The sequence below is a fragment of the Gasterosteus aculeatus genome, chromosome X (genome assembly GCF_964276395.1).
Source record: "Gasterosteus aculeatus chromosome X, fGasAcu3.hap1.1, whole genome shotgun sequence".
In the NCBI taxonomy this organism is placed as follows: Eukaryota; Metazoa; Chordata; class Actinopteri; order Perciformes; family Gasterosteidae; genus Gasterosteus; species Gasterosteus aculeatus.
In genome coordinates, this window is record NC_135698.1 from 19,830,253 (window position 1) to 20,113,615 (window position 283,363).

The window sequence follows — 283,363 nt, forward strand, 5'->3', positions numbered from 1 at the left end:
TGAATACGTTTTTGACACGTGTACCTTCTAGTTTCATTGAGAAATATGTCAGCAAATGTGCATTGGAGCCTATGGAGTTTGGGACAGACATTGTCTCACTCTCGGGCGACTCAGGCCAAAAGTATATGTGTTTGGTTCCATAGCCACATGAGTACAACCAGCACAAGCACAACATCATTTTCATCCAACAATGAAACCTGAAGAGTGAATATTGTGGCCGTGAGAGCTAGAAAGATAGAAATATTTTTTTGTTTCGACGCTGCTGCACACTCAAGATCTTCAGTGCTCACCTTAAGAAATGCAATACACACTAATGTAAAACTCAGAAATGGACTGAAAAATTAATGAAACATAATTAGTGATTATGAAAAAAAATATATAGATATCAACAAGCTGTTATTTTCATAAAATATTTTAGACTTTTGTCAACATTTTGGAAGATGGAAGATTGGCGAAGCAGAAGGATTTGAAAGTTGAAGAAGTGGGATTTGGAAATGAACTCCATTGGAAAACCATTTTTAAAAATTGTATGTTTTTTCCAGCCCTAATGGAGCTGAATATTATAACATTTTAACGGTTTTAATAGCTGTAAGTGTGAAGGAGTTGAAAGGTGGCACGGAAGAAATAGAAGAAGACGACATAAAGATTCAAAGAACAATACTTGGAATGCTTCAAAGCCTTCCAACAATCATAAGCATTTCGAATAATACAGTCTGGCTTTGCTTCGCAGGCCACACTCAATTATGTTCAGGTAAAAGGGTAATGCTGAGTTGTATTAATGTGCTGACAGCTGATTATGCCAAGAGTAGCTTTACAAAGCCATAGGACTGAATTTAGGGTCAAAGAGGATGCACCGAGCCAACAAAGCAACCGCCACCCGGGAGAAAAAAGCCATGGTGCTAATATTAGGGGGAAGACTGATTACAGTGCTACTATTAGGTTTTGGCGTCAATTCTGGGCCAAAGTGGGAACGCCCTCCGGCCCTTCTCTTTGGTGTTCATGCACTCGGCCCTCAATGGCACACTACATGATATAACGAAGGGCCAGACCAAACATGCCAAAGCAGACCACAGGGTTACTCACAGCCCATGCACATTCTTTTGAGGCTGAAATGTGACCCGGTCCTATTTTTCAGCAGCTTGTCAGACTCACTGTGGTGCAGGGCGGTGAGCTAGGAGGGAAAACTGTTGTCACCTTTCTATAGCTCTTACTTTTTCTGACTTACAAGATGGCAAACTCGGCCGTCAAAATGAGACCAGATGGAGGGGTTGAATGAGTGCCGTGAGTCACCACAGATATGGAAGGCAAAGGTTTCATCAGCAGTAGACGGCAAATGGAAATTAGTTTGTTGGTGAAGCTTTGCAAGTTGATGGAAAGACTATGGCGAAGTTATAAGTGGAAATTGAAGTGACAACATGATGATTTTGGGTGGGTTTGGTGAAAAGTTCTGCAACAGCTTGAGGAAGCCGTGCAGGTCCAGCTGCGTGCGAGATGCTTTAAACATTTGCTGTCCTGGATGATGTCTGCTCAATTTCCAAAAACATCTTTTTTTTTTCTTCTCTTCTATTTCCTCTCTCGATACAGTTTTAAAGAACGGTCTTTGTTGGACAGCATCATCAGAGACCTCCACTGTAAAAACACCGTTGGGCATTCAATATGTCCGAGGTTGTCATCAGATGAAGCTCATTTTGAAAAATGCTTGTTATGACTGCTGCTAACCATATCCACCCACTCTGTGCCCTGCGAGAGGGACAACGAAGAGGAAGTCTCTCAATCAGTCAGGTCGTACTTCATCGCAGCAGGCTATCGAGGCGCCGGACGATGGACAGAGCTTTAAGGGAAACCTTGCACACCTGAATCCCACCGGTGATACCACGCATGGGAGAAAAGCAGAAAAACAGTCAGGCTGCGAATGGCTGTCTACATTTTTTTTATTTTTTTAGAAGTGTTCTCAAAGGTCTGGTGTTGTGTTCATTGATGGCTCCGAGCCAATAAAAGCTTTGCAGGCGGCACAGAGGATGGCGTCGTCACCTCCATGTGCCAGAGCCAGAAAAAAAAGAAAAGAAACCTTTCTACAAAAAAGGTAACAAGCGTGAATGAGATTGACGCAGCTGGACAAGTTGTTGTAAGTCAACTTATAGAAATGGCTTAACGCTCAAATGTGCATATTTCTTTGAGGAAATGATGAATGGTTTGTAGCAACTGCAGCTTGACTAATGAAATGCCTGGCTGGTATTAAGTAGAGCAGTGCTGCAACACCAGCAGGTGGAGGTGGAAAAATTTAATTTTGTTCAACACAACAATGGTGCTCCTTAAGAGTGTAGATGGAGAACTGTGTATATATTGAATGAAAGAAGAGCAAAGGGAAAAGAGGTTTCTGCTCTTCTCCCAACTCGCTGCACATAATTACATGAAACATAATAAGACAACATAAGTCCAAGTATGAAACTTAGAAAGACAAAATAAGTTGTGCAGCTCTAATGCATCGCGGAAAACTGAGACGTTGGTGAGTGATGGAATGGCATCTTCTTACCTCTGTACTGGATTTCTCCACGTAACATTGTTGAAACCCTTCCTCTGCACTACATTATGTATTTCTGATGGTTTTGACCATCAGACCATCAACACATTTTGTGGGCTGTCATAGTCCATCATCTCTTCAAATTGTCCATTTGATGGACTGCTGGCCACTTCATCCGTCTATACCTCCCCATTAGGACCGGTTCCTCTAATTACAGGTTTCCACCAACCACAAGCCTACACATTCCTCCCTCTGAGGGCACGGCCACAAAAGCAGTTCACCTCCTCTTTGACCAAAAACTCACTGTGCGAGTATTAAAAAGGCCCAGACTCTCCAAGAACCACCGCCAACTTTACCACTGAAAGAGATTTCAATAAATTTGAATTTCCGCAGCCACTTTTCCGCTCCTAAGAACGTAATGAATTACCAAACAAAAGCTTTGAAAGAATTCCTTTGCATTTCTCTTTACTCAATGAATTACCTGCGACCACACAAGGAAAACAAAAGATGGCAAGTTTATTTTTCTGTGGTGGGGCAGTTTCAACGGAGCGTTTATTCACTGACAGCACCTTCAAAGGTTCCTCAACCAAAACTTTCAAGCACCACTGATAGTAAACAGCTACAGTGGGAACATTCTAGTGCTGTCTATCATATTGTCACATTGTAATAATTCAAGCACTGGAAGCCTATGCTTTGTATATTTTTTTAAAGAAGAAAATAACATCTGTGAAGTATTTATCCAAGAATGTTTTTAATGCTCACTGTGTATTTATTAGAATCATTTTAGCTGTGCACAGAGAAGCATATTGTTCACTATGTGATCGTAGATAAGATTAGATTATTACAGCAGCAAACACAGCATCTAGTTCCACACCTTTGAATTGCTGGCCAAATACATAGCAAACACCCCACAGCAAGAAAAAATAAACTCAACAGGAAAAAAGTAGGTTACATTTTATTTATATAGCAGTTCAAACCAGAGTTACAAGTTGCTTTGAAATGACAAAATAAGAGAATAATGGAATTTGAAATTCAATTCAATTATTTGAAATTAAAGATTTAAAGCCAGAATTACTAAAGAATAAGAACACAAAAAGCGAAAAATGTTATTCGGGCATTTAGATTAGATTTAAAACACTCCCTCAAAGGGACAATACCAGTCAACTTTGGAACCCACATTGGAAAAAGTAAAACCAATAAAACAAATGAGGATTATACAAATACGAAGTGACATGAACACAACTCCGCAAAGGACAAAAGAGTGTCAGAAAAAAAAGCTCATTACACATTAACTTAGTTTGTACTGATGTGAGAATATAAAATATGTCTGTTGCATTTTGTTACAGACAAGCCCATTGCAGAAAACGCTTGTGTTTGTTTGTTTGTGTGTGCTTGTATAACTGTGGGGTTTATATATATAAATATATATATATATATGTACGTGTGTGTGAGTGTGTAAGTGGCCTGTGTGTGGCCAGACTCGCTGGGCTGATCTTGGCCTCCGCCTGTTGCTGGCGTTCAGCATGTCTGTAAAGAAACAGCTGGAGGCAAAGCCAACACCAGTCCCGTTCAGAAGCTCGGCCCTGCCAGCAGCGACAGATTCCAGAACTTTCCATGGTCCCGCGTCACCATGCCAACAGGTCTTGGCACGGCACATCTGTCCTGATCTGCACACCTGGCCCACCAAGAGTCCAGAATCACCTCTCCTGTCACTGTGTGATGAACAGGTCATTTACAACCCAAGTGTTTGTGTGTTTTTAAGAGTTATGGGCCCAGGTAAAGAAAACACCGTGGCAGTGGACCTCCTGTGTGTTGCCCTAATCAAACAGAGCTGAGGACCGTGGCACCGTAGAATAGACGCTTGAATTTGTTCAGACTTGTAGGGTGGAAAACCCACACAGGGGGGTGATATTAAAAAAAGAAACTGCATTATGGAAATGGGGCTCGATAAAGATTTGTTTTGTTGGTCTTTGATTGTCCCACTGAGCTTTCGGTGGTTTTAGCTTTCATGCGGAGGAGCACGTACCGAGCTGAGGCAAACAGGATCAACACAACTGCAGTGTAAGGGCCCCTGAAGGGGTTCACCCGAAATTCAGCCACGGCAAATTACGTGACACATTTACTGTCTGTGATTGTTTCCAAAGTGTCAACATACTTTCTCTGGACAGATACATTACTCATTTGAGAAAGTAAATAAAATGTATATTTTGCTGTTATGTTCTATATGTCTCCCTTGGATGCTGACGAGAGGAAGTAGTCATACGGTTTTCAAGGCTTTTTCTGAATGCAGCCCAAATGGCACGTTTAGGATGTCTACATTACATTATATGACATTCAATTGGCAGACAAAGACTTTGCCAAAAGCCGGCCATATTTCGGTCTTGGCTCAATGACTTTTACACGTAGAACTGGGCATAAAAACAACCAAGCCTAGCGTTACGGAGCTTCACCCGCCCCATGACGAAAAATGGGAGGCATCTTCTCCATGACCTTTTCTTATGACTATTTCCAGTTTCCCACATAGCCGCTTGTTGATTTAAGGCAACTGTCTTTAAATGAGCTAAAGGAGAAAAGGGGTTTTTGTACTCCTGGAGGAGTTGTTATCTATTTTGTGATATAAGAACCAAACAATCCCAGTAACTGTGAGAACAGGATTTATTGATATTATTTCATTGTGTTTGGAACTCAGAGACCAGGAGAAGCTGGATGTTCACAGACTACAGCAGCTCTTTTCGCTGAAACATTGTGTTCCTGGGAAGTATATTGACAGAATATGAACTATGAAAAACTTATTATAACACAGCAAGTCATGTTGGCCAAAAACAATTGATATATCATATGTCCCTGATCTTAAAGTGAAATCATTATACTGCTGTGGAGACCTTTGAGTTATTAAATTTACATTCACAAGCTTGGGTTCTTCAAATAACATCATTTCATGTTCAGCAACAAGTCTGTTGCTTTGGCTAAGTGATTATTTGACAGCATCTGGGCTGAAATCTCTGTGGATGTGTACTTGAGTCGGTTGTGACTGGCCGTTCTAATTCAATTGAGGGGAAAAACATTTAAAAAACCTGGTATTTAGGGAGAAAAACGAAAATGCACATTTCGCCCGGTGTACCTTGGCTCAACAGCTCTTAAAAGAAGCCAAACTTCATTGCCGTTGGAGAAAAAGGTTGTGATCTCCGAATGATTGTTTCAAGATTTAGACGCCACCCATGACGTCTAATCTTACTCACCCTCACACATTACGGGTACGGAGAGAAAAGATGATTTGCGTATGGGTATCTGGCACGTGGACGTCTGATTGATGGATTGATGGTATGCAAGTAAGTGCACACAATTTGGCTACGGAAGTACAGCCGAGTGCAATAGCTTAACGAGGACATTAACAACCAAAGAAGGGGAATCCAACCTAAACAAGTTGACACGTCCTTCGTTAACCGGTGACCCCTAACCAAATGTGTCCGTGGTCGCAGGGTCACATATCCACTGTGTTTATTATCCAAGCCAGCTCTTTCTTTAAGTTACTACCAGCGACTTTCAGCAGGTAACTCGTGACTCTGTGGGAATTCTATAGAACTTGAGTCTGCTGTTTGATTATTGACTCTTGACGACCGAACGTGCAACAAGCAGACATTTCGATGCTTGTGACAGGTTTGATTCGATGTTTAAAGTGTGCTAACCGGTCTGGACGTGCTGAGGCGAAACCCTCGGTTGCCAACACGCCCCCGCGCTTATTTTCAACGGCTTTGGCCGCGAGAGGGTCTATTAAGCGGCTGAAGGATGGCAGCTCTGAGGGATGCGTGGGCATGTCCTCCTCGGTAAGTGATCAGGTGTTTGACTCTGTCTGGTAGGAAGGAAGTCCTTATTAATGTTGAGGAGAAGGTCGAGGCTCAGCAACCTCAGGCATGCCCGCCCACACGCACAAAAACACACACGCTCCCATTCAAACAGGCCAGAGCGGCTCTCTCTGTGGTTCATTACTGGAGAAAAGGAGCTGGTGTGCTCTTAAATGAAAAGTCCTGATTGGGATCAGATATCTACACCTGCGGAGGTGTTAAAACAAATCCATCAAAATCGCTCACTGTTATAACCCTCCTTGTACTTTTTCTTTATTTTTCTGGCCTATGTTTTCCTAAAAATACACTCAACCTGCATTCAGTGGCGCAAGCTGTCAAGACAACAGTGACATATTATCAGGTACACTATACTGTCCAGCCATACCGACCGTCTCCGGTAGGAAGAAGGCCTAAATACGGTTAGCTATGAAACTATGGCTGGTCTAGCTAGACTGCAGGTAATCAATGGGAAAGACTGGATTGCTCACGGCGAATGAAAACTGTGCAAGTCGTCTTTTGTATTTGGCAACAATAAAGTTGATACCATGCGTGTTTGAGTTCATTTGTCTTGGACCGCGTTGGTGTTCCCGCAAAAGGTTAAAAGCTGTTTGCTCTGTCACCGTAGTTTACGCTCATAGCCCAACTCAAAGATAATACAATTGTCATAACATAAAGCTCAATGATGGACAGATTTTATTTTGTTTGTTTAATGTTCACAAAATATAAGTTGTGGTCATACGGGAAACAAGTTAATTGGTGAGCTTTAAAGGTGCTACATCACTTGCTCAGCTAAGCTAAGCTAAGCTAAGCTGACCTCAAAGACAAACATCATTCTCCTCATCTGACTTTCAGAAGTTATCGGCCTCTAAAACCAAAGCAATGAGCTGAAAGATGCTGCAATGCTGCGTTGAGCAGAGGAGAAAGACCCCTTTAAAAACACGGCCATTTTGGAGCTGTGTGGGAGCCCCTCAGACCCTCCATCGTTGTGGACACAAACACCAGCAACCTGTGAAACGAACACATCACACCTACGCAGCCACTTCACTCCCGCCATTAACACTGAACTTTAAAAGCTCCACAACAGCTCTTTTCCCCTCAGTAATTCATCTGCGCCACAAAGCTCAACTCTCCTTGGGGACATTTGTAACATAAACATATTCAGCATGTCTCAGTATTTCCAAAAGCCACCCACATGAGCCGTTCCCCGTCACAGAGAAAGGAATCTAGTCTGAATCAGTGCCACTTTATTTACAACTCCGACAAAACAAACTTTTAAAAGCTAATTCCCTTTTGCTCGCAAAAAGACGCAATGAAAGCCGTGCCTTATTTTACGGGCTTGCGAGACCGTGGGCAGCACAAAACCAACAGCTCGGCCTTCCTTCCTTCCTTCCTTCCTTTGCTTTACAAGGGGATGCAGATTGGAGAAATATGGTGGCTGTTGTGAGCAAATCCGCTTCATGGATTTAGACTGTTGGAAAACCACAGTCGGACCGAAAACAAGCCGCCTGGCCGGGGTCCATGTTTGAGTTACCCTCAGTGTTGATTTATCTGCTGGCCGGAGTATGTAATCAAATGTCTAATGGACTCACTGTTCATTAGTGAATTAACACTTTCAAACATTTACATCATCAAGGACGAGCACATGTTTTCAATTTATGAAAGAAAAAGTTATTTTAGAGGTTTCTATGAGGGAAGGGGATATCTTTTGCTGTGGGAACCCATTCTGAAAAATATAGAATTACACAACCACTTTTATCACAACACCTCTTAAAGAGATGTCTTGTAGAGATTTAAAGGGAACATTACTGATCATTTTGAAGGACCAATGCTGGTTTAAAATACAATCATCCCAAACTACTTTCTCAGCTTCACTGACGGAAAGAGACGTCTTTAAGTTTGGTGCATTTACGGTGCATGTTTAGCCCCTCAATGTGTAATGTGGTACAGATATATAGACATACACAAAGACATAAGGACAAATCAACTATTTACCTCACTTTACTGTCATACAAGACTACATAGTAGTTTATTTATTTTTCCTGTCTCCATTTTAACAACAGGCTGATTTTAAAGGTAATTGATGTTTTGGTTAAGTGTCTGTTTCACAGTTATTTCACTGCGTTTATTCTCTGCCATTTAAAAAAGGCTTGTTTATATTGGGTTATTTCTAGTGTGGATCTGAACAGCTAGATACTCCTTAAACTGTGTCCTCCCATACTCGGTCAAATTTTACTTGCTGCTTTAATTTATTGTGTCTCACAGGAGAAAAACAACACCGTTGAACGAGCTCATGTCATTTTAAAGTCTGTCTGTCTGTGTTTGGTCAATTATTCAGTAAAAAGTGTGGCCTCCTTTAAAAGAGCATGATGTAACTGTTCACCACATTTGACTATTTTAGCTTTATGAACCGACTCAAATTGCATTTTCAATAAAATAACAAATCCCATCTTCGAATATTGCAAATGTAACGGTTGCTTTTACAGAGAGACTTCTGTTAAACGAGACCACACAATTAATGCAAAATGATCAAAGATCCTTCTTTGTTTAGCTGCAGTGAGTCTGTCTCCTTCTACTTTGTTACTTTTTTTATTGCTAAAGCTCCCAAAATTGAATTGTGAAGGATTTCTCTATTACAATCCGCCGTCCACAATGTCCCAGTTTTATAGTATTATTTTTCACGTTGTTTTTAGGAATCCCTTTTAGGAGGATTAATCCAACATTTGTGTTGTTGCATCCAACGGTATTCTTGAATGAATTTTTTACATCCTTAAAAAGACAAAGAAAAAATAAGTCAACCTTCACTTTTTAAGGACTGGAACAAAAAACGATTTGCTTGAAAAATACTAAAACAATGGACTTAATTAAAAAAAGTTGTCTAATCTATCAATCAACATATTGCTGCACGGTTACCTTCAAAATCCAATTACTTTTACTCATGTTGGATTTAAGCCCCACCACACATGAGTAGCTTCACAACCCCCTCGCTGGAATGTCTTTTAGAAGATACTCCAGCTAAATAATGAAGCGAGCATAGCATGACACTTTCTATTCTCTGGTTGGCCTTGATATCCTTTCATGTTCGCAGAGGCTTAAAAGGGCCACAGTGTTCTCCAGTTCCCCCGCAGCAGCAGAAAAGTGAAAGGTAAAAGCTGAGGCCGGGGGAACGGCGTGCCAGTCACCGTGCCCCGGTGAGCACAGAGCGGGTGGCCCCGCTCCACGCAGGATGGGGCTGTCCGGAGGCCGCCTCCAGCATCCGCGTGTCTGTCTGCCTGCCAAGGCCTGCTAGCATGTCCCACGGTAGGCTGGGAGGACGGGAGCGCTTAACAAGGCCTGGGCATTGAGTGCAGTCCATTTAAAATAACATATGGAAAATAAATACAGGACCTAAGTTCCCTGTACAGTAATTGGTCAGGAAACCAACAGAGACAAGCTCGTTTACAGTAAATGGATCAGCTTTGAGCTGGTGAAGTGCACTTGGCTCGCACCGCGCATTATAACGATTTGGAAATTTCAAGTGAAGCGAGGTTTTTTTTTTTTTTTTTTTCAACGTGAAAACAAAACTCTATCTGTGTGTCCGAGCACAAGTAAATATAGAATGATGTTAAATATAGAAAAATGACAGCGAGTGCTTACAGATGATGTAAGAACAAATTAACACATGCAAATGAAAAAAAGGGGTCTGAAAGACTCATCAAACTTCAGTTTATGCATCTAAACTTTTATTTTGTTTTTTGAGTACACACACACACACGCACACACACCTACACACACACACACACACACAGTGGTTAGTTTGACCAACCTTGTTGACCCACTGGCTTAGCTGTGGTTGCACGCTGGACGCAAAGCACTCATTAATGATTTGAGCCTGCTCTTCACTTGTGCAAACAAACAGACTCAGCCCGTCATTACTGTAACACCACGTGTGTGGTCTTCTCAATCAGACCTCTATTGATTCTTCAATTTTTCGGGCCGAGACGGAGGCAACGCAAGCGTGTAAAAGACGTGGAGCGCGCAGACTCGTGGCAAAGTTTTTCAAAAAGCGGTCTGCACACCAGCAGATGCATTTTTCCTCAGCCTCAAATACTGCACGGTGGTTGCTGCAGCGGGCAGGAGTGTGTTCCACATGCCACGCCACGGCATCACCACAAGCCACAAAGCATACAACACCACACTAGCTTTTATGCTGCGTGTAAAACGCCACCGTAACCAAGAGAGCGCTCACCCCCTCGACACCAGCTCCACTTTCCCCCCTCAGACAGAGCTATCTTTACATGGACGGGCAGAGCACAGTCCGACTGTGAGCTCTGCTGTGTGTGTTGCTTGGCAGCCGGGGCAGAAGTTTATGGTAATGTTTTGGGTGATAGGTCAGGGGCAGGAGGGTGGCGGCCGGGCCATTGGCGGTGGCTGTGTGGTAACTGTGTGGCGATTCAGGCTGTGTTCAGCTGGTCTGGGGTCTGCCACTGAGGTCAGGAGAGTGAGAGGGTGGCATCAGACATGGGGCAGCTCGCGGTTTAGGGTTTTGAGAAGGGAGGGAGGGGGGGGTTAAGGGGTGAGGAATGAGGAACAGGCCTCCCTCTCCAGAGCTCGGAGGACAGGGGCCACTGCAGAGAGGTCGGCCACAGTCAGACACCCAACCATCAACACATGCCAAGGGAGAAATGCTAATGTATTGGCCACCTTATACGGCCAGGTCAAAGACCTTGGCCCTGGACGTGTTTTTCTGCTTTCTGAATCCCTCTAAATCCCATCTTGTGCGTGATCAAACTCCAACATTAAATAGATGAGTGTAAAAACACTCCAGTTCAGAGAGTAGAGCTGTGCCAGGCAGGAATCATTTCATCTTAGACATACATTTCACAGGCAAAATGTCCAGTGGCAGATATTTCCTGTCTGAAAAATAATGATTTAATGTACCTGTGCTGTAGACTGTGTCTGGACAACATGCTTTTGTCCTAGTAGGACCTCCCCGACTTACTGTCTCCAGTAGCTTGACATTTATGGTTAATGTTAAAAAAAGCCCCAAAGCGCTACCTGAGGAGGATTATCGTATATCAGGCAGCAGAAACAGAAACAGACAAATCTTGCAGCTACTTTCAGATCTAGTAAATGTGTGACGGAGGAGGACATGTTTGGGTAACCCTGAGCAGGAATTAGGTAATGTTCAGGATGTATGGCTCTTAAAGTGTGGAGTGGTGACCCTTCTCTGACATCCTGACTAAACTACCCATTGTGCATTGTGGTTCAAAACCTGAAAGTCTGCTTCTGCGGTTGAAAGAAGAAGTCAATTTAAATGTGTGCAATATAATGGATGTGAACATGTAAAACGTTGTGCTAAACATTAGCGTTTCTTCGTAGCCTGTAGCTGCATCTGGAATACACATTCTTTATGAACTCTTTCAACAAGACAAAACTGAAAGAGGGAAACCTTAAACAATTGATTTAATTTGGTTTAATTGAATCAATCAAAGTCACCTCAAGTTTACAAAATGTTAACTTTGCTCTGTCTCTGGATTTTGATGCAGAGCTTTCTTCCACTGCTGTCCAGATTGAATGTGACACATTTCAAGGACCAATAAACCACCAACCAAAAAGAAAACAGAGAGCATCAATTTCAAATTTCATCTCCTGTGCTTTGCCACTGCAGGAGAGCTGTTGAAAACAGCTGAACCAGAAGAAGGTCACCACGAATAAGGAGCATTCCTGGGACGACAGTTATGATTGGAAGGTGTGAATGATTAGAAGAAAAAAACTCTTCCAACCGCCCACAATACGACATTATGAAGCGTGCCTCAAATGAAATGACCGAAACGGCCAGTACAGTAACTCATAGTTGAAAAACCATTATGAGGGGAAAGTAACTCTGCAGAAGTGATTTTTCAAGTGAGGTTTTCCAGGATAACAAACCTGAAGTTCTCATGTGAGCAAATGGCCCAGCGATCAAAGCCCTGACTGCATCATAAAGGGACCATTATCAAATACACTGTGAAACCTTGGATTCGGTTCTTTGCAGTTAAGTATATAGTTACAGATCACATTGGACGTGTTATATAAGTTGGTAGAATGTCATGTTTAACATGTGCGCCTGTGAATAATTACTTCTTTTAAACAGACTTTGAATGTAATGACTGTACATGTCTTCACTTTACACTTTACCATAACGTTGAAATTTCCCTTTAAACTGGGATGGGGTTCTGAATTAAAGGGGAGTGGTGCTGTAAAATATAAATAAAATATTAGAGAACGCTGACAGCAACAAAATGTAACTTTTTGTGGGAATTAACACTGACTAATGTAGATGCCCTAGTACATGGTGACTCTGGGTTTTACACCACAGCAAAAGCAGGGACGGCTGCAACTGAAGCTAAAATTTATGACATAATTGTGTGGGCAAATAAGAGGGAATTGGTACAACACACAAAAATAGATGCTGAACTCCGCAATTATAAATGAATTGAGGGTGTTTCTCTGGATGCAGAGTGTGTGTGTCTGTGTGTGTGTGCGCTTGGATGAGGAGTGTGTGTGTGTGTGTATATATGATCTGTACGTGTGAAGTAGGTGCAGTGTGAAAAGGATGAAAAACGGACGGGAATACTGTTCTGTGTTGAGAGTGCAATTTAGCATGAATCAAAAGCAGCTTTCCTGGCTCCTGTTTCCTTCGCTGCTGTCTGCCAGGAAATGGGATTTTTTTTTTTTTTCAAATATTTTTTTGCAGGTAAAGTCCTTGCAGAATGGAATCAAATGAGGTATTTTTTCCCTTTCCAAATGTTAAAGTGTTCGAAGTTCGAGGCAGACTCGCTGGAAACAGAAGAAAGCTGAGTCTTGGAGACAGCAGGGGGGTCCACTATATATTTGTCCCAGCCCCAAACCCCTGGACCTCTTGCTGAATTGAATCATGACTGCTTGTAAAATACTGAGCCCTCTATTAAGTAATTTACCACCAACTGGTCTACAGTCTAGCCTGAAGTGATTCTACTAATCATCACTGCTCACAGAAATAATTTATGGGTTTTATTCATGAGGAGAAATGCAAGTTATTCCATGCAGTAAAACAGTGAAAGTAGGTGCAGTAACCACATAAATGACTCGGGATTTTTCAATGGCCTGTATTCATTTTAGTCAGCTCGCAAACAATTTCAACCACAAATCCATAAAAAAAGGCAAAGACACAGTGTATCTATGGTACATTAGAAGCGTTGCTGTACTACACTACATGTAGCAATACCTACATTTGTAAGATTAAATAACCTTAAAGATGTTCGATAGTCTGTAAATAAAGGCACTGTGGCGTTATTTTTGACAATAGCAATGTTAACATGTCAGTGTTTAGCAGGTTTAATGTTAATTTAGTGCGTTCCCAACCCAACGTATTAGAAACTTTGACCCAACGTTGACCCAATGAGGACAGGAGTGCTTGTTATTCCCAAAGCTTATGAAGAATCATCCAAAAAGGCTATTTTAGAGTAATCCATGCAATCCTTGTTGAGGCATATCAACTCAAAACCTTAACAAGGCCTTATGGTGGCTCTGTGGAAAAAGTCCCCTCCAAAGTTTCCAAAAGGATTCTGATGCAAGCATTGTAACAGACAGAGTTTAAAATTCTTACAAAGCAGTTATAGAGCCCTGCCCTTGCTGCACATACTTCTACACTTGGTCATGCAGTGCTGTCATTCAAGGTGCTACTAAAAATACATGCAATTTTATCCACACACAAGCTAAACCTTACATCAAACGGCTGACCTGTAATCTGTGTATTTATGACGTTTTTACTCAATTCACAAAAGTTGCTTGAGACGTATTGCCGACTTAATGCAACGATCTCCACTTTCTTTATTAGGTGGACACGGAGGATACCTCAGCGCCCACTGTAACCATTTGGTGGTGAGCTGGTTTGCTCAGGGGGAGTCGGGGTGAATTGAATGGTCTGCAGTGAGAAGCTGTGGGTTGGGTTTCTCTGAGGTTATGGTCATTCTCCCTTGGGACTGTGGTTAGGCCTGGCTGTTTACTTTGGAGGGAGTCTGCCCCTCCCCTTATACCCTCTGCTTGGTAACCCACGATTACCTCCAACACTGCACACCTGTCACTTTTTTTCTGACATATTTATGATTAAATAATCAGTGGACTTCATTTGGTCGCAAATGGCGAGAAACGGCTTAAAAATGAACTTGAGCAAAGTGAACCTCTTTTGCTGTGGGGCGTCCGGGATGTCGCACGGGAGCCACCTTCCTGTCACAGCAGGTGTGTGTGAAGGGCTGAGGGGGAGGGAGAGAGGGAAGGGTGGGGAGGGTGTTAGGACTGGACTTAATGGGTAGGGGCTGAGGTAGTGCCTTCTTCTTCTTCTTCCCCCAAAGAGGAGTTTGACTTTCTCACTGTGCCTTTCTCAGACAGACTCGCACAGAGCTGGACTGTAAAACCCCCCCTCGGCACAGCGCTGCGGCTCCGGCCACCAGAGAAGATGCTTCATCATAACTCTTCATGAGATTACTGCAACGTCGGGTGGAGTTTGCAGCCCCACAGCTGATGGGCTGCTGCTTCTGCTGCTGCTCCTCTTTCCATCTTTATCTGTCTCTCAATTGGGACGCTGGGGAGAAATAAATAGCTCAACCCACCCTGTTGGGAGGCAAATGAATGGAGCTGAGTGACGGGGGATTTCCCCATGCTGCCTGCATTCCCATCTGGACACAAGTTTTGAAGTGGCCAGATTGCATTTGGGAGAATAATTTTTCTTTTTACTTTGTAAATGAATTTTTGCTTACTAGCTTGCAGACTGAGCTTTTTGTGGATTTCACTGTAAACATGTAAGTCTATGTTTCTCCTTTTAATAAACTGTTTGCACAAGTAATGTTGCCTTGGGCAGCTGACGTACTCTGGAACGGAGCAACATTTTTTAGCTTCACCGCTTGACTGTCTATCGAATAGTGGACAGTTCACGAAAACAAAGTTCCACTTTATTCACTGAAGTGACTGATTTGCTATTTCTTGTGTTCTTCAGATCTTGGGCTTAAGGATGTGCTCCGTAGTCATGCTCCATCAGTGGAGTCTGGCTGTGTTCTTGCTGTGCTCACCAGTGACTCTTGATGGGAGACCGGTTGCTGCACTAAGTAGCAGAACGTGAGTTATCCTTTATATCATTTTGAGGACAATAGAAAAGTGATGGACATTTTAGATAATATGAAACTTTAAAATGGAGAGCTGGTTAATATTTCAACTTTAACTGAAGGAAAATTTTTGAAACATTCCGGTCAGCATTAGAAAACCCACATCTAGAGTTGATTAATCAGATGAAATAAAGGTACAAGAGTTTTTTCCATTTCCACTCGTTTTTTGGGGGGGGGGGGCTGGTGCTTAGATTAGTCATGACTCTCACAGATTTGTTTATGCTGCCACCTACTGTACTGAGCTGTCCTGGTGCCTGACCACTTCTCTGCTTTCAAGTCTTCTACCACTGCGCCATGCAAAAGCTCAATACAGTGGTGCATCATGAAATAAGAAAATGGTCAGATTTTGTTGGTGCTGACTTCAAATGAAGACTTGGTTAAATCATTTGATTGATAGTTGTAGATAAATCAGAATAAGTACTCAGTACATAACTGACGTACTTGCTGCTCTCCTCTCATGCACAATGCAGATTTACTATTTATTTATTAGCTTTAAGGCAACCTCCATTGTTTTTCTGACTCTCAATCCGTCTCTTCATTTTCCTGCAAAAAGGAAGAGGTCAGTGAGCCACGCCCAGCTGATGCATGACAAGGGCCGCTCCTTACAGGAGTTCAAGCGCCGCATGTGGCTGCAGGAGCTGCTGGAAGAGGTGCACACGGCCGACGAGCGAGCTCCGCCCGTGCAGAGCCGAATCCAGATCCAGACCTTCAGTGGGAATGCCCTGAACGAGAAGCCCCCAGGGGCTACCAAGAACCTCCCCACCGGGTTCAGCCCGGACATAGAGGGCCCTAACCTGCCACAGGAGACCAACAAGGCCGTGGCTTACAAGGACCAGCCACTTAAAGTGGCCACCAAGAGGAAAAAAAAGGCGAGGCTGGGCCGTCGTAGAGAGAGCGACAAGAAGCGGACGCGTGCGCGGTCTGTCACAGCCAAGGAGCCGTGAAGGACGCAGTGACCTGGTTGAGAGACTCCCAATGGCGTTTGGATGGAACTGCACTAAGACACGGACATGGGTTCGGCGTGACCTGAGAGACTCTACTCATGGCTGACTTAGTCACTTCATATTACGTCCTGGGTTTGAGCTTGTATGATAATGTTTTGCTGAGTTTATATTTTTGATCAGAACGTTTTTGCAAATTATCTCCACAACATCTTTTTAGGTCCATATTTATTTTGGAACACCTGTAGGCATCTGTAATTTTGACTTTTTAAAAAAAGCCACATGCCGTCATCTCTAACCAACCGAGTGCACGAGTATTTATTGCCTGACTATTATGTAACTTCAGAAAATTGGGAGGCGAGTGGTCTACTTTTTTGTTTGGCTCCATGTTGACTATCGTGAACTGACAGTTACTGTACACACCATCTGTTCACTGCATACATCTGTTCAAACCGTTCTACCATAATTTATTTCACTTTGAAAGTGTGTATTTATTTTGTGAATGTATCATGGTGCTGCTGACTAAATTCCATAATGCACTTTAGTTATATCCTGTACATGTTCTTTTGTGGTTGAGTTCTATTTTGATGTTTCTTTTGGAAGTTTTCTGCATTACTTAGATCCTCCATGGACTTGTAACTTATTGGATGCTTCATCAAGTCTACTCACCATTTCATATTATTGTTTATTTTTATAGAACAAGCTTAAGTCGGGGGCTGTCAGACTCATTTAATGTTCTTCACCATGCACTGAGGGCATACTGTACATGTTTCCAGTTAATCAAACATTAAAAGTGTAGCTAATAGAACATTTTTATTCACGGTGTCTTTGTCCACAAGTCAAATGTGGCTCAAGTAGTGATAACACTAGATGTTTGTCTATGACGATCACTATCAGTAGAGTTCTTACCCTACTAATACCACTGCTGCTACTACTGTATTACCACGTAGGGGTTTTGCTTTTCACTTGAAATCCTCCACCATCGTCTTGACGTTCAGCTCTCCTTCCTCCCGTGACGTGATTAGTGAAACTTGACTCCGACACGTGCTCAGCTGACCTGCTGACATCAGCTTAGTATTTTATAAATGAAAGAGCTTTTTATATGAATTTGGGAACTGACTGGACAGGCCGCCCTATATAAACGGTGCCTTTGTGTTGTGTTACATTGATGACACTTACTACCGCAATAAGCCTGATGACAGGTAGAGATACAATTATTAAAAGCAAACATTTAGATATAAGGTTGATCCTTTTGAGTGATTTAGAACTCGAGCAAATCACAAAACATTGCTTACAATGCCGTTTGTGAGAATATAATACGTGTTTTAATAATAATACCATAAGATTAACTGGTATTGGAAATAAGTAGTTAGTCTTGTATTAACCCTAAAGATGGCAGCAATTTGTATGTACATCATTAAGTGTTGTTTGCATCAGGTGAACAGAATACTTGGTATTATGGTGATAAACTAAATGCAAGGTTTGTTATTACTTAGAGCAATAAGCACACAACTTGATTGCGAATCAATTCTATCTGCAGCAGAGTCAATTGCCTATTTTAAGGTGCTGAACATTGAGGAATGATCATTTTATTTAGTCTATCATCATTTCACAGAACCCTCTGTGGTCTCTTCAAAGAGGTGATTTTGTCCAGTTCAAAAGCCAAATGTATGTCAGTTTTCACTCATAGCATACAAAGCACATCTTCACATTTGTGAATCCTGGAAACAGTGAACGGTGTTAAAAAGTGTTTCAAACAACTGAATTGAAAATAGATTATCAAAGAAGACGATAGATTATTTCCTGTTGAGCTACCAATCGATTACTGGGCTAATCATTTCAGCTTTATGGTGCATCAAATTACATGAATGATTCACCACAACGTGGTATAAAAACTATCAATTGGAAAGGTGACTAATCTACAGGTCAGTTATCAATTCTCTCTCTAAAATCTCAATCACGACGTTTCAGCGGATAAAAACAGAAAAGAGGAAACAGGGGGATGAATGGGCCTTTGTTCAATCTCATCTAGAAATAAATAAGAATTTCACGATTTGGGTCAAAACATTTCTTTTAAGCGGACAGAGCATAACAAAGCTGTTGACGTCCCACTTGAGAACAGCTGCCGGGTGAATGGCACGGCCACTGGTAATGGACGGGTTAGCAAATGCATCAGCATCAGCTATATCCTGTGCTAAGAGCAGCAGTCTACACCGTAGGCCATTAGCTGACACAGAGTCATAAATGCTGTGGAAAGCCTGATAAAACCGCTGCCAGGAGCCTGCAGCGAAGAAATCAATCAAACAACGGAGAGAGACATTAATATCTCCGGAGAAGGGGAGAAACAGTCACCGTGATCAATGGAATTGTCCCTTTTTTCTTTGGAGAGTGCTATCGTTTTTTGTTCATACACTGGGAATTAAATGCCTTAAAACAAAGAGGCTTTAACAGATTAGGGAAGTTCCCAACAGACAGAAACACAGTCCGGGTCCATAAGGTATTCTAAACAGACTGATATAAATAAAAGGTTCACTTTCTTAGCTGTTCTTGAAAGTGAAGATACTCATACATCTAATGACAGTAACAGAGCAGGGATTATAGTGCAGCACTGTTTCCTGAGCAGCTGTTCCGAGGTTGTTTCTCTTTAAAGCAAGTCAAGCCGAATCAATTTGAGCCGAGTGGTGTTTGCCTTTCCTCTTTCCACATTCACCTATCACACTTTGTAATGAGTCCTGAGAGGCTGCCACCTCTCCCTTCGTCAGTCCAGTTTAACAGGACGGACGCCAGGGAAATGGAAGTCTACGTGATGAGGACAGATCCCTCAGGAACATGAACCTGAAGAAATCCCTGGAACGACGATGGTGAGTGCGTCCAAATGATGGAGAACTGTTACATTTGGCACCATTTTAGTGCAACACACCCCTGTTATAGTGTGGCTGTCAAAATGTTCATTAAATAAATAACATATTACTGTTGCTATACAGAAAAGCTTTTATTTTTGTAATATTGCATCATGTGTATTTTGGTGGTAGTATGATCCATACATATTCATACGTATATATTTTGTATCGCTACGGGGCCACGTTAGCCTTTCAGATGCTATTTAAATCAACCGAAAAAAATAATAATTTTGGCCATACTAGGAATAAAAGTGGCCATATTAAACAGATGTATGTATCTTGTGTGTTATTTCACTCATAGCACAATGCTATTCAAGTCCAATTAATTATTATTTTGATGATATTTGGTTAATAAAGATAGAAATACTAAAATATTGTTCATTTGACTTTTTCCTGAGCTCAATATGACACATTTTGTCTTGCATTTTAAATAATAGTCGAAACCCCCTAAAATATGAAGTTCTCTATGATATAAAAGCAAACAATCTCAAACATGACTGAATAAATGCTTGTCTTTGTTCTTATATTTGAAAGGTGGCTGTCCCTAACCCCTATGTGCTGATCTTTGCCTGTACCTGTGGCGTGATCCTGGCCATCGGGCTCTGCGCCAACCTGCTGGTCTTCTCTCTGTTTGCAAAGTACAACACGTTGCGCAAGAACCGACTGGACATCCTCCTACTCAGCATGACCCTGGCCGACTTCCTCACCCTGCTGCTCATCCCCTTCACCTTGCACTCGGCCGTCAGTCACTCCTGGCCTCTGGGCGACATGTCCTGCAAGGTTTACCAGTTCCTGCTGGCCTTCAGTCTGGCGGCCAGCACCTACTCGCTGTGCGCAGTGTCCATGGCCCGCGCCATGATCATCACCAACCCTTACCAGCCGCCAACCATGGACTTGGTCATCCTCATGTTCGTCCTGGTCTGGGCCCTCAGCTTTTTTATCAGCCTGCCGCTGCGTATGTTTGCCACCAAAGAGAGCCTCGGCCCGAGCCTGGCCAACTTTACCTTCTGCCTCCCAACCATTCACGAGCACCACTACCAAGTGGTGCTGAGCCAGTTCGTTCTTTACTACTTTGTTCCGATGCTAGTCATCGCCTTCAACTACGTCCGCCTGGCTCTTTTTCTCCACAAGAGCCCTGTAATGACGGTGTCCAGCGCCAGGAACACCCGCCGTGCCTCCATCATGGTGTTCTTGGCCGCTACTACCTTCTCGGTGTGCTGGCTGCCGGGTTATGTGCTGGAGCTGTGTCTGTACCTGGGGCGGTATCGCCACGGACAGGCCTGGGAGATGTTTTACTTCATCTGTACGGTGCTGCAGTACCTGCACCCCTGTGTCAACCCGGTGCTGTATGTGCTGCTGTCGAAGCGCTACCGCCACAGGAGGGCAGCCTGGCTCTTCAGCTGCAACCGGAACAGAGTGGAGCCACAGGTCATCAGCGTGACCACGGACAGCTTTTAGATGCAGCTGATCGACAGCTCTTTTGTATTTATTGTTTCTACAAATCAACTGCTTTTGTTTAAAATGTGTTTTTGTGATTACATTCTGATTTCCCTCCTCATTTGAGGTATAAATGTAGTAATCAGATAACAGGATTTCTTTTCAGGCATGACTGCACTTATATGTTCACATTTACCGCCAAATGCCACAGAAATTGTCAACTTTAGTACTGAATCAGTGTTTTTTTAAAAACTCGTATTAAGTGTTATTGCTGCAGATCTTTCTGTCCCTTAGATTTTCTTGGTAAGTCATTTTCTTTTTTTATACTCATTTTTTATACTCAAATTTACTTGTTGTGTAAGACTTTTTTCAAAGGATCGTTTTATTCAAACACATCATTATTAGGCGTGATTCCTAAATCGAAGATCTGATCTGAATTCTGTGTGGAGCTCTTCTAAGAAATGTTTTTACTCTTCTGAAACAACCGCAGCTGCATAACGTTTTGTTTAGTGGGAAAAAAATATAGAAATAATTTCAAATAACTAGTAGAATTACCAAAAGTAGTAATACATGAGTATTTTCTTAACATAATTTCTCTTTTGATTTATTTTTTTCTTCATATTATCAGGAACGATTGCATTTCAAGGGAAAACAGTAGAAGTGTCCCGTCTTTTCCCTCTTCGCTCACATTTACAAAATATGTGAGGCACTGTTTCACAAATGTTTGAGTACGTTTGTGTCTTCACAGGTGCCACCAAGAAGAAATCCTGGACATTTACGCTTCGTAACAGGATAGCAGGCCTATCTGACGTGTTAACTTCCTGTAATAAAAGGTGTGGGTCTACTGACGTATTCCTACTCCCGAGTAAAGTTGGTCTCCATTTCTTTCACAGCTTTTTCATGCCAAACGACACATTTACATTGCAGTGTTCCATCATAGACGAAAGTCTAAGCGCAACGACCACAAAACACAGGAAACGCGACAAAGAAACTTCCGGGGTAAGATATCAAGCAACGACAAATCATTCAGAAAGTTAAGCCGTTAAATATGAGCCACTTTAACTAGTCATGATAAACCATTATACTGAGCCATCAAACATGACGTCTGAACGACGGAGGTCAGAGACTCCCATCTCTCACAGTGGGATCATAATGATGTCAGTGTTATAAAATGTTTTATATATTATTCACATTTGTCAGTCATATTGTGATTGTAGATACAAGATAGAAGATACAAAAGCGAGAACATACATGTAAAGTGAAGATACGGTGAAGGACAATCAGCAAAATGAACAACTGCAATGTAATAACTGTGAATGTATTGTTGCAGCCAGCTATAATTCAGAGACTGGGTGATATTTTGTTCAGATATTTCCCCTAAATACAGTTGTACCGTCTCTAGGTGGTGCTCTTGTCAACACACAGGAATCAACTCTTTTCTTTGGTTGTATCATTACATTCAAAATTCCAAATAGAATATAATATTATTTTCTGTTATGATATTGCGACTGTCCCCCACGGCAACACCCGGTAAGATATTGATCCTTATGTAATAAATAAAACATTAGCGAAAAAACATAAATGACACATTACCATCACTAAGTGTTTTAAGGATGACTGCCTCTTTATTTAGCTTGACCTAAGAGGACCTGTCGGATGTCCCCTGGGTGGATCAACAGTAAGACCGCTGGCTTCACTGCGCCATTCTTTGCTCACCAGCAACATGCACTTGACTTCCGGCTTTTTTTCTCAGGCCTAAAGGTCGGACAGGGAGAGCAGCGAGGCGCGGGGCGGCGGCGGGCGCGAGTGTTGTCGTTACCCAGAAAGCAAACGTATTGGGTAAAGGGAACATCCAGTCTGGCTGAGTTCAGGCGGCCGCTGCAGTAATGGGAGACAACCCGCCACTCCCTCTGTCCGTTAGGCCCCTGACTTTTGACCTTTCACTTTACCGTAGCGCAGCTGGCTCGACTCATACCGCCGGTCATCTGTATCAGCATGTCGGATACGGCGAAGCAGTAAAGCGCTTTAAGTGAACTGAATGTACTTCAGAGTACATCAGCTGCATTGTAACAAAGCAAGATTATCTGTAAAAAATAAAAGCAAATATTAGTTTCATTGCTTTGTGAATGGTCCCTTCACTATAATTAGTTAGCATTATTCTTATCTCACCTGTGGAATAATCATTGTATTTTTGAATAATCAAGTATCGGTTGAATTATAAAAATATCAATAGTTTACCCATATCTGATATGTAATACGTAATCATAATCACCTATCGTCACTGGTGCTCCACGAGCACGAGCAAAGTTATAATAAGGCAAAACCATGTGATGTTCTACATATTACCTTCTGCTATATTGTTTGCAACATGTCCACTGGTAATGATTGATTGATGTGATTTATGTTTCATTGCATCTTTTATAACGAAGTAAATCATCACCTCACTTTTAATGTTGCGTTACACTGACACATCTGGAGGGAATTTTAAGGTAAGAGAAATTGTCTTTTATTGCGGATGTCAAGCTCCTGAAGTTCGCAGATGACACCCCCCCCCGCTCATTGGACTGATCTCTGGTGGGGATGAGTCCGCCTACAGGTGGGAGTCTTACCATCTGGCGCCGTGGTGCAGCCAGATTCTTGATTGTATATTTTTATCTCAATCTTATTTTATTCTCCTTATACTGCACTTACGTACAAACTCAACATACATGGCAATAAATGGCTTCTGGTTCTGATTCTGAGTCTGATGTCTTCTGGTAATATGGGTGACATCCTAATGAAACATCAGATAAAGTAGTTAGTCCTTTGGGCCTGCACATCCTCAGCATGTTGAGTCAGCTTGTTCCTTGAGAGAGTTTTATTAAGTTGATTCTACCACAGCGTTTGCCAGCAATAGCTTCAAGTCAGGAAAAGCCAGCAAGAAAACTATTACAAAATTGCTTGGAGAGCCCATTTCCAGAATACCTGCTGCGGCTTCTCGCTAATTCAATAATGTAGTTAAAACCCCTTTGTCACAATTCATCCACTACGTGAAGCAGCATTCTGAGACGGATCAACATTCATTAAAACAATAATCACCTCACTTCCTTGTGCAAAATTGTAATGTATTATCAGATATGCAAACATACAGAGTGTAATCTCTGTCACCAATGTTGGTACAGTTTGAGCAGGCGCGGTTGCTCATTAATACATGACAATCCTATCACATAGTAAAAATAGCTTTTACTACGATACAAATATATTTATATTAGTGAAGAGTATAAACACATTTAATTTAGTTTGAAAAGATCATTCTGTTTTCCTCTTTTTAAGGCCTCACTACGTCTAGTGGTTGGGCCAAATGATCATTTTATGTTATTGCATCTTTGAATTATAAAATTGCCCTGTTAGCAACATCAACACTACACAGTAACAGTCAACAACAAATGCATGCCAGGCCATTGTACAGCGTAGGCTGACTCAATTTTGTGAATTCTCCAAAGACGTCATTCTTGACACAGTACTCGAGTCAAGCAAAGCACATAGCTGACAGAAAATAGTTGTGGCTACCAACTGTAAGATCAGAGGGCTCTTGCCATGAGCTAACCATTCCATGTGCCATATAGGCGAGTGTTGAAGGAGTGCGGCCTGTTTATTTATAGGAGTCTAAGGTTCCACAGCAGACGGTTGCTCTTTGAGCTGGATTCAATTACAGCTCTGGTGGAAGCTGAAAATACAGCATCTAAAAGAACATCATTTTCTTGATATGAATCTTTGATGTGCTGGAATTACAGTTGTTGAAGCACACAATGTTGAAGTTTTCTCCAGGAAAATACTGTTTGCAATATTAAACACATTCAGCCGATAATTCCAATGTTCGTGTTGGTTTCTTATTTATTTTCGTTGTGCGGTGAGGGAAATGTAGGGAATATGTGTATGGATATGGATATAGATGGCATGGCATCCTCCATTATAGGGCATGTGCTGTCATCTTCCCAAAACCAGTGGAGCAGTGTTTGCTTGGGGAATCCACAAATCCTCCGTGCACACAAGCAAACGGTTAAATACACCATGAAAAACCAACTAAAAAGAGCAAATAAGTCTCCACCAGCAACAAATTTAGAAATTCATTTTAAACTTCAGCACATCAGACTTTAAATCCACCCACGTCCTTTGAACGATTCTTGTCTGAGATCACAAGGGGGGGGGGAAGATGCATTGATGAGGAGGAACAAGTATTTGAAGGACGCTACGAGTTAAGAAACGCTGTCAGACACAACCGGCCTCAGCGTGACCCGAGAACACGGTTCAGCCGTCTGTTTACGTTGTAAAGCTCACTCTGACATGTAGGAACATGGCAGGTGAACTACAAAAAATGTTTGAGCTAACACTGAGTAAACTTCTGAGCTGGTGAACAAGTGAGGCCTTGTAAGTGCCAGTGTAAACATGGTTCTTCCTGCAAAGAAAACAACCAAAAAAGAAAAACGTGCTCCGGCTGAAATTATTTGTACAGGCGGAAAGTTCTAGGATGATTTGGATGCTTAGTAGAGCATGGAAATCTATTTCAAATCTCAAGGAGACGAGTTACTGTCTTTGACAGCAATGGCATTAATATGTAAGATAAAATCAAGCTGATGTAAAAGTCACCAACATCACCAGCTTCATTTGGTGTTATAGCTTTTCATCATGCATGTAAAACCCCAGGACATCATTTCATGTAAGGTTACACACAGTGACACAGCAGAAAAACTCTTGTCTAGCTTATTGACTAAAGCTCTAATTGGTGTCATGGACTCAGTCATTCCAGCGCTGACTCAAAGCAGCATGAGGAAGCAGGGCAGCGACTAGTGATTCTATTATATGCCATTGATTCATTTATGTATTACTTCCCGAGGCTGAAAATGATGTGTTTCTCTACACTCCAGAACCCAAAGATATTCAATTTACAATGATTTTACACAAAGAAAAAGTCCTCCCATTTGAGATAGTGGCACCATTTAAGGCCTAATAAATAACCTTAATAATGGTTAATAGATGGAATATATGCATGTATCCCACGTCTATTAAGTCTTGCACAGCACATTGAGAATGACACGGTGTTACACCCATAAACTGACACTGAGAGAGTTTGAATCGGACAAGAAAGGAGTCTGAGAGTAAAATAAAGTTACCGATAAAAATTCGACTTCCCTGCAATTGCTCACCGCTTAGATTGTGAACGATTTTGGAACGGCTTGATCAAAGAGTGAAATGATAATCCCAAGTAGGCGTGGTTCTGGACATGCGGAGGTAATTCCAAGGAACCCTGCCCTCCGGATCCGAGGAATCCAGTTTCATATTTCGCCGCATGCCCTGTTGGCCATCAGCAAAAACATGAACATCAACTTCAGATGACAGCAGGCTAAAATTGGTGGATATCAAAACTCCCAAACTGGCGAGGAGGTCGGCCGCGGTGTCCACTTTCTACGATGTGAGTCCCGGGTTCAGACACCTCAGGGCGAGGAGACTTGCAGGGCGCGTAATGAGGATGGCATAAACACAGCTCCGGCTTTATGAGGCCAAAACGTTCACACTATTAATTCGATTCAGCCGCACGTGCTGCTCACGCCTCAGCCATACGTACATGGCTTTTGAGTGAAGACTAAAATGTATGCAATACACCATTTACACTTTGTTCTATAGTATGAAATTAAAATCTCTGTGCACATGTATTGCATCTGATTGCATCATCAATCTCGGAACCCATTGGCTGTTGCTCTGAGGACAATTCATCCTCTGGCGGCCGGTGTACATTGATTTAATGGTTTATTTTGTGAAATCCAAAGCTAAACCATCGTTAGGTGACAGCCGTGGGTTCCCAGACGGCAATTTGGCCAATGCATTCCACCTATTTGGCTCCCACCAGGTACGAACCAGAGCGTAGTAATAGTAATAATGCATTGCTGAATAAAAAAAGGAATATCGCTTTTATATTCAAGGTTACAAATCGTCTCAAAAATACAAATCTATTTTGCTGCATTCATGATGACAACATGATCTGATCAGCAATTAACTTTTGAGTCTGTCGCTTGTGCTGCAGTCGTATGTGATTGGCTGCATATCGGAGCCCACCTCCTCCCTGGAGAATTCCTTTCTTCTCCAAGGCATCACGTGACTCCCTCCTGGCTCCGTCTGATGGTGGAATCTGAAATCCCTCAGTGACCTGACCGATCCCTGTTCACTTAATACTACAGTACATTCAATGGTCACAGCTTTGGCTTAAAGCTTCATCATGTAAACGTAACATAGCATGTAGAATAACATCACATTTAATCACATCTTACTTAAACACCATTGTGTTTAACTCACTTCTATATGGTCCAAAATCAGAATGTTTGCCTCGCTTTGCTCATTCACTACCTGACAGGAGAAAAACTCCCAAAAAAAACTCTTTGGGGAGAAAATTGTGAGAAATTCATAAAGGACGGGAATTACATTACAATTACAATCACATTGTGACAGGATATTAATGTGTACAGTAATTATATGACTTAAATTACTACAAATTGTGTTCGATTCATATTGCAATTATTTCATCTAACAAGCTAATGTAATAACTAACATCTAACATCACACAAACTACAATTCTAACACTAAACATTACTACATGTATTATAATTTCTACTACTAGGTGTGCTCAACTACTTAAATCCCTAACAACCTTAACCCCTCGTTTGTCTTTTGTTTATATGTTATTTGGAAAGAAAACTCCTGTGTCACGGTGTGGTTCACTTCCTGTCTTATTTTGTAGTTTTCTGCCACTCGTGTCCCCGGGTAACTTCACATCCTGCCTTGTCTCGTCATCCCCTGTGTTCGTCTAATAGTTTCCACCTGTGTCCAATCACCTGCACCTCCCTTGTGTATTTAAGCCATGTGTCTCTTGTGTCACTTGTCGCGTCATTGTCTTTTGCCACGCATGTCCTGTTCTTGTCTTTCGCCCCCGTAGGTCCATGCTTGTGTGTTTTTGCCCCTTGGCCTTTTGGATTTTGGACCCTTTGATTATTAAAGTCTTTTGTTTTGGAAAAGTCTGTGTTTGAGTCCTGCCTTCCACCCTCAACCCTGACACTCCTGTATTAATATTGTAAGTCTGTAGAGTTTATGTAAAACCTCTTAAACCAGAGGCTTCTATGTGGCTCAACCTTTATAGACTCGTTCCAGCGTCTGAGACGCTGTCATCACCCGGCCAACAGAGCATACGTCAGACCCGCTCAAATGCCCCTATTTTAATTTGAGCAGAGTAGTTGGCACTGGAAGGATGTGATCCGAAGGAGCTGTTGACTAGGACCGCTGACCTTCTAAAAACTTTCAATTTATAACACACCCTCTCTCACACACACTCACGCTCATACATAAAGGATATGCGCACATGCATTCATTCACCAATCTAAGCCAGATGCAGACTTACAGAAATACACACACGCTTTGTAAATATTTCTAAATCTTAGGGGAAAGCACTACTGCGATTACCTCACATCTGTAATCACTTAGGAAGGAACCTCCTTTTGTCTATTTTTAGAAAAACAAGCTGAAGAGGAAGAATTCCTCAAAGTGCTAAGAAACATTGACTTAAAAAGAAAAACATGTATTGTCTTTTCTACTCTCTGAGCATAAAACAATAGATTGCTAACAGTTTTCGTATTATAATTTATTGTGATGTCAAAAAAAATGGAACGTTGTGAAGTAAAAATCATTGTTTTCATATTTTATCTTTTTAATCATGTTCAAATAAATGACTGAATTAATGCAGTTGTGCTATCGCAATTATCAAGTCATGATGATACAAATGGCAGTCAAATCCCACTGATCTTCACAACTTTTCATTCACCCTGAATAACACAGAGAAAGCAGATGTTTCCTTGGTGGGAGTGAAGCCAAAGTATCTCATTTCCATGGGGGTCTCCTGCATTCATAGACTGAGCCATTAATAACGAAGGGAGGTTCCTCGCTGTCAGCATTCATGCATCCTGCAAGGTTTATGGCATGTGCCTCCCAGGCTACGTCTCTTTACAGGCTGTCAGAATGCACGTACACGCATATCTATCTCAATGTGCAGATGTATGAATTGTATTAGAAGGCACAGCTGCCGGAGAACGACAAATATTGAATAAAGGATGAACAAAGGTGGCACAGGTGCCTGGATCTTGATAGATCAATGAAGCTTAGTATTTCCTTTTTTTCTGCAAGGGTCAAATGTCCATTCCTCTGCTTGTTTGTTAGTGTTTGTTTCCTTGGTTACAATCGAGGCCTGACACCTTGCCATGACCCACACAGCCATTTGTTGAAGGCTATGTGCTAACACATTAGCAGCAGGCGGCTTTGTGTCCTGGCACTGACATTTGACTCTGACATCCAACCCTTTGTTCAGTAATGGAAAAGGCCGAACGCACTGTGCTCCTCTGGGAAACCCATGCTTGTTAAACTGACAAACCAAAAAAAACAACCTCTGACATATAGTTTGCCGTGGCATGTTATACCCACCAGAATTGCCACGCATCAGCATAATAGTGCCAACTGTCCAGGTTGGTTTTAGCAACACTGATTATCGCCCTTGGGCTATTATTGTTCCACTACGGTGACTAAATTCCCCGATGCAGCTTTATGAAGGGATTGAAAGTGAAAAAAAGAAATTAGCTATGAATAGATCACAATGCTGCGATTACTTCACTCTGTAAACCCGGGCCACTTTTTTATAAGCTTTTTATCATTCAATCTTCAATAGTAGTAATAGAAATGTTACACCTGTGACACTGGAGCTTGTGTTGTATGTCTATCTTGACTGCAGAGGATTTTGCGGGGACTGAAAAGGAACTTATACAAAGTGCTTGCAGCTGTTTGTTTTTGACACCTCAGCATCACAGCGCCCCCCCCCCCCACCGGGGCCAGCTTGTCTTCAAGGGGTCCCCATCTCCCAAGTTGTACAACTGAGCTCTTAAAGTGCTTTGAACAGTGGATGTGGCTTCCTGAAGATGCCACCTTCTCTGGTTTACTCCCTGAATCCCCGCCCCACCCCCCTTCTTCAAGGCATTCAGGTTATTTCATCTTATTTATTTCAGGACGCAATTTATGGAGCTATTCGACACTTTGGTTCATTCTCTTGCTTCTAAAAACCTTTGGCCCGTGACCCACGCGGTCTGGGTCCCCGAGGTTCCCCTTGTGACCAGAATAGCACCGTGATTTCATGAATGAGGGACCGGCCCGGGGCTGGAGACTTTTTGAGTGGACCGTGGATCTGGAAAGGGTATTTGGACCTTGTTCTGAATAAATCCAGACCGAAGGCTGTGATGCGGGGTATTGGCTTGCACATCAAGATGAAAAAGATTACACTTGTAAGGCAATCCATTCACTTGTACTGTAAATCACTCTGCTAGTGAAGCAAGCGAATGCGAGAGGGACAGCAGCAGCAGCAAATGTCATCTGGTCTTTCAACTTGGGGAGGGCTTTGGAGTTTAAAATGGTGTGAATATGATAGCCGTAGCCATCGGAATAGCTTAAGCAAGTGGAGATCTGTCTGCACCATTGAAAGTTGACAGTTCAGAGGCACTAATCTGACAAAGGACGGTGTAAATCAACAACCGCACACCGTTTTTGGATACAACACAAACCAAAACGCTTGGGGAGCTCGACAAAAAGGCACCTTTCTCTCGTGCGGCCGCATGAGACGAGGAAGTTGGGAGGACACCTCGGGCAAAAGGGCAAAAGGGGGGAGACACTGAGGAGGTGAGTGACGGATTTACCCTCGGAGGGGTAAAAAGATGACCGTGGTGTCCCAGGAGAACCACGACGACACTGTGGTCGTAACGCCTCTGCTGCAGGATGCTGTCGACGCGGAACCAGCGGACCAGGAGTGCACCGAGAGGGTGGTCATCAACATCTCGGGTCTGCGCTTCGAGACGCAGCTAAAGACCCTCTCCCGCTTCCCGGCCACGCTTTTGGGAGATCCGCGCAAACGGATGCGCTTCTTCGACCCGCTGAGAAACGAGTACTTCTTCGACAGGAACAGGCCGAGCTTCGATGCCGTCCTCTACTATTACCAGTCGGGGGGGCGGCTTCGGAGGCCCCTGAGTGTGCCGGTGGACATTTTCCTGGAGGAATTGCGGTTCTACGAACTCGACGAAGAGGTCATAGAGATGTTCCGCGAGGACGAGGGTCTGGCGCGGGAGGAGGACCGCCCGCTGCCGAACAACGTGTATCAGCGCCAGTTGTGGCTCCTGTTCGAGTACCCGGAGAGTTCGGGACCGGCGCGGATCAACGCCATTGTGTCAGTCATGGTTATTTTAATATCCATCATTATATTCTGCTTGGAGACTTTACCCGAGTTTAGAGAAGTCCCCGCAGTGCCGGCCAATCCCGCCAATGGAAGTGCTCACGGCCAAGAGCCCAGTCCGTTTACGGATCCGTTCTTCATGGTGGAGACACTTTGCATCGTGTGGTTCTCCTTTGAGTTCACCATGAGGTTCCTCTCCTGTCCCAGCAAAGCAGCTTTCTTTAAAAACATCATGAACCTGATCGACGTCGTGGCCATAGCTCCGTATTTCATCACCCTGGGCCTTGATCTCGCAGAGCACCAGGGCAGCAGTCAGCAGGCTGCGTCTCTGGCGATCCTGAGGGTCATCCGTCTGGTGCGCGTTTTCAGGATCTTTAAACTTTCCAGACACTCAAAGGGTCTCCAGATTCTCGGCCAAACGCTTCACGCAAGCCTCAGGGAGCTGGGACTTCTCATATTCTTCCTGATTATTGGAGTTGTTTTATTTTCCAGTTCGGTTTATTTTGCAGAAGCAGAAGACCCCGAGTCGGTATTCACAAGCATACCCGATGCGTTTTGGTGGGCCGTGGTGACAATGACCACGGTGGGGTACGGGGACATGTATCCCACCACCATCGGGGGGAAATTCGTTGGATCTCTGTGCGCCATCGCCGGAGTGCTGACCATCGCGTTGCCCGTCCCCGTCATAGTGTCAAACTTCAATTACTTCTACCACAGAGAGAACGAGGATGAAGAAAATGTCCTGTACGTGCACGTGACGTGCGGACAGCAGCAGCAGCCTTCCTCGAGGGAATGTGATTCAATCAAAAGTGACCAGTCGCCATCCAAAACGGAGTCATCTCAGGGGAGCGACGACTTGGAAGCTTTGACATATCCGAACATAACGCCGGTGGAGACATACGTAGCGAGACTGACAGATGTATAGAACCTTGGGATACCTGTTTCTTGTGAGTTGTCATTGGGTGGACATAACCAACAATTTAGGCTGCTTCGTGTCGGATGGTGCAGTTGTCGGTTTTTACGCAAGCTGTCTGTGGTGGTTCCTAAACTGGAGCGCTAGAACTTCATCCATACTCCCACTTCAAGAGGAGGGTTTGCTTTGATTCACTCCATGGCAAGTGAAAAGTAATAATCAATTAGGGAGCTGTTCACCAACGCGTAAAACGCACGAGTCCTCACAGGACAACATATGAGACGCTCCACGTGGAATATTTGAAACACAATCAGCAAAATTTGAATTTCACGATAACAAACTTCCAATCTTTGAAGGGAAAGTAAAACATTGAACGAAAAAATGTGTAGATGTTCTCTTATATATCTCTCATTTTAGGCAAACATGTCTATTTAAAAAGCTGGAGCTAACGCACGAACCCAACTTTGCCCTCCTATTTCTGAGAAGATCACACATCCTGTTCCTAAAGTCCAGACGTTCACGTAGAAGAGGAGAGGTAAGCCGTGCGTCAAAGGGCCCGCGGGACGCCACTGACCAGCGAACAGCAAACATCTCATGATCATCAGATTCTTTTCCAAAATGGAGACAGCTCTCTAGAGATACAACTCATATAACACTCAACGTTTTCTTGCAGCTTGTAAATAATCTTTCATATGACTCGGATCGGAAGAAATGAGCACTGAGCGCCACTCTGTGGAGGATAAACATCCCTGCAGACAAAGCTTGTGCTCAGGCTCAACTTTGTGTAAAATGAATATTTCAGCATATCTTTGTTGCAGCTGGCATGGACTGATTTGGGCATCAGCCCCTAAGCGCCTGCTATTTGACTCTGTATGCATCCGGACGCTTGTTAACTGAGCCCAGCAGAAGTCTGGCTGCTTTCTCTCACTGTTCAGTGGGTTTAGTGGGTTTTATTTTCCGTTTACTTACAGCAAGCAGACAATTGCAAAACGTGTTTTCCCATAAAGTCACAACTCAATTGGATCATTTTCTCGCTGATATTTGTGCATTGCCAGTGTTTCAGCCCAGAGAACTCGTGGAGGAAACTCGTTGGGAAGTTCAGTCTCCCTTTATTGAGACCGTGTTTATTATCAGTAAGAAAACGACATATTTTTTTTATGTCGGCTGTATTAATGACCACGCTTTATTACTATAAAAGCCCTTTGCATACCGCAATTTTTTTGTATTTCTTGACTTCCCCGTTTCTTAGCTTTAAATGCTAAGTTGGAATCGCAATTTACCCGCGTGTCATTCTGATTAATTGCAGCATGTTGTAAACGACAAGCACATTGCAACGTAACGTCTGCATGACACGAGTGCTTTTAAATGTAATGATTATATATTTATTTTTATAATTAAAAAATGTATGTGAACTTAACTTAATCGTTTTATAAATAAAAAAATCAGAAAATACAACACTTGTTATTTTTCACTTCACAGACTTTCAGAAGGCAAACAGCAAAGTAATTTGTGTGCGAATATGATCCAAATCTATTTCTATTAATTAGTACAAGTGCACGTTGTGTTGCCTTGCCACAAAACCAATTAACTTAATAAACTGTCATCATGATACATGTAGGGGGATCTATTTGGCTGGAAGCAGTTTAACAGATTGCACAGTCTGAAAGGCCTGATGACCTGATTTTGCTTTAAATGGCTTTTTTGAACCCAGAATACAATTAACTGTCACACGGGCATCTCGAAGTCAGATATGCACAAAGTATTTGCTTGTTTTTTTATGATGTTGTTTCGAAATCACTTTAGATGTTCAGAATCAATCTGCGCTGTCCGGGGTGCTGAAACTGACCTTCCGTCCTCTGCACAGCGGTATGCAAGAATTTCTGTATTTGTCTCAGATGTGTTGCACTTCAGGGACTCACGCTCACGATGAGTGGAGGGTGAAAAAATATACAACAACTTAGTCAGCATCAAAAAGTCTCAGACCGTGGGGACAACCTCCCCTGATCTTATACAATCAGATATCGACGAATCCAGCTGACGCCCGTGTGAATCACAACCTGGAGTGATGGAACAAAAATGGTGATTTAATCTCTCACCGATTTAATCCGTTTCATTAAACATCTCAAATTGAACCCAACGTGGATTTTCCTTGCAGTCTTATTGCACCAGAGCTGGCACACAAGTGCTCTTGTTTTTGTGGTGTGTGGAGAACTTCTGGCGGCGTGCTTTAGTAGAGCCGGTCTGCATTGCGTCGAAACCCTCCAACTCCTCCTCCTCCTCCTCTTCCTTCTCCTGCCGCCCTCCCTCCCCTTCCCTCTCATTTCCCTCACCTCCCCTGCACTTGGATAAAAAAAATGCACAGTAAAACTTGCGTGACATTGTGGAGAAAACATTTGGACCTCAATGCTGCACTTGACTGTCCCTCAAACTGTCCGTTTTGATGTATTTTATTCGGCCCGCCGAGCCGCGCGGAAATGCGTCCTGGATCTCATCTGGTCCGATCGCCAAAACCAGCAGATTTCTGCTGATGCAGTGATGTCTGGAAATGTCAAGTGCTCGCGTATTGCCCCTTAATGTGTCTCCCCCTTCTGAATTGCTGTGCAAGATTTTTCTCCTGCGGTACACTGAACGCTGTTCACGCCACCGTGCCGCCGCGCGGCCACCGACGCTGCAGCTTTGCGTTTCTCTCTTTTCTCTCCTTTTTACCTCCGGCTTTCCTCTCCAGGTTCCCTTGATTTTCATCTCGTTAGATCTCATCTTGCTTCACCCGCCTACAGGAATCTGAGGGCACTTTGTGGAGGGGACAGTTAGGTTGGCAATGAGTAGAGTAAGGTTGTTTTTTGTTGTTGTAAAAGTATAGGTGCAATGTGAAGTTACCACATGAGACCCACCGCTGCGCTGCTGTTGGATGATTTTACTCGAGGAAAGGACGCATTCAAGACGATTCAAGATCAGCCCACGGTGAGCCCCGAAACTGCTGACTTATACAATAATGATGTCGGTCAGAACATTTTGTAATCGACAGCTGCAGTTAACGTGAAGATAACAAACAGTGACTGCATTGTTTTTCTATCTCCTGGGTGTATTTCTGTCAGTCTTGCCCTGCAGTATAAGCCATTCACTGTATGCATGTATAAACATCAGTTGTAGCAGATGTTATGCGTCACATCATAGTTCAGGCTGTTTTGAGGGGCGTAGGGTAAACCACAGGCATGTGCCTCTGAGACATAGAAATACAATATTTATCATTTAAACTAAAGTGCAGGAATACAATATGAGTGAATCAGAGAAACAGTTTAATCACTTAGGAATGTAATGAATGCCATGTGATGCAAGTAGATTATCATATAGTCAAAATTACTATGTACATATATATATATATATATATTATATAATATTATATAATAAATGTCTTTATTATATAAAAAGTCATAGTCACTACTGTAACTGCACTAATGGTTGAGCGAAATAAAGAAATATATGAACAGCAAAAATTGCTGAGCCAGCAAATATGTTGGCTGTTTGATTCCATTATTTCCTCTCTCTCTACCTCCCTCTCTCCCTCTCTCTCTGGGTGACAGGGGCAGCAGTAACAACAGCAGCAGATGCTTTGGAGAGCAGCAATGGTCAAGTCAGCGAGAACCGCAGTGGAGCCGCACTGAGGCAAAGCAGCCAACCGCCCCCCTCCCGTATCTGGGGGACGTCTCTGACAAATTAAGGGGTGTGGGAAGCTGAGGAGTGGAAAATTTGAACCTGAATGCCTGCTCAGTCAGACTAACCGGGATCCCGACTCATCTCCTCCTCTTCTTTTCCCGTCCGCCTCTCACTCCTCCCAAAAATGACCGTGGTGGCAGGAGATAACATGGACGAGACGTCGGCTGTCCCCGGCCACCCTCAGGACGCCTACCCCCCAGACTCCAATGACCATGAATGCTGCGAGAGGGTGGTCATCAACATCGCTGGGCTCCGGTTTGAGACACAGCTGAAAACGCTCTCCCAGTTCCCAGAGACGTTGCTGGGAAACCCCAAAAAGCGGATGCGGTACTTTGACCCTCTGAGAAACGAGTACTTCTTTGACAGAAACCGGCCCAGCTTCGATGCCATCCTCTATTACTACCAGTCTGGGGGCCGGCTGAGAAGACCAGTGAATGTCCCTTTGGATATGTTCTCAGAAGAAATCAAATTTTACGAGCTGGGGGTGGATGCGATGGAGAAGTTTCGGGAGGACGAGGGTTTCATCAGGGAGGAAGAGCGCCCTTTGCCTGAGAAGGAGTTCCAGCGGCAGATTTGGCTCCTCTTTGAGCACCCGGAGAGCTCAGGCCCAGCGAGAGGGATCGCCATTGTGTCTGTGATGGTGATCCTCATTTCAATAGTCATATTTTGTTTAGAGACTTTACCACAGCTGAAAGAGGACCCACGGGGTCGAATGATAACAGTTGGGAACACTACTGTTTATTATAAGCCAAATATCCTAACTGACCCCTTCTTCGTCGTTGAGACACTCTGTATAATCTGGTTCTCCTTTGAGTTGATTGTACGCTTTCTGGCGTGCCCGAGCAAACCGGCCTTCTTCAAGAACATGATGAACATGATCGACATAGTGGCCATCATCCCATACTTCATTACGCTCGGCACCGAGCTAGCCGAAGACCCAGAAAAAGAAGGAGTGGGGGAGCAGGCAACATCTCTGGCCATACTCAGGGTGATCCGTCTGGTCAGGGTGTTCAGGATCTTCAAGCTGTCGCGACACTCCAAAGGGCTGCAGATTTTGGGACAGACCCTCAAGGCCAGCATGCGAGAGCTGGGTTTGCTGATCTTCTTTCTGTTCATTGGGGTCATCTTGTTCTCCAGCGCTGTCTACTTTGCTGAGGCAGAGGAGCAAGGATCCTACTTTGGCAGCATCCCAGATGCATTTTGGTGGGCTGTTGTGTCCATGACAACTGTGGGCTATGGGGACATGGTCCCGGTCACTATAGGAGGCAAGATTGTAGGATCTCTGTGCGCCATCGCCGGAGTGTTGACGATTGCGCTCCCGGTGCCCGTCATTGTGTCCAACTTCAACTACTTCTACCACAGGGAGACCGAAGGAGAAGAGCAGGCCCAGCTGCTCAATGTCAGCAATCCCAACATCCCCTCTGAAACCAACTCCAGCCGCCGCAGTTCATCCACCGTCAGCAAGTCAGAGTACATGGAGATTGATGGAGACATAAACAATAGCATCGATAACTTTAGGGAGGCGAACCTCAGAACTGGCAATTGCACTATAGCCAACCAAAACTGTGTAAATAAAAGCAAGCTGCTTACAGATGTTTAGACACTAGTTAGGAACTTTGGGATCTCTGTGGAACTGTCATACTGTATGTGGAGTAGACCATCAGTTAGGAATGCTTCATTTACCTCCCCAAAGCGCCCGATGGCATTAGGCCTTGCTCCGCTACATGGAAAGAAATCAGAAAAATCCAAACAAAGCTCTCAGAGTATGTGACAAGTAGATAGAATAATTAATTCTTCGGATCCTACAAACATATAGTTACATCAAAAAGAAAGCATCAACTATTCCGCGTACACACGGCTCCCCGGAAGACGCAGAGCAAACACTGTCTCATCGGACGATGGAGTGATGATTCAAATCTTATGCATGGAGTACGGATAGCATTTCAGCAAGTTGCACAATGCACCAGAAAAAGTCTGCAGAGACATGCAAGCACCTGCAGCCCAGTGGTAAGAAGTTAGGTGACCCCTCACCCTGCCCCCCCCCCCCAACACCCCTCTGCTCCCTCCTCTTTCCCTACTAAGGATATCTACTATTCAGCAAAGCACCTTATAGGAGGAAGTCTGATCTCTCTGGTTTGGATGTAAACAGACGCTGATCTACTCGCTTCACGGACATCCGCGATGCTGCTGTTTCCCAGCAGATGCGTGTGATTGTGAAATCACCAAGTGATTCAATGCCATGCCCTTTAGACGCAACACAGCACAATGTTAACGTGAGCTTCACATGAGCATGATTAGAGACTTTCCATTTTGATATTGGCATGCACGAGACATATCTCACATAATGGAAAGGATGTTATTTTGAATACCTGCCTCCATCCCTTCTTCCCCTCTCATCTGTTTTCATACAAGTGCACTGGGTGAGTTTTTAATTTGAAATGCTAATCATTTAAAAGTATAGTAATTGAATGTTAAATCTTAAGGGAACAGTACATAATTGAGATCATAGCATGAGAAAAGTAACCTGCATTATGGTCAATCGACTAAGGTACATTTGTATCCTGGTATATTTAATGCATGACATGAGTATTCAGCTTTTTGCAATTCAGGCACTCTGCAGTGCCCTATTGTCAGGGAAGCAAAGGGAATTTAATTCTGGATGTTTCCAAACTATGATCAAATATATCCAAACCCACCTTGAGGATGCAGAGTTTATTATTTAAAAGTAGTAAAACGGAACAAATACTATCAAAAATGCGTATAATTATAATAAGCACCAATTACAGTATTACGTCAATAGTGCAGTGCATGGACCTTTGAACAAGAAAAGTTAACATATCATTACTCATGCTTCCATTTCATATCACATTTGACTACAACTTGGTTCGAAATCCACTAAAAGTGGATCACTACCAAGTTTAACTTCATATTACAGAGAATTATTCTGAAATTAGTTGCTAGTGCCTTTATCCTTTTCACCAACAGGACAAGTGAAAGTGCCTCCGTGTACAATGGGATGTGAGGTTGGGTCGGTTAACCCTCTATTGTAGTGTTAATACACTGTTGGTTATGATGTTAATGTGCCACATGAACAAGGTTTGATACAACAGTTGATTGTGGTAAAAAAAAAAAAAAACTAACAAAAGAGAAAAGATGATCCATGGCTGTTATGCACAACCCAGTCTTCATGCCCTCACGCACTTAATCTTTCTCTTAAGCAGCAATGTATTGTACTCTGCATGTTTACCAATCCAATTTAAAAGAGAATTTCCAAATGTTTTAAAGAGATTTCATTTATGTCTTTGCTTTTTGTTTGTGCACCATGCATCCTTTCAGGGTCTCTACCTCAGTCAGGTCATTGCAAACTTGCTGCAGAGCTGCAAGCTTCAATGCAGGGCTTCCTATAACCATAATGCAAAATGGAACCTTAAGTGTAAACTGCAGACACGCAACATTGAATGTGAGAGTCCCAAAGCATAGCCTTGACACAAGCACTTAGGACAAGTAGTGTACCAGAATCCTGCTCCTTCAGTTCACTTAAAGCTACGCACAATCAGAACATTCATATGTAGAGGCTTTGTAGAGATGCTTGACTCTCCTATTGACTGTTTTATATTTGGTTTATTTGAAAACTATGGTATCTAAAGGTGCTGTTGTGTCCCCTGAATGTGTTCCAACAGACACGAGAATAAGACAGTGGAAGAGTTTGTTGTTTTTTAATCTGTCATCCTGCAATCCTCGGGCATTATGATGCACGGCAAAGTGCAGCCCGGCTTTTGCACAATAATTTTGTTTTTGATGCTTGAACCATACATAGTGCATTGTTTCTCAGCATATGGTTTCAGACTAACTCCAAATAGGTTTGTAAAAATTGTAATGACTACTTGAAAATCTCCAGCTACTGTACATTAATCTACGCTCACTATTGAGATGAATGCACCCAAACAATACTAAGATTTTTATAATGAACTGTATGCTGTTTTTATTTCTTTAGCAATCTCTTGACGAAGTCCTGTAAAAAGAAGAAGTGCCACCACAGTACTTCTTGAATGTCATAAAGTTGTTTCTGTTGGTGCGATGGCTATTGTTTGTGGTGCTTGTACAGGACTAGCATTGTTGTCTTGTAACCACCACATGTTTTCTTGCACTTTTTCCATTCTACTGTTGGGTTATTAGTGGCTGGTTGGTTGGTTTTGGGCAATGCCATTTTATTTGGTTGATCTTTGTACTGTACTGCTGAAGAGTGTCTGCCTCAGGCAAGGGAAGGATTCAACAGCCTTGCTAGATGTCAGACACTTTTGATTAGAGCAAAAAAAAGATGCACATTTGTGTCAGGGAGCTTCATATACAGAAGGACATAAATACCACCCAATACCATATATGATATTACTTTATATAGATACAAGGGAATTCTAGTAGTCGTATTAATGCAGCTGGAAATGCTCCAAGAAACTGTTGGCTTTGTTCACAAGTTTCTTGTACAAGTGATGCTTGAAAGTAGTGATGTGTGTAACATGTCCTGCGGAGAACAGCTGAAAGTGAGGTGAAGAAAATACAAATGACACCCCTCACATCAGCAGTGCTGTGAGGGCGTGTGTGAAAGGTGCTATGCATTCAATTAGCCAACAGAAACATGCATTCTCAACAGCAATAGAATAACAGACACTGAACCGAACTGTTTCTTAGATGCTTTTTGTAAAAAAAACAACAACAACAACCACACAAGAAAATAATCTATTTTGAATGTGGGGGAAACTGCGATGACTTGATAGATAACTTGATATAAAAACAGGGCTGTTTATGTACCAACCGATTACCCTCCGTTCTGTGGTTTTGTAAAGTCAGTGGAGTCAAACGTAGGGGCGAGAGAAAATCGTGAAAAGTCCAAATATAGGCATCGTAATAGTGGCAGTCCCCATTAACCACCCAGGTCGGAGTGGAGTTGTTTCGCAGTCAGGAGCCTGCAGAAGGGTTCAGACGAACGTATAACACAGTCCCATCAGCTGCGTGAGAGAAAGTATGAGAAGGGGCCTAAATTATTTTACATATTCATTTGTTGAGCTTACTGTTAGATGTTAATGCTTCTGCAAACAAACATGAGTGAGAAGATTTAAAAAAAGATGACGACATTAACATAATTAAACAATAAGAAAAAAACAGAAATGTCATGAGAACAAAATGCAATTTAGCTACAATAAGATAGAAACAAGTATCCACTATATACAGCAATTACGTATGACAAACAATTTTAATGTGTTTTAATTTTCTCCATTTTTGGGTGACACTAACGTGACTGATTTAGGAAGAACATGCCATATACCAGAATGTCAAAGACAATATGTCCCTTTGGCAAGCCATGAAATGAAACTACTGTTTCATTTGCTATACACTAAATGATATGGACAAGAAGTGTACTATTTTAGAAGCAAACTTTTTGTTTGTCTTTTTGGATTTAAGAAAAAGGATTCATTGAAACACCATGTTTTCATTTTTTTTTCAATCTCCCCTGCTGAACCTGCTGCAAAATGTATCTACAGAAACCTACTAATCAAAAAAAACTGCATGGTCGATGGAAGACTGCATGAGTTTTGCCTTTCAAACTGTGGATCAACTATAATACGGTTGCCTCATTTAAAAAAAAAGAAACCCTTGCTGTCATCTGCACCAAGGCTTCCTGCAAGGTCCTGTTCAAAAGTGGTCGAGAAGCGTGTCCTCTGCTGGATTTCTTAAAAGCACCTTAGCGCTGACCTTTTCACTAAAGACGGCGTCGGGCATCCGAGCCGCGCTCAGCGCCGGCGTGCGATTGTTGGGTTGCGTTCGCTAGGCTCTGAATGTGAGCGAGGACATTAAGGGCTAGTTTCTCAAACTCTATCTCTATTTTTGGACTGAAATGCTCTTTCGAGTGACATTTTGCCCCATTCCTAGACTGTAGTGATACGGTGTGAAACATGCCCATCATGTCTACACAGGGCCACACACACTCCTCTGTGCTACATTGGTTTCAAGGCATTCTTGTTTGCTAAAGGCGTTGATGTTGGACAGCTTTCTGCCTGCTGAGGAGGCGCTGAACAGGATCAAATGTTGGGGTGTTGCGTACCTGGTTCGCCAAAGGCCAGGGGAAGATTGTGACTGTGTTAGAAGTGTGACGAGAATGCACATTTAATCGCTTGTGGGGTTTTGGAGCAAAGCGCAAAAAGGACTGCTGAACTCTTCCGCTCTTCTTTTCATCCAAACTCTGATTGTGTTATCTAATCCAGCCATCATTGTCATGTTGTGTTTACCAAGGATTATGCTGCAATGTGCTCAGTCTGTCAGATGATGACAAAGGCATGGTCTGTGATCTATGCAAGGGTTATTTTGTTTTATCTTATGTCACTTATGATTTCATCTTACATTAACTTCAATAAATTTTTAAGGATCTGCTGGTGTATCCTCATTTCGGGTGGGGTTGGGGTGTGAACGCCGTATCTGCACTGTATATGCTGCAGTGTGCATTCCATCAGAACCGGAGGTCTCAATCTAAATGTGCTCTAGCTCTGTGCTACAGGACCCTCTCGCTGAAGCCATTAGCAGTGATTCACGGGCTAAAGGTAACGGTTACACACTAATCCTCCCGTCCCAGGGGAGGCCCGCTTACCTCTGTCATTGCCTCAGAGTTGTTTCACCTCAGGGGCACCAAGAGCTCCGCTCCACTCTGGGACTCCTCCGGCGTTCGCACGCACGCACGCATGCCTAAAAACATTAGAGCGGGACTCTGAGGCGAAGTGGCGTGTGGGATTGTGAAGCTGCTAACAATGACTTCCCTGATGGATAATCACACATTTTGACACCTCACAATGGTCTATTGCCCAAGTCGGCTTGTTGTGTCTCATTTCTGTGAGACAAAGAAAAGCTGCAAATCTTTACATTTCAGAAGCTCCAATAGGGGAACGTTTGGGATTTAAAAACTAAAAGATAATTGAAATTAGGTATCAGTTAGGTTTTCGCCATCCATTTATTTCAAACATAACCTTTTCAAGCATACCCTCAGAGTGTGATTTGACCACATTTCAGCTACAGCCTCGACAGCTCTCTATTTTGCATTAAATACATGCAGCTGTCGAGGGCTGTAACCTTGAAACAGCGGTAAAGCGATGAAAGAAGAAGAAGTGGGCGCAGTTTTCGGTTTTTCGTGAAAATGATTCATTCCCACTTGTGCCCTGCGATGGCGTGAAGCTGACTATTTGGGGGGAACGTTGGACAGCACGCCTCACGCTCTCCCTCTATCTGTCCATCTGTCCATGTCCCTCTCCGTGTCTCAGTCTGCAGCCCGGCTTTGCTGCACGGTGACCTTAACAGAAGTGAGCCTTCTTCTGGCTCGTCCTCTGCATTGCCCTCAGGAAATGCAGCACTGCTCACTCTGCAGGCAGCAGCAGTAAGGGTGGGGTGGGGTGAGCTGGCGCCGGTCCCACTCTTCTTGTGAACGAACACACACACACACACACACACACACACACAGACACACACTCTCTCTCCTGAGTGCTGTGAGGCTTCACTGGACCGTAATAGTCCAGAGTATCGCACCAGTTAGTTTTCTCTCTGCGTTGCTGTCGTCCACTTACCTGTGTGCACACACAAACGCAGGGAATCAAATGGAATAATCCTGTAAAGCAGCTGAGGACTTTTTAGCAAACAATAGTCAAACAGGTTTTAATTTTTAATCATTTCAAGGACTATTTTTAGCTTTGAACATTGGGTGATGCAGGAATGGCTAAAAATCAACTGCAGTAACCAACCTTATGGTCATAAAGCTTGACAGGTGAAACATGGAAACATTCCTGGTTCTTTTGATGGATGTGTTTACATACTGTAACAAAAAGCAATAAAATCACCAGACATACTGTATACAGTAGATTAGAAAGCTTGCACACTTCCTGGTGGAAGTCTATTGGTTTCTTTTGGGAGGAATACAAACTTGAGCTGTTGTCTTGGTAATTCCTGGTCTGCGTGTTGGACTAATTGACTAATCGGTCAGCTGTGCGTTGTAATCAAGGAACGAGTGTTTGAAGGCGTTCTGTGGCTGCATGTGTGCATACCCTCAGATGCCCGCTAGTCCACCTCTAACATATAAAGTGAGCTTTCAATAACAATGTGCAGAATAGCTTTGACAGCACTATTGGATCTCCAATGCTTGAGCAAAGCCCTTGGGCCTAAACACTAACCCACCTCTATAGGTCCAAGCCCACCCGCCTCTTTTAGCCCCCCCAATCGCCTCTCTATGGCACCATTTCCTCTTTGCATTACCTCCATCAGGCCTGGCTGCTGACACACTTGTTTAATAATTAAGGGCACCTCCATAATTTTCTCATCCTTGTGGAAGTCCACAAATGGTCTCTGTGAAAGTCGGGCCAGTTAAATGTACCTCTTTAGCTCGCGCCACAGCAGCCCCACATCTGTTTAGCGGTCCGGAGGAGATGAGACAATCCAGGGAAGGTGTGGCTGGAAGGATCAGACGGAATCCGTTCCTCCTGATTTACCCACTCTTATCAGTTCATCCAATTTCCATTGACATCACACATCCTGTGGTGGAGCGCCTGCCACACACTGCGCCTGCCACATCAGTCAATAGTTGTTGAGACACACTCAAAAAGACAAGAAGGTAAGGAAGGAAAAGTCAGAGGACTTTGGCGAGCCAATCGTCCTTCTGGTAGATCCCACGTTTTCTCTTTGGCATCAAAAAGTATTATTTACCACAACTTACTGGACTGAAAAGAGTCTGTAAGTCAGCGTATAAGTTCTTTTGGTAAATCAACCTCCTAGTTAACACTTAAATAGCACAAATAGCCAAATTCAGTCCTTTTCGTCTTGCATTCCATTCGATTGTGTCCGAGACTGAGTGGCTGTGAGGCGGGTTTAAAGGAACATCTAGAGCGGTTACACGAAAGATCACTGGAAGATCAGATGTTTTGGCTTCACGCACCACCGAGCAACTGGAGCACACTTCCGAAACCCCGTTATGTCTGCACATCCATGCTGGGGACCACGACCGCTTACGTGCAGAACATTATAACAATGTTTTCCTCGCGCCGTAACCGCTGCATGAGAACTAACAAGTGGGGCACGTGCACCAATATGTACGAGAAACGTGCAAGGGGAAGCTCAAGTAGCAACACAGACAGGGAGAGAATGACTTCATTTTGTGCTCAGGGAGACACAACACTGTTTCTCCTTCGCTGTCACCTCATTGCTTCCTTCCTGCCATCTCTCTGGCCGTGGTGGAATCTGTTATCAAGTCTCGGAGCCTGGATGCGTCCTTGTGGTATCGGGCGATGTGGATCTCAGCTTACACCCCCCCCCCCCCCCCCCCCCTGCTCGGTGTGCAGCGTCAGCGGGCTCGTCTGGGGGAGAAAACTCGGAACTTAACATCAACGAAAAAAGCACCACGGTGACCTTCGCGCTTCAATTACGTCGACGAGATCCGCTTGCTGAGCGCCAACAAAGGTCAACGTAGTGATGGAAGAAGTTCAGAATTACTGATGCTCTTTTGGAATATTAGTTTGAAGATTCATGCCCATGTCTGTTTATTAAATATATATTAGCTATAGACATAAACAGGTTAGCTTAGCATAGCACAAGGAGGAAACAGCTAGCTTGATGTGGTCTGAAGGGCGTATTAACCATCGTGACACAAAACCCATGCAACCGTAACTTCCATTTTTGTACAGATTAAAGAAAAGATACAAAAAGTGGGCTGAGGAAGTATTTTTTGTTTCCATCCTTTAATATAAACTAAGACGCAGTGACGATGATTTGGAGGTAATATTTACATTGTAATTACAAAAGTGGTGTCAATCTTCTAGTTTAACTTTACATTTTTCCCAAAATGTCAAAGGTCAACAATTTCATTCAAGTCCCCCGGCCACAAGGCCTCCACGATCCTTATCCTGTATTTAAGGGCGTTTCACCGACAGCCGTCATTAATCTCCTTCAAGGCATCACTGCAATCGGACTGATTTGTTAACAGTTCTTAAAATTCATTTGTACATCTGAGTTTGTTTAAGAAGCAATTTTAACTTTATATTTACTATTCAGATCTTTGAATGCTCAGATTGAATATGAATTTCCCACCGAATGATGTCATCTCTTTTCACTGAGGACAAAGAGACATTGTTGAAAATGTTGCAGTACATATAAACTCCTTACCGGAGACGCATTACACATCGTACAATGATGGAGCAGCGTGTCAGTGTTGCTGTCCAGGACACATTAACTGGGCTGATGGTCGAGTTTACAGTAAAGGCTTGTGTGCACGCTGCAAAAAATATCCACCTTATTGAGTCACTCAGTATTTGACTCAGTCCATCGTCGAAAACGATGAAAAGACAATAACGATAAATAATCTAAAGTGGTTTTTGGTTTAAGAAAATGTAAAGTTTAGGGGAATTTATTTAATCCTACAGGCATTTTTACAATTTCTGTTTTTAATCTTGTAATTAGCTCTTTAACTAACTTAACTGCTCTTTTTTTTATCATTCATTAAGCCTGCGATTATATCATGATTAATCAATTAATAGTTTGATTTATGAAAAGGAAACTTTTCTTAAAAGTGTGCATATGCCACAAAAGAAATCATGTTGCTGCAATATGTATATATATATATATATAGATATAGATATACATCTATATATATATATATAATGCTATAAATAAAAAGATCACCTCTAGTTTCAATACTGCATACACGGATATTTCTTGCAGTGCAGGCAGCCCCACTGGTGAGAGCCGGTAAAAGGCTGACAAATGGAGAGTGCTTTCTGCTGAGAGTCCACCTTTCTGCCTACTGGCAACCGTTATACAAATATACATATACTGTATGTGCATAAATGGAAATGGAACGTAAATATAAATGAAAGTTGTGGTTGTCCTCGGACGCTCACGAAGGTTCGTTGAGTTAAAGCTCCGGATCGCTGCTTGTTTGCCTAAAATACTTCTGTCAGTTTGGGAAAGACAAAGAACAAAGTCTCATAGCCGCTCACATCGCTGTGTGTATATTAAGCGAGATGGAAAACCCAAACAGGGTTTGGAGAAGCAAATAAGATCAGCACTCCTCAAATAATAATTGATGAGATAGCGACACGGTTTTATTGCAAGTTGATTGAAATCGAAAGAGGGAGTCAGGAGAACATATTAACACGGCTTTTTCAAACGAATAGTTCTTACTTTATTAAATAGTATTATTCCTTTAATAAAGCATAAACTGCAATGGAAGCTTTCCTCGACTGTTTCTCACAATATTCTGTACAGCCTGTAGTCCTTCACACAGTGCAGAGGATGTGTTGGTGTGGATCTGCTGTGGAAAGGAGCTTAAGGCCGTTCTTCATCTCCAGTGTGAACCAAACACAGCAGCAACCCGCGAGGTCTGATTCACCTGCGAAATGTCACTGAAGCAGACGCTGACCGCCTACACGCGATACATCATAATCCATCGATGCCTCTCGGCACAGGCAAGCTCGCTCGCACAGGCAGCCACTCCAGCTTCGCTGCCCTCTCCACATGGCCTCACAGCCGCAGTCGTCAAGGAAAGCCGTATTTCAGCAGTTTAACGGGCTGAACCCCTGCAGAGGACGGAGTGAAAAATCAGGCCTTTTTCTGCTTGTCCCGATGAAACACCTGGCCACGGCAAAATGCTCTTTGTAGACATTTATTTCCTAATACGCAGCATATCCGAGTTATGTCGTTTGAAAAGGTAGGGAAATATAGGGCCAATGCTTTAAAAAAAAAAAAATCAGGCTAATGACAATTTTAGTGAATTTTAGTTTCTGCAATATGCAAATTGAAGCTGGTATGTCTCAATGAATTACATCCAACCTCTTTAGCTTCATCAGTCATCCTCGCTCCACCGTCCTTTCCATAACCAACATGAACATGCAGTTTCAGCAAATCCGCAAACAAATCAATTGTTTTAGGCAACGCTGGCTGCCACATTGCAGTTAATAACTGGAACGGTGTTATTTTCTTTCTGTAGATGCAGAAAAAGAAACCCGATGCTATTCTTGTCAGGTGTGCATCATCCCAAAGATCCCTCCATTAGGTTTCAATGCAGCGTCGGCTCGAGTGTGTGTTGGTCCGAGAACACGCTCAGCAGAGCCCCCCCCTCCCTTCTCCCCATCTGCGTTGGTGCTGACTCATTGTCACAGCTCCTCAATCTGCTGCCTGCTTGCAATATTATTCTCACACTCACATACACGGAGAGGATGTAGATGAGGAGGCTGAAACTAGAGGGACGGGAATTGGAGAAAAACGAAGGGCCATATACTTGAGGACCGGAAACCAGAGGGGGGAGGGGGGGGGGGTGAAGTCGAGGTGCTGGAGCTAGCGGGGGGAGTCAAAACATGAACAAAAAGATATTAGTTGACAAGAGTAAAAAAAAAAAAAAAAAAAATCCTGCACTATTTTGACAATTAAATAATTGTTTCAGTCATTTACAACCCTCTGGATTCTCAAGTTGGTCAAAGTGTCAGACTACGCCAAATGATTTACTGATTAGCAGATTAGCAAATAATAATGATCATAAAACCGTACAACCGTAAGCATGTTTGAATCCTGTGCATCTCGAGTGCCACGATTCAGACACCGGAGAGCAGAAACAGTGCGCCCTCTGTGCGAGCATCCGCGTGCTCCTCCTGCGTCTGCCAGAACACCTACAGGACGGAACAACAAGTCTCTGCTGCAGGTATCTACTGCTGCATTGGCCTGGGAGAGTGCAGAGCTGCAAACCGAAGGACTGCGATATGCGCACATGCTGGGATCCCAGCGAATAGACACACGCACGGCTCGGAGCGACGTGACATCACCTGCTTCTCCTTCGCAGCACTGCCGTTTAATGTTCTTCTAATATACTTAGAACAATCAAAATGATTGTTAATGTGAAAAAACTGTAGCATCAATAACTGGAACGTCTTTGTGTGTTCGACTGCAGAGCTTCATCACTGACAGGAAGTCATACGCCCCCTAGAGGAAGACATTGGAACAAGAAAGAATTATTTAAGAGTGACCTTCCTGAGCGCTTTTACAAAATACGGCGGTGGTGACTACTTTAAAGTTGAAATATTTATAAGTGCACATGTTTGAATCAAGGTGTTGAGAACACAACAGCAGACAAACACCAGCTCTGAGTTTTCAGTTTTATTTACGGTTCATTTTTTCAGACCTGCAGAGGACAGTTCAAGCGCCTCGATTTTGTTTTTTCGTTTTTTTCCCCCCGCGCAACGTCATGTTAAAACCCACGGAAGGACTCTGTTGGCTTCTCCTGGATGAGTTTGTTCATTTTTGTGAAATACTGTTAAATAGGGAACAGCAGGAGGGGAGGTGTAGGGGAAGGGGGGGTAAGATATGAGAGAGGGAGAGAGAGAGAGAGAGAGAACGAGACTTAAGACTTTGATAAAAAAAAAAAGGAAAAAAAAAGGCGGTGGTCGGAGAGGTTGATCTTGAATCCTAGAGGCTGAACGCTCCCTAAATCACTACTACAGTACGTGGTATTGTCTTGCAGCACCTTACTTTGGGGCCATACGGTCACTGCAGTCGCATACAATATTGCATATTTCCCAGCAACCATTGACGCTAGACTCCTCCTGCCATCACTCCTGCCTCTCATCTGTCCATGTTAAGGCCTCGTTTAAGCCCCCGTGTGCCGAACAAAGGGACCGGTTAACCCGCTCGCTGCCCTCTTTAGTCCTCTGTGACGTATCCTCCTGTCATCTACTTGGTGGCCGTCCGTGTCAGGGCTAGTTACCGTAGGTACCACACAGTGGCACTGTGAGTAAGAGTCCAACCCTAGTGCTCAGAATGTGTGCCACGACGTCCCAGAGCCCGGCGCCCCGCGGTCAGGCACTGCTCTATCCTCTGATACAGAGGTTCAGCAAAATCTCTAGCTCTGAAGCCGGCCGCCTGTCTCCCTACCTAACAGGGAGCCCCGTGCATAGCCTGAGCCCTGGGGCCCCCCTGGGCCGTCAGCATTCACTCTACGATTAACCAGCTCTCAGCTTCCTTGTTTTAAAACCACTCTCAAAAAAACAAAAAAAAAGCCAACACCTATTTCTCTTTCTGTGTGTGTGTGTGTGTGTGTGTGTGTGTGTGTCACCTCGGCGGCTGTGAGGGTTCACCGCTCTACAGTCTCCTGTTAAGGTGGGTGGGGAGAATGAGGGTCTTTGGGGCAAAGCTTCAAGAGCAGATTCACAGCTTGCTTGATTCCTCAAAAACGCATCGTGACTTCAACTTTCAAAAAAAACAAAAAAAAAACAAAAAAAAAAACGCCTGATTAATCATTAGTTACTTTTTTCAAAAAAGGTCTCCCTTCAGCTAATTTGTGTCTCGGTCAGTTTGTGGAGCACCGATGGGCGCTCGATGCCCTACCGCTTCTTGTGCCCTCAGTTAACAGCGAACCGCATGGTTTACCTCACGTTACGCCCACAGACGGGTCTGAGGAGCCACAGACGGGTCTCATGAGCCGTCATGATAGTAGCAGGTCAAGGTTCCCGATAACTTGTGTGCCACAAATAAAACCAAACGGGCCTTCAGAGTAGACAAGAGGAAGGAGGAAGAGAAAAAGAAGAAAGTGGGTTTGTTACTTTGTTAATCATTTTCCATTCTCTGCAGATTGGTGTGTATTGCATCGAGGGGAGGGAGGCGGGGTTACAGAGTGAGTGGGTATAATGTGGTAGTGGGGGGGGGGGGCGGGGATGGGTGTCTGCTGTAGTCTGTTCAGTGGCGGTCCACAGCGGCACTCTGTAGCAGCTCTGTGGCGGGCTGTCCCGGGGGTCTGAAAGCGGTCTGGAAGCCGGGGGGAGGGGAGTGGAACTGGCTGGCGGGATTGGCTGTGGTCGGGGCCAGGTAGGGAGCCCAGCCGCCGGCTGCTCTGTGGTGGAGGGGGAGGTGGGCGTCCAGGAGGCCGCTGTGGTTGGGCTGGGGGGGAGTTGGCACCGTTGAGCTGGCCGGGCTGTCCATCTCTGTGAGCGCCTGCAGGGACTTGAGCCAGTGTGGTGGGTTGTCGTCCTGGAGACAGTCTAGACTGTTGCCTGCTGAGGCCGGGATGCCTGGGGGGGGGCAGATAAGCACATTTCAACATAACAGCAATGTAGTAAATACAAATAATGTGTTATCGATTACTTTTGTGTCATGTAAACCAAACTTTAAAAAAAAACAACTAAACTTTTATTTACTGACTTGACTTAATGTCAACTCATTCAAAACAACTGCACTGAAGTAAAATATGAGTATACTCACTATACTGACTTTGCAGACTAAAAGATTAAATTAGCCAGCGTACTATTTATCGGGCAAACAATCAATTTCCGTACTAATTTAAATCTCTACCTGTGATGATAGCAGGGTCCATCCAACTGGCTGTGCCGTCCCAGCTCAGGCTGTGTGAGATGCCTGCTGGCCCCACCGGCCCACCGATGTGGTTTACACTGTTGGAGGACGAGGAGGATGACGAGGAAGAAGAGTTTGGGAGGCCCCCGAAATTGATATTGATGTTGGGCAGGAGCGCTCTCAGGCCGTCCTGCCACTCTTTCACATTTAAGCCGTCTATAGAGCCACTGTTTTCTGCAGGAGGAGAAGAAAACAAACAGGGTTGTCAATTCGGCTGCTTTGATCGCCCCCTAGTGGTCAGCTGCAGAACTGCATCCAACAGGATGTAAACTCAATAGAACGCTACTCATAACAAGCACAGCATCAAGCAACACATCTGATCTCCGTTTTAACATGCGACCGCTCACACAGGGCAGAGAAAGGCAACCTAGATGTCTGGTACCTGAGATGGGGATCCCTCCCAGCCCTGTGTTGTGCTGAGGGGGCAGATTCAGGTCCAGGAAATTACTGTGTGAGGCAGCACTGGCTGAGTGGTTCAAGTGTGTGAGGTTATTCCGTGTCGGGACGCCCATCCAGGGGTGTCTGGCGGCTTGCTGCTGCTGCTGCTGCTGACTGGCCGGGCTGTTCTGGCTGCCGGGGAAGCTGAAGGAGCTGTAGATGGCTCTGTGGTGGAGTGGAGGCAGGCGTGGCATGCTGCTGGGGAAGTGGTGAGGGGTGCCGGCGTTGGGGTTGAATGGAGGCAGGCCGAGTCCATGGTTGTTCCCACCGTGGGAGAGGAGCCCCGGGGAAAAGGGGCTCTGATCCTGCACAGACAGCTCCTTCTCTATCAGGTCAGCCAAGGCCTTACGAGTGACGTCGAAGGGGTCGAAGCCCAGATCGTCATCCTGCTGTTTGCTGGACGAGCCGAAGCCGAAGGCCGCCTGCCAGTCTGTGGAAGAAGACACTGGTATTGTGTCTGCGAGGAGAGAGACACACACACACACACACACGTTACAGGAGCTGTCTAAGTGATTAGTTTCAATGGAGCGTGTCCACATTAAATCACACATGTGCAGTCTGTTAAATGAATGTGTTGTTTTCAGCTGTGTGCAAGAATACAGATGAGAAAATGAAAAAAAAAACAAATTAAAACAAGTCAAGGTGTTCAGAAGGTTTCCGTCCATAACCTTTAATGCCCCACAGAACACATAGAAGTAACCGGAGCAAAAGAACGTTGCATCCAGTCTGTGAGACACATCTTTGACAGCAATAAGCAAATACATATGTGAATATATGATGAGAATATTTAGTGATTACTTGCTTTCATGCTGGTTTCATAGCTGACAGAAGACTAAAATATTGTGACAGACGCCAGAAGAAATGAACAGAATACACATGTGACTATAGTCGGATGTATCTTGCTCTAAATTGAACTGCTATGAATTTTTCCTGCATTATGAATTTAACTTCTTCATACTTGTAGAATATTATCTACCAAGCTTTGATAGGTCAGAATGTGCTTCCATGTGGGTCAATCTGTTTTTTCATCTGTGGAGCAGGTGAGGTGTTCAGCACAAGTAACCATGGTGATCTAACCCGGCCAGATATAAGACTGAAAACAGTAAGTTAACCCTCAAGTTACTTCGCTACACCCAGAACCTGCTTCATAGCACAGGCCTCGAATCAACTCCAGACACACACCACACTATTGGCTCTTAAGACGCAACTCAAATTCCTTTAGATGCTCTGATCTTAGAAGGAACCCGATAGATAGAATGTAAGTGGCTTTATAATCTGTACAGCACATGACTGCGCTCTCTTGCACTAAAGTTGAATGTTGCGTTTAATCTTCCCAGTACCTGATGCGAAGAGGCTCTGTGGTTCGGGGGTCATAGGCCAGTCAGAGTTGCCGCGAGGGGAGCTGGGGAAGGGGGGCAGGCCAGCGGGGAGCGGGTTAGGGTGTCTGAAGTTACTGTTGTCTGAAAACAGCGACTGGGACTCAGCGGCCGCTCCCTCGAATGGCGAACGGGCTGCGAGGTCTGACACGCTGATGGGCACCACGAGGCTGGGCTTGGTTAAACCAGGGGGAGGAGAGGGAGAGTCGCTGGTGGGCATCTGGTAGAAGAAAAAAAAAAAAAAAAAAGAGAGAGAGGAGAAGCATTTGTGAGATGGTCCTGGATCACCTTCACTTAATAAGTAAATAAAAACAGGAGATGAGGCTGTTCACCTGTTGTAAAGTCTCTCCGTTCACCATACCGATGGACTCTGGGGGTTTGTCACTGGGACTGTGGATAAACGTAGAACATAGAACATAGAAAAAGAATCCCTTTCAATCATTACTCATGGCCCACTTTCATTGACCCACTCGTTGTTTGGATTCACAGCTTTGTTCTCACTAACGCCGATCCCACTCTTCATTCACTAACTATCGCTGCTCTCACCTTCGCTTCTTGAGCCAGACAGGAAGGGGCAAGTATGAAACCACCCATAATATGACAACAAATTATTCCCTCAACAAAATACGTTTTTGAAAAATAGAAGCTTTTTATTTCAGGATTTGTTGGAGCCATCGTCCAGGAGGAGGTCAGATTACCTGTTGCTGTCACAGTTGGCGGAGAAGGGGGACAATGCTGAATGCTGACCAGGAACTAGATCCGTTTCTAGCCCATCTGAAGCGAGAACTTCTTGGTCTAGATAGTCTAGCAGCGGAGGAGACTTGCGGTCCTCTGAGAGTCCGTTGGCCAGTTTGTTGTGTCCTGACAGCGTCGGCCACCCATCTTTACCGTTGGTACTGTTGGATCTGTCACAAAACCCGGAAAATCCAGCTCAGCACAAGTGGACGCATTAAGAAAAAAACACTTAAAAAAAAGAAAACTACCTCTGTGTGGAGTTGGGTTTACTCTTTGACTTCTCTGTTCCACATGCGGGAGGTTGTAGAAAGCTAGGGTTAATTTTATAGAGGTCTTGGAGGAGTTTCTGCTCATACTCTTGATGTTTCCCTGCCTAGAAAAAAAAAGAATGACAACATGAATCAGCAATAATCCTTTCAATAACACACACAGCCTCGACAACAAATGTACACAATGGAAGAGCAACGATTGAATCCATATTTTAGAAAGAAAAAGATTTTACCTGCATTTCCTCTTTAGTAAAGCTAGCTGCTTCATCTCCCAGCTCGTGTAGATACATACAATCAGGTTTAGGACACTGCATACTTTTAAGGAAGTAACTGCAGTACTTTGTTGTGCCTAAAGAAGCCTGTAGCAGTGAGACCAAAGAGAAAAAGGGGAAGCAATGGTGATGGAGTATACTTTTAAGAAGGTTTTTGTCTTACATTACAGGATGTTTAATGACAGGAAGACACAACTTTTATGAAACCGTGATTAATCACCAGAACATATATTTGCATTTGCTAAACCTCTCACCTTGAGTGTTCTGCCATCAACAACCACATTGTTTACACACTGTATTGCTCTTAAAGCATCTTCAGAGCGGATGTAAGTGACATAAGCGCTGGCACTGGGCCCCTGAAAAAAAACAACAACAATGAAATAAAGTCACAAGTTCAAACACATCTACTGAAGCGGTTATCGTGAGATAAACAAAAAGACAAATGAAGCACTGTTAAAGCTGGTGGGCGGGATGGGCCACACGCACGCACACTCACACACACACGTCACCACATTAGTGACTCTAAAAAAGGAGATAACAATCTGACGTTACAAGCCCCAAACTTGTGAAAATCATCCTCCTCTTTTTCAGAGACTCAAAACGCTGGTTGTGTGTGGACGAAAGCCTGAAGTGCATCGAAGCAGCTAAATACCGGTGTTTTGTGGACACAGCTTTAGTTCGAAAATAGTTTAAAACATATAAAGTGAGAGTACATCCTGTCATCTTTGATCCATATTCTCACCTGTGAACCTGCGTAGGATGTGCTATTGTTGATGACCACTTTATGGATTTTCCCAAACCTCCCAAAATACTCTGGTCGTTTTAGGACCTGTGGACATAATGCAGAAAAAGAAATATGTATACCACTTATTATAAAGTTTTGGGTGCCCTGTGAACACAAGACAAACAACTACATCACTCTAAAGGCTTCAGAGGGAAGTTTTAAAAGGGAGACGTGGGCTTTAAAATAATGAAGTATCAAAAGTTGTTCGCAATGTTCAAAATAAATCTGGCAGCTGCTGCCTTCAGTTTGTCATCTCAGTGTACTCACCTCCGGCTCGGCGAGTCGCTGTGAGAGCCCAACCACAAACACTAGGTTTCTCTGGACTACTCGGACACTGGCCAGATGCTTTCGGTTTTCTGTCACTTTCTGCTTCTTTTCGTTCTGTTTCTGCTTCTTTTCGTTCTTTATCCTCTGGATCTCTTCCTGTGAGAGCGGCTTGTACACAGCGGGGTCCTCTGGGTACGGCTGCAGAAAAACACAGAAAGGATGGTGATATCCACCACTCTTGTCGTTTATGTGTGGCATTGTAAAGGGTAACTGAGCAGGAAATATGGGAGCTCAACAGGGCTCACCGGCTACCCTGCTGAGGCTGTGAATTGTAAATGATGAGCTGATGATTTAATAAATAGGGATACTCCATGAGGGGTACTCAAATATTTTCTTCCCCCTGGTTTTAGCATTGGGAGACTCAACATCCTTGTTCCTTCTGAAGAAAAATCCCAATTCATTTGTGAGGAGTTTCATCTCCTCACCTTTCTGCAGGCAGGGCAGAGGCCGTTCTCATCTGTGCGGATGCGATGCCAACAGAAGCGGCAGATCTGATAGCCGCACGTGCAGGGGAAGAAGTTGACGTCATCAATCTCCAGCGGCTCCATGCACAGAGGGCACTCCATGGGGTCGTCCTTCAGTTCAGGGCTGTGGGACATCCTATGGTGTGGCTTAGGAGAGTGTTGTAGCTGGTCACGGAGCGCAGGGCTGAGAAAACAGAAAAGGTTGAGTTCAGGAGCTCCATCGTGACGTCATTAAAAATAACATCAAGTGAACTGAGCTTGATGATTTTATAATAATAATTTGCCAACATGACAACCAAGGTCACACTGTTGGAACAGCGGTATACATGTACGTTCATCAGAAAAAGAAACACTACACTGACTGTATTGGGTCGACCTAGCTCAACTCCCGTGGTCTACTAAAATAGTATTGGAATTTAATGACGGATATATAATGTTGAGTTGTTAACAGAACTTTTTACAGAGGTGTTCAATCAACAGAATGAATCTTTGGAAGGTTATGGCACTGTTGAACTGCACTGAGATTTTTTTTTTCTAATGTTTGGTCTTAAACCACAGAGGATAGATTACATACCGGTAACTGCCCAAAGTACATTTCAGAGCTGAAACAATTAAGAGCTCGATAGAAACACAATTTATGATCACTGGATCTCTTTAAGTAGCAATTCAAAAGATTTTTATCAAAAAAAACATCACATCCCTTCATTGCCAAATGGCGACTGAGGCTCCGGCTCACTGATGAAAGCATAGCAATATTTAGATACTTATAAACTGGGGGTATTTGTTGATATCTCAGAAAAAATGCAGTGATACGATTTTACTGTAGACACCCCAATTCTTATTTTACTACGGACTCAATTTTAAAAACATAACAATAAATTTGAAGTCCCCGGTTGACTGTGGGAAAATGAAAGGTCAGAGTCCAGCCTTCCAATATGATTATGAAGTTGACAAGGACTTTCTAAAAGAGCTTAAGGAAAAAGTCCATAAGACAACCTTCACAGAGGATTGATTTATCGCAGAACCTTGTGATTGGATCAGTTTAACCTAAATGTGATAACAGGATGACTGATGGCACAGCTCAGAAATCTAGTCAAGCATAGCAGTCATCGCGCTGAAGTGATAATGAGGATGTTGTGTTATCTTTCCGGGGTTTGTCAAAAGTAAGACACCTCATCATAAGGGAAATGCTTCAGACTGCGTTTATTTACCAGCGAAACCTTTCGTTGTTAGCAGTTAAACGCCAGTTTGTTTTCAGCGTGACAACACTGTTACCAACAGTTGAACAAATAACAAACCCAGAGTAATCAAACCTCACAGTGCAACCTTTATATTAGATAGCAGAAAAGACTAATATTACGAATACTTGGCAGCATTTTGCTGACAGATTAACACGTACGGGAGTGTCGCGGTTCTCTTGCAGAGCTGGTTGGTAAAGTCCTGTGTGGAACCAGAACACCTAACGTTATTTAAGGTTAGCCGGGCTGGTAACTTTAGCGGCACTGTCCACTGGATCGTAACGGTACATTGTGACAGATGTTATTTGACTAACGTTTGGCTAAGCTAACATTAGCCGCGAAATGGTAAAAGAAGCCGGTCTACCGATAAACACGTACTCGAGAGTAATTGTAGGTAACATCACAAACTCGAAATAGACAGAGGTAGTTATTTACTTTGTATTGGCATTAAACGTTCTAAGATATAAATGCCACAACAGTACACCTTATTCTATTACATATAGACTGACAGCTTGCGTTATGCTAAACGCTAGCTAGCATGCTACTTTATCATCGAATGCACAGGATTTTCATGCCAAGCTTAGGATGCGGCCTACACAAGCTAACGGTGAACTAGGAGCAAGTTGTTGGCACTATAAACAACTGACATTGCCAACACGGCATTAAGGTTACCTGGACAGCGATCTGATACACCCGCAATCACTCTAAAGCCGGTCTGAAAAATCGTAACGGACAAAACTGCCTTTTTATTTATCAAGCGAATGGAAGCTGGCTAACCCAGCTAGCAACTTGGCTAACGTTAGCGTTACTTACCCTGTCCGTATTTAGCTTAGGATTCCACTCCAAGGGAGTCACACCGAATTGGGCGGGGACTGCGAGCCAATGTGTCTGAAATGTCAAATCTTCTATAGCCGGTCACTTAAGATAACCGCAGTATTGTTGTTCTGTTGTGATTAAAAGTCTATAGAGATGTTTTGCCCCTTTCTTTTCTTAGCACAGGGGAGACAATTTACGCTCAAACCACCATCTTAGCTAGCATTAAAGTAGGGAGGAGGGAGCTGGGCAAGTGTTTAGAGCGACTGAGTCTGCGCGTATAAACAGGTGCCTTCTGGGAAATGCAGTATTTGGCATCTTTGAGCTGGAACGATGGACATCCTTTGATGAAACGTTTAGAATTTAGGCATCTAAAATATAAAAATGCATCTAACCCAATCATAATTTGGAATCTCTTGCACGTGATTGAATTATTTTCTGCAAGTAGTGATCAGTGTATGAAATATGCCAGATTTTCAGTATTAAAATTAAATTAAAGTAGTTCATATGAACTCCCCCTTGAACAGCAGTAACAGACGAGCATTTTGAGTTTAGGATTCGTCCTCTTTTTTATTTGAATTGAAATATTTCACAAAAACCTATTTGAATTTGAATTAGAATACAATAGTCTCAGTAAAACCCTGTTGTCTTCAAACCTTCATTTACATAATTACTATTCAATGTTACTTTCTACATTTTGTTTCTAAAACTTATTAAATTAACAAACCAATGCATAAATGCACAATTTTCACACATTTCATCCAACCTCTTTTTGTATATATTTTTAATTTATCCACATGAAGCTGGGTTTGGGCCAGCACTGAGGGACTTTGTTGGGATCCACAGAGTCTGAGGTGAGTGTAGGGGAGATGGGGTGAGACGATGCCAGGGACAACCGTGCAGCCAGGAGGCCCATCCGAACACAACTGTCTGTGTCTCGCTGGTGGAGAATCCCAGCCATTAAAGCACCTGCAAGACTGAAGAGAGAGAGAGTCGGGAAAAGTGCAGTTTTTTTGGGATGTCATCTAGTCAAAATGATATCGTGAGTGAGAGAAAGTGTAAAAGGAAGAGGTAATAAGAATGTAAGAAGTGCATACAACTGAAGCAGAGAACGTTTTAAATTAAACTAAGAATAAGGAAGAGGAGGTCAAGTAAGTTTTTAGCACCTATCTCCTGCTCCAGACACATTTATTGTCTCCTCTGCCGTCACAGTCAGCGCCGGGTACTGGACGGCACAAAGCTGCCTCTTCTGCAAACACACGGGCAATTTCATCATCATATTAATCATCGTCATCGTCATCATCATCATCAGATATAAGTTGTCCTTACCCTCTTCTGTTTTCTTGGCTGCAGGTTGACAGAGCCTGCATCGTGCTCCCCGCACACCAGCACCCCACCAGCCCCCAGAGTCACCACCAGACAGTGGACGTGCTCCAGGAGGGGGCGCGAAAGAGCCACAGCAACACTCAGCATCTCCTCTCGAGTGCTCGGAAGTACTGCCACCCAACAAGACCAAAACCACATCCTTAATCACTGACACTTATTTTGCTCTAAATGCAACAGCTGTGTGTTAGTAGGTTCAAGTTAAACCACAAAGTGCACGTTAAGGAAGAACGTTTACCATCCGGTGTTGGGAAACCCAGTGTTTTGTTCATGGTGCACAGCTCTGCCAGGTTTGGAGATGAATAGGACAGAGACTTCCAGGCGTCTGACAGGAAAGGCTTCGAAGCTTTATCTGAATCCGTTGGCTCATACCAAACTGGGGACACACATTGATTGCGTCGTATTAAAATCAATGAGAGATTCCGATCACAATTGTTCATAGTGACCATCTCCTTATGCTCACCATTGATGTTGTGCTTTTTGGCAATGGAGCAAACATAGTTGATGGTGGAAACTGGAATGTTTCCATCGAGACACACAAGAGTGGCTGATAAAAGCTGCTTCTCAAACTGTGACACCTACATCAATAGAGAGCATAATAAAGAAACAGCAAATAGGTGAACTTTATTCCTAAACAAATGTGCAATAAGAATATCAGAGAATGGTAAACTGTGTTTCAAAAAATGAAACAAAAGGAATGAAACAAACGATTATTCTCTTTATTGAATAATCTGTGGGTTAAATTGTTGTTGCCACTCACATACTGCTCTGTGATCTGCTGATGAACTTCCATGTCTCCCAATCCAAGACTCAGCTCCCCGTTCTCGTTGATGACGGCGCAGTAAGTTGCTGTGTTTTGCCCTGGTAGTCTGAGCACACCACTCGTGTCCTTCGAGAAATAAGACGAAAGCCCACCAACGTCACCTTTACCTTTTTTAATTCCTAAGGGTGATTATTATCATGCATAGCAACAAACTACTGTTGTTGTCCACAAACCATGTGTTTACAATACTTCATCACTGCTTGGCTGTGTGAGTCAGCTCCTGTAGCTGAGATGAACAGGGGACTACGGCCTAAACGACTCAGAGCGTCTGGAGGGGGAAAGCACCACAGACGTCAGTGAGAGACCATCAGATTGGAAGAAGCGTTGAAAACAATGCGCATCTTCATTATCAGATGAAAACACACCAGCAATGTTCCGTCCTACACCACCAAATGACTGACACACACTTCCTGGGTTGGTCTGTCCAAACTGAAAGATACAGCTTTTCTTAGAAGTAACAAAGAATGATATTTCCTCACGCGGCCGGCAGTAGTGTCGATGAATCAAACTTACATGAAGTTCTTTCGTCTTTCCTTTTGCAATAAAATCAACATTTGTTCCCCCTATGACAACCTGTAAGGAAACAGCATTGTTAATACTGTATTGTGCCAATCACATTTGACGAAACAAGTCCATGGTGCGTGTTATTGCTCACAATATCTGGGCCTGGTGGGGGATTTCCACGATGATGAGTGTTGCCTCTGGACTTTCTCTCAGTCATTTGTTTTGACAATGCGCAGGCTATCTGACCTCCAACTTTGGCGTTGTTATGAATGAGAGCAATATCTGAGAGCACAACAGGTTAAGGGCATCTCAGCTGTGACATATTGCTCTGTGACATTGACTGGCCGATGAGAAACCTCTTTCTTTCCAAAGAACTTGATGTGTTCTCTGCTTGACGATGGATCCGATTTTCAGGAGGATACTGGCCTGAAGGGACTTTCCCTCGGTCAGCTCATTGACCATTTGAAGAATGAATGGCGTCACATCTCTTCCTGTTATACCTTTAGCACTGAGTAAATGCGAAAAAGAAAATGTACGTTTCCTCCAACGTTATTTAGTTTTAATGATCTCAGGTGTGAGCAAACACAACTGATGACATCAGACTTTCTGTACCTCGCCTCGCTTAATGCGGCCTGGATGGCTTCCTCTGTCAGCTGGCCGGCTGCCGCGTGCTCCTCTGGTATGGGCACCGCTAACAGGACGCCGCTTTGGAGATCCAGAGATAGAGCGCTTGCTGAATGACGCAAAAAAAAACAACCCCAGATCCACATTGATAACGGGTATAACTGAAAAATTGTATTTGGTAAGAATTCAACGTTGACCTTGGTGTGTTTAGGGTGAATGATATTAAATGTAGATTGACCAATGAGCGCTGCAGCTTCCTCGGGGTCGGCGACTTGGCACGGAGAAGTGAATCCGCTTTGTGGAGAGAAGAAGGCTGGAAAACTCCTTGACTGTCCATAAGTGGCCACACAGACACCCTGCGTCTCCTAATAAAAGATACATTATCTGTCAGTTTATTCAAGGGTTTTGTGCAATTTTGAACAAGACTTTTCAATTCTATTATAGGCACATAAATAAAGACAAAGTGAAATCCCCTTCTCCATCGTGTCCACCCCAAAGTGCATCACCAATTAAAAACAAAAACTGAAAATGGTTTAGAAACTCAAAGTAAAGTCACCTCAAGCCAATAAGTTGTATAAATAAAAAGATTGCGGAAAGATTAAAGCACAAACTCAAACATGAAAACATTATCTGAACATTCTTACAAGGAACTCCAGGGTGCGACCGATGTCCAGAATAGACTTGACACCGGCCGAGACGACTGCGATGGGAGTCCTGCCGAGCGCTGTCAAATCGGCGCTGATGTCCAGACCTGGAGGAATGATGGAGCCGGATGTTAAGCCTTCACACAACTGGTTGCAATGGTTCCCAAGAGGAACTTCCTGTCCCAACATTACATTCCTTACGCGTGGAGCAGTTCCTCAGCTTCATTTAATATCATCATAAGTCCACTGTAATCTCTCCCCATGGTCTTTGTATCAATTGCAGGATTGTTCACTCTCCATGTGAAAGAAATACGTCGTCACGGTTCGTTAGACTAGTCGGTGTGCGTGAGTCATGCTTACTGTTCTCTCCGTCCCTGTGGACCCCTCCGATGCCCCCTGTGACGAACACGTGGATGCCAGCTCGATGTGCTGCCATCATGGTGGCCGACACCGTCGTGCCCCCAGTGAGACCCTGAGAGAAACAGGACAGCGAACCAGAAGTCGGGGGACGGACTCATTGTAGGTTGTGAGGTCATTTTGCGAGGTGCGTCTTGCGGTCTCACCTTGCTGGTGACGTGGGGCAGATCACGATGGGACACTTTCAGGGAGCCCTGGCAGATGGCGAGCCGTTCGAGCTCCTCGGAGGACAGACCAACGTGGACCTTACCCTCGATCACTCCGACCGTGGCGGGAGTCGCTCCTTCAGCCCTCACAATGGCCTCCACCTGCTTCGCTGTGCTGAAGTAAGACATTGATGGCATTCATAGCCGGGGGATCAAAGCTACTTTTAGCTGCGGGTATTAAAGTGTACTGACACTTAAGATGGGATACCTCAGGTTGTGTGGATAGGGCATGCCGTGCGTTATAATGGTGCTCTCCAGTGCAACCACTGGTTTGTTTTCTGCCACAGCCTTGGACACAGATGGATGAACTCTAAAGAGGCTGCCTGAGAGAAGAGGCGCCAAGTCATCGTTATTACCATCAATCTGATGTGCAATATGCACACATTACACTTTTAAGTGTTGGCAATACAATGAGAGGATGCATTTACCACTTTTACAGAAGGTGCTTTGAAAGGTCGCGATTCCTCCTCTCAGGATGAATGCAGAAGCTCTCTTCAGCATCCTCATTCTGTTCAGATTTGAAGGGAAACCCTGCAAACATTGAACTGTTATATCTAAGTGACAAAAAGTTCCCAAGACTATTAAGAAGACTATTAAGACTATTAAGACCCTTCCATCTGGGAGGAGGCTGAGGTCCATCAGGACCACGACCTCCTGCCACACGAACAGTTTCTTCCCGTCGGCAGTCGGGCTCATCAACAGCCCGGTCCCCCACTGACTGACTGTAACACTCCACCGGTCACTCCCCCTCATACTGCACATGCCACTTTAACTGCAATTCATCACTTTGTCACTTGTCACTTTGTCTCTTGTTTGTTACTTGATTGTTAGTGCACTTTATGCTTAATATTTTTCTTTTTTTACTTTTTAATATTTAACATTTTTTAACTTTATTCCCTTGTTTTATACTAACCCATAGCCTTAGCCTTATTCTACTAACCCATTGCATTAGCATTTCATTCCACTTTATTTTATTACTTGTGCACTGTTGTCTTGTCTGTCTACTGTCGCGCACTAATCGCCAAGACAAATTCCTTGTATGTTTGACATATTTTGGCTAATAAATGTTTCCTGATTCCTGATTCCTGATTCCTGAATCCTGATTCCTGATTCCTGAAGAAGTGTTTTTTTAAATTCTATTCATGTTTAAATTCTCTGTATACGTTGTGTCAGATCTCATTGAGACCAAAAGGCTGTGTAGGTCACACACATTGTGATTGTCAAATCAATGAACAACGTCATCTCAGCGGCTCGAAGAGACAATGAAATGCTGACCAGTTACATCACACTCTACAGTGGTCTCTGTCACTGCAAGGCACAAGTCCAATTCAACCATTGTGAAGATTTTCTTTGGTCCAGTTAGTCAAGAGAAATTCCATCAAACCCCCTTTGGGCCACTCTCAGAAACAGTATTATTGTTTTTTTTCTCTTCTTCACTGTATTTTTCACTAAACATTTTTGTAATAAATTTGTATCAGACAAAATAATTTTTTTCTCCATATATTAATAATGATTTTGTGCCCAAAACATGAATTTGACATTGTTTTTCATTTGAAATCTCAACAATAACAGTGGGAGTTTAAATACTAAACAAACACTTTAAATTACAGTCAAACTGTCTGCAAGGCAGCTATATCTATAGGTGTTATCAGCATTCACTCATTTCTACTCACATGCTCTTTGCTATAAGAGCGAGACCATTTATCGGGGGTACGAACACTGACTATGTAATCAAAACGTCAAAACGTCTCTGCTTTGCAAAAACTCTAAAGCACATTATATTAAATCAGTATAATATAATGATAATAACAAAAATCTGTGTCCTACAAACACAGTGTTTAGCTTACCTTCACCAGTGCAACTAAAATCCAAGAAACTTTGCTCAGAAGGCTGAACTTTGACCTAAACTCTGTTTACACATGCAGCCCAAAAGCATCAATCACCGATCCTTGTGATCTAAAGTCTAAACTACTCTGGATTCCTTTCCTAAGAGAAAGTAATATATATTTAACATTAATGCAAGATGCAAATATACTGCAGCACTTTTACGAAAACAAGTAGATACACAGGCAAAATAAAGTAAATAAACCATTGATGAAACAACAAAGATTTACAACACATTCTGTTTTTTTCACATTTAAATCTGCAAACCGATTGAAGATTCTACACAGGTTCATTCAATTTGTCCATTGGCCCAATAGTTGATCCAGTGTACCTGTTTTATTACCTGTTGGTTTTCCCAGCAGATTTATTTGGTCCCACAACACTAATCACATTGAATGCTTCTGATAGTTTAAACAAACAGTGGAGAAGATCATCACTGATCACGCAAAACATTGACGTAATTGCATCAAACCCTCCCCCATGAGAGGGTTCAACTCAACTGAGGTGCACATTTGAAACTCTTAAGCCATGTAAAGCCCTGTTTTGTCTCGAGTGAGATCCCTTTCCTTAGTCTTAACATGACTGCCGACTTGGGTTGAGTCGGGTACGCAATCTGTCATCATGTCCTGGATCTCCACTGAGTGTCCCAGTAATTCATCTTCAAACCACTGCGGATTCTCCAGCTGGTACGCGTGAAAAGCCTCTAAGGCGTCCCGCAGGGCTCCACCTGAGGGACAGCGAAAGTACTCGCGCTCTGAGAACCCCTCGACGTGATTCACTCTGCCGGGCTCGCGCTTCTCAGTGTCCATGATTCTGAAAAAGAGCTCCTCAAACTGTTTCATCAGCTTGTATCGAACTGTGATGTTGAAAGGCGGCGGAACATCTTCTTCACAGCAAACATCGTCAAAGTAAGCCAGTATGTACTTCTCGAACGACGCAGAGCGGACAAAGTGGGGGACCATGAGGCTGAGGGCCGGGCTGAGCATGTCCCCCACGGCTGAGCAGGCGTCCTCTCTCAGGCAAACCGGTTTGTCTCCACACATGGCTCTCCATTTGGCTCGTACCCCTCGGGAGCACAGGATCAGTATCTTATCTGAAGAGCTTCCCGTTTGGTCTCTGTGACAGTCCAACCACTGGATGCTCCCCAACACTCCCAGCCTCGTGGAGTCCAGCAGATCCAGGACCACTTCGGTACCGCATTTGGACGCCATGAAGGAACAAAGCTTGAGGACTATGTTTTTGTATAAAGGGTGGTCGAGGGAGTAGATGATGAGGACTCGTCTTCTGTTCTGCATTTGGAAACCATCTGGTTGCTGCTTGCTAGTGGAGGATGATGTGTTCACAGGATCTGTAAGAAAAGTCAGGTTGATTGGTTGTTAGCAATTCAAGCTGCTATTCTGTTCAATATTGGGCTGTTAAAGGCAAACAAACCTTTGTGAGAGGCTTTCCACAATAAACAAGCAAGAAAAACACCAACAGCAAGAAGCCCCACTGTTGCCTTGAAAAGTGAAGTTCGTGGTGAAGAATCTAAGAGAAAGAAAAACACAAATACAGTTTATATCATTTTAGACAAAACATAATAACAAAAAATATTCCCGAAAGGTCCCAATATAAATCAGAGTAAAGAATATTTATCCAATGTTTCTGTGAATTGTGGGATCATTTGTTGTATCTGGGTCAGAAACATTTAATCAAATCAAAGAATCTGAGCAAAGCGTTCTGCATCATATAGTTGAAATAAACACACCGCTGTTTTATGAATATATGTATAGATGTCAAAAAGTATACTTACATTCACATAAATCAATTATTTTCTCGGGGCGCCGACAGTTCTTCTTACACCGAACAAAAAACGGCTGAATCTTAGAAACAAGCCGAGCAAAGTGAACCTTTAATGTTAGATCATTTTCAACTGTCAGGGACGAGAGAATACACACACATTAAACTCACCATTAAAACCATTTTACAATGTGAAAGCTGCCACCAGCCGAACTCAAAGGACACATTCAGCAATGTTTGGTTTTCCTATGGACGAAGGAAACGACATTGACTCAGCATCATATGTGCAGGTTTCTCTTCTACCACATCCATTGTTCATATAAGCGATGAGTATAGTGTGATTACCTTTGAGACATTCTTTGAGCAATGGAAACCACGACTCTGGATGGAGACTTGGTATCTCTCTGAATACTGAGCTGCCTTAAAACCCACAACAATCAGAAACCTTCTACCTTGCTTATAAAAAGTGGTCACATTAGGATCCCATAGACTTCCTGAAATACAAACCATGCACGTTAGTTACATAGTAAGTACAGGATTGATATATATGCAAACAACTCTTTGCTTTGTAAAGGTATAGCAGAGTTTAGTCTGTGAGCAGAGAGGTGCGGACAGCTCTAATAAATAATAATATAGAATTAAAGAAATTACCGTTTTCCAGACACATTTGGGCCTTTTGGATTCTCCTGTCAGCACATCCTGGCCATGAAAGTGAATATTAGAGATGATTAGACGATTAGATGTTTAAAAGTAAATACGTGTGATGTGAATGAAAAGTGATCAAAGGATCATTCTCATATTATTGAATTGATCTTTTTTATTTACGTTGTCACTACTTCCTGATTGAAGAGAACACATCTTTTTACATTGCTCATTTTAGTTGTGGCACTCGACTTTCCTCACATAAGAACACCCCATAGAATTACACTCTACACAGAATCATTAGAACTTTTAACCTTGTTTGTACAGCAAACATAAATCCAATGTGTCAGGGCTATGGAGGGAACTCACCTGGGATGGTAATCTGCTTTTTTAACCTGTAGTCTTCAATATCAGGCTCTGGCAGATTGAAAAGAGACAGCATGTATGTGCGGCCGGGCTCTACCACGACTCCGTCCAAGGAAAATGTCCACTAATAAAGAAAAACAGATCTGTAGTGTCCGTAATGCTGAAGCTGTTATAGCAATAGTCCTCAAACGTATCTTACCTTCAAATAGGTTGGATTAAGCTCTTTCTTCAGTTTGTAAGAAAACTGCACACATATACTTTTATTTGTACTTTCATCCAAAACACTGATCTCTGATCCACGAAGGGCTTTTACACCTCCTGTAAACAGAAGAGAATGTTTGTTTCATTTCAAGGATTTAATCTCTGACGCCTTATTTTCTGTAAATTGGTAGTTCACGCATTTCAGATTGTCAGTTACACAGTGGGCTCTATTTAGTCACAGAACAGCAGACTTTAACAACACTTACCATCTGCCTGTATTTTCCACGTGACGTTCACAACAGGAACAGGTCCATGTTCGTCCAGCCAGACTCCCACCTGCTCAAGATCCCACTCTGGACCAGTTGGAGCGTGTCGTCGACGTTCAATCGTTCGTTTATCTGAGCAGCTATCTGGATATATATATATATATATATATATATTTGTGGTTAAGTGTGTAGGAAGGAGGATCACACGAATGGCAAATTAAATTCTTAAATTAAAATGTCTTCCTGTATAAATCATTACCCATTCAATGAGTAGAAAAAAATTGATGTTTTAAATTTAAACATTCAAAAGCAGAAATATTGATTATTCATAGTATTAGCACCTCGTCATATCAATTGAAGCCTTTTATATTTATATTTAACTAGATTTCGCTGATTTGTCAACTAAAATACTTACTAATTGTGCAGTTCTCAAGACCCTGGGAAACAGACATGAGACACGTTGTATGATGACATGATTTAATGGATTAAGGACGGTAAATATCAGTTTACTCTTTATTACTTATTTCTTAACCAATTGAATCCTCACCGGTTGGGTGCAGTCCGGACGCTGGTCCAGAATCCTAAGAGAGGCCAACGCCTGGAGTCCGGCAGTCAAATAGAAACAGAGAAGAGGAACACGGATCATTGCGGTGTAGCGCCACGACACGCGTGGAAAAGCTTCTAAAACAATTAAGTAAACAAGAGCTACAATAAACTCCGTCTGGAGAGACGGCTCAATGGTTTGTTTGAACAGAAACCGAGGAGGCTCGGTGTGATCTGATGTCGACCATTGTGACGTGTTTATCAGGTGCCGACATCTGAATACACAGGAAGAACACGCTTATCCAATGTGGTTTGCAGTTTCCATTTGCATGGGGAGCATTGTGTGTGCATTTCATACAGGATTTTGAAAGAAGTCATCTACTCATTGCAGCGTGTTAAGTTAGATCGATGGCAACTGCGAACCACAATGTCAAACTATGAGACAGTCACATGGTGGTAGCAGGGACCAAATGTACAAAAGGCTAAGTTGTTTATACAGTTTAAAAGCCATACGCAGGAAATGAGGATACATACAACACAGATATTAAACTGTAGGGGTCAGTAGAGCACCTCTCAAATCACCTTTTAACATCCAGCCAGACCTCACATTACTAGATATAACTTTTTATCATATATTTGATATACATATATGCTATATTTGATATAACCACCAAACCTGCTATCATTCTTTGTTTACAGGGATTATATTCTACGGGACCAAATCGGGGCCGTGGCTATTCCTGTGAATTCCTGTTGCTTTGTCTCATTGTTACCACGTCTGCCCAGAATAGGCCGCAGTGGTTCCATCGGATCTCTGCTGAGTGTGAGAGTTTTGTGGCGGCCATTGTGATCCAGTCGCCATGAGGGCACCTTTATCCAAATACAGCAGCTTGTTCGGTACAGCTGCAGGTTGCCGTGATGTGTTCCTGTTTGAATCAGTAGACACATGAGGTGACAAATAAAACTTTGAAGCACCCATAACTGGTATAACATAAAACATGTTTGAATTGTGTCAGGCTGTAATGTTTTTGTTTATACTCATTTACTTGTTTCCTGATTCCTGATTTTATTACTATTATTATTATTATTTTAATAAATCAATAATACAATTGATGTATTGATACTTTTGCGATATTTTTGTTAAATGTATTCTATAGTGAATTTGCCTCACTGGTACTTTTCGTGTTTAATACTAGTTTTAGCTCCACTTCGCACTACGTCCTCACACGACACGACGTGACGAAACATGAACCCAGTGAATGAAGCTTCAAGTTCAACTTAATTAACCCCAACCTATCAGGTTTTCAAAGTCTACGACGTTATTCTCTACACCTCATGACACAAGCGATAAAAAGTAAGCGCGCTCGGGGCGCCTGATGTCCCCTCAGAGAAAGTCAGCTGTCGGCCTGCAGAGGGACGTGCGAATGCCCTCGTGCATTGTTATCACATGAGATAAATGGGTCACGGGTTGAGGGCAAATCAAAAAGGTTTGCCCTGTGATGCAGACAATTGTCAGGTGGACAGGGGGTCTATTTTAGCGAGCCATTCACATGAGACTTTGAATACATAAATCCTTCTCTAATAATCATGAAGTGCTTTTTCTTTGCCTGACTGAGTCCTGTCGCTGTCCTCTCTGATTCTCAACTTCAAGGTAAGTTTCATATCAAGGGCATCAATGTTTAAAGAAAATACAAGTCAATGAAATGTACCACAGACCTCACAGGGGGCTCTTTAACCTGACACTCCTTGTCCTGCTGTGACCAGCAGCCCAGCTAAGTCTCTAGTCGAGTAAAGTCGAGTCAGACTTTAATTTAGGGAGCAATGAAGACTGCATATCAGCATACTGCCGACACCTCTACAGGAGCTGGTATTTACGTCATGGAATCCCTGCAATGTCACCACTACGGTCTTAAAGTGACTTTTCAAACTTTAGAGCTTTTGCTTCTTCGACATCTTTTGGTCCTCGTAACCATGAGGCTCGAACCGCCCGCCAGTAAGCGGCTGGGAAACGGCACGCTCGACCCGGCGTCGTGGCCGAAAAGCTAGCGTGAAGAGTGATGATGGCTGGCTGACACGAAGATGGCAAACTCCCGGGGCAGAGGGGCAACGCTGGAGGCTTCTCGTAGTTGTCCGCTGCTTGGCTTATTCATATTAAATGTCACACCCTGTCAGACTGGATTCATTTAAAATGGATTTATTACTGTGTTGCGCCAGAAGCTTTGACAAGCTTTCACCCTTCTCTGACACCTACATCATTTTATTTATATATAATGTTATTGTGGAACTCATTCAAAATAGGAAGCATTGTAGTTTTAAATGAAGAAGGTCAAAGAAAGTAAGAGAATACAGCAGCTCATTACATTATGTTAAAGCTCAGTTTTACTTTAGTTGTCTATCCTTTAAACACAGATATATCCAGTTACAAGAGTAGAATATGTTAATATAATATGTTAGGAATCAGGATTGGGATAGGAAACTATTTCATTTGCTCCAAAAGTTTTTGTCACTTGACTGCCAAAACGTTCTCTGGCACCAACAAGGCGGCAGCAGCTGCTGTGGGGCGACGCGGCTAAATATAACCGAGTTACAGGCTCCTCAGCAGCTCTTTCACAACAATAGAGTGGATTATCTGGTCCTGCAGGATTACTAAAATGTATCGGACAGCCCCCCTGAGAACTATTAGAACCAATGAATTAATTACAGGTATTAAACTTTGAACTAGTCGGATTAATCAATCATGTAAACTATTATATATATACTATATATTATATAAACACAAAGTGGAGTCTCCAAAACTATGTGGGAGTCAAAAATACATGTAAAATGCATTAAGAAAAGACTTAAACCTCCTTTCTGCTCCCAAGGAACCCTAAACTGCAGACATGTCTGATGGGTGAGTATCGGTCTCTCAATGCGCCACAATAACCTACACAATTACCGTTATAAATATAATAACATATTTTTATATTTTACATCGACTTTTCTTGTCTGGTGTCGATGAAGACCGGTGAGTTTCTCTTTTTATTTATGATCAACATTGATTTGGAATGATTGATTCATGCATTCATGTGAAGATCTGCACTGATGACCGTATGAAAGTAAGTCTTCTCATCTTTCTCACAGAGAAAACAAAAATATTCAGCAACACGCCGACTGCATTTGAAGGTACGTCTCGTCGACCTTTAGGCCTCAGTATCAATATGCGTTCTGCGACCGATGAACTGTCTCACGTGTGTTACAGTCCAAACTGCTGAAGAAAGCGGCGTCCATGCTGGTAACCGAGATTAAAGAGAGGAAACTGGAGAAGGAAAGAGTCGTGAGCGCATGCTTCCCTGCACTAACGCTGTCCGGTCTGTCAGCCGAGGAGCTCAAGGTAACACTGAGCGAGCAAATCAAGGTGGTTCACACGTTCCCATGATTCTACGTCACCTCGACGCTTCTCTTTTTCTTTTCAGGATCTTTGCAGAGAACTAAATAGTAAGATTGATGTCGTAGACGAAGCCCGTTATGATATAGAGGTCAAGGTAGACAAAAATCTGATAGAGGTACAGTGAAACTGAACCACACAAAATACTGTGCGTGTGCTGCATTTACTGACCTGCGGGGATGCTGAAAATGCGTGTTTGTCGCACAGCTCCAGACATTGAATCAGAAGATCAACGGGCTGAAAGGGGCAAAGAGGCCCAACTTGAAGAGGGTGAAGAAAACTACCGATGATATGCTGGGCGCATGCGGAGACACCTCCAAGCTCATGAAGGCTGATTTCAAGGTCAACCTCAAGACAGTGAAGAAGGAGGAAGAAAAGGTGAAGCTGGAAACCTGGCAACATTCCTTCTGAAAATGAGAAAATGGAATGAAAAGTAAATCAAATCCGTCTTTTATCTTTTCAGAAGGAGGAAGTGAACGACTGGCGTAAGAATGTGGAGGCCATGTCCGGCATGGAGGGCAGGAAGAAGAAGTTCAATGCAGGACAATAGAAAGGTGTTATGCTACCAACACATCGTCTTTCCCCAAGTAAAGATTCACTTTAAAATGTTTTGTTTTTTAAGAATTATATTTTAAATCCCTTCGTTGTCTTCATTTCAGAATCATTGTCTGGATGTCTCAAAGGAGAAGTTTCCATTTCAAGATGAAATAACGTCATTTTTAAAGAGTGATTTCAACTATAGGGACTCATGAATTAGATTATTAGAATAAATGGATTCAATTATTAAATACGAGCAGAATTTAGATACTACAGTATCAAAATAGATTTACCTTGATTTAATGTATGTAAAAAACACCAGAGTACTCCATGGATATAATCATATAACTTGTATCGTAACCTGTTGTATACATTTGCATATTGAAATTGTGTAAAGAATTGGCTGATTATCTTGATGAGTTTGTCTTTTAAAGTGCACTATTTGTATCATGCAGATGTCTGTAATACCGCTGAGTCGGATTAAACAAAAGCAACAATTTCCCTGCTTAGTTCCCAATAAAAAACAGCAATAATCGTGTTATTGAATTGATTGATTCTCTACTCGGAGGGGCAGGGGGGGGGGGGCACGGCGGAGTGCAATGATATAAAGTACAAGATGCTAGCTGACAAGACAGAGGAGGGGATTTTAGTCGTGCACTCGCATCAGGCGGAAGGCAATATGAGGAAATGCAGGCTCTGGTGTTCCTATCGAAGGGACTCCAAACCCTAAGCTTCTAGTCTCCATTCAAACACATTCTACAAGAAGTAACCTAAAACTTCTTTCTGACCCAAGGTTTGTACTCTACTATTCTTGTTTAGTCTTTTCCTGCCGACCAATCCTCATGTGAGGGCGTGACCCCGTTACCACAATGTCAGTTCAAGTGCTGAAGGTCACCTGTCTTTGTTCCTCTGCTCCAGCAAATAAAACCTGGCTAACATTTGGCTCCCAGGTGGTGCTGCTTTTCACCACGGCACACGTGCAAAAGAATGGTGATGAGAATGTGAAGGAATTTGTTCAAGGAAAATGAAAATTCGTCTTACTCCTTGCGACTTGATGTGGTGAGTAAAGGGAAAAAGGCGTATTCGTATTGGAAAAGAAAGAAAAAAATATGGTGTCATGTTCCCAACGCTGACGCATTTGATTTATTTCCAATGTTTAAATCTCTATTTTATTGAAAATTGTCATGAACAAAGCAATATCATACATTTGATTTGATACAATTGATGAACCCACAAGAGATGAAGATATAATAAGTATATAATAATCTAACTAAAAATATTAGATGCCGATAAACGGACATCTTGACATCCAGATTCAAACCTGGGCGCTGCTGTTAATTCTACAAACAAAATGAATATCCCCCACTACAGGTTGATTTCTCCTGTTTGACTCCTTAAGAACTTTAACAAGACTCCCCCAAGCCGGTCAAACGTGATTGTGTGACACTGACCCAGCGCGCCACCAGTGGGTCAGAGGACAATGTCTCTTTAAATTCTCACTGTCACTTCCACCAACAGGTGTTGTCCAAAAACACAACATACCCAAACGTGTTGGGTATTAGGCCCATAAATGAAGTTTTATTACCTCCTTTCACGTATCACATTGTGGAGAGTCTATTTCTGTGGGCCACTCACACTCGCACTGCCGCTATAAATCGGATTTTTCTCCCTCAGAAAGTTGATTGCTGCCTCCGTCACGCACGCGAGGCTTAAGGAGTTGTTTGTCTTCAACAAGGTAACTAGTTTCTTCTACTGGTGGTCATTGGGGACTCGGTAAACCGTCGAGGTGTTGCGCTCACTTTGGGGATTAAGGAAACATTTCTCAGCATGTTGCAGCCGGTTTAAAACAATCACCAACAGTTTTACTCATTATCTGCAAAGTATCTTATTCAGGGACGTGTCTTACAATTTATTGTCATTTGGACATCATTGAGATTAACAGCAAGTTGTCACTGTACATTCCTGTGGATCAACTGGCCGTTAGACCTTTTCGTCGCCTATGCAGAGGCTGTGACTTATGTTAACACGGCTGTAACAATGCATAGAAATAAATGTCTGCACATAATTCAATTGAATTCTAATATGTATTTAGATCTATTATAATATTACATTTAACTATGGGGAACTTGTTTTCAGATGAGGAAAATAATAGCATAGTTGTATTGTAACTGCTATATGTAATGTCGAGGACAAATATAAAGTAAAGACAATGTTATGCAATGAATAAAAAATGGGAAATTACAACCAAAATTCTTATTAGCGCTAAACCGTACAAGGGCAACAACTGAGTTGACAATAAATAATTAAATGTTTGCAGTGGGTTAAATACTTTGAGCATTAAGGTTAAATTGTCATTGGTCATTGATCTTCTGCGTCCAGCTCAATTCTAAGGTGTTAAAAGGTAGTTTGCAATCAAATGCATTAATACTTTGATGAAAATAGACTTTCATTTACTTTTCCAATTCTAGTGGCGGTATTCAAGACAATCATGGCTGATCTGTGAGTATAATCGCTTCCGCTTCACTTTAAAGTCTTCAAAGTATTCTGTAATACCATGTATTGGTTTTAATGATGTAAATAAGATCACATGTTTTTCTCTCTCTCACTAATACTCCAACAGAGCTGTGAGTATCTATCATACGTCATCTAGAAATGAGCTCTGTTCTCAGTCATCTAGTTTTTTACTGATGTAATGACAAAGATCAAATATGTAAATGCGTGCATAATATATGTGGAGTATTTAATGTTTTTCATGTGTGAATTATAGAAAAAATCCAAGATCTCCTCCTCTCGAAGGCTGGGGTTGAAGGCAAGTTTTTCTTCCTTTGATACGTTTTTAAAATCGATAAAATGTATTTATTATGGGGAACACATCGTTGTATATGCTCCCTGTGTAAACCTCAGAAATGGTATGTGTGTTGAGAAATAGATGATTCTCGTACAATGTACACACGTGTCAAATATGAACATATTTCCATGTAAATTGATCCAATATCCTTTGGCTGTCTAGAGTACATTTTTAAATAATTTTGACATTTTCCTTAGATTCGACTTTTGACCGTCGCTGGTCAGATGCTGCAGGAGGAGACGGAGCAGAAAGCAAAGGAAAGAGAAACTTTTCTGAAAGAACGAGTTCCTCCTTTAAATCTGTCTGGTCTGTCTTTGCAAGAGCTTCAGGTATTAAACTTTGTCCAAACATTCCAGTACAATCACTAATGTATTTCTTTCTAGTTTACTGTAGTATTCTGATCAGAAAAGATGGCGTCTTCTACTCTTGTTTTGTTTAAACAGGATCTCTGTAAAGATTTGCATCACAAGATTGAGGTTGTAGATGAGGAGTGGTATGATGTTGGACTCAAAGTGGCCAAAAATGAAAAAGAGGTGAGCTGATTATGAATGAAAATGAAAATACAAATGTCTTCACTGTGAAAACGTGCTCAGAACGTAAAAGAGCCGAATGTGAACAAACATTGCCTCCAGGTGGCGGCAGGAGACATAACAGCGTTAATAAAGTCTGATACAGTCATTTTGTTATATGACCAAACAATGCGCCAAATATATGCTGCAACTCAACACTGCACATTTGCCTTTTACAATATCAACAGAAAACTGAGATGAAATTCTAAATTCAATCTTAAGCATGATATTAAATGATAGGACTATAATACAGATATAGTACTGATATAATGAAAAATAAGGGGGGCAGTGTAAATAATAACAAATAAATAACAACGATTTGATAAAAATGACATTGTGGCTAAATAGACGGTAAATAAAATATTTGGTGTTGGGAAATCAGTCTTTCCTAACCAGAATCATCCGTAAAGGTAGCAACTAAAAATGTATTCTTTAAATATGCTATTCTCACCAGTACAGAGTGCAAGATTTATGTAAAAGACCCTGAACAGATTAATAGTAAACTTTCAGCTCTCCGTTTGGGATTAAGTACTGATAGACGTATATTAATAAAGCCTGATGTTCATGAATTCATGGATGCATTTGAAAAAGCTTCCCTCTACATTTTGTTCACGTAAAACGTTTAATAGAAGTGAGGGAAATATGGTGTACTTGACTCCCAATGGTGAACGAAAAGGTAACTATGAATCCAATCTCCGTCCAGATAGGAGAAATGAAGCTGAAGGTCATTGAGATGCAGAGCAAGTTCAAGAAGCCGACGCTGAAGAGAGTGAAGATCTCAGCTGAGGCCATGCTGAGCATTCTGCTGGGCTCCAAACACAAGGAGTCCATCGACTTTAAGGCCAACCTCAAAACGGTCAAGAAGGAAGAGGAAAAGGTAACACGGGCTTCTGCTTCGGCGCCTCAGCAACCTTCAACTAATGGCTATTTTTGGTTGAAATAATCGGTCTGTCTGTGACGCCTTATGTTCCAAACAGAAAGAGGAAGTCACCGATTGGCGTAAGAACGTGGAGGCCATGTCTGGCATGGAGGGCAGGAAGAAGCTGTTTGACGCCTCCGGAAACTAAAGAAACATGTACCTTTGATTAAGAGATTATCTTCTTAAAATAAAGTCCCATGACTTACTGTTGTATACCAATATTTGACCAAGTACTACATTGCAGGTAGGACAAACACCAGGATAACCAGGATGGTTTCTGTGTTTACCCGCTTTGTCTTAGTGGTGCAGTGTAGGTCTCCTCTGCTGCCTTTGAGTGGCAGCAAAACACCATCAAACCATCACTCTGACACTTGTGCTGTGGATCTACAGTATAATAAGCTGCCTGCCGAGAAACATTGTTTGTCCCTCGGGAATGAACAAATCCTATATGTTACCTACAATTAACAATAACAAATATTCAAGATCTATTTCCTATTAAATACATGATGGTAGAAACTAAACAGCAAGAGTTGTTTATTGCTGTCAAAAGTGTGTAATCTTCATATTTGTATTTTGTACTTTATACAAGCATGAAACCAGCAATTTCGTCCCAATAAAACTGCTTTCTTCCACTGTGTAATCTTTGCATTTTATGTAGGGTCCAATTTTATTTCACAATTAATACGTAATACTCCTTTAAAAAAATCGAAGAGACTGAGGAAGCATCAGAAGTGGACGGACCCATTAAGATTTGATAACTCACACATGTGCTATATGAGAGACACGGCACAAGAGGGGTGAGGACAGAGGGTCTATTTTAGTGAGCCACTCACATGGGCGCTAGAATCTATATATCTACCCTCTTTCTGCCCTTCTCGACTCAGAAAACGTCGCTTGAGGGTATTTGTCACCTATTCTATAAGGTAAGGAGTTTTATTTTGAAACACTGCAGATCATGAAGGGATAAAATAGTAAATTAAGGCTTTTGGTTACAATAATGTATAAAAAAAACTACTGTATCCCTTTTCAAAAAGCGTGATTAATGTCAATTTCTGATCTAATTTCTTACAACTGAATTTAAATAGATAAAAATCTACACGGGTGTAAGGGAGTAGAGTTCCTTTTGTTCAGGTCTGAGATCCGCTGGCTGGAGTTATTAACGTGACATTAACAGTGTGGATTCACCTCTTTGCGACCTATTCATTATTACATTACATTACACATTTGAATTGTTTATAATTGTGTGTTGTTGTCATTTCACTGTAATGAAGAATTAACAAAACAAAAACAACATGAATCCGGCCCTCTGTGGTGTAGATGGTTTGTCTAATTTAGGCTTCGTTTTTTGAGAGAATTCTTTAAAGTGGTTGAGTTTGACCTTCGGACAATGTCACACATGTGTGTCCTCTACTGCAGAACTGCTACTTCTGCTGAACGGGATTCCTCAATCAGAAGTGCGGCTTTTTTCACAGTTAATTATTCCGTAAATTCTGTAAAATATAATTTCTTATTTCACTTTTCAGTTTCAGATTGATCTAACAAGGGGACACATCGAACTGCAACAATGTCTGAATCGTAAGCATCCGTGTCTCATTTACTGTCAGCACACCCCAACTTACTTGAAAACATTTCACAAATCTAATAAATTGCACATTTTCTTTATCTTTTTCAAATGTGAACGCAAACTCCCCAACTGGATAGATCGGTGAGTTATTCATTCGTTATTATGTTATTCCATGATTAACGTGCAAAACCGTACAGGAGACCCAACACTGGGAAAATCACTACCGTTGGATATTTTAAAAGTTGAACCAGATATCTGACATGTGCAACCTTTTCTTTTCCAGAAACCGAAGCCAAAAATCTCTGCGTCCCGCAGACTGTTCCTGAAGGTACGTTATGTGTCACCGTGTACTCTTACTCTCGAATGATAATGCTGATGAAGTGTTTCCGTGCGGTTCACCCCACATTGCCTGGTGGGCTGGGATGTAATTCTGCTCATGTACATGCACCAGACCAAACTGCTAAAGAAGGCCATGACTATGCTGGACAACGACAAGCAAGCCAAAAAAATTGAACGAGAGAACACCCTCGCTGAGAGAGTCCCGGAGCTCCAGCTGTCCAGCCTGTCTCTGCAGGATCTGCAGGTACGTTCATCAGGGAAGCATCAGGTTCTTCCCTGTTGTGGCTCTGAAGAAATCTGTCTTTAAACTACATACCTGTCCAAGCACTTTGAAAAAGTTGCTTTTTCCAAACCTGCTACTAATGGTTTTCAGCCCGCAAACAATTACTATGGGCTTTTAAGATATCCGTCCAATCGAATTCTGCTGGCGACGAAACACAATCAAGCTGAATGTAACGCAGTTGGTGGTTCTCAAAGCATGAAAAATCTCATTTAAAAAGCTCAGCGGCTTTAAACTTTAAACAGCAAAGACTTTCAATTCAGCTCCGCGTTGAACTGAGAGCACACACACTGAGGTGCAGACCAGTGAAAGCATTTTGCCAAAGCGCGTTGTGCTAGAGGATCGAGTTGTGGTATTAAGTGTCGCACCGTCTGTGTGCATTGTTTCTTTGCTCTATCCATCTCTCCGTGAAGTCAAAACCAGTTATTCAAATTGCAGCAACTGGTATTCAAACCAGTCGAATAAATGAACGGTCTGTGTGTCTGTGTGTCCACAGAATATTTGCAAAGAGCTGCACCGGAAAATCGATGTCGCTGATGAAGAGCGCTACGACATTAATGCTAAAGTGACGAAGAACAATCTGGAGGTGACTACTATTTGTGACCAGCAGTTTCAGTAGCATCCTTTTATGTAAAACAACACGCATTTGGACTCGGACAGTTCTATGGCACCACTGAGGGTGCGTTTGTTCTTCATGTGGTAAAAAAAAAAAGATACAGGAGCTGTCTCAGAAGATCTTTGAGTTGAAGGGCAAGATGAAGAGACCTGCTCTGAAGAGGGTGAGGGTGTCTGCCGACGCCATGTTGGGAGCTCTGCTGGGCTCAAAGGTCAAAGAGTCCGTGGACTTCAAGGCCAACCTGAAGACTGTGAAGAAGGAGGAGGAAAAGGTAAAGGCTGCTGCCTAAAACTAATAGAAAGTAACACCGTGCCACATTGATGTGGAGGACGTGAGAATGTATTTTAGGCAGTAATGTTCGGTGCATGAATTTCATTCGTCATATTAACAAGGAAGTATGTTTGCCAACAACGCAGGCCGATTTGTGGTGAAAGTTGTCTGGTTTTAGTCCGACTGGGCTGATTAAAAATGGTCTTTTCACCCCTGCAGAAAGAGGAAGTGACCGACTGGCGTAAGAACGTGGACGCCATGTCTGGCATGGAGGGCAGGAAGAAGCTGTTTAATGCTGGACAGTAGATTGTGTGTGTTGGAAAAACATTTGCTGCTCCAACAACAGGCAGAACAAGTGAAACTTTTGCTTACTCCATAATGAGAGTCGGTTTTTCGGAGTGAGTTTTTGGCACAGTTCATGTTTCAAGTGTATTGACAAAAGTAAAAGAGTCTAACTGTTCGATAATTCGTTCAATGCATATAGTTTTTTACATAACATATTATAAAAACATATGTATATATTAGAGCAATATAAGTTTTAACTTATATTAATACCATATTAACCATATTCATTTACGAACACAACTCCGCTTTGGCTGTTCAGGTCCCCTGTAGTAACGTTACTTGCTTGCTTTTTGGCCTTTGATTGACATAAACAAGAATTCAGAGTAAATGCTGATTTGTCTTCAAGTATAAATCGTATGCCCATATTATCCACAATAGTGTCCTACGAATTATGGACTTAGATGACAACTTAGAAGCACATTTCTGTACCTGTGTTTCTGACAAGAATGTGGGGGGATGCACATTCCAGGAGTAACTTGTGTTGGGGTTCAACAGATGTGCATCCTTCAAAAGTTCATTCAGACGTTATGATGAGAAGACGCAGTGTTGTAAATTGTGGATCCAATAATAAAATAATCATTGATCAGTTTTGTGTTTTAAACCGTAATTCTGCCACTGCTCCTATAAATCACATCTGATGGTATTGCAGCACACTTTTATCTGCAGTGAATGATTTTATGATAGTTTTTACCGTGGTAGCTCTACCTTAGACACCACTGTTGTATTTAAGACAAATGTTGCAAATAAAATATTGGCACAGTTCAAAAACATGATTTATAATTTTAGTATTAATCTGAATCTTTGATTTGTCACTTCATTTACTTGAATAATCCAAAATGCATCAACTCATTCTCAATTGGTTTTCTGAAAATATATAAGCCTCACTACATCATCATAATCTTTTTTTCTATATATACATGAGAAAAAATGTCTTCAATGTAGAGACATCTTCAATGTGTTCAACTTAGCCTTATGGTTTTACTGTAGCGTTACACCGCGTTAGAGAGAGCAAAACAGTCGTCGTGTTAAAAAGTTACGCAGGTTTCATTTGTTTTAATGAACCGAACCGTACTTCCTCTCTAAGCACAAAGGCAACTCAACAACAAACCTCCTCAAAGAGGCGACGGTTAGCGGGCGGTCACGCCCCTTCTTCCCCTTCTTTCTCCCACCACGAGCAACGTCCCTACGCGCTACTACCACCCCTAATATGGGCATAGCATCTGACAACGGTACCGCCTCCGCGTGACATCCACCGCTCTGATTGGAGGAAGCGGTGGTCACTCATCAACGGTCCACGGGAACAACTGCTGTACATGGCCGAAGATTTACGACTGTTCCAGCTACTTTTAGGCCGGATTTAAAACGGACACAGGGTAAGGCGACATTTTCACGACATTCAGATTATTTGGGGATGGCTCCGCCACATACTCGTGTTTTTTTTTTAAACGTTGGTTTTGTCTTTTCATGTTACCTGGACCTGAGCGCCAAACGGTATTCTGTACACAGCAACACGTCCATCCATCCTTCCAGGCTGGCCGATAAGCAGTGCAGCACCATCCCAAAAAATGCCCGCGGAATTATACAGTAAAGATATCTTTGTCTCCGGTACAGCCCGAGACTGCAGCTAGCTAACTGCTGTAACGTTATATATTGATATATACACGCTATCACGCTTTTAGCTCGTCACTCTTATAAGACAACGTCTTTTGGTGCCACTGCGCCTGCGCCAGCGCCAGATCTCAGATCAGACACACGGATCTGTGGCCACCTGAGATAATACACTGGTATTGCATCATTTCCATTAACTTACTACTTGACTAACTATTCTGTTCATTTCTGCTGATCGTGTGAAGGTCTCCGCTTCTGGTGCTTCGGATGTCCAAGTACAGACTCTTTCTGCTGAGGCATGGGGAGGGGGCCTGGAACAAAGAGAACCGGTTCTGCAGCTGGGTGGACCAGAAGCTGAGCGAGGATGGGGTGAAGGAGGCCCGGGACTGTGGAAGACTCCTAAAGGAGCAGGGCTACAAGTTCGACTTGGTATTCACCTCCATACTCAGCCGCTCTGTTCACACGGCGTGGTTGGTGCTGGAGGCCATGGGTCAGGAGTGGGTCCCCGTGGTCAAGTCCTGGAGGCTGAACGAGCGCCACTACGGCGCCCTGATCGGCCTGAACCGGGCACAGATGGCCCTGCAGCACGGAGAGGAGAAAGTGAAGTTGTGGAGACGGAGCTATAATATCACTCCCCCTCCAATGGATGAATCCCACCCTTACTTCCCGGAGATCTACAACGACCGCAGGTACACCACTTGTGACGTGCCGAAGGAGAAGCTCCCCCGGGCGGAGAGCCTGAAGGAGGTCTTGGACCGGCTGCTGCCATACTGGGACAGCGCTGTGGTGCCAGAGATTCGGAAAGGCAGGACTGTGCTCATTTCTGCTCATGGAAACAGCTGCAGAGCCCTGCTGAAACATCTGGAAGGTATGCGGCGTACTGCCCTAAGCTATTCTAAACAGGCCTCTCTCTTAGCTTTTGTGCTCGTCCAGTAAATGCATTCAGGCTGCTGTTTGTAGTCATCACCATTGAACAGGGATGGACATATTTCAGTTCTGCAAATGGAAAGTTGAACTTGTGTATAAAGGCCAGGGAGTTTTATGTTACATTCGGCTGTGGCTATTAAGTGCACGCTGACCTTTTCATTAAAAGCTTTGGAGGCTCCTCATGGCGCAGGACTCCTTAACTTAACACATGTGGACTATTACCCAATAATATCGAGCATTTCTTAACAAACTTTCATTCAGCGTTCGTGCATGTCCGTTATCAAGCCTGGTCGTGGCTCCTTTTGTGTTTAGCGCGATCTTAATATCACTGTCTTTTATTTCAACAGGAATATCCGATGAGGATATTGTCAGCGTGACTTTACCTACAGGGATACCTGTGCTGCTTGAGCTGGATGAAAACCTCAAGCCTGTGAAACCTCGACAGCTCCTGGGAGACCAGGCAAAGATTCAGGTGGCAATTAAAAAGGTGGAGGACCAGGGAAAAGCCAAACAATCTACTTGAACACATTAATGGCTGTAAGATTTAACCTAGCTCGGTTCTGGTTGCCTGTACGCACTTTTCTTAGCCACAGGCACAGTGGGCATTGGTGAGAAGATGCAAATAATAATAATAATAATAATAAAGATGTATGACATCTTACAAAAACAGCACATTGTTAATATGATTTAAAGGAAGAGGTGACATTTCTGTGTATGTGTGGTTGTGAGTGACAGGTCAGACGGATGGGAGGAGACGGTACTGTACTGCCGTTGTTTCAGTGTTGCGTTGGATTTTGTCTAAGCTGGGTTGTTTAAGCTAACTGTTACCACGTATGCCTGTATGGTGACCCTAAAGTGTTGGTTTATTTATTTACCTAGTGACTCAACCTTGTAGATCAACTGTAATGTGATGAAGTGGAGAAATGTTCCATTTTGTCCAACAGGGAGAGAGGAGAAGGGGATGTTACTTTTCTGTTACACTGATGAGCTTTAGGAATATTCCCCTGGATTTAAACATGTGCCTTCAGAGTTAACGTATCGCTCAAATTCAGCAGCTTAAAAAAAAAAGAAGAAAAAAATCCAAAAAGCACTCCATCGACAAACCTTACCTCTTCATTCCAAGTGACCCCATGAAAAGCTGTAAATATGCGAAATCATTGAATTCGTCTTCTGTCACAGTTTCTTGTACTGTTAAATAGGAAGAGGAAGCGACATAGCAGAAGTTGTTTGGCCATGTGGTCGACAGAGCACAACCGTGACGAAACAGGTTGAGTTGAAAACACTGGTAATCTGGTGATAACTGTATTTTTGCTTTGCACTTTTGGGGGAGATTTTAGGAGTTTTTAAAATGAATCCCCCTTTCTAATTAAATACAACTGTGAATTGTGAATCCCATTACTAAATTCATAAGTGTGTCACGTCATATTGCTTACGTCATTTTGATAACCTGCGTGAAATTGGGCACAAATCCCGCTTTGAGTCTCACTTCCCGTCTTCTACTGCCATCTGATGTTACTACTGTGTGTGGCTTTGGCTACATCATTGTCTGCTGTATTGTGTGTCTCCTGGTTGAAGATGTACAGCACTGTGCATCATTTGGCTCTTGTGTTTTTATGTCTTCTTTCTCTGCCACTTTAATTTTGTACACTTGTCTGTTAGGTCAACAGGAGGAGATCTGCTAAGCTAAGCATTTGTAGCCACTAAGGAAAACGTTGATATATTTGCAATTTCATGGATTACTTAATGTCTTCCCTGCTGTTCACACCTTACCCAATGAGAGCTTGTATGATGAAATAAAAGAAAGATGAAATAAAATTTACTTTTCCCGAAACAAGGTTTTGCGTCAATTTCAAGCTTCATCTTCATCTTATCCGACCATCGGATCATTTCACAACAGGAAAGTGTGTCAGATGTGAATGACAAAGGTTTTCGTCAACCATTTAAATAGAAATCCTTTGCATAGCGTAGAAGAATTTACTGCAAAATGATGTAGAAAAGAAGCCACCCTGACACGTTTCTCATTTTCTCTGAAAGACTTCGATCGATGCTCCGTGTCATTTAAGAGCATATCCTTTTAGCCCCTAGATCAGATTTAAATGACCAAGCGTCATATAATCTCAGAAATAACAGTGTGTTCAGACTAAAGGAATCCATGAGATTTAGATAGAAAAGATAAAAGACACACACACACACACACAAGCGTCAGCCCGATGTGAAGTTGAGCAGGCGGGGCTGCAGGCTGCATGCTGTGCTTATAAACCTCTGGTCGCTCGCCCTCTGCTGATTTCCAGCAACTACGATCACTTCGGTCTGCCGGCCTGGTAAGTGTGACGATGACACCGCGTGATGCTTAATGACTGAAGTTAATGCAGAGAAAAAAGGGGGGCAACTTTTTTGTGGTCTGTGACTTAACGGGAGATTATTGATTTGTAGAAAGGGCTGTTAAAGTTGTTACTGGTGACGAGGGAGGTTTGTGTCTCGCCAACGAGTCTTAAGCTTAACCAGCTGCTTTAGATGAAGAACAGATGCTCTACATTTAACAAACTGCAACTTAATTGAACTTCGGTTTTGTGTTATGGAGGTACCTGCAATAAAAAGAGCATAGGAAGATGTCAAAAGGACTTGACTTGTGTCCATTTGCGTAAGATCCACAGTACGTGACTTTGTATTCTAAACAGACGTAATGTTCCTGAACTTGATTTAATGCAATGAAAGCCGATAAATCCTTTCAGTCGATGGTCGTAGGCTGAGCTCCGTATGAGGATCTTGAAATGTTATAAAGCTTTTCAACTATATGTCTGCAGAGGGACTGGAAACAGAACAGACTGCATCGAAGGTGCATACATATGTATAAGGAAGACAGGACTGCATGAAGCAACTAGCAGGCTGAAACACGCATTTTTGTTGCTATTCCTCTGCAAATTGCTGTCCCGGAGGCACTCGCATCGGCCCTGTCTGACAGCAGTGGATGCAGTGATTTGATTTAGATACATTGTGCACACGTCTGATTGTGGAAAGGTTGTTTGTCGTGGAGGACGTGCCAAGTGAGAGTCCTATTCCTTAGATGGTAGTAAAGATCAAGGCTCCAACCCCATGCGGTGATGTGAGTTTATGACCACAGACTCTTTGGGGACTTGACACATGTTTGGGTTTGAGAGCATCTTCTCTCCTTCTCGGTTATTTCACGTCGCCGCCAGTTAAAACAGCTGTGTGAGCGTAAACGTTATTTCGAAGCATGTGAGCACACAGCGGAGATTTGTTTTAAAGGACACGTTTCGCTTTGTGGAACTTTTGGTTCCCCTTTTTAACAAGTGTGCCTGAGAGAAACACCAACGTCCACCGTGTTGCCGGTGACCAGAGAGAGCGAGACGTCAGCTTCCCTCCAAACCCAAGCAACAAGGTCTTTTCCAACAGTTTGAGTTGTGAATCACATTTGCCAAAAGAGAAAAACGGGGCGATCCTGCTGCTGAAGTCTTTGCAGGCCGCAAGTGTTGCGTGTGACAGAGAGGGAAGGATGTCTGCTCTCCAGTCCTGCAGGGGGGGGACAATAAATAGGAGAGCAAATGGATTTCCACATGAACAAATTACGGGAGAGATTAGAGGTGAGCATTCGGACGTTAATGGGGTCATTCACAATCAATCAGTCGGCCATCGAGGCTGTAAGGAGAAATTCTATTCCTTTCATTATTACTAGAATGATTTAGAAGTAGGGTTTATTTATTTACATATCCAGCTGTTCCTTTTCCACTGTGTAAAACACTTGACATAGTCTGTTTCCTTTTATCAACCGTTGCTATGACAACCACCTCTCCTTCCAATCATGCTTTCTGTCTCCCAGCTGGGAAGATGCTGATGACCAATCACATTGGAAATAAGTTATTCTTGGATTGCCACTTTGTATAGCAGCAAGTATTTCCTAGAGTAAACCATGCTTACGGCCTGTGGCCTTGCACCTTGCCAAGCTGGGACACCACAACTCAACACTGCCTGTGTACTTCCTTAAAAGGAGGCAGAGTACAACATCTCAGCTGATGGGATGCAGAACAGGGAGAAGCACGGAGCTGCGTCTGTTTCCATCGACTCGCGGTCGCGTAGGAACCCAAAACTCTCCTTGAAATTTGAATGAATTTATGCTCTTTTGTTATTAAACATGTTTCATTGCAGTTTTAATGAGCACTCAGCCTACAGTTCTCCTCATTGGACATTATATTAAAAGCTGCAATTTTTCCTTTAAGCTACACCTGTACGATGATTGGCTCATTCAAACAAAGAGAAAAGGCCCCGTTGAGCCTGTTGAACTCTGCACGATGATGTTCAGATGCATCCAAACCCCCTCACGAAACAACACAACTGCTTCCCACCTATAATATACACAAACATACACACAAACATTTAACAACAACTGTATAACAACACAACCCGCCAACCAAAGGTACCTCGCTATTTTTTCTTTGGTGAACCCCTTTTAATAGTCTGACTGCATGTGTGTATTATGTTTGTATATTGTCAGGAGCTACCTGGATCTTGAATTTCCCCTCGGGGATCAATAAAGTACTTCTATTCTATTCTATTCTATTCCAATGAGCAGCGGAGGGGCTCCCCACTACGGTGTGTTGTGGCTTGTAAACTGTGTGGAATTTGTTTCCTTGTCGGGTACTTTTTCATACGTGACCATGTTTGGTCATGTGGAGAAAGCGGCGGAGGCTTCTTGATTGATTGCGAACGCCTTTCAGGCGACTGTTTATCTGTAAGTGTGTTGAAGCACTTTCTGTATCCTTCAACAAGAACATTATCCTACAGAACGATATAAAGTTGTTTCAGGGACCTACAAGTATTTCATATAACAGTTATCCACTGCAAATTATACATATACTGTGTATATATACAGTATAAATACACACTCCATATACCTGTAAATGCATTTCCATCAACGGTCAAAGACAGATGTTGGCTTACTGGAAGCATGAACTACATCACATTTTGTAATAGTGGTTTGATGTTGATGGATTCACTAATGTACAGGCTCACAGTCAAATGAGTTACGTAGTCCCTCAAATCCCAAGTCTCTGTGTAGGAATGATACATATTTGTACCGGGTTGCTTGGTCAGGCTCTGTTTACTGGCAGCAAACAAGGCACTAAGGCACTAAGGTGATATGTTGCTTTTCACTTGAGCTTCACTAAATGAATTAAAGAAACAAGATCCAAGGTGTGAGTGAGCTCTGAAGGACTTGTTGTGGATTTAATTAGACCTTTTGACAGAGCCATGTTTCCATGCATCTGTTTCCAGTCTTTGAACTAAATCTCCAAGAAACACAGATTGTGTTTCCAAAAAAAGGCCTTTGAAAGGCATCACTGATTTATTTATACAGAAGGTTGGATTAACAATCCCATTGGCCTGAGCCAAACGAGCCGCTTGGTTATCAGTGAAGTTATTGTTGGCTATTACAAGAGGACCCACAGTTACGGCTATAACAGCACTCGGGAGGAACAAGATGCAACAAAATGTCGGATTTAACAATGTCAGTTAGACTGCAAACACAAGAGCACTAAGACTCAAGCCCTTTTATGTTTGAATTCTTTGGCTTCCTTTTTGTAACAAATTGGATTGGAATTGTTTCAGGAAAGAGATTTGTTAAGTTTCAGATATCCAGCTGCCTGCACGTCTCCCCTAAACATGTGCTGATTGAATATACGAGACCCGCTTGTCAAACCAAAAGTAAATCATGCATTAGAGTGACCCGTTTAACAGCATGTTGCTTCGCTCTGACTCCGTTTGACGTCTGATTAATACAACTGCAGACACGGTGTAAATAAGGCAGTAATTACAAAGTACAAACAATATACAAACAGCGCACATGGTGTGTACACGATGACGGGTACCCAACCATTTATGTAATTAGGGGTCTTTTAGTGGGATGCTTTTACATTTTGGATTACACACCGAGCACTTACGTCCCATACGAGTTATAATAACCTTCAGTGGACCACTTGAGGAATTCTCAGGCTAAATCCTCGTTGGCTTCAGAAACACAGGATTCAAATATGGGCTCACTGTGATTTAATTAATCCCGTATTATAGGTCGAACAAGCCTGGTTCATTAATCCATCCCTTCAATATTAGTCATTGAACTGTATTCAAATGATAGACATCACATCACATTACAGATGGTGTATTCAGTAGATGCTTTGCAGCTGTGGCCAGCGCTGTATTCTTCCTCCTGAACGTGCTACATCAACTCTTCAGAGTGAAAATGGGCATTTGTCTTTGAGCGCATGAGCTTCCAATCAAAACTGCCTCCAGGAAGCTACGGGTGAAATACTGAAATGTAAATGTGGTATTTAGGCATTGGTCAGAATGCACACGGTCTGCATCTTCACACCCGTCCCGATTGGATTTATCCAGCAGCAGTTGATGGAATCACTCGGCCGTCGGTAAGCCAACGACGAGGTTACGTTGCTGTGAAAGCAGAGTGACCCTGTACCCTGGAGAGAATTTCCCCATCTGAAGGGAGACAAATCCTCTACAGATGTATGAATAAGAGACTTTCCCTGATTTATGAACCTGATTCCGACTCATGACAGGAACACTACGAGAACCTTTGACACGTCTACACATGAACGACGGCTTTACTTGTGGAGAGTGAAGCTTACAGAGACTTTCTGTGTCACAGATTGTACATGCAAACATTTATCGCTTTAATTTAAGGAGGACTATGTCCAACAATTCACCTTGTTGGGGGGGGGGGGGGGTTGGACAGCAGTAATGTTGAAGATCATTGCTCAGTGTGTGCGTCTCGGCGCGTTCATCCACATTTGTGACCCACGGTGGGGGCAGGAAGGTATTTGCGTAGCTGCCAGAGTGGTGAGTTTTTCGCCTTTTAGAAATTGAGTCCTTTGACGGCGGACTGGACCCGGGCCAATCCAAACAGTTCTGGATACCGACTCGTGACATGCGCGCGAGCTGTTAGCCTGGAGGTCCGTCAGTCCTTGTTTGTTGCTCCGTAGAGTCCATAGTGCTTAAAGACAGAGCAGCTTTTGTCCCTCCCAGACCTTAATTGGTCCCATGTAAGAACCGCTGTGAGGGAGGGAGACCGTTTGTTTCGTGTTTTATTGGGAGATGAATGATGTCCCTTTTAACTTGGGTTGAATGAAAAGACAACCTTTTAATGCAAAATGCTTTGCCAAGAAATATAACCCCCAACAAATGAGGGTTTTTTTCATAGTTGTATATGTCTTCATATCACAAGTTGGACACATGGCTCTGGACGTAGAGAGTCCAAGAGCATGCAAGCAGCTGCTGCATGGGATCTGTAGGGCTTTGAGCTAAGAGCTGACTGCAGTATTCTGACAGTTTTACCATGTACAGCAGATCATCCCTGTTTAGCACGATAACATTGCCTAATTAAAACTGAACTCAAAGTACAGTGTAGACGGGTGGGAGTTTCATCAGTTTAAAGCCATTTGGTATTGAAAAAACATTCCATTTCATAGCAATTCATCCCGAAAATTTGGAGTGTTACTGTTACTGTTAACTTTATATTTCACTGGTGATGGTTAACCTTGTGGTTCACTAGTAAAGTAACTATTTGAACCTGTCGGTGGAGCTAGATAACGAGTGGAAAGATTAACGGTAAAGGGATTAATTGACTGGAAACGCACGTCTGTGTAGAATTGAATTCCATTTCACACGTTGTACCGACCAGCCAGTTTGTTTCCTCCTCATTCATGAACCTGACAGATCGTACAGACCCGAATGTTTTACACCTTAGTGACAAACACCGAAACTGTTTTATTCACAAGCTATTTTGGGTTCCGATAAATCTCCTTCCTGTTTTCCAGGAAAGGAATATGTAAATGCGTGCAGTCCTTTTCCAGGAAAGCTCTGACACGTCTTCTTACCCACGTAGTGGATATTTTATAAAACGCTTTTGTTTTTGAGCTTTTGCGACTGCATTGGGCATCGGCCTAAAGCGACCGCTCGCTGTTGGTGGGCTACTCTTCTGAAGATACAGATAAATAGACAAAGGGATGACCTCTTTGGGACACTCTATGTGGTACTTCATAGATTCAACAATGATAATGCTTACTATACTTACTATGTGTATGCAATAAAAACGTACTAAAAGAGAAGAGTGGGATGAGCGCTTGACTCTGTGAGCTCATCGCGTGTCACAGCGTTCTTTGGTTACTGTTATAGAAGAAGACTGGTAAACGCAGGCTAGATGTCTTCCTCATGTCACAAGTCTCCTGTTTCACCCACTGTCTTTGTCTTTCTATGTCTGTGAAGTTGTAAGTGGACGTATTAGGGTTCGTGGCCCTACAACTCAAAGCCGTATTGAGCTTTGGCTTCCAGAAGAATTTGAAATGCAAGAAGAAAGAATTTAAAATGCAGAACTTCCTGATGCTCCACTTGTTTGTTCTACAACAGTGAATATAGAACCTGTAAAACAGGGGTGTGAGACTGCTTTCAGGTTGGGGCCAGATACTGCCCACTTTGATCGAAAGGGGGGGTGTAGACATTAGTGTGACTTACTGAGCATTCCACAGTGTTGTTTGATTTATATATACAGTACATATTAAAATATTGTTCAGATGTGCATCGTGAGTATATCGAGTTGTGTTATGTATTTTATGAGTTTAGATATTTTATTGCCAGTTGGGCGTCTTTGTGGAGATTTCTTTTCTTTTTTCTCAATTCGATCAATGGGTGTCGGCCAGATTTAATAAATATTTCAGAAACAAATCTTTTTGTTTAGCGGCGGTAAACGGAGGGATCTGTGCATGTGTTTCATTATAAAAGTCAAATGGAATGAAATTTTCTTTGCTCACTGGCCGGCGGTTCGGAGCAATAACGTTGAGGGATTTCAAATTTGGTGACAAACAAAGCTGCAGTAAATCAGCCACAAAGAGAGACAGCAGGATAAAACAAGACAAGTGGAACAAGCAATTTGAGAGTAAAGTCAGAGATCAGGGAGGGGGAACTGAGACAGTGGGAGAGCAGGAGTCAGGTCGAGGAGGCGGCGGAGGAGGGAGGCAAGGAGAGGAGGAGAGGGGACCGGAGAGGCAGGCTTTTCCTTTTCTGGTATTTCAAGTCGCTGAAAGAACAAGCAGGAATTCTTTGCGCTGCAGAAGGGCTGAGATATAAACCAGGCTGTAGAGGTTTATGTACAAAGGGAGGGGAGACACGGCCGTCCATGGAATAAACTCCAGCTACTGCTACGGTATTTTAAGTTTCTCCTCATGTCCTCAAGCTTTCCTGCTACAGATTTGGAGCTCATTTTCACTTTTTAGCATGGAATTTCGTTGCAATGACGATTGTGTTGATCTCGTGGCTGTTAGATGCAATGTACTAAAAGTACTACTCAAACAATGCAGTTATCAGAGGACTTTCTAAGCATGTACAGTATTCGACAAACTAATCGGGGCGTGATTGATCCAACTCTCCTAATCCCGTTCTTGTATTTGTGTCCTTCAGTGAGAAAGTGTGGAGAATCTTTCTGGGCATCATGGACGATGACTTTGAACGCCGCATGGAGCAGAGGAGGCTGAGGAGGGAGCAGATGCGCGTCGACACTGACAAGTGAGGGAACCATCTGACAATATAGAAAAGATAATACGCAAACACGCAGAAGTCAACACATAATTGAATGCATGGTGAAGTTAAACAACATCTTAAATTAAAGCCTCATTTAGTTAATTGTCTTACAACTTTAGCTTTAGTATATCGTATTTGACATATGCAGTGTATGCAAAAGTTACTGCAGTTGTTCCTCTTCTTCCAAAGTCTTGGAGACAGATGCTCAGTGATCGAGGATTTCTGTTTGCATCTGTGTGTCTGTCTTGGTGTTTTTGCACTTTTGCATGAGGGAGTTAAATTGTGCGTCTCCACATGAGCAGAGCAGACAGGACTCGGTGATTGAGAGGCGACGGCGGCTAAATGAGCTGCACTGACTTTGCTGCTGTTTGGATCATTCTGTCGCTATCTGTCGTCTCCCTCCCTCTCTGTAAATGATCAGATAAACATCACAATAGTGATGAAGAGTTATTGCTACCTCATAACCAGAAGAAAAGGAAAGTGATGAAACATTCAAGGGAAAGCAACTCAAACTGGAATGTCTTTAAAAAGTGACACACTGTGCAATTGTTGAGCCACAGTTTGAATCACAAGGTGAGCAAAGGGGTTTTAACTACATTTCCATCCCAGCCCTCCATCCCCCTTGTTGCACTGGGTGACATGTCCCTGGTTGGTTTTTATTCCCATCCAACTGCCTGTCAATCCACAGCTGAAAATAGACCCCAACACATGATCTTCATGCTGCAGTCTGTCGCTTTGCACAAAAGCCTCCTCAGCTGGAATGAATGGCAACGGGACTAACGGGCAGGTTGGAAAAAAAGAGATTGGACTGAAGGTCGGTTGATCTTTCCCCTGGATTTGAAAATGTCAATTTAATCAATCTTTGCTCAACTCGTTATTTCCTCCAGTTCAGAATTCAGCTTCTGTCTTATAAAATTTGCACTCAACGGAGCCGGTGGAAAAAGGCAAATCCCGGCTCATATTCTCACAGTCCTGCCCAGCCGGCGGTGCCAACCCGGCCTGCCCTCAGCCCCCCCCCTGCACGGCCCGAGGAAATGCTGCAGACGCTGGAATGTTTTTTTATCCCAGCATGAGATCGGCTGCTCTCATCGCTTGAGACTGACAGCTCGTTTGGAGTTTTTCCTTCTCCTCTTAGCCAAGGAGCTCTCATCATATTTCCCTCCATGCTAAAATACTTCACGTCTCTCTGGTTGTTTGTCTAGAAATGTAACTGCATCATTTTAGCGGAATAATATCCAATTGAATCACTTGCTGAACCATTTATCGGTGCCAGCCATGCCAGGAAAACGTTCGCCTGAGGATTTGTTGGATTTCTGTTTGGAAGGCAGAACGGACTCTAGCGGTTCCCATCGGATCTTCCTCTCACAGCATCTGTAAATCATAGTGTTGCGGTTCCAGGAAGAGCAGAGGGAAATAATACCCATTCTCTGTCCATGGGCCACTTCCAGCTCCCCCGTGCCTCTTAAAGCCCGGTATGCTGGGAAAGATCCCGAAAGTCTCCCAAGTTGGATGAAAGTCAGTGGCAGGATGTGGGCAAGATGAGAAGGCTTGAAAGACAAGGGCATTTGTTTCTTTCATTAATAAAGCCAAAGAGGTATTTTCTTTGGAAAGTTCTGGATTTCTTTGAGGTTTCGGTCCCGGACACATGCAGTGTACGATTCGTCTCTTATTTTGGTTTTTCCCCTCACTCGTAACGTCTTCAACGTGCGTGGCTGATATCAGTGGTTCACAATGTAAATCTCAGGGATCTTCAAATGTGTCCATTACATAAATTACTCTCAACCCAACCTGACTAAACTCCCCGTAGTGGAATTTCAATTGTCTTATTTCGGATTCAAAGCACCCGGCATCAACGTGTAATGTGACCCTGTGTGATGTCTCAGGGACGGTTACACCAACGACGATGAGGAGGAAGCCCGGGAGCAAAGGAGGCGTGCGAGGGAGGAGAGGAAGAAGATGAGGGACTCAGACGAGCCTGGAGCCACTGACGGGATCGACACAAACAGGTGAAGGCCTCAACTAGGCAACAATCGTCGATAATCCATTTTCTACTATTCTCTTTGGTACAAAAGTGGATTTCCTGTGCTTACAGTGTGGAGACCACCGGCGGTGAAGGCGCAGATGACGACCAGGCCTTGCTGGAACGGCTGCTAAGCGGGAGGAACGCGCCAGAAGAGGATGAAGGAGGCCCTGGAGAGACAGAAGGACCTGGACCAAAGCGCCAGCACCAACGGCACAGAGCTCCCTCCCTCCCTCAGACAGCGGGACACACAGGAAGAGGAGGAGAAGCAGGAGGAGGAGAAGCCAGCCAGGAGGATGTGGCAGACGCCGATACCGACCGCTGGAGAAAAGGAGAAGAAGACAAAAAGGAAGATGAGAAGGTCAGTAAGGATTTGCAGAGTTATAGTCTTTGAGATTATTCTTTTAGGTTTATTTTCTCTCAGCAGGAATCTGTTGAGGGATCAAGAACAGAAAGCATAAGAAATGAAGGAAGGCCTCTTATCTCAACTCGCTGTCAACTGAGTAATGATGATTTACACTTACAACACTTTATTTTATAGGAGCAGATCAGGAGAACGCTGCCGCAACAGAAGAGTTTGAGCAGCCTGACGTAGGAAAGAACGATGCTGAAGAGGAGGCTGCTCCTCACGTTGACAAGGAGGAAGAAACGTGGAAGAGGAAAGAAAGAAGAAATGGATGAAAGGCTGAGGGTGGAGGAGGAAGAAAGACAAAAAGGGGAAACAGAGGAAAAGCTCAAGAAAGAGGAAGAAGAACGGCAGCTAAAAGAGGAGGAGGAAATGAAGAAAAGGTCAGAGGAAGAAAAAGAACAAAAGGAAATGGAAGATAGGCTGAGAAAAGAGAAGAAGAAAACAGAAACGGGATAAGGAGGAAAAAATGAAAAAAGAAGAGGAGGCTAAACAAAAAAGGTTGATGGAAGAAAAACAGAAGAAGAGGAGGAGGACAAACGAAAAAAGGACATCGAGCAAAAGAAGAAGAAAGAAGAGGAAGAAAAACGCCAGAAAGAGCTGGAGGAGAAGAAGAAAAAGGAGGAGGGAGGAAAAGCAGCAGCTGCAGCAGCAGAAGAAAAAAGAACTGGAGAGAAGAAGAAAGAGGAAGAGGAAAAGCGTAAAAAGGAGGCAGAAGAGAAGAAGAAGAAAGACGAAGAGGACAAGCGCAAAAAGAGGAGATGGAAGAGAAGACAAAGAAAGAGGAGGTACTGATGTCATTTATTGCATCGTGCCACTTTAAAAAGACGGAAAAAGTCAAATAAAAATCTGAAAGTTCCTGTAAAGTCTGTAAAGTAGCGTAATATAGTTGTTACCCTTCAGATGAAGGATCCTGCAGGTATTTGCCGTGCGTACAGTTTACGGTCATACACCACTGAGCAGGGGACAGCGTTTTGTTCGATCGATGATGTCACAGCATGTGTCCCTTTCCTTCAGTCGTTACCTTGAACCGCTGTTCGGTGCAGGTTTTCTACATCATGCGCTTTGAACCGTTTGTCTTCTCTGTCAATGACTGTGTTGTTTTCCGTGGAAAGGAGGAGAAGCCCAAAAGATTTGGTTTTAAGGAAAAGGTAAGATGAACCTGTCCTCTAAACATAAATGATTATATATTCTTTTGAAATATCAAAGCTGCGAGGAGGACGAGGCTTCGGTAGTCAAACGTTTTCCTTTCTTTTGGCAGAATGAAGCGACCAAACAGAACGGGGGACTCTTTGAGAATAAACTTAAGAAAGCCGAGAAGACTTCGAGGTAAAGTTATCCTTTTTTTTAAGAAACACCGCGCGCTCGTGCACATGCGTGTTGCTCACCGAATGGCCGTGCACGTGTCGCTCCGCAGGGACATTGTTCCCTCCAACAAGGCCGGCGGAGCGGAGCAACAGGAGGCCGAGCGCAAGCTGCAGGAGCTGAAGCGCCGGCGAAACGACGCGGAGAGCGAGGATTTCGAGAAAATGAAGCAGAAGCAGCAGGACGCGGAGGCTGAGCTGGAGGAGCTGAAGAGGAAGAGGGAAGAGAGGAGGAAGGTCATGGAGGAAGAGGAGAAGCAGAAGAAACAGGAGATGGAGGACAAGAAAGCCAAAGAGCAGGCGAGGATGGTTTCTACGTTGAGGACGAAAGGCATCGTCGCGGCTTCGTTTGGTTCGGGACTCACAGGTGTGACAGCGAGTTTTTTTTTCCTAACAGGAGGAGAGGAAGAGGATGAAGGAGGAGATAGAGAAAAGGAGGGCGGAGGCCGCGGAGAAGAAGAAGCAGAAGGAGGAGGAGTCTCCGAAACCCGCCTTTACGGTCACTCCCAAAGGCTCCTCAAAGGTGAGTTTCAGGTGACTCCACAACAATGAGTATCATATTTATTTATGAAATGATTCTAACTCTTTGAGCACCACAAAGAGAATTTGTCTGCCTCGCATTGAGGGAGAGAACTTGCAGATGAAACTTGAGACTTTACATAGCTAGCGTATCAGAATGTGAAGGGAAATGTTGAAAAAGAAGCATACCGAGACGACATTTTGTGAACCACACTTATTCATGGCGAGAGTTGGGGGACAAGATTAAAATCATATTTCCCAAAAAAGCTACCAGCTCGCTTTCATAGTTTAACAGGTCTGCTTCGTTATCTCAAGTTGTGAGACATTTTTACAGTTTAATGTGCTTGTGTTTTTCCCTTTTCCACTTCAAGTCGCCTGGCATTTCCCAAATATTTTTAGATGACAGCATTAAAATAAGATGGGAGCGGGCTGTTCTCAAACACAGGACTGTGACTGGGTCATTTTCTGGAGTATTTTTAGAGGAATGTCTCTGTGCACTTACTTTGGGAGGTATAATTGATTCTTAACAGCAGCACTAGTGTGTGTGTGTGTGTGTGTGTGTGTGTGTGTGTGTGCACGCTGGCTCCATGAATGCATTACTCTCCAATCACTCAAGCACAGAGAGACCTTCCCAGGCCGCTCTGCTGCTCTGTGAGGTTGTCTTGGGGACGGGAAGGAGTCCAGGACAGTTTAATCATGTCTGCATTTATTTCTGCAAGTCACCCAAAGACTGTTTATAAACTGAAAAAGTGCTTTTTTTTTTACAGATCGGGGCAAAGGCAGAATTCTTGAGCAAATCAGCCCAGAAAAGGTGGCCATAAAAACTTTCCAGCGACTAATATCTACATAAGTGAACAGAAAATTGTTGAGCAGCGCTAATGTCCCATGTGTTGTTTATCCTCACAGCACCGCGGCCCGAGGGTCTCACACGCCAATTGTCTCCAAGATAGGCAACAGACTGGAACAGTACACCTCGGCCATCCAGGTGAGCCCCACTCATCATCCGTTTCCCTGAACCTCGCTGGTAATCAGGTACTTCAACTAAAAGGACAAATACAACATAGTAAAATCACTGTGTGAAGGAACCTCTGTTCCACCGGCCCTTGCATGTCGTTGTGCAATGACAAGTTGAATCTGAAACAGAATTACGTGAAAAGTTCAAAAACCTAACTTAAGTTAAAGCACAGAAGTATTTTTGAGAATAAAAGTATTCATTTTCCAAGAAAAAGTCAAAAATGTTTTTGTGGTACGTTATGCGTCGATGGGAAAGTAACCTTTTAGCACTGTAGTTTGTCGAGGAGTTTGATTAAAGACAAATTTAAAAGGGGCCTTGAGATGATTAATGAAAAAAAAGATAGAAAATGATATGAACCCAAAACACGCAGCCTTTATGGTGCTGTTCCAATGCTTTTGTATTTTATAAGCTTATTCTGTTTTTAAAAAAAGCAACATTTTCCTTTAAATTAGATATCAAGTAACAGAAAAAAGTAACTGTAAAGCACAAATTCTGAGACTTGTTCCTTAATTTAAATGTGTTCCACCACTTTGTTCAATGTATTTTTATTTTGACCCATTTAAAAGCAGATAAATCCTCCCTCTACGTCCACAGGGAAACAAGGAGGTCAAATCCCCAAAGTCTCCCATGGCGGATATTCCAACAGGAGGTGCACGCAGCATCAAGAGCATGTGGGAGAAAGGCAACGTCGGCGGCTCCTCTGATAGTCCGACTCCTGCCAACAAGGTGCCACCGAGCCGCCGAGAGGGCCGCTTAGACAGATAGACAACCATTTCTAAATTTGAGCTGTCTCTTTTTTGTAATCCAGGATGTAGCTGGTGTCAAAGGAGGCGTGGCAGGACGCATGAACAGTTGGATGGCGAAGCCTCCACAGGCGGAGAAGATGGCAGCGCCCGCGGCACCACTTGCAGCAGCAGCAGCAGCAGCACCACCACCAGCAGCAGCAGCAGCAGCACCACCTGCAGCAGCAGCTAAGCCAGCAGTAAGGCCTGATAAATCCTGGTCTTGATCACACACACGCAGACACACACCAGTGTTAACTAATCCCAGTGATCCCTTGATATTCCGCACACGCTAATGTGCTGATTTGCACATCAACGTCTGGTCTTTTGTTGGCTGCAGCTTTCATGTATCCGAGCACGGAGGCTGCGAACCGTTCGCGTCCGGAGTGCAGTGACACCACATGGACAGTTTTCTTCACAACATCTTTTATTCTGAAAAAAGAAAGAATGCTATTCTCTACACAATATGAACGTTTTTATTTATGTGTTATTGCACAAACTTGTGGGGAATCACTCGTTGGAAGAATAATAGTAGTTTCATTATTGGACAAAAAACACAAACAAAGACATGTAACCACAAAGCACAGAGCAGCAACATTAATATGTCACGTGGCTGAATGCCAACATGCTCCCTTCGCACGGCTGTTCCTACTCCCCTCAATACATCAATCACTTCGGCCTCTGGGGGTATTTCAAGATTATTTTACAGCCCACAAAACCCATAAACCACTTTCAAATGCTTATCCAGGATATTGGACTCCTTTTAATCCAAAGAATAATACATTTAACTTCCACTGTGACTCAATGGTTGAAGTCTCCTCCACACAAGGGTGAAAGGTCATATCCCCTTACATTCGTCAAACACAGGTACATGTTAGTCCTTTATGACACCACCAGCAAAACAACACAACAAGTAAAGAAGTTGAATGATTCATAGGTTTGTTTTTTACCATTTGCCCCCAAAGAATACCGGAGGAGCCGTGTAACTGTGAGCTGTACTCGGTGAACACCATGTCCCTTTCTTAAAGTAGCACAGCAGCTGCTGACGCTGCCAGGTCTTCTGGAGACATCGCACTATGCAGCATGTCTGGATGACGTGTGACATTGTTCTCACGTGAAATATACGAGCAGGATATCTTTAGTGTCAAACGTCTTGGCCGGCGCAGGAGGGGTTGTAACCTTAGTGCCAATTATGTGACAATACCTCCCCCTAAAGGGATGAAGCTGTACAGCGGAGACGTGTCTAATGTCTGAACTCTCTTTTTGTGGCTTTAATGACTTGTTTCATGCTCTTCTGCCTTCCTTTCCTTCTCCCACTTGCACTCATTTCCTCAGCTTTCGTCACTTGTCCTGCTGTTCTTTGCCTAATTCTCCCCAAACGGGTAAAAGCACTATTTTGCATATATTTCATACCCACTCTAATTAAGAATCAGAATCTTGAGTTAAATGTAGTACCTTTACTCCATTGCATGTATTTTACAGCTTTAGTTACTCATGCAAACATTATATTACATTAAGCTACCAAGTGATATAACGTAGTGAAAATGAACCCATTTTCTTAATAACTGGAACTTACTTTTGGTTTTGGGGAAAGTGACTTAACTCACTCAGGTAAACATTACTCCTTTACATAGATCATATTTATTGGATGCTAGATTGCTGTACCTGTAGTTATATTTTGACTATTGTTAAAACACTGATGCGTTGCTGCCTGCACTTCTGTAAAAGCACTTTAGCATCCGACTAACGCAGTCACGGTTGTTCTTCATCGTGACAGGAGGTGAAAGCCGGGGACATCGGCAACAAACGCGGCATGTGGGAAACCAAGAAGAGCTCTGCACCTGCAAAGGTGAGACACCTGTACTGCGAGGGAGGCGGGGGCGCACTGTGTAACGGCTCTGCAGTGACACGGTTCTGTTTGTTTCTTTCATTCAGTCTACCTAATAGAAAGGGGAACGAGGTAATTCGTGAATCCCACTGAATGCACGTCCCCCCGACACGGAGTGATTGATCTTTGTGGTGTTCACGCTGGTTTTATGCCCCTTCCTCTGTGTGCATATGATCGGGATCCGGATTGGTCGGTGTCGACCCAGTTCCACCATACTTTTTCTTAGACTTTGCAAGTGAAATTTGTTTTTGGTGGGTTGTGAATATTTTGCGTAACCTTTTGTACCATCTGGGGGATTTTTCCCGCCAGCAAAAACTTGAGTTCATTCAGCTCCGCTGAAGAAAATTCAGTCCGATCGTTTAACCATCTAACGTAACATAGATGACAAACAACAAACAAATTGGGTTCTAAACCCTGATTTTTCTTATTTTATGTCAGTCCGGTTTGGCAACACTTTATATTTTGTTTTTCTTCTTTTAATGTCACTCAATTCAGAAGATGAACACATATTTCACTAAAACCTGTTTGATGTTCGTGATGACACATAATGTTTCAAAAGGTCCTGGCGAGATCTGTGTGTGTGTGTGTGTGTGTGTGTGTGTGTGTGTAGTATTAGTGTTTTTGGCTGAACAGAGGGTAGTCTAATGTTTCTAAGTGAGCAGTGCAGAGTATTTTAATTTCCCATCCAAAAATATTCTTGTGTCCAACAAGCCATAAAAGGCCAGAATGCAGACGGACCCATCTCATATTCATTAAGTACATTTACTTTTTATGGTCATCTTATGATGACAGATCTTGAAGTTGCTGTCAGTCGTTCCCACCACGGGTTTGAGGACATGAAATTTCATCTTTGTCTCTGTTTTGTCATTTGAAAGAAGGATTGTGATCAGCTACTCCTGGATGTTTTGGCTGCACGGTGCACAGCTTTAGCAGGATATTATGATTGAATGCATGCGGTTGTGTTTCACTGCTGTGTATGATGCATTTGTAAAGTCTGGAGTGCTTAAGAAAAATACTGTGTAACACATTTCATCCATTGTTATCAGTACATATTTTGCATATGAAACAGCACTCTTTGTTTCTTCTCTTTTTCATTGCACTTTTGCTTACAGGTGGCAGTCGGAGGAAAGAGCAAGTTTGTCACTAATAGTAAGTATCCAAGTGACTGTAAATAGTGCTTCATTGTAGATTCATTCGAGGGCTGTCGTAAGAATCTATTTTAAACTTCTATTTATCAGCAGAAGATATTGCACCACAGCCACGGTTTCTTTCGCTGTGCTATTAATGAAAGTCTTTCAAGGAATTGACAACAACAGCAATTCACAGTTTTGCCAGAAGTTAGATGAGAAGATAAATAGCATTTCCATATCAGAGACTTCTCAAAGCAAATTCTCAACAATAAGCAAACAATGGCTTTTAGTTCGTTTTGCTGAAGATGCTTTACTCATGGAACATTTGGGAGATCTTCACGTATTTCCATTTCAGGCTATTTAATTAAACACATCTTCCACCACTGCCTGTAAATGTGCACATACTACAATCAGGGTTTATCTAGATCAACCGGATAAAGAGTTTAGATGAAGCGTCTGTATCCTTTGACCCATTTTGTGGTCGAAGCTCACGCCTGATTCACGGCCTTCTGTGGACTCGACCGCCGCAGCGCAAATAGCCGCTCATTGTAAATCAAATCTGCTGCTGCAGCTTTTTTTTCGGGCGCCGGCTCAACTCTGTGACACTGCGGTCTATATTTAAGAAGAAAAAAAAAAAAAAAAACCTCACCCTGACCTTGTGTCCCAGTATAAAGGACCTTCCAGACTCCTGGGATGGCTGCCGTGTCTTTGCAGTGCTCTGGTCACCCGCTGCCACCTGGGCCTTCCAATGGCGCGGTGTTGGCGAGTTGTTGGACATACCACAGTGCAGCTGCTTGATTTTCACATTAAAGCTGGCTGCTGGGGAGGATTACTAGCTGTTCAAGTAGCTCAAGTGGAGCTATAGCGCCGGGCTTATTCACTCAGTGCGGACTATAAAGACAAATCCATGCAGTCTGTGGGTTTGCATGTTTAATTATGGAGGGGAAAAAAAACACTCAACGTCCGCTGAAGCAGAAAAAAAGCTGTCTGTCTCATTTGGAAAAACAAAGATATCTTCAGACATTAAGCACCCGAATGTAGAACCAGAGCGTGAACAATAGGAATGGAAACGTGTTTGTCGAGTGTCAGCTCGGACCCTAAATAGCGATCCTTGTTTGTAACCTCCCCGCTTCTTCATCAGAAATAGACCGCTGAGGAACGAAGGGCAAATGACAAAGTTACAGCTTTCGATCACACAGACGGTTCCTGGCTGTGACTCCCAAATGGAAAAGGAAATACGTAGAAGTCCGGATGTAAAATCATCGATTTACAACCCTGAATATAATATTGTTAATTATCACCTAAACTGACAAGTTTTAAATGCAACATTGACTCATAGATCTCTGAAGTCTGCCTCTCCCTCCGTTAACAGGTGTAAGACCCTAACCATTGACGTCCCCATTTCAACCGAGTGTCACCAGGCCAAACACAAAGCTCTGCTGCTGCATGTGCATCCATTTCCCTTCGACGCTGCCGCTTCGCATGGAATTCCCACGCAGTAAAGGAAAAGACAGGGGGCCGGGACGAGTGACCCCAGGATCAAAGGCTCCACGTGTTTGGTTTTTTATGAAAATACTGATGTTTTATCAGACTCGACTTGACTAGGAAACTCAAAGAAGGTTTTCACGTCCATTTCTTTAATCAAAGTTACAAATTCCCTGTGATGCTTAAATGTTATTTTACTTTCAAGCCACACTGAGATATCTGCTCTCCTTGTATTTCCATGTAGCTTGGACTCCAGAACAAGCACTTGTGTTTTGTGGTTGTAGACACACTGCTTTTTGGGATGATAGTCACTATTTTGAGTCCATGTGATAAACCTAATGTCCATCTCACCGCTTGCGTTTGAATTATTAAACCGACACTGCGATAGATGTTGGCTGAGTAGCCTGTACATAATTGAGTCATTTCATAAGTAAGTCCCGTTCATTACAAAGCACCCTTCGTGAAGGCATTATAGTAACTAATAACCTCATTAATAGTTGACCAGGGCTGATGTTTGGGTTGGCGAAGTTGTGACTAAATGCAACATGAACTTTGGGGCTCTCCGGGTGGAGATGTCATTGGGTCTCATCGTCTACCTCTTTGGTCTAGACTGAAAATATCTCAACCATTGATCAATTTTGTCAATGGTCCACAAATGATGGATGGAAGGGATTGTCATGTAATTTGGTAACACACAACGATGATAACGTCCCTCATCAGCTCAGGATTGGGTTTGTCTTATTCATGGATTATCAGCTGTTATGACGGCCGACTTCATGGCTTATTAGAAACTGAGTAACAAACCATTAGTAAGTTTTAAACCAGCCAGATAGACGCATTGTGCAAACATTTCTGCCTTTTGTTAACTGTGGAGGATCACAAATGGTATCATTGTATAGTGAAACCACAAATAGAGACTAAATAAAGACTATTCACTTACCAAATACAATTCTATTCAACAGCAGGTAACACTTTTCTATCATCGGTTCACATGCCAGCAACAAAAGTGTACAAGGAAATGGCTTCAAGTTTTAATTTGAATTCCTTGGCAACAATAAACAAGAGTTGCATCGTGACAAATTGTATCGCAGTCTATCAGATGTGGAATCGCTTCGTCTGTACGTTTGACCGTATTGTTTGTATTCGCTTCAGCAATAAATAAAGTTAAAAAAAGGTGTTGATGTTTGGGGAGTTATGGGGTGTTGAAACACGAGTTTCCGTCCAAAGCGTGAATGGATAGATGACATTTTACCAGGACGGGAATGTACCTGCAGAATGTGTGTGTGTGTGTGTGAATATGTGTGTGTAAGTTTGCGTGTGTGCATGTGTGTGTGTAACAGAGCCCCAATGTGCAGCTGTCTAACAATAGACGGCCCAGCCATAGGTTGCTGCAGTCACATGAGTGTGAAGGACGCGACTATGTATCCTTGATGCTCAACCTGCTGGTCGACCTCAAGGAGCTGAAGTGTGTCGCTCGTTTCTGAGCTCCGTCTGCCTGAGTTACAGGTAACGACCCTCTTGTGTCAAAGCCGTGTTCAGCCGTGAATCTTGAACCTAATTGCTGTCTAGCAACTATTGAGTGGAGATTTGAATCGGATTTGAATTGTTCTGTTTTTAGTTGTGTTCCCTGCCTGCTAAAGTCACTAAATGTGAATAAACTGCTTGAACTAACGCGCTTATCACTGCGGTTGTGCTTAAATATTTTAATATATATCTATAAAAATATGTATAAAGTAGATAAGTATTTTTATTCTGTGATACTTTATAGTATTCGTCTCCATTTAGGGGAAAATGTCCTTTTTATTTTACTAAACACCGACTGCTCTCAATATATCACAACATAGATGCAACATTTGTAGAGTAGTGACCTCAGCTGGAAAAAGTACATTTACTTGCATAAATGGTTATAAAACAGCAATTAGATCTACAGCAGCATCGGAGTTACAACCTTTAGATTCTACTTATTAGCTTTCAAGTCTTTTTTGTTCTTCTGTCAATTTTGACTTAAAAGTAAAGTGTTTGTTTTGAACGCGCGACCTTAACTTGTAACAGAGTATCTCATTGTGGCATCGGTACCATTGCTCCATTAAAAGATCAGAATACTTTTTGCCACGACTGCCAAAGTGCCCGCAGATATTTGGGTCAGTGTGCGCCGTGTGAATGCTTGTCGTCTCATGCTGTGCCGCGTTGTTTAATGATCGGAAATATTCGTCAGTCTAAAAATAGGAAACATTTTGCAGAGCTCATCCATAACAGAATGTCTGATACAGAAGAGGTCGTGGAGGAGGAAGTTCTGTATGTACCCATTTTTATATTTTCTTGTCGTGATTAAAAGATATTTCATATTATTTGATGAGTTTATGATTTTGTTATTCTCATTCTTTTTTTTTTCAAGGGAGGAAGAAGGTGAGAATGAAGCACTTGGTCATGTTTGTATGTACTTTACTTTTACTTTCACTAATCATTTATGATTCCTGATCATCAGCACAAGAGGAGGTCACAGGTGAGACAAATGTTTTTCCTCTTTTCTTCTCATGCAGCAGGTTGTGACCAATTCTCACTTGCTTGTCAATGTCTTTCTTTCCCCAGATGAGTCGAAGCCCAAACCGAAGTAAGTGCCCGAGCTCCTCTGTAGTTTAGCAGTTAAACTCAGTAAACCCAAAGCAGATCCTACAGTAACAAACTGTCCACTTCCACAGGTTCATGACAAACATTACTGCCCCAAAGATCCCCGATGGTGACAAAGTGGATTTTGATGTGGGTCAACTTTATTAACCCCCCCCACCTCCCCCACCCAATATGACATTTCAGTGACGTAACCTGGCTGTCCTGACTCCTTTCTCTGCTCTCAGGACATCCACAGGAAGCGTCAGGAGAAGGATCTGTCTGAGCTGCAGTCTCTGATCGAGGCTCACTTCATCCAGAGGAAGAAAGAGGAGGAGGATCTCATCTCCCTCGTCAACAGAATCGTGAGTGCGTCGGCTCCAGGAGCGATGATTGTGTTTGTCCCAGATGACCGCAGAGCGCGTCTCGTCCCGCAGGAGAAGCGCCGCGCCGAGAGGGCCGAGCAGCAGAGGGTCCGGACGGAGAGGGAGAAGGAGAGGCAGGCCAGGCTCGCGGTACGAGATCACACACACACACACACAGACTCCTGCATCATCTCAGACTATGTCATCAGCTCCTCCACTAAGCAGTGGACCTGTGCGGCACACAGGACGAGAAGGAGCGCAAGGAGCAGGAGGAGCACCGCAAGAAGCAGGGCGATGACGCCAAGAAGAAGAAGGCCCTGTCAAACATGACCCAGCAGTACGGCGCTGGACATAAGGTCACTCAACGCACAACCGCCTTCAGCGTGTGAATCAGAAGCACCGAGAACAGGGACGCACTCAAAAGTGCTACACAGAGAGTAATAAAAAGTACATTTTTAATCCTTTAGGGCCACCAAACAAGTCGCTTCATTTTGATTAAGCGGCGACATGTGAGGAAAAACTCACTTGCAAAAAAACCTAGTGGAAGTAGAATTGGAAATGTGGAGTAACAAACCCACTGTGAAATAAAGTTTTTTGGGGGAGGACGGGTTGCTAAAACTGAGCATTTCAGACTCTAGTATATGAGAGCAGGTGAACAATAGTGTGATATTTGTGCATAAAAGCATGTTTACACGTGGAAACCAGAGACAAAGTTATGAACATAAAAACAAGAACATGTCTCCTTAAACCGGGAGGCGATTACTAACTTCAATGCAACGCCTCCCTTCCAGGACAGCGTCACTGAGCTGCTTTCTTTGAAGGATCGGACTGCTGAGTAGTAGTAGCAGTTGCCCTCGTGTATACGTTTTATGATCTATGTGCGCGTGTCTGCGCTCTGACCACCAGAGTGATAACAGAAAAGGAGCAAAGAAACAAACGGAGAGGGAGAAGAAGAAGAAGATCCTGTCCGACCGCAGGAAGCCTCTGACCGTCGACCATCTGAACGAGGATAAGCTCAAGTAGGTGGTCTCACGTGATAAACCCGGGAGGTCGACGGGATTTTATGGCTGTAAGACGTGAGCCGGGCTCGTTTGTGTTTAGGGAGAAGGCCAACGAGCTGTGGCAGTGGCTGATGGGGCTGGAGGCCGAGAAGTTCGATCTGGCTGAAAAACTCAAAAGGCAGAAGTACGATGTGAGTCATCCTGCACAGACAATGGAAAGAAACCCACAATCCTAAAAGAGACGGCTCTCTGGTCTCTGGGTCGATGTTGTGTTTTAGTTTTAGAGTAAAAAGAGGAACCCTTTCTGCCATAACCCCCCCCCCCTTCTAAACGACACCCCTCGCCCCTTTGTCACCTGACTCGAGTGAAACAATGAATGTTACAGGTGAGGGTTGAAAGGTCAACAGAGGCCTTTGCAGAACTCCTCTGCCGTGTGTGTGTTTTTGCAGATCAACCAGCTTCTTGCTCGAGTCCAGGACCACCAGAGGTAAGAACACAGCCCCCTTCTTCTCACCACGCGACTTATTTCCATCTCTTACGTTACGTTTCGTCTGCTTTGAACCTTAAAACACAAACTATAGATTAGACACAAAACCATCTGGCATTGAACGGAATGATCCGGCACGCTTTGTTGAAGTGGTCAGATGTTTTGTGTTGCACCCTCAGAGCACGGTGAATTATTCTTGATTGCTTTAGCACAAATCGGAGCATGAAATGGACTCTTTCAAAAGGTGTAAAGGAAACAATCTTTAATATATTGGCAATGTCATTAACGTGACAAAGGTTCAAGCTTTGCTGAAATACATCTAGTTGTGTTCTAACAATATTTATCTGAACCAAACCTGGTTCTCACGTCAGAACAGCCGCTTGAGACGCAGAACGTGTGCGTGTGCGTGTGTGTGTGTGTGTGTGTGCGCCATCAATACAAAACGCAACCGGTTCGCTGCTGTTTTCATCTGCCGAGTGCAGAAGGATGACGACATGTTTCCTAAACCCACTGATTGCGCTGCTCTGAATTTGGCATTCGTCTTTTCCTGCATCCTTTCAGCGCCAAAGGACGCGGCAAGGGCAAGATGGGGGGGCGGCTGAGGTAAAGGAGCAGCCCGAAGAGGAGAAAGCGGACCGCGACACCAGGGATTGGCCTTATTACCTGTGTATTCATTGTACTGTTGTGTTGGGTTACATCTCCATTATCAGCATCGAAACAATAAATAAGTCATTACATCCAGTCTGCTGCCTCTTTTCAAACTATGCACAGCGTCTGTGTTTGTGTAACCAAGGGCAACGTACCGTATCACATGTTCATACAACAACTCATTCAGTGTACTTAAAGTTTTAAATATATGATGAGATTCTGTTGCAACATGTAAACAAAAGGGAGGAATTAGGCTCTGATGGATAATAGTTCCATGGCTGGTATTTAAACAGAAATATATATCTGCATTAAGTGCATTTCATTGGAAACAATCCGCAGTAGACATCATTTCGTCAACATCTAATAAGAGAATTGACCTTATAAAGAGAACGTTTTCATGTCGCAGTTGTCATTTCCAGCTTTAATTCAAATTTAAATTAAGAGCAGAGATTTCTCAGCAAGGCTCCACATAGTGGTGATGCACAACATTGTCTACTTATCGTTTCAGTTCAAAATACAATAACTAGGGCAAGAGCGTGTGTGATGCTGATGGGGAGGAGACGATATGAACTGCCCGTCGTTAAATCCAAGTCCTTACTGTACATTAAAACTATGTTACGATATCCACATATCCACACCAGTGCATTTTCAACTTGTTGGTCTCGGACGTCCGAGGATTTGGGAGTCGTAGCAGGAGAGCTTGGATGGTCCACGAGGGGCGAACGGAGCCTGCCATCGCCGAGGCGCCCTCACCACAGGTGGGTTTCTCGGATCTCTGCGATCACCTGGCTGGCTTTCTGCAACGCCTGCACAGGAACGAACAGCAACAAAAGCAGCTCTCCGTTACTGCTGTACCCTCTGGATGAAACACAGATCTGGGAGGGACTGAAAGATATTTGCTGGATTTACGCTAAAAGCGATGCCCCACAAAGAGCACAGGCTAAAGCTTTAGCGAGCGCGAGCGCACGATGGACGCAGGATCACTCGCCGGGCCGCTTACCTTGAGCATGTCAGCGGCCTCGGTGCGCCTCTGAGCCATGTCCTCGGACTCCGTCAGCAGGTCGTCCAGCAGGCCCGCCTTGTACAACTGACCCACCAGCTCGCTCTGCAGGCAGTCCTTCACGTGGTTCACCAGGAAGTGCATCACTGCCTTCGGTACACTGGGGCCAAACAACGACAGAGGGTGAAAAGACAGTAGAGCTCATGAGAGCCTCAGAAATGTTAGTGTGGTGGGGAGAAAAAGAACAATAAATCAAATCAAGGTCACCTGTCCTGGATGTTTTTCCGTACAATAAGGAAGTAGGACTTGATGAGCCGCTCGATGACCTCGCAGTCCCTCTGCTCTCGAGCGGACAACCTTCTGGACACTGGCACAGGCTGAACAATGATGAAGAAAGCATTATTTTGATTACGAAAAGGATTACTAAACGGGATTTCAGTTTCTTCAATGCATTAAGTTGTAACAAGGATGTTGAGAACATTCGTTTTATGCGTTTGCCTACAACAGAAATTTCCCCTAAAGCCTGTGTATATCATTTATATCTCGCACATGATTCATTACATGAAGCCGTCTCTTAAAACTACAATACAGAAAGTGCACATGCTCCATCTTCCAAAGCTGTTGATGTGCACAAAAGCGGATTGCCCACCACGTCCAGCAGGTTAACAGCGTGGCCCCTTTGGGGGCTGGCAGGCTGTGGGTGCTGGAGCACGGCTCGGTCCCCAGCGGTGCCGTCCTCTCCCCTTTTCAACATGCCTCTCCAGGTCCCCGTCCCGCCGTCCGTCTGCTCGCCGCCGCTTTGAGGGCCCCCTGCTGCGGCCTACGGGGAGGAGAGAGCAGGTGTGATACATCACGAATACGCAAGTATCATTTTAACACACACACACACACAAAATGAATGCAATAAACAACTTTCAAAACAGTTTCTCGTAGCAGCATGCGACAGTCCTTCTTTGATTTCACTGCAAAGAAGTTATTCAAGAGTATTGTTCATTCTTCGAACTTAAAAAGATGAATGATAGAACTTTGGATGATATGAAGCTTTATACAAGAGATATTACACTACGATTTCCTCAGCAGTAGCAGAAAACTTTATTTAAAAAGGTGGATTTATTCCTGATAAGACTTTGGGGATTTCTACCTTCCAAGTACTTAATGTTTTTTTCTATATCACCCACTTGTACAAAGACTAACTGATGGTTTCTTAATTCCAAGTTAAAACAGCACATGCCAAATGACTATATTACTAGATCTTTATAAATCAATATCATATTAGTTGCGAGCAATCAGCATGCAGCAAACTGGGATAGATACACATAGTTAAAGAGTATAGGTCAAAGGTCATTCTGATCAAGTTTATAAAAAAAAAAAAAGGTACAAACGGCCCCTCAAATCCCACTGCGTTATCATCAGGACACTAACGTCCCAAACGGGATCCAGGTACGGGGCAAAGAAAGAAATAAGGACGACAGTGAGGGGGTGGAGCGGGGCAAGTAAATGTGGGCAGGCAGTAAGCGAACGGGTCACACCTTGGTGGCCTCGGCCTCAAGGGCAAGAAGCTCAGTGGGAGAGAGAGACTGACCACCTGGGCCTTTAAGGGACTAGAGAAAGACAACATAGTGAGGGAAACAGCTACAGGCAGCAAGAAGGAAAGTCATTGTTTCTTCAGCGAACCTGGAGGGAATCTGTACGTGCAATAGTCGTGGGGCAATCTGTTAAAGCAAATGGCAAGAAGCCAGAACAAGGAGGTGAGCCATGAGGACTGAATGTACCTTGTCTCTGGGGACAGCCGAGGGCAGGTCTCTCATTCGGTTGCGTCTCTGCTCCTATGAAAGGTTGAAAAGTACTCTGTTAAATCGCTAAAAAACAGAAAACATTTAAAATAAGGATGTGTTGTTGTTTTTTTATTACTAAAAAAAAAAAAAAAAAAAAAATTGTTCCTTTAGTGGTGCGTTAAAAAAAAAAGAAAAAAAGAATTCTCATTGAGAGCGGGCAGAGTAAATTAAAACTATTGCATTAAGCTGCAACAGCGAATACAAAAACGTTGACCAGAGACGCTTTAAGGATTAAACACATGATTAAATCGATGCGCGGCGTGAAGGTAGCAGTCTTACCTCTATGTTATTGTTCATGAGGCCACAGGCATCAGCAAAGTCAGGGTGCTTGGTGTTGATGTAGGCCAACTCAATGGCGACCAGGTTGTGAACCTGTAAGAGATGGACTAATCAGCACACGGCGGCCCGGAAACTTCCCTTAAAGTGCATTTCAGCGTGAGCAGGTACTGACCATTTCATTGGTGACTGGCAGTCTCTTTCTAAGTAAGGAGGTGACCACTTCTACGATGGCATCGTGGAGCTTTGGAAACCTCAGTAACTCCTGCAGAGATGAACAACGCTCGGAAGTAGCATCTCTTTTCATATCAAATAGCCCCCCAGAACAGTGAGGTGGTTTGTCCAGACTAGAAACACGGGATTCTACTTTCGTGGGCTTCGGTTCTGAATGTGTACGTCTGTTTTCTCACCTGTGTGCTGTAGTTGCTGCAGTGCTGGATGATCCTCTGCATCTCCTCGTGAACCAGCTCCACGCAGCGCAGACTGGGCTCCTCCAGCCGCTTCACCTGCCGCTTCACCAGCAACTCAAAGGAAACCTCGGGCACGAATAAAGCCGGCCTCGGGCCCTGTGACACACAGAGAGCCTGTAAGTCTTCGGAAAACACAGAGCGCAAATTTAACACAGGAAGTCGACCCCCACCGTCGCATTTCGGATCGCCGTGAGCACGTCGATGGTCGTCAGGCCACCCAGGGGGTCGACCGACTCCAGCGTGCGACCAAACGTTTCATGGAATATATAGCAGATCCTCGCTCCCCCACATCTGAAAACAGGAGACAGAAGCCCAAGTTCACCCTGAGGACTCAGGAAAGCATGGACGCTAGCGCCCCCCAGTGGTGCACGGAAGGAGAGTTATGAAACGCACAGCTCGGTGGTCTCGATGTACTTGGCCGTGCCCTCTATGGTGTGGCAGTACTCTGCGGCAAACTTGGTGATGAGCTGCAGCAGCGTGGAGCTCTTGTCATCGACAGGTTCGCCGTAACTGTTGAGTAACGACTGGTACTGAGCGGCCAGCACGTTGATCCTCGTCTTCAGCTCAGGGAGACAGTCTCTGATGTGGTGCATGAGTAACCTTTGAGGAGAAGAAAAGAAAAAGATTAGTTTACGTTGTGATTTGGAAATGAAGACTGAGATGAAGTGCCACTTTGCCGGAGAGGGTGGAACGTGCACGGTTGAAAACCCAGATGAATTCCAGCTCCGTACCTGTTCAAAGTTCTGGCCAGATATTTGGTTCCATTTCGGTTTGCAAGTGAAGGGTACTTCTTCTGTAGGAAACCATATTCATCGCGGATGGCATCAGACACCATCTTCTTTTGATTGATATCCAACTGACTCCTGAGAAAATGTTAGGAAAACATTTGACTAGAAAGTATATTTAAGAGAGTTAAGCAGACTAAATGGGAAATAAAGACATTGTATAGAGTGATGTTTTTTAAATCATAATTAACAGAGTTTGTTGGTAGTCCCTCCTTACTGAAGTAACTAACCAGTTTACCTGTTAACGACTCCAATAATACCCAGTTTGACAGGAATGACTCTGCCCATCAACACGTCCATGGCATCGGTGCCAGCATCCATCAGATCCAGCTTGGTCACCACCGCTAGTGTCCTCCGGCCTGAAGACAAAGACATTATAAACGCCACCGAGGCAGGAAATGCAAAACAGCACATGACATCCAAAGTATGTTTCCGGATAGCTTCCTATTTTACAATCTGTACAGCATACAAAATACTCCATCCTGACACTCTTGATTGTGATAAGAATAGAGGAAGGTGAGGGATGACTCAACAAGAACGCCATGTACCATCGGGGTCGGCCTCGCGGGCTACTTTAAGGGCCTCTGAGGTCGCCATGTCTGTATTGGCAGCAGTCACAGCCAGGATGATGGAGTTGGGGTTGGAGATGTACTTGTAGATCAATTCTTTGATTTGGAGCTCTATGTCTTTGGGCTGGTCTCCCACCGGCACCTGTTTTAGCAAAGACACACACATTTCTCCTCAAAACCCTGAAATCATCTGCAGAATCATTTGGACTTCACAGCCCATTCAGGTTTGGACCTGGAGGGAAAAGGGAAAGTCGCCTCACCTTTGTGAGGCCAGGCAGATCCACCAGTGTGAGGTTCACAACATGTGGGGAGAAGATTTTCAGGTGAATGGGTTCATCACTTACGCCCTGGAAAAAAGAAAGAAGAGATTGACTTCAGAGGCTGATTCACAACCTCAGGATGCTGCTATTTACAAATTAGCCTCTTGGTGTGCGTAATCAGCAGACCTTGTTATTGCCTGAAATTCTTTCAGTTTCTGCATCAATTTCTTGCCGAATCTCCTCGAAGTCTGTGTAGGTCTGAAAGAAGAAAAAGAAAAAAAAACATGTTAGCAACAAGTATTTTTGATATTTCAAAAACAGCCCGACAAAAATTAAGACATGACATGGTTTGTTTTCAGAGTTACTTCCTGTTTACAGTCACAAGGCTGTCAGCACACCACGAGGACGTCCTTGTTCAAACACAATGAACCGCGTGGAGCCAGAGGGACACACAGGCATTTACCCATAAGCCAACATGGTTTTCCGCCAGACATCAGTGCGAGAACTCTACCTTGCTTTTGGTGTGAAGAAATTTGCCCCATTCGTCTCCGTTGATGCCTGCGGGAATACAAAGTCGGAGACAGATGTTCCAGTTACTAATATGACCTTGAGATCAGTGTTACTATTATTACTAGGGATGCGTCTCATGGGAGGACTTCTCTGTTGGAAGACATGGGATGGAAAGAACTCCCCACAGAGGAAAAGAAGAGTGGTTTTCACAAAAAGTCATGGAAGCAAATTAAATCCTAGAGCAAAAACACACCATGTGCATTTGGGAAATCAAGGACCTAGAGTGTTGTTAAAATACAGAGCAATGAGCTCATCTGAAATAAACACGACAGCGCGACAAAAGGAAACAACGTTACACAGGTGGAGTCTGTTAGTTAGAGGAAGTTGGTATCCAGGACATCAGAAGTGGACTAAGCACAAAGTTACTCTTTGACATGAATCTGCTCAATTTTCTTTGTCCAACTTCAACTGACAGAGACCATCTTCATTTGAAGGGACGACTAGAGCGGAATAAAGTGAAGCCACGAGGTTTTGGCAGCTTTGCAAATAAAAATGTACAAAAATGCAAAGCAGGATGGGGCAGGAGAGACGGGGGTCGGGTGGTATGTAATATTCAAACACAATAAGCCAAATAACAAGGAAAAGGAGACCTCTGGAAAGGCGTCCCTTTGTCTTGGATTCTGTGATTAAAGAGACGACAGGAGACAAAAAAGTTAGCCCGGCTATCTGCAGCGTCGGCATTAAACTGCAGCGAGGCCTTTCCCCAGAGACAGCATTGAATAATAGCAGCCTCTTATCACTCATCATCCCCTCTTCTTTTTACTGACAGATGGATGGATGGACGGACGGACAGACGGACGGACGGCATCAGTGTTGCTTTAAAATGCTGCTCTCTTCGCCACATAAAACAAATAGATGCATTACTACGGCCCCGGTAGCAGAGAGGTCTCCTGTGATTCGATAGTGTGCGTTTAAGATCGGTTACATTTCAATCTTGGACTAGTGCAATTGCCATGAGTCAGCTTAATGTCTGAATGAACACCTCCCCACTCAATGACCAGACAAAACGGATTGTATAAGATGTACCCAAACACTGATATGGTTTCACTAAATACGGCCGGGCCGATATACTAGCTTTGGCAGACATATTGTATTTGTGTATATTTGGCTGATGGGGGACAAGAAACTGCTGTAGAGAAATGACTAGTTGACTTGTTGTTGGGCCCATTGGAAACGCCGGTTCCCTTGATTGTCTGTTTTAAACTTTACTATTGTTATCGGATCCTTTTTAGCACCCAAACATCCAAATCAGTTGCATGTTCATAAAGATAACTGAGGAGTTACCAAAGTTGATTGAAGTTTAGTTTTGCAGAGGAAGATACATACGCGACGGCTCCACAGATAACACGAGGGGACGGTGGCGTTACCATTCTCTTCGCTGGTTTTCTTGCAGTCCTCCGAATCGATGTGCACTAGCTGTAGAATGAGAGGCCGGCGTGTGACGATGCCAGTGCCACGGGGAAGGAGGTCCTTGCCAACCAGGCTCTCTAAAACAGAACTCTTCCCGCTGCTCTGTAGACAACAACATCATCATCATCATTAATATTTGTAAAAAGCATCACTATTTGGGTGACTCGTTAAAGAGGGAAATCCAATTTGCAGAGCACTGAGCTCGACTAGGAGGATGTCTGGTGTAGTCGCATGCGTGGTCGAGGAATTCTAATGAGATCTGCTTAACTGAAATAACTCACTTAGCTCAAACGGCTAACAGATTCTTCCTCCTTAGTCTGGTGCTGATTACCTCAGTAGGAGGTAAAGGCTATACATGTGATCACATTCTTTGTCTGGGAGTAAACCTAACGTTTGCTTTGGACTGACATAGTCACTGTGTGGGCCTATTAATACATCTCGACCCAACCAATAATTGGCATAAGGTCTCAGTTACAGTTTATATGAAGGTCTTTGCAGATCTGGGCCTCTGTGGAGCCATGGAAAGGACAAACATAACACAGGGCCTTAAAAAACATCCTCTGCATTCATTTGTCTCATCGTGACTGTAACACCTGCCAAAAGGACTTAGACAGAAATATCCGATCAGCTGACCAGTGAATGGAAATGATTCAGACCAAATCCTGCCCCTTCAAACCGATTAGGCTTTAGCGTGTACACAAGGCAGTCGGCCGGAGCGAAGGTAAATGAATTAGAGAATAAAAGGTGTGGATTCGACGTGCTAGTCAACCAGTGTTTTTTTTTACCAAGGTTACACTGCGTACCCCTCATAATAAATGAAACCGTCAAAACAAAATAAACAGTGGAGCGGTTAGAACCTTTGGCCTCATTGGAGGGATTGCAGGTTATTTACTTAATCAGCATTAGATTTGACGTTAGCTAACGTTAGGCAGTCACCTAACTGGAAACATGGTAGATGCTAGTGGGAATGCTACGTTAAACCTTTATGTTCAATCGATAAGTAATCTACTACTGTTCTAATAAAGAATTTATTGATTTGATAGTGACTGAGGGCTGCGTGGATACGTTTTTGATCTACAACTGTCAGCTAAAAACATAACTAACTTAGCTGCGTTGAGTGTGAATGAGATCACATGTAGCTAAGGCTAATTTAGCTACGTAAATGAGCGTAGATTTATAAAAGGCGAAGTTTGTCATTAGGTGTCTCCGCGGTTTTCTTTTCTGATACACCTGCAGGAAACTGAAAGAAAAACGAAGGGTCACACTCCAGGAGAAGTCCAAACAGTAAGTTGGCGCAGGCTAACTAACTCGCTAGCCTTAGCGCAAAGTGACGTTCCTCACCTGAGTCCCCACAACAACTATCTGCGGCAGTTGAATGATGTCTGCGCCGACCGTGTTAAACACATCCTGCAGTTTGTTAATGACAGGAATGAGGGCCTCCATCAGCTCAAATTCTAATCCCGACCTGTCAAACAGACAACTTTTTTTACTCGGCCGGACAGTGCTACAAAGTCATTCAATGTCTCTCGGCTAATGCTACTGGCGTCTCTTTGAATAGACAAGCAACTGCGCACAAGGTTGCTCCGAATAGAATCCTGGGAGTTGGAGTTCCGTCGACTCTCGCGCACCATTTCCTGTGATTGGGGATTGACTTCTGCAGAACTACATTTTCTGCATGTGACGTCAGGCTCGTGTTCCACCAATAAAAGGGCATTTTGAAATTTTTCTTTTACGTAACCGTAACCAACGGTGACCAAAATATTTATAAATGTGCAATTCCCCTATTGTTCCCAAGGGAATATGTATGAACTGGTTTGACTTCATTTATAAATTAAACTCCCCCACTGGAAATTATCAATGATATTAATTTTTCACGAAAGGACGGACAGGTTTTCTGAACTTCACAGTGAATAGAACTTACTAAATTGTATTTGCTACAATAAAATAGTAGTAGTAGTCTATGTTTTTTTTCCAAACTTAATAGTAGTGGGTATTCCTGTGCCAAATTCAGTGAGATTGCTTTATTTTTCCAAACTGTACAATTCCACAATAAAATAAAGAGGTTAATAAAATATTACAAAATACTTCATGAGTTTATTTCCAAGATGGGTGAAAAACTACAACAATCATGTTCGAGTCCACAAGCATACACAATAGTTTGACAAAACAATTATTTAAATGTATACCTATGTGAAGCTAGGTAAACAGTGTCACTATTCAAATCATTCTGTGCCTGAATACATTTGAACCAAGTGGCTTATTATCTAATACAGCAGTATTTTATGCAGACAGGGCAATTTCTAATCATGAGCCATTTTAAATTGCATCTTAAGACGCAGTGCAGTCCATGTAAGTGGTTACCATATTTCCTCTGCGCTGTGTCACTGTGATACAGTGTTGTTTTGATGCACCATGAAACCGGTTGTCAGACTGTTTGGCGTGTCTGTCGTAGGTAAACATTCTCTCTATGTCGTCATACATGTCATCAAAGACACCTGCTCCAAAACCTCCTTGAAAGTGTCTCTTATGTCTGCCGTTAGACTCCTTGTGGGACCTGGAGTCTTCGTTAAAGTGTCTTTGCTGACGGGTGTGCCTGTTCTGACTGGAGGTGTCAAAGTCCTTGAAAATGTCATTAAGGTTGAAGCTGAAGGGTTGGTGGGCACCCTGCCGTTGTCTGCCTTGCGTCTTCCCGGGGAAGTATGCAGAGGTGTCAGCAAACTGGTCATATTCTCTTCTTTTGGTTTCATCTGATAAAGTTTCGTAAGCTGCAAAAAGAAAGACATAATTTATTCAAGTCTTGAAAGGTTAAGTGCTGCATCTCCTCATATTTAAGAAGTCATGGGTTTATCATCTAACCACGATCATGACAAGTGTGATATGTAATAACGTGAACGATCTAACATTTGTTTATCCTACAGAGTCCTTTAATAAATTTGACAACGGCTGAACTATACAGTCATCTTCACAGAGGAGGATTCTTTACACCCAAAGTAGAAAGACGAGTATCGCTACCTTCAGCAATTTCTCTGAACCTCACTTCAGCATCAGGGCTCTTGTTCTTATCTGGGTGATGTTTCATCGCAAGCTTGTGGAAAGCTTTTTTAATCTGCCGCTCAGTAGCATCTTTAGGGACTCCAAGTATATCATAATAGTCCTTCTTGGCGAGTATCAGCTCTGCTATTACGAAGATGCACACTGCAAACGTTACTGCAGACTGTGCGGTTGCCATGGCTCTGAGGTCCCTGAATTGAGGAGAGAGCAAAGGATGAGCAGCTGGTAAATTAAAAAAAAAAGTTTTGCATGCAATGAAGAAAAGCAGAGTTGATTAGTGATGACAACATGACACCTTACGTTCGCTAACGTTAGCTCTCGAACGGTAAGTCACATTATAACGTTGGATGACGTCACCATATTTATTTGGGCGACGAAAAAAGTGTTTTTTCTAAAAATAAATATTAACACCTCAGAGCTGGTGTAATTAAGTTCTAACGTTAGCATTTACTGTTTCACCGCGCATCAACCATAACTCCTAAAGTAGCGTTACGTTAGCCGACGTTGCTAACAGAAGATACTGCCCCGGTGACGTTATTCTACTTTGTGATAACTTACCCTTTTATGTGAGCCACGAGTGGAGCGTTAAGATGGATTGTTGAGGTTTTGCCAGTCAAACCGTTCACCCCACGCTAAACATGATGTCGTTCAATTCGTCACCTCGGTGATTTTTATCGAGAGGCAGCGGTCAGAAGCGGTATCATGGTGCAGCCGCAGCTTCTCTTCTTCGAGCCTTCACTGAATACGGGTAACGGATGTCATCAGTAAGCGCGCTACTGCTCTCTGTTGGCCATTGCACTTAATAACACCCCCCCTCTCAACCGTCCGATAGTGACCTTGATGTTATTGTGAGCGTTTACAGCAAATGTGTGCTGTTTTAATGAATGACATTACTCACTGCTAACTATTACTAACTGCGTATGAATATTAAACAATACATTATATCATATTATAGTATCCCGCGCGTATCATAGAAAGGTGGCGCTCCATTTAACATCGGATTATGACTCCACCTCCCCAATTCAACCTCTTTCACTGTAAAAGGTGGGGAGTTCTTGCTCAACCAATCAGCACGCTCCATTCAAGGGGTCGAGCGACACTCAGCCAATCGCACAGCAAAGAGGGTTGCGTAATCATTGTTTTTCATTTCACTGACGTTGCACGTCAACAAGGATGTTGTGTTAAATCTAGTGACGCTGTGTTGCCATAGTTTACGGAGCAATATTTTTGTGTGAACCCATACGTAGGTTGACGACTCAATGAGAGTATAACCGCGTTTCTGTCTTCCATGATACGGTGAAACAGGTACGGTTTGTTATGTTTTGTGGTGCCTTTACGGAGCTGAGTTACCATTAGCTAACGCTAGCTGCGATAGAGGAGCTAACAGCTAACGGTAGTTGCTTATGTTGAAAATGTGATGGTAAGTAACGTTAGATATTAAATTCGCTTGTCTAAGGCATTTATGGGAGTAGTTAGTAGTTTTATTCCACGTCATGGCATGGCATGACATTTCCTGCTAACTTTTCTTTCTCTTATAGTCATTCATTCATAACTTTTTTCCCCCCCTCTTTACCAGATTAATGACAAGGGAAAGCATAAACCTAATATTCATGTGGATTTCACAAACCCTTGTGACCTGGAAGAATGAGTCATAAATGGGCCCCAAAAACTTGGGACAGAATAAGCAGAGCGTTCCATTCGTCGCAATCCCAAGCCCACAAGTCCGCAGCATCGCTTCCCTCGTCTGGCACCGCTCACTGCAGGGTCCATGTACCACAGCCCTACTGCTACAGGGTGGGCTACCTCAGCTGGAGGCACATCCACCACCTGAGGAACACTGGGCGAAAGGGATGGCCCTGCAAAGCTAACCAGGTTAGACAGCGGCTTGGACTCCACAACAGCGCCTTCTTCTTGAACACTTCCGCCTCCCGGTGGTCTGCTGGTCTGAGCCAACACATGTCTCGGGTCAGGAACACACTGGACACAGTTTCCAAGGCCGTGAGCGGGACGCACACAGAGCTGCTCTCCAAAATTGCCAAACTCAAGCCTAATGCTCTAAAAGGTGGGAAAAAGGGTGAGGCCATTGTCGAGTCCGCCCAAAAAGCAGAAGAGAGCGCAGTCTCACCTACTCCTGCGCCTACGGATGTCGCTCCCCCTTCTACATCTAATCCTCCTAAACCTATATGTGGCTCATCTTCCATTAAACCGTCTATTCTTACGTCTGCTGCTACATCTGATGCAAATGCTACTGCCGCCACACATTCTCACAATCCTTCCCCGGCAACTGTCGCTGCCGCAGTTCTGGCTGTGGGGGAGCCGAAGGAGAAAAGGGTGAGACGTGTTGTCCCTGCCGTCAAAGCCACTTCTGCCAAGAAGCAAAAGGAGCTGAAACCTTCACTGAGTGATGATGAGAGCAAGGGCAAAGCTTCCCAGCAAACCACAGCACTTTTCCATCCCAGCACCCTTTCAGTCAGCCTCGATGAGACTTACAACTATCTGGCCCATCACATCAACTCCTACTTTGGCAGCAGTACAAACGTCAAGAAAGTGGAGAATGTTTACTCTTCCTCTACTCCTTCTCAGGCCCCACAAGCTAGTGACCTCATGCCAGTACCTGGTAAAACAGTTGCTTCAGCTCCAGTTACCCTACCATCCGCAAAGAAGGGTTTGGGACACTACCTGTCCTACTCTGCTCCCACTGTACAAGCCTTCGTAGGAAGCTACATTGCTCCCCTGGTCCCAAAGTTTAGGACCGCTGAGTACAAAAGTGCTATAGTGGAGGTAAAGAAAACTGATGATGCACCAGTCAAACCGATGGAGGTCACAACCACTAATGAGCCGAAAACTGCAGAGGAGAAAGCCAAGAAACTAATACTTCAAAGAGAGAAGGTAGGTCTACGTCAAAGTGAAATGTGTATGCGTACACATTTCTTTATCTGTATAATTCTAGCAGGCTGCCCACTGTCCACACGTAGAGCAGAGCTCTTGCTGCTCCATAGATTAGTGTAGCGTGTCGATGCGCTGCCCGAGTTCTGGGAATCAATTTTTACAAAATAACTCCCTTGCAGAGTTCGAGGGGCCGTCGAATATGAACCTTTTATAGGCCGAGCCTGCCGATGCTTTAATGTTGGGGAGATTAACACAACAGGCAAACCGAATCTAAGGATGTGTTTTGTTTTTTAATACTAGATCACTGCACAGCTTTGGCTGATTTTCACTAGACCAGTCATCGAGTTTTGTTGTAGTTCATGTTGTTAAATTGAACCCAAGGAGCAAACATGAAATCTGCATTATCAAAGGAACAAAATCAAATACAAATCTGTAGTCGAAGCTTTGTCGTGATCGTGTTTCTTGTCTTGTCCACGGGCTTCTACTTTTAGATGGTGGACACACTCATATGTGGATTACAATATGACATTTAGAAACTTAGCTCATATAGCAGTAGTTATGTAGCACTTGAAATGTATTTGCACAGTTTCTTACACTTTTGAGTGGAGCTCATAATTGAAATATTAGGTTCCGTCCCCTGTAAGAGGGACAACCTTTTTTCTTTAATATGTAATGATCAACTTGTGATATAATGGAATATTAGGGATTGAAGTAAGTGTTGGACGTTCATTTATCTTATCACTGATGGCTTCTCGTCTGGGTACAAGAGGTCACCTGAGAAATAAAGAAGGCTACAGTGACAACGTTGATGAGCAGTGTCACATATTGTAAATCAAAATGACGGTTACCCTTTTCAAATGAAAATGTAAATAAAGGCCTGTAGTTCCCTTAGGTGGAATTTATTGGTTTCTCTTTTTTCCATTGTCTCCAGATCATTGCCAGGGTGAGTGTGGACAATCGAACCCGGGCTCTGGTTCAGGCTCTCCACAGGGCATCCGATGTAAGAGTCTACATCAACAGGGTGGAGGACCTCAGCTACCATCTCCTGGAGTTTCCAGAAACCTGTGGTGTTGCAGTCAAGGTGAGAAGGGAACGTGCCTGAGGCCGCTGGCCATGTCAGAAGCAGCCGCTCTTTAAGTTTGGCACTCGCTCATGAACTTTATCCTTTTTGTTTAACCTCCATGAAACCAGTTGCAATCCATTGATGTCAAATGCAGGCCTATTTGGTACATACGATCCTTTAATAGCGTAGAAACAAATCCATGCATCTACGGAAGAGATTGAATCGGTATGGAAAGGGAATCCTGCTTATAGACAGACGTGCATTAACCAGTTATTGTTGGCATGAATTTTCAGACAGCCGTAGCGTGTAAATAACCTCAACGTTGACCTGCTGCTTGTGTTTGGGAATTTTCCCACAACAGGCAAATGTAATTTGGTCAGCTGTGGCTACAGGTTACACATCCCTCTGTTTAATGTCAAGGCTCTGCAGCCGCTCTACATGTTGAGAACACACTGCAGTATTTATTCATGTCCGTGCCGTATCTGTGATGGCGTGAGGAACTAATTCAGTGCTAACCTTTCACACCGTTGACCAGGGTGAGGAATGTTAATCCCCTGTGAATGTTTGTGCATCCCCACATCTGACATAGTATGTTTACGTGTTCTCCAGGAACAGGTCATCCCTTGCCTGCTGCGTCTGAAACAGGCCAGCGACCCGGGCCTGGGGGCGGCAGTAAGAGAAGCCCTCGCTCTGGTGGGCTACCATAAACCTGTGAAAGGAAGGGGCTTTCGGATACTGTCCATAGATGGAGGAGGGCTACGGTACAAGTTCAGCTCTGCAGTTTTTTTGTTGGATGAGCTATTGATGGCTTTTATTTATAAATGTAGCCCTGAGAAACATTCAGTTAATTGGATCACCATCTGTTTCTTTACTTGTGGGAAATAAATCAGCGCACTTTTTAGAAAGTGTGTTTGCTGTGGTTGTCATTGTATTCATTCAGCGCTCTTTGCTTGTGTGTGTGTGTGTGTGTGTGTGTGTCTGACTTTGTACTTTCAGGGGACTTGTTGCACTTCAGGCGTTACACAAGCTGGAAGCCCTGACCGGGAAACCTATTTACAAACTGTTTGACTATATCTGTGGTGTCAGCACAGGTGAGTTGTCCTACTTCTCTGTCTGTGTCACATTGCACGAGTGCCTGTTGGCTGACTAACTAACTGATCACAAACTGACCCGTTTGTTGCTCTGTTATGGTCTTTTCGCCCAGGTCAGGCCACAGTAAAACTGTTTGTTTAAAACGCTTCAATTTGTTAAACAGATGACCGTTTGTCATGAAACTGCATTGCCTCATTTGGTTTTCGATGGCTTCATATATTATTTTCCCCGTATCCAAATTCACCACAAGGGGATGCTGTGGACCATCTCCACCGGCCACTTGGTCGCTTTCATTTGACAGGAGATGAACTGTGGCCTTTAATCACTGCCAGAAGTTTCTGTTTGTCCCCAGTTCCTATCAGTTCTCCCGTCTTAATCCCGACCAGAGGCCCTTTTGTTTTTACAATTAGTGAATGTGTTTCAGAGCAAGATGTAATCCGTCTGCTCGATTGAATGATGTTTACACATTTAAAAAGCCATCTGGGCCACATCTGGTGGGGTTGATCGGCCACATCATTCAGGTGCACCCCACCTCTGCCCTCACAGCTCTGTTGTGGATGGGTTGTCCTAGCAGCGATCCCTCAACACAGAGATAAAGTGATAAGATTAAAGTTTCTAAAGGGGTAAAATAACCCTTCACGTAATTGGTGCTACATCAGGCCTGAGAAGGACACCAATGAGCTGTCATGCATGTTTGGTCACCTTCTCAGCAGCATTCTCAAAGGAGTGTCTGAAGCTCTCCCACTTCCTGTTTGTGAAAACCTGCCGTTGTGTTGTTTATTTAGTCCTTTTCCCTCTGTGAATGTTTGACTGTGTTTCTCCACAGGTGCCATTTTAGGGTTCATGCTAGGTGTGTTCCAAATCCCTCTGAACGAGTGTGACGACCTTTACCGTAAGCTGGGTTCAGATGTCTTCAAGCAGAACGTCATCGTTGGTACTGTGAAGATGGGCTGGAACCATGCTTTCTATGACAGCGAAGCCTGGGAGAACATCCTCAGGTCAGCTCCTTTGTGCTGCTGAGAGAGAAAGGAAGTAAACGTAACTAGGAGTTGATGAAAGGAAACAGCCAGCCTGCTCTTTGAATTCTACTGCTACTGGGCAGTAAAATTGTCCTTTGAAAAAAATATTATGGCATAAAATACTTTAAAATTCCATTTAAGTGATGTGCAGGAGCTTTTTGAGAAGCTGCAACAAGAGTTGCCGCTGTCCAAAATTCACAAACATATGACATAGCCCTGTTTTCCATTCCACAGAGAGAAAATGGGCTCTCAGCTTCTGGTGGAAACTTCAAGAAACCCCGAATGCCCCAAGGTGAGCTTTAGAAGACGGCCTCATACATTCTTCACGCTTGTTCTTTTCTGCCTCTGACCGGGAAGCCCTTGGCTCACCTTGATGGGATATTACAGAAAAAGCCCCCATCTCTCTCTCTGCAATGACAAGTGGAAGTCAAATACGCTCTAAAGCCACATAAGACACTGTGGCTCGGGAGGTATCCAGTATTCAGTATAGAGATGTCATCAAAGCGGCAGAATGTGGCAGAATGACCGACGCGACGTGCCGCCTGCGTTCTGTTTGCCAAACGCCGCCTCATGCTGAGAGAGTGCGGTTCTCTGTCATTTCCTCCGGCTGTAGGTGGCGGCGGTGAGCACCATCGTGAACCGCGGCAGCCTGAAGGCCTACGTGTTCAGGAACTACAACCTGCTGCCCGGCATGCGCTCCCCCTACCTGGGGGGTTCCCAGCACCAGCTGTGGCAGGCCATCCGGGCCACGTCAGCAGCCCCGGGTTATTTCCAGGAGTTCAAGTTGGGGAACGATCTCCACCAGGTCTGTCCCACTCACAGCAGTAACGGGGTTGTGGCAAGGAAGGAAGGGGGGCGGAGGGGGTCACGGAACCGGTCAAGCTATCAATTGAACTCTCAGGGTGTCACGAGCACAACTGTTACACGAGCTTATATTCCATGAGGACATGTGGCAGAGTGAATGTTTAATGTCTTCCTTTAGGATTTCTTTGGCAGCCCTCGGAGTGGATGGGTCACGTTTTCTTTTTCATTTACAAAAACTGGCACATTGCAAGAGGTCAATATGACATCGCAGCATTGCATGCACACATGGAAGGGTCAATACCTCACCTGCACCACTTCCATTATCATTCCTCATTTTTGAACCATTTGCTGTCTTATTCATTTGGACAATCCTTATGTCAAGAGGAAGCAAATAATAGTTCTGCCAGGTTCTTTGTTTCTAGTTGTTTGTAACTTTGTCTAAAACAAAAGTTTATTGAATTTACTGTAGTTCTGCTTATCTGGGATATGTGATTACTCAACACAATGTTCCAACTTCCAATTGGATTTGATTTTACGCAAACATGATCCCCATCTGGTGCATTTTTTTTTTCAAGGGTCAAAACAACATTGAATTAAGTCCGGTACCAAAAATAATGTTGTTTGTGTGTATATACGCAGTCTAGGTGGGCTTCCCTCAAACATGAGGTGCCTTTTTCCCAATCCAATTAAAATACCAAGTCAGGCCTTGTCTAAATTATTGGGGAAACATATTGTCCTTTTTTTAAATCTTTCTATTCTATAACATTTTAATACTCTAAATTTTTGGTAAACGATATGCTATTGTGTATAAAAATAATGCACAAACAAGTGAAATATATATATATATATTTTTTTTCACTCAATGTGTTCCTTCATGCTTTGTTTCCCATTTGCACTTTTACACACGCAGTGACAATTTAACCAGAGTCTTCTGCTACAATAATCTGTCGGGCTGCTGGATTTAAATACATGTACAGTCGGCGTTGATGATGGACAGTGAAGGATTTCCAGCAGCCTAAAGAGAAACATCCTCCACACGGAAGGGGGGGGGGGACGGACCCCCCTTTCATTCCTGTCGCCGTTAATTTCCCTCTCCATCTTAACAGGAGAGTGAGTCGCAGTGAGATGCACTCGAATCCATCACCACTACACGGACACGCGTTAGCCATCCGTGACATAACCGACCACGACTGTACCAGTTGATTCATCAATATGCATGGCTGCTCCGTTTGCCGTTTTTTTTTTTTCGGGAACAACAAACCACATGAGCGGAGGCAGAGTAGTTTCGAGTTAAACTAAAGACCATGAGGAAAAACGTAGCTGCAAGGCATCAAGCTTGACTTCTGTTCGAGCATTCAGTCGACGTTGCCGCCGTTTAAGCCGCCACATCCCGATTCCAGCGTGTCCTTGAATTCACATTCAAAAGCCAGATGGGAGGGTTTGAAGACGGAAGCACTAGACGGCGCGCTGCAATGATGTGTGTTTTTTGCATCAAAGGCCGTATCTTAATTGGAAGCTGCCTCAGTAGTGTAGGTGACTGGGGAAGAATGAAAGGGACTGGTTGATGAAGACCCACCTGTGGTGGGAGATGTCCTCAGCTTGCAGGTCTCATTAGTGCGCTGCAGCTCTCCCATCATCACACGCCGCCGAATCCCACATCCGACTCATTCGGACGCACAATTAAGACAAATGACTTGCGCCTCTTGTTAGTCACCAGCAGGAACTTCTGACACCATCGTATTTCAGCTGCTGTTTTTATTTTCTGTCAAAAGAATAGAAATTCAGTTCAATTTGTTAGCTCGTTGCACATGCTGTGCTTCCACCAGCTACAAAAGTTTAGCATCTTGATTTCATGAAGATCCTCTTCAGTGAGGATTTCTCAATAATATCAAAATAATGGAACATCCTAGGAATGGTTGTGTCTTTATAGCAGTTGGGCAGTTAAGTACAGTATACCTCATAGAGCTGTTCTGTTCCTTTCATGATCTGTTCCTCTCTAATCCTCCTCAATCAGGTTTATGATCCTCTAAACTCTTAAAGAGATGCTGATGTCAAAATCATAGTCTTGACTTTGGTTTCCAGTGATGAACTTAATGAATATTCAAACTAGCTCTGCGCCTTCAGGGCCGACCTGTACTTGTAACGTTAGCCTATATCGAACGTCACGTTTGTCTTCGGGATCCTGAAGTCTCCTGCACACCTCCTGTCCCTGTGAGGTGTATAACTTTGTACACATAGTGACGCGCACACACACGCAATTCCTTTTAATGGCGCGTTAAACGTGATCGGACACTTTATCCCACAAAGTCCCATGGAACAGCATCTCCTAATAAGCTCCTTCTAATATTCGCTCTCTCTCGCCTTTCAACTACGGGTACTTTCCAGATGACCCCTGCCACCTTCGCGACGCCCCCCCCCCCCCCCCCAGCCTCCTTTATTATCTCCCTGGGCTGCTGACAGCCGTCATGAGCATAAGACGCAGCCTGTGTGGTGTCGGGATTCCCTGAGGAGAGAGTCATCGCGCCGTTTTCCACAGACGCCCACAGAGTTCTCCACTTGATCCCAGCACCAAACAATCCGCCCTTTTGTTTCGCTGAGAGCGGCGCGGTCGCTCTGCCATGTGCTGAACGACTGCCGCAATTCTCAAGCAGCCTTTCAAGACAGTGGTGATTGTTCGTGGATGCTTTGGTGATTCCGCGAATTGAAATCTGACGGCGCCAGAGATTCCGATTCACCCAATTTCACCGGTAACGCGAAGGGAAATTGTAACCTTCCAGCGAGACCTTTTTTGAAGCAGAACAACCTTACAGTTGCTACCATAGCCGTGGAGAGGACGCCCTAGTGAGGGGGGGGGGGGTGGTTCCACATTAAAGCTCGCTCCGTTATCTCGGCTCCAAAGAACACAGGAGTAGAAGCCTTCAGAAGGCTCGCAGTGGGTGCCAGGGCATGCGTGGAATGGCGAGGAGGCCCGATTTTGTCCTCCGTGTTGCCATGGTGTCTCCTGGTCTCCTGAGGCGGTAGCGGAGGAACGGGAGGATGTTTTGTTCCCACCTCTGCCAAGATTCGATGCGAGGCATGTCGCTAGTTGGCCACCACCGGCACAACGCGGAGAGCCTTCACAGAGCCAGAAACGCAGGAGGTCACAGCTGCACTTCTAGATCTCCTGTTGCTCCGAGATGACCGAGGGGATGAGACATAAACGGGTCTAAGAAGTCATTAAATGTGGCAGCTTTGGCTAAAGAACTCCGACTGATTCTCTGTGAGAAGAGAGGCGAAAGTGGCACACGGTCTCACGTGATTAAGTGCAGTCCAAAAATATCACGACCTTTTGGATCACCATTTCTTTTTCTTGGTCGTGAATTACATGCTCAGCGCCCGCAGTGCTCCTCAGATGAGGCAGAGGGGAAGAGAGGAGGTTGATTCAGGTATAAATCTGAGCTTTTTTTTACCCACTTCCTCGTCCCGGTCCTCTCCTCCTGTGTTAAGCCCCGAGAGCTCGGCCTGGAGGCTGTTCGCAGGACGGAGCTCAGACTTTTTTCTGCAGACGGCTTCCTGCTCGGGGTCTTTGTCCCCCGAGTAACAACATGCACACATACATTCCCTCATTCTAACTTTTCCTCTTTTTGTTCTGTTGTATTTACGCTTTCGCTCCTGCACAAACACCTGATTGCACTGCAAACACTTGTGTGGGGATTAAGTCAGTCCGCTGATTATTTTATCCCGTCCCTCTGCAGTGGCCCCACAGGTTCACTGGAATAAATCAGTGGTGGGAACCGTCGTATTGGTATGCAAGTGTTCACTCACGTCTCCTCTGTACAGCAGGGAAATGAGCTTCAAATTGCTCAGCAAATGATAGACGGAAAAATGATGCCGTCTAATATGAAGTTGTCAAATATATACGTAAGGCATCGAGGGAACCTGGACTGTGCACGTTTTGTGCGCGGGTGTTCCTTAGCTGTTCACATCACTGCAGTAAATCTCAGTTTGATTTGAACAGTCGGCAGGAATGATTCATTGTTTCAATTCTGGGGGTCCATGTGTGGTCCCGCATTCACCGAATGTGTGGGAAGAGGTAACCGTGAACAGTAGATCTTCATTTCTTTGCCTGCCTGGGGCAAAGTTGTGGCGCACACAGACCAGTCTCTCTATTGACAGCCTCCTATTTGACCCTTTTGAGACCCGTAAAGCAAAAAGGCAAAGAGGAGAACCGGTCGGCGTAATTGCATAATAAGGCATGAAGACCTCTGACTTGACCTGAGGAGTGGCTCTCCTCACACTGACCATGTTGTCACTCTCATCCTCGCTGCTGACAATGGGGCCCTTTTATGTGGGTTGGGTGCCGTTTTGGGATATTTAGCACCATTAAATCAAGAGATCTTGCTTTTATGTGCAAACTGTGTGCTTCTATTTGGACGATTTGTGAAAGTATTGGGAGTTTTTTTTTTTCCCTCCGCAACCTCATAACTTTGAATGACCATCTCTGGGAAAACTGTGGCCATTGTCACCGGCCCAATCGGACGTCCACGACTTATGTAACACTTCCCTAATTAATCATTTGAGAGAAGGGAGCCTCGTTGCCCCTCGGTGCCCCTCGGCCCGGCCCTGTCAAAGACTCCTAATGACTGCGGCTGCTCATCGGGTCTGTGATGCGAACGCTGCGCCAGATGCACGGCGACGGCTCACCTCATTTGGATCTGAGCGAGCCCTCTGTTCTCGGCAAGGTTAGGGTCCGCTTGTCATGACCCCCCCCCCGCTCAACGCGCCATTGAAGCTCGGGTTGGAGTGAGCGATACGCGGGAGCAGCGGATGAAAGGAGGGGAGGAAGTTTGCTGTCCCTGCTAATGGGAGCAGACGCACACTGGGGCGTGAAATGACTTTCACCGATCCTGGCGATAGCACCTCTTTCCTATTCTAATCCCTCTCCAAGGCGGCTTTAACTGGAACACTGAAGATAAGCCCCCGAAAGTTAATGACAGCCGGGGAATTTCAAACCAGCAGAGCAAGGGTCCTGTAGATCACGTCTTCATTCTGTTTATTTACCACGGCTCTCGTCATCTCCGTTTCATTGCGGAAAGCCTTATTTCAGCCTCCATCGTCCAAAGGAAGAAGGGATTCATGACCCTGTAGGTGTGGGAGGAGCCCTAATTAGCTAATAAATGTCTCTTTTTGGAGATAACCGGAATTGAGGCGCTGATTCGCAAATCAGTCCCCCGAGACCCTGAAGGGCGAAGGCGAGGCCAGAAGAGCTGTGATCCTCCGGAGAAAACCACTAACAGGCTCTGCCGGAATCAAGCAACGCCGTCAAAGGAAATCATTAAGCCTTTCAGGAAGGCATTATTCAAACTCCAAATTTCCAAATTCAGTTTCCTTTCAGACCGAGGTTAAAACCTGGTCACATGGTCTCGACTGACAGGGTTGTGCCCTCCGAGGACATTTATCCAATGACGCATGGCACGTTCTCTCCCAGTGAGGCCGAGTCATTGTCAGTTGGAGCAGTGTTACAGCTCTAAATCCCCATAAATGGAAGTGACCTTTGCCTCGCGCCATGCTGCGCGTTTGACTGACAGCTTGTTTTTGGCCATTTTGTATGCAAGGCTCATTTCGCATTTCGTCCTAAAAGTAGACAATTGTTTCTAAGTCTACGTCCAAATGTGCCCCGGCCTCAGGAATCCCTTGTGTGAGAACGTGGCGGTGGGCCAACAGTGGATATCTGACTGAAAGGCTTTAAAGCAGCTCCCAGACTCAAAGCGTTCAGTGTAGATCGAGCCCGGCGGCTTCTTCCCGAGACGAGCTTGTTTGTTCATGACAGCTATGCAGGGACAAAAACAAATGCAAATTATCTTCTAAATCATTGATTCCTGGAAAAGGTTCTGAGAGCCCCTCACAGATGAACCCTACCTAGTGTCCTCCAGCGGCACCGCAAAGCGTCTTCGCTCCCCAAAAGCAAAGAAAAAGAGCCGACTCTCTTTAAAGGCCTCGACTATGCTTTGAATTGTCCGAGCCGGTGCACTGAAATGGAGACAAGTTTAAACCGTTGAGCTCACAGGCGCATTGTGCAGTCATCTTCTAACGTTACATGCTTTGGTTCCGTGTGCGCCGCCAGGCCACTGAGCCTGTGAGACCGCTGCCATGATTGCCGCTGACTTCAGAGAATGGAGCCTCTCACAGTGGGGTGAGCGATAACGAAACCGCTGAGTTGTTTTGTTTTTTCCCGGCTGGGTTCGTCCGGCGCGATCGGCGGTGAAGGTCCCTCTAAGTCTCCATTAAGAGCACCTCCAATCCAGCAGTTTTCTCCCTTCTCGGTGTTCACTGCTCGGTCGGCCAGGTTCCCTGCTGGTGCTTAACGACGTGCTTTGGAAAAGCGGCTGACTCTGCAGTTCCTCTGTGCTTTGAGGGACAGTGAAGCGCTGTGTGTGACTTCCATCTGAGCCAGTGGGATGTGGAACCTCTGATTCTCTGAGGAAACTATCCAAATAGTAAGGTTTTAATGGGATTCGGACCGTTGATTATCATGAAGGATTACTTTTTTTTGAATCATTGAACACTAAGTCAGTGCTACTCGGGGGCAGTGGAGGGGTTTGCCTTTGTCATTTTTTTTTTTTTTTCAGCCAAGCCAGCAACGTTCACCGCTCAGACTAAAACATCAACTATCTTGTCATTCGTGGTCCCCAGAGGCTGAATCATACGGATTGGCTTTCAATTGTTATATTGACATATTCCCAATATCCCAATTACTAATACCGTAAATTCATGGTGCCCAGAGGATGACTCGGTCATGTTCTCTGCAGGATGACTTGTGACTCTAACCCTTCATCTGGTGCTTTCATAGCGCTGCTGTACAGCTGAAACAAGCTGAACTTTTATCATTGATTAATCAGTCATGTATTTTCTAGATTGTGTGTTGATGTGATCTGTGGAACATCTTAGCATGTCCCTTTACGACCGCGGTGCCTTCGTCAGTCCTAACTTCTTTAGACTTGTTTTCTTTTTTTATATGGAGAACCAATTTATTTAAAGCCACATGTGACTCACAGAGCCCCCACTACTATAGGAGGCTTCACTTCGTTCAGTTAAAGTACAATAACGATTCCCTTTTCTGTTTAAAACTCTGTTTTCCTGGTATTTGGATGTATGATATGTGTGTGTGTGTGTGTGTGTGTATGAAGCAGCCCTTTAGCTTGGTAGGCAGCAGGCAGCTCTGCGTTAGCACAGATCTGTTTGTAAAGATTGGATGCCCCCCCTCTCGTCCCAGGGGGCCCATTGTGTTTGGATCCGTGTGACATATGCTGTCACAAACGCGTAGCCACATCACTACATGCACTGACTCCAAGCAGAGCTCTCCATCAAACACGTGCACAGCCACGTAAACAAGCAGTGTTCCCCCCGGAGTGGGTCCCTAAACCCCTGCAACCCACCCCCCCCACCCCCAAGCCTGGCCTCTTTAATGAGGACTGGCCCCTGTGTGTTTGATCCTGGTGCCAGCCTACAGCCCCTCAGCCTCATGCCTATTCAACAATCCCCACAGCCCCCCCCGCCTCTCTACCTCTATTGCCTTGGGTAGACTATGGATCCAAAGCAAAAGCACTCCTGGGCAGTTGTTCAATATCAAAGCCAGTCCCACTGAAACTGTAAGGAAAGGGGGGGCTATTTAGCTCTACGCTTTGTAGACTTTGAAGCAGGTCTGGTGCTGCTCATCGATCTGTCCTTTTTTGTTTCGTCGGATGTTCTACAAAAGTGTCAGCTATTGAGCGTTGAAACCCATGAAGGATTTTGTGTTTTCCAATGCCAATTAATTGGTTTCGCTGACTGTGGTCTTGGCACAGAACCCCCCCCCCCCCAACCCATTCACAGAGCGTAAACGAGGCAGCTCTTCTGTTCTGCGCACAGGACGGAGGCCTGCTGATTAACAATCCCACGGCACTGGCCATCCACGAGTGCAAGTGCTTGTGGCCCGACACGCCCCTGGAGTGTGTGGTCTCGCTCGGGACGGGCCGCTTCGAGACTCCCGGCAACAACAGCACCACCCACACCAGCCTGAAAACCAAGCTCACCAACGTCATCAGCAGCGCCACGGACACAGAGGGTGAGTAGCTTACAGCCCATGGCGATATCTTCAGTGACTGAATGGAGCTCTTATCTCGTTAGCACATTTAGAATGTGTGTGTAATATAGCACATTTTGAATGTGTGTGTGTGTGTGTGTGTGTGTGTATATATATATAATATACCAATCAGGCGGGCGTTCAATACAAAGTGCTGTCGTTAATTGGACACGTGGGATCCATTATTTTTAAGCTATTAGGCCTTCAGACTGAGGCCGCATTTTTCTGGCTAAATTCAACTAGTACGATCTTTTCGTGATTCCTGACTGGTGGAAACAGACGATGCAATCTGATTTCTGCCGACGCGTCTCAGTCCGCCCGCTCAGATCTGATTTCAAACCGAAAAAACAAGAGCGACGAGCCGTCACGGTCATCTACCGTGAATTGTTTGCTCTGCTGATATCTTCATGATGAATGTCAACCCATTTGGGTTAAATTGCTGTAGAAAACACTGCAGTGCAGGAGGACTTTGTTCTGGACGCGTCCCATTGTGACTCGGTGCGGTGCCAACCTCTTCTGTCTCCTTATCACCTCCGTGCACGGGGCCCCCCCCGCCGTGCCTACATTTGCCTCGGCCCCGTCCCCGATGCTGCTGGTGACCCAGATGCTTTTCTGCACTTTTTTTCCTTGTGTGTTTGGGGGTTAAGCACTCCCGAGTCATCCCACAGGTTTTGTTATTTAGAATCCGCAGATTAGCAAGAGGGTTTATCGCACATTCTCTCCTCCTCCAAACCTCCCGCCGCGCCTCAGGTGCATCAGCAGAGCTAATGGGCTGTTGGGTGCAAACCGCTTCTGATGAAACTGGCTTTCGCTCACTAAAAGAACTCACTCGCTCATCGTTCTAGCAGGCCACAAATTCCCTTGATCCATAAGACCGAGCAGCGGGTTTAGAACCGGCTGGCCGGGGGGGTTCCCTTCGAACGCTCTCCTCCTGCCCACGGAGAACACGGTGCGGCTGCAGTTTCACGTTTGACACTTTGGATCCAGTCCAACGATAAAGCACCAAAGCGTGCACGCAGCACACGGCTCGAAGGCAGCTGGTCCGTAATGACATCCCTGTTAATGAAGAGCCGGCTGCTCTGCCCAACCAGCGTGGAAACACAGAGGGAACCGACCTCCGTCACCTTTTTGGATCCTTCAGGCATACGATCTCTGTTGTTGCTCCTCGCCGCCTTTTTCTGTGCGCACTCGCATGTTGTCGACTGGAAAAACCCTTCGGCCGTAGCCGTTGAAAGCAGCCGTGATTGGCAGGCCAGGCGGTCTCACTTGGTGTCACCTCACACACACTCTGACTCTCTGACTCTTCACATCCGTTCTCACCCTTAGCACAATACTTGAATGTTTGAACAGACGGAGACTATTAGAAACCTGATTGTGTATTCCTGATTTCTGTCTGTATATGTATGTTTATGCGACCTCACCCTCTCCCCCCCCCCTTTCTTCCTCCCTCCAGAGGTTCACGCCATGCTCGACGCCTTCCTCCCCCCCGACACTTATTTCCGCTTCAACCCCTTCATGAACGAGGACATCTCCATGGACGAGAGCCGCCACGAGAAGCTGAGCCTGCTGCAGGCTGACGGCCTCCGGTATCTGGAGAGGAACGAGGAGAAGCTGAAGAAGGTCGTCGGGCTCCTCACCCGAGAGAAGAGCTCGGTTCAGACGGTAACGGAGTGGGCCAGGCTCCGAGCCAACATGTATAACTTTAACTCGTCCAAAATCTAGGTCCAACACCAGCCACCTCTACCTCACACGGAAACGCTCCTCTTACTCTAAATAGCCTCCATTATGTCATGTTGGTGTGTCATGGTGTTGACCTCTTGACCTGTAGCTTTAAAAAAAAAAAAAAAAAATAGAGGTAAGTAGTCTGTCCCCCCCCAATGACATTGTGGCTGTTGCATTAAAGGAAATTTGCTAGAACATCATGTGGATTTGAGAAGTAATACAGGGATTGTCTGTCAGCTGGCCAATGCAGCTCGTATCCTTAAAGGAGCAGTTCCACATTTTAGAAAGATCCTGTTGGCTTTCACAGTGTAATGAACTGTTTTACCAAATGAGCACTTTTCAACTTTAAGCTTGTTATTGTTATGACCACCGATTAAATCTCCCTAAACTCGTGTTTGTACTTTCACATAAAATGTGTCGCAGGGATATTTGTGTTATTGAAATGCAGTAAATGCAGCAATTTGTTAAACTAAGCTGCAAAAACACCACTACTGTAACAAAAAAACCAACAACCATTAAATGGTTGTATTTGACCACTAAATGCAAGAGACAAATCTAAAATGTAATCACTAAAATGTGCACAATGGAGCTACTAGTCACTGTGTCATGGTATACTAATAAAAGGGCCCCCTTTAACGCTGTAGTTCTAAATTGATGTAATATTTAAGATTTTACACAAAAAAAAGTTTGAAGAACTGGACGTTGCAAAGATTTACCTCAATATTTATTTCTATAATACCTGTAATGATTAATAGATCGATTAACAGCAGAAACATGTAAATGCTGGCATAAGGAGGTAACGTTTGTTATTTTAGCCTCAGAGTATTTTAAGTTCACTTGTTTCAATTTATTTTATCCTTTAATCTGCTTAATTTTTTGGTTTTATGGATTTAGAAGTGCTGCAAAACTGATTGCGGCTGGATTGATCTTAACAACAATATACAGCAATAAAATGCACCACAGACATTTATGCCTAACCCGGTTCAGTACTGTATAACTCACTCCCTGAGCTAAAGTGGATGCAGATTGGACTGATAATTCCAGTGTTCTGTTGATTATGTGTAAAGACTGATTGAGAGTGTATGTAATAAAACCCCTCACTGAATTTTGCTGGATCTTGCCTCCTAATTATTTGAGTTGTGATCTGAGTAGAACCTGCCGTTGTGCTCGCAGCTTGTGGATCATCTCAAGAAGAAGGCGGGTTTTGAGCCGCTAAACTTGTGCTTCCAACCGATACGAGATAACTAGGCAAATTCTGGTGAAATTACCACTGCAGGCGCCCACTGAGTATCGACCTACCCGGTGTATTTTTGTTCTCTGTACCTCCTGCTCCAAAGGTATGAGGCAATATGAAGATCCTTCCCCAAGCTGTCTGCAATAAAAGAGGGGAAGGTGAGATGAGATGCCTGCGAGGCAGCAGCCCCGGTGGTGATGGATGCGTTTCCCCCCCCCCAGCGTAAACACCGCGCACCGACGGCTCTCCACCAACCGCTTCCACGCATGACAACACAGCGACACGACAAATGGTGACAGCGGTGGTCCGAGGAGGGGAATGAAACAGGACGCAGGACGCTCACAGACCCGCGTATTGTTTTACCTGGAATTTAAGTTTTCCGAATACAAGGGATGGAGATAAAAACATTTTGGGGTCTTTTGCAGATGGAAAAACAGACAAGTTTATAGATGAACTGAATTGGCCAACTGCAACATACACAATCATACAATGAAGCTGTTTGATTGTTCACTCATCTTCATGGATCCTGATTAAGCTCAATTGGATATTTAGATTTCTCATCAGGAGGGCAGGAGATGTATCAAGGGTCTTTGAATAGTCATCGTATAACCGCAGAGAAACACATGCTCTCCGTCTGATCCTCCTCAAATTCTTCTTGTACATAAAGTGCGTAACCGTCATTTGAGAGATTTCTGGAGAAATTATTCCTCCCAACCAGTCGTCAGTCATGAGTATGGCAGCCAGGTGCATTTAAGCAGCAACACAGAAATCCCTGTTCCCCACATTTTGACCCTTAACGATTGGATCATATCTATTTCATCAGGATGATCCATTGAAATATCAATACAGCCGGTACAATCAGTCAAATGCAATCCCTTCCCTTACCACCTGAGAGCCGGCAGCACGCTGGTTCGTACCGCACCTGAGCAGTGAGCGCCATCACAATACTGAAGGCCGCCCTTGAATGCAGCATTCCTGCCTCTGCTTCTTTTGAAGCCCACCAGAAGCGCAACGTGGCGCGTGGATGTACAGAGCAGCGTCAATACGCCGACTTGAGCTCTGTCCACCACGTCGTACACACACCGGCGCAGATCGCTCAGAGTCTTCCTCAGTTATCCAGGTGAGTCGAGAGAAGGCCGTCGCCACATGTGATCAGGCCTTTGCTGTTTAAAAATATCTTTGCTCAGCTTATTGCACTCGAAGCACCCACTGGCTTTCTGATGATCTGCGACGGGCCCTTAGTACTTACTAGTTGTGACGTTATCAGCATGTGGTTCAGTTTTTGCTGCTGACGATGCAACGCGCACAGAAAGGAAAGCCGTGACAGAGATGTGTGTGTGCTGAGCAAAAAGTGACACCTTGGACGTGGTTCTCTCACATGTAAATAACCTGGACGCTGCATTTCTGTATTTTCTTAAAATGCATTTTCTGCAGGAAATGCACTTTCTAGTTGGTGACGTGGTTTCAATGAGCCCCTATAGTGCAAATACACCGCAGTTTCTATTCACACTCGGCACACCTGTTAGCCTGACAACCAGCTTGTCAAGGACGTTCCGGGGCATCGAAACCCTTGAGAAAGTTCAAAAAGCATTTGGAGTTTATTGTCTCTAAGGTCCAAGGTCTTTGGAGTCGACATTGTGTCCCCAAACTCACAATCTTCGTTCTCTGCTTCTCTTCACTCAGCCACTGATTACTTTACCTTTCACTGTTGGCTCTTAACATGTTTTTCTCTTTGATGGTTTGGTCCAGTCTTTGTTCAGCGCAAATTCACATCGTGACACAGAAATAAGGGATTCACGGCTTAGAGATGAGATGGCTCGAAAAGCTTAATTTTGTGATAAAAGCATCGGTAATTGAAACATGCAAATTATGTGGAAAAGAACCAAAAGCGCCTGAACACGTGGCGCGCTTGTTTCCAAGAAAAGAATAAACCCCTTTTCCTGGCAAGCACATGAATAATGGTTCTAAAACATATTCCTTATTCTAACATATCTGCTCACAGCGCTGTGTTTAGTGGATTCATGTTTTTGCCCCCTGTGTGTTAACAAGGTTAGGAAGCCAGTAAAGGCTGCTCCCACTCAATATAGAAAATTCATAATGTAATAATGCAGCAGACTGAGAGGAAATGCATCCTTCCCTGATGTAAAGAGATCCGACTCATGAACTCGTCCCCCAGCAGTAATCACATCAGTAATTGGATTTATTTTGCACCTTTGGCCAAACTTTCAGACTTTGAACATAAATACGTGTCACCAGTCCTTGTCGGGATCATGTATTAGGGAGGTTACGACAGGTGAAGTGTTCCCCCATCTTTGTTGTGTAACGTTTTATGGCTGATTCTCACATTTAGCTCAGATATCCCAGCACATTAGCACTTAATTAGTTTTGGAGCGAGCTTCAGATATAATATGAGATAAAATGTGAAGAGTTTAATTGCAAAATGTGATTGCCTCGTTTGAAAAACAATGACGGAACGACGAGTGATAGAAAGATAGACAGTTTGCCTGAAGAGAAACTGACTCACTGTGTCTGACAAAAACTTTATTTAGTACACGCACAACGTTTTAAATACACCGCTAACAGCTGGGATGTCGTTTTGGACTGCTTTGAAGGTTCTTACTGGGAGCCTTCTGGCCTCTGATGGGAGGAAGGTCGTTTGTGTTTGGCTTTCTGGCGCTGCATCTGTCCCATGAAGCCTTCTCAAGATGGAATCGAGCGGCACAATCAGCGGAGGAAAGCGTTTGCCGCGGTAATCGGCAGCCATCGGAGTCCCCGATGAGGCGGAGAAGAAGTCTTGTCTTTTTTTTTTTGCATCTCAACACGCAGACCTGACTGCAGAGGCTTTGCAGACTTCCAAGTGCTTCGTCTCCATCGCGCTGTATCCTTGAACTCTTGGAAATTCCTCAGAGTATTTTACACATGATATGCATGAGGGAAATTAAGAGAATATTTTAATGAGATTCAAGAGGTGTGCAGACGTATCTGGAGGCGGTCGGAAATGAGAGGCGAGGACGATTACTTCCTATAGTGTGACACCGTAGGCGGATGTGGGTACGAATCCGGTTGATGATGAGGGAAACTGGTTCCATCGACGCTGGGGAATTACCTCCGGACACATTTGAGCACGAGGCCTGCTGCGAACTGAAGCAGAAGAGTTTTAGAGCGGGCTTCGCTCAAACAAAGGCGATGGTCGGAAAAATGAATGGTGGTGTGTCGGGAGGATCGTCGTTTATTTAGTCTTCTCCTGACGGACTGCCCATTGGTTTGTTTCCAAATGATGATCCATGGACCCATTTGATCGTGTTCGTGCACCAACCTCATTTCAGCTCATTTTAGTCAACCAGCCTCTGGGTGGCAACTCAAACAACGCTGAGACAAGCGAGCGTGGCGGGCTGGCAGCAGATTGAACTAAGAGGAAATGTTGCTTTTAAAGTCACATTGAATCCCACAGGCTACTGTATGATTACCAATCGGGGTCTCAGAGCAAACTGCTGGTGTAGCGTACCAGGACATGCAAATGGCTCCAAGCAATTAAAATCCACAGCTGCTTGAGTGGAGTCCAGTGTCTAAAAGGTGGCAGCGCTGCACTATTGGCCGAGTAGTATCGTGTAGATTTGATGTTTTGGTTGAATTTTGTTTTTGATTTCCTCTCTCACAATTTGCGTGCAGATTAACGAGAATGCACAAGATTATTACGCCGTTAAGGCTGGGAATTATTTCAACGTTTAACATTCAGCATTTTTGCCATGCTTAATTTAAACAGTAATAACACTGCACTAAATCCCAGCTCCCTGCTGTTTTAATAAGATAAACTGACACTGCTGAGCACTAAGAGACAACTTGGCCTGGTTGTGTCCTAGAACTCGTGCAGCTGTTGTCCATCTGTGGGTTCGGGGGCTGCAGGGGGCTAAAGTACCAAAGCACCAGCACAATTCGCTCCAACGCTTCAGTGCTTCGAGGCCACCACACGTCGGCCGCGGCGCTGTGGCGTGCCCGCGCCCCGGGTGTGCTGCTGCGCGCCCCCGCCTGCGCTTGTGTGTCTTGGTGCGCGTGTGAGTGTCGGTAAACCGGTGGGTGAGCGGAGAGGACCAGTGACTGAGGCAGAGGACACACAGGCGCAGAAAGAGGCTCGGCGCTCCACGGGACTGCGCGTAAACAGACCGACGCGACGGGACGGAGGACACGGACACGCGCTTCCTGCGTCGCTCCGGTAAAGGTGAGCTAAATTCTCCCGGTCGTAATGAACACGTGTCGGGTAGCGTACAGTTCACTGTCAGGAGTTTGTGGGCAGAGAGGAGGAGGATGAGCTGGATGCTGCGCGGTGCTGCATTTAGAGATGAATCTTTAAATAGGAATATATATATGTATATATGCATATGTGTATGTGTGTGTGTGTGTGTGTGTGTGTTAAAGACGCGTTTGCGTCTTGGCTTGTGGCCATCAGTGAGAGCAGGTGCAGGTGAGCGCGCCTGTCAAATCAATCACTCGCCACGAGATGCTGTGAGAAGTCGGCGTCCAATCGGAACCCTTGAAGTCATCTGTCCTTTGCTTCGTGGTGCTGTACAGATTGATGGATAGATGGATGGGAGGGGGGGAGGTGGGGGGGGGGTAGATCTGCTGTATTTGACAGTTGTTGTTGTTGTGTCCCGTGTTGATGAAATAGCTGTCCTCTTAGACAAAATCCCTCATGTCCTAAGCTCATTTGCCCCCCCCCCCCCCCCACCCCCCTCCTCTCCCCCATGTTTAATTCCCTTCATATTCATATCACAACTCTGGTCTGGTTCGGACTGTCCACTTGTTTAGTCTAATGCCCCTCCATTAGATTGAGCATAGCAGATATCGGCCTGCAGAGCTCACGTCATGTTATTATCATGCAAGCAGAGCAATTTGCTTTACTGAATGAAAAGAGAGAAGAAAAGAAGAAAACCTCACATTCCCCCCACCTCCCCTCCTCCTTGTCCTCCCTCCCCGTGTCTCCCCTCGGTCAGAGCTTCAGTCGAGGGGGAACTCGCCCATCATGCAGCACCCCTTCGCCCGCTCATCCCCAGACGCACACACACACACACACACACACGGCCCCACACACATGCCTCAGCTGCCCACTTTCGCTGCCTACTCGGATAGCCACATTAATAAAATGCTAATGAAGTTCATTGTGCGAAGCTGTTGTTCTTACTTCTCTCACTAAAAGGTCTGACACACTTTCCGGTAGTGTTTATTCACTCCAGGCAGACTGTTGTTAATCTGTCTAAGAAGATAACAATATCTGCCTCTCCCCGCCTCATGTCCCGTTTGCATTAATTCTCAAACGGGCGGCAAAATGTGCGATACCACTTTACATACGCATATCCCCAGACGTGTGTGTTTGTGTGAGTGTGTGTCTTTTGACGGGCTCTTCGGGATGTAGCCGGAGCCCAGAGAGCCTCTTCTCTCCGGCTACTTGAGCTCAACCGACCGGACATCTCGGGCTCATTTCACCAATGTGGAGGAATCGGGACGATAAAGTGACCTACATTGTGCTGCCGTCTTTACTTTCACCCTGCGCACCATCGGCACTGGGGGGGGGGGGGGGATTTGCATAACTGAGGGATTACCATGACACACGTTGGCCGGACTTGTTGTGAGAGCAGCAGTCAGTCCCGATGCTGACCTAAAACCGGCGGCGGGCAGCCCGGCTGCGGGGGCTGTGGGAAAAGCTTGGGTGTTGGAGGGGAAAATGCCACCAATTTCCCCCCGTGGGCCGCAGAAACACGCAGACTATTCTGCAGCAACCGCAGGCAGGGCCGGGACAAAGTGTCTCACAGATAGAGAGACATGCATGCCGGTGGGGGTGACATCATTTCGGAGAGGAACTGATGGGAACCTGATTCATGTCAGCGAGGACACACTTCCTTTGTGTTGTCCAAACCATGTTTCAAAGATGGGGGATTTCAAAAAGGACGCGGCTGGCTGCAGCTGCAGTCCGAGTGGAGGAAAGTTAAAGCCAGCAGGTCGTTGGTTAACAGATATTTAAAAAGTACAGCACACAAATCTCAAAACCTTTATGGATTTTACACTTTGGTTTTCCCTCTAAATAAGTTTGCCTGGTTTGGTGACGATACCATCAGTATCCATACCGTCACCATCACTTACGTTATTATAACTGGTATAATGTATTGTCAAAACCACAAAATGTGTCTCCAAGTGGAAGACAACAGGCCTTGGATAAAGCGCCGGTAACTATTTTGTCTTCTAGAACGGCATGGATGCGTTCAAATTGAATTTAATTGAATTCATTTTATTTTGTAGAGCCCAAAATCGCAAATTACAAATTTGCCTCAGAGGGCTTTACAGTCTGTACGCATACGACATCCTCTGTCCCGAAACCTTCCATCAGCACAGGAACAACTCCCCAAAAAATGAAAAAACCCTTCCAAGAGGGAAAAAAAGGGAAGCAACCTTAGGGAGAACGTCAGAGGAGGATCCCACTCCCGGGATGGACAGACTACAATGGACGCCATGTGTACAGAATGAACAATGTATAATACATGCAATTCCTACACGCAAGAAAGACATTTTGTCCAGCTGGCCCACTGTGTCCCGGAAACACGTGTACGGGGACGACCGCAGTGAAGTGCTGCTCGGCTGAACCTCCGGGGGCCCATGGAGGCCCGGGCCCATCCGTTAGCGTCATCGCGGTTATGAGCGCTTCATCCCGGTGGGCGGGTCACACGCGGCGGGCCCTGACATCGCCTCGGCCTCCTTGTCACGGGCTTGTTCGTCTCATTTTGGGACTGATGAGCACCTCGTTATGGCGCCTCGGAGACAACGCCGTCCCCCACCGCTTCACGGATGCTTGGACACTTCCGTTGGTAGTAATCGGGACAAATGCATGCATGGGCAGATGAGTACATGCACAGAGGGACATGTATGTTTCTTTGCGCTTTGTTTTTCCCTCTTGGTATTTGGGGCCTGTGTTACTGCAGGCTGCTGGGTGCAATTAGAGTTTCACACTCAGTTAGGCAGCAGTGTCTAATGGGGATTGACGCCTTCCTGCGAATCCATTCCACACAGATGCAACTGTTGATGTTTACATACTAGACCTCTATTGTATTATCAGGAGTGGAGGGTGACAGATGACTGGGGCATTTGGATGTTAGATTTATGTGGCACAGATAGCGAGACGGTTTTTCTGTGTAATTAGATACAAAAATGGGGAGACACTCTGCTGCGGTTTCTCCTGCAGCAAAATAGCTTTGACAATTTATACTTACTTTGTTATTTCTCAAAGGTATAAGCCTGGAAGTGTTCTTCAAAACACGTTGTTACATTTGTTGAAATTGTCATTACAGCCCAACTGCATCAATCAGATGCTCTGACAAAAAAGATCTATGATATGGAAACACTGTCGTAATAAATTGATTTCATTTGCCTTTAATGAAATGATTGAATGACCGAATGCACTCATCGCTTGTCATGGAATCTTCAGGAGCTTTTTGCTGCTTTGTTATTTACTTCCATTGTGTCTTTAGGTTCAGGACGACTGTTTTGCGGTCAGACACTAACCGTGTTGCCAACATTACGACTGTCTTGCTAGATTGAACATGTTTTGGAGCCACTGTTTCTCGCTACCTTACGTAGGTAAGACTTGTTGAAGTGGAAGGATTAAGAGATGAGAATTCTCTGGTTCTAGTTACTCAAATGTGAACATCTCTGTTGGTGTTCCATGACAGTACACCTGATATCTCCGAGAGAAAACCAACGGGGGGAATCATCAATAATGAAACATATTTTCAGTCGCACATTGTTAACACAGGAATGAGTGAAGTAGCCGTACTGTTACATTAGGTGGTACTTTTTTGGGGGGCAGACGGTGGACGGCCAGCGGTCAGCGCTGATGATCAGCACCCTGTGAGGGTGGAATCATCACCCAAGAGCTTTACACCATGACAGTCATCAAGCCCAATCCCTCACGGTTGCCCGGGGAAACGCTATTACAGCCCGTGTCAGGTTATTACACCGCTTGGTGTGAACAAAGCATTCAGCGATGCTCTTTTCTGTCCTAACCAACTGCCAGGGAGTGACAGCAATCCAGCCCCCCCCCTTTTCAAGTGGGTGGTTGGGCTAATGGAACGTAATGTTGTGGGTTCGCCGTTCCCTTTCTACCCCCTCGCCGAGCGCCTGCATGTGCCGCCGGATCGGACTCCCAGTCAGCCTCGACTCGGGCGGCTCGCCGCGAGCGAGCGAAGGGAGACGGGACTTGAGTGACGGGCGCTCGCCGCGCGTGTTTCCTGAATGCTCACAAGATGATGCGCAGTCTTGCCGGCCAGTAGAACAAGCGGAGGGAGTGGAAGGAGGAGTGGGAGTGTTTTTGAAGCTCACAGGGTCGCAGGAGGGAGGGAGGAGGGGGGGGGGGGTCATGTACCTCGGTCGATGCTGAGGAGGGGCTGGGGGGAACAAAGGGGGTCTGTTTTCTCCGTCTGTACTGGCGGGACGGCTGTCCTCTCGCCTCTTTCTTGCAGTGGAGGGGGGGGGGGTGGGGGTGCTAGAGGGTTGTGCCTGAGCAGAGCCACAATGGACACTCCACGCAGGCTCCAGGCCTGTTGAAGCTCAGGATGTTGCAGCAGGTGTTGGAGAAGCAGTCGGCGGCTCAGTGGCACCACTGCTTCCCTTTCCCCCGTCCTGGAAACAACAGGAGGTGGGCGGTGTGAAGGCTCGCCAAAATAAAGGAGGATTCAGGAAGAGCGTGCGCTGGACTGCTTTCTGGCCCCGTCCATCTTCCTCCTATTTGCATAGAGCTTAAAGGTAACGCGGCCACACATCCCACTCTCTGTCGGCACGGCGACGCGGCCCACTTGTGTCGTCTAATGGCTCGGCAAATACATCACCACAGCTCTTTTTCTGCTGGGGATTGGCGAGTGTTTAAAGTGCGGGGGCTGCCTAGAATTCCACCACAAGCCTCCGCAGTGAAGTCTGTTTTGGTTCCACATTACCAACTTGTAAAATGTGGCGTCTGCCGAGATGAGCGGAGAGAAGGCGTGGAATGTCTCTGTTGCCTTAGCACATAATGCAACCGTGATTGGATCAACTGGAAGATGGGGGACACTCAGCTGTCAGCTGATGAATAAAGTTGACATAGAAACACAAAGTGGCTTTTCCATGGTCCAGGAGGCTCGATGACCTCAAGGTCTTATTTAGGCCAGAGCCTTCCAATGCCCCTGCCCTTTGCTCCAAACCCCCCCCCCCCCACACACACACACACACCACGGCCGAGGGTAAGACACCGTGTTCGCGGCTCAGCGGCCTCCACTGAAGGGCCCTTAATCCAAGTGGGATGACAGCTTGGCTCCAGATACTGTTTCTGTGGCGCTGAGACCAATGGGCTTTTCTCTCCCTTTTTCATCTCTTAAACCCCCCAAACACAGCCTCAGGAATCCTGGGAAGAAAAAAAATGTTCCCGGGGGGAAACAAAGGAACGGAATGGTAAACAAATCCAATTGTAGATCTTAGAATCCTCCATTTAGCAGAAGATAAATGTGCTTGTAGTTTGAGATATCAAAAGTACAAAATACATATTCGGTCTCCTTTGTTGTTGATTTTGTTTTTTTTTGTCCTGTTGTCGCGATGTGCTGTAAAAAACATAATCTTTACTCAGATAATCTTTGTCCAGGCTTCGAAATGATTAGGGAAGATTGAGGTCAGAAATCATAAAATGTTCATCAACAAATAGATCCCTTTTAAAATCTGCTCATTGATCTGTTCGGTTGAACAACAGACATTGTCACAGTCAAATGGTCAAAGACAAAGATGCTGCTTCAGCTTTCCAAACGTGAGCATTTGCATCTCTTTTTGTTTTATAGAAATTCTAAATGGAGGGACCTAAGCTTTTTGACTGCTGATCATACAAAACACACCATTGATTTGAATCAATCAATCAACAGACAGTAAGAAATACCTCATTTATAATACCCAATTATTTATTTGTACTGTATGTGTAATTTGAACCCCACTTTCCTGCTATCACACAACACAGAGCACCAGACCGCTACAGAATTCCTGTTATAACAAGGACATTCTTTTTTTTTTAGAGGGAAATTGTCATTTTGATTTATTAACTAAGACCTAAGGACATGAATGGAGGTGACTGTGCTCAGGCACTCTGCCAGAGCAATTTAAGATCAATTGCCGGCGATGGAATAGCAATCAGCATAATCTCCTTGCGGTCAGACCTTTGCTGGTTGCTCAGCTCTGGCCTTCTTGAGGAGCTGGAAGAATGTAATTGTCACTGGGCTGATTCCTTGCTGTGGGCTAGCCGGGGCCGGCTGTGAGGAGGGGAGGATGAACAAATGGCAACTTCATTTATCAGGATCTCCTGTGAGGCTGGCCTGATAACCCAATCAAACGTCTAGTGTGGCTGAGAGCCGTCTGGGGCAACACGGGGCTTTTTTTTTTTTTTTTTTTTCTGGCTCTGTTTGTCTCTCTGTCTACGTGGAAATCAATGCGTCTTTGTCAGTGTGCCGCGGTTCATGGCCCAAGTCCCATGGCGTTCAGGGCTTAAAGCCTCTCAAAGCACACAAAACAAATCCCAATATTTCCAAAAAGCAGAAATCATCTTTTCCGTGTCTTCTACTCCCCGTATATTTCATGACACAATTGCGTCATTGTACACTTGGATTGTGCGATGAATGGCCTCCCTTATATTGGTTTTTGTTGGTATTGTTCTGGCACAGGTTGAAAAGACTCCGGTCTGAAGCAGACCTAATGCTCGGGTCTTTAAGGTTGGCTGCTTTCGGGCCTCTCGGGGGGCTCAAGTCACAATGACCACATCTCTGAATGAGCGGAGCGATGGCGGACATGTTACTCAAAGGGGTTACTGCGTGACAGAGAGCACACCCCCACACGTCCCGTGAGAGCAAAATAGGACACTTTCACTCGCGGGTCATTTGTGATGCGTCACTGAGGTGGAATTCACTCTGGTCTCTGAAGTCAGTATCTTGATTGTAGTTGACATTTGGTGGTATGTAGAAGCCTCAGCTCGGAGTCAAGGGACGCTCTTTAGATGTCCCGCTCTCATGAAATGGGATTGGTGCGGAATAATAGATGAAATTGTTGGCGTGCTGCGGGGCTGCACTGAGCAGCTTTACTCGCTCTTTGGTTTTATGCATTTGGTCAGCTATCTGCGGCTAAATTTAAGTGCACATCTGGGGCTTTTAGATAATTGACAAAGCAGGAATCTCAGTAAAAAACTCTGTTGCCCTTGATTAAATGATAATGGTTCGAATTTGCAAAGCCAGCCGCCGGGATTCTGATATGCGCGGCGCTTATCGAATTATTAAAGCCTCAATTATAATCTCAGTTTTTAGCTATGTGATTTAAATAAAGGAGCAGTCATTGCCCTGAGTGCAGATATGGCTGATGTCTGAATTTGAATTGAGGCTGTACAGTCCGGTTTGGTTTTTATAACAGTACACATTCATTGTCAGTCTGCTTTTGTGACTCGTGAAACATTTGGAAATTCTGATCAAATCTTTCTTTATTATTCCCAAAATGTACAGTTATACATCTTGGTGTTCCTTCCCTGTTTACTCTGACTCGGCCTTGGGCGAACTGCTAGTCTTCATCAAACCCATGCATATTTTATGAATTCACAGATAACCAGTTTCAAACATTGCTTTTAAACGGAGGCGTTTTCCCCTGATTTGGTGTCTAATCATCACAAGCAGAATTGGGGAACAGCGCGGAGGTGCGACTGATTGGATTCTCCTCAGTCATCGGCAGTGAAAAAAAAATCAAATTAAGCCTTAAGCGTCCCGAGTCAAACTCCCCAGGATTACGCTGGCCCCGCAGCCGAAACTCAACCCTGGGAGAGGGTGATAACTCCACTCCCATAATCTGAAGCTGGGGCTGACTAGCGGGGGGGGGGGGGGGGGGGGTTGATGATGAAATCCTTGCAAACCCACACCGACCCACCGGGGGTGGCTGTCTTCACCGCGAAGCACGCCACGGAAATAAGGTCCAACTCACGCAGTTTAAGGTCTTGAGTCGTCAGTGCGTGTCAATGTTGGTGCCCGCGGCAGGCCGTGCTGCTGCATGCAGCTACGCCGTGTGTTTTGGAGGAGATCATTTTAGCACAACTGATTTCATGCGGAGTTTCATCCGTGTAGCTCACAATCCCCAGTGCTTTGAAGTGAAATTAGAAGCGTGTCTGTAAGCAGGGAAGCGACAGACAGATTATCTGATGCCCTGAAAGAGCATTTTAACGCCCCCCTCTCATCCTACCCTTCGAGTCTTTAATGACAAAATGACATCCTGCAAAGTCCCTTTCCTTTTGCCCCCACTTCAGGATGTTTCACTCGCTCTTTTGTGTCCATAAAGGGAAAGTCCATGTTTACTGTGGTCTTTGCTTTTTTTTTTAAATCAGTCCTTGAGAAGAGCGTGAATGTGAGAACAAGGGCTCCCACCAGGACACTGCTATTGATCAGGTGTTTGCCTAAAGGGGGTGGGCAGAGTTGAGGAGCGTGATGGGGTCAGCGTAAGGTGAGAGAGACGGGGAAGAGCCCGGGACCCGGATGTCGTTGTCCCTCTCACCGGGATGCAGCCGGGTCTGAAATACGCCTCTTTTCTTTTGATCCTGGAAACAATGCACCTGCTGGAGGCCCGAGGACATGTCCTCTCCCCATGTGTCCTTACCCCAAGTCCCGGAGGTACCACCAACCTGTACCAGTGTGAATAAGGGCTCTGCTTATTCCTCTTCCTATTATCAATATATCAACGACTTGACTAAAGAGGAAAGGAAGTTCTTCTCACGAGATTTGATTGTCTGGATTTTTTTCCCGGTTTATCATCAGAATGCAGAGTGAGAGCTGGATATGCTTCTTTGTCCTCAAAACAAAAGTTGCTGAATCTGTTTAAGCCGCTGTGTTTATCTAAGCTGTGATTGAACGGAAACGGGACGGGTCGGGTATGAATTTGGAGTGGAAGCGGCGCTTTGACAGCAGTGGCAGGCCGGCGGCGTTATTGGCAGCCTCCTGTGAATGAATTCCTTCCCAGTAGCAGGTTTGAAAGAAGAAGAAAAGAGGAGGTTTGATTCAAACGTACTACTGACTTAATGCACCACGAGGACGGCAGTCCCATAATGTCTTGTGAAAGCATCCCTTTTTATCCCTGTGACTCACATTGTGTGGAGCAGAAGTATAATGGAGAAGGTGACCCGCCCGGGACAGCTCCTCGTAGCACTTCAGTTTGATTGACACAGAACTTTTTTTCTCTTCACATCGGACATCACAAAATGGGATAAAAGTATCTCCTTTACATAACATTGGACAATTGCATGCCTAACCTCCTTCATTCACCACTGGGCCTCTGTGAATTCAAAGTGGAGCAACCTCAACGTATCTGTGTTTTGTAATGCTAAAATTAGCAGACTCTGAGGCATGTGCTTTATGTGGTGATGGCAGGAAAACCAGTTGCGCTATTCCATTTGTACATATATATATATACATATATATATATTTGGCAGAATTGAAAGTTCTGGGGTGTTGGTAGTGGGTGTTACTTATGAACAAAAGTCTTGGAACGTATGCTTGAGAGAAGACGTGTTACTAAAGATAAGATATCATCTTCACACCCCCGTGGGCCCATTTAGATATTTTCTTTCACGGTACCACGCGGTTTCTCCTCTGCATCTTTCACTTTCTTTCCTCAGAAAAAAACCCCCCAAATCTGCACACGGAGTAGACCACAATAGAGACGGTAGACGTGGTATAAATGAACACTTGGGATGTCTCCTCACAGCACCACCTCTCAGCTGTGCAGCTGTAAATGTTTAATGGAGGGTTAAGGAACGAGGGGCACCCCGTGTCTCTCTCTCTCTCTCTCTCCCTGTCTGCATCGTGTCTTGTTCCCGCCGGGTTCGGGCTCCAGTGCTCGCCGCAGCATCGTGAGCCGCTGCGCGGGCCGCACACAAAGCCTCACTGGAGCCCGGTGCGCCGACACACATTGACTCACAACGTCTTCCGTCCCTCGACTCTCGTGCGCCCAAGTTCGCCTTTTTTCCGGCCTCCGCCTTCCCGGCCTCGGCGTCCAGAGCAGTGCGCAGGTGTTGGACCACCACCCACCGGCCCAGCGTCACGGTCACAGCCGTCCTTCAATGGCTCTTTCACTGCCGCTCGGTGACAATGCATTTTTTTCCTTCTTCTCCATGCCATAAAGCAGAAGCTGTATCGAAGCAGCACAATGCCGGGCCCATCTGAAACTGTTTACCATGTGAAAGGCACACCGGGATCAGGATGCCTACCACTGTGTGGGGCTTTTTGACTTGCCACTCTATAATGAGCACGCAGTGGAAGGAAAAGGGGCAGGCGGCTTTAGCTGGCATTGTGATCGCTGCATGGGGAGAGGAAACGCAGTATAAAGTGCTGATCCCGGCTATTCTTCCACGGCCCTTTTTTATACCTTCTAGAACACGGAGATGACTGTGACATCAAATGTCAGCAGTTTGAGCCGCGGGCGGACGGACGGGGCAAGAAAGAGTTCGGGAGTTTGTCCGCCTTTTAAAAAAAAGAAAAATGACGCAATATTCTGTCAAACGTTCTGGTGCTTTTAAAATAATTCAGCGGATTTCTCATCCCTGACGGAGCTGCAGCTACCTTGACACAGCTGCTGCAGGTGTCCTCCGGATGAGGACGTCTCTTTCAGCGAAAGTCAACAAAGTGAAGTGAAAACAGCTTGACTACAGAGGCTTAACCGGCGGAACAGAGAAGCCCTGCAGGCGAGTGATTAGCGTCCTTTGTGCGACTCGTACCTGTCTTCTCTCGTCTCGCTGTTTGTTGTCGGCGGTTTGAAGAGGCTCCCCTTGTTCAGAGTTGTCTGGCCTCAGGCACTTCCTATATGACTCAGCCCCCCCCACCCACCGGCCCCCAGCTATTTATGTAACGATAACCATAACGGTGTTGGACCAGCGCTGCCGGTGACTTAGCGGTAGTCCGTCAGCGAGGCTCTTAGTCACTAATTGAGCACTCCAGCTGAGAGGGACCTTTTTACAGGCCGGAGGTACGCGGACAGACGGTCTGCACAGCCAGACGGGATTTCAGCAGCACTCAGACCTCCTCCAGGGGCTACACGGTCCCCTCGGCCCCTCCGTCCCCCCCAGAGGGCTTATCCTGCCGGACGAGAGCCCTCCAAGGTCCTCCTGTCCTCCGCTGGCCATCCGTCACGTCAAGGACACCCACCTGTCACGTGTCAATAGGCCGAGGAAATGAGAGCAGCACCGCACACATGAAAGCCCAGACGGGGACGTGTTTGAGTACAGTAACCCGACGAAGAATCCGGAATCCGGAACATTTATTACCAAAATATGTTCAGACGTACAAGGAATCTGACTTGGTGGTTGGTGCGTGACAGTAGACAGTAAGACAATGACAAGACCGATAAGACAATATAGTACAAGAACGGTATGAAAAAGAATATGAGGCTATGGGCTAAGGGGATATAGAATAAACCATTTAAAAATAAAGGATAAGAAGGAGTATGAATGAAAAATAGAAGTGCACCAGCGAACAGAACCATCTACTCCAACTGTGTGAGCGTGTGTGAAAGTGACAAAAAGCCACGATGGGAAATTGTTTTCTTTCTTTCTAGATGATCGTTGTTTCCTTAGTTTTTAGTTTTTTCCGGATTTGTGTTTCATTGCTCTTCATGCAGTATTTACATTTTCCGAATAGTAAAAAGGCAATTTGATTCAAGCGCTGTTGAAGTGCATCTCATCTCTTTCGTTGTGCTGCGCAGCATTTTTAAAAGCTTCTTGTGAATTGATTGCAATTTTTCTGCCCAAGCAGCTTTCATAAGACATATGGCGTGGATAAATAATATATATACTCACCCATGATGCCGATAACGATAACAGCTCACAACAAATGCCCGTCAGCCAATATTTGACTCAAAACAGTTTGATCTATACTCGACATTACAACATGAACATTCCATCACTTTGGTTATTTTGTGGCTGTCGAAGTCATTTCAGCGTGGCCCACTTTTCTGTATCCGTTCCCTGAAGATTACAGGGTGTCGTGTCACAACTGCAGCAATGTTAGTTTAGCTTATCAGGACTGAAGCGGAGGGAACAGAGACTAACGCTCATCTCGGGGGACGCCGCGGGGACATTTGTCGTGGTGGGGAACAACCGAGCGCGCGGCGCAGACACCGCGGAAATCGCATCAAATGACAAGGCCGTTGTCTCCGGCAAATCAAGTGAAGGCCTCTTTCTCGCCGGCTCCAGCTTATCTTCAGAGCCAGTCTCTCTGACGTCGTGCATTCAAGGCGCAGCTTGTCTGTCAGCTTCGTTTCGTCGCTAATTTATTCATTTAAGCGCGCGGCAGCCACATTCAAAGACAATGGTGCGCAAGCTCTGCGTTGAATTAACCTCAATAATTATGCAGATTCAGCTCAAGAAAAGCCCAATTGTTCCTCAAATTCCTGCCCCCTCCCGTGCTTGACATTCAAGTGAATAAATGACTAGACTTAAGAAAATGTTCAAAACCACTTTAAACACCGTTATGAGTGTAATAGTGTTTCGATTGTTCCCTTCAAGGTCAGCCATTCCTGTTTATGGTTGCATTGCTGGTCATTTTCATCTGGGGTTCGGCCTAATGGAATCCATGTATCCTCGGTGAGTGCATCGTCCCGTGCAGGGGATCCATTCTCTCTAAACATTTTAAAGGAATGCGCTGTAAGCGTTTCCAATAAAGGCGGTTTAAAGTGCTAATGGTTCGTTTGATCAATACGCCAGCGTTTCCACTGTAAATACCAACGCTGGTTGAGCACATTTAAAGGAGAGCATTAGAATCCATTAGACGCTCACTTGAATCCAGGTTTGAGTTGCAAAAGGGTGCTCGTGGATGTCGTATTTTGAGCGCGCATCATATCGCTGTGATCTGTTCTCAACAGGAAACGTAGTCCAGTTAAAATACAACTCCTCTAGTCTTATAGTTATGTAATTACATCTATTTAATGTCAACATGTTTGTGATTATTTTCCGCTTTCAATTGTCAGACTTTTGGGCATATATATATTTGGACGTCTGACCGGCGCTTGGACAAACAGGGCTGGCCACGTCTCCACCATGCGTCCGTGATACAACAGTTGGCCCGATGGTGGAGAAAACAACAACGACGGATCAAAACAACGATTGTAAGAAGTCCATTTGCGTCCCGTAGACAGCAGGCATCCTGCGGAGGAGACGGGACGCCCGTCTCACAGGAGGCTTAATGACCGATCTGGGAAACGAGAAGCCCAGGGATGTTGTCCTTATTCAAGCCGTTCCAAGGGTGGGACAGGAGATGTCCCCTCGCTGTGTGTGTTTACCCAGCTCATAAGTGGCTTCATATCTGATGCAGGATCAGGGTTTGGCCTCTAACCACAGTTATCTCCCCATCCTCTCGGTGCCATCGTGTGTTTGTGACGACTGCCTCCTCTTATGCACAGACAACTCGTGAGTAAACCACACCGAGCGAGTGTGTGTGGGGTGAATTATTAATGCAGTGTAAATCCAAGCTGCCTCATGGCAGGTGCGTTGTGTGCTGTTTGCTCTGTGTGTGTGTGTGTGTGTGTTTGTGAGACTTTGTCAAGGAGCAGCGCTGTAATTAAAAGGCAGCACAGGCTGCAGTCCGGCCCACACACACTCGGCTATGTGCACACAGGAGATCGGCTCAGTGGAGTTTGTCTACACACACATGGCCACTAGTGCTCTCGCTCACTCACACACACACACACACACACACTGATGCTACCGGGAAAACAGTGTCTTTCCTCGTCCCTTCCTCCTCCTCCTGCATTCAGACTGAGTTGTGCAGTACAGTGTGTTTCTCTCCCTCCCTCCTCTCCTCGCCCTGTGTCCCACTCGCTCTTCGTGCTCCTTTTCTCTCTCCCACTAAAGTCACACTGTGCCGCACTCGAGCAGCAGCAGTGTGTTATTGTGCAGCATGCAGACGGCGGGTCTGAGGCGAGCGGTGGTATCATCCCGTGGTCCCCGGCGCTGTCACCCGCACCAGAGACCATGGAGTCCCAGGGGAGGAGAAGGTGTCCTCCTCCACTGGGCCAGTTAGAAATAGCCAAGACACTCAGTAAGAAACCCTGTCTTTTTATATTTTCACCCTGAACCATCATCCAGGTCATTTATTGGATCTCAGCGATGCTTTGGATCCAGCCTGCACACGTTTGTCTCACACTAATAAAACACCCACACATTCGGGTTTCAGCGGTACACTCGTATGCCAGACACACAACACACAACGTACAAACACGTACCAGTTAGCACTCAGGCACACTGGCCTTCAGCACACCCTCTGCCTCTCCTGCCTTTCATCCTGTCTCCACGCCTCTGCATTTTTATCTCCGCACCTGCAGCAACGTAATGTGTGTGTGTGTGTCTGTCTCCTTCACCACTCGACATATTGCCACGTCACCCGGCCAGCTGTGTGCCACTTGTTTGCCGTCCATCACGTGTACTGATTTTTTTGAAGTACATCCGTTAACCGTTTCTGCGTACCGAACCAGTGAACAGAAGTTGTTATTTGTACTAAGCCGTTCCCTTTTGTTGTTCACGCTGCTGACTGATTTAGCACCATGGATTTCACATGAGACTAGGACCAGTGGGCGAAAACAGTCGGTACTCGGTTTTTGGACTCATAAAAAAGGAAACTCATTGCTGCAGGGACCCCGAGGTGTTTCTCCTCGCTTTTGCTTTGCTACCTGTTTTATCTCGCGTGGTTGAGTATATGAAGTGAGTTTTTCTAAGCTCCATCGGTTCATTCGGTACATCGCAGGGGGCCATGCTGTTTGTTTCAATCACAAAAAGCCAAAGCATCCATATTTTAGGCTACAGCTGTTACTGTACTGTTAATTTATATTGCACACATTTCATTTCATTTAAGTTTTTTACAACCTGCTCAGTTCTGCCTTATTTTTATTTCATGTACATTTATGTAAATATTGTATTTTTATTTTTATTTTAATTTTAAAATTGGTCCAGAAAAGGCAAGCACAAGAATTTCAATACACAGGGCGTGTGTAATCGACAATAAAACGTCTTTAAGAGGGTGGGCATTGTAGCCTTTAAACACCAACATTCTAATGTGCACGTTAGCAGGCTGATGTTAGCATTTAGCTCAAAACCGTCTTGGCTTCAGTGCCTACAAAGCTGTCTGCATCGCGCCGGTTTAAATCCCCAGTGAGTGTTTGAGCTTTGTTTATTCTCAGGAATCGCGGCGCCTCCACAGATGGTGCGAGTCAAAAGCACACGCAAAAACATGCTATTGCTATTTGTTGCTTTATTCTCCGAAACGACGGGTTGTGGGAACACAAATCCCAGACTATTCGCAACGATGTCCATCTTTATGATGTCCTGTTTCTAAAGCATTTAAAACAAACCGATCTTCGTTGTAAAGTGGCGAGCGGCGCGCGACCAAGCTCCTCGTGGTGCAAAAGCTTCTTGCTCTGACAAATTCCCCGTGGTAACAACGAACCGGCATGGAGCCGACGTGTCCACCCAACGAGTCACAAAATCCGGAGCATGAAGAGCTCCTTAAAGTACAACCAAGCCACTTCTGCAGGACCGTGTTTGCGTTGGTGTGGAGACCATATGTGATTGGGTGGTCCTGGTGGGCCGAGGTGGTGCCGAGGAGACAGGTGGTGTGAGAGCTGAAAACACAGCATGGGAAGAGGATGAAGATGAGGAATCTTATTCCCCTCCCGCTGTCGCCAACATGCACTTCAAAGACGACGCCAGGCCCTCTCAGCTGTTGTTGTTGTTGTTGTTGGTTAAGGACACTAATGGAAACCGATGACACGTACATCAGCAACGGCGGCCGAGCCGCGTTCTGCTCTTACTGCGCTAATGAGCCGAAGCTTTGATTTGCCGTGAAGTGAAACTGACGTCCGTTCCTCTGGCCTATAGGCGCGAGAGCAATGCGTCAGCGGGGCGGGGTTCTTCGTGCTCATGGCGGCAGCGTTGCCAACGGTAATGAACAGGCGGGATGACGCGCCCCGCGCAGCATCGATCGCGCTCTCTCACACAGACGGCGGATGGAAATTGGTCCTGGTGGGGAAGCGAAGGGAGGCGCACACACGCCTGCGCCTTCTGCGGACACATATGGATGCAGGGTTGAGCCCACATGTACATACTGGGAGTGTGTGTGTGTGTGTGTGTGCGTGTGTGTGTTTATTGAGAGCCGCTGATGCTCACTGGACCAAGGATGATCCTCCTTTTGGTGACAGAATGGAGCATATAAAGACCTGGGCGGTGGGCCTCTTTGCTGCAGAACTCTCTGGATCTCCTCCAGCGCCCCTCTGGTCCTCAGCTGGTGTTCTCTGTAGCAGGAGGAAAGACCCTCACACATACTGTATCAAACCAGGCTGCAGCGCTTCCTCTCTGGCTTCATTACCACACGAATGGTCGCCATATTGTCATAAACTGTATGGCTATTGTTGGCAAGTCACTCAAAGGCCTTGGCTCCAACATGGTGAGCTAACAATAGCCTGAGGAGGGGGGGGGGGGGTTCTTGTTTCGAAGCAGTACTGGTGGTCTAACTTTATAGCGAAATTTGGTTTTATTTTATTTTAGTGTTGTCTAATATGTGATAATATAGTAATATATTATATAGTAATATGTACTGTATATATAAAGTATATAATTATCAGCTCATTGTGGAAATCTGGGAAACCGAGATGGATCAGACAGGTTGCAAACAAGCCAACAATATGAATCACTTCAAGGTTAAAACACAAAACGTGCACGCTGGAAATATCCGGGGTAATTCTTCACAGAACAGAGAAGCTGTGCGACATGGCAAACGGAAAGGAAACAGACGATCCTAAATCAATGTAGACAAACGGTGAATTTGCTTCCTACTTGTAGTCCCAGAGATACAAAGCTTATTGAGTGGGGAGGAAAACAAAGTAGGTTTTATTTTATTTTGGAATCCTGCCCATTAGGGTCCGCTGATCCGAGCAGCAGCATCCTTACCTGTGGATACCACGAGGAAACAAGTGTTTCTTTTGTTTGACCCAACGGCGCTTCCTCACCTCCTCCTTAAGTGCACGTTGACCTGGGCGCTGTTTGAAAAGTGTGTCGGCAGCAGACGACGAGGGCTGCTGACCAGTTGGTGTTTGGCAAGTTGAGAGCGGGTCAAACATTGGGAGTAATCTTGGGATGTTTGAAGACGTTTTACAAAATGTCTTTTTTAAAGAAGATTCCCTGCTCCGCCTCCTAACAATGTATAGAAAGAGGTTGGCTGCTCTGAGCAGAGAGGGGGAAAAGAGAAATGCGGCCAGTGCTCCTCTGGCTTCTGTCGACCGATTTGTGTGTTTGTGTCATTACGGGTCTTTCGGTCAAAAAGAAATACGATGCAAGCCACTACAGGTCCTTAACCTCGGGGACGGTCCCCTGCCTGTGTGCGGTAAATCTATTCTGCGCTTCCTTTGTTTCTGTTTTACTGCGCTCTCTCTGCCTCTCTCTTTCACTCTGTCCTTTTTCTTTTTCTCTCCATCTTCCTCTCTGTTGTCTGTGAGCATGTTAACACTCCAGCCCTGTCAGCGAGCCCCACGGCTCCATGGTAACCAGTCACACCATTCTTTACCAGTGTGTGTGTGTGTGTGTGCGTGCGTGTGTGTATGTTTGCCTTGATGGGCGGTATCAGGTCTCGTTTAGTTTCAAAAAGCTGAGGAGAGGTCGTGGCCGACTCTATGGGCCTCTTGCTGTAATTCATTTAAATTCCCTTAAGACCCCCGGCTGCTTTGTTTTCCTCTCACTCTGATCCCGAAGCCTGTGTCATCACCGCAGCACCACGCAACCCGGGCAAAAAGAAGCGTCACCAGCGAAATGGTGAGACGTCCGTGTGGCCGGTGCCTCGGCCAGCACGCCGGTCCTGCCCCCGATGCCCCCGATGCCCCCGATGCCCCCGAAGCCTCAGCGCTGTTGTGCACCAATGACTTCAGCCAGAGTTTACACGGCGAACATGAAGAGCGGCCAAATGAAGACGTTACCTGGGAACAGCGCTGCTGTGCGTTGTTGTCACATCTAAACATTCTGGGGTGGGGGGCTTCAAAAAGGGCTCAATCATTTATTCTCCTCTGAAGTATCCTCCCCCTCTCCCCCCTCCCCCGATAGCCTCCTGAACCCAGCCCTCATTCTCTCCCCGAGCCAATCATATTTCACTCCCATTCACGTTTCTGAATAGGACATTTGAAAAGAGTCCTCGCCCACCGAACACCCACCGATAACCAGCCCCCCCCCCCCCCCCCCACACACACACACACACACACGGTGAGGAGCGCTTGGTCTAGACCGCAGCGTGAACTTTGCTCTGTTAAAAGTTACCAGTGAAATATGCAGTTGCCATTGAAATATTGTCATTCTATTGCTGTGGTGACAAAGAGCAGGGAGGTCGCCGCTGCTGTCAATGGGCCGAGGGGGGGGAAGGGGGGGTTCGCCCAGTGTCTCTGCTCAACGGAGTCAGTGTGCTGAAATAATGCCCATTAGACTTGGTCAATCACGCCCCCCCCCCCGCTCAATGAAGTATGGCCCTTTCTCTGGTCTCATACCATAACGCATACACCTCGGCGCTATCCATCATCGCTCCCAGAGATGATGGATGGCCACGTCAATGCCTTTATTTATGCTACATTTGTAAAATGAATGGCTTCTCATGCGCTGAAGGTTGCCGCTGGCAGAGCTTAACGTGGTGAGTTATGCGCCCGTAGAAAAGGACTGAAGACGCTCATTAAGCGGATTAAGGTGCGGAGTTCCAGCGCGGAGAGGTTCTCGACCACCGAGGAAGCTCTGACGCTCTGTGGGTTTCATCGTGGTAAGTGGGAGGACATGATATACTTGCAGCAGTGTGCAACAACGCCCGTGAAGGGAAGCCATTGAACTCATACATGACAGAACTCGTATGCCTCTGTAGGAATATGAAGTGGAAACAATGGAGCGATGGTTGAAGAAGTACTCAGATCTGTTAATCATAGGTGGGCTTTTCTTGTTTTAAATGTTTCAAATGTTGCGTAATGCAACGTGTGCATCCTCGGCTCAAACAAATGTGTGAAATGTATTTGTATGTACTAACCCTAACCCTAACCCTGATAAAGTCCAGCGTATCCTTTTAGCAGCTTCTTCTCTCCTGTGTCAGTTAATACATGTAGTGGAGCGAAATGTTGTACACGAAGTACACACATCAGTAATCGCACTTCCCACAGTTACTTTCCACACTGCAACTGAGAGAGAAAACCTTTGACATCCTGTTGTCTACATCATTGTCCAGCGTGGTGGACAATGTGCTTTGAGGCAGATACCATCACATTTTCAGTGCCTTTGTAATGAGAGGAGCATTATTTAGGGCCGGGCCCAGAGAATAGTGGCCCTTTCAAAGGGACAGCTCCCACCATTGTTGCCCTCTGCAACCACAGCTACGGGACGTCAAAAGACCCTTTTCACGTCTATTCTTTTAAAACGGAGTCGGCAGTAAACAAGCTCCGCCTCACCGAGTCAACCAGATTAGATTGCACGGGGACATCTGTTGAGTGTAGGTGAGCACTTTCTCTTCCCTTCCCACTGTATGTGAAAGGAGGTCCGCACGATGTGCCTTGAGGCTTTCCCCCCCCCCCTTTTATTCGTGGAGCTTTGCTGCTTTTACTCCACCCTCCAACCCTCCACCCTCCATTGAGCATCCAGAAAGCTGCATTGACTCGACCACAATCGGTGCAGCTGACAGCCATTCTAGTGTACGCTGGGTGCCATTGGATTTAACATGCAATCAAGGTGTCAGTGTTGCTTTTAATGCGTTGCCAGAAACTGGTGCACGGCAGCGGGACGTTCTGGCCCGTCATCTTCCTCCTCATCCCGCCTGGCGGTCGCGTCTGCAACGAAAAACAAACAACTTGTCGAATCGTTTTTTTGTCTGTAACAAGATGTTTGAAAAAAGAAAAAACCCACCCGGTTACTTTGTGGGTCGTGGTAGCTGTTCATGTGATACCAGGAAATGTTTAACCTCTATTGTACGGAGACAAAAGGTTGTTTTAAGCCCCTTTCGAGCGAGGAGGGAGGGCCGGGGGGGGCGGGGGGACGTGGGAGGAGGGTTAGTGGGTGTGTTGGTGGGTGGGTGGGGACGGGGTTGTGAGGGAATCCGGTCGTCTCCCTCTACACTCAGTCCCAGCAGACGCATGGAGCAATACGCAGCCGCTGGGATTATGACGGCTTCACTGAGCTCTCACACGGATGCTCTCTGCGAGGGGACGTCTTCTCATTGACTCGCACCGGGACAAAAGGTGATGTCTTCTCTCTTTTCGGGCATGTTTTTTGTGACGTGCGGCTCGTGACGTCGTTGGCGCTCCGACGGCCTGTTTAGAAGACGTTGGTTCTCCTGCACTAGTGGAACTTGAAGGATCCCACTGCTGAAACATTGAATCGATAATCAATAATCGAGTAATACGTATACACTGGTTTAAGTCTCTCAGGCGTGAGGATCTCCTCTTTTTGTAAATGAAACATTTTGGTGTACTTTTCCTTTCGCCTTTACAATAGAAGCTATGTGAGGATGTTGGTGTTTCAGAACTTGTGACGGAGGTTTTTCAACGAGTGCAGAAACTACAGCTACTAATTTGACAATTATTATTTAAGCTTTCCTAATATGCTTTAGTACATGGAATATTTTTGGGGTTATAGATGGTCCAACAGTTTGGGCCAAAGGACATTTTCTACAATCTTTTCCTAAAACAAACAACACCCCAAACAATGAATCGATTAGAAATCCAATCAGACACCGAGATGATTCCCAGAAAGTTGCTAATAATACAACAAATCCAGTTATTCTTTGTGTGCAAGGCGTGTTGAGGCGGGAGGACGCCAGTGAGGTAAATTGTCGGCGAGATGACACTCGACTCATCATGCACCTTCACACCCAACAGCACATCTTTATGCTGCTGTTCATTTGGCCGGATTCAGTCTTTGCTTTAACGGCTTAAAAAGCAGATCTCCGCTTACGTGAGTTGTGTCCCGTGATGTAAATTCATCATAGAGGAAGCGAGACTTGTGTTCCCGCTGTAATTATTTCTTCCCCTCTTCAGCGGTAATGATCCTTCATCGGTATCTTCTGGAGCCGCACTCTGCCTCTCATTAGGAGTCTAGAATTATACCCACAGGCCGCGGTGCTGCTGCTGCTGAGCCCCCCATCCCCCCCCCCCCCCCACCAACGTCTGAGGACACACACATGAAAACAACACAAGCAGGAGACAACCACTTCTCATTAGGGAACTGTGTCACGCCTCACTACCTCTGAGCGTTGTGTCAACCGGAGGACATCTCACCTTACTGGACAATCACATTTAGCCCGACGTGGCTAATGGAGACGCAAAGCATCACTTTAGAGCACAAGTTTAAATTTGTATTTCCCATGGCTGCAAATATGTCTTCGCCAATTCACTTTACTGAATACTAAATATTTCATGTTTCATTTTATAGAGATGTATTCCTTAAAAGAGTAAACTAATCAGTATTAACCAACTCAAGATGAATCGTTTATGCAACTCCACCGTTTTTAGTCACTTTCGAGCAGCACAACCAGCTGTAACCACGTCGCTGTCAATTTTGTTAACGTGCAAATGGTTGCTCATTTACGCCACCTATGGGCCAACATTATCATTTATTTAGATCCTGGCTTTGCCTCGGGGATATGTGTACGCTTTAAGACAATGTGCAGTGGTTTTATCTCACGCTTTTATTTTGCTGAAAACAGCAGCTAGAAAAAATGAGTGTTGCGAGAATTAACCGAAATAGTGCGATGGGCTATAAAACCCAAACGGCGTAAATATATAAAATAAAAACCTCAATAGAGCTCAGAGGAACTACTCAGGTGTTCACACTCAAATCTTCGTTGGAAGGCTTTTGGTTTCCGGACACACAGTTGCTCCGTCTATTCTCTCCCACTGGTCTTAATTCCTGGTAGAATACTGCTCTCTGTTCTCATGTCTGATTCAGCCGTCTGCTGCGTTTGTCGGCACTTGTGACACGAGAGCACTTTGAGGCCCCCCCCCGCGTGTCCCTCGCCGCGCGGCCTTTTCTAGTCCCGCTCAACCCGTCCAGTATCCGATCTCTGGCTATTTCGGGTCTCGGTTCTTGTCGCCATGGCAGCCGAGATGGACGCAGCCCGGCTTTGCCTCTGGTGCCCGAAGAGCCGAGGTGGCGGGTTGGCCGGCTCGATGTCGTGCGGGGGGAAGGGGCCTTTTGATGGGATCAGCCATTCGATTCACACAAACAGGATGAGGAAAGGTCATTTTGGGGTTGTGTTTTTATTCACAAGTCTCGGCTGTAATCAGATGGCTGCGCTGCAGTCGGGCGCACGGGTGCAGCGTCAGCACAGGTGTCAGCGGTAAGTGAGCGGCATGCCGGTGCTTTTATGAATCTGGGTCAGGAGCCTTTCACATCCAGAGCTGTGGGAAGTCCAGATCTTCTGCTGCGATATTCTGCGAGAAGTCATCCCTGCCAACGGCTCCAAGGCTTCCTCACTCGGTTTGAAGTAAGTGATGCACGCGTTTAGAAGCGTAGCACTAAAGGAACATGTGAAATGCTGGTTGTGTTCTCCGGTGATGAGAGAAGAAATCTGTTACTTGTGTGAAACAGAATGAATGTGAACCAGTAGTTTGCGAGGGTAGCGGTGCAGAAAGCAGTGTTTGTACTTAACTGGGTGGAAACGGCGGCTTCTCTCCACGGGGGCCCCCACCCTCTTATGTGGCGCAGGCAGAATGCAGTCGATAAGCCTTTGCCAGCAGTAAATGGGACTGGCTCCTTCAATCATTTTGCACATCGATTCAGAAATGCGTGTCTGTGTTCTCCGTGACAGCGATCCAGGAGAGGATCAGGCACGACATAAAGAAGGGACAGACGTAATAGGGGAGGGTTAGGGTGTAATGTAAGGAGATTATTAGAGAGGAGGAGGGGGACACAGGACAGGACGGGGTTAGGAGAGGACACCGGAGCCTTTTCTGCGCCGTGACCTCGTGATCAGAAGAGGAGAAGGACCCAATGGATCACAACAGATTACGTCTTTTTAGACTCTCCTAAATGTATCGTGTAAAACGCACTTTAGTTCTTTCTTCTACTGCAAATAAGATCATCCATATATTACTTACCATCACCTGGGATCTGAAAACCCTGGGACAGAAGGATTTAGCATATAACGTGACGTTCCGCACTGAACGTAAGGTAGCAACACAAGGAGAAGGGAGGAGAAGAGAAAAGCGACACCAAAAGAGACAAGAGGGGAGACAAAGGGGGGAGATGCGTCCTCTTCCAGCTCTCAGCAACAGGCCTCGGTGTCTATCGTTGTAGGTTACACACCCTTTGGTTTGCACAGCTGCGATGTTTGATTTTTAGTCACAGTTGGAAGCGATTTTTAGAGTCAGTCCTTCCAAAGGACGTTTGATGAGAAGGAGAGATTTCAAGTGGGAGCATCCTGGTGTGTAATCTGAGCCTGAGAAGGAGACTTCCAACGCGATTAGGTTTTTAGCAGATAAAACCAAACATTGATGTGTGGGCCCGTTGTGAAGTCAAATGGAAAATATGGAGACCGTTGCCGAGCCAAACCTTCTCCCCAGGAACCAGGAACCTCATTAAGAAGGAATCTTTTGGGGTTTATTTCAAGCCCCGGGTTGTTCCCATAAAGGAATTGCAAAGAAATCCGTTATGAGCACCCAATTTACTTGGTTTTTCCTATTTCTGTTTAACCAGATTGAAGAAAACCAAAGAAGAAGAAAGCCGAAGGCAACTCGCTAAGGAGGAGAGAGGGAATCTCGGTTTCTGTGGTAAGTTGGAAACATTTCCATTTGGCTTTTTTGCTCAAGATCTACAGCTCCATCAACATCGTCATTTCCCAAAACTGTGTGAACTTCCTGCCTCTCGGAATCAAACGTTCTTGTTCTTCTCAAAGGCATTTCCCCTCCCCTAGGATGTGAACACACACAAATGTCAGTCTGTTTGCCACGCCTGGCAAGTGTCCCCGGTCCAAATGTCTCCATCTGTGCTGCTGCCAGAGTGTGAATGTATTAATATTAGCTCCTCAGTCCCAGAGCGACTTCCCCTGCTTTCGGTCTCTGTTGCGACGCCTGCTCTTTTGCTCTGGCTGCACAGCAAAGGTCGACGCTTGCTGTCCCGGCGGCGCTCCGCTGGCAAAGTGTCTTTTCCAGCGTCCATTTCGCCCCCCCCCCCCCCGGTTTGGCGGGTAACTCCAGTTTTCAAGTGTCTGGCTGCCTGTTTGATTGCACACGGTTGTCTTGGTAACACACCCTCTCGTCCTCACCAACTGCTGTGACAGTGGGCGTCAATACGTAGAAAATCGAAAAATAGCACTTAGCGCCTATATTAAATGTCTAGTGCCTCTCTCTTATTGGCACATAACGTGTCGTAATGGAGCACGCACAAGTGTAAAAGTTCCCTAATGGCAGTCGCACAAATTAAGAGCTAAAGTAGCTCCGTGGAGCAGAGGACCAGTGCATTAGAGGCCAGAGAATTGACCCACCGCTTTTTTTTTTTCTTTTTCTGTTTAATGACCCGCAGCGACCTTTTGCTCCACCCCTCATTGGGCAGAACTAGCAGCCAATCAGGGGAGTTGATCTAATGACATGTGAGTGGAGGTGACGCGGTGGGATGCGCGTCCACCGCCCAGCGGAGTGTGAAGGGAGGATCCCACCTCGGCCTCGCCGTGGGAGGGGGAGGGGAGGGGGGGGGCGCTGGAGACTTAAGGGACTCTGACGGCTCAGAGCTCATCCGCCTCTGCTGCTGGTCCACCTGGGCTCATTTTGTTTTTTGGCGATGGGCTCTCTCTCTCCCTCTCGGTTCGTCCATTCATGCGCCTGTTTTCACCTTTCGCTTCGTCTCTGCCTATCCGTCAGTCCATTTGTCCCTGAGTCGCTCGTTCTTTCCGTTTCTCTCTCGTCATCCCACTGGGTTGTTGTTGCGAATGTGCGCTGCGGGCCGGGGAGGCTGAGTCCACATTTTTGAATGGCCGAGTCATAGAGGGCCACGCTTTGGAGCAGCACACCGAATTTGCGGTTTTAGGCACAGTGAGGCGTGAAGGGTCCATTGTGAGCAGCGGCATTCAGGACCCCGGCCCGTCAATAGAAGCCCGCAGAGGTTTCTGTTTACCTTCCTGGTGCTGCCTTTCACCGGGGGGCTCTCACATGGCCGCGTGGGAGTGGAGTGTTATCGTCCGTGTGTTTTAATGCCAAGTGGGGGGAAGGTGGGCAAAAGATTGGGAACGGGCCAACCTGAGCTGCGCCTCTATAGAAATAGCCATGATATTGTTAACTCCACATGAGTATGACTTTTGATTTATTACATAACGCAGTGCAGTCAAACAGCATTTCTGAATCGGTGCATTTTCTGCTCCAGCACATTGGATAAGAAATGAAAATGTGACTACGAGGCTAAAGTGCTGACTCCAGCATCTGACATATTGGATGCAGAGGAGGAATAATGGCTCTTTTCAAAGCCCCAATTTTAGCGCTGCAGGACGACGATATTCAACACGCGGAAATGGCAACTGAGGAGTCTTACGGCCAAACCCTTGTTAGTCCATCTGACTTCAGGCCAGCTCATCGTGTGTTTCGCTTGCTCAAGACCAGACTGAAGGCAAAAAGCCCCTGAAATAAGCAAAAAGGGCAGATGGCTGCAGTACAGGCCTGGCAGAGCAACGGCAGTGAAGATGCCAACCTTCTGCCTACGGGTGGTAGAATCCAGTTATTCGCTGCAACGGATCCGTCACCAAATAGGAAATAGAATGCAATACTTTAGAGGAGAAAACGCATCTATTGCTTGGAGTTTAAGGCTGACATGAAATGCAAAAACCTTAGAATAGAAATTCTTTAAAAGGTATTTAAAGAAATCCTGTTAATTATGACTTGGGTGGATGGATGGAACTATGGGGTTTGTTGGATGAAACTTGGATGATCGTCTGACTGCTCAAGTATCTTATGACTTATCCTTTACAATGTCACCATCTTTCTCCTAAACTAGTGTAATATTAAAAATACCTTTCATTTGTCCAATTATGAATCTTAAAATTGAGCAATTACTTTAACCTCAGAGTTATTGTTTAATACCAATAGCAATGTACAGGTACTGCAGCAAAGAAGAAATGCTCTTAACACTCTCACTTGAACAGACTACTTGCACCACACAGTTTATTTTCAGTGGCTTACTTAATACCTCGTGGACTTTGAGCCACTGACTCCCTCAATAACCTTCTCTCCATAAAAGCATCGTTTAGAGAGCGTAGATATTACTCATCGGCAGCTCTGGGATCAGAGGAGCTGCCGATGAGTAAAAGGACTCCGACACCCACAGAGATATTCCACCGGCACCACCACTTTCTCATGCCTGACGGTTCGCTATGTCAACACCCCCGTCGGGGCCGCAGCCACCGCGTGAGAAGCGGCTCGTGTGGACGGGTTGAAAGGACGTCTGTGTGCATTTCAGCGTCTCCGGCGGAGACGGGGAGGCGCAGGGAGACGCGGCCGAGTGTCAGAAAGAAGGACGCGAATAAACAGATGAATAGACCGATACAAAGGCGGTGAGGGAGAGAAAACGGGCGGGTGATGTGAAAGAGGTTGGTGAGAGCCCTTCCTCGGGGGCCTTCGGCATGTCTCAGGCTGGTGGATGAAAGCGGCTTCACGCACAACTGACTCTCAAACTGTTCGGCAGTCGGCGCCGAGAGTCTGAGGAGACGGCGTTCTGCATCCGGCTCTGCGTCTCCACCTTTTCGTTGTCTTCCCCTGTTCACCTTCTCCCACCTTCTCCCACCTGCACAACCTTCCTCTAGGCCCAGCTGTGCCCCCACCGCCCCCCCCGGTCCAGTTATCTGGTCCATTCCTTTCGTGCACGAAAAAACAGTCCTTCATGGATCTAGCCTCTAAAAAACAGACGAGAGTTTTGTTTTTGAACTATTTTTCGGACAGAGCACGGCTAGCTGCTCCTGTTTTTATGCTAAGCTAAACTAATTTCCCCCTGGCTTTAGCACCATATTTAAAACGCACAGAAACGGGTGGTAGCAATATTCCCATCGGACTTTTGGCAAACAAACGGCCAATAAGCATATTTTAACATTTTACAAACTATTCTTTACACAGGGTGATCCAAGAAAATGGATTTCTCACCCGGGCCAAAGAAAAAAAAAGATGTTCAGACAGAATACTTCACTGGCCAAAGAGGCTGGATTTTGCATTTTGAAGTGAGAAAGTAGAGCACGTAGTGTGCTGCTTTATTCTTTATATTAACCAAGCGAAATTGGTATTCGCCCGACATGCGGTACCGAACACGATCCATCATAGAGCATGCAATCTTTTTGGGAGAACACAATAACCGCTGATAGAAAAGAGTCTCTGCCCGCTTAAACACCTTTTGTTTCATCTTTCATTCCTTGATACGCCTCTGATTCCTTCTTCACACAGCGGATGAATTCAATGATGAATATTGAAGTGGCTTCAGGACAGAGAAGCCCTCAAACCGGAGGGGTCTGTCAGGCGCGGGTTTTGGTCCAGGGCCAAGTCTATCTGCTCATCAATACAAACAGCTCGCTCCTCGGGGTGGTGGAGTACAAAAGGACGAATTCAGACGTAACCCCAGCCAATTCTAATGAGACACCTCTCTCTCCACCGGCTGAGGGAGAGGGGGGGAGGAATGGGCGGAAATAATGAGCCACATGTCTGTTCCGATTGGTGGTCTCGTTTTTTCAGCATTCCCGATTCAAAGCAAACATTTACCAATCTTCAGCATCACACAGGAGAGTTCTGGGAGGACAGGCCTTTGCTTAGAATTGAACACTGAAGACGCTTTTCTTTAGTTAAAACCCTCACCAGAAAAACAATCATTATTTTGCCATATTGCTACATACTGTATCCCTCTCATATGTGTATATGGACTAGTACATTTTCTCCTTCAATTCAATGAGAAAGTGTGTCCACTGACTGGTCCTGGGTCTAGTATCGATAAGCAGCCTAGCTCTCAAACCATAGTAGCAAAGTGAACGCCTGCACTTTAATGTTATATTTAGGACCATAAAAGGCATCTGCTCATTTCTCATGTGCAGAGCGAGGAGGGTGAGTTGGTTCCAGCAGAGCTACTGCACCAGCGTTAGTTCTGGCAGTAACTAATTCCTCTGTGATGTTTGACCCTGAGAGCATAGACCCCCCCCCCCGGTCTCCCCACAGGAGGCAAGTCACACACACACACACACACACACACACACACCGAGAGACAGGCAGTCAGGAAAAAAGCTGCACTAAAGCCCCACCTGTGCATTATCAGACACTCCGCAGGTACTTGGGCTGCATTAGCGATCAGTCCCTTCCCGTCAGACGCAGACACGGGACAGAGGCTGTTAGCGGAAGCCGGGCGGACTGTTAGTGTTAAACGGGAGCAATGTTTCCTCCGGAATCACCATTTGAAAAACGGGGGCCGATGGAGCAGTTCTTGCCGGGGGCCATTATTTCTGCTCTGTTAGGATGTCTGAGCCGCGGCACCAAACAGCAAACCCACTCCAAACACACTCTGCACATGATGGATGTAAAGATGGATATAAAAATCTCTAAGCCATACCACCAGGACCCCCCCCCCGCCCCCCCTAGTTTGAGTCCCTGCAGTCTTTTTGCGTCTCGTCTTTGCATTACTTTTGGCAGCACATGGAGGGACTTCCTTTATGAGAAGAGTCCTTCATTGGGATGATTATTACTCATTAGCCAACATTTCAGTCATACTGACCCATGAGACAGAGACATGTTGACGTCAGCCACCACCACGGGCTTTCCGTAGTACGCTTTAGTCCTCAAAATTCTCTTTAATTTCGCAAAAATACAGAGCTTCAAATAGAATGGGGTCATCCAATTACTTGCTAGCAAAAAAAAAGCTTACATCCACTTAAGGGAGATGTTATCTCGCCTTGTTATTTAATTCTTTGATAAAACATCAAATATCAGTTTCTCAGCCTCAGAACTGAATTACATCAAATTCCATCAAAAGTCTGGACGGGGAAGATGTGCGATTAATATCCTGTTCAGTTGAAATATGGTCTTAGGAGTTTACTCCGGGCCGTCTTTGATGAATTGTTCACCTCCCTGGAGTTGTTTGTTGAGTTTAGCATACGCAAACCTGACTTGTGAAATAAGTGGCAATAGCTCAAACCAGTGTAATCAAAGCTCATTCAGACTTGGCTGAAAGAGAGTTTGGATCAGTGTGCAGCTGGCGCACACACACCATTCTCACATTAAGCAGCATTCGTGTCTCAAGTGGATTATATATTATTAATCAGTTTTAAACCACTTGCTGTGAGCTTAGTTGCAATGCTTCCGGCTGAATAAAGGGTCAGTAAAAATGAATTAAAGTTTGTCCAATAGTTTAACTAAACCATGTGACTTCAAGTTATTTCATCAATTGTTTATGATGATGCATCTAGATTAATTGTTTTAATTAAATATATTGCAATAACGATTATGAAACATTTGTTGGTTGCAGCTTTAAAAATCGTTGTTTTTGTTTTATTAAACTTGTCCATGACACTGATTTTAACTGTATGTACACTCATCAATATCCATAATGCTTCATAACAATAATAATGTTTCTGCTCTTTTTTTCTTGCAATAACCACAAATATTAAAATCCATGTTGTTGGATTACATGATAACCATCTAAAAAGGATTTGAATGACTTTTTTTGCATGCATCTACACATCCCACATGTTTTATCTCCATGAGGGAAAGCGGATCTCGCTGTGTCAGTGTTAGTAATGGTCAGTGTCGTCTATTCAAACCAAGCAACGGAACAATCAGCAAAGTTATCATCAGCTGCAGTTATTCTTCAAAACAAAAGTCATAGACCCTTTAATATGTCTCGAGGAGAGCAGTGTTTTTAGAACATTTTGCCAGGTTTAACCCCTGATTGTGTGTTCCATTAAAAGAAATACCGTGATTTGTTTTTTTTTTTTTTCTCACATTTTTGAAAGGACTATTGTTTGTGTCCTCTGTGTCTGAAATTGGATGTGGAGTCCCTTTAGAGAGCAGCGAAGGGGAAATGATTTGTATTCACCTGCCGTATGTGAAAGGAGCCGAGCCGGGGGCCGAGAGAGGGGCCGCTACATAGTGCTTCCTTTATGTGATAATGGATTGCTCTGACGTTCACACACATTGTGGCGTGGTGTGTCCATCAGTCAATACTCACCAACTCCTGGGACCAATGGCACATTTTGAACAGATGCCATTAACCAACCGTCTCGCAGTGACACCACAGGTGACCGGGTTCTGGTGCTGTACTAACGCATACGACATGTGTGTCTTCACATCCATTTTAAAACGTAACTGCACTCTCTTTTATTGGCCCGGCTGAGCAACTGGATTCTTCTGCCAGCTGCACAAAGGAGACAAAGTGGAACCGGGGACCGGCGGTAATGAGCAACTCCTCTTACAGTGTTACACATGGGCCGGACTCGGTGTGGGGAGAGCCTCCCGGAGACAATGGAGGGGTTCTGAGAGGTCCCGAGCCCTCTGAAGCCCCTCTTTGATTGAGTTTCCTGGCACTGGGCTCCAGTATTGGGGCCTGATTGTGGAGTGGGAGCTGCAGATTTGCGCTGACCTTTCACAGACACAGGTGGGGTAGAGTGGAGGGGTCTTGAGGAGCAGGAGGAGGAGGAGTGTCAGGATGGGCCCATTGTGGTGCTCTGGGAACGTAGAGGTGCCACTCAATAGCACTCGACCTCGTTGTCTCTGTTCACCTGCCGGGGATTTTCTCACCAATACGTTATCAGCAGTAATGTCAGTCTTCAGGCTTTATGGGATGGCGAATTTGCTCATTATCCAACTTATCTGAACATTGCAATGTTGGTCCATGGACACTGGTTGGTCAGCGTACATTCATATTATTTCTTATTACTGTTATATAGATATCTATATTGTTTTTAAGACTGCATGAAAGGTTTTTCCTTCATCTACTTAAAAGTCTTTGAATTCCAGCATGCCGTTTAGTCTGAACTGAAGTACCGGCGTGGCCTCAGTGAGACATGTGCCGCTGTAAAGGATGGTTCCAGCGTCAGTGTTCACGCTTTGTTATCCGCTGTTGTTGGCAGTTGCTTAGCTGGACTCAATGGTGCCGTACAAAGCGCATGTTACTCTAAATGACTGGTCGCTGCCCGCCTGACTGCCTGCACGTACTGCATCAGCACAATCCACACTGCGTTTATTATACAGTAGCTGTTTCCAGAATGGCCTGGCTGCATTAAACTGTTGACTCTGAGCAATCACACCATAGCCCCTGTTTCTTTGTGTTACCGTGGTCGACTTTGTCCGCCGGGGTTCATCTTCCTGCGAAACATCTCGGCTGCCAGATTTAGTGTGTCTGCGATGTTCGTTTCCTCGCACACCCTTTGTGTTGCGGCCCTAAGCTTTAAGTAAACTCCAGATATTGGCCCCCGTCGGGAGAGGCCCTTCACACGAAGTAAGCCATCCGGTGCGGACACGGTGGCCAACCGAGATTCTGATCTTTCCTCTTTTGTTGAGTTCAGCGGAGGTGGAGGCGTCGTTGCCGATGCCAAGCGTACAGTTTCTTTCCAAGGTTACATGTGAGATGACAAATGGGTCTCGCTCACTTTGTCCCTTTTCCTTGACGTGTGTGTGTGTGTTGGACGAGAGGGTCGGCCATTTTCAAACATCTGACCACAGAAGGGGATTTGCCGTAGATGGATGGGGGAGTGTCTGTATAGTGCTCCTCAATGTAGCGATAAAAACGTTCCTGCTTTTGCTTTGCTGTGGTGTGTATGGATTATGTTGGTCCACTATTTGTCTCTCATTTCACTCAAGCATGTTGTGTTTCTGTATCTGCTGTGTGTTTTGGTGATGTTGTATGTCGAGGAGTCCTTGTAGCTTTCCAGGAGGCCCGTCGGCATTCCTCCCACCCCCTCTCCTGCCTTTGCTCATGATAATGAACCTCTGCTCAGCATATGAATGGCTTCACCCGTAACACACTCATGTGGCAGGCCTGGTGTCCTCAAGCTCCGTATGAATTCACAAACAAAATACACAAGCAGCACCGCTTGGCGGAATTGAAACATCCTCTTTTAAGGAGTAATTACAGCGTTGGGATCAGCTATGAAATAAAGATCAAGTTCAGACCCTCAGTTCAGCCTCGTGTTTCTGATCTCATTTTAATGAAGCGCCTCCACTCACTTGATACTCCTCTAGAGGTCAGGGGTCAGACAAGCACACAAACGCACCCTGGGGACTTTTGCAACATTGCTTCCTTATTGGCCAATCATTCCTTGCATTTGCTACGTTGTGATGGTGAGGCAGTGAGAGGATTTGAAAGACCTCTGATCTGACGGTTACCCTCAGGAGGACGAGGGGGCCTCACGCGCCTCCACTGTCCCCAGAAGGAGCGCTGGTGTAATGTGAGGGCATGTCATAGCTCGCTGTTCTGCAGCGGTAGGATGAAAGCAAAACGCCCTTCGGTACCGTTCAGCTTGATTGGGCAGGGATTTCCTCTCTCACACAGCCGCCGCCCCCCCCATCCAGCGGCGCCGCTTCCATCTGCATGCTGAAGAGGAGTGCCCTCTCAGAAGTGCCGGCGCCGGCAGTGATTAGCATTTGGGCAGAAGGGACAGAGAGCAAATCCCCGAGTGTTTTTGGCGTGTACACGCAGGAAGCTTAGTGAATGGCAATGCGCGGCGCTCTGTGAAAGGAGGCGGACCAAACAAATCACCGGACACGTCGCGTTAGTGGCAGATGTCCGCTAGCATCAAGAGTTATGGAAGCTTGATAGCCGGGGCGGGGGGGCGATTTATAGAACAGAGCAACATGTCTTTAAAGGGCTGCTCCGGTTTATCCAGAATGATCAAAATCAGAAAAATCCCCCCCAAAAGACAGATTGTTACTTCTTCAAATTCATCCCATAATGGAGCCTTTTCATCAAACGCTCTGCATTTTTAACTGTTTAACTTACATGCTTTCCTTCAAAAGGCAAACCCCAAACCAGGTTTCTTTAAGGTAACACATGGTTGGTGAAGGTGTTTTTAATCCGGACTTGTACAACTACTTTGGTTCAGATGTCCACGTATCAAAACTACTTTTATCTTGCAGTTAACATCCAGTAAAAGAGAGACCGGACGGGGCCGTTTTCACGGTGCACCAGGTCTTCTCTTGCTTGTCCGGCATTGTACAGCGCAGATGAAAGGCCGACGGGATGTTTTTGAGCTGTGGGGTCTCCCTGAACAACAAGACCCCAATTCATATGTTAACCACACCAATTATTTGCATACGGTCCCCCAATTATAAAAGCTAATGAGAGGATTATTGAAAAGCACGCCGAAGCCGGCCCAGGGAATTTACCATTGTGGTCGCGTAGCTGCGTATACAAGCCCTGTGAGGGGTATTAGTCAAAGCTACCGAGCATTCAGCCTGGCTGTATATGTAAGTGGGCTAATGTCAAATACATTAACTGTGAATCCATAGCAGAGCAACTGAAGACTGTGCAACATATAACAATATATTATATTCTGGGCTAATTATGATTGTGATTTTCCAAACTTAACCAAATGAAGGAATTGCTCACCATCTCCTTCTCCATCAAGGCCTTTCAAGCAACCTTCCGCTCCCCCATCGATGATAACGGAACAGAGATACGGGCATGCAGCCCCCGGCCGCGAATACCGTGCGGGGGGCATCCTGAGCTGCAGCGGGAAAATAAAGCGCATCCGTTTTCTGAATGCGAGTCCTTCTCGTCGTCGTGCCCCTACATTCAGCCGTCTGCAGCGGATCCCTGCTGCTCCATTAAGTCCAGACCGAGGCTCGACGCCCACCTCCCATTTCCTGATCCATCAATACCACTGATTATAGGAGTTAATTAGGGTGCTTGGCACGAGAGAAGGACTTTTCTTTCATCATAGATATTAAAACTGTGCACAATGCTGCTGCAACAGAAGGGATTCTGTCGGTGTTGCAGAGTTTCGTCACCGTTGTTTGGCACAGACAATGGCAATACCTTCACTAGCGTTTTGCATTAAACGATATGGAGGATAGTATTATCTGTTGCTGCAAGAGAATTTCAAATGGACCTTTTCCCTCCTGACTGCTATTCATTTACACGATGTGTGTTCCAGTTCTCCAGAGCTCGTGCCCCCGTCAGCTCCATCTGTGTGCTCCGACACGTCCTGACCCCCACGTTCTGCAGCCGCCGTGCGTGCATATGTTGCCTACGTGTGTGTGTGTGTGTGTGTGTGTGTGTGTCTGTCTGTGTGTGTGTGGCTGCAATGTCCTACGGCTCTCACATGTGCACAAAACCAATTTGCTTTTGGATGGTGAAGTAGCTGCGCATTGAAAAAATGACATGGAGTAATTGTCTGAATGAGTGAGTGTTTTCTCCACGGACAAAGTTAACGCAGAGAACACCAAGTCCCGAGTGAAGGTGGTCGTATTCAGTTACAGACTGTAATTAACACTGGTAGCTGATTGGGTTATGTGGTGACATTTAAAGGTCATTTTGGGGGTTTTGCATGCATTTGATCATTTCATAAAAACCAAGGTAGGTCGATTTTTTAAAGTGATTCAGTAGCTCTGTTTGTCATGCGCTTGGCCTCTTCTATTTAGAAAAATAGTTTATATTCCTCGCTGGAAGCAACCTGCCATGTTTCTAAGAGACACATCTGTTTGATTTCATCAGCAGTCTGACAGCTTTCGGCACGGCACTCAAAACACTACTGTGTTTTTATCTCGGCCTCAGCAGTCTGTGCCCGAGTGAGCTTTATTGACTTTGGCTTTTCCAGTTCCGTCAGCACGAGATGCATAGGAAGTTCAACAATTTCAAGAGGTATTTTCCGATTGCGCGTCCCCTCGAAGAATCGTACATTCAATCGAAAAGTGGGCTTTGTTCTGCGTTGTCTTCTTCTCAGACACTCAGGATACACTCATTCTGCAAGCTTCCGCCTCATGCTACATCGGTTAAGTGAAGGCTTTTGAATTGACAACTTGAATACAGCGCTTTAAGTTTAGCTAAATCATTTGTAAGCTCGCCGGTCGTGCAGGATGTTCAGGCCCCGGTGGTTAGTTTCACATCTTAAGAGCCCCACTTGAGCGATGTAAGGGTTCCTTATAGCACGCCAGTGAATGCAGGCACACACGTATAAATATGCACACGTAGACACACACATGCTGACCGGCTTGAGCTGAGCTGCTACACCTCATTAAATTGGGAAATGAATCCTGGATGAAGCCCTGGCTCCTTTCCAGATAAGAATCACTTGGCTTTCGAGTTTCACCATAACACGTATAATTAACAGATTTATTCTGCTCCTCAGTTTGTTTGTTTTTTTCTTCACCTGTGACTTTTCATTGCCATGTTCCGATATTATACCCCTATTAACAAATTCCTTAAATTCAACTGGATATGACACAGAGAAAATCATAACAATGCAATGCATAGCGTATTGCCATCGGTGGATATTGCATGAACATGAACAACTGCAGAACAGCGGACTGTGTGTGCTGCAGGTTTTCTGCTCCCCTCCTCCTCAGCCCGTTGAAATCAGCCCCTCGCTTCCCTCCCTGGATCTTTTAATGTCAATGTCAACGTGTGATTGGCTGCCCGGGGCCCATCGCGCACTGCTGTTTGACATGATACACGGCTTCCCTGGAGAGGTGTAGTGGAAGCCGGGGGCAGCCTCGGCCTCTTCCCGTGCCACCAGGCGCCGGAGCCCATCATGACCGCAGGGCGGCAATAACAAATACATCAGATCCCAGAGGAGAACCAGGCCTGGGTCTAACTATCTAGCCTCTGGTCCCAGACACGGCTCTCTGCAGCCCTGAACCCCCCCCCCTGCACACACACAGGCAGCACCATTCCTAATGGGCTCCGTTTGATTCTCTCTTACAATAACCAGCATTAGCATTCCGAATTTGATAGTGTGCTCTTTCCTGATAACGCAGCAAATGAGTCTGCCTGAGCTCCAAATGAAGCTGTGACATTTTAATACTGCGCCAACGGAGGCCCGAGGTAAGACAGGCAGGCAGGAGATCAGCGCGGAAACAGGTCGTGCTGTAGCTTTTCAAAGACTCCCGCTGTGTTCCGTCTCGCCCGCTTTGCTGGTCATTTGTGAGCTGCGCTCACACTGACGCGAGGACAAGGAATTGTGCTGCTCCGTTCTGCGAGGCACGGCTGTATTATGCAGATGAGTATGAATTAAATTGAGAGTTATTCTCTGAATCACGGGGTCACGCCGGCTTTGATGACCCTGCCAGTGATTATTTCAACATTAGCATTTTGCTTTCATTCGAGCTTAGTCTCTAAATAATTGCTGCTGGTTGGATGGAGGCGAGATTCGGCGACTCTGAGCTGCCTGGCAACAGGAGTAAGATGTCAGCACACTACAAACATGTCTGTTTCCAGTCTATTCACAGCGCGCACTGATGTTGTGATGGAGGCATAATTGGGTTGTATTGTGTAACAAAGGAAAATAGAACCCCGACCCCATTTAGTTAATCAATAGCCAATTAGCCTTTCACCATTTGGAAAACCTGTGAACAAGTCACCTTGATTGAACTTGAACTCCCCGTTGAACTTGACACCACTTTCGTCAGTGAAGGGCGTCCACTGAGATGACAGAGATCTGCTGATGAGTCTCCCAGACGGAACGATGGTTCGCCGCCTGAAATCCGACCTCGTTGCGGATCAGTTCGCCCGCCCCCCCCCCGGGCTCAGTCAGTCAATCCAACCCACGAAGCTGAGAGCAAAGTGGAAAGTCCCCGCGTTCCGTCCCATGGCAGGTCATCTGCCGGCTGACGTGATCGACGGGGGCAGAGAGGCCCAGTGGCATCGATGGCCACGGCGGTGGGCAAAGTGAGCCGGCGCTGGAGCGCAACAGATCGACAAACTGCGACGGCAAACCAGCATTGATCTGTGGCCAGAGCCACGCGTGTCTCTCTCTGTCACAAAACAGAACACAGTCAGCATGAGGACTGACAGAAGCGGCGTCGGGGTGTGCTATCCAACCCAGTATTCTCTGCTCCTCTGTGACGCCCCCTCTTCCTCTCTCTCTCTCTCTCTCTCTCTCTCGCCCTGTAGTTGTGAAGGAGCTCGTGTCCACAGACGGCGTGACTGAGCAGAGAGGCGGGGCCTTGCTGTATTTGGGCGCAGACCTTCACGTCACACACCGATGATGGAGAGGAGGAGGATGGACGCGGCGCTGCTGGGGCTGTTCCTGGTGCACCTCGCCACCGCGCTGGAGGTGCCTCTAGACCGTAAGGCAACACAACGCACACCACAGCACGATCCACAGCTAAGAGGGTGTAAACGCACGAATGCACCAAGTCAGTGAACTGAATATGTTTGGGATTTGGAGCGTTATTTTGGACAAAACAACATACTTGTATGTGTACTGTGACTGTACTCTTCTAATTAGCTGTTTTCAGGATCATATTTAGCATACAAACAGCAGGTTGCTTCAGGCATTTCATGTACTTCTTGCCGATTAAGTAAATAGGAATTTTGCCTAAAGTGTTTAAATATTCTTCAGTTCGAAGACAAAGATATTATAGAAATAATTATCGAGGACCAATTCCTGTTTTCGTATGTTATTTTTGCAGGAAATGCTCTCTTGGTTTTTAGAACAAACATTGTTCCTCCTTAGTACCTTACAATGTGGAACACTCTGCTGCAGTAGATCGTCCACATACTGTTTGCGTGGAGGTTTTGCATATCTGGCAACTGGCATTGTTTAAACTACAGCGTGTTTGAAGGTGAAATAATGCAGCGAGATATTTTTCTTCCACTAATGTCTCGTTCTGTTTACTATCACAATGTTTCTCTTGCTGATTCTTGGGGAACACTAAAGTTCTGGAAGGATGTAAGTCCCGAACTAGTGTGCATTCACTGCGGAGGATGTTCTGCCGTTTTTAAAAAAACGTTTTTTTTTTGTATTATATTCAGTCTTCTTTTTGTTTTAAGTTGTGTGATTTGGAGTGGACTCAAACATATTGCATGCATTGATCTGTTCTCCGTTTGCTCTTTGTGTTTCTGCAGAGTGTTTTCCTTAGATCATTATTGCTAAAAGCATGCGTATCACTTGTTTTGTCATAGTCCATTAGTTATTTCCCCAGCACTGACAGGAATACATTACGCCTTGGATCATTACAATAAAGGGAAATGTACCTGAACGTGCCGCATGGGCCTTTTTTGCTGTTGCTCGTATTATGAGAGCGTTTTCGTGTCTGTCAGCAAACAGCCGTCTGGTTTGATTCAGTGTGGTAAGTCTGCATGTGATTGGTAATGGCTGCTTGTGTGGTCAACGCAGCTACAGAAAAATGCGTAGTTATGCAGTAAAAGGTCAGGATTAAATATCACCCTGTTTCTGATCGCCTTCAGTGCCGCAGCCACCGACCATAACTCACCAATCCCCCAAGAATTACATCATCGACCCACGGGAGAACATTATAATCCACTGCGAGGCGAAGGGCAAGCCTCACCCCAGGTACGAGTCACTTTCATTCTGAACGGGAGTTGTACACTTGGTGGTTCATTCAAGCCGCGATGAATAAAGAAGGGATTTAATTCGCTGCCCTTTCCAATGGTTGATTGTAGCTGATTATTTCTCTGCCACCAACACTGCGAGCAAACGCACCGTACTTCGTACTTTGTGTGTGACCCTTAAACACCTCTTTGAAGAAGTGAAGCCCGGCGACTGCAAAAGAGATTGACAGGTGGTTTTAAAACGCATCTGTCATGAATTTCTCTTCAATTTCTCTTTTAACATTAAATCAATGTTAGAGTTTACAGTCAAAACGCTTTACCAGGACTGTGTGTGTGTGTGCTTTTATTCCTATGAGTGCGCTCTGCTTACCAGGGGAAATGAGTGCATGTCGGACTGGATTACTTATTTTAAGAAGATGATGGAGCCTTTCAGGGCCTTTTATTTCATGATTTTGGAGTAAAGATTATCCAGAATGAACCACAAGGAAAGAACTAGAGAAGACGCACTATTCAGTGCGATTATTATAACACAGTTTGTCTCACTATCATGAACCTGGTCTGTTTCCCACCTCAGTTTCTCCTGGACCAGAAATGGGACCCACTTTGACATCGATGAAGACCCCAACGTGACCATGAAGCCCAACTCCGGGACCCTGGTGGTGGACATCAGCAGAGCGAAGGCCGAGCATTACGAGTTTGTGTACCAGTGCACAGCGAGGAACAAACACGGAACTGCTGTTTCCAACAACATCGTCGTACAACAGTCCAGTAAGTACAGGCCCGTCTATCACGTCATCTGTTTTTCTCATGCATATGTCACATCTTTCTCTCATCGTTCTTTTCTTCTTTTCTTTTTCTAACATTTAAGTTGCCTTTTCCATCTTAAGAGTTCTGCTGGAAGGTAAAAGTTGCCTGTAGGATGTAAGATCGAGCGAATATCCCTTTTGTATTTCCCCTTCTGCCAAATTGCTATTGAGTTCGGCATCATCCCTCTCATTCTGCCTCATCCCATTTGTCCTCATGTCGGCGACAGTCCATTAGCTGCCCATCTTTAATTTCCGACTGTGTGTCCTTGTCCCACCGATGCAGGGTCCCCCTTGTGGTCCAAGGAGAGAGTCGATCCAATCGTCATTTCGGAGGGCAGGTCTCTGGTGCTGCGGTGTCGACCTCCTGCCGGCCTCCCTCCTCCCATTATATTCTGGATGGACAATTGTGAGCTCTTTTGTCATAGAAGTGAACCTTTTGGCTGCATTAAAACACACTTAATGTGTCTGCTCAAAATCCCCATCAGTGTTCTTTTCTATGACCGGGCTCCTTTCACATTACAAACATTAGTATGGAAAATGTGTTGTTAATGTTGAGCACCAAAGGCCGCTAATGGTCATTAAATTAAGCTTAATAACACTAAATTAGTCAATTATTATTTGATTCATTAAATGTGTTGATTAAAGGCCCACTTTACCCAACATGATCCAATTTGCTGTACATTTCAGACTTCCAGAGGTTGCCGCAGAGCGCCAGGGTGTCCCAGTCCCTGAACGGAGACCTGTACTTCTCCAATGTGCTCCAAGAGGATTCCAGGAACGACTACATCTGCTACGCCCGCTTCCCGTACACACAGACCATCCAGCAGAAACAACCCATCGTTGTCAAGGTCCTCAACCGTAAGTCACAGAGAGAGAGAGAGACTTAGTGAACGCGTGGGCAATCAGGGAGCATCCCTGGAGAGCAAGGAGTGTAATGTGCCCGTGTGAGAGCCCGTTCATTTGCTGCAGTATGTGCTGGTGTGAGTGCGTAGGAGGCAAGCAGCCTTTCCTATCTGTGATCCCGTCCTGGGAGACGCCAGTGGTCGTCGTCCCACTGAAGAGACACATTGTCAGAGCTCTCATGGCTCCCAGCGCTGTCTGCCAGGCGGCCGTTCATTTTATTCTGTACACGCACTCTCCACCAACAACAAAGGCGGCTCTCATTCAGGGAAGCGTTTAGCGTTTAGGCTTCAGTAGTTCTTATGAATGATTAGCATTACTCATCGCCCGACTTTTGAGACGTTAAAAAGATTGGTTTTGATTCTGAACACTCATGTTAATTTGTTGTGTTTTTTTTTCCCCCATTTGCCTGCTGATTTCAACTTGTTGCGTGTGTGATTCTTTTGTTGTGTTGCAGTGGATGCAATCAATGACACAATGGCAGCTTTTTACAATGACACTGATTTATTTAGTGGTGAGTTTTGGCGCCCCCTGGTGTCCACCCCCCCTTCCAACGTAGAGCTCCAAACTCTAGCTTCTACCCACTAACACTAACCCTTCTCCCGGATCACCCGATGCCCCCCCCCCCACACCCCCCCTCGCTGATTTGGCACCCTCTGGTGTTTACCCACCAACATCCAGCTTGAAACTTAATGGTGTCCCACTAAACGCCTAAATCTCCATCTCCTGCCCCTCCTGCTCTTTCCAATCAAAACTCCCTCTGATAACTCTTCCCTTCCTCCTGTGAGCTTCTCAAACCGGCACTGCATGATGATCCCAATGTCGACTGAGCTGATTACGTAACTGGTAACAACATCTGTGCAGACTCGAGGTCTGAGAACGGCATTTTAATTAAAATGGAGTGATTAAGTAATACTTTACGTGTATTACACGTCTTCTGATAAAGATAACCAGTTCATTGGCGCTTAATACGTCTCTTTTAAGTATAGATACGTTCAAATTCTTTTTTTTCTTTGCCTGTCCTTAGAAACAGCTGGCTGCCATTTTCATTTTCAAAATCTCTCTTTACCCGCTTACGTAATTTTAAAAGCACACCTATTTGTTAATCTCTCTGTAATCATTTTCATATCTCTTCTTTTCAAATTGTTCAAAATATATTTCTCTTTGTGTCTTTTCGGGAACTTGAACCCACATTTTCTATCCCCAAACACGCAAGCAGTTTCTTGTTGTATTGTTCACATGACATGGTTTTAATGAATTACCATCATCATCAAAAGTTTTTTATCTTTTATTATTGGTGTAGCTGATTACTTCTTAACAAATTCTGTAGCAGAAAGGAGATCTTTGGGTCTCAAATTCTCCATTCCACATCGGATGAATTCCAGTTTATATAATGACCCCAGAGGGCCATAAACACCCTCAGAAAGCGCTGCAATTACACACAACATAACAGTCAAATTGCAATCAAACCATAAAACATGCGAGTGGCTTTTGTAATGAAGTGGCTGCGTGCCCGTTCATTGCAGACCAGTTGTAGGAGAGCAGTTACATTATACCGAAGAGAAGAAAGGGATTGTGATTGTGAAGGGTCCGTCTAAGGCCTGGATCACTCACTAATGGTTCTCTTTGTGAATCTGTGCGTGCAACCATAGAAGAGCCAGCAGATGAGAGGAAGCCAAACTTCCTCATCCCGTCCGGCCCCTCCAGCTCCAAGACCGTTCTGAGAGGACAGGTGCTGGAGATGGAGTGTATCGCCGAAGGACTGTAAGTGAAGACGCCGCTATTACTGCAGCCCAGGAAGCCTCGAGTGTCCACCTGCTCAAGTGTCCTCATCTCTTTTTGTCTCGCCCGCCTCTCTCTCTCTCTTCCTGTTTGAGTCCAGGCCCACCCCTGAGATATCTTGGGCCAAAGTGAGCGGCGAGCTCCCGACCAAGCGCACGTCTTTCCTGCACTACGACAAGACGCTGCGGATCGTGGACGTGTCGGAGTCGGACGCGGGAGAGTACCGCTGCACCGCCCGGAATCCGCTGGGCTCGGTGCACCAAACCATCCGCGTCACGGTCAAAGGTGTGTGCGTGATGCAGCGCGGCGCATCCCGTCGGGCCCCGTCTCACGATGGGTTCATGCACACGGTGCGTTCGGTGATTAATTCTGCGGCGCTCGGTTCTATTTTCAGCTGCTCCATATTGGATCAGCGGTGCCCCCAGGAACCTTGTCCTGGCTCCAGGAGAGAGCAGCGTGCTGACCTGCAGGGCCAGCGGGACGCCCAAGCCCTCCGTGTCCTGGGCCATGAACGGCATCCCCATCGAGAGTGAGTGTCTGTGGGGCTCATTCGTGTTAAAGCAGCTGGTGTCATTTCACATCATTATTTGTACACCATTTCAGCCATCTTACTTTTAGTAGTGATTTAAACTATATTTTCACCTCTTCTACAATGGAGGCAGAAAAAAAAAGCAAGGATACATTTCTACCAAAGGTTGAACTTTTTGCTTCAACGCAGAGCAGCCGACATTATTTTAAGTGCATTTTAAATGATAAATGAATGAAAATAAATGAGAAAATATCTTCTCAATAAGATTCGTGGGGAATTCAAAGTTGCGTCCGTAACCTCTGTTATCCACTAACAGATTCCCCCAAAGACCTCAGCAGGAAGGTGGAGGACGACACCATCATCTTCACCGATGTGCAGGCGGGGTCCAGCGCCGTCTACCAGTGTAATGTCTCCAACGACTACGGTTACCTGCTGTCCAACGCGTTCGTCAATGTGCTCTGTAAGTTCATTCCCCGAGATCCATTTCTATTAGAAGTGCATCTCTGTTCTCCGTGCACATTGATTTCCGCAGCGTGATAAATAACGTGGTGGTAAATGCTGCAGCGGAGCCGCCCAGAGTGCTGACACAGAACAACAAAGTTTACCAGGTCATCAAAAACCGGCAGGCCTCCATAGACTGCGCTTCCTTCGGGTCGCCCATCCCTAAAATCACATGGTGAGTTGAGGACCTTTTAACCCAGGAAAGTGTTGTGTGCCGCTCCAAAAGGTCACAGCGGCTGCTTCTCCGTCTCAGGTTCAAAGACAGTCGGTCCAGTACCCTCGATGGAGACCCTTACGTCCTGCATGACAACGGGACTCTAGAGATCCACACGGCTCAGGCTCACAATAGTGGCAAATACACATGTGTGGCCCGGAACAGCCTCGGAATCTACGAGAATCACATCTATCTGGAGGTCAAAGGTGAGACCCAGGGAGAGCAGACGATGCCATTGCAATAGGATGTTCGTGGTAAAAGTACAATATCACTATTAAAGTAAATGCGTGAAACATTTGTGGTTACGGTGCCTATGTTACCTCAGATAAAGTAAAGAATCACCAATGATTCCCCCTCAAATTAGCCCTCATTTAATTGACAATCCACGAGAAAAGTCAATTGAAAAAAACATTTTTAAACAATAAATCCTGGAGAAATATATACTACTTTTTATTACATTGCTTTTCTCCAAAAATGGACATTTTATCACCAAAATGGTTATTGATCGTTTAAGAAAAAAATCTTTTGTTAGCAAAATAATAATAACTCAAACATATGCGGTGTGTTTGTTGACACTGATGAGGCCGATACTTCCTCTCCCACCAGAGCCCACCCGCATCCTGAAGCAGCCGGAGTACAAAGTGGTCCAGCTGGGCAGGTCCGCCGTCTTTGAGTGTAAGGTGAAGCATGACCCCTCGCTCATCCCGACCATGACCTGGCTGAAGGACGACGGAGAGCTGCCCGACGACGAGAGGTCCGAGCCGCCCGCTGAAGGGTCACTTCTCAGGCCCGAGCTCGGTCTGCATCATGATAACGGATTTGATAACTGCTGAACGGTCTGTAAAACGTCTTTGTTCGCAGATTAATCGTAGACTCCGACAGCCTCACCATCGTCGACGTGAGCGAGAGCGACGCGGGCGTGTACACCTGCATCATGAACACAACCCTGGACCACGACTCGGCCAGCGCCGAGCTCACTGTCGTCGGTATGTTCGGCTTCGCCGGCGCTCAAATTCAAATGGTTCAAGCTTTAAACTTCTGCCCAACTCAGCTCTTTCCTCCCCCAAAAACTGACACCACGGATTACCTTTGAGCCCTTCAAGGTCAATTGCCTGAGAGTTTACTTAAGAGGGTCAGGACGGCTTTAGTCAGCTGCCGTGTCGGCGGCATGAATATTGGATTGTTGTCTTCTTAGCGAGTCAGATAATCTTCTTTGTTTTCTTATGGCTGACTGAACACTAAACCCCTAATTTCACTCCTGCCCCCCCCCCCCCCCCCGGCCCCCCCACCCCCCGGCAGAGGCCACGACACCAGCTGTTGTCTACGGTAAACCTGGGGAACACGAAAGCACGCAGATGGATGTTTTTGTAAAGTGAAGCATGTTGTCGCCCAAAGACAATCACAGCGTTTTTGTGCATTTCGTTATATTGATTTATTTTCATCTCAACGTCTTTATTTTGATTTTTTATTACTGGTATGTTTTTTCCATTTTGACAAAGGTGCACAAAGTGTGAGTGCATTACATGTTAAACATTTAGAAGAAAAAGGCAGTAAGAAATCACTCATACCAAGATCATTCAGAAAGCAGATCTCTGCAGAAAGCGCCGGTTGGACTCTTTTCAAATGCGCCATTTCTTCGTGATTAATTCATTCCAAGCTTGCGTTTCACTAGATCATTACAATTCCAAAACATGAGCATCAGTTTAACCTCTCTGATGAGCCCGAGACTCTATTTCATGCAGAGTGATCAGGCGTTTCATTTGCATGATGCAGCATCTGCATGTGTGTCACAGAGCACAAATCACACGTAAGGAAACGGAGAGGCTTTGTTAAACCGACACTCTTATGATACAAGAAACAAATATGTAACCAGTCACACTCTTTTGTTTTTTGCTTCTCGTGGCATGAACCCTCCACGTTCGGGAAACTGTAACTGTGTGTTGATGCTGCTGCCTGTGCTGTTCCCCCCCCCGCAGAGCGACCCGACCCCCCAACTGACTTGGAGCTGACGGACCAGAAAAAGAGGAGCGTCCAGCTGACTTGGATCCCAGGGGATGAACATAACAGTCCTATTCAAAGTATGTCTGAAGTGTATTTGCATCAGGGTGTATCTGTCGTTCACATATGAATATAGTTTTGTCATCTTCCAAAGGCAAAACATTGTGTCATGTCAATTAAAAGAAGTGGGCATGTAGGGGGCTCTAATTAAAGATTATGGGAATTGTGAGGTCAAACCTTTTTGGAGCTTGTTTTATACACGGACTAGCAGTGCAAAACCAAATCGCTGAGTTCACCTTTGATTCCATTTTTTACATTGAATATGTGAAGAAAATATTGTCTGGAAAATTCATTGGAAAAACATAAAAAACAACCAAAGGCTGTAATGTAAAGGAGGCTGTAATGAAGTACAGGTTATATATATATATATAAATATATATATATACTGTCAAGTGCCCGGCTCTGTACGAAACCATCGTTTTGAATATTCTACACAGAATTTCTGATCCAGTATGAAGACTTCCTGCACCACCGAGGTCACTGGCATAATCTCACCGAGGTCCCCGGCACCAGGACGACGGCTCACCTCAAGCTGTCCCCCTACATCCACTACACCTTCAGAGTGCTGGCCCTCAACGCTGTGGACTTCAGCCGCCCCAGCTTCCCCTCCAGGATGGTTAAGACAGAACCTGCAGGTACAAATGCCACGATGTGACACAAATAATCCACTTATATTATGTTTATTATATTATATTTTCTAATTCATGACAGTTTTGTCAGTAAACGAGTGAGAAGGCGTTTGCATCAGGCTTAGTGAAGGTTTTAAGGTTTCCTGTGAGATAGCGTTTCATTTTGTCTTTATTTGTTTTAGCTCCGGACGAGAACCCAACAGGTGTCCAGGGGTTCGGAACAGAACATGATAATCTTGTAATCTCATGGAAGGTAATAAAGTTTAAAGCCATCTGTTTAACTCCTGAAGCCTTAAATGTTGTCCAGGGAGCCCCATGACAAACGTATCTTAGTGCCGTGAAGTGCGATCCTTCCTGGTCTTATGAGACCACATACATCATGCTGTACAGTTATTGGGTTCCATTTAAAACTGGTTTCTCCTGTGCAGCCGCTGTCGGGCCTGCAGGCCAACGGCCCCGGGCTCCACTACAAAGTCATGTGGAGGCAGAAGGTGGTGGACAGCGATTGGACCACAGTGACGGTGGCCAACAACTCCAAGTTTGTTGTGTCTGGAACGCCCACATTCGTTCCTTATGAGCTAAAGGTTCAGGCAGTGAACGACCACGGGGCCGGACCCGAGCCGGCTGTCGCCCACGGCTACTCCGGCGAGGACTGTGAGTCACGTCGACTCTTTTGACCCTTAAAAATGTGCAATCGTCTGGCGCGGTGAATGGTTTCCTCGGTACGTTCCCTCGTGTGTTTAGCCGTTGCTTGTCTGTTGCACAGTGCCGGTAGCCGCTCCAGACAACGTGCAGGCCGTGTTGCTAAACAGCACTCTGGCAGAGGTACACTGGGATCCTGTGCCCGCTAAATTAATACGAGGACACCTCAAAGGATATAAGGTACGTCCACAAGGACACACGTAGTAACATGTGCATCAGTCCAACATACCACAAGACACACAACTCTTACTGTATGCTAACTGTGTAACTGTAACAGGTGTACTACTGGAAAGAGCACAGCCTCCACAAACACAACCCCCACCTTGTGAAGAGCCAGATCCTGACCTTCAGTGGGAACCACACACGCAGAATGCTGCCCGACCTGCACCCCTTCAGCCTCTACTTGTTCAATGTCAGGGTTTATAACGGCAAGGGGGAGGGCCCCCCCAGCCCCAACCATCAGATTGTGACACCCGAAGGAGGTGAGACGAGTTTCTTTTTTTAGTGAGAGGCTGACTGTGTGTGTGTGTGTGTGTGTGTGTGTGTGTGTGTGTGTGTGTGTGTGTGTGTGTGTGTGTGTGTGTGTGTGTGTGTGTGTGCGGAGCACTTGAGGTTTCAAGTCTCCAAATCGCACTCGATTAGCTTCAAAGTCGTGATATCATTAAATCCCACTTAATCTTCTCCCCGTTTAAGACTTTGAGTTGAGCCCAGAGAAAGTTGAAGAACATAAAAATGTCAAATATTGAATATTAATGTCCAATGGTACGTGTGTTTTTTGCTAGTGCCGAGTGCTCCTTCTTCTCTGCGGGTCAGCAACCCCAACCTGGACTCTCTGACCCTGGAATGGAGTCCTCCTCATGAGCGTAATGGACACATCACTGGCTACACCCTCAGATATCAGCCAGGTGAGGCTCTTCCCTTCAGGACCTCTACATCTCTGTAGTTTCCTACATTTGTATGTTCTTCTTGTTTTGTCTTGTAGTGTCACCCTGTTCACAGGAAACGTCATCAAGTAGCACAAAGAGTTATTTTGCCTAAATTACAACACAAATTAACAAATCGACTTCTGTCACTCCCGTCTTCTGCTCCTGAACCCCTCATCTCTCTGCCCCAAACGTTTTCATTTCATATCCCACCCTTCTTATCATTGACGACCCCCTCCCCTCACGCCTCCATTCTACTCACCCCCCTGCTTCCCAACCCCCCACCACCCGTCCTCCATCCCTGTAGTCAATGACTCCAATGAGCTGGGCCCAGTGGAGGAGCTGGCCCTGCCGGCCAACGAGACCTCGCTCACTTTGCTCAACCTCAAGTACAGCACGCGCTACAAGTTTTATTTGAATGCGATAACGGTCAGGGGAGCCGGGCCGCCCATTTCTGAGGAAGCTGTCACCGTCATGGACGAAGGTACGTGAGCAGACTGTTTGACCCGAATTGTTTTTGTCGATTAGGAAATCCAAACATGCAATTCATTTATGGATCATGTTTAAAAAGTACGACGTCAACGCTTCAGTTCACTATAATTCATTCAGTAAATGTTTTAAGTACCTTGCTTTTTTAATGACGGTGGTAATGTTATTTTTGGACGATGGAACATTTGCCGGTTCCATCGTCTCAAATCCCCAAATTTGCTGTTTTTACATTGGACTAAGACAGGCATTTTTAAGGTGCTTAGTTAAACTGTGGAAAATGACGATCTGCATGTTTCTGACATCTTAAAGACTAAAGAAATAAACCAATTAACTCCCAAAATTGACATTAATGGATAATGAATCAGACCAATGTTGTGTGTTCTCCTTCTACCATGTGTGATGTTCACTATTCCGTAGCATTATCTTTTATTTTTAGCATTTAGCAACATTCAGTTAGCTCCTCCTCCACGGCTAGTGGACCATGACTGCGCTCCGGTTGCGTTGTTGCATAATCGACTCTTCTATCACTCCACACGAGCACCACCAATGTTGTTTCTGCTACATGCTGTGACACAAGGGGGGGGGCCCAGTGACCCCTGTCGTGTTGTTTCTTTTTCTCCTGTTTCTCTCTACAAGCTCTAATATCACAGCATGGCGCAGACGTGGGCGCAGGTACCGCTCCTATCTAGACTCGTGCATGTTTTGCAGATACAGCCGCAGCTTCAAAACCCACCGCAGGCAACGCACTCATTGAGCGCCGCCGCCCCTCTTCAAATATAATAATTAAATATGCCTTTTTTTAAATGCCATGTGATAAAATGAAATGAGTCTGTGCTGTGTCTTTTTTTTTTCTTTGATTTTACTTTGCCTCGGGGGGGCGATTTTGGCCCCTGACTCACTTCCTCCCGCGCCGGCTGCTAGAGATGCTTCCCGCTGCACGACAAGCGCTGGCTCGGCATGCCGATGAGCTGTGTGCATTGTGAATGAGGACTTCAGCGTCTGTGTAAAGTCTTTGCGTCTCTGTGTGTGTCTCGTATGTGGTGCGCTCTTCACCCCTCTCCATGTTGTCTACAGGAAACACGCAAACCCCCCATCCCATTGCACCGTCTCCTCCACGCCGTCCGCCCCCCAAGGGTACAGATACTGCTGTGTGCTCCTGTACACGTCCGATATTTACATGAGCAGCTTTGTGCATTCTTTAGTTTTGCTGGCATAGTGTCCTCCTGTTGAATTGCTATTGTGCAGTAAGATAAGATAAGATAATCCTTTAACACTCCCACCGAGGGGAAATGTGCAGGCTACAGATTCAGTGATGCGCAGAGCATTTATCGGGACCTCATTTATTAAATGAAAGCCATTAATTGCCAGTTATTGGACTGTCTTGTGGCCAACAGACCGATGTTGACGGTTGTCTCTTCTCTTTGTGTGCTCAGCGCGGACCGTGAATCCTTTCGGGAACGTTAGCTCCTCGTTCGGCGAGGACGGCACCCTGATCAGTTGGGATTACTGGGGCCCCGAGCAAAACGTTTATGTAGAATACATAGTGACAAACAGTAAGCGAAGCAACACACCTTGATTTCAGTTCCACACATAGGTGGCAAGAGAATCCTACTTCACATTTGGCACGGGCAGGTGGATAGAAACATTGGCGGCCACGTTGACGCTGGCTCCTGCCAACGTGGACCCAGATGTGCTGAACAAGGCCGTTTGTGGTCGGACGTCTAATTAACTGGGCCTGTTATTGATTAAAGTTCCCATTAACAAATTCATTGGAAATGATGGTAACAAACATCATAAAAAGCAGAACAACGCCAACCAATTTTGACTGAAGCTCTCTCAATTGTTTTTATCCACCTGCAATGAGGATGGAAAACCTTGTTGTTGTTGTTGTTGTTGTTGTATGGCTCTCTCACACCTACTGCTTAAGTAAGGGAAAATCCTAATCATAGGTTTCCAGTCACTTAGAAAATGTTATAATCCTGTGATCATGAATCAAACACATTTCACGGTTCGATCATCACCACATGTATCATCCATGGCGGCTCCGAGAGCTCGACACACGCTGCAACTTAAGAAACACAAGAGAAGCTAAATGAAGAGAATGCCTCCACTCACGTCTCCGTCCGTGAGCCGTTCGGCTGCAGAGTCAGATGACGGAAATGGATGCAGAAAGTAAATTGTACAGATTATAACATGAATGAGTTACAAACCAGGTGTGTGTTTTTCTATCATCCTCTTCTGTTGTTTTGAAACTTATTTGTGTTGCATGCTGTGCAACTTACCGAATCTCCATAAATGGTCCTGTTACTGGTGTTTTTTCCCGCTGAAGTTGGGAAATGTGTTTTCTTAAGTTACAGCGTGCTTCCACTTCAAGGCCAATAATGAATTCATGGACTTATTTACTTTTAGAACTCCATAATCCCATCAATATTAACATCTTCAATCTAATATAGACAGAATTATTTGTATTGTAATCCCAAGTCAGCAGACGTAGACGTTAGATCCCATAATCCCGTGATGTCATGATCCCCTTCAACATGTCTGCTCCCTCAAACGTACCTCTCTTCATGAACCTCCCTCCTGCAGGTGAAGGTGAAGAGGAGTGGCAGAAAGAGCCTGTGAACGGCACTCAGAATGTTATGCTGAAGGGCTTAAAGGGGGGCCTCTCCTATAGGGTGCGTTTGGTGGCCACAGGTCACCACGACCAGCCGCTCCACCGGTCTGATGAGCTATTGGTCTCGGTCCCAGGTGAGGCAGTTCCTCGGCGGTGGCCGATGGTCTGGCCTGGTCTGGCCTGGTCTGGTCTGGCCTGGTCTGGCCTTGCACTGTACCGTGTGTTTACTGTGTATTAGTCTCGTGTAGTTATAATGCAGTCTAGCATGGCTTTAACAGATGTGTTGTGGTGGCTCTGAATGCCAGGCATGTCGCCATAGAGACACAGTGTGTAGCACTGAGTGCATGATTGTGTGGTTTCATTTCAGCGTAATTGAAGTCCCTCGTGTAGATTTGGTAATCCTCATATAGAAGATGTGTTTAGTGGTATAATATCCCTCCTAATATCACCAACGGTAAACCTCCATACGTACAGCTCCTATGTTACCTGTGTGTGTCTGTCTGTGTGTATATATGTGAGAGACAGATGGATTCCTTACGTTACTAACGTGGTTTCGATAACGTTTCTGTCACCATTCGCTTAATCTATATTTCTAACTTCTCTAACATGGAATTTGTCCTTTTCTGTGACAAAACGCAATCATGATCCACTCACGGATGGAATCCTCTAACAAATAGACACCAAGAGAGAGCGAGAGCTCGTCACACATTTGCTTCAGCTCACTATTGTGGATGAATGTGCCTTTTTTACCGTCCTAATGGAGGAAAATATCATCATCCCGTCCTACGTGCTAAGTCTTCCTCTCCTCCGGCCAGCTGTGGCGAGCCGACAGGTGGACATCGCCACTCAGGGATGGTTCATCGGCCTGATGTGTGCCATCGCTCTGCTCATCCTGATCCTCCTCATTATCTGCTTCATCCAGAGGAATAAGGGAGGAAAGTACCCTGGTGAGTAGAAGCACACACAAAGCCACACTAAAAAGCTTTGTTCGCTACCATTCAATTATCTCTGCAACTGGTTTATGATGACATGTGATGCTTTGGGGGATATTGGTGTGTTTTTATAGCAGTTTGTGTTTGTGACAAAATGACAAAAAGACGATGAGAGAAATTTTCCTGGAATGTCACAGCTGCAATTTGATTCTCCCTAAAACGTATTTTGTTGTATTTTGACATTACGCATTAACACGAATTTGATCTGCGGTGTGTTTTCGAATAACATCAGGAGAGTTTTCAGTGTCATACGTTGTACCAACAAATGTTTCTTGTCTTAACTGGTTAACTGGTTTGCATTACTGCTTGTTTGCCACTGTTTGAATAATGAAAAATCAGAAACGACTTACATGCATTCTGACGGTGTCTCACTTCTCCCGCCAGTCAAAGAGAAGGAGGACGCACACACAGACCCAGAGTTCCAGCCAATGAAAGACGACGACTGTACTTTTGGGGAATACAGGTGAGAGATGCTCCGGCCTCTGGAGACCCCAGAGCCCCGTTTTACCCATCAACACCCACCCTCCCCCCCCCCCGCCCCCCGCCCCCCCTCCTTGCCTTGCCCCCACTCCTGCTCTCTCTGGCTGGGCTGGAGCTCTGCACTCGCTCCTCTCAACCTTTACAGCCGACCAACAAGTGAGAAAAAAGAAGTGACCCTCTTCTGAGCCTCGACCACCGCGAAGCACAAGAATCTTTTCTCTTCTTTTCTGGTATCTGGGGGATCCCCGGGATGCCAGTTGTGTCGGACTCTATTGTGTGTGTGTGTGTGTGTTTGATATGACATTGTTTTGTCGTTTAAGCAGCTGAAGGTTCTTCAGGTTCAAAGAATTTGGGGTTGTAGGTGTTTTAAATCTTTAATCATGACTTTTGTTAATACAACATATAAGCTTGAATCATTTGAAACACACGCTGAAGTGATTCCCATTCCAAACTACGCTAATCATCACCCTGTTGTTTAACGTGTTGCTACTCACGTACATACACAACCCTGGTGGGGCTGAAGGTTCTTCTGACTTACAGCCGTTATCCAGAGCTCAGTCCAGGCTGATTCTCCAATCGCACGCAGAATAAAGACAAAGGAAGCACTTTACTTCTGAATAGCTATTATTACATCTTTTTTTATACGTCAATTTATAAAATGGTCTTGCCTATATATTTGCTATTAGTTTTTGTATTATGTAAACATAAATGTGTTCGATGGATTCTATGCTGTGATGAAAACATATCGATACATATATATAATATGTGACATGCATGGTGTGACGATCTGATACATGAAAATTAGCTCTAGGCAATTTGTTGGATGGAATTATTGTTCATATATAGATGAAAAGGTCCATTGATGCATATGGATCTTGTATGGTGGTATATGCTGTTTGGATGAGACCAGTAGCCATTTATCCAGCTCGTTTTCCTTCAAGCTAATACTCCTACTGTAGACCCACATCTTATTTCTTTTAAACATCACATGTATGTTATATGATTCATTTTTTGAAAGGCCAAACAATTTCCTAAAACCGCTTGAAACTGACTTGCTAAAAATAGTGTTTGTTGTCAGCGGCAGAAAAGATACAGATGTTCTTTTTATAAAAACATGTTGGACAATTCGCCAGCACCACATTAGAGTTACAGAATTAGGTCATTGTGGCTTTTATTCACGGGATTTATTGACATTACCAGGCTTATCTCATGTCGAGATCTCCTACATGGAAATCGACTCGAAGAGCAAAGCAGACAATAATTCCCAAGACAAAGCGTACAAATATCACAGTGCCTTTGTGAGAGTATACTGACCGGTACCGTATGCCAGTAAAAGCATCAATTCACTCAAACGAGCGGCTCTTGTTGGACTGCAGCAGACTATACGTGCACACGGCGCGCGTGCACAGTGAGGATATCATCCTCATCCGATCGAAAGGGTGGGGGTCTCAGGAAAGGTAAGGGGGGGGGGGGGGGGGGTCAGTGGACAGTCCAGTCACTGTGGAGAAAAACGTATAAGCATCCCAGGTTCTGTCATCGAGTTGAATATTCGGTCATAAAGCCTTCATCATGTCCTTACTGGATTAACTGTGCAAGTTTTACCCCTGAAAAAGACTTCTGCTTATTGATTGGTATCTATTCAAAATGTTTAAACTTATCATCATTATGAGGGCTTTTGTGATCTTATCTCATTGATGTTCAACTCTCATGTATGTGGAATGTATCTGATATACAAAGAAAACTTTCTTTGCAGATTTGTTTGTGCATTGTGCCAATTTGTGATTCTTCTCATGCTTGCTTCCGGGGATGTTTGGCTGAAAGCTGCTTTTACAAGTTTTATTCACGTCATTGCCTTGGATTTCCTGTCTTTCATCAAAACCTCAGGCCCCGGGGGGGGGGGGGGGGGGGGGGGCTTTTGTCAAACAATACATTCACCACTTCATACTTGGTTTCAGGGGGAATTGGACACGGGTATGGCCGCTTGAGCTTTATTCCCCTGTTGCCTGATGGAAACCAAATAATCATTCATACTGTTTTATAGACGTGGAGCAAGCGAAATTCCAATTTGCTTCCTGCGCAGTGGTTCACTGTTGAGTATTCACGAGCTGAGTTTACACTTTGGAAAAGGGGCAAAGCTAAAGAAACAAATCAACTTATTGCTTTGTATCTTTCGCCACAACCAAAACGTACAGTAGATTTTGGTAAAAAAAAAAGCAGCGCTCCATCTAAAACAGTCGCTAATCCTCTTGTTGCATCTGTCTCATCATCTCACCTGTAACACCTGCATGTTGTTTTCTCCTTCAGTGACAATGAGGACCATAAACCGTTAAAAGGGAGCCGCACGCCGTCTAATGGGACAGTTAAGAGGGACGACAGTGACGACAGTTTAGTTGACTACGGTGAAGGAGGAGACGGACAGTTCAACGAGGATGGCTCGTTTATCGGCCAGTATAGTGGAAAGAGCGCCAGCAGGGAGACGGCCGGGGGCCACGAGAGCTCCGAGGCCCCGTCCCCTATTAACACCATGAACTCCCTCAACTCATTCGTGTAGCTCAATCGGACGGCGCGAGGGGCCGCACGGACGCCTCGATCCCCCACGTCTCTCTTAGCGGGCTGTCCCAACACGAAATACACACCAGTCACCTAAGACATTTAGGTTTTCACCGGGAAGTCTTTATGGAGGCGCTTGGAGACCTGTGGCTCATTATACCCTACGCAGCATGTAGGAATGAAGTAGCTCCAAGTCCACATTTAAATCAACAGTTCTATAGTTACAATTGAATCATTCTTAAAGGAAACCTCTTATGGACTCTGCAGTGCTCGGCGAAACTATATTGGATTTTGTCATAGGTTATTATATTATCTACTATGTTCAAGTAGTAATCAAAGTCTAACGTATATGACTTTTACGTTTTTTTTTTTTCAACAAAGAAGCTTGGACTGGAATCTGTATAAAAGGAAGTCATTTCCTTCATGTAATTCCATCAGTGCACAAGGCCAATGTACAGTGTCTGTGTGTATATATATATATATATATATATGAAATGAACTATCTGTAAACTGATAAATATTGGGGGCAGTGCACAAACCATGATTGAGATCTCTGCAATGGTGCATCCTCATTTGTCTCCACTCTGTTGGCTGATGGAACTGCACCTATGAAGGAGGACGCTGAAATGCTGCATGGCGTGCTAAGGTCATGTGACCTCATGACCTTTGCCCTGCATGTAACCTCTACCTATTGAGCTTGATCCGGCCATTGGGAAATGCCGAGGTCGGTCCCTGCAGCCCTCCTTCAGCTGGTAGTGCCTTTTCTCCAAAGCATCCATCCATCGAGTCTCTTCCCCGGAGCCCAGCGATGGGAACGGAGCCGGCAGTGTGACTGCAGAAGTCACATCCAAGCAAGGATCAGATAAGCTTGAGAACAGGACTCTGGGGGAAGGAATAATTCACATACTCTTGTTATCGCTTTTTTTTTTGTAAAGATGTCCCAATGCCTTGAGACCCAGGACTGGCTTTGATTCCTCCAAGAAGGGCACCTAAATCGGATCAGACTCAAACATGGTTAAAACCACGTCTGCTGCATTCACAAAGTTTGCAGTCATTGTGTGCACAACGTGTTTCCTGCAGTGTACAAATGCATGGGTATCTGAGTGGGCGAATACTACACATGATTCAGTTCCTTTTAGGCAAAGATCGGTCTCTTGTACTAACTACACTTGAGGGCCTTTGGATGGAATCCAGACTTATTTTCTCTTAACTTGCATCAAGTTTTTTTTTCTTAATGACGTGTAGAATATCTGTTGAATTTGTAAATACCTTAATTGATTGTACAGGTACAAACAGCTTTTAGGGCAATATTGTGCATGAAATGGTTTAACTTGTTGATAGGACTGTATTAAATATAGAGTACTTGTAGAATATATATATATATATATATATATATATATATATATATATATATATATATATATATATTCTTTTTTTGCTGTGCACAGTGTACATTGTAACTAACTGGACAGAAAATTGAATATAAATTTGATCGTTTTCTGATTTGCTTGTCAGCGAGTTTATGACTTTGGTTATTGTACAACGTGTAGTATTTAGCCACAATATTAATTGATCCACAGAACTATATTACTCTGATTTAAATTGGTTCTATGCAGTCGACGTTTACTGCCAAATCGATGCCCTTTTCTGACAGTATTGCAAATGGTTTTGTATTTAAGAAACAGATTTGTACTAACGGATATTTTCTTTGTCTTTATTTAAGTTTCTCCTTTTTAGTGCAAGTATGAATTTGAAGTTACTGGAAATATAATGAATGAATAAATAATTATCCGATTAAATTTAAAAACTTTCTTCCTTTCTCTCAGTTGTTTGGTTCAGTGAGTTATGATTCAGTGAGTACAATGAAAACCATTTATTCTAACAAAAAATCCCCCAGTATAAAGGGCAGAAAAACTCATTACTGCTACTTGTTTTGAAGAAAAAAAGAGGGTTTTACTTCTTTGGGCCTAAAACTATTTTTGAACTGAAACCATTAGAGAAATGTAAATCTGGCTTTAGAGGAGCTATTTAGTCTATTATATATATTTTAAAAATAATATAATGCAATAACTACACCTGTCAAACAAATAAAGGGCAGGAAGACTTTTTGTAGTGGGAAATAATTGTGTAATAGCGTCAAATTGAAATTGTCAAGTAGTGTGCCTTCAAATTGTGCTTAAATTCAATACACTGTTAATCCAATGACTTCCCACCACTGTCAGTGTGGTTGTGTTGGCATTGGACCAACACCATCTCCGGTAGCACGTGCCTGGAATACATAGTACAAGAGTGGGATGGGATCACCGCTCCTGAACTTTATTGTAGGAACAATAAAGGAAGACAAACGTACAAATGCACACAACCACACAAGTCTCCTTAGTGTGAAGCAGCTACATAAAGGCCTTATGGGACCACAGTTGGGCTCCATCTTTTTGGCTGGACTTGTGGCACTTCCACTCCCATTACAGTCATATTGTCAGGGTAATAGCGAGGGACCCGTTCGCCATCTGGAGCATTATAACACAGCGATGGTGTCAGGAAGTCTGGAATAGTCTGGGAAATCTTTTCTCTCCCTCTGGCGAGGACTTTTAGCGTAGCTGTTCAAGTACTTGACTTCACTTTCCCAGGTAAAGCTGTTTGGGGATTCTTTGCAGGATGGTTTGCAGTCAATAACAGCAGCGATGCATTGCCGCTGCGCATATTAATGAGCTCGGCTTGATGAAGTTTTTCCTTTTCCACCATGAAAGCCAAAGGTAGTTTTATGGAAGATGATTGCATCGGCGTCACCCTCAGCAGCAATGATCAGCTACTGGAAGAGGAGTCATCAACTTGACTCTTCCTCTTGACTTTACTGCCACCTAGTGATGTCAGGCAATTACACCGATGGCTTTAAACAAGCAACAGGCCTCCCAAACATTGAATAGGAAATGTCACGCAAGGCAAATCATTTGTCGATATCCTTGGGAGGCAATTTCACACTGAAAAAAAATATTAACTGTATTCGAATCACAATATACTCAATTACCCGATAAATGTAAGCCGGCAGCCTATGAATTTGTTTGGCCTTCCCTTGACATCCCTACTGCTCAATTACAAATGCTTCCGGTAAAAGGCTCCGGCTATTTACTTTCATGGCAACAGAATCACATTATCTGTCCGTCGATGGCTGATGATTGAGACCAAACAGGCAGCTGCCCCATTACCCCTCTGAACTCCACCTGCCCCTCCTCCCTGCCGCTCCATACCCCCCCCCCCCCCCCCTCCATCCACTCATTCCTCATCCAATACTCAGTGGATTGGATTCAGGGTGGGCTGTGCGTCCGCCATTGCCCATCCATTACCCGCTCCCACCTCCTCTGAGTCCAGCTCCTTGATTCACTGCTGGGCGGAAAGCCTGGTCTCAAGTGATCTATGGCTGGTTTTATGTCTTCCTCCCATCTGCTTCCAACGGGGGAACGAGACCGTCACATGGTCACGCGTGGATGTTCTGTCTCCAAACATCCTGGGAGCTTTAAAGCCCATCATTTGCATACCAGATGCTCAAGTGGAGGACATGATCTTTCAGCTGCTACGAGCTCCCCAATAAGACACCATGTAGAAAAACAACAAGACGTCAGAGACAGGTAACAGAAAAACACCATTGTTTACTTCCTGAAATCCTCAAGTGTGCACCGGGCTCCTGGCCGTCTCTTTCTTAGATGTGAGTGGCAGGGCCTTTGTGTCGTTATGGAGATTTGCCCTTTCCTGACGCTCTCAGAGCTTGGGGGGATAATTGTTTGTGATTACTCTGTGGCATTTCCATATGGCTGACGAATGCTTTGCAAAGCAAACTCACACACACACACACACACACACACACTCACCTATGCACACACAGATCTGTCAGGACGTTTGGAGGCCGAATAGCAGATTAGGAGGATGTTATTTCTGAGAGGGACGGGAATGAGCTGATTTGGGGGCAGATAAATTGCAGTATCTCCCGTCACATGGATGCTCCATAAAGTAAGAGTGCTTTGTTCTGAGGATCTGATACTCTAAATAAACCTCCTCCTCCCCAACCCCCCCTTTTTTATCATGATAGCAGCAGGATTATAGTTTCTTCCCGGCCTTTCTTTCCCATTCCTATTCCCCATGCACCCCCCTCCCCCCCCATGTCCCATGTGTATTTGGACCGAGTGGGTGGGGGTTACCTTTGCATGAGACCCCCCGTGGAGATCATTGGGGCTAAATCATATTTACCCTCACCCCTCCCTCTCCTTCCTCCTGCTCCGCCAGGCGGATAGATGACAGCCACCCATTCTCTCCTCCAGACAGCAGGGTGTTTGCTGTTCCTCTTATCCACCGCTGAGACGGGCATTGTAACAGTGTTATTCGCCAGCAGGAACTGTCTCTATTTGCTCTGGCATGTTGTAAGAGGAACAAAAGTCTGATATAACCCGCATGCAAAATAACATCCTTTTGGGGCCTGTACTATGCTGCTCTATTTGGATTTCATGTGTTTCCTTAGTGTGGCTGAAATCCCTGCGGCTCGGCTATTTTCTGCAGAGGGACGTGTTTTTCAAATAAGATAGTGTGTTTTCTTTATTGTGTATTAACAGCAGTTCCCATCTCAAAAAGAAATTCATGATGATAACAATGGCCTCAGGGAGCAACAATATAAGCGAGATGGAGTTACATCCTTCATGTAAAGTCGGTAGATATTTTCTTTGATATGTTCCCCCAATATCATCCAACAGGGCTTGGGCCCTCAATTAGTTCTACCCTCTTCTTTCTCAAACATTCCTGCATTATTTATGCGCCGCCGCCACAGCAGATTATTATTTGCCGTGTGGTGTTTACATCCAAGATTTAAATCTAAATCCCAAGGGGTCGAGACGGCCTCATGTTTAGACAGACACACGGCGAGGCGTTGTAATTATCAGAGGTGCCCTTTTGATATCCGCTGGGTGAAAAACGTGGCAATGGTTAAAATTCAGGCTGCAGTGTCACTCATATCTCATCCGGGGTGTAGTCATGCAAAATAGATTTATCTGCTCATGTTTGGAGATTTCTGTCTCTGAAACTTGAACTGCTGCTAGAAACACTGGAAGGGAACGAAACGAGAGGTGAATACATTTGGACAGCATTTTCGAAAACGTCCTTTTCTAAAGATGTTCCTGTGGCTGCACACGGGAAGGATTAAACAAAACGTTGTGCGATCTTGTCGTTGTAGATGAAACATCACGTGACCAAAGGAGCACGAGCTTCTCATTGCTGTGAGCCGATGAACATAGCGACATGTACAGCGGGTAAAATAACGCGTCACCGGTTTTCTCAGTAAATGTATTTCTAAAGGATCTATTGAAATGAATTTTCTTTACAATAAGTAAAGCACTCAACCGCCGCGGCCTGTTTGCCACCACACAACACTCATTGCTAAGGTCAGATGAGAGCAATGGTGCCATAATACTCACCATGTTTGGAGGTCAAAGGGCACCGCACATCCCGCCCAAAAACACCGATAGTGAGGCTCGGAGCTGGGAACAGAAAGTGTGGGCCGGTTTTTCAGCAAACGGCACTGGCAAACTTAAAGTATAATTGAAGGAAGGATGAATGGAAAAATGGAACGAGACATTCTTGATAAAAATCTGCTGCCAGATTGAAGATGAAACAAGACAATGATCCCCAAAACACAGCCAAGGAAACTCGCAATTGATTTCAAAGAAAGAAAATAAAGCGGCCAGAATGTTCTTTTTTTTTTTGTGCACAAATGTTTTTTTTTCCTTTTTGAAGCAACAATTGACAAAAACATTCGTACATTGGTGAAGATAAGGCACAATTTAAGATAGCTTTATTCCTATTTTGATATTAATACTGAACAAAAGAAACAGTGTAAAAAGCCGCGTGTGTCTCTATGAAGCTTTGTCTCCCCCTTTTATGACTGCAAATTGAATGTACGATTGAGTTCCAGCAGCTCTTATCATCAACTGCCATTACGGAAACAAAGCTCTGATAAACTCGCTTTATGCTCTCTGCCCATCACCAAACGACAAAGTAAGACTTAGCAAATTGACAGAGAACAAAGTAAAGCTTCTATCAAAAGACCCAGATATGTTTCCAGGAGTCAGTGGAGACCAAAGGAGCTAAAAGGAGGCTGATACTCGTCAGAAGGCCTGAAAACAACACATGACCGTTTCCCTGGTCTCTATTTCAGGTAGACAGCTGTTTGCTAAATGAGAATAAGTTACGTCATTTTTATTATTTATTTTTCTAATGTCAATAATACAAGGGGCAGGTTTTGGGTAACTTAGTAAAAAGCATTCAATAACATTAGATAAGAGACACTTATATTAGAACTATTAAACTTTGACATGGAATGGATCTCCAACATTAAATACATGTTGTGATTCCACATTGGGCCCTTTCATGAAAAGACCCCTCAAACCAAGAGTGCATGAATCCAACCTGATATCACGTTACACTTATGTGCACTTAAGCCTTCCACCATGAGATAATCACCCCCATTTAACAGACACGAGTTTAAAAAGAAGTCACTTTAATCTTCCACTACAACATCGATAAATACCGCCGGACCACGTGTCACGTGACACATGAAAAGAGCGCAGTGGGAACCGGACACCAGCGTGGGATCCGCTGCTCCACGGCGCCGCGTGGACAACACGCCGGTCTAGCGCCCCCCTAAGTCTCGAGCCATAACCCTCCATCCAATCCACGGGGACGGGACCGCGGCTCCGCCACTTGATTCCGCCTCTCCTGCGCCCGGCGATGCGGTGCTGAGCGAGGCGCGAGCGTCGTGAAGGACACGCGGACGCCCTCTACGGAAGGTAAGGACGTGAGCGCCGGCTCGACGGGGGACACCGGGCGGACGGAGTGTTTTGATCGGAGGAGCGCGGCGTTGTCGTTCTGACAGCTGGGACATCGGCGCTGTTTACAGCGGGGTGCGCGCGGGGTGGGATGGAGGCTCGCGCTGCCCTCCGCAATGCAGAACCGGGCGACGCGAGTCAGGAAACTGGCTTTTTTTTAAATTATTGTGCGTGCGTGCGTGTCTCATCGACAGACGAGGAGACGTGCTGTGTGTGCAGAATAGGTGACATGTCGGCGGGGTCGGGGTGGTGCTGCAACACGATCCGCTGCGTATCGCTGGCATGCACCCCCCACCCCCCCAATCCCCCCGAAATAAAAAAATAAATAAAATAAGTCGATGCACAGAGCGGATGTAAGGATGCATTTCGACTTTACAGCAACGCGTCTGGGTATTTAACTTGAGCAGACCTGCTCAGCTGCAGCCTGATGGCACCGCCTCACAGCCAGAAGATCTGCGGTGGAGCTCACCTGCACGCTACTGGTGCTCGTGCCATGATCGATATGGCCGGGGGCTCTGTCATCAGTACCGGCAGCATAAGCCGCACAGGCCTCAGTGTTTGTTTCCCATCGCATGGTGGTTCTGTCAGGACGTCAGGTGCAAGGAGACAAGGAGGCAAGGTGTCATGGGCGCGTCCTCGCTCACCAGGCGAAGGCTTCAGTGGGGAGAAACCCTTCACGCTACATGTTGCTGGAGTAATGTTTAAGTCCTTTACTGAGATTACTAAGGGGGGTCTGTTTTTTTACTAGTTATTCTTTTTTTTTCATAGCAGCTCGCTTATTGGTGTGAGTAGAAAAATGGGATGGTGGAAGCCTGAAAGAAACCATTCAACTATAAATCCCAGATGTGAGTCTTAAATATTACAATGGTTCTCTGCATCTATGGGGGTCATTCACATTAACAGCTGCACCCAAGTCAATATTTCCTCTTGTATCATCACAACATTTGCAGTTATGTTTTTCGCGGCGCTGTTAACTGATGGCTTGGTTTAGCACAGCTCCCTGCAGCAGACAGCAGAGCATGATTTAAGCAGCCACAAGTTTCCCCTGTGGTCTAATAACGCTTGTGATTAATGCCGCGATCGATCCCTGTAAATTCACAGGGAATTATGATGCCTCATGGACATCTTTGCTCTGCTGCTTGTGTGATGGACGGGCAGCTCTGTCTGAACCAGCACCTGGTCTCTTGTATTCACGTGCTTGTACCAAATAAATGATCGATTGTCTGTACAGCTAAAGATTCTTCGCCGTGTATTTTTCCCGATTGAATCAGATCCGTAAACGTGTCACACAATGTCAGAGGGACTCCGTGGGCGCCTGTCAGGTGGAGCACTTTATGAGTCCTGTAAGCTTGGCTGCTGCTAATGCATCCTGTGCTGTCCTGTGTACACCCTGAGGACAGCCCCCCCCCCCCCTCCCCTTCATGCTAGGTGAATGAATTTACTCGGTTCAGAAGTAGGCTGACCTACTCCACGAAAGGCATCATCTTACATTTTTCATCTTCCACGCTGCAATAAAGAGACATGTCTGAATGTAGCGTTTTGAATTTTGCAATGAGCTGTTCCCTGCCGGCACATTGGCTGTGAGTGGACTGCATGGCGGGGAGCTGTTTATGTAACGCAGTGCACCGCTGCATGTTGCTGTTCTGTGATGCATTTCAAGGCTCAGCCTCCATTAGTGTCAAACAACTCCAGCCGTCCACCTATCTGTCATAGTCCTCAACCGTAGACGGGCTAAAAGGTATATTTGTGTATATATACAACCGCAAAGACAATTACTTTTCAATTTATTTAATGCCATGATACAAGCCGCATTATCTTAGCGCTCAAAGCTAAACCTTGGATGTTCGCCATGCAAGAATGTTTTATTTGTTGATTGTTTGACATGATTAGATTTGTTTCCAGATGTCCTTCTGAGCCCCGGGTGACTAATTCGTGGGCAAAGTTTCAAAGCATTAGCTAAAGAGGGGAAAAGATCTGGCGTGCGATTTTTAGGGCGGACTTTAAACTGATTGGCATCGTTGGCTTTTGCCAGCGACAGGGAAATGGAAATCAGCGCCGGTCGGGCTGGAGACAATGCGTCCCGTGGGCTTGTTTCACTGGCAAGCTGAATGCACTAGGAGAGCTTACAGCAACACGAGACGGCCTATGCACGTGGACGTTTGTGTGCAGACACACAAGCCCTGATTGCTGCGACGGTTTTCACTGCCTGCACAAGCGCTTCTCTCTATCCTGCTGACAAAACATGTGATGCTCCCTCGCCTTAATACTTCCTTTAGATTGCTCAGCAATTCACGCACCGGCGATCAATCGCGATGGCCCACTAATGGTACGGCAGTGAGGCAGAGACATGACGTCTTCTATGTTTGCCTGGAGACAGAACTGTCCTCTGTTCATGCCTGCGGAGGAGAAAAGGCCCCTCAGTCCCCATCTGCCATCTCTGGCTGTCTGAATACAGTTTGCACGAGACCTGCCAGTGATGCTGCCAGTGTGGACCGCTCCCCGCTCCCTGCCCCTGCGTGCAGCCGCAGCATCACGGCGCCTCACGTTGCTTTGAATATATCAAACTTTTCTAGTTCGTTACCTTAAGTAAGTACGGTTTTGTTTCCTGGGCTGATGTTCTGTTTCTGGATGAACCCAGCGATCTAAAATAGTTGCTCGCAGCCCTTCAGGAGTCAAGTTGCTCATAAAGGCAGAGTACAAATGAGTAATTATTCAGCCACGCTGGATTAAAGTTGTTTTAGTGTGTGCGCGCATAACGGCCTGTATGCGGCTCATCTTCCAAGATTTGTATCTGCGATTAGAAACACGGCTCATAAATGGCATTTTGCTGCTTTGCCCACAAGCAGCAAAATGCTGGAGGTAAAAATAGGTATATTTGATTTCGACTGATGGCTTTTGTCTATTTATAGCATTAAAGCTCCTGGAGAATTTTTTTTATTTATTTACTGACAAAAGAAAAAAGTTTAGGATTAAATTACTTAAAGCTGTAACTTAAAGTGTCTTATATTACGGGACAATCTGTTCCCCTGCTTTTTATCTGTTGATAACGTACCGAGCTTCCTCTCTGGCTCCTACGGTTGGTCCATCTGCAAAAGTGATGTCTCATTACTGCATTTCCATTAAGATAATATGGGCTGAACAAACAGGGAATGACCTGGCATCTCCCCCTGTCACTCATGGGGGAAATAAATTGACATTGATCAATGTTGTCAGACTGTTATCTCCAAATGGGTACACGTTTAATGATGAGACATTTGTTATAAATAAAGGGTTCAACGCCTCAAAATCACATTTTGAAAATATCGAGAGTAAAAACATAAACATTTCTGATCGATTTAGGTTACTAGATCATTTTCGGCTTCTTCTAAGACCAATTAACTAGGTCATATATGACAAGTTTTCCCTTCTTTTGTCTGATTTGTCGCTATTTTTGGACTCCAGAATCGCAGTAAATCTTTTGGGAATAATGAACTCATTAAAAGAAAGATTACAAATGTGTGCCCTTTGCCTCCTTATTTATACACACGATGAGATTTTTGAGATTATCTCGAGATAACATTTGTCTTTCTACATTCCGATAACAGCAGAAAAACAACCGTTTGTTTTCTTATTAGCAGAGCAAACCGTATCCGTCTTCATCGACATGCATTCAGTTTCCGCCGTAGTATCTCGACTCGCGTGCTCATCAGCTAGTTAATTGTCGACTCGTACTAAAGAGCTTCGTATTTATTGGAGATAAGAAGCAGAAAGACAGTGTTGTGGAGTTTAATGCCATCTGTTTTTACAGATCGCAGTCACATACGTTGTTTACAGGGCCGGTGAGAAGCGACAACGCTGTGTGCTTTTTTTTTTTTAAATTTCATGCATCTGAAATCGTTGGCGTGTCTCATTTATTCCCTGGGATTTCAGCCGGAGTGTTTGTGTTTGTGTTTCCTCGTCTGTTCAGATATTTCTCTTCCTTTCATGGCGTCAAAAGACACGTTATCTTGATGGGATCATGATACCTTTGAGCAAGCTGCAGAAAGAAGAGCTGTCTTTTGTGTGGAATAGAGGGGACGTTTTGGACGATTAAAGGTTGGAACAGAAATAATCACCTTTGTTGCCGGTAAAACTACGCGCACAGCCATATCCCATCTGACAGTAATTTATTCCATAATCTTCCCACGAAAGCTGGTACTTAGCATCATTTCAAAGTTAACTTTACGTTTGTATCCATCGCCATTCACATTCTCAGTAATGGGCCGCATTGTTTTGGTTTTAATCCTATTTAATCTGTGTTCATCATGGGATTGTGAAAGCTTACTGTAGCTTCTACATCTTATAGTGCTGGGGATAAAGAAGAAGCCCGATGGTGCGGGGAACTGTCCAATTAGGCAAAGAACCGTCTTTCTCCTCGGGGCCGAGCCACTCTTGGGGCCTTTGAGCAAGCCGGTTGCCATGGCGCTGGGACCGAGTGTGGAAGACGTAACTTTATCTACATGCTAGTTCAGCATGCAAGGCTCCCACGAACAACCAGAACATTCCTCATCTTACTCCATCACCATTCAGATCTACTGTCACCTTAGTGATGGCTGCTGTTTACGACGTTACTGAGATACTCGACTGGAGTCATGACCCTCTGCATCAGCTGCCGGTTGAAAATGAATGAAAGGCCCACGGGGGGTCGAGACCCTTCTCACACTAATCAGAAACGTCCTTGGTGAGAAGCATGCTAGTTCTTTAGCTGACTGACCTTTAGCCTTTCTCTGGGAGGGACTGTACGTGTGAGAAGAAGTGCACGGATGGAAAGCTAATCGCGGAGAGAGCCCAAAGGCAAAGGCCTCCTGGCACGTGAAGCGAATACTGAGCCCTCGCCCTCATTATACAATTAGAGGCGTCCTGTTTTCCCTCTCTCTGGACAGCTGGACAGCTAAATTGTTTGTGGATCAATAGTTTAGCTTCCTACTGGCTCCACAGAGTGAGAGAAGTGCAGTTAAACCCAAGAAATCCCATTACCTTTGGCAGACGTTGGAAGCATAGCACTAGGGGCCTCAGCAAGAGCTATTGCTACGCCCATTATTCATTCTTTCCAGTTTGTTTACCTGCAGTGCTTGCAACCATGCTGATTTCATACCGGCGTTATACAATTTCCATTGATTTCCAGTTTCGTTGCAATACAGTTGCACCCATATATGTTCCATTTGGTGATATTTTCCGGAGAATAAGGCTATATGTGCGCTGTATTTTTAAATCCCACAGTGAACGCTGTCATCTGCAGGACGCTGAGAGTACCTCGGATCGATGGAACGTTCCAACTTTACGTTGTGCAAGCTGATTGTATATTAATGCTGCCGAGCTGCAGCCTGTCTGTATTGATTCAGCACTTATTTAAAAATGCCTGTTGTTTTTCAGTTCGTGGTTATGTAAAAGGCCGAGAGAGAAAAGGGATAGGAAGGAAGGGGGGGGGGGTTATAATGAGAAAACGGAGAAGAACAAAACATTTGGAGCTCTCCCTTCATTCCTTAGATCCGTGTAACCAGGAACAAAAGCTGTGGCTGGTGCGAGCTCTGGGCTGCGCGCCGCCGCTGTCCTCTCCTGGCTCCTGTGCTGCTGCCGGCGCTTGTGTTCCCCTGGTCAGTGTCCGAGCTCCGGGGCCCCGACATGAAGAGCCCATTGATGTGGGCGACATTAGCATTCGCTGTAGGCGAGCACGACAAACAGGTCTGTTTCGCGCGGACAAACCTGCTCTCTCTGCGTCCTCTCAAAGGGTCTCGGAATCGACCCTCTCAGCCAGCTAATGAGCGTGGATGAAAGAGGTCAAAGAGTGCTCTTGGACCTTCTCAGTCCAAGCTGTGTACCATTTGAATAAACGCCAGCTCTGCCAACGGACCCGTCAGGGCAACACTGTCACATCTGGCACACAAACTCACAAGGTGATGTAACCACCTGCATCATGTATCAAGCCAATAGCTTCCCCACGAAATAACCTTAAACATCCCTGAACAAAAGTTGTTCTTTCCGGTTGACATATTGTTACTCAGATCTGAACGCAGCATTTTGAGGGAATGTGGCTGACTTATGCTGGGAATCTGTGCACTAATTATGCTGCAGATCTGTTTCCTTGGCTCGGTTTGTTGCTGCAGGAGCTTTTGTTGCAATCTGTTATTTCATGCTAAAATTATCGCTCACGATTTTGCCAAGCAACATCTGACTGTTACCAGACGTACTGTACGTACGTTGTACTGGGCGGTGCCCAGTATGAGCGACGTGCCAAAGATCACAACATCAACTCGATGCCCGGCTGAGACAATCCGTCACATTCTTCTACGGAAAAAAATAAGCCATGCATGAATATTAATATGGCATTTGTTCAGAGTTCAGTTGGGCATGGAGGTGGACTGCTTCCATACTGTCTGTGTGGGCCTCGCGGCTAAATGTGTCAGTAGTATAGTGGCCAGTGTCACTGGTTGGATTATTCATGAGGAAGGTGTAATGACAGTGAGTGGAGGAAAGGGCACCTAGAGGTGAATCTGACTGGGAGAAAAAGCACTGAATCCACACACACACACATTTGCAGTGCTCTGACTCTTATCTGCAACACACAGCTCCACTCATGCTGCACACACAGGGCCGTGGTGTGTGGAGGACAGAAGGAGCGAAGGGCACAGCCTCAAAGCCAAGCAAGCACACACACATAGACTTCATCTGCACACTCACAAGCACACACACATAGACTCCATCTGCACACTCACAAGCACACACACATAGACTCCATCTGCACACTCACAAGCACACACACATAGACTCCATCTGCACACTCACAAGCACACACACATAGACTTCATCTGCACACTCACAAGCACACACACATAGACTCCATCTGCACACTCACAAGCACACACACATAGACTTCATCTGCACACTCACAAGCACACACACATAGACTCCATCTGCACACTCACAAGCACACACACATAGACTCCATCTGCACACTCACAAGCACACACACATAGACTTCATCTGCACACTCACAAGCACACACACATAGACTCCATCTGCATACTCACAAGCACACACACATAGACTCCATCTGCACACTCACAAGCACACACACATAGACTCCATCTGCACACTCACAAGCACACACACATAGACTCCATCTGCACACTCACAAGCACACACACATAGACTTCATCTGCACACTCACAAGCACACACACATAGACTCCATCTGCATACTCACAAGCACACACACATAGACTCCATCTGCACACTCACAAGCACACACACATAGACTCCATCTGCACACTCACAAGCACACACACATAGACTTCATCTGCACACTCACAAGCACACACACATAGACTCCATCTGCACACTCACAAGCACACACACGATTGCACAATAGCTTGAAAGAGGCGGGGTCGCACTTTTCTTAATTCCCCTGCAACAGAGGACAACAAGACAAAGTAAAATCGCCGCTGTTCGATATGAATGAAGACCGGTGTTTAGAGAGGCGTCTATGGACTTAATCTTGTTACATTAACCCATGACCAGATTATAATTTGACTCCAGTTCAATGAAATGAAAAGGTAGCAAAAATGATTTATATTCATACGTATTCATTAAACATGAAGCTAAATCCCTTTATTTTCAGCTAAAGGTTAAGGGTTTAAAGCTAAACAGAAAACTATGAATATTATCGTGAAAGAAAATGTTGGGAATGTGTGGGAAATTGTGAATACACGTTTTTATTATATGCATAGTTTGACATTCTAAGAAAATCATTCCCAGGTCTGTCTGTTAAATATAAAGCCGGTGCAAGGCCGACGCGTTAGCTTAGCATAAAGGCTCACGGTAGATGAATAAAGATAGCTTGGTCCAAATGTAAACGAAACATCCTCATCCAATAACGCTCACAAGTTATATTATCATATCATTATTATCATATACATATTGTCATATTACAATTTGAGTCTAGTTGTCGCCATGCGGTCGCCAGGCTTCCCTTTGTTTACCTTTGTACAAAGCCAGGTGAGATGTTTCCCTCTGCCTCCACTCCTTTACAGTCTCTGACCCAGAAAATGGCATCAATTGTCTTTTGATTATCAATAGAACAACGTACAACACAATATTAAAAGGTGAAATTAGAGTCATGAAAGTAGTACTTGGGAACCGCTGCTCAGTGCTGTCGCTTTACTTATTTACTGGCATGAATAAAACCCAACACAATTTAGGTTTCAGGGCCCTGTGAGTACTCTTTAAGCTGTCAAGCATAATATATGAAAAGTCTCTTAACCCAGTTTAGCGCTCTGGCTGCCACCGTAGAGAACACGAGCTTGATTGGGAATGGAAGCTGCGTGGGTTTTTATCTCAGCCGTTGGACTGTGTGCAAACAGCTTCATAACAGCAGCGAGGATTTCATGATGTATTGTGATCATCTTGTGATCTAAATCCCAGAAAGCTCCTACACATCTGCGCCTCCTTACCCCAGATAAGCAAGCGCCGAGTGGACTTTGAAGAGACAGCATATCAGCCTCATCGCGGCTGCAGAGTTATTGTCACCGTTGCTTGATCGTGGTCCGGCGACACGAGCCGAGGACTCTCTTTCAGTACCTGTGTTCTTCTCCGTTGTTCGAGCGGGCACCTGTTCAGCCTCATGAGCAATGATCACATGGCGTGACTTGGCCAAAAGGCACCGGATGACTCAGGTCTTTGGCCAGGCGGTGCTCATCGTCAGTCGGCACACACACCGAAACACAGCAGACCGGGTTTGCTGACATGGACACCGTGTCCCGAACAAGAACGAACATGACGGTGGAGGGTTTGGTCCTAAAAGTGTTTATCCACTTTGTTCACAAGATGTAAAATATCAGCAAATGTGTGCTTGGCCGTGTGTCACACTGAGGTTTCTAGCGCATGCAGACTATTTTAAATAGTATGTGCAGCTCTTCAAGGAGGGAATTACTTGAAGTGCAAATAGCAGGGGAATTTCATTTTACACTTAAATGCACCCATTGAGACACTGTGGAGCTTGCCATGGAAGTCGAGGAAGACCTCTTGATGGGTTAGCATGAATATGGATGGCACCGCTTAAAAGCACGGCCATTGGCTAATACAGTACGGCAGTCCACGCTTTCACAGAGCAGGCTTTGTCTTGTGAACACTTTCAACTCGGGGGGGGATGTTTCTGAGCCTCTTGTTGGAGCTGAAGGGCCTCTGCAGAAGGATCAGTAAGAGAAATGACTCATCTCGAGGAAATCCTGAAACGCTATGAATGCAACAGGAGCCTTATTTTGGGTTTGTTACGTTTACTCACTAGTTAAGCTCTTATTTATCAGTACGATCGTAGGACGTTTACGTTTCATTACCCAACTTGGAATTAAAACGTTTCATTTGGGATTTGTTCAGATTGAATTGGTTTAAAGAATGCGGAATGAAAACTTACCAAACTGCAGGGATAAAAAAACAAAAGGCATGTTAATATTTTTGCCTTTGACAGAAATCAGGAAATCAGAATCAGAAAAGCCCAAAATTGGTCCCACAGGCTTTACCAGACTTGGGTGATTGGGCCGGTGGATCATCAGTGGATGAATGTGTGTGAGTGGCAGAATGATGACATGTAGTGTTAAAGTGGTTTGAACACTAGAAAAGCGCTGAACAAGTCGAGACCAAGAATGTGAATAAAGCCGAGACAAATTGTTCTTACACAAACATACTGCAACGCACTGCTGATGGGGGAGGAAACCGACATACAGATGTATACGGTTCAGTTGTTTGCAAGCTGAGCAAAGCAACATTTGGGGACTTTAGTGTGATTACCATGAACAACCGAACAAAACATAGAAAACAAACGGCTAGATCGCCTCGCGCCACAAAAAGATGTTCCATTACGTCTGCGCAGACTCCACTGTGAGCAACTCAAAGGCCTGTTAAGTAAAGCAAGTGCAGGTTCTTTTGCTAGAACTGACGAGTACTTAACGTAGAAGTTAAAAATGGGTTAAGAATGTAAGTCGCTTTGGATAAAAGCGGCAGCTAAATGACGATGTAAGGTATAAATCGGCCTCCTTCTGAGCCAAAGGGTCCCACATCCACACTTCGTCGGGGCTCCGTCATTGCCACCAAACTGGACCCAGTGTTGGAAATGACCTTTTTCTACCACATTTGGAGCTTATTTTGGCCCCTCCAGACCATTCTTGTGTTTACACAGACGCACCGCAGGAGCAGCTTCCAGTCTGCTCAGCTCGGGCGCCAATTAAGTTCACTTTTCCGTTCCATTGTTTGTTAGAATCACGTTGTTTACTGGCCACAGTGTCTTGTCATCAGATTCACCAGCATTTTACTGGTTGGAGGAGATTTCAAACCATAAAAACTCACTCGGACACCAAATCCACACCTGGAAAGTATTAGACAAACGCATTATTCTGTCTCAATTATGCTTTTGGAAATATTTTTTTTTTTGCATTTAAAAAAAAAATCTTTTTCCTTAGTGGCTGGCAGCCTCAGACAGTGTTGTGTGGTCAGAGAGTAAACAGGTCCTTTTGTTGACAATAGGAAAAATACAAAAAAGCACACGTGTTTGTTGGAAGCAGCGGGGAAAACAAACCACCAAGTGCAGCAGTGGAGTCAAAGGAGGCTTCTTTCAATAACGATGCTCATCCCAGTGATACTGATGTATTCTGCACCGTACTGGCCAATCAATTCAGTGCGATTGATCGAGCATCGCCTCCTCAGATTTACCTGAGCTTTAATGCCGAACATTGATCGATCTCCTGATGGACTCCATTGCTCAGGCATCGCTCTGTGTACTCGGGCCCACAGGTGAATTGATTCATGAACATAAATAATCGGCTGATGTCTCGCCCACACCCACAAAGACGTCGTCGTATCTCTTGCAGTGAACGGCGTCTGGTTTGACCCCCCGTGACCTTACTGCTGGCTGTTTTGTGTGTCTGAGTGGCCTTTATATTGTCCCGTGCTTGGAGGGTACATTTTGTTCTGCACCCACCCGCCAACACACTTGCTCCCCCTTGAATTTCAGTTTCTCTGACAACATTGATGGAAAAACGTGGAAATCAGATCAGGAGGATCAGTTGGTTGTTGTCGTGACGGCGTGTTGAGCCTCTGCGGAGGAAGGAGACGATTACAGACACTCCTCACGCAGCAGCCCCCCCCCTGCAGTTCGTTCTAACCGCCTGTGGGCAGACCTGCATAATGAAGACGAAATAGCTGAGAGGTGAGATGTTGATTGTTTAATGTGGGATGTTCGCTGCCATGGACACTGTATCTGAACGAGAGGTTTAATGCTTTGATATGTAAGCAATAAGGTACCAAAGGCTGTATTTTATCGTCCAATAATACAACAGTTTGGGGGTGTTGTTAGGCCCGACGCGCAGCAAACCCTCCAACAGGTACATTATTGAAGATAAAGTACTGTATCAAGTGACTTATTGTTTTTATAATACGGTTACGGTCAGTGAAATTATAAATAGTAAGTAAATTGCTGCCTTTCAGCACAAAAGAGATAAACGTTGTGTATCGCATTTCAGTAGTCTAGAGAAAAATAGTCCCTGTACGTGCACGCAAACGGCATTGGTTCTCCCTGCAAGATTTCGCAGCAACTCATTCATTCACATCGCTGATGACGTCCACCGTAATTGTCGGGCTTCTAATGGTCGCGTTGCCCCAAACCGATCATCTGTGGTGTTTCCGTTTTCTAAAAGCTAAAATGTCACGCAAAATCTAACCTGTTACAATCAGAACGCCGGATTTCATCTACCCGTATTATAAACAGCAATAATGAACTGACAGGCTGATTTCCTCTCCAACAATAGAGGATGGAACTGAATTCCATCCTCTATTGTTAGAGGGGAAACAGTTTATTCTATATTGAGAATGTTTCCGCTTATTCTTGAATAAGCTCCAAATGTGGTAGAAAAATTTCCAACAACATTTCCAAGTGTTGATGTTGGACCCTTTGGCTCCCCGTGCTCAGAAGGAGGCAGGCTTTTACATTACATGTCATTTAGCTGACGCGTTTATCCAAAGCGACTTACATTTTCATTTTTCACCCATTTTTTATCCCCGTGCTTGTGGTGCATTGGGGATGATTTAAAGGGCTCGTAAATATGCCCACTGTAACTTGTGTTGGTCCACGTGCGTGCAGTCACACGGGCATCCACTCTGTTCAGAGACTAAATGGAAGCAGGATTTTCTTTCCCTCTCCTTCTCGTTTCCTGGAATGATGTGTCATTCATCCACATCTGAGGAATCGGGAAAAAGGGAGAAACAGTAAACAAATATCAGCAGAGCTCAATATCAGGTTCTTAAAGCTGCAAATGGAGCCTCGCTGCCCTTTGGCTGTGTTTCATCCATCCACAGTGGCATTGGGAGTCAAAAGCCGCAGTGGCTTCAGCAAATTAAATTATCACTCGGAAAGCTTCGGCACGTCAAATGCATGCATCCGTCTCCGTGCTCCTGCCTGCCTTCCCCCCCGTGCGTCTCCTACAGGCGGCAGAATGTGGATGAAGCTGCAGCCACAGGTTTCTCCTCAGGGACGGATGCTGCTGAGAGAAAGACAAACAAAACGGATCTGTGTGTTTGGCAGAACCAATCCAGACACATTGTTGCTGAGCAAACACACAGCGGCACACTGCAGAGTGGGACGTTAGGACACAGTGTCCTCATGACAGCTTGATTTTCTGTTTTCAGTTTCAAACTCTATATTGTTGCAGGGAAACAGGTTGTGTCTGGTGTATATATAGAGAATGTTTGCATGTGAGTGCTGTGCAGAGAGAGAGAGAGTGTCACATCTGAGATGCAGCGGGACACATGAACAGGAGACCCGGCCTCTGCGCTGTGACCCTGTCTGCTAATTAAGTGTCAGACCTATTTTTCCACTCCAGAGAAAAATGCTCATATCTTAGGGCTTACATTGCCAGAAGGCACAACTACTGTCAGCTGACAGGGGTGTCATTAGAGAAGCAACTCCACGGGCTTTCTAATGATATAGGTGTAACAACACAGCTCATTTTAAAGCTAATTAATTCATACTATTTTGCAGCATAATTACGTTAAGTACCTTTTGTGAACTCTTCGTAAGTAGAAAACAAGCAATAAGGATATTTCAACTTGGCCTGGCCTAATAATTCATGTTACATTATTATTCATTTTGATATTCACACAATTGTTTGGGAATACCGGCCCGGGTTATTATGCTATCAGCTGAATTACAGATAATACACAGTCATAAAGACAGTGTGGTAGAAGATTTCAGTCACAGCTGACTCCTGCTTATGCAATCTTAAGCTTGTTAAGATGTCGTATAGATCATGTTTTTAGCATCTAACATTTCCTTCCTTTTATCACGTTCAAGGTTGACAACGTGTTGTCCTGACATATTTCCTCTCGTCTCTCTGCGTCTAGCTGCCCACTAAATACATTCTATGTGTTTTGCTCAGCGAGCATGAAGATTGCCCTATTTAATGACGCCGTCCCGTGTTTCTCAGGACGCAAAGAGCACAACTCGCCAACCCTTCATCTCCTGCATCCACAGACGGTGCTGCTTTAGGTCAAAAACAGCGTTCATCCACAAGGCACATTGTTCTATACCGATGCTGCAGGGCACAACTGATTGTTTGTCTAGTCCTTAAAAGGGCTGCATGGTTTGTGTGAGACACGTTAGTCACTTGAATGCCAATGCTGACCTATATATGTGACAACCTGGGTCAAAGGGGGGGCAGGCTAGCCACAGCATAGGGCAGATATCTGGTCTAATGAGCCTTAATGTCGCCCCCAGTGACACAACATGAGGCAGAGTATGGAACACAGTCATGGCCAAGAAGAGACGGGATGTGATGAATTCATCGAGTCGGTCTTTCCTCTTTGCTGTGTGATGCAGATCGCTGCCTTCTGGATAAGAATGACACGTAGGAGAACGTGCACACGTTTGCTGAACACTCCCTCAGTCCCCTTTTTCTTACTCATGTTTCACTTAAATATTTTCACTTACACTTCCAGATTGGATACTTCCCAATTCTTACCCCAATAATCCATATTGTTAGTTGGCTTTGAATGCTTTTTATGTTGGACAAAAGGAGATTGACGTGAAGAAGGACGGAGGGAATTCAGTGTGACAATAAGCCTTATTATCTATGCTTTGATGACTTCTCTGGGGGAGAAATCAATACAGCTCGACAGACTACAGGCGCACAGGGCCCACGACAGGACGCGGAGGAGGAGGAGGGGGGGGGGGGGGGGGACTGGAACGTGAGAAAGACTGGAAGACGGACAGGCAAGAGGGTGGAAATACTGGCAATAGAGGTTTGAGCGGAGGCGCAAGTGAAAACGGGAGGAAGAGTTGATGAAAAGGGGATGAAGGTGAAGATTGCAGCCGGGCGGGGGCTCACAGTTGTTGTTGTTGTTGTTGTTGTTGCAGCTCAACCGCCTCGCTGTGGCTGATTTGATTTTCCTGTACACAGAATGAAGCTCAGCTTCTTGCATTTGTCTTGTTGTTGTTCTCCTCTCCTCGCAGCTTCCCTCACAAACTCCATCCGTCTCACATCTCCATGATACGGAATACCCCCCCCCCCCCCCCCCGCCCCCGCCCGCCCCCCCTGACTGCCACGCTTTCTGGCCATACCCCGTTATCCTTCTCCCTCACAGGCCCATATGCCGCCCCACCCCCCTCCCCTCTCCCACTCGCTCTCGCATCACTGTCGTGCCCCCCCCCTCCCCTCCTCCTGTGCTGTGAGGTCACAGATGAGAAGGTCTATGATTTGACAGCTAAATGTTTATGTGAGTGTGCGCGTGTGTGTGTGTGTGTAATGGTGGGGGCTCCTGTGCCCTCGAGTAACTGTGGGGGGGGGGCAGGGTGCAACAACAGCGGTTGCTAACCAGCACTAGCAGACTAGCAGCTTTATCCTGAGGCACGCTGTAGCAGTGAGATATACAGCTGGTTCCACATGCTGCCAACTCAACGCTCGCAGGGCTGCAGCTACAGGGCTGTCGGCTGTCGGGGTGTCGGGGTGTCGGCTGTCGGGGTGTCGGGGTGTCGGGGTGTGTCTCTCTGCATGCACCCCAGGGCTGTGTGCGCCGAAACTATAAGTAGGTGGCAGAGTGGGCTCCATGTTTGGTCTGTATGTGTGGAAGAGCCAGAGCAAAGTTTGCCAGCTACTCCTGGGTTATTGTAAACTGTGTGTGTGTGTGTGTGTGTGTGTGTGTGTGTGTGTGTGTGTGTGTGTGTGTGTGTGTGTGTGTGTGTGTGTGTGTGTGTGTGTGTGTGTGTGTTCTCCAACACAGTTCATCGTCTGCAGAGGGAATATCTTGTTATCTGCTCTCAGAATGACAATGCAGGGCTGCACACCCAAAGGATGAATGCATGTATGTGTGTGTGGTCACTGAACATGCGTCTGTTAGTTTGCATGTGATGTTGTGTGTGTCTGTAAGCGCCTCATGCAAGTGACACTAGTAATGTAGACATTTCTTCTCTACTTGAGGCATTACAGCACACGTTTAGCCCCCATAGCAGCAGTTCATCAAATATCAATGCCTTATTTTGCATCTTTTTTGTGCATTACTACTGTATCAAGGGTCATGTGGACAGTATTAGATGTATTCACATCAAGCCATTACTCTAAGGTATTTATTTATGCCCAGTGCGGCTACTTATGGCAAAAGACAGTCTAGCCGTATCATAATGTATGCGGTGATCATGTAATGTTCATTGATCAGAGTTTGTAGGCTCTGAGTATTGGAAAGTGGTGGAAATGTATGACCATTTAGTGACGCCTTTGTGTGTGCATCATTTTATGTCACTGGGCTCGTGCCATCAGAATGCTTCCCCCTTCCTCTTAGAATTCAGCCACTTTGGCTTTGAGATGTTGTGATGGCCAAATTAAGTGAATATTGAATAAATTACTTTGGGGAAAAAAGTAAAGTGAATGAAAACCCAAAGTGAAATAACCTTGTCTTGAATTGGGTTTGCCCATTAAATACCTACATTACTTTCCACATGAACATTGAATATCAACAGTTCTGTTTCGTTCTTCTTCTGTGGAGGAACCACTGCTTTAAAGTGGGCGGGGCTCAGTTGGAAACGGACTACGGTGCACCGGAAAGGATCTGAATCCAAATATCACAAAAGTTGAGAACACACACACACACACACGCACACACACACGCAAACACAGAATGACAAGGGAAAACATTAGCATGTTGCATAACCAGCCAAATCCGAGGCTTCAGAAGTTATTTTTATTTTGTTTCCCTTATCAAATAATCAAAGTCATCCGATTGTGCTCCTCTCGATACAGCAAACCCCAGCTGACAAACAAGAACAGCACAGAACGACGTTCATTCACCCAAACCTCTCTGCACTACTCATATTGACGCGTACACAAAAGCTCTTTTGGGCAGGTTGGGCCCAAAACGGGGCTCTTCTCCCAAGTCACAAGTTGGCCAGCGTTTGGCGCTCCTATTCTCTTTGAATGACCCACCGGGCAGCAATGAAGGGCTTAGACAAAGAAAGGATCCGATCCGTGTGCTTTGGCTTAAGCTGAAGCCGTGGAGGGAAATTAGTTGTGTACGTCCCTTTTATTAATCATCTTCAAAGCAGCAGTACAGCCTTATTACCGTTTGGTATGTCAATCCATGAATGTGTGGCAGGACTGACCTGTTTTTAACCTGGGGGTCACGGTTCGATACATAAATAGATAAATATTTCAATCTAGTCCGTGTTAACACCAGATGGTTAAACCGTATTTGCGGTGGAGCAAATGGAGCAAAATGTGGGTAGATTTGAATGATGTCACTGCTCACTTAGCATTTAGATACTTTAGATGATTGTTGAGTGGTGGATGGTTTTTCATTCAATTCATCCCAGTTTAATTTATTGAAGTTGTCGATGTGCATGACGAGTTTTCCATTGAGCGCGAGATTTGAATTTCACTGTTTATGCTTTCTCTGCACCTTTAGACAACGTGCTGTTTGCCTTTAAACATTTTTTCTGCAGCCCTGCCGTAGAGCATACAGTAGAAGTATTTTGATCCAGAAATGTGCTTTTGATGGGATTGTATGCACGTATAAAATGGTATGTGACTGCATTTGTTGTGGCAGATGAACAAGTTGTTCTTGGCGGGCCAACTTATTTCCACAGATGATCTTAACAACCAGGGTATTGGGATTCAACATAACAAGTTATTTTTAAGACTATAGAGTCGTATACCAAATAGATTTTCCTCCACACGTCAGGTCAGAGTGGCATCGTGACTCTGAATGCACCGCAACTCTGTAACAAAGACGGACGGGAGGAGACGATCCTCTTTTATTCCCGTCCGTGGGATTGTGCTGAGTCAGAAGTCTCATCCGGAGGAAAAAAAAAAAAAAAGCTGGAGCAAAATTAGGCAGCCAGACGCCGGCGTTCTGCTCTGCCGGCGCTCTCTGCCCCGCTCCACATGCTGCGTGCTTCTGACATATTTTTATCTGCTTTGATTTACCGGGGAGCTCATCGCTTATGAAACGTAGCCGAGGAGCTGCTAATAAGAAGAAATTATACTTCACGCTTCTTTGCACAACTCTCCTGACTTCTGAGTGGAGACAGGCCCGGCTGCTCTTAATGGAAGCCATTAGGTGGGATTTGGTCTCAAGCACCCTCTGCAGCGCTCCTCTTGACCCTAACCATTAGCTTCCATGACTTGAAGGTTAAGTGCAACCATTTCTAGATTCCAGATTTCATTAGGAAGGTTTTTAGTACAAAACGGCAATGACTTTTATCTGCTTTTACCACCAAAACACGCTGCTCTCGCCATTTGCCCTCCGTAATCCCTTTTATTTTCTGTAATCACTTTGGTTGAGTGACCCACAATGTGAATGTTACTTACAGCCTTAGACATTACCGGTAGATCTTCTTTTACTGTATTTTATAATTCTCCGGTGCTGTGTGGGTCATTCCCAATCCCTCCATGACATAACTCAGGGCCGTAGGAGTGCGTCTCATCCATTAGGATCCATTCATCTTCTCCCTTTAGAGCTTCAGCTGGACATAAATCACACGCATAAATCAGTTGGTAAAAGGGTATCTGGACCTCTGCATAATTAAGCGGCAAGGAATCCAATAATTTAAATCAATTCATTGCTCGTTTCTTGTCCCAGCACAAAGCCTTTAGCAATTCATCTTGTCGCCAAATCCGCTGGGCTAAAAGTGTCGCAGCATGTGTTACTGCCAAACTAAAGCTTTTTAAAAGTCAGACGATTTTGTTTTGTGGGCCAAATCTCCTAAATCTGCTCCGGTGCCCCTTATACCAAATCCCTCGACCACTTGCTCGAGACTTGCTTGAGTTAACACAATCCAGAAAGAGGCTGTTCCTGTGTCTGGTGGTCTCGGTGTACAGGACTCTGTAGGGTCTGAGGGGTCTGCAGTGGTCTTTTCCTGACCCCGGAGGTCTGCAGGTCCAGGATGGACTCTCGTGTGAGGTTCAGCGTCCCGCTTAAGTGCTCTTTAAAGTGTGCTCTTTAAAGTTTAAAGTGTTGGATTTAGGGAGGCTCATTCATTAATGTAACACTTATTGTTGCCTTTCTTTCTTAAGATGAATAGAATAAGAGAAGGCAAATACAAAAGACTGAGGGAAATTAACTCAACGTGCTTCGGACCGGGAGAAGAACATCAACTTTCGACTCACTAGTCCACCAACATGAGCCTAATGGTCTCTTCATTTTTGGGCTAAGCATGCATTTTCTTGTCATTTTCAGTTGCTCACATCTTTTCCAGAAGGATAGTTTTCTCTACAACGGGAGACACATGTGGCCCACTGACAAGCTAATAACGAGAGTGATGGTGGATGGGGTGAATGTGAGGGTGCTGTCGGAAAAGGGGTGTTCCCTTCGAAATTGTGTCGTGTGTGAATGTATTTTTGATTTTTTTTCGCTTGTGCGTGAGGGATTAAAAGATTAAACCCCAGTGTGTCCATGGGGAAGAGAGAAGACCCCTCGTGGAGCACACTCCCTGGAGGGGGGGCTTCTTCCCCGGTGTCCCATTTGCATGTCTCCCTGTCCCGCTCGGAGGAATTAGCCTTCGTCCCTCCCTCTTCTTTGCACCTCGGAGAGCGTTTCCAACCAGCAGCGCTGCTCGTTGCTGACGCGGACAATGGAGCGGAGTATTTAGGACACTTGGCAGGCTGCGTCGGAGGCGATGGGGGCCACATGCTGCTAAGTAGCTCATCTCGTCACATAGCCGCTGGCGTGATGGGGCCAAGGTAAGCGCTGCGCAGTCGCTGCACACACTCTCCAGGCCCTGGCTGTTTTACCAGCCTTCTCCTACAGCTTTTAGTGGTTTTTCACTAATTGGTAATCCTCCTCCTCCTCTTCTTGACCACGCAATTAAACATTCAGTTAGTCAAGTTAATCCGTAGCCTAATGTTGGACCCACACCCTCTAATCCTGTAAGGAGATGAATGGGAGAGGTCGTGGAGAAGGCTCGACTTGAGATGAATCCTTCTATTGTTTGTATTTATTGTAGCCTAAATGCGCGGCATTCTTCCCTTTGTGGGATCTGAAGGTGGTGATTGTTTTCCACAGTATACTTCAGGACGTACTTATTGCAATAGATGGACTCTTCTTCCTTGGGCCTTTGTCGTCAATTTTAAGATTCCCTCTGTCACTCAGTAATAACAGTTATTTACAGCCGAGTGCACAGCAATCAGTGAAAGCATGTCGCTGCTCTCCGGTAGTAATTAGGTTAAGCACTCTTTCTTTACAGAGGGCACGTCTCCTCTGACCTTTGCCTAAATGGCCCAATTCATCATGCATGACGTGTCATACTTTCCATACGTGGAAGCTCAACGTATTCCATATGCTTCTCTATATTTGAATATAGAATATAGAATGCATCACACTGGTTCATGGCTCTTGCTCTGAAAGGTTAACGCATTTTTTTGTTTCCATAAATAACGCTAACATAAAAACAATTTAATGATGTAAAAGAGATTTGGGTGACGTATCTAAACTATTACATGGTAACATAATTTAATTATAGATGCATGCTCTGCTCTAACATTTAGTCCTTTTGGATACTGGTTGCGTTTAAAATATTATATTTGTAATTGAATTGCCTTCCAACCATTTTTTAATAAATCTAATTGAGTACTACCTTGTCCCGTCACTAGATTGTCCCAGTGTCAAGAAAGAAAGAGTAAAGAAGTAACTACTACTACGATTTAAGATTTTTGTAATGAATTGATGCTGTTAGTAAGGCTAGTTAGTAAGTCTACCGTTCTGTTGAACCAAGTGAACATTCACTTGAATGGAATATGAATAATAAGCGGTTTTCAGAAATGGAAAAAGCATAAGTGATCACGCTAATTATCAGCTGTCATGTTCTCAGTTTGCCACTCGCAATTGTGGAACGGCATCACATGATCGCTTCCTCCTTAACAGTGAACAAAGGCAGCAGTCGTATCCACTTCTTCAGCATTCAGGTCACGTATTTGCCCCTCTGCATTAGTTTGCAGACATTACCTGAATTGAGGTTAATGTGATTCATTCACAAGCCCGGCTCCAGATGTCATGCACTGATTGACTGGTGTCATTGATATTCAGGTCAGTTGTGGCTGCTGAGCTTGTGCGGCCCTGGAGCGAGGGTCCGGGGGTTGAGGGCGTGGGGTCTTGTGTTAACACCAGCGGTTGGGATAAATAGCTCACATTAGCAAGACTGTGCATCAGGTGAGAGGTGGAGAGAGAGAGAACGAGCCATGACTGGATCGTCTGCATCTGGATGACATCATGAACAATACTGTACTTCCCACTGAGACATGCTGCCCGTTCTCTGGGTTCAGGGGGCGTTTGGGGTATTCGATGGCATGCAGCACACCAGGTAACGACTGAGAAGGAATACACACTAAATTCAAAAACAAAGAGTTGCAACACAATATTTAAAGGGTCTTTCCATTAAATGGCAACGTACGTTTAGTCCAATTAGTTCATGTTCAATCGAACTGTGCTTTTGCTTTAAATACATGAATATGACACAATGATTGGACAGTTCCTCATTTCAGAGAACTAGATGAACTGGATTTCTGCCACTAAAAGATGGCTCCGCCCTTAAATTGCGTGAAGGGAAAGATGTAAAGTGAATTTGGACGGCAGAAGAAATGAATCTGTTACCATATGAAAAAAGTTCTTTTAAGTGGGCCCATGCAACACACAGCAAAGAAGGCCTTTTCCTTTCTGCAGGTGGTGTGTGTGTGTGTGTGTGTGCGCGCGTGTGTGTCCTTTATTTGACAGAATCATTGTGTTGGTCTTCTGGGAGATATAAACCCGTTTGTCCGGCGCACAGTCCGGTCTTGTTTTGCACAGTTTCAGTATAGAAGGAGTGGATTTCTGAGAGCTGAAGCAACACGCTGTGGCGATGATTTTGTCCTGAATAATTTAGAAGTAAGCATAAACGTATCACCACTGTCTTGTGGTAAAATATCACTGATTCAGCACGAAAATTGAAGGACCACAGCTTGCGAGTCATTCTGGGACGTCTGCACACAGTATGAAGTCCTTTCAGGTGTCTGAACTCATCAGATGTGATAGGAGGTGTGCGGTCTTCTATTTCTTGCTTTCCATATGAGGCATTTCTACTGACATTTCAATGGTTAGCATTTTGGTTCTACCACCAAGCAGACTATGTCAAATAGAAATATTTAGAGCAGGTAGAGCATAGTTAGTGACACTATGGCAGATATATGCATCTAAAAATAGAATTGATGTTTGTGTGGCTGGTCTGTAACTGGTTTCAAATGTGCTTAATATTTTGAATTCTTGATGGTAAAATAAAATACCTAAACTTCACTGGACATTGAGTGATTGGCTGCAGTGGGGCCTGTTTGCAGACAATATCATAAATGTGAATCTATAAAACAGCAACGGTTCGGCTCAGGATGAACAAAGCTAAAGGGAGATTGAAGTAATTTAATCCTGATCTTTTACCGGTTTCGCTTGTCCTTCCCTGCAGCGTTTGGGGTCGACGTTGTGTAACTCTCAGACCTTCTGGGTAGTTTTTGTGGTCACTGTGTTTCTCCTTTTCATGTCATTCACCTGGCGTCTCGTTTCAGACCGTGTGATCGCAAGCCCCGCCCTCATTGTTTCCACCTGTGTCTCATTCCCCTGTGGATTTAGTCTTGTTCTGTTTGTCTCTTAGCGATGTTGTGTTGACAAACGCCAGATAGACAGAAGACATTTTGGATTGAAAAGTTAATCGAAAGTATTTAATAAAAGAAGAGGCGTTGTGCTAAAAAGAACATCTCAGCTGAGAAGCTGCTGGTCTCTGCAATCAACAGGCCACAGAGCCCATTGCCCCCCCCCCCCACCACATGGTCCCTGTCTCATGCTTCTACCATGAACTCCTAGAACAATGGGGGCCTACAGGTATTTATACAGATCAGTAAAGGTGTGAAAGGCCGTGTCCACGCCCCTGGGCACGATTTCGAAAGTCTCTCGGCCAATATGAGTGGTAATATCAAGTATTACATGCATGCATTTTGTTTGGTTACATTACATTGAATACAATCATAGCTGTGCATTGGTATTATTCTATTGATTACAGTTTCAAAATGACAGCGGTTACACTACTCTCATTTCTTTATTGATTACATAGTTTCAGAATCATGGCTGTATCCTCGTGTACACTAAATGCATTCTCTGCCGATTCCAAATTCCTCTGACCCGTCTACCGAACATCCACATTTCTCCCCTCAGTGCGAGCGGTCATGAGCTGCTGTGACAAAGAACACACACGCAAAAGGCTTGAAGCTGCTGCTCGTTGGCTCGATTGAGGCGAAGGTGAGCGGCTTCTCTTGCTCCCCGCAAGCTAGACTGCCGGCGTAAATCGAGTTCTTCCAATGGTCACAAATAACAAGTTAGTCCGTCCAACACAACGCTGTGAATCTCGGAGAACAAAAAGCATCAAATAAGTTTTCAAGTGCAGCTTTTCCTTAACATCAGGAAACAGCTGGCTTGGCAAGGTAAGCCAACATAGCTGTTAGCTGCTAGTCAATATCAGCTGCTCCCCCGAGCGGAGTGACGTTAATATTCAATTGATGCTGAATGTTTTACCCTTAAATCCGGATGAGTATTGAAACATGTTTTCAAAGACTCAAAAGGCCACGTCCTGTGGAGGTGCGAAAAACGTCTTGACCAGACGTTTTAGCAAAACCTAGAAGCTTTAAAAGCTAGCGCGACGCTTTTCGGATACATCGGTACATGTGGAATTTACCCAGCGCCGTGTTTCTCCAGTCGGCCCCCAACAAACACACCAAACGCTGGCTCTAGCGACAGCTTTCGGCCTTCTCGCTTTAGCCGAAGGCCCCCGCAGTTTTCTGACACACTTGTGAAGATGCGTTAACGTGAGCTTGCCAGCCTCAAAACCATAAAAACCTCCAGCCGCTTATCAAATCCCCCCCCCCCAGCTACGACCGCTAGCTAATAGCTTCTAATTCTGTGGGAAACACACATAGAATTCAAAGAGTTCAAAACGTCACATAGAAAATCCCACAAATTTGATACATTCACTTGACCGAATAACAATGGAAAGGAAATGACAAACAATAATTAATTCCACGCTGCGCTGGCAGCTAACTGGAACATTTAGGAATCTCGTTATCTCCCTCATTAGTCTTGAAACCTTAAAAGCTCTTCGAGATGTTTGCATCCCTGTAGAATTCAGACGAGACTTGGACGCTGCGGCCCGTGGACGCCGTGTCTAAGCGGCGCTCATCTTCTCATCTCCGACTGATTAAGACCAATCCAGCGTTAACCCCCATCTTGGCTCCGCCTTTGCCGGATTACTGCGGATCTGTGGTTAATGACGGATGGTGAGGATGGTTGGTGGGGCTGATTGTGTCTGTCTAAGGAGTGATGGTGGGGGGGGGGTGGAGCCACGTCTTGTTTTTGAAGTCTAGCACTCTGACCTCTCCCGCCGCCCCCCCCCTCTACATCCCTGGATTTGCCAAAGCTGATAGAGGAAGACACGTTCACAAAGTTAACCACTTGATTATGCAGCACACATTGCACAGAGCACAGAGAAGGAGGGGTTCCCCTCACTTTCACTTATCCTGCGGTGCCCTTAGGGGATTACGGGGTCAACATAAAAGCATAAATGACAGTATTTGCCATTGGACTGCAGCTGTAAGTTTCTGCCCCCAGCAGCCTCCTTTCGGAGTAAAATGATTTCTGACTTCGGTGAAATGAGCAACTGAGAATTCTAAAGGGAGTAAAAGAAGGAAAAGCGCTGAAATTCAGCGAGCGCGGCAAAGCTGGGGAAAGGGGGAGGGGGGGGGGAGAAAAAACCTTGGAAAAAACCCCATCAAAATCAAACTACAAGCAGTAATAGCACCGGCAACGTCCCGGGTGTGATTTATGGGGGAGAAGAAATGGCCTTGTTGAGCGCTGTCACGTCTTGGCCTTGTGATTTACTGTGATGAGTGGAGCGCTCTCACCACAGGCAGTCAGGCTGCTGAAGGTAGGAAAGGCGAGGCAGGAGGCTCCATTAATACTGATTATAAGAGCATGCTGCCCGTCTAAGTGCTACTGGGCTGATGTTTTTTTTTACACTATATCCATTCAGAGTTCTTAATGGGGTGGACGGGATTGTTTCCTTCACTATCTACTATGATGCTGTAAGGAGGCTCCTTGTCCGCTCCCCTAATCTCCTAAATGCATTAAGATCATTTATGAGTTATGGATATACTGTGAGTATTGATATAGCGGTGCAGAAAGGTCCATGGAGAGCGGTAAGGCGTGAGGGAGGTTTAATCAACTTATTGGATCAGGTCTTTGTCTGAGTTTAAGACACGAATAAGTGGAACAGATGAGCAGGGAACCAAATGTGTCTTTGTTCCACAACTGCAGTGTTGTTCCAGATTAAAATGAGGGTTTGCATAGTTCCATTGCCGGTCACTAAAGGCCCCCCACTAACCCCCTGCAGCACACTAAACTGCTCCTTTTGAAATGTGTTGCTAGGATACAGGCCGGCGTGAAGATGAATTCTCCTCTGTATGGCTTTTGTGCAGCTGTACAGCTCGAGCATTATGTCCAACTTATTGTGCATGTGGTGTAGCTGTGCAGTGTCTGTGCCCGCTCATCTCATTTGTGTGTGCGTATCAGTGTGTGTTTGGATATTTGCCCGGAGTGTGCAGGTATGTTTGTGTCGTGCGAGGCCGAAATATGACACCGACTCTTTTCTATCAAATTCTCCATTTGTCCGCTGAACGTTGAGATCTCAATCCTGCTGTCGCACTCGGAGTCTCCAGCAGCTGACGCCTCAGGCTGTGCACAAAGAATCAATAGTGTCTGCCTCATGTTCAATTACACTCCAATCAACACACAGCGGTCCAGCCCGAACTGGGAATGAATGGACAATATTCAACTGATGCTCAGAGCTGTAAGACCAGTAAATGAATATATGGAGGTGTTAGATTTGGTGGAGTCTTGACAGAAAGCTCCCATTGTTCACAAAAAAAACACACAACCGAACACACTGAATGAAAATAATGGTGCGAATGAGATTTTTCTTCCTTGTTTCCCTGTCAGCTCTTTAAATGTCAAGACATTCGGTAATGATGATGCAACAAACAGGCCGACGTTTATTCAATCTGATTCCCCGGAATGTTCTTTCTTTGATTAACTGTTTGTTTAATTGTGGCAGTTAATAATGGTTCATTTAGTTATTTAAAGTGCTCGGCCTACATCGTGTTGTCTCATTTGCACTGCAAGCTTACTCAGGCTGTGGAGCTGGGGGCCACACTGGGCCTTCTATCGTCTCGGGGGCCAGTGAGTAACGGCGAGGTGCCTGCTCAGCTGAACCAGCGCTCTGGGTTTTTTCTGGCGACGGTGGGAAATGTCAATCATCGAGGAGCGTGTTCCTTGAGGGCTGACAGGAAGCAGAGAGACGTTAATGATGCTGCGACACTTTGCCCGGGATCCACGTCAAGGCAGCGACCGCCTGCTGACGGCACACAGAAGCTATTTTGCAACATTTCTCCAAATAGATGAATGGATGAAGGCATTGACGATATTACCTTTTATTTTGTAGGTAGTTTTTCTGTGTTTTTAAAGATTTCTTCTGTCTATTATCTCCTAAAGGAAAACCAGGCAGTCCTGCTGATGTTCCACCAGCTGAGCTTCTAACTGTTACCCCACCTGGTGGTCCTCACTTCAACATCATGCTGCACCTCACCGTGCTCCTCCATCTCCTGGTCCTCTCCCTCTCCCCTGCAGGTCAGTACCACGTCCCGATGAAAGGGAATAGTTAACTTAATTGGCAAAATGTTTATTTTGAGATACGGTGTTGCTTCTGTCAGATGAAAGCAACACATCTCTAAAACTCAACCCGTAAAGCCCCTTTTAATGTGTAAAATAGCAACGGGAGCCTTTCAAACCTTGTGCGTCATTCACAATCATTGGATGTTAAAAGGTTTGTCAATGCAATGTTTCTTATATCTCCACATTGCAGCTACTGAATCAAACATACACTTGGAGTAAAGCTTTACAGAGTAATCAGACCTTTAAAAGGCACAAAGGTCTTTTACTGCAAAGCAGATTTCCAGCTATTCATCACATTCTGAGCAGCAAGAAGTAAATCTGTGACCTGAACCCCTCTGAAGAAACTCCTATAACCGATGATGATGATTTGTTTTCATCCATTTTTATGTTTCCTGCTCCAAGCGAGATAAACACACCTGTATTTCAAATATGGTCGTCATATTTATACTATATATTTATTATATTTATAGCAGTTCAACGTGTTGATATGATTTCCTCTGTTAACTTTTACAGATGCATTGACGCATGAGGAGGTACCCGACTTCTATGGAGGTGAGACTGATTATTATACCAAATAGTAATGGTCACCATGGAGTTCTAAGTGGTGAAAATAGATCACTGTAGCTTTTGGCTAGTGTTGAGACACACACACGCGCCCATTGTGGAGGCATTACTCTTCTCTGCCACTAACTCTGTTTGATGTCAGTGAGTCCAATGAAAATGTCATTTCATGCTGTGGTATTTTATTCCTATAGCATCAAGTCATGGATAGTTCCGGGTCCACACGATGTGTTATAGCAGAGAAAGGCCTGTGACTTGGATGGCTTAATGCATTATACAGTCAAAACAGCTGACATGTAGTTGTATTCCTAGTACAGAAAGGACTTATGAAGGACTGTTGGTCAGGTGGTTGTGAGTTTCATGCGAGGACAAATGTCTCTCTCATTCCAGGACAGGTGCTGCTTTCATTTGTAAATAGAGTAGAAAGACAAACGCCATCGCTCGGCGTACTCTTCAAAAAATGACCAGCTGTTTTATGACGATATTACGCCAAACACGCCATTCAGCTCTTGTTTGACTCATTGACTGAAATACTAGGAAAACCCAAGAAACAAAGTATGTCGGTTGCTAACAGGCATCAGTTGCAGCTCTGGCCGTCTCGTGGCCACTGCAGCCCCCCGAGGTGCGAAAACCACAATAACATGTGCCTGTCTGGGTGCGTTAAGGGACAGGCAGTGACAGACTGCTCCCTTTCTCGTGGCCCACGGTGGGACAGGATTAATGAAAACCCGTCCCGAGGTCACGTTTCTTTCAGCCGGAGCTATTTCTGGGTTCCTCCTTCTCGCAGATCCACATAAATCCTTAAAGACGACGGTTCGAGTCGTAGACATTAGACATTAGACGGTTCATTAGAGCTCAGAGACTGAACGACGTTGGTATGATGGATGGCGCTCTGATGCGTGTTTGTATACGTTTATTCCATTTTATGGATTGATTATCCATCGTTGCTGTTTATAGGGATAGTAACATTTTGGGAACTAGACTAATTTGCGTACTTTTCAGTTTGCGTACTTAATGCCTGCTGCTCTGCCTCTCTTTTATGCTGTCGGATGAAGCTACAGCAGATTAGCTTAATACACACACAGAAAATGGGGATATAGCTGGACTGGCTCTGTCCACAGGCAACTAATCGGCCGCAGAGCGCAATAATTAGGATATTATGTCTCGTTTGTTTAATCTGTACAAACAACGACGTGTATAAGTGACATTTTGAGGTTTTAGAGCGGGAAGCGGGCCAGACTGAGGTTGCCAGGCAACCAGCCTGAGACTAGGAAGTCCATGCACGGCCAAGAAATAGTCCATAAATAGACTTCAGCGATCTTTTCATTTAACACCCTGCAAGAAAGTGAATAAATGCGTTTCCCAAAATGCTGTCATTTCTTCTCGTCAAGTGTGTTGGCAAAAGGAATATCGAATCCTACAAGCGCGAGTGATTTTCAAAAGGTGCCAAAAATCCAACAACAGCTGTAGTCCTTTACTTTTCCCCAAAATGCTGCAGGTTTCTACTGACATGACCACTATATAGAGCAGCTTGTCGTTTCTCTGGGAAAGCGCTACGGTGGAGGCAGGCGGCCAGCGAGGGCTAAATTGGAAGAAAAGATCCGTTGCTTGGGAACACGCTGGGATGCTGCGTGCAGGCTGAAATGTTGCGCAAGTCAGTAAGGTTATTTTTTTGCTGCTCCATAAAAGCGTCGGCCATATGTAACTCTTACCGTGCGCGCACGGGGCGTCACCTCCTGGACATGTTGACATTATCTCCACTCTTTCTCTCCAGAAACACCGCGGCATGAAACCGCTAGCGCTCTGCTAATGGTGCACTGCACTTTTTAAGGTCACTCGGCACTATTAAATGTGAAAAAATTGCGAAACCTTTTGTTAAACTTGGACAAGGATGAAGGCGCCTCGGTAGGCGTTGGCAGTGGATCGCGCTCTCCTGGAAGGTCACATGGTTGCGTAGGTGGCCCTCCAGCTGTGAGAAGATGAAGAATTCCTTTTCCTTGCAAGTGGACGGCTCGTCCTTCAGTCCATAGCAACGTTAATGCAGATCATTCTGCTGTGAAGGCGACTATTAAACCAGCATCAGAAAGTATGAAAATGTTATTAGACATCTCTTGAATATCTTCTCGCGTTTTGGTTTGAGGGCCTTCCCTGAAGTTCATTCAACATCTCCAATTCTAATGAAATTAATTCTTATTATGAATACATTATCTTAATTAAATTATTATTAGATTGTAGAGTGTGTGAATACTTGTTGGGAAACTTGCATGATTAGAATTCTAATGCCACAGTTAAAAGTTTTAGTGGTTGAATATGCTAAACATCTGCCGAACATCTGAGAAGCAGGTGGAATTGTTTTTATGTGATTCTATAAAACCTGTTATTATCCAAACTCACATATACCGTTTTCATACCTCTGCTCAGTTTTTGGGAATAATTAGTTTTGACAGCAGTGATCGAACAGCTGGCTCCACACTGACAGGCGCTGTCATCACTGCACTAAAAGTTCTGCTGGCAGTGAAACTCAACAATCATTTATTTAACACGATATCTAAAGAGTAGATTTCCGCCCACGGGACAATTTAGTCGGCCGCCACCCCGCAAGGGCTTGTGGGTAATTATTGCTACACGGTGCTTTTGGGTGCCTCCAGAAAATAAACATGTTATCCGACCCACTTGGACACTCTGGGCCGTGCACACAAACCGTGCTGCAGACGGACCCGGAACCCACAGCTGTGTGTGACGTTAAATTCAGAAATGAATGATCTGACTATTTAAATGTGAATCATTTAAGAGGACAGATTGTTGTTTTATTTTTATGTTGTCTTTGTCATGTCTCCACCTGATCAATTGATGTCTCATTAGGAACCGAAGAACGACAGCTTTTGTCCCAAATTCAAACTTTGCTCTTCGGTCGAATAGGATTCTGTGTTTCACAATGAAATGTGTGAGGAAGACACAGTGTCTGAGGGTGTGTGTCTGTCTGTCGTCCCCCCTTTTACAGATGTGCTTTTTCCTGAGAGTTTCGTCTGTCTTACATTGTGTGTGTGTGTGTGTGTGTGTGTGCGTGTGTCTATGCACATACACAACATGTTGCTTATTAAACAGGGCAACTCAAGGCATCCACAACAAATAGGGTTTCACGCGGAGAAGACGAGAACAGAGATGGAGATAAATAATAGCGATGTAGCTTTGGCGAGTTGGAGAGCCGTGTTTAGGATGAGCTTGTTAGAGAATATACTGCCCACTGAGGGAGGAAGGGAGAGCGAGGATTTGAGAAAAACAAGACTGTGTGTTCATGCTGGGGACTTTCTGAGGCTGCACAGCGGTGCGTTGAGCCCAGAATGGCAATGCAATACAATTTCAGCCTCTTATCATCTTCTAATTAGCTCTAAACATAAAGTAGGATTAAGGCTGATGTAAATGTTGTCATTTGGAAAGTGAACCAGGGTTGGTCCAAAGTAAAATGTGTCCTTGTGCTAATTGGAATAGTAACCACTCTTAAAGTTCACCTTTAGGGAACATGGATATGTGTCCTATTCAGCAGTCATACGGGTTCATTCCTTTAGCATCATGTACATTTGTTAAAGTATTGATAAAATCAAACTCAGCAGTTGAGAAGACACCGTCATCCCGGTTGCACTAGACTCTAGGATCATCACAAACGTCAGCACCATCCATTCCCGTGTGGTCCATAAATGTATATGAAGGGCTTCGTGGCTGCACATCCAATAATCGTTCCTGCGACTGGCGTTGCCCGTCCTGGAGCCATGTTGAGAGCCTTAGAATGGAAGTAGATGTATAAGGTCCAGGAAAGGTAAAGAAAGAGGAGCCGAGCGTGACGGTCGGATATAGGTTGCAGAGATGGAATGAGGACACAGGGAGTCAGGGACGGATAGAAAGCAAAAGGAGTCCCGCGTGTGTCTCCAGGCAGTGGGGCCTTATGCGGTCGGCTCCAACACTCCCCTACACCATCTGTCACAACCCACATTCCAGAAAAAGCATGGGAGCCCCACCAGTGCTCATCTCGCCGACTCGCCCTCCGACTGCTATTTCAGCAGCGCCGCGGAGCCTTTGTGGCTCCCATCCTCCATCCCACATTCATATTTCATATTTACACGCAAAGCATTTAGCTGACACTCCTGCAGAGCAATCTGCGTGCAGCACTAGAATAGGGTCACTTCTGTAGTATATTCCCCTCACTCTGGTTCCTTCTTCTCTCTTGTTTCGGGAACGTTTTTTCCCCACTTCATTTGCCTTCCAACAGCCACAGAATGCTCTATTAACACAATGTTTAAGTCTCTCTCCGCCTGTAATAATTCCGAGTCCTTGGGATTTGCATTAATGTCAGGCATTCACACAGCGTTGGCTGCCGGAGTGTGTGTGTGTGTGTGTGTGTGTGTGTGTGAGTGGCGGTTGATCCGGCCTCCTATAACGTCTTAATTGCTGCCTCCTGGTTGGCCGCTCTGGAGCGAGAGCGCCGCTGCTAACTTGCCAGTCTGGTTACAAGTCGGTCTTCATACCGGCTGAGATTATTGCATTTTTTTAATCCTTTTGCTCCCCCACAGCCGAGGCAGACGCACATTCATCTGGTCCACTGACGCTGAACTGCATAATATTAGATTACCGGGAGCTCCATGTCGAGCAGTCACACATTTGGGTTGTCTGCTGGAATGCATGTGGTTGGGGCTTTATTGTCTTGCTATTCTTCAGATATCCTCCCGTGTCTGTGATCAGTAGGAGGGGGGGGGCGGATCCTGGTTTCAAGAGATGGAATAGAAGCAGGATATTACCGTCTGAAAGGGCATTGAGGTGTCAGCTGTGCCGCCTTAGAGAGTCACACACCCTTCACGGTCTCACTCCTGCAGTCAGCTCCATACACTCCTGATCCGAGTGAATAATCAGCGTTTGGGAACATTTCGGCTCATTGATTATTCATAGCTTGGCTTTGTGTTTGCGACTTCTTCATGCTTCTGCTCGTCGTGTCTGTTCTAATGAGTAATTGGGGCTAATTGCACGCGTGTGTCGGAAGGTGTAAAAGCCAGAAAAAGGTCGTTTTCATCGAGGACGCCCTCCTCCCTTGAATTTGCTTGTGCGACCGCGAGGATGACAGGTGCAGTGTGAAAGGGTCACGATAGCATTTCCAGGACTAGGATTTGTATTAGCTCATGATATGATGACAGTGACTGGCAACCGACGAAGGTTCCCCTGTGGTCCGGCACCTGAGGGAGCACAGCTCTGTCATTATTAGCGTGCTGTTGTGATTTTTCTGTCTCCCCGAAGTGCCAGACAGATGCTCAAACACCTTTTGATGCTCCCTGTTTGCACGTGTGAAGCAGCAGCTTATTTGAGCCGCTCGCGTTTGTTTGTTTGTCGGCAGACGAAGCCACAGGTTACGGGCCAGTGTTTGAGGAGCAGCCGGTGGATACAATCTACCCCGAGGAGTCGCCCGAGGCGAAAATCACCATGAGCTGCCGGGCCCGGGCCAATCCACCTGCCACATACAAGTAAGATGTGTCCGCCATGAACACAGTGTCATTAATGCCCCTGCACGCTGTGTGTGTGTGTCTCCCATCGCTCGTCATCGCTCAAGCTGTTCTGGGATCTGCCCGTTAATGGAAGGTCACACAGATGTTGATCTCAGCCATGATGCACCTCAGAGGTTTATTATGTTTCCGTGACTATCCAGCATGGGAGGATTGTGTAATACGTTCTCCGCAAATGATTGTCATTGTTTAACAACTGACACAGCTTAGTTGTTTTTTGTTTTTTTCAAATGGAAAAATATGATAAGCCAGAAAAAGAGGAATAACAAACAGGATGTTTCTGCAGCAGCTGCACTGACGGCGCTGACAGCATGTCTCAACCTCATTTTGCAACTCAACATTTCGCATGATCCATTTCAATTTAGATGTAAATGTAAATGCAAATGATATTGCTTGGCGTCCTCCAAATTGGTTTCACTGCCAGAGAGCCCAGAATTAGATGTCAAAGGGGGAGGAGCTTTGACCACCACTGTTCAAATGGGTCCATCTACTGTACAGACTTTCAAAACATGCCATTTGTAATTGATATAGAATAGCTTTTTTGAATCTTTATAGCAACTGTAACCTCCTTTTAGGGGCCACATGTAGTTATATTCTCCTGCAGCATACTTAAGCTCACGTCCTCCGATTTGTTTTCCTTGCAGGTGGATGCTGGACAACGTGGAAATCGACTTGAATACACAAAGCAGCCACTACGATTTAGTAGGGGGCAACTTGGTCATCAGCAGCCCCATCAAAACCAAACACGTAGGACAGTACTTCTGTCTGGCTACCAACATCTACGGCACGGTGGCCAGCCGAGAGGCTTCCGTCCAGTTCGGATGTAAGTAACTCGCGGTGATGCGCAGTGCAGTACTACACGTATCCAAGAGAGAACTTTCACGCTTATTAAACACTGCGAAATTGCAAGGGCAGCTGGGACAAATCATTGGTGTGGACAGTGCAATTATTGAATGCATCTTTTAGTGTTGCTTTTCTAGAAGCTGCTCCAGTACGAGTACTCGACAGCTCTTGAATCAGAAAATGCCTCACAATTGATCTCTGTCTCGGCCTCCCTCAGACCTCGACCTCTTCTCGTCGGAGGAGAGGGAGTCGGTGTACGTCAAGGAGGGACAGGGGGCGGTGCTGCTCTGCGCTCCCCCACCACATTACCCAGGTACAGCTCTGCTGAAGCGTCCTCACAGGTCTGTGTCCGTCCTCCATCATCATGCGGCCGCAGCATCGGATTGATTGAAGTGGGTGGATGGACGTTGGTACAGCAGGTAGCGTCTTTCCTGGATTGAATTGCCCTCCTTAAAGTAAAGGGTACAACGATAAGGACGTCACTGACCTCTGTCACAGTCGCCATGAGTTTTAACCTCGGTTTGCTGGCAAAAGCGACAGTTTTCATCAGTCTCATGTCTGTTTAAAGCAGAAATGTTGTTGGTTGTTGTATATTTTCTCTTCTCCTATTTGCCTCCTTCAAATTTACAAAGCTTTTGAATAGCATTGCCGTTAATTTGGCCATAGCCATCAGCCCAAAAAGCTGAACACACATTTTCCATATTCATGCTTATGCAAATGTGACAAACACAGCCGTCCGAAAGCATTGTTAACACTCTCTCCACAGCATCAACAAGCCAATGCGCTCACAGTATTCCTCTTTTATGCCTCTCAGCTAAGAGAATTATACGATTTAATCTGAAAGGTCAATGGACGCTTGAATAATAAATCCCCCTTGTGCTATTTTTATTTGCACGTTTTCACATTATTCAAAGTAAACCAGTTTCTCATCGAGTCCCAGAGGTTCTCTCCAAAGCTTTCGCCGCGCGTCCACGGTCTTGATTGACGGGTGCCGCTTCTCTTTCTGTGCAGATGAGCTGTCATTCCGATGGATCCTCAATGAATTCCCCACCTTCATCCCACTGGACAAGAGGCGTTTTGTCTCCCAGATAACGGGGAACCTCTACATCTCCAAGGTGGACTCCTCCGACAGCGGCAACTACTCCTGCATCGCCTCCAGCCAATCCATCTCCAAGAGCGTTTTCTCCAACTACATCCCCCTCGTTCCTCTGGCTGAACGTTAGTACCTTTTCTCCCTAAACACAGGATGAGATGTTTCGTTCTACCAAAGAGGTTCAGGACGAGAGCAGAGAAATCGACTCCAGTGCACCAAACATCCAAACAAGCCAATCGGCTTTCAGAAAGCTTAACGTACCTGGATGCCACATGATTTAAACCTGGATATCTCAGCATGATAACACGGTACCCAAAGGTCCAGTCAGGTGATTCGTACTGTTACTAGTTTGTCCTTCCGTTTACACAGAGCGATAGTATTCTACTTCTGCCTCACTGCTGATACTCCATGTGAACCCCACTGAGTCTTCGTTCTCACCGGCTGATGTAAGAGAGACGGAGATGTTGAGAAATCAAAGGCACAGCTTGATCCACACACAAAATATTGATCCTGACAATCTCGAGATGAAGTCAAGCGAACAAGTTCTAAAAAAACTCCTTTGACCGAGGCTGCAAGAGGCCGACCCAGTTATAATGTAACAGGAATACAGGCTGATGAACTGCCACAACCCAATTATTGTAAAAGAATATGCCATTGTGTTGCTAACCCAAAAGCACATGTACTTATGTGTGCCTCAGCAGGACATCTGAGTAAAGAACATTTACAAAGAAATATCTTTTTGTGTAATTTGACCCACTAAAGTAATGACAGATGCCTCGAATCAAACAATAGTAAAAGAATCATCGCAAAAACATTTGGGACCTCTCTTTGTTTCGGGGCTTAGCAGCTCGAAGTGGTTTCATCACCCAAGTCATGATTCTGTCTTTTTCTTATTCCCTTTAGGTCCCATCAGAAAATACCCTGCCGACCTCAAAGTTAAGTTCCCAGATACCACGGCTCTGGTCGGGCAGAATCTCACCTTGGAATGCTTCGCTCTGGGGAAGTAAGTGTGAGAGATCAATACGTGCACGTGTGCACTGGAAGGTTTCATGAATACACACACGATATCCGCCAGTGAGTCTTCTCTTAAGATCCAACAGTTATTGAACGGATCTCAAAGGAGAATCTGGATAAAGATTCTGATTTTTTGGTGTTTGTCAGTCGATAGTAAAATACGGAAAGGTTACTCTGTTATTATTTTGGCCTTAAATGACGCAGCATATTAATACATATTGACAATCAAAACAACAATACAATCTGTGTTATTATAAGTGTGATGTATCAATCTCACAACCCATTTAGTTCACCCTTAATGCACAGTCAAACGTTGTTTACTGTAGCTAGATTGCCTTTAATTCACTGCCTCTTCCTGCAGCTAAATCATTCATGAAGCATTTTCCAGCTAAAGGACTACTCGGATGAAGCGATACAAGTTGAAGCTTCCTGCCGTTGAGTATTCCTTTTCTCTCTCTCTTCCCAGTCCCGTACCCGAGATCCGCTGGAAGAAGTTGGAAGGGAAACTTCCATCCAACCACGAGGTGCGGATGGCGGGTGCGAATCTGCACCTGTATAACGTTCAGTTTGAAGACGCGGGCCGCTATCAGTGTGAGGCGGTGAACTCCAAAGGGAAGGACTACCACGCTGCACGCGTGTCCGTAGAAGGTGAGGAGTCGCCGTGCAGCCTTCTGCTCTTTACACGCGTGGCCCGCGGTTGTGTGGGGTGAATCCACCAGCCCTTTGTTCAGTTTTTTGGCTTTAGATCACCTGTTGTGCCTCAAGTATCACATGACGTATGATTGTAAATCTGATTTTGCTCGTCTGCAGCTTTTCCCAAGTGGGTGGAGCGCATCAGCAGCACAGAGAAGGACCTGGGCAGAGATTACACTATGTCCTGCACAGCCAGCGGCAAACCCCAACCACGCATCCGCTGGCTGAAAAATGGACAACCGGTAAAATCCCAACTGAATATGCATGCCTTCATTCGATTTTGCCTCTGTGTGCATCCCAGGGTTGTTACTGCAGCACAGCAGTGACAGGAGGCTGGCATCGTGTCGGCAGAGTGTACCTGTTGGTGTTGAGTGCGCGCCAGCGTGGGTTGTGTAACCCTCCGTAGAAACACCTGTCATCAGGCCCGCGAAAACACCCATGAGACTAACAATTAACGGCAGCAGAGAGGGGGGAGGCTGTTTGGTGTGTGCGACTGGATACGCCGTGATGCATTCGTGAAACCCTCCCCCGGTCACACAAACCAATCGTCTGTACCTCCGTGGATGTCAACAATGATTGATTTTTGACACGACCTTTTTTTAAACGCCACACTCTTCTGCAGTCCCACCGGAAAGAGATGAGGTTCAGCAGCTTGACGTTTGACGATTCGGGGATGTATCAGTGCATCGCAGAGAGCCACCACGGACTCCTATATGCCAATGCGGAGCTGCGTGTTTATGGTGAGTCACGCTTTGACTGCGGTCCCATTTCGTGCACACTAGACAATTTATTCATTTATTTTTTACAGTCAATGCATATCCTGCTAAATTTGAGATGACTAAACCAAACCGTCCCTCCCCAGCCTGTGCTCCCACGTTTGAACACAACCCCGTGAAGAGGGTCCTGGCCCCGAAAAACGGCCGCGTGGTGATCGAGTGTCGACCCAAAGCTGCTCCGAAGCCGTCCTTCTCCTGGAGCAAAGACACCGAGCTGCTCCACAACTCCACCCGGTGAGCAGTCAATGGCCAGCTTCTTTTATGTCTTCTCATCCGTTAACGTAGTACGGACATAGACTTTCTCTGACTGGGAGACACCCCTGTACACCCCCATCTACAGTGGGGACTCGCATGCAGGAGCGCCATCCAAAGGGCTGTGCAGCTTCATGGTAGCTGCAGTGGGGGGGAGAAGCCACAGGCACCTGGCACGATGCTAGTCGTCATGCATGGAAATCAGAATTCAATGCTACGTCTCGACGAATAGTTTCTAGTTCACATACAGAAAGTGTGTCCAAACCTTTGACTGATTCTGTACTTTTCTTTCATATCAAAAACATACATTCCATTAGGTAACCGGCGGACATTCGGAGTACTTTGATCTTTTTTCATCTCCCACACATCTATGTAATAACATGCGCCGGACTTTTGACCTTCGTAGCGTGCTGAATATTTCATATTGCAGAGCTCTTTCTAGAAGTGTTTCTGCTTCCTCCTCAGGTTGTCCATCTGGGAGGACGGGAGCCTGGAGATCCTCAACCTGACGCGCGCAGATGAAGGCAGGTACACCTGCTTCGCCGAGAACGACCGGGGAAAGGCCAACAGCACCGGCTCTCTGCTGGTCACAGGCAAGTTCCAGCTGCTGAACAATGCTCGACTGATGACTCCCTTCATCCCTCTTTTTTTTGTAATCCAGGACGGCTCGGGTTGCTTTGGCCCGATGTCGGCCTTCGCCGTCAGTCATTTCTGCCAGTCTCTGTCCCACTACTGAACAGCCACGGCCTCCACATGTCTGCTGATGAATTATTACCCCCTCTGAGCGGTATGCACGCTGCTCGTGGATATCTAGTCAATACCCAAGGACAGGAGGCCACACGGGATGGCTTTAGATCCGATGTGATGGGACGCACTGTTCAATGAGGAATGAGGAGAAGACTTGAGTCATAAACCTGTTGAGGTGGTTTAATTGAATAGTGAATAGTGACAATGTGTGATTTATTTTCTTCACACATACAATCTCTGCTGTCAAACTCTTGTTTTTTTTTTTTTTCTTCAGTTTAGCTCATGTAGTTCAAGATGTAAAGCTCTTTTCTGCCCTCTTCTGGACACCCGTGGCCATTGAAGAATTGTTGCTATTTCACGTTAACGCCACATACCTCACCGCCGAGCCGTCTACCATTTTTCCTTTCTTTTGGCCACTTGTTTCCTCAGATTCCACAAAGATCACCTTGGCGCCGTCCAATGCTGACGTTAAAGTGGGTGAGGACACCACCATGCAGTGCGCCGCATCACATGACCCCTCCCTGGACATCACCTTCATCTGGTCCCTGGATGACCGAGTCATCGACCTACACGAGGAGAGTCGCCACTATGAACGCACGCTGGTGAGACAACAGCTCGGTTAATGAAGTATGAAGAAACAGATGATCAAAGTTCAGCTTGAAAACATCTGAGCTCTGGTCTAGTTTCTCTGGTCCGGTCTGATTGATGTCTTTAGTATTTTGATATAATACCTGAAATGGAAAAGTACAGGCTTACCATCAATATGCATCTAAAAGCCATTTCACATTCCTCCCTGAGAGCAACAGTGCACATCGATGCCGACGTGACCTCGCTCCCTTTGTGCAGCTCTAACCATCAGTTAGCGGTTAGCATTTCTCATTTGCCACGCTGCCCGCTAGGCAAACACTATTATGATTGTGATTGATGATACCCAATTTTTGTGCACAAAGATGTTTTTCCCCTCGTAAAAATGTGGTCCAGTTCCACTTAATACTGTTTGCGGTAATAACAAGGCATGTTTCAGTCTCTGTTTGGAGCACTGTGTGGAGGGCGACATTTCTTTATAGGAACGGAGGTGAAGCCCTTTAGCTGAAGCCCGGATCCAGTTCACCTAATTGGATGTTAAGTCGGTCCGTCTCCTTCGGAATTACGCCAGTGTTCAAAATAATCTACCCTTTGCCATATTTCAAGATAAGTTTCAGGCAGAGGAGAAAATGAACTCCCATTATAATTTTGCTCTGCCAAGAACACAGTGGGACGGCCTTCTTCAGGGCTAGATTTGATAATGGGAAATGCCCGGGGGCCAATAGTACCTTCTGACCACAACATTTAGATATACAATAAAACACAATTTTCTATACTAAAGGGCAATGTAGCCAAACATAAGCAGGGCGTGAACGTCTCTAAAAACACAAGTCAATAAATATCTTTACTTCATTTTGAACAGGACTCAAAGTAACGCTGTCTGTTAGAGGAATGGCATTTGAACGTTTTCTGATTTATCTAACAATGATAACGGACCATGAATAACACATTATAGACGCGAAGCTGCGGGCCGGACTTTTGGATCCCTCGGGTCTAAGCAGTTCCCGTCCTGTTCTCTATTGCAGAATGGAAGCTCAAACGGCGAGCTACTGATTAAGAACCTCCACCTGAAGCATGCTGGACGCTACACCTGCACTGCACAGACGCCCATTGACAACGTTACTGCCTCCGCCCACCTGGTCGTCAGGGGTGAGTGGCACGATGACACACACACACACACACACACACAGACAGTCATGTGTAAAAACGGCATCAAAGACATCCAACATGAACAGTCCACTCGCTGTTAAACAGTTTCAGTTATTTTACATGACAAGACTTTTGTATGTTGGGTTTTGTTGGTATGTTCGGGTACCTTCATTGAAATCCGACAAAGCTACGCCCCCGGCCTTTTTTCAAACAAACTGAGAAATAGCTAAGATTTGAATAATGTTTTCAGTGGGAGTTGGTTCCGAAGAGCTCACTAAAGTGAACAAAAGACATTTCCCATTTCATCACACATATTTCTCTACTCATTTTTCCAACCTTAAGAAGAAAAAGGAAAGAAGAGACCGAGAGAGGGAACACGAGTACTGTATCCAGATCACTTAAGCTTTCCAAAGTAGCCACACTGTTTTCCTGGATGACCTCTTGACTCCGAGAGACGGCAGTATTTCAAAAAAGACTCATTTGATACAGCTTTTGCTGTGGTTGATTGATTAGCGACAGTTGCAGATTTTCCCCACTGAACGGAGCGAGCAGTGCTGTTGTGTCGTCGTGAAGGCTTCTGAACAGTGTCAGCCGCCACTTGTCTTCATTGTAACTGAATAAAGACTCTTTATAGAGCCGCTGACATCACAGCAACCAGTAGGTTCGAGCTGCTCGGTGGTGTAAGAAGTATTCGATGACTGAAGCCTGTTGGATTTCTGTCTTTGGCGCCGGCGTTTTGACACGGCGACTTGCTGATTGCAGCACTTGTTCATCCGGCCGCGTACAGATATCGACGCGCACAAAAGGAACACGCCCTCGCTCCTTTACTGTACTTCACCTCCAGTGTGATCCATCGGCCCGCTTTCACCGCTCACTTCCCGGCGAGTGAGAGCTCCCCTTACAGGCCCCCCCCCCCCCCCCGCCCCCCCGCCCCCCGCCCCCACTCTCGGCTCATGAAACAGGCCCAGTGTTGGTGGACAAAGGCTCTCTTCACATAGGGACCCTCGGACTCTGGCAGGCCTCCGGTGATCCCTGCTGTGCTCTGGGTGTGCCGCTGCTTTCTGGGCAGGTGTGTTGACGGACGGCAGCTGACTGTAACGTTTTCCCCCGAAAGGAACCAAAACACGGGGCCCGGGGCCGCTCCTAATGGAGGGCCGAGTGCCAGCGGGCCGGGTTGCGGCGAGGTGGAGATGAAAGAGACGCCATGTATCACGGCAGATGAGGAAGCAGATCTGCTTCGGGAGATCCGAGCTAAAAAAAAACCCACACAGCTCCGAACCAGTAGCTTGTTATTGGCGCGGATCTGGGATACGGGGAAGAGCTGATTCGTTGAAATGCTGCTGTGAAATGTAATTGTCTGTGACTTCACGAGTTTGATTAAATTGGGTTCCTGCGAGTGAAGGATGTCAGTCAGGCTTAACGTGGTGGAGCTACGATCAGTTAAAACACATTGTGCTCAGCGTCCACATGACAGTGTCCTACAGAAGTTCAAAATCAGAACAATAGTTCACCCGTTACACTCAATTGTACAAAAACTAAATCTTTTCACTACTTGGCTTTCTCCTGAGTCGTAAAGAAGCTTAAAGGCCGTCCGGCTCGGTGTGATGGCCTTACTTGTTTCGGCTCGTATTCATCTCTTGGAAAAAGTCAATCCTGGCTGATGTTTGAGGCTGTGGCTTGGGAAGCTAACCGTAACACAGTAAGGGTTTTCAATTTGGTCATTTTTACGTTCCAAAGAAAAGAATAGGAGGACCAAGAGAAACACTGCATTCAGAAGCTGTAGTGTGTATTTTAACAGCCTCTAATGCTGTAATCCACCTCCAGTCTTTGCTGATGTGCATCAAACGTTGCCGTTGAAGTATCACCTTGTCGCTCTGCTCGGGACTTTGGCCAAGAATCTCCTCGTGGGCTTGAATAAAGACCAAGCTCTTTCACAGTGAGGGGTTAGTCTCACTACGCCGTCTTAATAAAAGCGTACTCATCTTATTGTGGTCTTCGCCCCAGGTCCCCCCGGTGCCCCAGGTGGGGTGCGAGTGGTGAAGAAAGCTGACAAGAATGTGACGTTGCAGTGGAGCCGTGGAGCAGACAACCACAACCCCATCTCCAAATATACCATCCAGTACAGGGACTCCTTCTCACAGGATGTCTGGAAGAACGCCACTACATGTGAGGACTTCAAATAAACTGGCTACCTTAACGCTGAGCTGGCTCCCGTGTTATAATAATCAGGCTTGTGCCACATAGTTATATGGTAGGCCTACATGATGGTTAACGTATCTTTAAGATGGCTAGAATACAATTTTTTTTCTCACGCGTCAGGGCTTTTTAATAGAGGAACTTATTCTGAAAATAGGACTTCATTATTGTTTTAGAGATGTTTCTGTTGAATACCTACACTGTGGTGCTTTATAGCCCTGAAATGCTGGCATTGTAAAATACAATCTGTGCTTCTGGTTCCAGCTCCCCCAGATGTCGAGGGGAATACGGAGATGGCCACGGTGGTGGAATTGTTCCCCTGGACGGAATATGAGTTCAGAGTGATCGCCACCAGCAGTCTGGGGAAAGGAGAGCCGAGCAGCCCGTCGCCGAGAGACAAAACCCTGGAAGCATGTAAGCCCGTGCCCATAGCTTACAGCATCATCGTACTGTAAGCTACAAGCACCAAATGTCATGGAAACGTGGTCCCACAGTCCAGCTTTCCGCCCTGATACGTGCCCCCCCCCCCCCCCGTCATTGGATTATAGCGCTGTTTACTTACGTTTTGCATCGCTGAAGAAATCCCATCAATCTCAACCAACTCACCACTCAAACCTCCACAAATGAGCACTTTGCTGAAACTGTATACTGAAATTCAATTGTAAAATTGAAATTGCAGGCCACGCGGTGACCTCTCCTGAAATAAGAACCTTCATTTGAGAGTGAGCTACTAGAAACAAGGCAAAACAAGAAAACCTTCGCCTCCGCTAGTGGCAAAGTTCCCACATTGACGTTCTGGTGTTGCATTTGGCACAGGTGAAGACGTCGATATTGTATTTTCGCAGGAAGAATGTTTCAGTACTGCTGCCAGGGATAGGTTACAGCCTGTGTGGGATGGCGCTGTGAGTGTGTGTGTGTGTGTGTGTGTGGGGGGGGCTCTGAGTTCTGCTGTGGCTGTCTCGTTGTAGTTCCTATGGTGGCGCCCTCGGACGTCGGTGGCGGTGGAGGAACGAGCAGGGAACTGACCATCACGTGGACGGTAGGTCTGCACAGGGCTGCACAGGAAGACACGCCGTCATTACTGCTTGAATATTACTGTTTAGTAAAAGAGAAAATGCCGGGACAACGGAAAAAGAACTCGACATCATTTCAACACGTGCTCATTCCATCAATGTTCTGGTCACGGGTTTGATGAATCCAATAGAAGTGGTCCATAAGCTTCAAGTGAGTTTACTTTGCTTATCTGTGAATATCTTTGTACTCCAGAGGGGCTGAAGCATTGAATAGTCTCGTACTTTATGCCTGAACTCCATCATTGTGTTCCATCTCCTCGCTGCAGCCGCTGCTTAAATGAACTCTCACAGGCAAACTGCCTTCGGGTGGACCGACGCGTTGGCTTCTCCGTACTGGAGCAGCTCGAGGATAAGCCGTAGTGTTTGGAGATAGGTTAGTGCAGGCACGTCTTACTGGAAATAGAGCCAAATGCCAACAAAGGAAATGAGACGTGAGGACAGATGGAGAGGGACGAGCCGACGGTGTCAACTTTAAATTCTTGCGTACCGCTCAAAGAAACATTTGTCAAAATCATCCGATAAGTGCAAGTTTTTGGGCATTACTGTTGATCTTGGTGTACAGCGCAAAGCGTAAGTGGAGGATTGCTGCAGATCCACTTGCCTGAACTCGGACCGGAAAGAGAGGTGTTTAAAATAAAACGTTTGCTACTTTAAATGGATGTTTGATGTTTCTGTCATCAGCCTGTGCAGCCACAGTACTACTCTGGGCCCGACTTTGGCTACATTGTGGCTTTCAAACCACAAGATGAATCCCAGTGGATGAGGGTGACGGTAGCTGACCCCCAGGCCAAGCGCTACGTCCACAAGGACTCCTCCATCCCTCCGATGACGCAGTATCATGTCAAAGTCAAAGCCTTCAACAGAAAAGGAGAGGGACCCTTCAGCCTAACGGCCACCATTTATTCGGCACAGGACGGTAAGCACTGATGAGATCTACAGCTCCCAACGCGGAAACATAAACGGGGAAATGTGGCAAAAACCCAGCAACCACAAATCAACCCCGCTTCTGTTTGCTCGGCGTCGCGCAGAATGAGGAGTTCTTCGACATGCCAACACTCCGCTGCTTCAATCTGTCAGTGTCAGCTACTTATCGCCAGCAGGGTTTTAATGAAGCATAGGGCTCATTTAATAGGAGTTCTCGTGTATAGTTGTGAGGAATTTTAATACCCTTGAAAGTGAACCTATGGTCCCCGTCTCTCCGTGCGGGGGGGGGGGGATTACCAGGATCTGCGTAGCGTGAACCATAGAGCGGATAATTCGCCCAAGGATGCAAAGCATTTAGCCTCGTTATTAACTTCCACTGACAGACAGTCGAGATAACACAGACGGGATGGGATGCGGAGATGCCCCGTTGCCATGGGGATGTACTTTACGCTTTCCATTTGTTTGAGAGTCTTGTGATTTTATAGCTACGGCGCTTCGCCCCCCGGGGTCGTGACCGTGTGTTCGCACGCCGCTTGTGCAGTGTTGTGTCTTTGTGCGACACCACGATTGCGATGCGATGTGTTTTTTGAGTCGAGGCCCAGCGTGACAATTTAACACCCAAGGACCGTTTCCTGCCGACTTTAGTTTAGTAACGGAAAAGCGTCAGAGTGTAGGAATGCGTGCCAAGAGGAGATTTATATCTGTACCTTTTTAAGTGATTAATAAACGTTGCTGAAATGACTACTGGCAGAAAACTGGGGCCATTAAGGCCAATGGACACTACGGTGGTTTATGTTCCTGGTGATGGACCGTTACAGTCTTGTGTGTGTGTGTGTGTGTGTGTGTGTGTGCGCAACATAACGATTACCTCGGACCAACTCTTCCCTGAAATTGATTTTCTCGGGCAAACTACTTTCCAACCTGTACTCTGTGTCTCCACTCAGCTCCGTCTGAAGCTCCTGGACGAGTTGATGGAAAAGCTCTGTCTGCCACGGACGCCATCGTGTGGTGGCAGCCTCTTTCACAAAGCAATGTAGATGGATACCAGGTCAGTGGGAGACGCTACTGAAATATCCTGGTAAAAAAAAGAACCGGTGTAGCAGCTAAAAAGGTCTGCGATTGGTTTTAACTACTGTATTTAGCCGTCTTTTAAAGCATCACTACTACTTTTCTGAAATTCTAGCACCCTTCCACCTGCTGCAAATCCGTTATTGCGAGTTCTGTAAAAGCTAGCTTTGCACACCAAGCCGGTGTCCGTCTGTGTCACAGGTGAAGTACTGGAAGAATAAGGAAGACAGTGAAGGGGGGGCCCAGAGAGTGGTGGTTCCTGGCAGTGAGAACCACACCAGGCTGGAGGGTATGAAGCCAGACTCCCACTACCTCGTCGAGGTGCGCGGCTACAACTCGGCAGGCTACGGGCCGGCCAGCGAACACCTCCAGATCCACACCAAGAGACCCCGTATGTCGCTCTCTGGTCTGCACGGATAAAGAACATCGCAAGTCGTTTTAATATTCTTGTTATTCATAAGCCCCTTTCCCCTCTTTTAACAGCTCCAAGTCGGGCTCCCAAAATCATTGGTAAAAAGTTCAAGGTCCAGTCAGTAAATATTGCCTGGGAACAGGTAAAACCCCTCGCTAACGAGTCATCAATAGACGGTTATAAGGTGAGTCCTGTTCTTACTTTACTCTGACAAGGCTTATAGTGAAGCAGCGGCTGTTGGAAAGCTCACAGATCTTGTGCATTATGTGTGTTTCTTCCCAGGTGCTGCTCAGGCAGCAGGGCCACTCCACCGCCACGCTGTACGCCACCCACGAGCAGCACATAGACCTTCCCCTCCACACAGATGGAAACTATGTGGTGGAGGTCCGGGCGCACTCCGAGGGGGGAGACGGGGCTGTGGCACAAATCAACATCACAAGTAACTCGAGAATCCACCGTTTACTTCTTACCTCTTCGTTAACATTTCCTGAGCAGCGCGATGTGTACGGGGCGCAGAAGAGCAGCTGGCACGTTATGATGAAACCCGGAATCACATTTAGTGAGTGAGAGAAAAATACCACTGTGTGGTATGTGTTTTCACCCAGGTTCAGTTCCTCCGTCTTCCCGTTTTAAATGCGTGGTGCCGAGGTGACACGCTGTGCCGGATCATTCGCAGCCTGCCGTTTGCCAGTGAGCTTATGCAAGGCGGCGGCGGCGGGTTATCATTTGTCACAGCTAGAGGGGGATTCCCAGGGGCCAGAGCAGCGCTGACACTGGAGGTTTCATACTTTAGACCCGAGAGCGCAGATGGGGAACCTTACCATCCGTGACTAAAGCCTCGACCGCCCCCCCCCCCGACTCGACCCCCTCGCTGGCTGACGGACTGACAGGTTGGCCGACGGGATGGAGGAGGCCCTTAAGCCTCTGTAATTGATCTTGATGAGTAGAGGAAACCCTTCCCGGGGTTTTTCTTCCCCCTTATCGCTCAGTCCAGACCCATCTGACAGCTTGATTTCACAGACCCGGGAATTTAAGCCATTGGGGATTTCAAATGCAGGGCATTGACTAATGGAGGGGCGTTTTAAGTTGATCTCCTCACAGATGGGGTATAATATCACTCTTCACACACCAAACCTGGTCTTTGGTTCCATGGATGCGAGACATTTTTTTCCGTTCAGTTCAGGTGTTCTTTAAGCAAAAAGTGACGTACCCGTTTCTGTGTCTCTCAGGTGGAAGCGCCGTGTCCGCCATGTGTCACCGCGCACTCCCCCTGCTCCTCGTGGCTTCCCTCGGCCTGAACCTCTGAATGTAGCGCCATCTCTGTCTTCACCTCCCGTCAAGGGAACTCTTTGTGGTTGACGCCTATGAGGATCTTCTGGTTCCATCCTGTAACCCCCGGAACGTCATATTCCAACTCTTGCCCTCTGGAATATGTTTGTGAAAATAGACACAGAAATGGAAATGGACAAAGACATCCCTTATTTATCCACAAAAAGCCTCTTTGGAGGAGTGTCAAAGAAGTTCCGTCAACTTGTTAAATATGCCTTATATAAATAACTGCACTTATCTTTCCCAATAACTTGTTTTAACATTAATCATGACGGAAAGTGAAACGTTCCACTGTAGATTGTCCGTTAAGTCTATTTGAATCTTCATTATCGTACATGGATGAAGTTGCTGTTTGTGGAGAAATGTGGGTTGCATTTGATTTGTGATATTTAAGGAAATTCTATCCTGCAATGTTTTCTATAGGAAAAGATAAACAAGTAGCTGTGAAGGATAAGTGTATTAGTTTATAAAAACGTCTTTCTTTACTGGCAGATGAGTGGCGTTGTCTTCTATATCCTTTTTAAAATGAAGCACACCCTTGTTACAGAGATACAGTCAAAGCAAATCTCACCCGTTCATTCTCGCTTTTTGATAGACGCATTTATGTCATGCTGAAACAACGTATCCGATAATTGGTATTGTTTTACTACCTGATGTACGATGGATGTTATTTGAATTACAAACCACAGCACAAGCTTTATTGGTAAAATACCGCTTTCATATATTGTGCATGTCGACATTGTTACATGGGAGGAACGTTTGAAACGGTCAATAAGCGCGGGGGAGTTTAGCCACTTGGATCCGTATTGGCAGAGCTGAATGTAAAGCAAAGCATGAAAGCAGGAAGTAAACGTATCAGACACGCGGTTTCAAATGTTTTCCGACTGCAGCGAACATCGTGCGGCGCGGCGTTTATTTTCCGTGCTCGCCTCCTCTGGTAATATTTCTCCAACTGCTTTGCCGCAACACGTGGGTCACATTGCTCAACCGAACCCGAAGCATCCTTTGTTTTGACTGTATCATCAGGACCTCCGTGGTGCCGAGCGGCGCTTTGTAAAGAATGTTGGCCTCTTATTTTGTGTAAACGATTTCAGTTCATCCGACTCGCTAATGGCTTCGTGTAACGATTACGGTGAACAGTGGCGCCGCTCGCGGCCTTCAGTAAGCGCGCGATGTAAGATTAATCCATGGCTACTTTATATTTTCTAATAAGAAAACTTGCCTAGCTCCTATAGCAGTAATCTAACTTCATTTTTTTTATTATCTGGCATGAAGAGATGATGAGCAACCCGTGTCAGAGGCAGGAGCTCATCTAAACGCTTTTCCGCTGCTTTAATTGTGTCTTTTTATTAACGTGATCGGAGACATATAAACAATATCAACTGCCGTTGTCTTTTGGTCCTGATTATCTCATTCGTACGTCATGATCCACCTCCAGCAGGACGGTTTAGAGTTTTATTTCCGGTGTGACCGACGCTGGCCATGCTTCTGCATTGTGACTAAATCAACATCCACCACAAAGTGCTTTTCCCAGTTTTCCTTCATGCTACAAATCATAGAAAAAAAAAAGTTGCCAAATGCATGAATGCCTTGAACTTTTGACGTTTTTGGAGGAAGCAGCGGCTCTACATTCTAACATGCATGACACTGGAGACGAGGCGTTACTTTGCAACATATCAACATCATGGCAACTTGTCAACCTCTCGGCTTCGTGTGAAACACATTCCAACAACCGAGTGACGTCCCTTCACGTCAGAGGCCGTGCAGCCTGGTACGAGCATTAGCCGCTAAGCTACGCTGAGCCGGTCCTTTCACGTGAAGTCTCGGAGAGGGGGGGGATTTTAGACCTAACATTAAAAACTGACATGACATAAAGAATCTCACTGATTCAAGAAAAGTGGTCCTGCAGTGCTGAGCGCGTGCCGGGGATCGGATGGCCTCACTGGCACCGGTGGCGGCGTGTTTGACTGTCGTTCAGATCTTCGATGCCCTTGTGACAAACTGGAACCTCTCATTGACTGGACAAGATACAATAAAAGTGTAGTTAACTATTTGAGCTGTCTGGGGGTTTTCTTTTCTTCTTTTGCAATACATCTCAACGCTGTGAGTCGACTGAACAAGGAACAACCGTGTAGAAATACTGCTTTACACTTACACCATTCCTCAGTTTGCTCTTTGTAAAGTTTTAAATAGACGAATGAAGGGACTCCTCCAACATTTCAACTCTTTATGAACAGAAATCTGCACCAGAACTTGGAGCTACTTTCTTAAACCTCATCATACAGACAATATTCACAATACCAATACCAAGGCGATTCACATGCCTTGTGTCCTTGGTCATTGCTGCCTTGGTTAAAGTATTGTACAACTATGACCTTAGACGTGTGACTCAGTGCTTCAGCTCTCATAACAAATAAGCCAAACTAGTGTCAGTCTCACTTATAATCTATGAGTATCCGTAATTATCAATGCAAGCATTTTAAAAAGGGGTAAATCAATTTGATTAAATATCTAGGAGATGGCTGTACTCTTTACCAGGCAGGTCAGAGGCAGCATTTTAATCTCTCCTTCATTACAAATGAGACCAACTCTGTCAATGTGTAGATTTTCAGGCAGAAACAGATGCTGGAGTTTCGTCTCCTGTCAGGTATCCAGCAGATTGAAACTAGATTGATATCACTTCACTCCATGGATGAGGTCAGGCCTTATCAATCTGTTTTTTTTATATTGAGCTTTGGGCCATATCTCCGTTTCAATCAGGGGGCTTAATAGTAACTCACTGAAATCGGTTCACCGAGGGAATAAATGACGGAGATAACTTTTTTTTATTTCCAGTGGCTTACTGCTCCGAGCACACGGCCTGCGCGATGGCTCCGTTCCCAGGTGGCAAACCCCAAAAGACAATCGAATCGGCGTTACCCGGGCGGCTGTCTGGATGCTCCTCCAGATCCCATCCTCAAAAAAATGAACTGTTCTGCTAATGCGGCCATTTGTCGACATTTGATTTAAAAATAATATGATTTAACATCAAATTATAAAGTAAAACAAGAGCTGCTTTTTCATCTGCAGTGATTGACAGGAGGCAAAACACCCTCCCCCGACCTGGTTGTGCGTGTGTTTTTGCAGACAGGTGTTCAGTCCCAGGACAGATTGTGTAATTGTCCCTGTGAGTCCACACCTGTTCCTTTGGCAGCTCAGACAACACAAAGCACACTGTGAAGTGGTGCCCAGCGGACTGGGAGCAGACTGCTGCGCTGGGAGACCTGAAACGTGACGCCCTCCCTGAGCGATGCCTGCAGTATGTCACGCTGCGCCCAAACTCTTTGCTCCTGAAGGTCCCTGTGCAGATATTGGGTTTCAGGCCTGGGCTTGACCACTGAAGGACCATCATCCCCCTGAAACGGGCCTCCCTGACGGGTCATCGCTGCAGGACAAGCAACAGAGGCGGATAGAATTAATGCATCCGGGTCAAGATGAGGCACCACAAGGCCTTACAGATAATGACAACCATGAGGCGGACCGTGTTGCATGTAAACCCTTTGAGAATGTTAAAACAAAAGAATGAGCGCCCTCTGCTGGGGGGGTTTAGAACACGCGTCAAGTGCACAGCGCCGATATCTGCGCGCAATTAAATCACAAACGAGATCAAACTGCACAAAAAACACCACGGGAGGGCAAAGATGTCTTTACGGATGACGTCAAACCGAAGTCACGCACGTGCTTTTAGGTCGCGTGAACAGCAGGAGGAAAACGGAGGCAGGAAGCTGAAGTTCTCTCCTCTGAGGAACATCTCATCACATGTCGCAGGAGAAGCAGCGCCAGCTGCGCAGAGCGGGACCGACTTTCAGCGCACGCGTTTCCCTCCTGCGCGCGCGTAACGGAACTTCGCCCAAACTTCTTGTGCGCCAAACTTCTGTCACCTTTCGAGCCCCGGGCGCGATGGAGTCACAGAGCGGGCCCGGTTCGCGTCCCCGCGGTGGCGGGGTCCGTCCGGCAGCACGCGGGCTGTCCAGCGAGGACAGCGACACAGAGGGACACTGTCGCGTGGACGCGCTGGTGGAGAGGAGCGCCGCTCTGGAGCACGAGAGCCGGATGGCGAGGCTCAGGTGGAACAGGCGGGAGCAGTCCCTGCTGGCCCGGGTGTCCACCCTGCAGAACGAGGCCCAGCTGTCGGCTCTCCGGTACCAACGGAGGCTGCGCCAACACATGCTGCACATCCAGGGCATCGCGCAGCAGGTCACCGGCTACTGCGAGGTGAGAGGGACCCGTTGGACGGGAGCCCACGTGGCGCAACGCCTGCGTGCGTGAAAAAGTTTGATCCGTGTGTGTGTGTGTGTGTGTGTGTGTGGTTTTTGTTTTTTGTTTACTTCGAGTCCAGATTGAAAGTCGTGCACAGCAAACACGCGTGTGATTAAACGTAACCCGCGTGTGTGTGTGTGTGTGTGTGTTGTTCAGAGAGACGCCCCGCGGAGCCAGATGTTGGACACAGCAGCCTGGGCAGAGGGAGAGCCACGGGCAGCTGCCGAGGTGAGAACAGAAGCCCACATCTGTACTCGTCCCCGTCTACTTGCTGGAAACACTCACTCAGTCACACAGACTCTGTTGTGATGTGACACATGTGGAGATGTGGTTGATATTAGGATTTGGTTAAAAGCAGCCTCGTGTGATCTTCTTTCATACTCCGCTCAGGCTTAATCCAGCTGCTGGACATGTGTAAACAATGTCTCTGTGGTCACATGAGCGAAGACAGTTTGATGGAGACAGTCTCTCCTTGCACCTTGTTGTTTGACGTGGTGTGATTTGGATAGTGTATATTTAGCTTACTGTAGTAGTACGCGGTCACCTCGGCGCCGTGTTACGCAGACTTCTGTGGCTGAATTGCAACATGTTTTGTCCATCCTGTGGGAATCTCAAGTGGTATTTGTCCTTTTTTTCCCCTTTTGGTTCTCAGCTGATCTGATGTCACATCTGTGCAGTTCCCTTTTTGTAGATTTCATTTAGTGTCACTGCCTCCTCAACCAAAACGTTTGTGTAGAAAATCTTATGACACTGCTCTTTTGTTTTTCATTCGATCAGTAAATGAGTGAGTGTCTTCTGAAGGTTGTCTTGGCCTTGAGGACACTTTGTAAATGCCTGCTGTAGTCACACAAGAGTAAAAAAGAACTAGAGTAGAATATAAACTCATTTGGTGGGAACAGCTGGTAATAAATGTTAATCATGGGAGGCTTCTGTGCTTTTGCATAATGTGTTTGTTGCATGTAATTGAGGGACACGGCCTCCAACGCCCTCAATCTTTTATCAGATGGAATCATTTACTAATCCTCCACGTGGCCTCCACATCTATTTTTAAAAAGCTGACAAGTTAGCCTGAAAGTCTGTGTAAGCCCCTCACCTCCCGGCCCCCCTTCCACACACTCTGCTGTGTTTGGGCTGCTGCTGAGGTCGGTTGAGTTGGACCGAGGTGACGCTCGTGTAAAGTATCTCTCCAGTTGCCTACAGCATGCCGTGAGTGCAGCAGACTCGCGTTTGATCAATGTGGAAAACTGCCGGGCGGAGACGCTGCATGCATCTATTTTCTCTTTGTCTGGGTTTTAAAATCTCCCCTTTGCTGCCTGTTTTAAAAGTTTGCTCACGGTGTCTCTTTTCTTTAGTTTTACAGTTGAGTGGAACTAAACTGATAGGCTTTTTAGGCTTTTTAAGGAACAACCGAGTTGGATGACACGTGAACGCCCCAGTGACGGTTGTGGTTCCTTTGTGTGGCTGGGAAGTCTAACGGACCCTCAAAAACAAGCTTCTAATTATTAGTCATGTAGTGGTGCTAAAGATGTGCTCCTTGATTTCAGAGGTACACTCGTAATAAGCTGTGCGAAAGTCCGCAGCTTAATAAGAAGCAGAGGTAGACGTATTCTTATTCCATTCCGAACTATTTGTACTTGTAGTTGGAAAAGCTAAAAAAAAAAAAGCCAAACCACCACCCTCCAAAGAGTATAAATGCTGAGTATTGGTCTTAGGACGGCTCCCTGGACGCCGCCTCACTATGTGGGGAAATCCTCGCAATGTGGTGCCCGGTTACTGTTGCTAAGATAGGATTGTTTTTCGATTCAAAATATTGCCCCCCCCCCCTCACCCCCATTGGTTTGTGGACAATAACCTAGAGCCAATAACCTAGAACAAAAGAAATGAACAAAGACGCCTTTGAGTGCATTGTTGAAGGGGCTCCAACGATCAAGCAGTCCGACTGACACCAGTTGTTCCTTATTGTCGATGAACTCCGATGGTAGAAAGCCGCGTGCAGGAAGAGAAACCCAGAGAAGACTGTGTGCGACTCGCAGCACATTTCCCCCACGTGTGTGGTCAGCCTGTCTGTGAGTCAGCCTGTTTCTGACGAGTTGGATAATGGAAGCACAACGCGGCGATTACAGGGGATCCTTTTTGCACCATACGTTACGAAAGCTGTAGAAAGTGTCCACCGCACAGGGATTTCATAATGGATTTTTGATGATCCAGGTTACACCGAAAAGCAAAGCGCAGGGCCTTTTTCCTCCAGTGGGATGGTCAGCGTGGTGTTTGTTCAGATCAAGAGAAAGGAAAGGGGGAGCAAGGAGCAAATAGCGCACAGCTCGAGTATCGGCCTCATCTAAATCCAATCTTGCGTGACAGTCGGGGACGAAGTCAGGCCAGTTTGTTTGCTTCCATAACAGGAGATGGCAGGAAAAGATTGCTTCGCGACAGAGGAACAGAGAGATTTATGACCTCAGCTTTTGTGTCAGTGGATTGCATTATTTTTTTTTCACCGTCTGAGACCTAAAATTAAATACCAAACACGTGAATATGTGTTTCTTCCTATGAAAGTTGAGTGTTTGTGTGGTTTGTGGTTAAAAAAGAAAAAAGAAGTTTAACTACTTGAGAAATATGAAGAAAAAAACATTTGCTACGAACAAAGGCAGATGTCAAATCAGTTGGGCGCACTGTTGTACACATCTTTTTACTGCTTGTCTAGACATCTTTATAGTCTTTATAGTCTCCTTGTGCTCCAATTCCCCAAAGCGCTCTGCTGAAACTGGCAGGGCTCTTTAAGGGACGATACATAGACAAAACAACAAGAGAACGACAAATTAGTGAATTACAAACCAACAAACATACGGTGAGGATATGGGAAAATGTCGCGGGTATGTGCATGTAGGGGTGTGTGTGTGGGTACGTGTGCCCGAACCCTTTTCAGATGGAAAACATAAAGGGGGCTATGTGTGTATGTAACTGTGGGGTTAAATTTGTTTCCAGGCAGTGAACAAATAAGATAACAATAATCATTTTCAACATCAGTATGATGGCTAGTGTCATGTTTGCAAAAACCTGGTAAAAGATGACCAGATGGAGTGGTGTTCTGTTGTATTGTAAGCTCAGAGGTAGATTTCCTATTGAGATGTGATTTGATCTATCAAGTTTTTCCACTGTGCGACATCTATATTGTTCCTTGATTTCTAGTTTATGAGGATAGTTTTCTTCGCCATAGTTATGGCCATGAGGAGTAATCGGCGGTTTTGTTTTGCACAGGTTTATTGTTGAAAGGTCTCCTAGTAAGCATAGGGCGGGAGATAATGAGTCAAGGCAGCTCAGGAAAACGGACAATGACCCCGTTATTTTTCCCCAAAAGTGTTGAACTGGTGTGCAGCGCCATGTGACATAAATGTAGCTATCCGGGCTATTTTGAGTACAGTGTGAACATATGTCTGACGTGAATCCCATTATAAACAGTTTTGGCCCAGTGTAATGAAGTCTGTTAAGAATTTCATACTATATTAATTGCAAATTCACATTACTAGTCATGAAGTAGATGTTATTGCAGATTTGAGTCCAAAAGTCAGCATCAGGAGTGATGGATAAGTCAAACTCCCATTTTCTTGATGGTATGGATTTTGGAGGGAAAGCAGTGTATCATCTGCATAGAGGCTAATCTCGTGATGGATATTAAGTTTTTGAATTCCCTTTATATAAGTATTCTGACAGATGGCTGCAGGTAACGGTTCAATAAAAATGGTGAAAAGTGAGGGAGAGAGTGGGCATCCTTGCCTAGTCCCCCTCTGTAGTGTGACGTTTTGTGAGGTTTGTCCATTGGGGATGAACGTGGCTGAAGGTGCAGTGTACCGAATCTTAACCCAGTTAATAAAAGATTCCCCAAAGCCAAATCTTTGCAATGTGCTTCTAAGAAATGTCCAATTTACTTTATCAAAGGCCTTTTTTGCATCTAAGGAGGAAATGATGGTTCCGGCTTGTTCGAATGATGAGTCATTTATTAAGTTAAACAGTGTGCATGTGTTAGTGGATGACCGGTTTGATCTGGATGAATTATGTATGGAGTGACTTTCTCAAGTCTGTGAGCCTTAGTGATGATTTTAATATCTACATTCTGGAGCCAAATAGTACGGTAACTAGATGGAAGAGTTGGATCTTTGTTTGGTTTGAGCAGGAGTGATATACACGCTGTATTCATTTTGGTTGGAAATTGCGAATTTGGTTTTATTTCAGTTGGTTCAATTTTGTTAAAAAGTAGAGCTGAAATGAACCAAAAAGGTCTTATTAGGCATAAAATGAAGGGCAGTAAAAGTTGTTACCTTTTGTTAAAGGTATCGTATTCAGTTAAAATCATTAGTTCGCTGCTTGCTGTCTCTTTCCCTCACAGCCAAATGAGACAAACTTCTGCTTGAAGACCAGGTGGTCATGTCCTGTGTGCCCGGACCCTCCGGAGGTGTTTTCTCTACCTGTTCTGCTCAGTTTGGGACGTCATTTGTTAAGAATTTACACGGCAGCTGTTTAACCTTTGCCTGAGAGAGAGAGAGAGCGGCACCGCCCTGATCTCCATTTCCTATTTCCTCTCCAATTCCCCACCCACACACCGAGCTGCTAAAACAAACTTCAGCCTGCATTGATATAGATTCATATCAGTTAAGATGAATTAGATTTAGCTAAGCACTTCATTACACCCCGACCTCTAGCAGCATTTAGACTTCTTGGTTAATGTCTCTCTTTCTTATCTTCATGCATTTTTATAGGAATGATTTGAGTTTTAAGTTTCATAGGTGTTGTTTTTTCTAATACGCCAGACATTGAGATTAGCATATTCCAGATGCCAAAGCTCTAGTTTTGGACCAACCAAGAGGTGGGGAGTAGCCTAAATCGTGCACCTCCAGTGGGTTTTGTCCTTGGCCGTGAATGTCTGTTTGCATGTATTTACTTAAATAGCCCATTCAGGTTGTTCTAGGCAGCGGGTGTGAAAAAGACCACCCCGCTCGTATAGGAGGAGCACTCTGGGTAGATTCGTCGCAAACCTGCTGAAAGGCCCCTTTTTATTAATGTCAGCGGGATGTTGGTTAGTTTGGTCTGTGGGAGACCTGAGCTCAGAATAACCGTTTAGATATTCGCACTTTAATGTTAATCGATGTCCCTATTTAGTCTTTGAAAACATCTGCCTTATATTAACACAGCAGCCAGCAGTACATACTCTCTTTGTGAATGTTGAAGTAGTTGAGGTATTTACTCTTGGGTAGATGGTCTAACTTTATTCCTGTGCACACTGGGCCTGCTTCTGTTAGAATGTGGTCTCTGTATCGGCTTGTCTGCCCGAGTACCTGCTGACAGTTTCTGTGCCGTTTTCCCAGGAACAAGGCCCGAGCAGATGTTCATGTATTGTAGCTGCGGTCTCAGGTGCACTGCAGGAAGCACTCGCTGACGGGAGCGATTCATCATTTCAGTTATCCGGGAGGGGGGGGGAACGCCTGGCTTTATTCAACCATTAATGACTTTAGCCCCGCCGGCCTCCGCCCGCGTTCCTATAGCGAGAGACTCCGAGTTGGGGATTCATCAGTCGACATCTGGAGGAATGTCTCGTCTGAAACAGGAGGCTGAGTAGTAACTGATGAACTTTCCAGGTCACATCCTAGTGTTGGATGTAAAGGAATCCCACTGCGTACATGTAGCTTCGTATTTATACTCATGCACAAGAACAGACACAGGTTTATATGTGCACGTACTAACAGATATCTTTAACATATGCACTTATTGTTCAACATAATGATGTCATGTAAAAGCTCCACTGTGCACAAAACCTCTCCAACCAAACACTCCCCGTCCGTGTGACTAAATGTCTGCGGTCCAGTCTAAAGTCATCGGCCCCCACTGGGGGGCTCGGTTAGGCAGTGACCCGATGCCTTTTGAACTCTGGCAGACCTGCTGTAATGACTCCTTCTAGTCTCGATAAACATGTGGCTTAACCTACAGCTGTTACAAGGTGATTACAGAAAAAGCCTTGAGTCAGCATGTGCATGTGCACACACACACACACACACTCTCAGCCGTGGCCACTCTAGCATCAAGGTTCTCCACACAGCTTGTAATGAGTGTGTAAATGAGGTAAAGTCGTGGCTAGCTCTTCCAGTAGAGCTTAGCCAGTTAAAAGGGCTAATTAGTTTAAATTAAATGGTCGGTTGAAGAACATTTTCATAATCCTTTTTTGCATTTCAATGTGTTGGTTTTAGTCCTCTGTTAGTTCCCGGATCTGTTCTTCTTGTTTTGGCTGCTGGCCTACAGAAAAAAACTATGGCTGGGCAGTTTATTCATATTATATCACTGGTTCTCTTGAATAAAAACATATATTATTATTACTATATTATTCTTATCACTGTTTACTTTCTTGTTCTTCTGGGTTTGTATCCTCATGGTTGAAATGCCTGAAATGTCGCTTTGGATAAATGCCATGTAATGTAACTATAATCTTTGATTATATCATGATAAAACAAAGCCTTGGTCGTGGTCACTGTTACATGAAGCAAGCTGGAGTAGCAGCGCATGTATGGTGCTGTCGGATCCATTGCACATTGCCTCGGTGGATCATGTCGGGCTGCACACCACAGCCGCTGTCAGGGACGACCGGGACGTTACCTTTTGGCCTTTCACTGGTAGCGGCAAATGATCAAAAGCCTCGTGCCTGCAGACTGTATTTGCTGCACATTCATGTGCAAACTGAATTACGGAGGGCTCTGCTTTTGTCGACAGGAGGATTAGGACTTAATTACGCTGCCATCTAGTCGGAGAAACAACTGTACAGTCGGAGACTGGTGCAGTGCATTAGGGAGGTGTTGAGGAGAGGGATAAGCTGCCAGGTGCGTCCAGGGTATTAGCAAACACTGGCGCGGCACTGTGCGCCTGCCAAGACGAGGGATCGAAACAAGCCCACCCCTTCTGCATCCTCGCTCCCGTTTCCTGGTGAAAGACACACTCGGCTATTTCAGGCATTGTTGAGTGGAGGAAAACAGCGACACAAATGTTCAGATCAGCCAAGCGCAACATGCTAAATGAAGGCAAACACACAGAGGCAGATTTGGGTGGAAATTGCTTTTGTGTATCAGTGACTTTTGCTTATTGGTATCTAGTCAAGCAGACTGTTTTCTTTGTCTAAATGCAATGATATCCACGGGTTTGGGGGTCCACATTGCACTGAAAAAAGATATTTCCTTCTCTTTTTTGCAAGGCAATAACTAAAAATGAAATCCAGGGCATTTGTCTAAATCTAGCTCTATAAACCATCGAGGGGGAAAAAAGAATATTTGAATCAACTCTTGAAGGTTGCAGCATACAATCATACACGCAAACATGTCGTACCAACGAGGTATTTTAACCTAAAGCAAAGTGGCCCACTGACCAACCTGCATTGTCATCACTAGAAGCGCTGTCATTATTTTAGAATAAGTGATATAAGAGGATTTCAATATTTACGTTGCATGCCGTACAATAGCATATTCTTTCTTTTTTCACATTTTACCACCTGTCTTGCTTGTCGTGACAAAGGATAGCCTTGTCAGCTAAAAGAACGCCTCGATGCGTCCTCTTTCTCAAACACAAAACTGAATATTAGTTTTCTTTCATTATTTTTGGACCTTTTTATTTCTGTCTCAAAGACTCATTCCATAATTACATGAAAATATCATTTGAACAGCAGCTATCTTAAACATTCGGTCTCCCTTATGTGAATGAGTGGTCTCCTTCCGGCGGTGGCGTGACCTCTGAGCTCAAAGCATTATTTTTTACAGCTTGATGGAGCTGTTTAATTCACTTCCAATCACCGCCATCATGTTATGGCTGGAATTGAGGCAGCAGGCTCAGACGGATGTGTTTTTAATCAGTTACATGGCTCACAGAGACGCGGAGTATGAATATTCATTGTGAGCCCTGTTATCATACAGATGGTGCGTAGTTTTAATCATAACAGTTTAGCTATCTTAAAAGGAATCGTATTAAATTAAACTTAAACCGGTCGAGCACATAAATGAAATGAAGGTTGTAACGATGACTGTGACACAAATGAAAGCTACGGATCAAGTTGGCCTTTCAGTTGAAGCGGTTATGCCAATTTGACGCCACATTTGTTGCTAATTAGTTTCATCTTTTTAGGTGTTTGTCAGGTTGGAGCTCGAGGCTTGAATATTATTGCTTTCCAGTCTATAGCAGTGGAGGCGTTTCTGTCTCCAGTTCTTGTTTCTGCTCAGCAGTGCACAATATAATCCTTGTTTTCATGCCACTTCACAGCCTTCCTTTGTTCCATCCCACTTCTAATAACTGTTCTCTTGCAAAGTATTTCAACAGATTTTCCTGATCTTCCTGTGTTCTAAAAATAGTGTTTTATATGGCTGTCAATAGATTAACAAACAAGTTAACAAATTAACTAATTAATCGCATATTTAGAAATTCATTAACAGCGATTAATGAATGTTGTTGTTGTTGTTACAATGTCGTTTATAATGAATGTTTGTCTTAAAAGTAATGAGTAATCACTTCAGAATGCGTGTATTTTACACCCTGTTGTTGTTTAGTTCATGTTATTTTAAACACAGAACTACACACATGTGATCATCTTGGAGGCAGAATTCCACCGGGTGGAACATGTTGAACCAGTGACTCTCCCTGTTGGTCTTTTAGGGTCTTTTAGGGACACAGTGGTGGTCCTCTGCATACTGTGTGCCCCGCGGGGTAACGCTAGACGTTGAGATGGAAGTAGCATAGCAGCTAGCTTAGCATAGCGGTGCTTTAAGGGGTCCGTTTGCCACTCAGCCCCCTTCTGTTAGACACGTGGAGTAATTCCTCTGCACAGTTCTCTGCTCTGTGTCGCGCCTCTTTGTTTTACTTCCAATGCAAAAAGCTCTCGCTGTCTTGCTTTCTCTGATGTAACTGACCGTCAGCTTCCAGTTTACTCACGGGACCGGAAACAAACGTTAAAATACCCCCCCCATAGATTAACGTGTTAATGTCGAGAGCCCTGGTTTAAAGCAATTCCTTCCCTCGTAAACTATTCTTTACTAGTTGCTTTTGGTGTGTCAATGCCACCAGTTGTGGAGTAGAACTAAACTCAGTAAAGAATGTTCCTTGTGTCGCTGCACGCTCGCGCACACGCAGTGGCCGAGACTGTAGCACCTTGGATATGTGCGTTTCACAGCGCGGGGCACTTGCGTCGTTTTTTTTCTTCCTCGACTTCATTTCCTGCTAATTGATCTCCAGAATGTGGAGCAGGAGGCCGATGGCAATCTGCGTGCGTGCGTGCGTGTTGTGTAACTACCGCCAGCAGTGAGCCATGATCCATTGGACCGCGGCGCAGCTGAGTCAGCACGTTGAGGTCACAGCACCGGTGTCGGTACCAGACCTCCATCTGGCCGCGCCACCGTAGAGCCACGCCAATCTCACACCCAAATCTGATTCCATGTCGGCCCTCCAGGTTGGCTCTGGCTTCGCTGCAGCCTCCCCACATTGAGAACACATTGTTTTTGCCCTCACGTGTTTCTCATTAAGTGCCGTTTGATTGGCCGATCAGAGAGGGAGTGAGTAAAGCCAGTGTAATGGGGGATATTTTCTCCTCTGCACCGGCTGGAGATCAGTATCCACCACTCGAGTTGTATCCCGAGTGTTGTGTTACGCATGTGGGAGGCGTAACAGGGGAGTGTCACCACCAGATGGCAGGAAGCGCACAGCCTCATAGTTATCTGGAGCCTGCTGAAGATGTCAGCGAGGTCTGTGATTTGCGGTTACTAAACTAATTAGGATGGATGGTAATAGATTATTAGGATGGATCTGACTGCTGTGTGCATGGGATGTTGTTTTTGCCCCTTTAGCAGGTATAAGTGTGGTGTTCCATGAGGACACATCATTTGGAGTTGAATATCAAAAAGCTTCTAATATAAAAAATGGGTTGAAATCTAATTATTTATAATTACTTTTCAAAGTAAATCAAATATTTGCCGGGCTGAGTTGGGACAGTTTTGTCAAATGCTGTTTCCAAGGAAAACATCTATCAAGCTTATTTTACCTGTTAGTTTCCCTGTTTCTTTTGAGTATTTAGATCCATCGGGACTTCAAATCCTGTGGAGCTAATCTGCCCCTTTGATGTATTTGTACCTGAGAATCGGTCAAAGTCTGGATTGAAAAACTGCACACGTACATGAATAAACATGCGTCTGAAGTGTTCCTGAAGACGCACTCCTCTGACTGACTGGGCTGACGTGGTTTCCTCTGTGTGGGACATCGCCAGAGGAGCACCGTCCCTGAGATACTTGAAAGGATTCGCTGCTGATGTGCTGCTCTCCCTCATCTCTCGTCTTCTCCCCCGGTGTGACTCGTCTTAGTCCTGCACCATGCTTCTGTTCCGTGCATTTGTAAGAAAGTGGATCATATAGCTGCCGCGTAGCGGCAGGCCGAGCTCCTCACGGTGTACATTCCACATGTGCGCTGTTGCGTCGCTCTGATCGGCACAAATGACTACCTAATAGATTATTGATAGAAGGCACACCGGAGTGTTGATTTCTAGTTGTTTAACACCCTTTCACCGGGCCGGATTGACCCGCTGGGAGAACCATGACGGACTTGCCTGTTGTTTTCCCCCATTAACCTGCACCAGGTTGTTGATTAACTTTCAATAGACTTTCACTCGCCGGTTTCCTCCGCTTAGCCTCCTGATAAATGCCACACACGGTTTGGCTGCAATTGTCTTCCCTCATCACTGCAAATGACCGCTGAGTGCTGCTGCAGTGTGAAATCAATAGCCCTGGACTATCACAGCCTCAAACCCCGGAAGGCTACTAATGAGTGAATATGTGCGTGTGTGTGTCTGTTTAGGCTGGAGACGTACACAATGCTTGTGTGCAAGAAAGCGCTCACATTTTTCTGCATGACCCCCTTTTTGTTCATATGCACGATTCTTTCCTCCGCAATAGTAATTTGGGGTCTCTTTGGAAAGCTCCTTCCATACGAGTGACGGAAATGTTATCTCCCTACAGAGCAACGGGTGAAAATCGATGTCAGCGAGCAGCCGGTGGCTAATCAAAGTGAGTAGTTGCCCCCCGTTGCAGACGGCAGCTTTACTCCTTATTTTTGTTGGGCTTTGTAATTGGCTTCAGCCAATAGACGGATAGGTGGAATGGGGAACAGGGAGACAATGCTTTTTTTTTTTTCATAATTCGGTGTTTCGCTGTGCTTAAAATTCAGCGGGCCGGTAGCAGATGAGCATCAGTACGACTTTATTCCTCTCTCTCATTCCGTGCATGGTACTGAGGGATTCTGTAATTTGCTATTCTCTTTGTCTCGAGTCAGCTGCTTGTGGACGGAGCCCTTTTCGGTGCCTTGCAAGGCTTAGGCAGTGTGATTCATCATTTTGGCGGCATAGTCACACAAGTTTCACTCCAGTTTCTCCGTCTATATCTCTTTCTTTTTTCTGCATTAAGAAGCTTCATTATTTCAAAGAATTGCTCCATCTTATAAATGTGTGTGTTTGTACGCAACAAAAGGCCATAAATCAGACCGGCATTTGCACTCTGCATAATGTGTCCCGTGTTTGAATGAGGAAATGTGGGTGATCTTATGAATAATACAAGCTGCTCAGTCTTCGATGCCAGTGCAGATAATAATAAACCAGGCTTCTATCAATGTGGGCCAACCAGGAGAGCCGGAGAGCCCGGTACATTAGCTGTGGATGGCTGGTGATAAATCAGGCGTTCGCAGAGGATTGCTTGGCACATGGAGCTCCCTCCGGAGACGTCCCGGAGCTGTGCCACACGGTGAGGCGAGGCATTCGGAGCGGCCTCCTCAGCCGATCCCACAGGTCTCCAGGGCGGCTTTTAATCGCCACAAATGGGCAGTGATAACAACTGGCCGTATTTCACGCGCTGTCCGATAGTTACGGCCTCCCGTAGCTTTTACGGCGAGGGACGTCAGGTTCCTGGCATAATTGGCTCTTCTGAGGGGATTTTACGAGTGTGTTTACTCTGGGAGGAGTACTTGTCTGTAGCATCCGGCGCTGCTGCTGAGGGCCCACTGGGTTGGCGGCTTGATATACTTTGGGGTAGTGCTGGGGGAGGGTGCCTAATGATCAAAGAGCTACCCGAGTCCAAAATCTGACCCGTCTTCATTCACACGCTCCGAGTGGGGCACAATAGAGCGGAGACTCGCCTCCGTCACTGTGCTGATGGATGGCTGCTGTCTGGGCCGATCCATGGTTACTGTTCATTTCGTTTCCATACAGCAGCAGCAGCAGCATTTGGGGGGGGCTGGCAGAGTGTGGGCAGCGCGAGTAACCTCTTTTCGTGTCTTTAAGCAGGCAGGCTGCTAGTTTATCCTCCCAGCACGTGTTTCTGTCACAATGCAAAGTTCCTCCGACCCGCAGCGATGGACGCGCACGTCTCTCGGCGAGTTGTGATCATTCAGAAGCTCGTGGACGGAAACATTAAACATTAAACATAATCCAATAGGCCAATAATTACCTCCAAAAATGTCCATGGAACAACCGAAGAGTGCAGAAACAAAACTCAGGGAAGCTGCATGAGCTCTGCTGGTGTTCTCGTCCCTCCAAGGACCCCAAGGACGCCTGGTGTATATAACCGGTTTAAAGCACGCGGTTCCCACTTTGTTGAAACTAATTCAGCAGCGCTGCAATTAACTCTCCCTTCATGAAGGTAGGAATGCTCCATTTGTGTTCATCTGATGTTGATCAGAGCGACGTTGCTTCAACCTTATGGTCATTTTGGAGCCTTTCGTTGGCGGTGCTGTTGAATTCTGTTGAGTGGACAAAATATTAACAACTGTCAGTATAAAAAAACAGCAGAAAAATGACAGTCTTCCAAATGACCATGAAATGACCATATTGCTTGTAAAATGACCTCGCTGGATGTAAAAACAGATTATTCGTCATGTGTATCTCCTGTTATTATGTGTGTGTATATATATATATATATATATATATATTTTATTTTTAATAATTATATATTAAAAATGACTCACAGTTTTTTCTGTCACCGTCATCATGCTTCGTCATAGATTATTACAGCTGTATTGATGGTATCTAAAGTGCACTGTTGGTCCTTCCTGGTGGACGTGTCCTGTTGCTGTCCTCCTTTGACCACTTCTCCTGATGAATTGTGTCCATGTGCATAAATAACGAGGGCGGTCGAGTCAATACCCGTTCGCAAGTCGCTTCCTTTTTTTTAAACTGTGTTGTTGTCGTGCCTCAACGGAAACACGCCTCTGCACTCCCCGCTAATCTCCAGCATGGTGGCGCTTTGGTCCCAGCGCACCGTGTTAATTATTCATGGTGATCCATTTCTCCGATGCCGGAAGAAAGGAGCGCGCGGGTGTTTGAGCCGAGTACCTGCGTCTTCTCGCAGATGTCTGCGTGTCTGCTTGAAGGTGACGGGACGTTCTCGGCTTGTCAGCCGCCATCACTGGAGGCCCGGGTTGATGCCAAAGAGCAGACCGCAGAAAGACGGCCCATTGTTCTGTAGGTAGTGGTGCGAGTCACAGTGTGCGTGTGTGTGTGTGTGTGTGTGTGTGTGTGTGAGCCGCAGCAGTACGTATTGTCTTCTTATTTCCTCACACCCCTTCCCTGTGTGACACCATCAGACTGCCACACTCCCCTGTGCTTTATAACACTCGGTTGTGTAAAGGTGACACGTGCATGTGTGTTTGTTTACCCCACTCAAGTGTGTGTGTGTGTGTGTGTGTGTGTGTGCGCGCTCACATGCTGTGCTGGGGCGCCGCCGCACCTGTTTCATGTGTCTTGGAGCGCTCATCATTTCACGAAGCCTTTAGAGGTCCCTGTGCTGCGGACGTAAACACACACACACACACACACACACACACACACACACACACACACACACACACCTTGATGAATAATTAAGAAGGCAGCCACGTAGATAAGAGGCCAGTGCACCCGGAGGAGCATCGCACTCACAGCCGCCATGTCGAACACGCTTGGTTTAAACGTTCTTTGTTTCCTTAGTCGTACGTTTGGCTTTTGTCTGTCAGTCGCGTCGGGGTTCAGGGAGAAACGCGGTGTGCACGCAAACACACGCGGCGCCGTGCATGTGGCTACATGCATTTAGCGGTTATTCACTTACTAATGAATAAATAGCTGCTTAAGAGTTCTTTAGTTTGTTGATACATTGATCGATGTATCAATTGATACAACATTTCTTCCATTTCCAGGAGGGTGAGTTTACTTTGTTTGTGGTACAGACGGCGTTGAACCTACGACCTCCAAAACATTCAATCTCAATCTCCTGTTTCTCTGACGGACGTCAAAGTTCACGCTCTCCAACAGCTTTATGTCTTTACGAAGAATATCTACACCTAACAAAACGATCTGCACGGCTCGATAGCTGCAGGCGAAGAAATAGGGGTTTGTCGGCGTTTTGGGAAAACTATTTTCTATTTCATCAAAAAGTAAGTGCTGTTCCCCCAAATGCCGCGCCATAAAATGTATAATTACGATAACTAATAAATGCCTGGCTGCCGTGCTGAGGCCGCACACATTTGAAAGGAAATAGCGGCGTGTTTGCATATCTAGCTGTAGCATGTCGTCAGTGTGTAATTGAGGATGTTGTTATCGTGGCAGTCGGAGCACTGAGAGCCATTAACAGGCCGGACTTTTATGACATTCTGTATTATGGATGCCTTGTGCGTGCACCTTCATCAGAGGCCATAAACATCGGCCCAAGTCAGCAAACTCCAGTCATTAAGAAACATTTAAATGTAATTATTTATTGATGCCTCTTATGATCTGGTCCTGACGTCACTAGTGTGGGTTTTTGTTTTTCATGATCTGAGGCCTGGTCGCTCAAATCACGGAGGTTAACCGCTCTCTTAAACTCCTGAATAAGTGTGATACCTGCGTATCGCTCAGCAATTCGCAAAGGGTTAGAGAAATCAACTCTGATTTGACCAGTGTAACTACATTTGTAATAAATAGATGATTTCACGCATCATGTAAAGCTTTATTGGCCGTTTTTACGAGAGACTTTGACAGAGTGCCAATGAAACTCTCCCGTTGGACATTTCCACAGCCAGGGAGATAAAGCTGTTGAACCGACACGTTTCATGGAAGACATTTTGGCTCACTTAAGGTTTTATGGAAAGACAAGAGAGGCCGACTCACAGAGCCACAAAGGCCTGCGACCCGGATCTGAGGGAAAGCCACTGAGAGTTCAAGAGGCATCCAGGCGACGCATGAGAACAAGAGCTCACTTGCCCACTCGCTGTTGGTACCGAATGTATATGAGCTCGCTATCTGTGTAGTTTGAAGAGATTTATTCACTTAATCAAAGAATTGCTGTAGAGCCCCCAGCCGTGCCTGCAGTTATCTATGGCTGCACTTCAATTCACTTCAATTCTAATGTCAGCGGCTTTTGTCCTTTTACAGTGGTGTGTTAGCATGCTAATGTTGTACAACTGGCACTAAGCACAAAGCGCACCTCAGGCTGATGGGAATGCCGTTAGTTGCCTCGTATGGGATCAAATGCAAAGATATATTACAGTTTTATCTTGATAGCTGTTGTAGACGAAAGATTTCAATTCATCCTTTCGGTGGACAAAAAAAAAAGGTGTCTGTTCCAAATTTCACGGAAATCCATCATTTTTCTGGGAAAGTGAAAGAACCATTAACAGACTTAGTGCCACGCCGCTGGCTCAGCTATAACCAACATGAATTATGGCAAAGGATGACTTCCTCCCGCTCATCTGTAGCTACTTAATTCCAGCAGCGCCAATGGTAGTTATGGTCTATTTCGGCCAAAGGCGCTGGAAGTTCCTGCCAGAGGAAGCCTCCTGCTGTTGTTGCTTGAGGTGATGGAGGTTTGGATCACCAAAGACCAAACGGCACCTGCCGGATGTAAAATTCGATAAGATCCTGCAGGGACACGCAAGCCCTAATCTCCATTCCCACTGCTAACAGCTTGCAATGTCTCCAGATGTATGACCACATTGTGTTATCGCAGGAAATTGAAGCAAAGGTAATCACGAACACAATAGGGGTGTTAGCGTCTCGGTGTGTGGAGATGCTTGGTAGTGGACGGTCAAATGTGTTAAGCAAGAGCAATTTTCTGATAAATGCTCCGTCTTCTTGAGGAGGGTTTGGGGGCTCGAGTTGCACCTCAAGACGATTTAAATACAATAGCACTTGTGATTTCACATCCCCTACACACACCCTGCACCGCCTTCTCTTGCTGCAATGTGTCAAATGTGTCTGTTCTCAGCCGATGTAGCTGCGCCGTCGCTATCGAGGTTAAATACGCATTGAAATGTACCACAAAACGTGAGACAAATGCACTTAACCTGGTTGAAGACCCGTCATTTTTCAGAAAGAGCTCCTCATACACGGGCTATACGTTACACAAACAAATCTCCTATCTGACATTTCGCACGGATAGATGTGAAGTCGGGGGCTCTCGTGGAGGATCAGAAGGGGTCCAGCTGATTATAAGCGGATCCGGAGGGATCGGCCTCCCTCAGCAGATGCTCCATCCATCAGACACAGAGGTGGCGCGTCAGCACCCTTTTTCTCCACAACGCTGCAGGCTGACGGATGGCTCCGTCGCTGACATGGAGACATCTGAGGGGCTGTCATGACAACAGGGGGCAGGGGGGCCGTGGCTAATCAAAATCAATGGGAGCGGGTGGCCAGGGAGGAACTGGACGGACATGCACTGAACTTAACCTTGACGTGCCAGGCAGGGACTCTTAAAGTTTGTTGCTGGAGTTGTCTTTGCACGCTGCTGGGAGAGTGCTGGTTCCTCAGCAGCCTGCCAATGCGAACACATCGAGACTGTTAGAGACTTTCTCCTCATGCTGCTGCAGAATCAGTGGATTATTATGATTGAATTGATGCTGCTGTGCACGCTCTGCTGCATGGAAGCAAAATAATGTAAAGTAATATGGATGTTATGTTGGAATTCGTTTTAATTAGGCAATCAGTGATAGTGCATGGCCATTCACCATCTGTGGAGTGTGTGGATCATTACATTACTGTGCCAGGTTTTATCATAAGTCTGAATGGAGGCTTGCAAAATAGCTCAAGTGCGATGGCCCTAATACACGGCATAATTGAGATGGATATGTTTTTAATGGATGGCATCATTCCGTTGCCGGCTTTACTGATATTATGTGGAGACAGAGGGGAGCGAACGCTGCGCTAATAAGGACGCCGTGGCCAAAGGTTCCCGTTAAAGCTCATGTTTGTATTTCATTGGGTTCCTGCAGCTGAGACGGGGACGGGGTTTTTTCTTGGTTTTTAATGGGAAAGGCAGTAATTGCGGGTCTGTGGGAGGTTCACCCTTCAGCTCGTTGGCAAGACGGCAGCGCTCGTTTGTGTAGCTAAGAGAGGGCGAGGGTGTTCATATTTAGAGATTTCACATTAACAGCTAACGTGAGTGCTGGCCGTTTGAGAGAGAGCCCCCCCCCCTCGTTATTGACAAAACCGCTTCTGTAGGGGCGTGCACACCGTTTCATTTGAGGATTAAGAGATACACATAATTAATCCTCTTGGGTTTGATAAATTGCCACATTTACGTCGACGGTAATCTCGGTCACTAAAGACTCTGAACTGGTGGATAATAAAGCTGTTTTTTCGCAGCGCTGTTTACAAAAAACGCCATAATTGTGACCCGCAGAGAAATGCTGAACACAACATACGGCAGTGCTCTGACTGATGGACCAGGGCGCCGAGTGTGTCACCGGGCCTCGTGTACCACAAGAGATATGGGAGAGTGACGGCTGCAGATCATTACGATCCCACAGCGAGGAGTCCAACATCTATCTCTGCTCGTAGGCAGCGCAGCCCGAAGAAGTCTTTGTTCGCCATCAGCGCCGCTGATGGAAGCCATTCCCTTCTCAGGTCCTCCGAAATCAATGTAAAGAATGATTCTGTCGAGCCCCCCTCTCGTCTCGAGACCGAGAAAGGACGAGACCGCTTCACCGTTCCATTTTTGAAATGATCCAATTTTCCCTTAAAACCTTCCACCCGAGCCCGGTGACCGATGCACAAGTCCCGTCACTCCATTTCCAAGACATCAGATCTTCACAAACGTCACAAACTATCCTTCAATTGTCTTCGCTATCGTAGTCTGAGGCTCAACCCGAGCGTGTTGCATCAGAGGAACCCGCTCCCATCGCTGCCCTGAAAGAAGGGACGCAAGGAAACGGGAGATTTCATTTAAGAATTTAAGGGTCGTATTATGTTTGAGTCCTCGGAGAAATAACACTTGTCGGCAATGGAAATGTCATTGGTTTGCCCTTTATGCTTATGTATGGAAAGATGTAAGAGATGTAAGAGACTGCAAATATGTGTTTTGTCCTTTGGAGGCTACACTGCAAATATGGAAAAGCATATCAATATCATTATGTAGTTTGAATGGTGCTCTTCAACATGTCAGAAATCAACACATCATGAGACATTCCCAGAGGGAGCCTATGCGGAGTCTCTTGCTTAGGGACCGTAAGGCGTAAAACTCCCGGATTCTTTTTAGTTTTGGAATATGAACCAACACACTACAGTAGTGTGTTGGGCTTCGTCTTTCGAGCATAATCTTATTGATTTGGCCCTCTGAAGTTCAGGAATTTAGTTTAGTTGTGTAAAATGTTCGGTTTAATGAGCGCAGCCATGTTCCTTCTGCCTCTGGAGCCTTGTCTCCTGGTCTCAAGCTGCCGAAACCTTCAGTGTGATGAGAGGGAGAAGAGAAGATAATAAAAAAACGCATCACAGGGTTTTTATTGACTTCATCAAAGTCAATATTATTGTCTAAATAATCTCTATTCAAAATTGCAGAGGCTGCACCCGTGGTCCGTGCCTGCTATTCATTTAATTGAAAATTCCACTTTCATGAGTGAGTAGGCCGGCTACCTTTTACATATAAATCAGATTTCCAGGGGTTGCCATGGGTTTGCCAAGGAGGAGACGGATCTGTGGTGTTACCGGGCAGGGGAATGATGCTCGGCGGGCGGATGAGCGGGAAGGTTAGAAGATATAAAGTGGATTACTTTGGGTAGCCGTGGCTGCGGAGACTAGTACAACGGCAACATCCAGCTGGGTTTCCCGTTGCTGTAGTGTTCCATGAATGGGAGAGGGACCAGGGTCTTAAAATGAGGATTAGATTGCTTTCGTTTTCCAATATTGCAAAGCCATCTGCTTGCATTCGATGGCAACTGAGCTTTTTGTCTGGTTTGTTTTGCTGCTCCTTCTTGATTTTCAATTGCCCCCCTAGTTGGATGCATATTTGTGCAATAATCTATTCGGCTTAATGAGATTTACTCCCAGTCTCTCATTTTCTCCTTTTTTTTTGAATACCTCTCTTTTGGTACTCTCATTCAAAATGCTTAATTTCACGCTGTTTCCTCCCCAACCCTCCCGACGCCGTCCCCCTCCCCCTGCCTCTTCTATGTTTACCTGTGGTTTCGTTCCCTCTGATTGTCTCTCCCAGCGGCTGATGAGAGCGCTGATTGGCTGGGGGGGGGGGGGGATCTCCGGGGTGGGGTCAGGAGGGCTGGCACCGAGCCGTCCCGTCTCACTGTGTCGCAGCAGTCGGCAATCAGGCGAGCAGGATGAGACGGTGACTTCTTACTTGCTCACCACCGTCAAGGACCAACACACACACACACACACACACACACACACACTCTTTTTCATTACGATGGTGCTCGAACTCACAGAGAACAGTGGGATTGAGGTGGAAAAGAAGGGGGTGAGGAGTGAAAAGAGTCCCACGCAGCGAGAGAGGCGGCAAAAAACCTTGTAAACAAGACCTTTAATAGAAGATGATAGCGCTGAAACCACAGTGGGAACAATGGGGGGAAAAGAGTGGATGAAAAGTGGAGAGTAGGCTCGGAGTGTATGAAATATTCTAATATCCCACCTCATTGATGTCTAATGAGATAGTAGCCGAAAAAGCCGGTGATACCATCTCATGTCCACAGCGTTGCAATTAAGCAATATCACTGACATGTATGTGTGTATGTGTGTAATAATATTACCGATGCTAAAGCCGCATGTCGCAGAGGAGGAGACAAGCAGCCATGCGTTTTGATTTCCGCTCCTTTCTGCCGGTGGACTGTGATCCTATCGCAGAGGGGGGAGGAAGAGACGGAGCTCTCTATAATCCATCAGCCTGGGGAGGGCATTAACATAAAAAAACACGGGGTCGTCTTCCACAGCTTCCTTAATTGAAGTTAATCAGAGCCGGTGTTTCCGGCCGTCGCGGTGGTTGCCGCGGTAGATTGGTCTTTGTTCCCTCCAAACACCTTTTAAGGTTCCTCATTAACCACCCTGACACTGACATGGGACCTCTCCCCCCCACACGGGTCCTGACAGTTAATTACAGTCAGAGGGAGGGAGGTGTACTACCCCGATATGAGCACACACCTCCAGAAGAATGGAAATACTGGAGCAGGACTGTTTCTTTACCCTCTTTGATGAACCCGAGCGACGTCTCACCAGCTGAATATTGGAATATGAGTGCAGCATTCTGATGAGCTGCTTCAGTTTGAGCTGTTAAGTGGTCCGATTTCCCAGTTATGGACTTTATTGAGCTTGTTTTAATATTTCCGTGCTGTAGACCGACGTCACCTCTTCTGGTCACTAGTTAGCCTGTTTATAGTAAGTCCCATGTATGGTTGATTTCCAGTTCAGACACACACACACACACAGAGTGTCTTCACTGCTGTGGGCCTTACTACAGATGCATGCATCTGGATATGCATATGGAGCATCTCTTCTTTCTTTTATATGCCTCTCCTACTGCACGCTACTTCTCCCAGCATTCTTTGCCCCTGAGCAGCGTTCCCTGTGGGCTTTCTGCGATGCTGCAGGATTCCCTCAGGTCGCTTCCATTAAAATACATTACCTACAGAAGTCAGAAAATTCATTAAATGGATCACTTAAGAGAAATATTACACATGAATGGAAGTAGTACAGTATAGTGTGAAAGGGCGTCAGGGGCTCAGCTTGTCACTTTTTTCATTGGAGCATCTGATTCCTCCTCCAATATTAAATGTTTGACAAGAGCTCAGTGTGCAGCTTGAATCCCCAGTTACCTGTTTGCATTCTATATATATGATCAGGATCAGGAATTAATGTATTACCATATATATATATATATATATATAATGCTTTCTTTAAGAGTTGTATAAGACGTCCTACACACACACACACACACACACATTCTTGAAGCCACGGATAACACTTTTAATGTGCATTACAACAAAGACGAGCTGACTTTCGGGGGTAAAGCTATCATAGGACATTAGTGTTGAGGTCAACAGCACATTTATTTTTAATTCTGATTAAGTTATTATTCTTTCATTCGGTCATGTCTTCATACTAAATTCGTTTCACATCAATTTCCTGTGTTTTTTATATTACATTGTCTAAACAGTCTATTCCCTTCTAAGTGTTTATTATGAGAGTACCCAGGAAACTTCAGGTCATGGAAGTACTGTGACTTACATATTAAGTTATAAACTTGGACATTTAGGCCCCAGTTGGACTTTTGACTGTCCACAAGAATAAAACACAATTGATTATCTGTTCTCGGATAAAAAAAGAGGAACGTCTCTCTGACCTGAATAAGAGTCCTTGACTAATCCTTGCATACGGTGCATTCAGCAAATATTGTTGAATCTCCGCTGCACGCTTAATAAAGCACGCCGTACTTTATTACCCCGCGTTAGATCTGCAGGTCAGCAAACAGACCTAATGGTGCAAAAGAATCCACATTAACCAGGGACCATATGCAGTGTCCTGTGCCCCGAGGTTTATGAGCCCTGCGCTGGTAAAACACTAAATCACCCCCTATAATCAGGGCCATTGCCGTTGGTCGTGTACAAGATGAGTTATATGAATCTATATTCCTCATATCGCTCGGCTGTCATCCCCTTCATTCAGCCTCTTGTCACAAACCAATGGGGGGGGGGCTCTGCGCGGCGACCTTGCCATTGCACTCCGGCTCCAGGTGGACGTGATAGATACTCACTCTCCATGACAGCCGGCCCTTTTTGTATAAGGAAAGCCATATTGATTCATGAGCCAATAAATGCAGACACAAGAGGTTCGGCCTGCGCTGCTCCGCCCCTTCTGTTTGGGTGCCTCTTCCTCCGTTTGTGTCCTCCATCCAATCCCAGTGGGAAAAACCGCTGTGATGTTCCCGTCCTTATCGGGGGGGGGGGGGGGGGATCAACACTGCGCCAAAGTTGATGGCAGAAATAATGGAGGGTCAGTGGGAGGTGGCGCTTGGGCCACCGATGCCGGCGTCTTATCGCGGCGCGCTCCATCAGCGGCTGCCAATCAGGCTGCTCTGAGGTCAGCCGTTGTGTTTCTGAGATAACCAGACAACCCGTCGCCCCCGTCCCGCATGCTCCATCTGCTCAAATGGATTACATATCGATCATAACAATCCTGAAAATGGAGTTATTATTTTCTCCACGTGTCGTTATAGAGGTCTCTGCTGTGTGGTGGATGGACGCTTGTGTCAAATTTATATTAGTGTCATAAGTCACAATGGGAAAATAAGTGGTTTTACCTGCAGGCCTTCTGCATTTCTATTAAAGTGTTGTTTATTTTAACTCTAAAAGGTGAGTTGGCTTTTTATGACTTCTTATAAAGCCAGTATTTTCCATATGAAAAACCGATCCATTTTTCCATCAACTTCTTTTTCGTACAACCTCAGAATCAGAATCTGCTTTATTGGTCTCTCACATGTTTACACACAGATGGAATTTGTCTCCGGTTACACGTTGCTCTCAATCCTACATAGATATACAAACAAACAAGAACACAAAAACTCAGCATAAACAACCTGACCCGTCATCACTCTTATTCAAACTTATGTAACACAAGTGGCATAAAGTGGCGTAAAAAGGACACAATCCACCAATGCTCTGTTCCCTGTCCACCACTTACAGGGTGATGACTGTTGTTCAGAGTGAATGATGCATACTCACATCCAGCGCTTCCACTTGCTTTCAGTGAATCTGTGTGACATCTCGGACCCTCGTCCTTTTTTCCACCAACTAACATTTTGAATGTCCAAAATATGCAATATTCTTCAGTCATTAATTTCTGATACCTTTTTTGTTTCCCCTGAGTAATCCGCGCACGTGTTACCGAAGTACACAAACTGGCCCATGAACCAGGGCTGGATCTACTCTCCTGGTGTTGCCTGGAGTATTCCATTACCACAGGCACACCAGGCTCATCATGCAAGGTGAAGCAATTTACAGCAGCTCCTGAACGTGTTTGACCAACAAATGGAGATGGAGATTTCTGGTGTACATTTTTTTTTAAATATCATAAATCTTGATTTGCAATAGTCTAGCCAGTTTACAGTACAGATGTCTTAAAACCAAGCAGAAAGATGGAAAATTGCATTTTTTAGAAATGCCAGGTGGGATTTCAGGGTGCTTTAATAGTGCCGTGTTCCCAGACACACTATTGATTTCCACAGCATTTCTCATCAAATAATAAAATACGCCTGGCGTGTCGTACAATGCATTAGACTTCTGTTGTCCTTAGAGTGACCTTTGATTGCAAACGCGATAGCTGAGAGTAGCTATACCCGAACGTCACATTGATTAGGATTGGAGGCTGACGTTTAGCTCCTTTTGCCCGGTGAGACTTATTGGTGAAATAAGGCGGTGTCACTAAAAGGAACAGCCGTCCGTCATAATTAGGACTTTTGCAGTTTCATCACAAATGTATGGCAGCCTGTAAGCATATGTATGCTTACAGGCTGCCATAGAATATATTCCATGATGTATATTCCATTATTTGAACTAAATGTGTTTCCCTAATATGTGATTTATTTGTATTTATTAACACTAATTTGTGGGTGCTTTTTTTTCACATTTAGCTGCTATTCATGCATATGTTTTTTCTATTTTATTGGCTGTGCTGCACACTGCAATACATGGAGTCGAGATATGGATTTAATGCAGAATAATAAAAAGCCATCCATTCGCCTTTTTTCATTAGGGAAAAAAAGGTATTGTTTGTCCCATAGTGGAATTGTTGATCCATTTATCCTAATGATATCGCTTGACATTATCTTAACCAGGTGACTGTAACGTTCGATGCCCGTGGTAGTTTCAAAATCGAATTACGGCTTAACTGCAGCTAACCCCAACACAGCGGGAGCATATCCAATCACATTTGTGTGAAAAATGAGCCTGATTTTCAATTACATTTCAGCATAAAGGGATTGTTAATCCTGTCTCCTGTGCTGGCAGAAGCCGTTAATGAATTTGCTTATCCTCCAAGATACCGATGTGACTTTCCTCCGTGTAGAGGGGGGGGGGGGGAAATAGAAAATAGTATTTTTCTTTGTCCTCCTCACACAACTGTGTCTGACTGTAATGGATGCAAATCTATTCACAGCGAGGTTAAACAGTTGTTTTGCTGAAGCTAACCCTGTTTATGTACAGAGCTGAATGGGATGAGCTCATAAAGCCTCCAGCTATGATTTGCTAAACATTGTAGCCTCATCTGCCAGCTTTCTCTGCTTAGTGATTTATTGGATTGAAGATGTTTTCACTTTTATAACAAAGAGCATGTGACTTTTGCAACTTTTTTTGCAATCTCCCTCAGGTTGAAAACGTGGTTGTCCTGTAATGTTTTCATTAAACGTCATCATTTAAAGACGATTTGTATGTTTTATTAACTGATTACTCCCAATTGAGAGGTTCCAAATGTATTAATTCAACCACTACAATGATTCATCCAAACGCTGGATTATGATGTTGTACAAATATTTGCACATTTCTATTTTTTTTTTTTTTTTAAACATACAGACCAGTTTTTCCTAGTGGATAAATCTTCCTGGTTTAGACCATCTATAGAAAGGGACATAATAGCCTTTAATTGAATGTGTGCTCGGAGGCACCAGGTCGGGTTCACTTTAGGAAGCAGGTCTGATCCGTCCGGACTGAACCAGTCACCAGTCAGCTAGATGATGAACGATGATGCATTAATGCTCTGGGTCTTCTTCTGTTGTCTTTGTGCATCACACACATTAGGGCAAACAAAAGCCCCCCCCCCGACCCTCCCCTGTGTGCCCACCTCCCACACACACACGTTACCCCCCGTGCCACCTTTAATTAAATAGGCTGGTTCCAATGAATTAACTAGAGTCACATTACATCATCACATCTGGCTTACATCACAAACCTTTCTCCTAGATGACAAAAGGGATTTTCATCCATAATCTACATCAGAGTGAACCATTTTTAGGCTGGTGAAATTAATGGATTAAGCGACTCGTATATGTATGCTGCAGGGTTTCGGGCGTCCTTGCACAGCCGCGTGTGTAGTTTGTGTGTGGGCTTCCTGTCTGAGCATCATGCATGTGCATATAGACACACACACACACACACAGAGGTGACACGGTCACCGTCATTAGACCTTCACAGGCATCTGCTCATGCCTGCAACGTGATGTGATCCTTCACCTTCTACATGACAGTCGGCCATTTAGCACGAAATTTATGCCGCCCATGCCCTTTATCAATGCATTCTAAGGGGGGAGCAGATAGAGGGCGTCACTCAGCATCCTGGCATTGATTTGTGTTACTGCTTTTTACTCAACTGGACATTGTAATGCCACTGTGGGCCTTTGAGAGGCTCTGATGGATGCACAAGTAGTGCAGACATGCATGTACATATATGTATGCTTTATGTATGTACATAAAGCAACTACGCGCTGGTAACATTTGCATACGTGGCAGTGGGAGGGGAACTCTTTCTCGCCGTGACATGGAGGAGATAGCGCTCACGTCTGCACTGTAAGTATTGAGGTATAGCCGGAAAGGCCCTTAGGCAGCGGTTCATTTGGCCGTATAGACCGACCCTCTCGAATGTCTGCTTCTCAACGTGAACCGTGATTTGTTTCCAGTGTGGATGAAATGTGAAATACGCCACATTCTCCATAACGAAACGAGCCTGTCAAAGTGAGCGCAGGTCCTAAACTAGTGTGTACGAATGCCAGAACCTAACCTCCATTTAGCTTAGCTTAGCATAACGACTGCTAGCCTGGCTCTGACCACATTTCAGAACTATGCCTTTTGAGAGAGCCGGGCGATCTGTTGTATTTAAAGGAAAGAGAGGTTCAACTGTCACAACTGTCAGTGCGAAAACAGAAGAGGATGAGGGAGAAGTTCGGAGGTTCAGAGTCATTGTTTCTCACTTTTTCTGCACTTGTTTCTGTGGGTTTATTTGAATAGTCAGCGTTTAGCTGACACATGATGAGCGCAGTTATCCCTCTGGATGAGTTTGTTCGGAATTGTATTACTTCTCCAGGAATCCGTCTCAGGGGAAGTGCAGGTTTAATAGGATCCAGAGGTGGAATAGTAAAAGAAACAAACAACTGATGAGGCTGTATTATTTTTGTTATCAGTCTGTCGTGACGAAGCAGTGACTTTCAATCTCTGAACAGACACTTTTTTAATTTCCCTGGTGGCTGGAGAGACGTCCATTCATCCAGAAAAGGCCTGTGAATAATATCGTCGCCATGTGGAGAAGGTCACGTCTACAGTTTGAGGCCCTCTGAACTTCCCCCCCCAAGTTATACCAGATCCCGACATAATACATTCCCACCTCACCCACGTGGTCTAATCTGATCCAATCTGTAGATAATTCAGTAGCCAGATCCACTAAAGTAAACTATTTCACTTTACAATTACATTTAACAATTTCCAATATAAATAAAAGTAATTCTCGTCCTGCACTGAAAATGCTACTCAAACAATTGATGAATCAAAAGAAAGAGAGAAATGACCAATAGCTAATTTTTTTGGAGAGGGCTGCAGCTGACCATTTTCCTAATTGTTGTTTGATCTGCTTCTCAGTTTCTCAATCCATCCATTAACGGTTTGGTTCGTGAAACACATTTTCTAGGCGTTTGTCTTAATAAAAATATAATGCTGTCCTCCAATAGTGATCTTAGTAGCTTTCGTTTTGCACAAATGACGGATGAAGTTGAGTTGGAGAGGACTTAAACAATTAAAAAGGCCTTTCCTGTTATGTTCCCGTTAAAAGGTTGAGGGACGTAAGGCCAAGTAAATCTTTCCTTCCTTTTCTTTTCCTCCACCTTGTCTGTTTGGAGCCCTCTCCACCTCTCATGTCTCATCTGAGGAACGGTAATAGAGACTGCCTATCATTGCAGGCTAACACTGCCATTACCCGACCTCTGATGGATGAAGCCAATGGAGGGTGTTATCAGAGCCAGCTGTGAGGGCTGGGGAATGCATTATACATGGGCACTCACCCTTCCACTTTGTGCACACACACAGATACAGATAGGTGTGCCACAGTCTGCTTGGTCACATCAATTTCTAAATTGCATCGTTGCAGGAATCATTTTGTCTTATTCCTGTTTCGATATGCTAATAAGTGGGGGAAATATAAGACTGAAAGAATCTACGGAGTGATCCTGCTGCACTGCTACTGGCAGTTTGGGTGAAACGCACGCACAATGCCTGATTGACACTTCAGTACAACTGAGCTATCGTAAATGTTATTAGTGCCACCTGCGCTTCCTATAATGACAATTATATGCTTGAAAAAACCTGGCTAACCATGAAGATGTCACGCTCAGCAGGGTGACGTCGACGCTCGCAAGTCAGATTCTCTTTTTGAGAACTATAATTAACAGACATATTTTTTTTTAAGGAAGGAAGATAATTAAGGAAGATAATCAGATGATTTCTAATATCTGTTTAAAACATCTTCATCCGACAACTTTATTCATTTCTCGCATTTGACTTTATTTGTTGCAATTTACCTGCATGATCAAATGTGGCCGTCAAAATATGGTACTAACGTTTGATGACCGATCGGTGCATCGTCATAATAAACTCATCCGATTCCATAATGTCAAAAGTAAAAGTGGAATCAGTTTGAGTCACGGAGGTATCTTTCTTATAAAACACTACATTTAACGGGTGGAGTTTTCTCAGTGTAAAAAAATGTACACACAGTTGTCCATCTGCACGTTTTGAGTTCTCCCCGCTGAGAGGCCTCCACCTGCAGAACTGCTTCTGGAGTGGTGAACTGGGAAGAGTGATATTCCAATAAAAGCTTCCTGAGCGTAATGTGGAAATGACAGGAATTCATAACCAAGGCTGACGATTCATGCACTGCAGCGGATAATTAGAAATAGTTGATAAAATGTAACAGTAATTCCATGTGTTACTTGTATGTGATGCAATTTGCTTGTCTTTTCTAAGAAATTGCATTTAGGCAAGGAGGTGTTTTAACAGAAGCCTCTGTTTTCTGTCCAGTGGCAGCTGCCACCCATCTGACCTGGTAATTCTCACATTCTCGGCGCGCCAGCGCAGTTGAGGAATTCTGTAGCAACACCTCTTGTCTTGACGTCCCACGTCCTGCAGAGACGCTCCAAAACTTGCATACATCCATCATTTTGAAAGTAGAGCGCCTGCCTTTATGGTAAAGAATATGTCCTAGATAATTGATAATAACCTTCCTATACTGTGATTCACTTCCTAGTTGGCCCTCACTCGTCTGTAAAGCGATTTCCTCGAGCAGGCTGCGGCGTAACGGCAGGTTTCAGCAGGACTCTTAGCAGGTGAATTTCTTATCGTTATTGCCCATTGTGAAAATGAGACTCTCAATGGAATATTTAGTTTGATTCAGGGAAAGCATTCAACAGTGAAAGCTTCAACAGAAGAATAAGACACTTTCAAAGGAAATGTGCATCTTCTTCTTTGAAGAAGCCAGAGGGAGAAACTTAAAGAGAACATTGGATGTGCTTTGTGCGCCGCTTGCGTTGATCAGTGCTCCAGGCACCCAGAGGGTCGGGGTCATGGGTCACTAGATAAGGGGGTCATGTGTAGTTGAAGTTAACCCTGAGGGGAACTGGTCCAGATGGAGTCCCCCAGAATCCCTCTGTCCTTTTGTGTATCAATTAGCCTGAATTAACACCTCCAGGACCGAAGTCTAAAGGGGGTTTTAAAGAGTTTCTAACCACACTGATCGAATCCAGACTCAACAATTGCATTTGCTTCTATATTGTGTACATTCAACATCTCCTTCAGTTCAAGGGGACTTCTTCAAATAGCTTGTTTGTCCGGCCGACAGTCCACAAGCAGAGAAAATCCCCACATCTGAGATGCTAGATCCAGCAAACACAGTATTGCTGAGAACAGGTACTCCATCAGATTCAAACCCCCATCAATCAATTGAAAATGGAAGAAAATGAAAAATCCTGTTTTATTTCCGCATTTGGAATATGTGAGTTCTTTAGCAGCAGAAGCTGAGATCTACACCTTAGTTGGTCTCCTTCATTCTATTTACATCACTAATATGCAGCTCTGCAGGTTATTTACCAAAAAATGTGATGCACCGCCAACATGGAAGGTCTCCACATTTGGGAAAATGAGCCCAAATGGCTGGAGCTTGTAATACTCTGCACTAATTCAGTGTGAGCTGTTACCAGAAAAAACAACAACACATCCGTCCAAATTGACTTATTGATTTCATAAGACCGCCTGTAAAGCTCAGCAGCAACAAGCTGCAGCTCCTGTGACCAAGTGGCGCCGTCGTCCAGAAGGAAAGAAGCGTGAAACCTTCCAACGATCCTCAATCCCCTAATGCTCCCGAGGAAATCCAATTTCACATTGCCGTAATTGAAATTTATTTTGTCACCACAATGGCGGGTCGACATCATTTATTGGGCCCCGTCTGTCCTGCGCCTGGGGATTCCACTCGCACTTCTGCGGTATTGAAGCCGTAACTTGTGTTAGCAGTTTAACGCCATGAAATTGCAGATGAATTATCAACATTGCGACTGACACTTTAGACTCAAATATATCTGTGGCCTCAATAGATTCGTTAAGGTTTGCTGTGTGGAATTTGCAATGCACGTGTTGAAGTTCCGAGTGGATGAGTGCTCAGACCATTTGGATGAAAGTATATGATGACCATCGATCACGTCTTATGTCACGTTTCGAAACCGCACGTGAATACACCTCTTTCCACACTGTGTGACGGCAGTATGCAGAACCCATTTTTACAATATCAAAAATAACACATTCATATTACCATATTGACACATGCAATGACCGGCTTGGTCATTGCATCAAGCTGCATGGGATTAGCACAAAGTGGGCATGTTTGGAGACCCGTGCGTAGCCACAAAACCTCCTTCTATTCACACACAGGGAGGGAACAGGTCAAGGAACTCCCACGGATATGGCTGTGGCAGCTTTTGGATATTAAAGACATGTTTTCTGATGATATCATCACCCTCGGCTCGAAAAACCTGTTGCAGCTTCTGGAAGACGGTGACGTCGGTGAGACGAGGCTGGAGCAGAGATTCCTCCATATATACTTGTAAACCGTTGGCGCACAAAAGTTCGAGCCCCTGTCTGATGCAGTCCATCTACATGCATCACCATTAACATCCCCGCAGCTGTCCCGCTCCCCACGGACCCCCGAGTGTGGTGTCGAGGCAGCCACAGGATCGCCCTTCATACCTCGCAGCGATGCTCGGAACGCACAGCAGCAGGAGGTCCATTACCTTTACGCCGACCCCCCCCCCCCTTCACACGGCGCCGAAACACTCCGGCAGAGACGACACGGAGAAACGCGTCCAGCGCTCAGCCTCTCAGAACCAAACCCGGATTTGAATAATGTTGCAGATTAAAAAAGTGAATGAATCAGTCGGAGCGCACGGCGGCGAAGCAGAAGCGATCAATCATATTAGGCTGAGATGCTCTTCAGAGGGGTTATCTCGCATTCTAACACGGTTATTTCCACACAGTGATTGGATGACATCGCTAGCAGGACTAGATTAAGCGAGAGGACAAGAAATGATTTGTGTGGACGGATGTGCGGCGGGGGGGGGGGATCAGCCTGTACATTGAATTTGTTTAGACATTATTCTTATACTAATGACAGCTTTTCCGCCATGAGATTTTGTTTTCAACCTGGTTGTTTAATTAGGATTCTCTTCCCGTCCTCAAAACGCTCTGTTTTTCCCCCTCAGACTAATTGAGAGTTACTGGATCCAGTGAAACCGGGGAAAGGCTTGTGGCTACTTGACAGTCAGGCTCATAATGTCTGACCCCTGGGGAGGGGGGGGGGGGCAG

The 283,363-nt window shown here is 45.2% G+C and overlaps 19 protein-coding genes across 50 annotated transcripts in view; 14 read left to right on the forward strand and 5 right to left on the reverse strand.

The window, feature by feature from the left end:
* Positions 1 to 14,982: 14,982 nt before the first annotated feature.
* Positions 14,983 to 17,270, forward strand: LOC120808806 (parathyroid hormone-related protein-like). The gene is made up of 3 exons (XM_040161993.2): positions 14,983 to 15,161; positions 15,356 to 15,474; positions 16,075 to 17,270. The coding sequence occupies exons 2-3, from the start codon at positions 15,371 to 15,373 to the stop codon at positions 16,463 to 16,465; spliced, it is 495 nt and encodes a 164-aa protein (XP_040017927.1). The 5' UTR covers positions 14,983 to 15,161; positions 15,356 to 15,370; the 3' UTR covers positions 16,466 to 17,270.
* A 488-nt stretch (positions 17,271 to 17,758) lies between these two features.
* Positions 17,759 to 20,820, forward strand: LOC120808665 (galanin receptor 2a). The gene is made up of 2 exons (XM_078083007.1): positions 17,759 to 17,767; positions 19,897 to 20,820. The coding sequence occupies exons 1-2, from the start codon at positions 17,759 to 17,761 to the stop codon at positions 20,818 to 20,820; spliced, it is 933 nt and encodes a 310-aa protein (XP_077939133.1).
* A 9,173-nt stretch (positions 20,821 to 29,993) lies between these two features.
* On the forward strand, positions 29,994 to 32,006 carry LOC120808719 (shaker-related potassium channel tsha2). The gene has a single exon (XM_040161804.2). The coding sequence runs from the start codon at positions 30,570 to 30,572 to the stop codon at positions 32,004 to 32,006; it is 1,437 nt and encodes a 478-aa protein (XP_040017738.1). The 5' UTR covers positions 29,994 to 30,569.
* A 3,824-nt stretch (positions 32,007 to 35,830) lies between these two features.
* On the forward strand, positions 35,831 to 42,128 carry LOC120809544 (potassium voltage-gated channel subfamily A member 1). Its single transcript, XM_040163404.2, has one exon. The coding sequence runs from the start codon at positions 35,833 to 35,835 to the stop codon at positions 37,306 to 37,308; it is 1,476 nt and encodes a 491-aa protein (XP_040019338.1). The 5' UTR covers positions 35,831 to 35,832; the 3' UTR covers positions 37,309 to 42,128.
* A 6,729-nt stretch (positions 42,129 to 48,857) lies between these two features.
* On the reverse strand, positions 48,858 to 58,086 carry cnot4a (CCR4-NOT transcription complex, subunit 4a). Its single transcript, XM_040163342.2, has 13 exons — positions 57,836 to 58,086; positions 55,746 to 55,968; positions 55,261 to 55,458; positions 54,952 to 55,038; positions 54,464 to 54,565; positions 54,171 to 54,296; positions 53,917 to 54,041; positions 53,632 to 53,838; positions 53,266 to 53,323; positions 52,898 to 53,153; positions 51,502 to 52,014; positions 51,060 to 51,293; positions 48,858 to 50,779 (listed from the first exon to the last, which is right to left on the reverse strand). The coding sequence occupies exons 2-13, from the start codon at positions 55,917 to 55,919 to the stop codon at positions 50,448 to 50,450; spliced, it is 2,412 nt and encodes an 803-aa protein (XP_040019276.2). The 5' UTR covers positions 55,920 to 55,968; positions 57,836 to 58,086; the 3' UTR covers positions 48,858 to 50,447.
* A 292-nt stretch (positions 58,087 to 58,378) lies between these two features.
* On the reverse strand, positions 58,379 to 64,492 carry LOC120809115 (uncharacterized). Its single transcript, XM_040162718.2, has 19 exons — positions 64,284 to 64,492; positions 62,865 to 62,967; positions 62,645 to 62,759; positions 62,377 to 62,551; positions 62,174 to 62,285; positions 61,814 to 61,920; positions 61,408 to 61,534; positions 61,158 to 61,278; positions 60,968 to 61,053; positions 60,697 to 60,827; positions 60,555 to 60,614; positions 60,407 to 60,470; positions 60,215 to 60,309; positions 59,979 to 60,107; positions 59,682 to 59,796; positions 59,457 to 59,594; positions 59,165 to 59,331; positions 59,002 to 59,084; positions 58,379 to 58,812 (listed from the first exon to the last, which is right to left on the reverse strand). Exons 2-19 carry the CDS (start codon positions 62,941 to 62,943, stop codon positions 58,620 to 58,622), a joined length of 2,097 nt encoding a protein of 698 aa, XP_040018652.2. The 5' UTR covers positions 62,944 to 62,967; positions 64,284 to 64,492; the 3' UTR covers positions 58,379 to 58,619.
* LOC120809116 (interleukin-17 receptor A) lies at positions 64,419 to 68,396 on the reverse strand. The gene is made up of 11 exons (XM_040162720.2): positions 68,122 to 68,396; positions 67,990 to 68,011; positions 67,575 to 67,718; positions 67,307 to 67,425; positions 67,111 to 67,231; positions 66,751 to 66,798; positions 66,445 to 66,593; positions 66,271 to 66,345; positions 66,113 to 66,182; positions 65,752 to 65,847; positions 64,419 to 65,668 (listed from the first exon to the last, which is right to left on the reverse strand). The coding sequence occupies exons 1-11, from the start codon at positions 68,218 to 68,220 to the stop codon at positions 64,842 to 64,844; spliced, it is 1,770 nt and encodes a 589-aa protein (XP_040018654.2). The 5' UTR covers positions 68,221 to 68,396; the 3' UTR covers positions 64,419 to 64,841.
* A 2,745-nt stretch (positions 68,397 to 71,141) lies between these two features.
* On the forward strand, positions 71,142 to 72,622 carry LOC120809121 (troponin I, cardiac muscle-like). Its single transcript, XM_040162724.2, has 6 exons — positions 71,142 to 71,282; positions 71,359 to 71,490; positions 71,573 to 71,662; positions 71,752 to 71,922; positions 72,008 to 72,098; positions 72,204 to 72,622. The coding sequence occupies exons 2-5, from the start codon at positions 71,386 to 71,388 to the stop codon at positions 72,092 to 72,094; spliced, it is 453 nt and encodes a 150-aa protein (XP_040018658.2). The 5' UTR covers positions 71,142 to 71,282; positions 71,359 to 71,385; the 3' UTR covers positions 72,095 to 72,098; positions 72,204 to 72,622.
* A 1,143-nt stretch (positions 72,623 to 73,765) lies between these two features.
* LOC120809120 (troponin I, slow skeletal muscle) lies at positions 73,766 to 76,700 on the forward strand. The gene is made up of 6 exons (XM_078083464.1): positions 73,766 to 73,816; positions 74,550 to 74,890; positions 75,127 to 75,258; positions 75,373 to 75,462; positions 76,202 to 76,375; positions 76,476 to 76,700. Exons 3-6 carry the CDS (start codon positions 75,154 to 75,156, stop codon positions 76,563 to 76,565), a joined length of 459 nt encoding a protein of 152 aa, XP_077939590.1. The 5' UTR covers positions 73,766 to 73,816; positions 74,550 to 74,890; positions 75,127 to 75,153; the 3' UTR covers positions 76,566 to 76,700.
* Positions 76,701 to 78,193: 1,493 nt separating this feature from the next.
* Positions 78,194 to 80,417, forward strand: LOC120809119 (troponin I, fast skeletal muscle). The gene is made up of 5 exons (XM_040162722.2): positions 78,194 to 78,309; positions 78,433 to 78,564; positions 79,097 to 79,186; positions 79,314 to 79,487; positions 79,706 to 80,417. Exons 2-5 carry the CDS (start codon positions 78,454 to 78,456, stop codon positions 79,790 to 79,792), a joined length of 462 nt encoding a protein of 153 aa, XP_040018656.2. The 5' UTR covers positions 78,194 to 78,309; positions 78,433 to 78,453; the 3' UTR covers positions 79,793 to 80,417.
* Positions 80,418 to 81,073: 656 nt separating this feature from the next.
* bpgm (2,3-bisphosphoglycerate mutase) lies at positions 81,074 to 84,197 on the forward strand. 2 transcript variants are annotated; one of them, XM_040162721.2, is made up of 3 exons: positions 81,074 to 81,204; positions 81,685 to 82,307; positions 82,714 to 84,197. In XM_040162721.2, exons 2-3 carry the CDS (start codon positions 81,707 to 81,709, stop codon positions 82,887 to 82,889), a joined length of 777 nt encoding a protein of 258 aa, XP_040018655.1. In that variant the 5' UTR covers positions 81,074 to 81,204; positions 81,685 to 81,706; the 3' UTR covers positions 82,890 to 84,197. The 2 variants fall into 2 exon arrangements, with proteins under 2 accessions (XP_040018655.1, XP_077939589.1); XM_078083463.1 differs by having other exon boundaries at positions 81,116 to 81,415.
* Positions 84,198 to 91,447: 7,250 nt separating this feature from the next.
* Positions 91,448 to 103,652, forward strand: cald1b (caldesmon 1b). The gene is given in 16 exon segments (XM_078083468.1): positions 91,448 to 91,589; positions 91,844 to 91,948; positions 93,847 to 93,969; positions 94,056 to 94,127; positions 94,129 to 94,266; positions 94,902 to 95,025; positions 95,651 to 95,718; positions 95,807 to 96,053; positions 96,151 to 96,276; positions 97,040 to 97,083; positions 97,179 to 97,257; positions 97,882 to 98,013; positions 98,096 to 98,269; positions 99,847 to 99,918; positions 101,070 to 101,106; positions 102,460 to 103,652. Coding segments are annotated over 15 exon segments (1,524 nt in total). The 5' UTR covers positions 91,448 to 91,589; positions 91,844 to 91,874; the 3' UTR covers positions 102,474 to 103,652.
* A 211-nt stretch (positions 103,653 to 103,863) lies between these two features.
* tnnt2d (troponin T2d, cardiac) lies at positions 103,864 to 107,770 on the forward strand. 2 transcript variants are annotated; one of them, XM_078083467.1, is made up of 12 exons: positions 103,864 to 104,078; positions 104,813 to 104,867; positions 104,968 to 104,996; positions 105,162 to 105,183; positions 105,272 to 105,329; positions 105,425 to 105,541; positions 105,614 to 105,691; positions 105,787 to 105,897; positions 106,448 to 106,560; positions 106,643 to 106,733; positions 106,992 to 107,029; positions 107,591 to 107,770. In XM_078083467.1, the coding sequence occupies exons 2-12, from the start codon at positions 104,830 to 104,832 to the stop codon at positions 107,634 to 107,636; spliced, it is 741 nt and encodes a 246-aa protein (XP_077939593.1). In that variant the 5' UTR covers positions 103,864 to 104,078; positions 104,813 to 104,829; the 3' UTR covers positions 107,637 to 107,770. The 2 variants fall into 2 exon arrangements, with proteins under 2 accessions (XP_077939593.1, XP_077939592.1); XM_078083466.1 differs by lacking the exons at positions 103,864 to 104,078; positions 104,813 to 104,867 and having other exon boundaries at positions 104,972 to 105,075.
* Positions 107,680 to 116,527, reverse strand: dnm1l (dynamin 1-like). Of its 4 annotated transcripts, XM_040162683.2 has the most exons (20): positions 116,194 to 116,490; positions 114,810 to 114,954; positions 114,033 to 114,062; positions 113,384 to 113,430; positions 113,059 to 113,130; positions 112,873 to 112,959; positions 112,592 to 112,754; positions 112,282 to 112,402; positions 111,990 to 112,121; positions 111,652 to 111,858; positions 111,429 to 111,549; positions 111,199 to 111,354; positions 110,964 to 111,053; positions 110,792 to 110,884; positions 110,450 to 110,503; positions 110,207 to 110,278; positions 109,327 to 109,497; positions 108,945 to 109,054; positions 108,678 to 108,837; positions 107,680 to 108,483 (listed from the first exon to the last, which is right to left on the reverse strand). In XM_040162683.2, exons 1-20 carry the CDS (start codon positions 116,293 to 116,295, stop codon positions 108,427 to 108,429), a joined length of 2,190 nt encoding a protein of 729 aa, XP_040018617.1. In that variant the 5' UTR covers positions 116,296 to 116,490; the 3' UTR covers positions 107,680 to 108,426. The 4 variants fall into 4 exon arrangements, with proteins under 4 accessions (XP_040018617.1, XP_040018618.1, XP_040018620.1 ...); XM_040162684.2 differs by lacking the exon at positions 114,033 to 114,062; XM_040162686.2 differs by lacking the exon at positions 110,207 to 110,278.
* A 399-nt stretch (positions 116,528 to 116,926) lies between these two features.
* dnajb9a (DnaJ heat shock protein family (Hsp40) member B9a) lies at positions 116,927 to 118,643 on the reverse strand. Its single transcript, XM_040163048.2, has 3 exons — positions 118,462 to 118,643; positions 117,865 to 118,094; positions 116,927 to 117,617 (listed from the first exon to the last, which is right to left on the reverse strand). Exons 2-3 carry the CDS (start codon positions 118,079 to 118,081, stop codon positions 117,181 to 117,183), a joined length of 654 nt encoding a protein of 217 aa, XP_040018982.2. The 5' UTR covers positions 118,082 to 118,094; positions 118,462 to 118,643; the 3' UTR covers positions 116,927 to 117,180.
* A 399-nt stretch (positions 118,644 to 119,042) lies between these two features.
* LOC120809329 (calcium-independent phospholipase A2-gamma) lies at positions 119,043 to 135,698 on the forward strand. The gene is made up of 10 exons (XM_040163047.2): positions 119,043 to 119,208; positions 119,480 to 120,792; positions 121,724 to 121,873; positions 122,465 to 122,616; positions 122,852 to 122,946; positions 123,774 to 123,945; positions 124,201 to 124,258; positions 124,580 to 124,771; positions 132,658 to 132,853; positions 134,325 to 135,698. Exons 2-10 carry the CDS (start codon positions 119,548 to 119,550, stop codon positions 134,591 to 134,593), a joined length of 2,529 nt encoding a protein of 842 aa, XP_040018981.2. The 5' UTR covers positions 119,043 to 119,208; positions 119,480 to 119,547; the 3' UTR covers positions 134,594 to 135,698.
* Positions 135,699 to 139,782: 4,084 nt separating this feature from the next.
* LOC120808967 (neuronal cell adhesion molecule) lies at positions 139,783 to 196,317 on the forward strand. 26 transcript variants are annotated; one of them, XM_040162358.2, is made up of 32 exons: positions 139,783 to 140,043; positions 163,579 to 163,652; positions 176,938 to 177,113; positions 178,237 to 178,342; positions 178,916 to 179,109; positions 179,431 to 179,553; positions 179,835 to 180,005; positions 180,505 to 180,561; positions 181,700 to 181,811; positions 181,930 to 182,114; positions 182,224 to 182,358; positions 182,675 to 182,818; positions 182,923 to 183,034; positions 183,113 to 183,279; positions 183,680 to 183,827; positions 183,935 to 184,059; positions 184,373 to 184,399; positions 185,050 to 185,151; positions 185,569 to 185,766; positions 185,943 to 186,013; positions 186,189 to 186,414; positions 186,527 to 186,642; positions 186,740 to 186,944; positions 187,245 to 187,367; positions 187,693 to 187,869; positions 188,511 to 188,546; positions 188,949 to 189,008; positions 189,308 to 189,427; positions 190,461 to 190,622; positions 191,304 to 191,435; positions 191,865 to 191,943; positions 194,265 to 196,317. In XM_040162358.2, the coding sequence occupies exons 3-32, from the start codon at positions 177,029 to 177,031 to the stop codon at positions 194,509 to 194,511; spliced, it is 3,945 nt and encodes a 1,314-aa protein (XP_040018292.1). In that variant the 5' UTR covers positions 139,783 to 140,043; positions 163,579 to 163,652; positions 176,938 to 177,028; the 3' UTR covers positions 194,512 to 196,317. The 26 variants fall into 26 exon arrangements, with proteins under 26 accessions (XP_040018292.1, XP_077939606.1, XP_077939603.1 ...); XM_078083472.1 differs by lacking the exon at positions 139,783 to 140,043 and adding an exon at positions 158,647 to 158,665; XM_078083470.1 differs by lacking the exon at positions 139,783 to 140,043 and adding an exon at positions 159,936 to 160,121.
* A 4,778-nt stretch (positions 196,318 to 201,095) lies between these two features.
* Positions 201,096 to 249,961, forward strand: cntn1a (contactin 1a). Of its 2 annotated transcripts, none has more exons than XM_040162792.2 (24): positions 201,096 to 201,334; positions 227,473 to 227,607; positions 228,166 to 228,204; positions 233,591 to 233,717; positions 234,401 to 234,579; positions 234,817 to 234,912; positions 235,611 to 235,817; positions 236,596 to 236,695; positions 237,173 to 237,354; positions 237,517 to 237,641; positions 238,022 to 238,139; positions 238,262 to 238,409; positions 238,893 to 239,020; positions 239,604 to 239,776; positions 240,785 to 240,908; positions 242,913 to 243,074; positions 243,369 to 243,518; positions 244,073 to 244,143; positions 244,859 to 245,093; positions 246,046 to 246,149; positions 246,371 to 246,560; positions 246,653 to 246,765; positions 246,864 to 247,020; positions 247,811 to 249,961. In XM_040162792.2, exons 2-24 carry the CDS (start codon positions 227,553 to 227,555, stop codon positions 247,885 to 247,887), a joined length of 3,060 nt encoding a protein of 1,019 aa, XP_040018726.2. In that variant the 5' UTR covers positions 201,096 to 201,334; positions 227,473 to 227,552; the 3' UTR covers positions 247,888 to 249,961. The 2 variants fall into 2 exon arrangements, with proteins under 2 accessions (XP_040018726.2, XP_040018727.2); XM_040162793.2 differs by lacking the exon at positions 201,096 to 201,334 and adding an exon at positions 220,413 to 220,601.
* A 168-nt stretch (positions 249,962 to 250,129) lies between these two features.
* The window catches only part of LOC120809565 (PDZ domain-containing RING finger protein 4), an 87,582-nt gene continuing 54,348 nt past the window's right edge, over positions 250,130 to 283,363 (forward strand). The window contains exons 1-2 of the mRNA XM_040163460.2: positions 250,130 to 252,164; positions 252,366 to 252,437. Of these exons, the coding sequence (XP_040019394.2) occupies positions 251,709 to 252,164; positions 252,366 to 252,437 (528 nt within the window). The 5' untranslated portion in view covers positions 250,130 to 251,708. The remainder of the gene's footprint in view (positions 252,165 to 252,365; positions 252,438 to 283,363) is intronic.

Coding starts and splice junctions, on each gene's coding strand:
- LOC120808806 (XM_040161993.2), top strand. CDS start 15,371: ATGTGCTCCGTAGTCATGCTCCATCAGTGGAGTCTGGCTGTGTTCTTG. Junction 15,475..16,074: donor GCTGCACTAAGTAGCAGAAC/GTGAGTTATCCT, acceptor TCCTGCAAAAAG/GAAGAGGTCAGTGAGCCACG.
- LOC120808719 (XM_040161804.2), top strand. CDS start 30,570: ATGACCGTGGTGTCCCAGGAGAACCACGACGACACTGTGGTCGTAACG.
- LOC120809544 (XM_040163404.2), top strand. CDS start 35,833: ATGACCGTGGTGGCAGGAGATAACATGGACGAGACGTCGGCTGTCCCC.
- cnot4a (XM_040163342.2), bottom strand. CDS start 55,919: ATGTCCCACAGCCCTGAACTGAAGGACGACCCCATGGAGTGCCCTCTG. Junction 54,297..54,463: donor TTGATGGCAGAACACTCAAG/GTGAGAGGTTTA, acceptor TCACTGCTACAG/GCTTCTTTAGGCACAACAAA. Junction 53,324..53,631: donor GCCAACTGTGACAGCAACAG/GTAATCTGACCT, acceptor GTTTATCCACAG/TCCCAGTGACAAACCCCCAG.
- LOC120809115 (XM_040162718.2), bottom strand. CDS start 62,943: ATGAGGATGCTGAAGAGAGCTTCTGCATTCATCCTGAGAGGAGGAATC. Junction 61,279..61,407: donor GGAAGCTGCAGCGCTCATTG/GTCAATCTACAT, acceptor TGCGTCATTCAG/CAAGCGCTCTATCTCTGGAT. Junction 60,828..60,967: donor GGGAAAGTCCCTTCAGGCCA/GTATCCTCCTGA, acceptor TTGTGCTCTCAG/ATATTGCTCTCATTCATAAC.
- LOC120809116 (XM_040162720.2), bottom strand. CDS start 68,220: ATGATCCGTGTTCCTCTTCTCTGTTTCTATTTGACTGCCGGACTCCAG. Junction 67,719..67,989: donor TCTTGAGAACTGCACAATTA/GTAAGTATTTTA, acceptor ATATATATCCAG/ATAGCTGCTCAGATAAACGA. Junction 66,183..66,270: donor ATTGTAAAATGGTTTTAATG/GTGAGTTTAATG, acceptor CTTGTTTCTAAG/ATTCAGCCGTTTTTTGTTCG.
- LOC120809121 (XM_040162724.2), top strand. CDS start 71,386: ATGCTGGTAACCGAGATTAAAGAGAGGAAACTGGAGAAGGAAAGAGTC. Junction 71,491..71,572: donor TGTCAGCCGAGGAGCTCAAG/GTAACACTGAGC, acceptor TTTTCTTTTCAG/GATCTTTGCAGAGAACTAAA. Junction 71,663..71,751: donor TAGACAAAAATCTGATAGAG/GTACAGTGAAAC, acceptor TTTGTCGCACAG/CTCCAGACATTGAATCAGAA.
- LOC120809120 (XM_078083464.1), top strand. CDS start 75,154: ATGCTGCAGGAGGAGACGGAGCAGAAAGCAAAGGAAAGAGAAACTTTT. Junction 75,259..75,372: donor TGTCTTTGCAAGAGCTTCAG/GTATTAAACTTT, acceptor TTGTTTAAACAG/GATCTCTGTAAAGATTTGCA. Junction 76,376..76,475: donor TCAAGAAGGAAGAGGAAAAG/GTAACACGGGCT, acceptor TGTTCCAAACAG/AAAGAGGAAGTCACCGATTG.
- LOC120809119 (XM_040162722.2), top strand. CDS start 78,454: ATGACTATGCTGGACAACGACAAGCAAGCCAAAAAAATTGAACGAGAG. Junction 79,187..79,313: donor TGACGAAGAACAATCTGGAG/GTGACTACTATT, acceptor AAAAAAAAAAAG/ATACAGGAGCTGTCTCAGAA. Junction 79,488..79,705: donor TGAAGAAGGAGGAGGAAAAG/GTAAAGGCTGCT, acceptor TCACCCCTGCAG/AAAGAGGAAGTGACCGACTG.
- bpgm (XM_078083463.1), top strand. CDS start 81,243: ATGGCTCCGCCACATACTCGTGTTTTTTTTTTAAACGTTGGTTTTGTC. Junction 81,416..81,684: donor AATGCCCGCGGAATTATACA/GTAAAGATATCT, acceptor GATCGTGTGAAG/GTCTCCGCTTCTGGTGCTTC. Junction 82,308..82,713: donor CCTGCTGAAACATCTGGAAG/GTATGCGGCGTA, acceptor TTATTTCAACAG/GAATATCCGATGAGGATATT.
- tnnt2d (XM_078083467.1), top strand. CDS start 104,830: ATGTCTGATACAGAAGAGGTCGTGGAGGAGGAAGTTCT. Junction 104,997..105,161: donor AGGTGAGAATGAAGCACTTG/GTCATGTTTGTA, acceptor TTCTTTCCCCAG/ATGAGTCGAAGCCCAAACCG. Junction 107,030..107,590: donor CGAGTCCAGGACCACCAGAG/GTAAGAACACAG, acceptor GCATCCTTTCAG/CGCCAAAGGACGCGGCAAGG.
- dnm1l (XM_040162683.2), bottom strand. CDS start 116,295: ATGGAGGCCCTCATTCCTGTCATTAACAAACTGCAGGATGTGTTTAAC. Junction 112,403..112,591: donor CCGCGAGGCCGACCCCGATG/GTACATGGCGTT, acceptor CTTTGTCTTCAG/GCCGGAGGACACTAGCGGTG. Junction 108,484..108,677: donor AGGCCGCTGACATGCTCAAG/GTAAGCGGCCCG, acceptor GTTCCTGTGCAG/GCGTTGCAGAAAGCCAGCCA.
- dnajb9a (XM_040163048.2), bottom strand. CDS start 118,081: ATGGCAACCGCACAGTCTGCAGTAACGTTTGCAGTGTGCATCTTCGTA. Junction 117,618..117,864: donor GTTCAGAGAAATTGCTGAAG/GTAGCGATACTC, acceptor TTCTTTTTGCAG/CTTACGAAACTTTATCAGAT.
- LOC120809329 (XM_040163047.2), top strand. CDS start 119,548: ATGAGTCATAAATGGGCCCCAAAAACTTGGGACAGAATAAGCAGAGCG. Junction 122,947..123,773: donor TATCTGTGGTGTCAGCACAG/GTGAGTTGTCCT, acceptor GTTTCTCCACAG/GTGCCATTTTAGGGTTCATG. Junction 132,854..134,324: donor CAGCGCCACGGACACAGAGG/GTGAGTAGCTTA, acceptor TCCTCCCTCCAG/AGGTTCACGCCATGCTCGAC.
- LOC120808967 (XM_040162358.2), top strand. CDS start 177,029: ATGATGGAGAGGAGGAGGATGGACGCGGCGCTGCTGGGGCTGTTCCTG. Junction 186,415..186,526: donor CGGCTACTCCGGCGAGGACT/GTGAGTCACGTC, acceptor TCTGTTGCACAG/TGCCGGTAGCCGCTCCAGAC. Junction 187,368..187,692: donor CACCCTCAGATATCAGCCAG/GTGAGGCTCTTC, acceptor CCATCCCTGTAG/TCAATGACTCCAATGAGCTG.
- cntn1a (XM_040162792.2), top strand. CDS start 227,553: ATGCTGCACCTCACCGTGCTCCTCCATCTCCTGGTCCTCTCCCTCTCC. Junction 234,913..235,610: donor TCCCCCACCACATTACCCAG/GTACAGCTCTGC, acceptor CTTTCTGTGCAG/ATGAGCTGTCATTCCGATGG. Junction 243,075..243,368: donor CTGGAAGAACGCCACTACAT/GTGAGGACTTCA, acceptor TTCTGGTTCCAG/CTCCCCCAGATGTCGAGGGG.